Raw genomic sequence first — 272,742 nt, 5'->3', positions numbered from 1 at the left:
CATTTCAGACACTTAGTCTGATTTTTTAATTTTTTTTTTTGCATCTGCATATTGAAAACACCCTTTTAAAAAAAAGAAACACTTTCAAAAAATCAACCATTACCCAACATTTATTTAGCGCCAAGTAAATCTTATAAAAATTCAATTGCAAAGTAGTTAAGGTATTCGAATTATTTTTTTTTCCCCCCTTTTTTTTTTTAAAAAAAAAAAAAAAAAAAAAGGAAGAAGAAGAATCCCAAGAAAGAGAAGTATTTGATGGCTAATAATCTCATTTCAATATAATAGGACCTTTCTTTTGCAAAGAGCAAGACAGGTTAAAAGATATAATTATGACTTTGCAAACTCTCCCAAGTGCTACGAGATCATCTGACAGTTCTGATCCCGGGCTCAGCTCTCCGAGGGGAAAAGTCTTTGTCTAGTTAGAGAGTTAAAGAGACAGGATCCCTATTCCACCCTCTGCCTACATTGCAATTTAACTGTCAGAAAAATCCAAGCTGCAAAATTGTCTTATTCCAACACAGCGCGAGGGGGAAAGAGAGAGAGAGAGAGAGAGAGGTTGGAGACTGACCTGTCAAATGCACCCTCTTTAAAAATGTATAATATATTTTAAAGTTTTTTTTTTCTTTTTTTTTTTTTTTTCCTGAGGTACTTAAAGGTTAAAGATGTGCCAAAGGAGGAGGATGGGTTTTTTGGTTTTTTTTTTTTCCCTTCTTCTTCTTCTCCCCTCTTCTCTCTCTCGCTAAAGCTTTTTAAAACAATTAAAACCAAAAAAAAAAAAAAGGAGAGAGAGAGAGAGAAAGAAAAAAAAAATTCGAAATTAGGGATCATCAGTGTAAAAAAATCCCCTGAAGATCAAAAGGAACACATTAGAATCCCATTAATTCTGATTTTTTTTTTAAAAAAAAAGGGAATAAATCCCCCTTTTTTTCAATGGGAAGAGAAACTTGGAGGACATTTAAATGGTGTTTTCATTGTCAGGATGTGCAGGAAGGTGGAGCAGAGTGTCAGAGGGAGACAGAACCCCCAGAGCCACGGGTGACACTCCAGGATATTCCTGGGCTCTCCAAATCCTGCCTTTTTCCACGTCTCAAAACACCGAAAGGAGGAGAGGAAAAATATTTTTTCCCCCAAGTAACCAAACAAAAGGAGCCATTTCTCCGGGGGGGTTTCCAAGGAGCCACAAACAAACAATCCCCAGGCATTTTTTGACCAAATATAGATGGTGAGCAGGCAGCTGGACATGGCCAGAGGTTCCTCCGGGGTGCCACCAGCAGGACATGTGGCTGTGTCCCCAGACAGCCCCTGGGACACCATGGGGACACTGGGAGCAAAGCCTGGGAGGAGCTGCAGGAATGCCAGGCTGGGATCTGTCAGGACACAGTTGGGTGTTTATGGGATCACAGCATGGCTTGGAGGATCTTAAAAATCATTTTATGTCACCAGCCCAGGGTGCTACAAACTTCCAGGGACAGCCACAGCTTTTAGGACAATCTGTGCAGGGCCTGACTGTAAAAAAATCCCCATTTTTCATCCTCCTGCCAGTCAGGAGCGAGATCCTCACACATCCTGACTCAATTCCCTGGAGATGATGTTTTCCCACCTGGCAGAAGCCAAGTGGGATCATCCTCAGGTCCCTTAGCCACCTCCATCCTGCCCCAGCAAACAGGGAATGGGAGCAACTGGGAGTGTTTGTACTCTCCGAGGAGCCAGGGGGGATTTCCTCCCTCCTAAACTGGGATCTGCTCCTTCCCTGCACAGCCAGAGCAGTGGGGGACAGATTTGGGACGTTGGGACAAAAGCCTTGTGGCTTTGAATAAATAACATCCTCCCCTGTCCCTCTTGGCGTTGGAGATCTTTGCCATAAATGAAGATCTTTGCCATAAATGAAGATCTTTGCCATAAATGAATCCTCTCCCAGACACTTGGATCCCAAAGCCAGCAGGAAAAATGGGAATCTCCTCCAGGCTCTCAGCTGGAGACCTGTCTGAAGGTCACAAGCTAAAATCTGTTCAGGACTGAGAGCTAAATTGGGGATTTTTCCCAAATTAGTGAAGATCAAACAGTCCCAGTCCAAGAGCACCTGCAGATTTGGATCACCTGCACAGCTGGGCTGATGTTTCAGGCTTTAAAGTGCTGGGAAACATCCCCAGATTTATACAAAAATCTCCTGGGATTTATACAAACACCAGGGCCGTGGGCACAGCCAGGAAATCTACTCTGGATGGTATCAGCACCATCCAAGAGAACCTGGAACCAGCCAGAGAATTAACAGGAAAATCAAACCAGCCCTGTGCCAAATTCCTGCCTTTCCAGCCCTCTTCATCCTGTCCTTTCCAGGGAAATCCAGGAGCTTTGCAGCAGCACTGAGTGTCAGACATGGGAGTTGGGAACAGCAAAAGTTGGGTGGTTATCCTCAAGATTTCTGAGATATCAAACTCTGGGCAGCTGGGGGTGATCAAATTGAAAAGAAAACGGATGAGGAGCTCCTTAAAGCATCCTGGTGAGTGGATTTGTCCCTCCTGTCACCCTGGGAAGTGTCAGCACAGCCCTGAAGCCCGGGGTGACCAGGCTTTTGGGATTACTCACGAGAAAGGAAAGCCAAACTGGACTGCTGCCCCAGGACTGCTGCCAGACTGCTGCTCTGAAAGGAATGATAAGTTTTTGGGATGCTGCTTCTGTGACTGTGCAGAATCAGGGCGAGGCTGGGCTAAGAGCTCCTCATTCAATGGCTCTGATCCCGTTTCCCTTCCATCCCAAAGGGATTATTCCTTGAGGAGCACCCAGAGCCCAGCAGGAGACCCAGCTGTGCTCCTGATGGATCATCCCAAGGGAAAAGGAAGTGTTCCTTCCACGGATGTCTTCCTAGGAAAGCCTTTCCCATCCTTTCCACCTGAATTCTCCTCAGTTTGCCTCTGCCTTTCCAGGGATGAGGTCCTGATTGGGGATTTCATGGTGTAACCAGCAGCAGGATCTGAGTCTCCTTGGAAAAATCCATGAATTCCTCATGCCATTCCCGGGATTCTGCCCACAGGTGAACCCAAACTCGTCTGCTTTGCACAAATTCCTATTAACCCAACCCATTCTCCAGCTCATCTTGCCTGGTTTGGGAGGATTTGGAAGGATTTGTCCCTGGCTGTGACAGCACCACGAAAGGGAATTCCAGCAGTGAAAATCGTGGATCTCTGAGGAGACAGGGACAGTGGGAAGTGAGACACTGAGTGTCACCTGGTGAGAGAGCAGCGTGTGACAAAGGGGACACAGCCATGCCAGGAACACCCATCCAAAGGCACACAGCAGGAGAAATCCCAGGAAATCACAGCTAAATCCCTCCATCTGTGGATTTATCTCATTAAAATCATGGAATGGTTGATCCAAACCATGGGCAGCACCAGCAGCTCTTCCAGGCTTTCCTCAGGAGGGGAATTTTGAGGCTGGTGGTGGCAGTGCCACCCTGTCCTCGGTGTCCCCAGCAGTGGAGACAACTGGAGCAGAGCTGCCCCCAGGCTGGGCCGGGCTCAGTGCTGTCCCTGTCCCCAGCCAGTCCCCCCTCGGCACACAGCTCTGCTCTGCTTTGATTGATTTTCTAATTGCTCCTTTAATTGAACAGTTACAGCAACACTATCAGGAAAAGGTTTCGGGGCTGGCAAGGGAGGTGGGAGGGGGTGGAAGGGGAATTGGGAAAGAGCAAAATGGGTTTTTCCCTGTTTCTCAAGATGGAAACCCAGGGAAGAGGCAGGGGATGAGGAGGAGGAGGAGGAGAGCTGAAAACAATGAATTACAGGAGGAGAAGAAGACGAATGGGAAGTGGGTTGAAAAGTGTGGCAGGGCCAGAGGGTGCTGGGGACTGCTCAGCCTCCAGCTGACATCCTGCAGCCTGGGTGAGCTGGGATGGGGAAAACGGGGAAAAACCAAGGAGGAAAGCTGGGAAGGGGAAAACGAGCAGGACAAGGTGGGAAAAGCTGGCTGTGTGGCTGAAAAAAGGTGCAGGAGGAACGTGGGGAGGCAGGGAAAGAGATCTGAGTCAGAGGAGCTGCAGGGAGCAGGGTGGGGATGCAGGGCAGGTGAGGAATGGCTGTGCTTCAGAGGGACTTGGGACAAGGGGAAAGGACAGTGGGACAAGGGAAAGGACAATGGGACAAGGAGAAAAGACAATGGGCTAAGGGGACAGAGGGCAGCGTTGGATGGGATATTGGGAAGGATTTGTTCCCTGAGAGGGTGGGGACAGGGTGAGGTGGAATTCCCAGAGAGGCTGTGGCTTCCCCTGGATCCCTGGAAGTGTCTAAAGCCAGGTTGGACAGAGCTTGGAGTGACCTGGGATGGTGAGAAGTGTCCCTGCCGATGGCAGGGGTGGCACTGGATGGGATTTACGGTCCCTCCATCCCATCCCATCCCATCCCATCCCATCCCATCCCATCCCATCCCATCCCATCCCATCCCATCCCATCCCATCCCACCCCATAATTCCACAATTCCCTGTGTGAACCCACCCCATGCCCAGCTGCAGGGTGGGCACAGCCAACCCCAAACATCACGGTGAGCCCCTGGCGGTGTGTGTGAGGCAGGAGCAGGCTGGGAGCGTGTCAGGAAAAGGACAGGAGAATCCAGACAGGGTCAGGGGGGAAGGTGCACGGCGAGGCCACGGTGCAGCTCCGCAGCGAGGCAGCTCAGGTTTCAGGAGCGCCTGGAGCCGCGGCTGGAGGGGGACAGGAGGTGGGCTCTGCTGCCTGCATTCCCTGGCAGGTTTCAAGAATATCCTTCCATGCAGGAATTTGTTTATTATTCTTAACTGAGCGGCTCAGACAGGCAAGCCGGCAGCACTGCATCCACGCTGGCTTCCCGGGCAGGCAGGGAAGGGAGGGACAGGAAGGCAGATTTCCAGACGGGGGGCAAAGGGGTTTGTGCCCCGCTGGGCGAGGGAAGGGGGCAAACTGCTTTGCCAAGGATTGTGGGAAAGTGTGGGAGAGACTTGGATTTGGGATGTCAGGGGGGCTGGTGGGTGAGCTGAGTGCCTGAATGGGGTCAGTTTGGGTTTTTCTGTCCCAAAACCCAGCAGCACCTTTGGGGTGGCTGCTGCTCTGACACTTCAGCCCTCCAGAATTTTGCCTGAAATTCCTCAGACCCTGGGGAAGTGTTTGCTAAGGAGGAGGAAGTGAGCTCTCTCCTGTTAAAATCCACTTGTTCCATGAGGGGTCAGAAGGCACCAGGACATTCGTGCTCACAGAAATTCCCTCACCTGGCAGGTGTGGCAGAGCCAGGGCACATCTCCCAGCTCTGACTCTGCCTTTTCTGCACCATCTGGAATATTTTCAGCTGCTGCAGCAATGGCCAAAAACCCAGCAACCCAGGGCAGGCTGGAAATTCCTCCCTGTGAGGGTGGGGAGGAGCTGGGATGGAATTCCCAGAGAAGCTGTGCTGCCCCTGGATCCCTGGCAGTGTCCAAAGCCAGGCTGGAGCACCCTGGGGTGGTGAAAGGTGTCCTTGCCCGTGAGAGGGAGTGGAGCTGCAAAAGCTGTGTTTTTCAGCCCAAATCTGAGTTTGGTGTGCAGAGAAGTGCTGCAGACAGCAGGACACCCACCTCGGTGTGACAGCCAGGGAAGGACAGCCCTGCCTTCCCCCGGCGCCCCGAGTGCTCACCCTGCTGGAAATGAGGTCGAGGAAGGGCGATGAGGATAAATCAAGGAGGGAAGTGCAGCGGGGAGGCTGAGGATTCCGGGGAGATTCAGCGCTGGGAGGAAGGGCTGATGAGATGGGAATGCCCCACGTAGGGGAAGGAAAATCCCAAAAGCAGGGGAACGGTGGCAGGCAGAGCAGGAGGCAGGAAAGGTCCTCCTCCTGGCCATAACCACGGCAGGGTGTTAACTCCCGGGATTATCCTGCCCCGGAGGCTCCACACTCTGCGGCTGACAGGAAAGCTGGCTGGTGCAGAATTCCTCCCTCCTGGTAGCAATTTGTTCCCCGTGGCAGGCATTCCTGGGAGCAGGGAGAGGGAAGGGATCCCACCTGGCCGCCCCAGCGGGGAGCAGAGAGCCAGCCTGTCAGCACCTCCTGCCCCCCTGCCTGCCTTTCACCACCTCCCCTTCCATCCCCTCCCTTCTGCCCCCTCCTCGCTCCCATTCTCCACTTTCCCCCTTCTCCCATCCCCTGATTTTCCTGCTGCTGTGTCTCTCCCATCTCCAGGCCTCCCAAACTCCTCTCACCTGTGCCCCACCAGCCCTTTCTCCCAGGGTTTGGTCTGAGCCTCCCAAAGCCTCTCAGTGGTCAGTCCTCCCCCAGCCCTCTCTGGACAGAGCCTCCCTCTCTCCCTGCTCCCTTCCCCCTCCTCTTTCTCTCCCTCCCATAATATTTTCCATATGAAGAAGCCTTGCTGAAGCCTCACACTGCCCTCTTGGCGAGTCTTAGGCGGGTTAGAGGAGACCCTGGGAGCCTTTAATCCTCTCTCTCTCGCTCGCTTTCATCCTCAGCCACAGCTGGACGCCCCATTGATGTGGAACAGACCAAACACCAGGCCCCTCGCTAAGCTGCTGCTGTGGGGCCTCTTCTCCTCCAGAGCTCAGCCCACAGCCCCTGTCCAGCCAGGAGGGAGAGTCCAGCAGCCCCTCCACCCAGCCTGGGGGTCTCAGCCCTCCCTGCCTCCCCCAGCCCGGCTGCTGCTCATTCCCTGAGCCGTTTTTACTGCTTTATTCTAAGAGAGTCCCTCCTGCTTCTGCCTCATCCCAGAATTCCCCTTTTTTGGGGTTGTTTAGGATGGATTCCCCACAGCCCTGGGGTGAGGGTGAGGAGCTGCTCTGGTTGTGGTGAGGATGCAGCTCGTGGTCCCAGGGAAGGCCTGGGAGCTGTCAGGTGTTCAGCCTGCAGCCAGCTCAGAATTTTGGGGGAAAGCAGCTCTTAAATCCACTGCAGGTGAGGCAAGGATATCATGGAATGGTTTGGGTTGGAAGGGACCTGAAGGGTCACCCAGTGCCACCCCTGCCATGGCAGGGACACCTTCCACTGTCCCAGGTCACTCCAAGCCCTGTCCAGCCTGGCCTGGGACACTTCCAGGGATCCAGGGACATCCACAGCTTCTCTGGTGTCTCAGAGACATCCATCCATCTATCTCCTCTCCAAACTCTGCAGTGTGGCTCGGACAGGCTCAGGAGGGCAAACCGCCGTGTTTGGGGACTGTCTGCAGCCAGCAGGTGACAGGGACATCCCCCAGCGGAGCAGCAGTTCTTCCCCAGGTGAAACACGGGAGTGTCGCACAGCCCCGTGAGTGTCACACCGAACGAGAAGCTGCGGCTGCCCCTGGAGCCCTGGAGGTGTCCCCTGGAGCCAGCCGGGCTGGTGGCGGTGTCCCTGTAGGGCAGGGGTGGCACCTGGCTCTTGTCACTGTCCATCCCGGGCCGGGGGGACCCGCGGGTGTCACCGGAGCTCATTCCTGAGCCTCCCTCGCCCTCTGGCGGCCTCGCTCCGCTTCTGCAGCCCCAAAACCCCCCAAATTTCCCGATATTTGCAGAAAAATCTAACCCAGAGAGGCTTCTGTGGGTGTGACAGCGACCAGAGTCAACCAGCTGCAATCGATCAACTGCAGCTCCAGGGTTGCCTTGGAAGGGGATGGATCCATCCTTAAGCTCCAAAGGAGCTTCGGGGAATCCAAGGAGACAGTCAGGGAAGAGGTGGATGGAAAAGGGAGTTCAGAGAAGGAAAGGAAAAAAGATCCAAGCTTCCAGGAACACGGTTGAGGAGGGAAAATGAAAATCTTTGGGATGCAACCATCTGGTGTTGGTGTGGAGTGGAAACACCGAGGGGAGGAGTGGAGGTGCAGCAGGAGGATGGGAATGATCTGCTCTCCGAGGTCACAGGGATACAGAGGAAGCAAGGCATGAAGGGCAGGGAGGAGAGCTCAGACAGGGCTGGTGCAGCTCTGGAACAGGAGAACATTGCAGCCTCAACTGCTTGAAGAGCTCTTTAGGAATGACAGGGACAGAGCTGATTTGCTTGTGTCCCTGGGCTGGATGAAGTGACCTCCCGAGACAACATTCATCTTCCTTTCTGCGATTCTATCATCAAAATCACATTGATCCTCTGTCAGAGATGCAGAAAAAGGACCAACTTCATGACATTCCTGCTGCTCCAAGATGTCAGGCCCTGGACAGGCATCACTTCCCAAGCTGTCCTGCCCCAAAAAACCTCTCCCATCAGACAGAACCTCCCATGGATGCAGCAAACACCGTGGGAAGGGCTGAGGAGCAGCTCTGGGCTCAGTTCGGAGGCAACCAGTTGCAGGAACTGAACTAATTGCAGCCCCCTGGGGTTTGTTTGCAGGAGCTCAAGCCTGTTTCCCCTTCTCGTTACTGAGCATCAAGTGCCTGATGAGAGAGGGATTTGGGGACGAGACAATGCCCAGATATCGAGCACAGAATGATTAGCCAGAATGTATTGTTAATAAGCTGCTTATTGCTGGAACTGGAGATGATTTGCAGCCGGGGTGTCAGCGGAGTGTCTGTGTGCTGCTCTGCTGGAGCGGGGCGGCTGGTGGCCCTGGGGACACCGTGCTGGCACTGAGCTCACTGCTCTGCTCTCGCTGCCTTCAAGGGCACGGAAGGACACAGGGAGGGGCTCAGGCAAGTCCTGCTGGTGAGGGATGTGATTCCAGTGTGGGGAGCATGGGGAATGTCTGGGAGCAGAGGGAAGGACAGACCTTCTCCAGCATCCTCACAACACCCTGAGGGAGAAAGGCCAGGGAAGCTTGGCCTGAAGGGAAATCAGAGCTGACACTGCTCCTGCTTCCCAAAGCAGCTCTTTGGGACAGAACCAGGTGTGGGAGGTCAGCAGGGAATCCCCCCAGAGTTGGGACAGCTGTCACCAAAGGGGACAGTGGTGGTGGCTGGGATGAACATGAGTGACCTGGAGGGTTCCACAGGTGGCTCTGCTTGCTTGGAGGAGAACAGGCTTTGTGTGGATTTCCAGGAGGCAGAGATCCTCAGGGAGGCTGAGGGAAGGGAAGGGAAGGGAAGGGAAGGGAAGGGAAGGGAAGGGAAGGGAAGGGAAGGGAAGGGAAGGGAAGGGAAGGGAAGGGAAGGGAAGGGAAGGAAAGGAAAGGAAAGGAAAGGAAAGGAAAGGAAAGGAAAGAAGGAAAGGAAAGGAAAGGAAAGGAAAGGAAAGGAAAGGAAAGGAAAGGAAAGGAAAGGAAAGGAAAGGAAAGGAAAGGAAAGGAAAGGAAAGGAAAGGAAAGGAAAAGCTACAGGAGCCATTCTCCATTCCCTCCATTAGCCCTGGTGGAGCCCAGGCCTGCAAAGCATGTGCAGAAACAGGGGTGTTTATGTGACACCGAAAAATGGAATATTTCTCTCCTACCAGCCAGGGAGGAAGAGGGGCCAGGTGGGTCAACCTCACCACAGGCAGGGTGACAAAACAAGTGCCACCAGGCAGGCGAGAGCAGCAACGGGCTCTGGCAGCAGGACAGGCTGTGCTCTGTGCTCAGCCACTTCCCCAAAATGCCCGGAGATTATCTTCATATCAATGTTGTAACAAAACACGGGGGGTGTTTCCGCTTGAGGCAAGAGCTCACCACTTCCCCCAGCTGTGTCACCGCGAGGCAGGAGGGGCACAGGGCACCCACACTGGCACAGGACAGCTGGGCAGCCCTCAGAAATGCCCTTTGCCTGGGGCTGAGGATGGCCATGGAGTTCAGAGCTCTTTTCCTGCTGCCACTCTGCTTCCCAGGTAAGAGAAGGGTTCTGTTCCCAGGGATTGGGACATCCTTCCCTGCTTCCTGCTGCCTGGGGAGCTCCTCTGACACCATCTGGGTTCTGATCTGGGTAGCTGCTGCAGGGTGGGAGGGAAGGAGCAGCCCCAGTTCCCACCACCCAGCCCTGGATGATCCACACTGGGAGCACAGAGCCTCCCCCAGTCAGCCTCCCCATCCTGCTGGCCCTGCTTGGCTCCTCTGCTGGCAGTCCTGGCTCAGCACAGTGACAGTGCCCAGGGGCACCAGCTGCCCCTCTGCCCACCCTGCAGGGCATAGAGCTCCCAGCATCTGCTGGGGAATCCACCTGTCCCCAGCACAGCCTCCCAGCCAGGAGCTGCTGGCATCTCCGGGGATGTGGCACGGAGGAGCTGCAGGGCACACCCTGCCCTGCCCCTTCCCTCTGCCCCATCCTGCACACCCTGCCCTGCCCCTTCCCTCTGCCCCATCCTGCACACCCTGCCCCAGCCCCTTCCCTCTGCCCCATCCTGCACACCCTGCCCCAGCCCCTTCCCTCTGCCCCATCCTGCACACCCTGCCCCAGCCCCTTCCCTCTGCCCCATCCCACCATCCCAAAAACCCCCTGGCCCCCAGGGCAGTGTGTGGGCAGGGGGTGATCCCATTGGCCTGCAGGGAGGAGCAGGGATGGGAGGCTGGTTTGCTGGGACAGCTCCAGACACTGATGGCTTGAAGGTCCAACACCTTGAGAATCACATTTCCAAGCAGGTGAAGGGATTTTGAGGTTTGGGGTTCTTCCAGCTGTAAGTATCCATGGGGAAAGTCAGAGGCAGTGTTCCTGTGTCCTTCATGAGGCTGCAAGCAGCCCTGAACCTTCACAGAAACAGCCATTGGCATTGGAAGGGGCTGCTCAGGATGGAGTCACCATCCCAGGAGGTGTTTGAGAAAAGACTGTGTGGCACTTGCTGGTCTGGGTCTGGGTGACAGGGTGGTGTGAGGACACAGGTTGGACTTGTTGATCTCAAAGATCTTTTCCAGCCTTGCTAATTCTGCGATTCTGTGATCTGTGATTGTGTGATTCTGCGATTCTGTGATTCTGCATTTCTGTGATTCTGTATTTCTGTGATTCTGTGATTCTTCATTTCTGTGATTCTTCATTTCTGTGATTCTGAGATTCTGAGATTCTGAAATTCTGTGATTCTGTGATCTGCGATTCTGAGATTCTGCGATTCTGAGATTCTGTGATTCTGAGATTCTGAGATTCTGTGATTCTTCATTTCTGTGATTCTGAGATTCTGCATTTCTGTGATTCTGTGATTCTGTGATCTGTGATTCTGAGATTCTGAGATTCTGTGATTCTGTGATTCCGCATTTCTGTGATTGTGTGATTCTGTGATTCTGTGATCATCTCCCCTCTTCCTCACCCCATCTGATACTTCCAGGTCTCCAAGGCCAAGCCCCTGAAGCCAGGAGGCGACGGGAAGGGGACACTCTGTACATCCAGTGTCCTTACGCAGCACAGACTAAAGACCACAGTACAAAATCCTGGTGCCTCTGGATAGATCAAAGATGTCAAGATTTACTGTGGACAAGATCTGGACAAAAGCAACAATCTGGGGATGGGAGAATTACGATAGAGGATGACACCTCTAGTAGGACAGTGTCCATCACCATGACTGACCTCAAGGCAGAGCAGTCAGGCACATACCGGTGTGTTTTCTATTCCAGTGGATATGAGTATGGGCTAAGGACCATCTCGCTGAATGTTTTCAGGGGTGAGTACCTGTAACCCCACACAAAGCCAGGCCTTGTCAGAAAACATCATTCCTTCCCCTGCTCTGCCTCTTCCCCACAGCTGAGCAGCTCCCCTGATCCCCCCAGTGAGTGAAGGAGCCCCACAGACCTGGCTGGTCCTGCTGGCTCCTGGTCAGTGCCCAGCACTGACCTGGCATTGCCCACCTTTGGTGTTCCACAGAGCTGCTCCAGTGGGAGTTGGACACTGTGTCAGTGCAGTGCCCACGCAGCCCCCAGGGCCCCAGCATGACCTGGTGCCGAAGGCAAGGGCTGACTCAGTGCACAGACCCGCTGGAGACACAGAACCCTCAGTGGAGAAAGGAGAATAAATCCCCACCAGACAGAGAGTGGATCGAGTACAACAACCAGCAAGGGGTTCTCACTGTCACCATGAAGAAGCTGCAGGTGGGGGACGCTGGTGTGTACTGGTGTGCACTGGGCCGTGATCGCACCCGGATCAGGGAGGTCGTGCTCTCTGTGTTCAAGAGTGAGTACCTGCCATGTTCTCAGTGTGCAACAGTGAGTAGCTACTACACTGAGTGTCCAGGAGTGAGTACTTGCTATGTTCTCAGTGTCCAACAGTGAGTAGCTACTACACCCCATGTCCAGGAGTGAGTATCTGCCATGTTCTCAGTGTCCAGCAGTGAGTAGCTACTACACTCTGTGTCCAAGAGTGAGTTCCCACTGCACTTTTTGTGTCCAGGAGTGAGTCCCTGCTGGCAGCCAGGTGTGGATGTGGGCAGTCCCAGCCCAGGTGACACCCATCTGTCCCCCTGCCTGTCCCTCCAGCACTCACAGTGGCAATTTATCCACAAGACCTTTGAGCCACAGCTCAGGCCTGGCCCTTTCTGCTCTGTCTGCTCCCAGCAGACACCCCAGGGAGGCTCCTGTGAGTCCCAGATTTGGGGCTGCTCATCCCAAATGCTTCCCATAGGGCCAATCCAGTAGCTCCAGCACTGGTTCCCCCTCAGCCCCATGCCAGGCACTGCTGCTGCTCTGACCCCACAGCCACCAACCCTCCCTCACCCTATGGGCTGAGTGTCCATAGCACACAGACCCTGGGGGAACCAGAGGACAAGGACAGGACACCCAGATTTATGACATCTCTGCATGGGGAGTCTGGGATCCAGGGTGTTCCAGTGCTGGGGAGGAGGTGCTGCTGTGGGATCCCACTTTGGGATCTCAGCACACATCCTGCTGTTTTCCAGGGACCCAGAGGCTCTCAGCCAAGGAATCAGGCAATGTGTCTGTCCAGTGTCAGTACAAGATTGCAGACTACAGGGATGTGAGCAAAGCCTGGTGCAGGAAGGAAGAGGGGAAGCCGTGCAATGTGCTGGTCACCACCAGCTCCGAGCCCCCTGGGGAACACAGGATGGCTCAGGAAGGCAGAGTCACCATCCAGGATGACCCCCAGGAGGGCGTTGTCACTGTCACCATGCAGCAGCTGCAGGCAGAGGACTCAGGGGTGTACTGGTGTGTGCTGCAGGAACAATCCGGCCTGTCCCGCATGGAGGAGATCACACTCAGTGTTTCCAGGGGTGGGTATGGATCTCTCAGGATCTGGAATGTTGTGCTTTCCACACTCATTTTCCTGCTCTCTCCCTCTGCACTGCCCAGCTGGTACCACCTCCCACCTTGCCTGTGTTTTCCTGGCCAGACCCTACAGCTTTGGACCTTCTCATGGCCACCACCCTATGGAATAGCGATGGGATGGGATGGGATAATGGGATGGGATAATGGGATGGGATAATGGGATGGGATGGGATGGGATGGGATGGGATAATGGGATGGGATAATGGGATGGGATAGAATGGGATAGGATAATGGGATGGGATGGGATGGGATGGCATGGCATGGCATGGCATGGCATGGGAACAGATCCACACCGGTACTGTGCTGCTCCTCCCTAACCTGGGAGCATCTTCAGCTGTCCTGAGAGAGGATTCTGTCACTCATCCTCTGACACCAGTTCCTTATAATGACTTTAAAACCCCTTTACAGTGGCTCATCCTTTGGCCTTCAAAGACCTTCCTGTTAGGTTGGCAAGAGAAGAACTCTAAACCCAGACTCTCCAGATCTGTGACTTCTGGTTTCTCTTCCAGATGATGTTTGAGCAGTAAGGGGTGGCACTGAGGCCCCTGGTCACGGCAGAGCAGCTCCAGGCTGCAGCCTGGCTCTCACAGGGATGCAGACAATGACAGGGGACATTGGGATGCTCTGGATGAAGTCATGGGATCAGGATCCTGGGCATGGGGACAGCAGTGACAGGGGTTTCCCTGGTGAATGCACAGCAGCCCCACGGTGACCATTCCCCTCCTCATGTCTGTGATTGCAGTGTCAACTCGAAGAGCTTTCCCAAACACTGGAAGTGGAAGTGAAGAAATTCTTTTGGGTGACAGCCCAGAATCCAGGTAAGGCCCAAAAAGAGTCTCTGAGCCTGAGCACACACAAATTACTGATGTTTTACACAATTAAAGCAGCTCTGGCTGCTCTGACTCCTGCCTGCAGAGGAATTGGCTATGAGAGGATCCTCACCAAAGGTGGTCTCTCCTCCTGCAGTCCCTGCTCTAACCCAAATTCCAGAGGAGGAGGCAGATTGATAAAATCATGGCACAGCTTTCTGCAGGTGCCTCTCTACTTCTTTATCCTCCTGTCCTTGGGCTCTGCTCCTCACAGCAACAGAACCCCCAAGGTTCTAAACCTCAACTTTGCACATTCCTGTTTGAGTATTTAACAATGGGACAGTCCTTGGCTGCTGTTTAACCCATTTACCTGTTAAAGGTAAAGGATTTTTTCCCATTTGGATATCTGCTGTCATCAATGTCACAGCAGCACCTGAGAGTACAGAGAGGCTGGAATTGTGCTCAGAGCTTCAAACAGAGCCTTGTTTCTTGAGAGAGCCAGGAGAAGAGTAGGAAAAGCTCAGAAAGCACAGCCAGGTACAAAAATCAAGAACCAGGAACCAGGGAAGACCCAAAGAGCCTCTTATTCCCTTCAGGATCAGCAGGATCCCAGCCTCAGAGATGGAGGATCCTGCAGGATCTGCAGGAGATCTTGCAGGAGAGCCAGACTCTCCTTCCAAGGGCACAGAACTGAGCACATAAATCCTGTCCCTGACCCTTTTATGGGCTCTGTTAGGTGCAGGGCTGTTAAACCACCCCACACTGCTAACTGCCTTCCTCTCCTGCAGCTGGAATGCCAACACTGTCATCACCCTGTTCGTGGTGCTGCTCACCCTGCTGCTGCTGGCTCTGGTCACCGCTGTCACTCTGGGGGTCAGGCACTACAGGCTCCTGGGGAGAACAGGTATGTGGGGCTGGGATTGTCCCAATCCCGCAGCTTCCCCAAATTTCCTGAGGCACAGGGCTTTCCGTGGATTTCTCGACATCTAAACGCTCTGATTTTGCCTCATTCCAAAGGGAACAGACAAGCAGAGGACAGCAGTGACAGAGCAGAGGGCACAGCCCAGGTAAGGAAAATTAATTATTTCCCATGTGGTACCAAATCCCTGCCCAAGAGTCTGGGAGGAGCTGTTGGGCCCAGCTGGTGAGGATCTTGGAGCTCAGTTTGGTTACAAACAGGAGGGAAATGGTATTTAATGTCAGCAGAGAAAGGAATATTCCTGGCTGGAGAGAGGGGGAGGTAATTAATGCAAGAAAACTCCAGTAGGAACAAACCCAGTGGAGCAAATCCTAGTAACCCTTGAGAAAGGATTCAAAGAGTAGCAAGCAGGGTCAGACCATGAGGTTGTCACCTGGATCCAGGAGAGGTGGTGAAGAAAAGAGGTTTTTTTCCCCTCTGTCATGACCAAAGGTAACTTTTGACATGATTTCTCCTTTCCTTCTGGGAAAATCTCATTCTCCTGGCAGCAGCTCTGGCCTGGCATTGACTCATGCTAACGAGGGTTTTTCCCTTTCTTTTCCCAGCCTGGCAGCACTGGCAGGAGGGAAAGTTCTGAGGCTGACAGCAAAGGCCCAGCATACATCAACCTGGATGTGCAATCCCCTCCCAGCCCTGAGGATCCTCTCTACTGCAATGTGGAACCAAGTCAGGCTCACAGGAACCCCCAGAGCGTGGAATATGCTGTCATTGCCTTCAACCAGTCCCCCAGGAATGACAGGGGATGAAGCACAGAATCCCAAACATCCCAGAAATGGGAGCAAAGAACTGGAAAACAGGGTGGGGATGAGGAGTAGAAGGTGCGTGGATGGACGCTGGGGAAGGGCTGAGTTTTGCTCAGTGTGGTGTTGGATTTCCAGCCCTCCCTCCTGTCAGGGCCAAGCAGAGGTTGTGCCACACTGGTGGCAGGTTTTCTTGGGTCAGACAGAGCTCTGGGGGAATTCCCAGCATCTCTTGTACATCTTTTTCAATTCCATTAAAGCGCAGAGTGTTGGAGAGGCAGGAGTGGAGGAGCCTTTTGAGAAAGAGCAGCGTTCATCTGGACGTGGCTGGGTGGGGAAATCCAGCTGTGCTCTGCTCCAAACTGGGTGGGGAAATCCAGCTGTGCTCTGCTCCAAATTGGGTGGGGAAATCCAGCTGTGCTCTGCTCCAAACTGGGTGGGGAAATCCAGCTGTGCTCTGCTCCAAACTGGGTGGGGAAATCCAGCTGTGCTCTGCTCCAAATTGGGTGGGGAAATCCAGCTGTGCTCTGCTCCAAACTGGGTGGGGAAATCCAGCTGTGCTCTGCTCCAAACTCTGCCCCAATCCCAAGGATCCAGCTGCTGGGGCCAAGCAAACTCATCCCAGTGCTGCAGGGATTGAATTTGAACCTTGCTGTGGCTGGGTTTGTTTTTCATGGAATGGGCTGGGGACGGGTGGTAGATTTTAAGAATAAGCAGAACCAACTCCTGCACTTCCCTGTCTCTGCTGGAAACCATCCAAATGACACATTTTATTTAGCAGTCATGTGGGCAGCAACATGAAATGAGTTTATGGGGTTCAACTCCATTTCTCCAGAAGCTCTGGGCCCTGATTTCCCTGCCCCAAACCCTGCTGGAGGTGACAGATCTAGACCACCCCTCATTCCCAGGCCAGGCACATCCAACAGGCTTTCCTTTCCAGGGCTGCAGCAGGGAGGCTGATGGAATTTTTTGAGATTTTTCAGAGATGACCTGACAGAAAGGAAAAGAAAATGGCTCTGGAAATGGTTCATTCAGCCCAACAGTCCCCGAATGATTTGCTCTTCGTGCAGTTACACTGGGTCCAGCTGTGGAAGAGTAATAGCAAAAAACAGTGGAGTGGAAGAGAAAAAATCTCCCATTTTCTGGGAGATTCTCAAAGAGAATCCAGATTTGTGCTCACTGGAACAAGAAGGAACAACAACTGCAATCAGTCAGCTCACAGTGACAGAGAATTTCTGGTCACTGTGAGGGATCATTTCCTTAACCACTAACTTCAGGAAAAGCACATTTAGGAATGGACAGGCCTGCAGGGTTAGCACCACACCAGTTAAGAACCCAGGGTCTGTTTGTACTTGCAAGGAAGATCTCCAAGTAAACAAATCACCTCAAAAATAAAAAATCAGCAGCCCAACCCAGCTTCCCTGTTTGCTGATGCTCTGAGGGGTCTGTGACTGCATTCCTGAGTTCCTCCAGAACTCAGAGACTGGAGAATTAGTGTCCCCAGCACAGATCTTGTGTCCTTCCTGTTTCTCCCAGAGCAGTTCCCCCTGCCCTGCTGTCTGTGCTTGGATGTCAGACAGGAATGCTCCAAAAGCTCTTCTTTCTCCTCAAAACCCAGCAGATGATGTCCTTGCCCTCCTTCACCCTCGGGATGCTGCCAGAGCTACCAGGAGAGCATCCCTTGCCCTTTGGGCTTTCTGGAGATTCCCTCCATGCAGAGCTCCTGTAAATCCTTTATTATGGTTTATCACCATCGTGCTTGGAGTGCCAGGACAAGGGGAATGGAGATAGGGCAGAGGGCAGGGATTTTGGGATATTAGGAAGGAATTCCTCCCTGTGAGGGTGGGGAGGAGCTGGGATGGAATTCCCAGAGGAGCTGTGGCTGTCCCTGGATCCCTGGAGGTGTCCAAGGCCAGGTTGGAGCAACCTGGGACAGTGGAAGGTGTCCCTGCCATGGCAAAGGTGGCACTGGATGATCTTTAAAATCCTTCCAACCCAAACCATTCCATGATTCCATGAAATCCTGCTCTGCTGGGAGCAGCCAGCCAGGCCTGTGGCTTCAGGCCACCACGTGGTGCTCCCTTCCCAGCCACAGCTCAGCCTGGGCAATGCTGATGCCTGAGTTTTCAGCCCACGAGAGCAATGCTGTCCCTGGAGAATTGCTCAACGTGCAGGATGAAAAGGATGCCAAGTTCCTGTGCTCCTTCCTTCCGGCACAGCCAGGAGGGGGAGAGGAGCTGCCCAGGGGCAGAGCCAGTGCTGCTCCTCTCCAGGCTCCTCTCCTGCTCCTGCTCTGCTCAGCTCCATGGAAAATCTCCTGCACCTCACCTTGGTCTTCTTGGCAGGTAAGAACCACCATGGTTTGGGGTTCAGGTAGAGGGGGAAGGATTGGGGCAAAGCTCAACCTCTACATGAAGGCTCCATCCTCAGGGTTTTCCCTTTTCCCTTTCTTTGCCAAAGGGCCAGTGGTGATCCCAGTGCTCCCAGATTTCCCCACAGGGATCCTTTTGAGTCACAACAGGAACCACCCATGAGAGAAGTCCTGTGTGCAACGCGAAATTGCAAAATCCTGGGTGTTTGCATTTGCAGGATTTGCATAGATGCAAATGAGCCCAGGCAGGGCTCCAGGGAAGGGAAACCAAACCCAGTGAAGGGCACAGCTCAGAAATCCTGGCTATTTCCATTGGCTATTTCCATTTGGGAAGGAATATCCCTCTGAAATGAGAACCAAGATGCTATTTTTCCCAGTGGCACCCAGGAAGGGAGGAGGAACCCCAACAGTTGGTGATCTGTCAGCAGGATTGACTGAAAGGAGAATGACACAACATTTTCCAGAGGGACATCATGGAATCATTTAGTGATTCTGTTTGGGATGTTTTCCAGTGCTGTGGGAATTCTGGGGGCTGGAGAGGCAGAGATTAAGGAAGGAAGGGGAAACAGGAGAAACAGCAGAAGAGGTTAAAGTGTTTTGGAGGGATTGAACAGGACTGGAGTGGATATTCCATGAGGTAAACCCTGACTGGAACAACCACGTGGAGCAACACATCAGGATAAAGACCTGGAGGTGTTGGATTTGTACAGAAAACACATTTTAGGTCTTCTTCTAGTCAAGCTGAAAGAACTTCAGATTTTTCAGTTTACAATTCACTTAGAATTGTTGAAATTATGGTAAGAATTGTTATTAAAAAGCTCAGACAGCACAAAGTCCTCACAAGGCTTTTTATTTTTAAGACAAGACACTATTTTTACATTTACTTCTGTTTTATCATTACTGATGGCCTCACAGAAGCATTTGCCTGCGACTTTTTTTCACTAGAAATAGAGATTTCCACAAATACCACACTGCACTTCTTTCTGGAAGTATTAATAGCTCAGAATGTCCCCTCTGCCTGTCACAAAGAGGAATGGAAATTAGAAATAAGGAACCAAGACAATAAAAAAAATTAAAAAAAAAAAGCCAAGCAGACAAAGACCAGTTGTCAACACGGTTAAAATTAGTAAGATATTAAAAGATGGGGTGGAGAAGAATGTTAAACTGGATTTGGAAGCAGGAGTGGGATTGAGAAAGGTGAGCAAGGCACTGGTTTGGAGATGTCACTGGGACAAATTCCAGAGTATCTGAGCCAAGGTCTGAGCACACTGCACTGGTCATGGGGGAAGTGGACAGGTGACACCCTGCAGGTGACAACCCTGAGGATGACAGCCCTATGGGTGACAGTTCTATAGGTGATGTCCCTGAGGATAACAGCCCTGCAGGTGACAACCCTGAGGATAACAGCCCTACAGGTGATAGCCCTAAGGTGACAGTTCTACAGGTGACACCCTATGGCTAACAGCCCCATGGGTGATGGTCCTACAGGTGACACCCTATGAGTGACAGCCCTACAAGTGACAGCCCCAGGGGTGACAGTCCCATGACTAACAGCCTTACAGGTGACACCCTACAGGTGACAGCGCTAAGGTGACAACCCTGAGGGTAACAGCCCTACAGGTGACAACCCTGAAGATAACAGCCCTACAGGTGACAGCTCTAAGGGTGACAGTTCTACAGGTGATACCCTATGAGTGACAGCCCCAGGGGTGACAGCCCCATGAGTAACAGCCCTACAGGTGACACCCTACAGGTGACAGCCCCATGGATGACACTTCTACAGGTGACACCCTATGAGTGATGGCTCTACATGTGACACCCCATGGGTGGCAGCCCCACAGTAACAACCCTACAGGTGATAGCCCCATGGATGACAGTCCCATGAGTGACAGCCTTACAGGTGACACCCTATGGCTGACAGCACCATGGGTCACAGCCCTGAGAGTGACAGCCCCACAGGCGACAGCCCCACAGGTGACAGCAGCCATCACTAGAGGATGACAATGACATTCAGCATCCGCTCAGCAGTGAGGAACAGCTCTTGTCTCACCCCCACTCCCCCCATGTCCCCACAGCCTCCTGCGCCGCCGAGAACGTCACCGTGGTGGCCGCCATGGAAGGGGACACCATTTCCGTCAACTGCTCCTACGACCCGCGGCAGTGGTGGCGCGAGAAGAGCTGGTGCAGGCAGCTGGAGGCCGGCCGGTGCCAGGCCGTGGTGAGTGCCCCTGCCCTGTGGGCACCTTTCCCCAGGAGCAGGAGGGGCAGCACCTCCATCAGGGACAACGCCCGCGCCGGGCTGCTGACCGTCACCATGCGGCACCTGCGGAAGGACGACGCGGGGCTCTACCAGTGCAGGACGGATTTCCTGGGGGACAGCAGGAGCCTCAGGAAGGTGCAGGTGGAGGTGATGGAAGGTATGGGGCTTGGAGTTTCATGGGATCCCACTGATGTCTTAGGATTTTTAGCTTTGCGTTCTTTAGCTTTACATTATTTAGCTTTACATTATTTAGCTTTGCATTCTTTAGCTTTACATTATTTAGCTTTACATTTTTTAGCTTTACATTTTCTGTGTATCTGTAGTTTTAGTGTGTGGCTCTGGGCTCCATATAAAGTGCTAAAATTTCTGTTCCCAGCGTCTTTAGACAAAATAATTCCTCGAAGTTGGGAATCCAAGGACACTTCGCTGCCTCAGTGTGGCTAGCACAGGTCTTTCCCATGAGAATTTTTTCCTGTGTTTTATAAGCAAAGATAAAGTTTGGATGTCATTAAAAACAGTGTCTCGAGGTTTGGACAGTTCAGGCCTGGCCAGTCAGGCCTAGGGGGAAGTTTCTGACTGACCAATCTGGGTGACCTCTGAAAAATCTATATAAGTTGGGATTAAATAATAAAAGCTCTCCTTTTTAAGCCACGCTGAGAATCCGGGTCTCTTTCTCTGCTAGTGACTCAACAGCAACAGTATGGGGCTCAGAGTTTCATGGGATCCTACTGATGTCTTAGGATTTTTAGCTTTGCATTCTTTAGCTTTACATTTTTAGCTTTACATTTTTTGTGTACCTGTAGTTTTAGTGTGTGGCTCTGGGCTCCATATAAAGTGCTAAAATTTCTGTTCCCAGCGTCTTTAGACAAAATAATTCCTCGAAGTTGGGAATCCAAGGACACTTCGCTGCCTCAGAGCCCCAAAATGTGGAAACAATAGTGAATTACGGGGAGCAAGCTTGGGGTGATTGACATCATCATCTGAAGGTGTAATTGGAGGGTTAAGGCTCAATATGTTAATGGACGGAAATTATAAAATGTGAAGAACTCATGAATCGTGGTCCATTTTGGGTGTAGCCTCTCAAATAGGCTCTGTCTGCCCTAAATGTACCTTGAAGGACTTCAATAAATTTATCTACTTTTCATTCTCCTAACTTTGTTTAGCCTCTGTTTCAGGTAAGCCCTGTTCAGGCATCACCACTGCAATTCCAGAGGTTCCTTCTGGAATTTCATGGGTTTGAATTTCACATATATCTGCCAAGGGCCCTCTTTGGTCAACATCTACTCTAGGGAGGTTCTGTGTCTCACTGTTTTATTCCTGATTCACAGCAAAGTGACCTCACTGCTGTAGGTTATCTGATACATCATCCCCTTACTGCTGCCCAGATTGTATCCCATTTTACCTGCCCAGCTGAACATCACCCACAAACACCTGCAGACTAAACTGTTGTGTTTCCATCAGCAGCCGACCTGGAGACCCACATGCCAGAGGAGCCCAGAGCTGTGCAGAGCATCCCCAGGTGAGCCCAAAGCTCCTCGTGCTGAGATCTCTAATCCTCCTAGGGCTGAGGCAGTGTTTCTGTAAAAAAAAAAGAGTTTCTGGAAAGGTTAGACCATCCCCTTCATGGCTGCATTTCTGCTCCCCACAGGTCCCATTCCAAAGTGGATTTCACTGTTTTCTACATCCTCACTGGGTTCCTGGTGGCCAAGTTCCTGGTGGCTGTGCTGGTCTGTGGCGTTGCCCACAGCAGGAAGAGCAGGGAAAGAGAGCAGAAGTCAGGCCTGGGTGAGCAGCAGGTGCTCCCAGTCCCTGCTGAGCTTGGACAGGCTGGAATTGGCCTCTCCTGGGAGAGCTCTGCGTGAGCCCAGCCAGAGGGAATCCATGGAAAAGAAAAATCAGGCATTTGCCACCCGCCAGAGGAAAAGGATTGCTCCTAAACACAGGTCTGGAAGAAGCTGTCACTGTGGAGAGGGAATGTCACCAATGTCACCACCTTCTTCATCACCTCTTCCCCTTGGCACCACATCCCAAACATGACTCCCAGTCTGAACTGACACCCACCGAGTCCCTGTCACCTCAGGGCAGTGCCAGTGACAGATTCTGTCTTTCCAAGAGTCTCCCAAAAGCTGCTTTGGACAGTGGGGATGCTTGGATGAAGTCCCTGTGGAAAGGCATGAGGAACTGCAGGATTTCCCAGGAAGGGATGAGATCTCTTTGCTTCCTCCTTTCTGGAGGGATTTTGTGCACACAGATCTGTCTCTCTGCACTTCTCCCTTTATTTTCTCCGCCATGTGATGGTTGTTCATCCCTCCCCACAGAGGAGCTGCACTCAGCTCTCCCAGGCTCCAAACCCACCAGCACTCACTTCTCTTTTCCCTGCACAATGAAATAAATTCCAGCTATTCTCTGGCTGAGTGTGGTTTCCTGGAAATGAGCTGCAGGTCACAGCCATGGCCCAGAGGGACACCCTGGTGTGTTTGGAACATCCAGGAACACTCAGAGCCAGCAGGACAGGCTGGCACATCCAGAGCCAAGTCCTTGCAGGAACAGCAGCTCAGAGCCCAACCTCTCACTGCCCACAGAAGGAATCACTGAAATTTGCTTATTTTAATTAAACAAGATTCTGAGTTCTCATTTTTGGAGTAGTTCTGTGTTTTGCCCAGCAACTGAAATTTGTGGTGAGACATCTGGCAACCTTTGTCCTTCTAAAGCCTCTCCCTCCCACCACTGTGAGGTTCTCAGCCTGAAATCAGCAAATTTTGGGGGAAAAAAATCCATGTTTGCTGCTTTCTACTGGTACAGCCAGGTGACTGCTGTACGGCTGCATCCACAGGGAGGAATTTGCCATCTGCAATAAAGTATCTCAAAGGAAGTAAAAAAGAAAATAACCAGTAATTTGGTTGTTTAATTACCATCAAAACCAATGAACGCAATTGGGTAGGATTGTGTTAATCAGAACCAAATGGGTTTGGGACAATAATATTTCATAGAACTGTAATATTTCATAGAACTGTAATATTTCATAGAACTGTAATATTTCATAGAACTGTAATATTTTATAGACTCATGGGATGGTTTGGGTTGGAAGGGAGCTCAAGGATCATTCAGATCACCATGGGCAGGGACACCTTCCACTATCCCAGGCTGCTCCAAACCGTGTCCAGCCTGGCCTGGGACATTTCCAGGGATCCAGGGGCAGCCACAGCTTCTCTGGACACTCTGTGCCAGATGATGAAAACTGACAAACAAGACTTTTGCACAAAGTTTTCCGTTGTGCTCCAAGTGTTTATGGTCACAGCCACCTTCCACATGGGACAGCCTCGAGAAATCCTGGAGGAGGAGGTGAGATGGAGCAACATCATCTCTGAGGCACCAGGAGCACCCTGAGGTGGCTCTGTGTCCCACCACTGGATAATTTGATGGTAATAACATCCCTGGGAACTGATCCAGGCCAGGAAAAGTGGTAATGATCCGAATTTCCATCTCCAGAGATCCCCTCACCCCTCCTCTCTCTGGAGCTGCTTCTGTCCTTCCCTTCCTCCCATTCCCTCTGTGCTGACATTGGTTTTGTCCCCATGCTGGGTGACCTGACACTCCATGGGGATTGTTTTTTCCTGTCTTCTCCCCCTGATGAATCACAACTCGAGCTTCTTCAGAACTTTTGGGGCTGTTTGCAAAAAAACAAAGAAAAAAAAGGAACTCCCTGTCCCTCAGAGCTCCCATCCTGTCAGAGCCAACACCAGGAAAGCCCAGCACTGTGTTTGGTGCAAAATGCTGTCCCAAATTCAGGATAACTCTGATCAAAGCCTCATTAAAGCAGGAGGGACTGGCATGATGAATGAGTTCTCCTGGAATATGATTAGAGTGCAGCTGAGAAAGCTGCAGCTTAATGACTCGGGAGAAGATCATCTCAGGAGCCATTTGCAGGGGAGAAACAAACTGAGGAACAGCATCAAGCTGGAAGTTTGGGGGGAGTTAATCAGAGAATTAATGATCTCCTGAAAGTCGGTAATTTCTTACCACTTGACAAGAAAGATTGCAGGTCAGTGCTAAAGAGCTCTTTTTGGAGTCTGGAAATTTCCTGAGATACAGATAATTCCTGAATTTTTTTTTTTTTTGAACAGGTTTTTGATAGATGCTAATGGGATAAACAAATTGGAGCCAATTGGTGGGGGGGCTGGCTTGGCTTCACTGATTAATGAAATTTTATATTTACATCAGCAGGTGGAACAGACTGTGAGCAATCAGAATTTTTGCAGGAAGAAAAGCCACCAAGTTGCAGCAGCAGCAGGAGTCTCCAGGGATGGATTGGTGTGGGAAAACCACCTGCTCTTTGCTGTTGCTTTTGTTTTTCCCACTCCAGGGGATTATCCAACAGTTCCATCCACCCCCAGCAGGCATGAGGCATCTCCTGGAGCTCCCAGGCTAAAGCTGCCTGGATTTGTTGGTTGTCTGACACCTTTTTGACAAACCACATCATTGATTTCAGGAAGTCCCAGCCCTTCTGCTCCTTTTTGCATGTGGTATTAACCAAAATATACAATTTTGATCATTAACCAGCCTTGAATCTGCAGGAACAACATCAAACCTTCTCCTCAAAGGATAACTTTGCTTCTTGCAATCACCCCAAATATTCAATTTACTGACTCTGCCCAATCCCTCAAGCCTTAGGAAGTGCAGTTTGTGCAAGTTCCCTCAGCTTCTCTGAGCTCACATTCCCTTCTGCCACACATCCCCTTCCCTTCTTCCCCAATTTCACCAGACAAGGAGGAAATATTCGCAGCTGTAGATGAACCAAGGCTGATTTCAGAAGCCAAAAACTCTGCAGTTCAAGCCACCCAACTCAGTTTGTCCCCAGCTGCTGAGGCTGGGTGATGGGGAGGCAAAATTTCCCTGGAAAATACCTGCACAGCCCCCAGAGGAAAGCTGAGGTTCATTTGCTTTTCCAAATCACTCTGTTTTTAAATGGCAGGGAGCTAAAACCCCAAATATAGGAAACTGGTGGTGTCTGGCAGCAGCTGACACAGCACCACAGCCAGGCCGAGTGGTGCTTCCTCTGGGCTTAAATACTCACAAACAAAGCATTAATTGCTGCCCAACATGATAAAATCCAAATCAAAGCGGTAAAAATCTGCTTTATTTTAAACTGATGGGCTTCAGAGAGATGAACAATGCGTTTGACATGTTTTAGTGAGCAAGGAGCTTCTTGGAAAATATTTGTCTACTTTGTAGTATAAACTGTCATCAGCTTGAGCACCTGGGGTGGAATTTACACTCCGAGGTATCGATTTGTTTTACAAAGAAATAACTCAGTGTTTCCCTGTTTGTTGTTTATTAACACACACCCACGCTGCAGGACAAATCCAGCTTGACTTTATTACAAATTACACCCATGTTGATCCAAGTACAGAGCCCTGTTATCATGGTGATATGAGCAAACCTCCCTCGGGGATTATGGATAAATCCCTAAATTCAACTGACTTCAACTGAGATTTGCCTCTCAGTTCTGTGAGTTGAGGACTGAGGATGCTGAACAGGACACAAAAATGGGGGTAATTTTTGGATATCAAGATTGCAGGAAGATTCCAGCCTGGATCCTGGGTGGCAGGGGAGGGAAGGAAGGAGGAAAAGCAAAGACTCTGCTCTGCCTGTGAGTCTTGTGTAATTCTGAAAGTGAGGGTGAGAGAGAAAAGCAAATTCTCTTGACTGCTCTGATGTGGCTACACAGGCTTTTTATATTCTATCAGGCATTTTACCATTATATCTGAGATGATTTTATAATCCTATTGCAAATTGTCCCAAAAAAAGCACTGAAAATTACATCATAATAGCTAAAGAAACTGATTTCTGGCTTCCTAAACAGGCCTGCATGACTGTTCTCCTCATTTCCTGTCCCTGCTCTTACATGCTGTCATTTCCTTCTTTTTGTTTGTTTGTTTGGATTGGGGTTTTTTTTTTTGTGTGATCATCACTGTATTGACCAATTCCGGAAGAATTCATGACGGACAGCCTTGTGCTCTGGGGGACATTTGAGCTGCTGAAATGTTGGCGTGGGGTTTGTACCATGAATTCTGTCTGATATTATAGTAAAAGTGCAGTTCCAGTCCTGGGGAAGAGCTGTGTGCCCAGAGGGATTACAGGAAACTCGGAAATTCGCTGTCACTTAAAGCTTTCAAAGCCCACCCAATCCTCCTGAGAGAAAACCACTTTTTGTGCCAAAACACAGAAATAAGCTCGTTCTAAGGGTCTTTATTAAACCATGTTTGGGTTAAAAAAGGTAATGACAGGATAGCTGGGAGCTGGGGATGAGGAGAAATCACCTTTGTGGAAGGTGATGTGGAATACAAGGGAATTAAATCTTGGGGAGAAGGGCAGTTGGGCACAGGAGGATGGAGTGGTACAGTAGATTCCATGGGCACTCCTGGGCTCCAGCACAACTTCCAGGAGACTTTAGGGATAATTACAGAATGCAAGGAGTCCTGCAGCAGGGAATGGAGCATCTTCATGAACGCTGTGCCCACAGCCCTGCTGGGACATGGGGTCACTGCCAGGAATGTTTCCCTTCCCGCAGGAATCACAGCCCCAAATTGAGGGAGACACAAAGCAACACAGGCCAGCTCAAAGCTCCTCGCCTCCCCTCGCCTCCTTTACTTCCTGTCTCACTCCTTTCCTTTCCTTTCCTTTCCTTTCCTTTCCTTTCCTTTCCTTTCCCTTCCCTTCCCTTCCCTTCCCTTCCCTTTCCTTTCCTTTCCTTTCCTTTCCTTTCCTTTCCTTTCCTTTCCTTTCCTTTCCTTTCCTTTCCTTTCCTTTCCTTTCCTTTCCTTTCCCCTTTCCTTTCCCCTTTCCTTTCCTTTCCTTTCCTTTCCTTTCCTTTCCTTTCCTTTCCTTTCCTTTCCTTTCCTTTCCTTTCCTTCACAGGATCGCTCTCAGGCCCAAGGCCAAGCTCTCTCCTTTCCCCTCACGCCGCCATCTCAAGGCCCAGCCTCATCCCTCAGACAGAACCGCAGGCCGGGATGGAGGGTGACACTCGCAGAGAACCCCCACACCAGGAGCACCCTGGGGTGACACCCCGGTGTCCCTCGGTCCCCTCAGCACCCACAGCCCAGCCGCAGGCCACAGGAGCAGCAGCCATGGGCAGTGATATGGCGGGAGAGCGCTGAGGGGAGATGGGCGCCAAGATGGAGTCAGCAGAGAGGGGCAGGGCAGAGCTGGGGGGGAATTAAAGAAAGAAAGAAAAAAGGAGAAAGAAAAAGTAGGCAAGAAGGAAAGGGAAGGGAAGGGAAGGGAAGGGAAGGGAAGGGAAGGGGAAAGGAAAGGAGGAAGAGGAAGGGAAGGAGGAAGGAAGGAGGAGGAAGGGAAGGGAAGGAAGAGAGGAAGGGAAAGGAAGGAAGGAAGGGGAGGGAAAGGGAAAGGAGGGAAGGAAGGAAGGGAAGGAAGGAAGAGGGAGGAAGAGGAGGAAGGAAGGAAGGGAAGGGAAGGGAAGGGAAGGGAAGGGAAGGGAAGGGAAGGGAAGGGAAGGGGGTCAGGACAGGAGCTCTCCAGCCACCCCAAAGCCCCCCTGCCCTCCCCACACCCCATCCCAACATCCAAACACAGAGCCCAACTGCTCAGTTTATAAATTTTATTAGCTGCAGAGTGTACACAGTACTTACAATTGCATCTATTAAAGACCAAAATACACTTGAAAAAATGCATCATATAAAAAAAATTAAAAACTTTTGAACTATGTACAAACTTTGCCTGACGTTACGTTAAGCTCAGGACCCTCCCACACCCATTCACAAAGAAAAGGTTTTTTTCCCCTCTTTTTAACATGCAGGGCCTTAAAGCCATTTGACATCATTTGAAGATGATTTTTTTTTCCCAAATCCTGTTCTTTACACTCATATAATTCTGGGTTTGATGCTTTACTGCTCTGGGTCAACCAAACACATTTCTCCCCAAACCTCTTCTTTCATCCTCACCCACTTTTACTCACTCCTAAAGTGGAGTTTTTGCACAAATATAGCCAATCTACAAAAATTTTCCTTTTAATTACTAGGGAGGTTTGAACTGGACGTGTCTCCAATGTAACAGATTTCCCTGGTAAAAAAGCAGATTATTTTTGGTACCGTGGTGTTGACTGCTGGCTCCAACCTCACCAAATCAAACACAACTTTCAGCAGTGATACACAGAACACAAAACAAATAAAAATATCACCCGAGCACTCAGGGCTTTCACATCACTATTTAAAGTATTAACAACAAGACTTTCTAGAACACAAATTCATATTTCTTCACACACAACCTACAACAGCAGATCGGAAAACCTAGATAGGAAGGGATATTGGGGAAACAAATTCTAGCTGGTTGGAAAAGGTTTACAAGTTAAGAAAAGAAATTACTCATTAAAAAACAAAACAAAACAAAAGCTTTGTCAGAGCAATCAATAATCTTGCTTCCTGAACTTCCAGCTCTCAGGAGTTCCCTAAGGACAGAGATTTACCATCAACTGAAGAGCAAAACACATTATGGAGAGGCTCTTACTCCAGCACACAAATATCCCACCAACAAAATGTACAGATGCTCCAAAAAAATATTTACAGTAATGCTACAAATCCAACTAAAGCAAATGTTATTCCTTACAGAGAGCTGCATGTTCCTGAAATGGGGGAGACTCCAGGAAATGCTGAGTGAGGGTTTCAGGTGCCAACTGAGGAAAACTGGGCAAGGATTTAAGGCAGAAGCAGCCAGAGACCCTGACAATGCCAGCAATGTAAAAAATGCCCTTGAAACCAAGAGGGGAAAAATCCTAATGAAGAGCTGTGAGCAGAGTGTCAGATTACTGCTCTGACTTAGGACACAAATTGAAAGAAAGGTTTATTTGCCTGCCATGAAGCAGATCAGCTCCTCCTGCAGCTGCAGGTGTCCTCCTGTCTTCCTTCCCAGCTCCAGATGTGGGGAAGGTTCAGACACAAAATTAGGAACTCACAAGGAGCTGAACTGCATTTAGAGATGCAGCTGCCAATTCCAAACCCATCTGCAGCTCCTCCTTGTCCCTTCAGCGCCTCCACAGCTCATCCTCACACCTGGACAGGTTCCCTCTTCCCCCAGGACTACCTGCTCACAACAAGGATCCAACATTTCTCCTCCCTCCTCTTCTTCTCATACGCTTAGGTTTATTATTTCCTTTGGATAAAAGCAAACTAGAATTTTCCAGGCTCTGTTTTGTATCCCCCCAGTCTTCCACAATTTGCTAATTTGTCCTCCACTTTGTCTTTAGTCATAAGCTTCCAGTAAATGGGAAAACACAGGAGGGAGGAAATGAAATTTTCAAGCTGCATTTTTTTTCTGTCACTTGAAATCAGCATTCACTGGATTTAACCCAATCTCACCCTTCCCTGGCTGCTTTCCTCAAAAACTCCTCCCTCTGCAGCTTCACCTGGCCAGGTTCACATCCACCTGGCAACATTCTCATTCCCAAATCTCGCTGCTGAGATCCAGTTTCAACCAGAGAACACCAAAACTGGAAGGTCTGGGACTGCAGCAGGCAGATGATCCACAGAGCAGCAGTGTAACTCAGCAGGGTGGGAGGGGACAGGCATGGAATGGTGAGAGATCACCTGTTAAATGCTTTTAACTACTGCTCCAATCACCCAATTTCAAACTATAACAGAGCAGGCTCAGAATTGAAATTCAACATCTGTTCTGTGGAGATGCTCAGCTCAAAGCCAGCTGTAGGTAAAAAAAAAAAACTTTTTTTTAAATGCAAGTACTGCTCCTTCACTAATTGCCACTTTTGTTTTGTTTTAAAGAAGATAATTTATGAAAAGCATGAAAGGTTCAGCAGTATCTGCCTTCATTTGTTACGAGCTCTTCAGGTACCTCAGGCTGAGCTGCCCCAGCTGCTGCTGTCCTGAAATATCCCTCATTCTGGAACTGTAGAACTGATTTACCATCAAAAACACCATCCCAACGATGGTCAAGGGCCACCACTCTGACACTGAGGATTCCACATCTTCTGGGGAAACTATGCACTGGCAGGTGAGAAAAAAAGATTTTAAAGCAAAAAAAAATCCTTTGGAAGAAACAAACTTAAAAATTGCAATCCTTTTTTATACTCACATCCAGTTTTCTTTTTGATACTCACATCCAGTTTTCTTCCAATGCAACAAGGACTGGCAAGGAACATACAAAACCACCCAGAGATTGATTTACTGCTCCAATCCCCCCCACCTCACCCTCTCCCACCCCACTTGCAACAGAGACACAATACATCAAGTCCTGCAGGAATCTGCACTACTTCTAGCATTGATTGGATGGCTGAACCTTTCCCAGAGAAGAGCTTCTTTACACATTTACAAGGTGGAATTGAAAAGAATCCCCCTTCAGTTTCTGCCAGGGTCAGAAGTCCAACAGCAGGGCCCAGCTCAGGGAAAATGAAGTCCAAAGGGGTGAGGAGTGGATGGAATAACAAATCCCTGCTGGGCAAACAGGTCTGGGGTGCAGCCATTCAGTGCTGGTTGGATCAGCTGGATCCTGTCCTGGACAGGGCTGTGCTGCAGCAGCCACAGGGATGGAGGTGGGAAAAGGAAGGAAAACCAAAGGGATGAGAGCTCAGACTCCAAATTCCCTGTGCTGGATCAGGAAAAGGTACCAAGGAAGTCTGAAAGGTTCTGTTTGTAGAGTTAAAACCTCAACCACGTCCTCAACACGTGGGGTTTGTTCTGTAGAAAAGGACAGGCTGTGACATGGAGATTGTCCCACTCCAGGGTTCACTGGGCAGGCAGGACAGGCTGGCAGGAGGGATGGGAATTCCATTCAGGTGTTTTTCCCTGGAAGCAGTTGGTTAGGAGACCCTGATCATCTGTGTCATTGCTTCTTCGTTGGTTTGAGATGGATCCTGCAGACACAGAGGGTTGGAAATTCCAGTTTTCCATGAAGCAGAGAGAACCACACACAAATGTCAGGAGCAGACACTCCTGCCCTTCCCTTGAGCTCCAAAAATGTCCTCTTTTCCCTGGGTTTTACAAGCCAGTGTAAGACTGGGACACAAAAACCCTAACAGCTCCCAGGAATGAGTTGTTTCTGGTCATGAGGAAGACCTAGGACTGGTCTGGTACTTGGGAAGGATTGTAGTTCAAAATAAACACTCCCTGAAGGCACAGGACTGCTCTAAAGCACTGAGCAACCACAGAACCTGTTCATCCTACTCCATTGTGTCCCTTCCTTTGAAAAATCCCTTGCACTTTTTATGCAAATCAACATGCAGCCAATAATCAGATATTCCCATGTTTTAATTTCCCATCAGATGAAAAGATAAGTTGTCTCTCCCTTTAATTCATGTCCTGAAAGGACACTCCTGGTACCCAACCAGAAATGCTGTTTTACAAACAGAGAATGTTTGTATGCATTTCTCCTAAGAACTACAAAGTGAATACACTTCTACCCACATTATTGTCATTTAATTCCGCAGGGCAAACATTCCTTACTCCCTACAAGCAGTGACAGGAGGTTTTTTTCCCCAATGCTTGGAATAAATTCAAAAGCAGGGAGGGACAAGGGTCAGCAGCCAAGCCCAAAATCCCAAACAAACCACAGCAGACACCTCTGATGTGTGTCCTGGAAGGGGATTTGCCCCAAACCCCTCTCACCTGCATGTGAGGGCTGTCCTTTTCCTTGGGGGAGAAGAAACGTCCTCCCTCCCCACGTTTCCTGGCCATGGCGTGTCGGTGCCGCGACTCGTGCAGGTATTTCTGCAGAGAGGGAAGGAGCAGGTGAGGGAGCAGCCAACTCTTTCCAAGGGAAAATTCCCAGTCCCCATCCATCCCCCTGAACCCACAGACAACGTGCTGATGGTCAGTGGTGCTTGGGAAGGGTTGTAGTTTGAGATAAACACTCCCTGAAGGCACAGGACTGCTCTAAAGCACTGAGCAACCACAGAACTTGTTCATTCTACTCCATTCCTTTGAAAAATGCTTTGCACTTTTAATGCAAATCAATATGCAGCTAAGAATCAGACATTCCCATGTTTTAATTTCCCATCAGATGTAAAGATAAGGTGTCTCTCCCTTTAATTCATGTCCTGAAAGGACATTCCTGGTTTGCACACTCACACAGCTCCAAACACACCCAAAGGGAACTGAACTGTCCCCAAGGGATTTCAATTTACTCTCAAGTCGTTTATGAACAACAACAAAAACATTATAAAACTGAATAACACCAAAACTCTAATCCTAATTTCCAGCCCAGCTGGGATTCTATGCCTTTCTCCCAGATCTAAGTTTTATTCTCACCCTTCTCTCCTTGGGGATTTTTCCCTCTGCTTCCAGCTTTGCCCTTGCCTGCCTCCTCTTCAGGATGCGGTGGTACTGCTTGGCATTGACATAGAGAGGCTCCTCTTCCAGCATCTCTGCTCCAGGCAGAGGGATCCTCTGGATGGCTGGCACTGACCCAGCCCCAGGCACCATCTGGACACACAAGGTGGGGTTAGTTCTGGCAGCTCAGCACACAAAGTGAACATCAAAATGTAATTCAAGCCCCCAAAGGTTAAAGTAGGAAGTGGGTTTTGCTGAGGTAATGCAGCTAGTTAAATGGAAAGGAGCAATAAAGCTGTTCTTAAAGTGCAGAGCCAATTTAAACAAATCAACTCCTTATCAGTCCTGCTGGGTTTTTCTGATAAAGGTGAAATTTCAGTACAATTCCATGACCATGTTGCTGCTTCTTGGACAATTAAACAAACAGGACATGGCTGGTGCTTCCCTTTCTTTTGGGTTATCTCATTATTTAATTTCAGAGCATTTCCAAGCCAACACTGCAGAGCTGCTGACATCTAGTGGGGACCAACAGCATTCCAGTCCAAAGGCTTTACACTACAAACAAAAATTGACAAAAAACTTCTATAAATGATGGAAATGAAACCCAAGGGATTCTCAAGAAAACCAACAGTGACTCAATCTATTTAAACCTTTGCTCATCAGTTCACAGCTCAGCTTGAGTTTCAGTTTCTAGATTTCTGAGCTGCTGTGGGGGAGAAGGTATAGAACACATAGATCACAGCAGGATCCAGGCCTTTAAAGCTAAAAATTTGTATTTAAACTCCAAACTAATGGAAGTTACAGAGAGGACTGAGTATATTAAGGTGACCTGAGTCACAGGCAAAAGTTGATCAGATAATCATGGAATCACAGGATGGTTTGGGTTGGAAGGGATGTTAAGGATCACCCAGTGCCACCTTCTGTCACAGGCAGGGACACCTTCCACCATCCCAGGTTGCTCCAAGCTGGCCTTGGACACCTCCAGGGATCCAGGGGCAGCCCCAGCTTCTCTGGGCACCCTGTGCCAGGGCCTGCCCACCCTCCAGGGAGGAACTTCTCCCCAAAATCCCATCCAACCCTACCTTCCTTCAACTTAAAGCCATTCCCCACTGTCCAATCCCCACCCTAGTGAAAATCCTGTACAGACACCTTACAGCTCAGCCTCCAGAGGCAGCAGTGGGAACTTCACACCTACCATGACCATTCCCCCTGAATTGACCACGTTGCCAGCCACTGGCAGTGTCACTGTGACAGTCCCCTGGCCACTGCTGGTGGTGTTGGTGTTGGCTCCTGTTTGGACAATCTGGGCTCCAGCCAGGCTGGCTGCTGGAATGGTGATCATGCCTGTAACAGGGACTGTAACTTTAAGGAAGTAGAACACAAAAGAAAAGAAAAGAGGGAAAAAAAAAAAGAAAAAAAAAAAAGAAAGAAAGAAAAACACGCACACAAAAAGAAGGGAACAGCATTAGTCCCACTTCTGTGTTTTACTCATTCATCCTTCCAGAACATGCAGAGATTCAGGAAAACATTCTAGTGAGGGATTCCATTCCATGAGAATTCCTAGTTTTTGCATTTGTAACCTCACTGTGAGCAACCATGTACTCTTGAGGTGGAAAAGCAAAATTAAGGGTTTTCATTCCACCAGCTCTTGCCAGAGACTAGGGGATTTTTTATTTCTGGGTAAAGAACCCCAGAGTGAATTTGTGCAGAACACAAACACCTAAATACATAAAAAACCCTCTCAAAGAGGCACCCTGGCTCCTCCCAGCCCTCCTACCTTGCTGCAGGATGGTGCCATCAGCATTCACAGGTTGGTACACGATGGTCTGGCCCTCAGCAGCCTGGGCAACCTGCTGGCCTTGCACTGCTATTTGCTGCTGGGTCTGAACAAAACAAAGAGCACAGGCATGTTACAAATTGCTCCTTTTTTTCCCCAGTGTTCACAATTCCTGAATGAACACATGGTGCTTGAGGTGTTGCAGGTGTCTATTTCTGGTGCTTCATTAGCAGCAGTAAGAAATAGGCTGGAGTTCAAAGCAAAGAACTGGAGATCAAACACCTGAAGCACATGTGAGATGCTTTTTTTCTAACAGTTCAACCATGAAAAAACCCAAATTCTAGATGTCCTGTCTCGCTATGAAGATGTGAAAGGAAGAACTGTTCTGCTCCGAAATTTAATTTTGGCCCTGACCAAAAGCATCAGCAGAAACCCCAGGTGTTGACTGGACTAGTGCACACAATGGCCCAAGTATGGAATTAGCAATGCTTCATGTTTTCAAAAGTCAACAAAGAGACAAAAACAACCACGAACCAAGAGAATACAGAAACACGATGGAGAAAAACATGCAATCTAATTATTCTGCCCCAGAGTCATGTATGAAACACTACAAAAACATGACACTTAGTCTCAAGTTCTCCTCAACATTAATCATTCCTTTTTTTTTTTCCTTTTTTTTTTTTTTACTGAACCACATCTTAAGTCATTTGTCAAGTTTCTCTTCCTGCTCCTCTGCAGAAAAGCCTTTCATGCTGGTGCAGTTACCTGTGTCTGGCCAGCAGTAACTGCAGTCTGGGGCTGCTGTATAATGATCTGCTGGGTCTGGCCCTGCTGCCCCTGTACCTGCACAGCCTGCCCACCTTGAATCTGAATCTGACCTGGCTGGACCAACTGAATCTGTGGAAGAAAGAGTCAGAAAGGAACATTAACTATGCCTCTGATTTCTCCCTCCTCGGCCTCAGCATGACCAAGTCATCCCTGAGGGTGATTTAGTGTTGCACAGCACAAGAAAGCAGAGAGTCTTCTCTTTTTCCAGGAGTTTGGGATGGATTGCTCCCTGTGCCACAGCAGCCCAGCCAGGCAGGGCAGAGGGAGCAACGTGCTGTGTCACTGTGCTCCAGCAGCTCTGCACTGCTTACCCAATCAATCACTGGGGAGAAATCAATTATTCACATGCCACTGGGAACAAATAGTCAGGTGGAGGAAGGAGAGGACTAAGATTTAAGACATCTGTGGGGTGTTAATTATCCAGCAGTCAGGAGTACTTCTGGGAGATATAAAGTTGTCCTTAGCTTTGCAGAGTCTTTCCAGCGCTGTGGAATGGTCTTAAATTAAAAAAGAAGAGCTGGAATTATGGTTTGAAGTTTGTGTTTGAAAACACAGCTAGGGATTCTCCTCCAACAACCAGACTGAGAAGAAGCTCATACAAAATACAGTGGTTTTCAACAAAGGAAATTTCAAATAAACCTCTCGAAACAACAAGATATCATTTGCCTTCCTGGGCTGTGCTGGATTCCTAAATCCCATCCTAAATCACCAGGACACTTTCATTATGCCATGGTTGCAGTTCTGCCCTTTGCTTCTGAGGAACACTTCAACCACCTCTTTAAATTTACCAACTATCTTTTAAACAGGTAATTGCTTCCAAAAAATCCATCTTCTGCACCTTCCTCACTATTGCCTTCTGTGCAACAGGGATGTTTAAATTCCCCTTCAGCCATCACATATTAGAGGGGCTCGAGCACAAGTTATTTTCAAGAAGCTTTCTTAAATAAATTTTTTTAAAATCCTCTTTCTGAGCCATAAATTGAACAGGCACCAGATCCCCAACAACACTGCAAGGGCCAGATAAAGTAAGAAAAATATCTCAACAAATAAAAATCCTGGTCTAGGGGAAGGTGTTGCTGCCTATGGTAGGGAGCTGGATGAGCTTTAAGGTCTCATCCAAGGCAAACCATTCCATGCTGAAAAACCCCAAACCACCCCAGCTTTTAGGTTATTGTATTGTATTTCAATGATCTTCATCTGCAACGTTTGCAATGTTTTACCAGGCTGTAAAATATAAAACCTGACTTCACAAAGAACTTCCATTCACTCATTCCCACCACACCAGAGCCACAAAGCACCACACTTTAGGGTGCTGAGCAGAGCCCTGCGTGGCACTGGGACCCTCCCAGCGTGTCCCCAAGCTGCAGGATGTCCCCAAGGTGTCTCACCTGCTGCAGCCCCTGCGTGCCGGACACTGGGACCTGCATGATGGTCTGGCCCTGCCCTCCTGGCACTGCCTGCACCATGATGGGCTGGCCAGTGGAGGTGATGAGCTGCCCCCCGCTCACCTGCACCATCAGCGGCTGGCCCTGCACCTGCAACGACAAAGGGACAATGACAACCCCGCCAGAGCAGCCCCACAGCTCACCTGTGCTCCTGTGGGGCCAGAGGAATGGAGAAACAGGCACTGACCTGCTTCAGAGCAGCTTTGCATCCAGGATGTGCTATGGATTTGGGGAATGATCTGCTTCTCTTGCTGTCTAGTTGGTACAGAGCATGAAAACCACATTTTCCAGCCACAAAAACTACCTTCATGCACAGCCCGAGAGCAAAGTGAGATCAAAGGAACTGCATGATTCACCTGGCAATTAGTGATTTTTAATTGGGGTTCCTACTGAGAGAGCTCTGCTCTGAGGTGGCTTCAGCTCTCTCCAATTTCATGCCTGCAACAATCCCATTTCCAAACTGACCTGGAGCGTGGGATGTGCTGAGAGAAACTCTCCATGGTTATTGAGGGGAGCTGTAACTGGAGCAACACCAAATGGAGTTCAGGGGGGAAAAGTGAGAGTAGAGGAGCAGCAGCTACTTCTGCACCCAAAAAGGCTTAGAATGGATAAATATAAATATAAAAAATATTTAAAATATTTTAAAAATACTTAAAAAATGAAAATAAAAATTAAAAAATATAAATATAAATATAAATATAAATAATATAAATGTGGGCAGGCCCTGGCACAGGGTGCCCAGAGAAGCTGTGGCTGCCCCTGGAAGTGTCCAGAGCAAGGCTGGATGGAGGTTGAAGCAACCTGGGACAGTGGGAAGTGTTGGGGTTGGATCTGGGTGAACTTTGAGGTCTCTTCCCACCCAAACCAGTCTGGGATTCCATGGTAACTTTGGCCTGGAGTCTCTGGACTCTTGGACCAGGTATGTTTCTGGTCACTGGGAAAAAGGCCCACGAAAAGAAAAATAAAGGGAAAACCTCCCTGTTTAAACCCCTTCACCTGCCAAGTCCCCAAATTCCCCAGATATATCTTGGAAGATGCTCTATCTGCACAAAATGAGTCTCATGAACTGGGGAATCACAAGCCCTGAGCTGTTTAGGAACAAAAACACCACAGTGTGGTGAAGTCACCAAATTCCTGGGTTTCACACCCCAGGGAGTAAAGAACCAACTCCTGCAGGGAACAAGCAGCTGTGGCAACAACCCTGTCCTGGGAATTTGCCTTTCCTGGGACACCACTGTGTCCCTCAGCCTGTCCATGTCCCATCCAAAGCCCTCAGCCCCAGGGCTGGGTCACACAGGGAGGAGCATGCTCAGGTCAGCACACAGAAGCACAGGCAGCAGCACAATATCCAAGTAGCAGAAAGGAAAACGAGACATTCCAGGATTTTTGTTAATGAGTTAGAGCAAGGCATAACAGAAAAATTTTTATAAAAAAGGGTGGGGAGAACATAACAACAACCAGAGGCCACAGTGAGCCCAGCAATCCAAGTCAGGCAGCGTTTTGAGATTTGAACTCTGAACATAAAAAATGCTGTGTTAACTTCATATCTGGCAGGAGCATTTCAGCCCTTTGGAACCATCCTGCTCTGAAGGATTAAAAACCAAACAAAACCAAAATTCTGAGTGCAAAACTGCTATGGCTGCCCAGGGTCTGTCAACTGCTCTAAAAAAGGCTCCTGGAAAGCCTGGGTGAGTTAAGTGGAGGCTGCAAGACAGGAAATCCTTCACACTAAAACAAATAATTTCTTTCCAATCTGGGAGGTATTTACTGTTTGGATTCACATGGCTCCTGGATTTCCCTGTGTTGCTCACAGGTAAATAAGAAATTGGATCTCTCAGTGCCAGAGAGGCCAATATTGTCCCCTTTTGGTCACAGGTGAGAAGGTTCCACTGCTCAAGCTCAGGCTGCCCCACCACCTCTGTCTGTCTCAGTAAAGGCAGAGCCATCCTCAGGAGGAGCTCAGGAACCTCATTTCCTTGGAATTACAGGAAATCTTCGAGGTTTATCCTGACTGCTCCTTCCTCATTTTGCTGTTTTCAACTTTGAAGTCGCATTGAACCACAATTTCCTTCCAGAATTGCACCCAGGACCCCAGAAAGAGCTGAAATCCCACCAAAAACCCTCCAGCCAGCACAAATTCCTGCTCCACACCCCCCTGTTCCTCCTGAAAGCCTGGGGTAAAACACAGCATTAGATATGTGGTGCTGGGGAGGGTCATGCAGTGCTCAGAAACACGATCAGAGAGGTCACCACTACCTGGAGGGTCTGGACTTGCTGGCCTGAGGCCGATGCCACCTGGGCCTCAGTCTGCAGCTGGACAGCTGTGACACCTCCCTGCTGCTGGGAACAGGAACAGGGAGAGCTTGAAACATGGAAATGCACAGCTGGGACACGACACAACACACTGCTGGGACAGGGTGGGGGTTTGGGGTTCAACCACGCTGCTCTGGGAACAGGAGGAAGGGGAATTTTAGCAAACTGAAGGATGGAGCTCCCTGGAATTGCACATGGCTTCAATATCCCAGCTTGCAAAACGTCATTTGGCAGGATTTAAAGCTCAGGGTTGGGGTTTTTAGTCTGCTCACTGCTGGGGTTTGTCACTGTGAAGGGTTGCAGGTTTGGGTCACTCTGGTTTGTGGCAACAAAGGCCATCCTGCAGCACAGGCTGAGCTCATCTCATCACAGCCACCCCTGTGTCACTGTCTGTGTCACCATCAGTGACCCTTGGGGACAGGCTGGAGAGGCTGCAGGAGCAGTTGGAGCTAAAAGCCTTTGCTATCTTTAGCCTCTTTGCTAAGAGTCCCAAAATACTCCTGTAACTGTGTTAGCATGGGGAGATGGAGGACAGCTCCCTCCCAAGTGCTGCAACAGCCTGGTGAAACAACTGATTTTAGAAGAATGTTTCGTGGCAGACACAGGCTTGAAGAGCCTGCACTGAAAATGAAAGCCAAGGGATGGTTTTATCTGCATTGTACCTAAAAAGGTGTCAATAAAATCAAATATATCTTGGGTTATCTGCTGCAAACAGGTATTTCAGATAATCCTTAATATAGTTTTTTTTAATCTCAAGTGCAATCTTGTTCTGGCTGAAAAAGTCAATTTTAGCTAAAGCCAGTGGAAGGATTTGGTCCCTGCTGAGGCCAAAGCAAAGCAGATCTCCCTAAAAATGTGATCCAGGGGTTCAGCCCTTTGCATGACAAACCATCCAACTCCTCCTGCCTTGAACTAGAACAGAAGATGCAACTAAAATTCAGCAGCAGCTGAAAATACATCCCTAAATCTGAATATGGAAAGCTTAATAGTAAAAATCAGTAAGCTCTTAAAACTCAGCCCTGATATTTTGCACATTGAAACTTGAACTTCATTGTGGGAGGGATGAATTCATCCAAAGCCACATGGTTGGTTGAATTTCTGTTCTGTGTGTTTGTTTTGCTCCACCTGTAGTTCTAAAATGAAGAATCTCAGCAAATACTTCATTTGAGAAAGCTGGAGGAAACCTCTGTGGGCTTGAACAAAACCTATTTTAATTCTGGGGGAACTGCTCTTGGGAACAAGTGACTTTCTGTTAACATTCTGTTTCCTCCATTTTTAGAGATATGTTAATGTGTTCTTATATTTTTTTATATTTTTACTTTCCTCGTGCCCTCCCTGTAACTGTGTTAGCATGGAGAGAGAGTTTGCAAACTCCCTGCTACACTGAAATTCCATCACTTCCACACCTGCAATTTAATTTTATAAGTATATTTTAAAACCTCATTTACTAGTGACTTCCAGGCACATGCCACCAGCGCCCAGGTGACAGAAGCCAGGTGAAAAGGTCCCCAGGCAGGATCAGCAAGTCCCCCAGTGCTGCTGTGTCCCTCTGAGGGGTGCAGAGGGATCCCCCATTCCCCCATTCCGTACCTGCTGCTGGATCTGCCCCGCCTGCACCACGATCTGCTCGGTGGAGCTGCTGCTGTTGGCTGTGTACTGCTCCATGGCAACTCAGCCCCTGGCAAGAGAAGGCAAAGAGCAGGTGAACACTGTCCCCAGGCTTCCCAGGGGATTCCTGTTTGCCCCCCAGGAGTTGCAAAGCCCAGCAAAGCAGGAGTTGCCCCCAGGCAGATCTGTCCAGAGCTGCTCCATCTCAGCACTTCAGCTACATCCAGCCTGAGTGAGCAGCAGAGATCTCTCAGTTGTGTCCCAAACCTTCAGGGACTCCAGCAGCTCTGAGTCTGCACACCCTGGGCTCCACAATTTCCTGGCTCCAGCCAGGGACACACAGGGGAGTGTCATTGCTGGGAAACCTCAGGAAATGCGAGTTTGAGGTGTGAAACCAAACTGCACTTCAAGAGCTCAGCAGAGCTGGGAAGCCTTCTCTCCTCCCCACACTGCACACCACACTCTTCTCATGTTTCCTCCTTTTCTTCCCATTCTCATGGAATGGTTTGGGTGGGAAGGGAGTTTAAAACCCATCCAGTGCCACCCCCTGACACCTCCAACCATTCCAGGCTGCTCCAAGCCCTGTCCAACCTGGCCTTAGACATTTCCAGGGATCCAGGGCAGCCACAACTCCCTCTGCCAGGGCTTCCCACCCTCACAGGAAAGAATTTCTTCTCTAAAGAAGGATTTACATACTCAAATATATTCTCCATGTATTTTGGGAATCAGCAGCAGACTTCCCAGCACCTCCATCCTCTTGCTGCCACTCATTCCTTGGCCTTTCCCTGCACACATCAACACCACTTTGCTGAAATAAAACACCTTTTTTTCCCTGCCACTGCTTCTCTCCTTGCTGGCCCAACAAGGGAAGAATTCTTAGTGAGAATCCTGTAGTGAGGTGTTTGATTTATGCCATGACTGAAAAAGTGGGAAAATAAAAAACAACCACAGCCTGGAACTTCAATTTTCAAAGTCTAAAGCAACAAAACCTCAGGATTTTCCAAGGAATGCTGGCAGGATTAAGTCACAGGCTCACTGTACCAGTTGCTGTGGTTACTAGCGGTGTTTGAGCACCATTCTTTGACACTGTTTCACAGAATAAAATTCACAGAATAAGTACTCTTTCTGAAGATGCTGCTGTCTGGTTCTCACTTCAATTTTGCACTGGATACTTCATTTCCACCCTTAAATTAAGATGTTTAATTAAAATATGAACAACTTTGTCATTCCAACACACTCTGTACCAGCTGCCCAAGGTTTTACCCGTGCTGGATCATCACCCTCCAAGGGATTACCTCATCCCCTTCATTAAACACAGAGTACCCAAGTTAAATATTAAAGATCAGGGATCTATCAATGACAGAGCACTGCAGCTCCTCCCCTGATGAGCTCATGGGCAGCTCCTCCTCGCTGGGAATGCCAGAGTGCTCCAGTTCCAGCAGCAAATATCCATGTAGACACTACATATATATATTTATATAACATTCGGAGTTGGAAGGGACCCATTAGGATCATCAAACTCATGGTTCTGCACAGGACAGCTCCAAAAAATAAATACAAATATACGAGGCCAGGGAAGGGACACCAGGAAGTTTCCTCAACAACCGACCCGCACCAAGAGCAAACAACGACCAGCCTGCGAGCTCCAGAGCATCATTTTAACCACATCCCAGCCTGGGGCAAAGCTCCAGAGCGGGCAGAAGTTCGCAGGGCAGAGGCTGTGCCGTTCCCGAGGGATCCCGGAGCTCCAAGGACACCGCCCGCCCACCCCGGGCCGGGATTTAACACCGGCAGGGCGGAAGGGCGGCTTGAGCACCGCATGAGGAGCTGGTTTTAGCTGCTGACTCCTCGAGGACGCCAGCGATGTTTCCAGTTTCGGAGAGCCCCGCCGGGGGTGTCCCGGTGTGCTCGGAGCCCTCACTGCCCACGGGCTGCCCTGCCGCCGGACCCCGCGTGCCCGGAGCCCTCCGGACGGGCAGCCCGAGCGCCGTGCCAGCGGCAGGCTCCCGGGGAGGGCGGAGCGCCGCGGGCCGCGCCGGGGGAGGAGGCCAGGCCCCGCTGCGCCGCTCGGCCCCGCGCCCCGAGCAGCCCAGCCCGCCCTGCCCGCCGCTCGCAGCCGCGCTGCCCGCTCCCCCCCGGCCCCGAGCGCGGCCCGGCCCCGGTTCCCCTCAGCCCCGAGCGCGGCCCGGCCCCGGTTCCCCTCAGCCCCGAGCGCGGCCCGGCCCCGGTTCCCCTCAGCCCTGACTGGCCGCCGCCCCGCCAATCCCGGCGCGCGGGGGCTCCATATTGGCCGCTCGCGCTCACCGTGCCGCGCTGCCCGGTCCGCGCCCCGCGCTGATTGGCTCCGCCGCGGCGCCCCGAAGCCCAATCAGCGCCCGCACTCGCCCGCCGCGCAAAATGGCGCCCAACCGCGGACAAAGGGGGCGAGGGGCGGAGCCCCGCCCGGCCGCCGCCGCCCAACCGCGCGCCTCGCCCCGCCCGCCGCCGCTGCGCCTGCGCGGGGGCTGTGGTGCGCACGCGCGGGTCTGGCCCCGCCCAGTCCCAGGCTCCGCCCCCTGCCCGGAATGTTCTGGGCTGGGACCATGGAGAGGGTCCGCCCGCGGGCACGGAGCGGCGCGGCCGCCATGTTGTGTGAGGCGCGGCCGCCATGCTGTGTGGGGCGACATTGCCGCGCTGTGTGAATGAGGCCGCCATGTTGTGTGGGGCGACACAGCCGTGCAGCGTAAGGCGCGCCCGCCATGTTGTGTGCGGCCATACCGCCGCGCTCTGTGAGGCGATACCGCCGTGTGGGTTGAGGGCGACCCGCCAAGTCCCCGTGAGGCGGATCCGCCACTTCGCCGCCAGGCGGGGCCGCCGAGGCTGAGGCGGGGCCGCTCTGTCGCCCTGAGGCGGTACCGCCAATGTCCCCCTGAGGCGGGCCCGCCGTGCCGGCTGAGGCGGGGCCGTGTGCCCGTGAGGCGGCACCGTGTCCCGTGAGGCGGTACCGTGTGCCCGTGAGGCGGGGCCGCCCTTGTGGCGCGGCCGGAGCGATGTGGGCGGTGCTGGGCAGGCTCGGCGTGGCGCAGGCCGCGGGCCCGGCCCGGCTGATCGCTGCTCGCCCCGTGGGTGCGGCGGCCGAGGGGCCCTGAGGGGCGGGAGGAGGAGGAGGAGGGTGACGGTGGTGATGAGGAGGAGGGCGGCAGCCTGGGGGTGCCTGCTGTGCGGTGACCCAGGGCTGGGCCTCCTCCCGGGCCGGAGCGGGACAGGGTCAGGGACACCGGCACCGTCATGATTGTCCCTCTGTCACAGATCGATTAGGGTTACCCTTGCCCCCTCTACACACTGCCGGCCTTGAGGGTCCTAATAATTGTTTTTCTCTCATCTTTCCAGCCGCAGGAGCCTTCTCCATACCCCACGTTACCATGGCCACCACCACCTCCAAGGATCAGGAGGAGAGAGTGCGTAGGAAACGGGTTACACGGGATATTGTCTGTGCAAAGAGGCTTTCCCCTTATTACAGAGCTGGCAGCGCAGCGCTGGCTGCATCCTGCAGCTTGTGGGAGCAAAGTGGCTGCCAGTGCTGAATTCTATGTGCTTTTTGTGTGTAATGTCGATGGGGCAGGTGCTGTGCAGCAGCACAGAGCTCACCTGCCTTCCTGAACACCTCAGAACACCCAACTAGTGGGGTTGCACTAATCCAGCTGTGCTCTCTGTCACATAATTACCCTTTTAAGCCTTGATTTTGTACGATTACCTTGCTGAGCTGGCACGTGGTGCTCATAAACGATCTTGTCGAGAAGGTGTAATGGGTTTGTAATTCTGTGCCTGGGCTGTGTAATTCTCTGTATTGGGTTTGTAATTCTCTGAAGTGGGTTTGTAATTCTCCATATTGGGTTTGTCGTTCTCCATATCGGCTTCGTAATTTCGCCAATTTGGTTTGTAATTCTGTCTGTGGGGTTTGTAATTCCCTCCCTCGGGTTTGCAGCCCGTGCCAGCTCAAACACTGCACAGCAAACTCAAACCTTCCCCCTGCTGCTGCCCAGCCCCTGCTCACCAGAGCCCTGTGACCATGACCATGCTCTCTGAGGAGGTTTTGTTGCCCCTGCTGTGCAGATCAAGTGTGTGAAGGGAGACCTGTTCTCGTGCCCGGGCACGGATGCCCTGGCTCACTGCATCAGCGAGGACTGCCGCATGGGCGCTGGCATCGCCGTGCTCTTCAAGAAGAAATTTGGAGGCGTCCAGGAGCTCCTGGATCAGAGTGAGTGGCGCCTGAAGGAGCTCCTGATTTCCAGCAGGGAGGGTGTTTGAGCTGCTCGGGGTTACGGGGTGTGGCTGTTGTGTAAACACCTTGGTTTTTGTGCTTTAGAGAAGAAGACGGGGGAGGTGGCAGTTCTGCAGAGGGACGAGCGGTACATTTACTACCTGGTAAGGGCTGGGGTGGCACTGGGACAGCACCCTGGAGCTGAACTGTGTCACCTGCCAGCAAGCTGTGGGGTTCTTGGTTGTGTTCTTGTTATCATGGAATCACAGGATGGTTTGGGTGGGAAGGGACATTAAAGCTCATCCCAGGCAGGGACACCTTCCACTAGCCCAGGTTGCTCCAAGTGCTATCCAGCCTGGCCTTGGACACTTCCAGGGATCCAGGAGCAGCCACAGCTTCTCTGGGCACTCTGTGCCAGAGCCTCCCCACCCTCACAGGGAACAATTCCTTCCCAATATCCCATCTAACCCTGCCCTCTGGCAGTGGGAAGCCATTCCCCCCTGTCCCTGCAGACCCTTGTAAACAGTCTCTGCCCACCTTGTTGGCACTGGAAGGGAGTTCCTGGAATGTTCCTCTCAATAAGAGCTGTGAGATGTGTCCTCAGACATTGCTGGTTGCAGAGCACCCAAGCTGTCCTTGTGCATCTGCATTTCACCTTTCCATGCACAGAGCTGGCTGCTAAATTAGAGTATGTTAAGTTGTGAAATGTAGCCTGTAAGAATTGACTCCGTGGGGTTTAGCTATTGGGGTAAAAATAGAGATGAGAGATCTTCAAAGCACGAGGGTTTATTGCGAAATAGAGTGGGGGTGAGAGGCGTGTGAGCCGCAAGACGCGACCCCAAGCAGGCCAGCAGAGAGGGGAGAGAGAGAGAGAGAAAAAGAGAGCGATTTGCCGCTTAGAATACAATAAATTGTCTTCTCTGTTGAATATTCAACTCTTCTTTAACCAATCTAAGACAAACTACAACTCCTACAGCATTTGCATACAACCCATAAGAATCATCACATTACCATATAGGGTCATGTTTCAAACCTTAAAAAAACTGCCTTTTTTGGGATTTCTATCAGGCAGGTAGGGTCTGCTCTGACCCTTGGACCTGCCTGGGCAGAGGGCATTGTTCTATCAAGAGGGGGGATTACCTGCCTTGGTCATACCATTGTTCTCTTAGTTACTCTACAACTTGAATCTTGTTTTCATTTCAATCTTGCTCATATTTTCCATATTCTCATCATCTTTTGCAAGGCCATCATATCTGTAAGGCCTTCCTATTTCATCTTCCCTAACAGTAGCCCTTTGTTCAGATCTCTCCACAGAGGCAAGGCTGGGTGTGGAGTTTCAGGATGTCATGGAATGTGTGTTCTACAACAGCAGTTTGCAGTGGTCATGCCAAAGCCACAGCTGAGCTGTTAATTTTTTCTGTAGATTACAAAGCAGAAGGTTTCTCACAAGCCCACGTATGAGAGCATGAGGAAGAGTTTGGAAGCCATGAGAGCTCACTGCCTGAACAACGGGGTCACTGACATCTCCATGCCCAGGTGAGGGCTCAGGAGCTGGGAGGCCAATGCTTGGGGGTTTAATTTCTAGAAGGATGTCTGAGGGATGATCCCCTCTGAAATAACAGTTCAAGTATCCACCTCTGTACAGCCCCTGTGTGCAATTGGGCAAATCTGGCTTGCATTTCAATAATATCTAAGCAAATTTGGGTTGTTTCCTTGTTCTCCCTCTGCTCTGTGGGTTTATGGGGAGCTGAGGCAGAGCCACCTCAACCTGCAGCTGGTTGGGCACAGCACGAGGCCCCACAGCTCTTTTGGTGCCTTTATCTTCCAGGATTGGATGTGGACTCGACGGCCTGCAGTGGGAAAAGGTGTCAGCCATCCTTGAGGAGGTGTTTGAGAACACTGACATCAAGATCACGGTTTACAGCCTGTGAGCAGAAGGGTCCAAGAGCCCCATTTCCCCCAGCGCTGGGAGCAGAAGCTGGGAACTGACGAGGGGAGCACGTTCTGCATCGAGTGTCACTCACCTGTGTGACAGTGACAGGGGCTTCCAGCAGCAACAAGCTCCACAGAAGTTCATTTGTGGTGTTAATTAGCAGGAGGCAGCGGCGCTGTGGAAACCTCCCAGTGTGTCCCAACAGCCACCAGGTGTCACTGGGGCTCCACACAGTGAAACAGAGCTGCTGCCTCTTGGGGACTTGGGGTTTTTGTTTGGCTTGGTGCTGACGAGCTGCCCAGGCAGCCCTGTGTCACCTTTCTTTGTTCTCTTTGCAATGTCCTGCCTGACACTCGGGTCACTCTCCTGTTGTCACAGGTGGAACACTTTCATTTCTCCCTTCTGGCCACAAATTGGGTTTGCTGCGACTGTGCTCACTCAGGATCATGCTGTGATGTTAAATAAATAGTGCCCTGCTGTTGCTTTGGGACCTGTGGCTGTTCTGGGGACAAGCTGGGATTGCAGGAAATGCTGCAGGGCTGTTTTATACAGCACCTGTATAATTTATACTCTGCAGAGCTCAGTTTGGTGAGGATCCAAACAGGTTGATGTGCTCTAGAAACTCCCAGGATGGAGCTTAAGGTGGAATTTTCACGTTTCTTTGTTTGCTGCATTTGTAGTTCAGGTGTTACACAGAGGTTGGTGTTTGTCACCCAAAACAAAAGCAAATCAGTAACACCCCTGGGGCATCAGATCAATGGAAAATTGATCTGATTTGGAAGAGTTTGTTCCAGAACTGAGGAGCTACCACGTGTTTCCTTCATGTTTGGTTTCCCACCCTCCCACAACAACAAATCTTCTGGACTTCTCTCATTCTGAATGCCCAGGGAAGTGCCAGGTGTATTGAATAAATGTAAAAATGGGACAAAAGAGTTGGGAATTTTGTAGCATGACAGGGTTGGATTTCCTTGGAAATGGGGTGGGTGGAGCATTCTCTGCTCTCAGCACTCGGGATTACTCAGTTCTGTGGAGTTTTTTGCTGCTGCCAATCTGTGTCTTTAGGAGCTCCTTGTTCTTACTCTCCCTGTTCCTTGCCCAAATTTTGTAAACCTGCTTGGTGGGGAATTGCTGTAGCTGGGAAAAATAACCTTGGACAAAGAGAAATTTGGAGCAATGAGCTGATGTGAACAGGCATCAAAGCTGCTCATGGATTCAGTCCTCCTTATTTATGTCTAGGTTTTAGTTCTGGTTCCTTACTGATGGCATCCCTGTGAGCTTTGTTTTACATGGAAAATGATCCTGGTCTCCAGCACTTGTGTGTACTCTGCAAATTTTTTTGGCATTTAGTTCTCCCTTCTCAGCTATGAAATATTCCCTGGGTGGCTGTCCTGGGATGTCCTTGAACTCGAACTTGTCAGGTTCAATTTAGGACTTCTTGCAAGTAGAGGAGAAGGAATAAACAGTGCTTTGGCTTTTGCAGTGACTTCCCATTTTATTTCACTTTGCTTTTCCCAGGTTTGTATCCCAAACATCATTGTTTCACATCGAGTTCTTGGGCTCCATCATGATTTGGGAGAGAGCTGTTGGCCCTGAATTAAATCACAGCTCTGACTTGAAGAGAACAGAGGGAGAAAGCTACTTTTTCACCTTAAATCCCTTTCTTTTCCCCTTTCTAATGCATTTATCTAACCAGCAGCTTTGTTCTACGGTCTTTTCCCATGAATTATTCCCAGAATGTGATCCCACAGTCTGTCTGTGGCTCACTGCCATCCCTTTCACCACAGCATGGGTTCGGTTGGGGCAGGGAGGGGGAGGAACAAAAAACACCCAAAAAATCCCAAACACCAGAGCTCTGTGTTTTGTGTGTGTGTGTGTTTGGAGTCCCACAGGGCTTTGGCTTCCAGAGGTTGATTCTCCATCCTGCTGGAATCAAAGCTTTGGGAAGCAGGACTGTCCCAGGTGTCCAGGTCTGTCACATCTCTTCATGGATCCTTCCTGATCCTGGGGAGGGAAAGAGAGAGATGTCCTAGAAACTCAGTCAGTACCCCATAGAAAAGGGAATTCTGCAAAAACTGGGATTTCCTTTAATGGAGATTTTTTTTGGGTGAGAGTAAAATCCCCTTTGTTCTCTGTCCTGGATATCATCCATGTGGGGAACAGGGAGGGGTTCTGGTGGCCCTGGAACCTTTTTACTCTTTATTCCTGGAGGAGAAAACAGAAAAGCTCTAAATCCCTTAGGAATCTGCTGTGGGGGAGCCACAGAAGGGGAAAGTGACTGCCTGGGATTGTCAGCAACAGAAATTGGCAGTGGGTGATGACTTAAGAACCCAAATTAAATCGAGGAGAGTTAACGAGTGATGCCCTGGGAAATCTCACCCACCTGAGCCTCAATGCAAGATCTCAGCCAGCTTCTCCTCGTAGTACTGAAAATTCTCCTGAATATCCTCCCAGGGCACGAAGGACGTGGCCTCCTCCCCTTCCTCCTGCTCCACAAAGTTCTTCCAGACATACTCAAAGTCTTGAGGCTTCATAATCCTCAGCTTGCAGCCCGCCTCCTTCAAGCTCCTCAGCGCCGCCTGCATCTCGGGCTCTTCCCACATGAACAGCCTGCCCACCATGATGGTGAGCCGCAGCCCCTTGTTCTTCCGCAGGGCCTCGCAGATCCGCTGGGCGCAGGTGACACAGGGGCTGGAGGACACGTACCAGGTGACATCGTGGCGGGAGCCGGGCTGGCAGGAGGGCAGGATGTTGTTGAAGAACGCCATCTCGGCGTGGGCGGCCGCGTGCTCGTCCTCCAGGTAGCCGCGGCTGGTGGCTGGCTCCTTGCCCGGCGTCTCCACCACGTAGCACAGGAAGGTTTTGTTCCTGCCCGAGCTGTATTCCACGTTCCTGAACTGGAATTTGAAGAAGATGGCTGGGAGGCGTTCCCTGCGGAGAGGGGAGAGGTGGGTTGAGGTGAGGATTGCACCATCATCGGGAAAATGAGTCCACAAACACCAGAGGTTTGTGTCCAAAACAGAGACAGAGGAGTCCTGGAATTTTATTCATGAATAAAATGCCCATGGGGTCTTTCAAATTGCATTTCCCACGGGGTCTCTCACATTGCTAGAGGATGCAGCCTCTTTTATCCTGATTTTCCTGCTGCATTTCCCTCTCTTTCCCCACTGGCTGAGGTACTGGAGAGGTGCAGACTTCCCAAATTGCCTAATACAGATCCCTTTCTAATATCCATCCCCCTTCTTCTTTTCCATGTGTCTCTGTTCTTTTTAGTTAAATCCAGGGATTTAGCACCGTTCTGGGTAAGTCAATCAGTGGAATTCCTCTGGAACTCCTAAGGAACTCTTTCCCATGGTTTCTTGTATCTCTCAGTGTCTGGATTTATCTACCTGCAGACTCAGTTTATTTGTAGACACTCCCTTCTCATTCCTTTCACCATGGACAAATCACTGCATCTCCCCTGATTTCTCTGTGTTAAAAGGTTTAGGTAATAAAATATCCAGAATCAAATCTGCCTTTGCTATGAAAAAGTGGATTTCCTGCTGGAATTTGATACTGTCCCATGGTTACTATTGATGAACTTCACCTACATTTTTAATTTATTGTGAAGTGAGGAGAGACCACCTTGTGATGGAACATCCCACTGGGTGGCTCTGGAGACAGGGAAAGGGGATGGGATGGAAAAGAGCGGGAAAAAGTGCTTCCAAGGAGAGTGCTTTTCATCCTGGATAATGGGTGGTTCTTTGGCTAATGACTCATTAATTGATGATTTTTTTGAAGGGCAGCCATGAGACACCCATTCCAGAGCGATGCCTGCGATGAGTTGTTTCACAATAACATCAGGTTTTTAAATATATCTGAGGCACAGGGGGATTTCAGCCCTGATTTAACTCTCTGACAGCAAAGGGGTCAGGGCAGTGAGGAGCTTGGCTCTGGGTTTTCTGGGAGCAGCTGAAAACAGCCTGCTCCAGGATGGATTGACTCAGGAGGGATTGAGTGGGAGCTGGATTTAGCCAGCCCTTCCAGATGGATTTTATTGCTTATCTCGGCGTGTGCCTGAGCTTAGCTGGGATGTTCACCTCAATCTCTGCTCCCAGCAATGTGGAATCTGCATCAGTTCAATTAATAACCTTCCAATCAGGAAGAGAAGCAACACTCAGGCAGCTCATTCCAATGCCTGGCAACACTTTCCGTGGAGAAATTCCTTCTGATGGCTGACCTGAACCTCCCCTGGCACAATTTGAGGCCATTTCCCCTCATCTTGATCAGGCTGATCCCTCCAACCTCCTATCAGGGGGTTATAAAGAGTGAAAATGTCTATGGAAACTCCTTTAAAAACTGTTCCCAGGCTCTGAATTCCCACAATATTCTCAATATAAACCCCTGCTCTGACAGCAGGCTGGGGTGGCACAGCTCACCTGAGCATAGCAAAGGTCAAAATTGAAACCTTCCTACTCCAACTGCTCTGAAAAGCATCACTAAATGGCATTTTTTTTAGGGATTTCTAAATGCTCCAACCTAATTTATCAACGTTTCCCCCGGGTAGCAAAGTGTTAGATCATATTGAGACCAAAAAGATTGAAAATTGGAGGCAGAATCCTCAGTCTGGGATTGAAGCTGCTGAAATCAGGAGCTGGAAGGAAATCAGGAGCTGGAGGAAAGAGCAGCTGCCTAGTGTGACCCTGGCACTGTCAGCCAGCAGAGGAGCAAAACTTCTAATGAGGGAATTAAAATGTGGATTATCTAAAAGAGTAACAGGGCCCGAGGAATTACTCCTACAAGGAGCCTCATTTACACCCGGGGAAAGTGGAACTAAATGTGTCCAACATCAGGAAATGCTCCCAAATTGGGATTACAGGCATCCAGCTCTGTGTTCAGCCAAAAAAAAAGAAAAAAAGGGATAATATTCTTAAAGAGAGTAATTGGCTTCCCAGTGTTTCCTGGAAGGCAAACTCCTCCTGGAGCTTTCTAAACAGGCTGAGAACTTGGCTGGGAGTCCTGAGATGCCCCTAATCCGAGGGCTAAAGCTGAAATGTGACATAATTGGGTTTAAGTGTTTCTTCCCTGGCTGCAGTTGTGTTTCCTCATCATCCACATAACTGCCTTGATTGGCTGAGAATTTGTGAATCATTGGAAAAATCCACGTGGTGATCCCAGGTCAAATCCTGGCCTGAATTCCTCAGGTCTTCCGTAAAATGAAAGGAAAAAAATAATGGGGTTTTTCTACCTCTTTTGGGATCTTTTAGGATTTCTGCTTCACTTCCTCACTCTCCCTTTCCCAGGGTGGAAAATCTTGTCAAATGTGGAACACTAATGGCATTTCAAGAAAGGATTTAATTATGGGACAATGCTAAAGAAGTGTTTTCAGCCATGGTTAGCCCAGGGCTTTGGGTTTAGCAGGGAAGTTTGGACATCCTGCTCAGTTCCTGAGTATTTCCCACTGCAGGCTGAGTGCTCCAAGGCTGAAAAACCCAATTTCCTCATTAAAATTCATTTTAATACCTGTCTGAAGTCTTCAGAGCTTGGCCTATATCCACAATTTTTGGTGCCTTCACTCCATTCCTAACAAATAGATATTCTCTCCTTAAAAGCCACTGCTAAACATTGTTATTTCTGTGATTATGGGTGGCAGAGATCACCCCAAGAAGGGACTTTTTTTCACAGCAGCCCCATTTTGAGAAGAAAATGGATTTTTTCCTCCCCCTCTGCAGGAATGAAACCCAATTTTGTGACAGAGGTGCTGTCCTGCCTCACTCAGCTGAGGACTCCCAGCCAAGCTCCCAGAACAAACAAACAGCCAAATTTCACCTGCAGAATCTTCCCTGAGAAATATTTCCAATAGGATTTCAGGGAGGATTTGGGAGCAGCTGGAAGCAATCCTGGGGTTGGTTTGTTTGCTCCTTTGGTGGCTGAAAAGGGAAATGTGAAGGGAGAAGGACTCATCCTGCTGTTTCTATAGGGAGCATTTGGAAAGGTTTGCAGAGCAGATATTTATTGAGGTTTTTTTCCTCCTTGCAGCTGTCAATTACGGCTGAGAGTTCAGCTTTCCACCAGATCCCTGTGATATCCTGCTTTTCCAAAGGCCAGGCTCCCTGCTGCCCTGCTGCCTTCAAAACTGCCTCTTGTTTTTGGAGCCTTTCTGCAAGTTGGGCCTTTTTAAAAATTTTTTTTTATTTTTTTATTTTTATGAAAGTCAGGTTCCAGCTGCGGCTGTGGAGCTCTTGAAAAATGCGAACCTTTAGGTCTCTTGAAAAATCTGTCCCTCAGGCCCATCAAGGCAATCAGCCATAGCAGGGGTGATTTTCCTGATCCACAGGTGGAGAAACTCTCAGACAAGAGCCATTGATCACAGCGAGGAATCGATACCGAGCTCTCATCAAAGCCAACACCTCCATCCCCATCCCATCAGCGGGGCTGGGAGGGCAACCTGCACTGCACAAACAGAGCTGTTCCTATCAAATCAGTGGATTTCTCTGCCTGCCTGGTGGGAGCCCATCCTCTAAAACTCAGCCAAACTCAGAACAAAATCCCCCAATAAATCCAAACCGTTTCAGACTATTCCGAAACGCGCCGGCAGAAGATGCTGCTTGTGTTGCCTGACATTAAAACTGAGGCAGAGCTCTCTGAACTCCCTCAATCCCATATTGAAATCCCATTTTTAAATCCCACATTGAAATCCCAAATGGAAATCCCAATCTCTTACCCTGTCACAATCTCAAAGGGTGGTGCCCGACATTAAGACTGAGGCAGAGCTCTCTGAACTCCCTCAATCCCATATTGAAATCCCATTTTTAAATCCCATACTGAAATCCCACATTGAAATCCCAAATGGAAATCCCAATTTCTTACCCTGTCACAATCTCAAAGGGTGTTGCCCGACATTAAAATTGAGGCAGAGCTCTCTGAACTCCCTCAATCCCATATTGAAATCCCATTTTTAAATCCCATACTGAAATCCCAATCTCTTACCCTGTCACAATCTCAAAGGGTGGCAAATCCTCCCTCTTCACCTTCTTCTTCTTCCCCTCTCCCTCCTCGGCGTTGTCAGGCTCGCCGTTCTGGGCATTGCTGGGCTCCTCCTGCTTCTCTGCCATCTTCCCCAGGACACTGGGAGACCGCTGGGAGAGAGAAAGAGCAATTTCTGAGAGCTCTGGGAGCCGAGGGAGGAGGGCAAACAGCGCCGGGGGTTCCTGCCCCGAGCACAGTTGTCAGGAACTAAAAATGGAACAAAGCGGCGGCGGGAGCTGGCCGGAGTTGGGTGACCCAAAGCTCTCGGGTGTCACCTCCTTCCCCTCCTTCCTCCAGCTCCTTTCAACGGCCCCTCCAGCTCCCCTTTTAATTTCGAACCCAGTGACAACTGGGTGGGCGGGATGAGCCCATGGTTTTCCCTGATGGAAAACCCTGGAAGTGTGTATTTATCAAGGGTATTTATCAAGGGTATTTATCCCTCGGGGTGACAGGCGGCTGGCACAGAGCACCTCCCTGCTCCCCCTGCCCTGTCCCTCCTCTGCCACCAAATTCCAGCGCTGACCTTGAAGGAGCAGCTCAGCCTGCCTCGGGCAAGAGGGGAAAGGGTCGTGGCTGTTTTTCTGGAAAATCCCTGGATTTGGTGGGTTTGGCTTCGTGGATCACCTGGAGCATCAAAGCAGGAGATCTGTGGTTCCTCCCACGCTGCTCATCCAGGAAATCTCCTTGCTGGAGCTGTGAATCCAAACCAGAACCTTCTCCCAAATATTTAAAAGTCCAACTGGAATTCCCAGTGGGCAGCAGTGCTGCTTCTCCCATTGTTCTGTGGTTTTCCTCCCCGTTGTCTGAAATTCCATAAATTCCCTCTGCACTGGGATATATCTGGTTTAGAGGGATTTTCTGTCTCTTTTTCTCTTCCCTTCGGGATGATATGAAATTCTCCCAGCTTCTCACTCCAAATTTCACTCATTTGCAGTTTATATCAATCCCACCTGAGCTGAGTTTAATGAAAACCAGAGTGAGGTTTTTCCCAGGGACAAATCCTGGCCATGCCGTGGGGCAAAGGGAGTGGGAAATGTGTGGCTGTGCAGGATTTTGGAATCACAGCACATTGAAAGTCAAACCTCCAGTACTGTGGGCTCTGCACTTAGCTCAGAACCAGCAAACTTGGAGGAAATACAGAATATCCAGCTGTATTTGAGAGTATGAATGGAAAAACCTGCTCTTAGTTTGGGGAGGAGAAGAGGTATTCCATAAAAATCAGATTGTTGGAAATACCTCCTTTGAGGTATACATATATATATATAAATAAATAAATAAATAAATACATATAAATAAAATAACAGGAGCCTTTGTGATCCTGTTCAATTCAGCTCCTTAAAGCCCAAGGAGGAGTCTGCAGCACCACAGAGTGAAATCAATCCATGCTGTCAGGCAGCTCATTTATTACCACAGAAAATTAATAATCAATTATCACAGATAATTAATCCTGGCTGCTCTTCCCAGCCCCCTTGCCATCCTTCCTGTGCTGGATACCCTCTGGAGCTTTTCCTCAGCACCACCCTGGATGCAGTTTTTGGGGACAGAGCCCCCCTTGGATGGGTTGGTGTTTGGGTGGCGTTGTTAGGTGACAGAGCTGGAGCTCTGTGGTGACAACCCAACCGAGGATTTGACAAATTCCAAGACATCCTATCCATGGAACATAGATCCTCCACAGCGCAGGATTTTATTTATTTCTAAGCCTAAAATACTTTCCTGCAGGGCACGGAGGGTGTTCTGCCTCCTGCGTGGTGCCAACGCTCAAATTCCACCTGCCCTCTCACCCCTGACATTTCAGGAGCTGCTTTTGGGGTGGGAATCCTCTCCCACTGAGTGACAGCTCATTTCCTCCTAATCCCCATCTTTTCAAGCACCACCCCAGCCCCTCTGACCCTTTTGGCTTTATTTTTGGAAGCTCTTGGTGGCTGGGCTCCCACTTTTGCTGCTGCTTCAGCTTTGGCTGGCCCTGCCCTTCCCTCTCTAATCTAATCTGGGGAATGTGGCTCCCCCTGCTCCCAGCTGCTTCCCAGCTCCTTCTAGGGCAGTGCTTGGGACAGCAACTCGCTCCCCCCACTGCAGCCAAAAATATAAAAGGGCACCACGGAGCTGCTGGCTGGGAGCTGGGGCAGGGTTTGGGGGGTTTGTTGGGTGTTTGTGACCCCAGAAATGTCCCCAGGGCTCATGGAGTGGCGTTCAGGGGACCCCAAATTGTGCACCTGCTAGCCAGGATTTTTAGTGAGGTTTGTGTCCACCTGCCCCTGTCCACAGTGATTTAATATTTTAGCCAGTTGGCTCTGAATTTGTTCATGGAATCATTGAGGGTGGAAAATCCATCCAGGATCATCGAGGCTGAGCTGTGCCTGATGTCCACCCTGAGTGCCACCTCCAGGTGACACCTCCAGGGCTGAGCACTCCAAACCTCCCTGGGCAGCTCCTGACCATCCTTTCCATGGGGAAATTCCTGCTGCTGTCCAACCTGAGCCTCCCCTGGCCCAGCCTGAGGCTGTTCCCTCTCTCCTGTCCCTGTGCCCTGGGATCAGATCCCAAATTCCTCCTGGCAGGGAGTTTGCAGAGCCACAAGGGACACACAGGACAGGGCTGAGGGACAGCCTGTGCTGGGAGAAGCTTCCAGCCTTTGCTGATTTACAGATATTGAGGATATTACATCCATCCGAGTCCAGAGCAGCTTCTCCAACAACTTTAGGGCATCTCTGAGCACTCTGATGGCTTTTGTCCCCAAATGAAAGAGATCTCTGCTGTTTCCCCTGCCCTGTGCTCCCAGAGCTAACCTGGCTGTCCCCTTTCCCCACCACCACACTGCCCATGGCCACACGGGGGAAAAGCTGCTTTTCTGCCATTCTGGGGACTGAGGAACATTTTGGGAGAGATGTGAGAGTGAAACTCGAGCTGGGCTGGGTGAGTCAGAGCTCAGCCGTGCTCTCCATGCCGAGGGGACAGCTGGTGGCACTGACCAAACCTCTCCCTGGAGACATTGTCTGGCAGCCAACCCCTCCTGTAACTACGGGATGGATAAATAAATAAACACTGACAGCTCCTTTCCTTTCCTTTCCTTTCCTTTCCTTTCCTTTCCTTTCCTCTTTCCTCTCCTTTCCTCTCCTTTCCTCTCCTTTCCTCTCCTTTCCTCTCCTTTCCTCTCCTTTCCTCTCCTTTCCTCTTTCCTTCCCACCTCTCCCTCTCCTCCCACCTCAGGACCAAAACATCCCAAGGAAGATGGAAACCCTCAGGACTGACCTGGCAGTGCCCAAATCCTGCTGGCAGCTGCTCCAGCCGGGCTGACCAGGTGGGTGATGCTGATTTTCTCTACCTGCCTGATTTTCCCAGCCAGCCTTCCCTGGCTCTCCATCCCCAGCCTGGCACAGGAGGAGCTTGGCAGGCATTGCTGCCTCCCCAATTAATTCCCAGGCCAACTGGGAGTTCATGACAGCTCCAAGCAGGGCTGGAGTTCTTTTTTCCCCCAGAGTTGCTCCCAGGAAACTGCAGCAGGAGCTCCAACCCTGCTGCAGGAATTTCACCCCTTCCAAGGCCAGGAATTTCTGTCTGCAGGGCCTGGCAGGGTGGCAGTGTCACCTGCAAACAGGTGACAAACCCTGGCTGGCACCTCGCTGGATGCTGTGACAGCTCCAGACAGCAGAAAATCCATGGAAGCTCAGAGGGTTTGCTGGGAGAGCTGGGGAGTTCTGGGGTGAGGGAAGGGAAGGGAAGGGAAGGGAAGGGAAGGGAAGGGAAGGGAAGGGAAGGGAAGGGAAGGGAAGGGAAGTCACTGCTGGGTCTGATGGACACCATCAGTATAATGGGAAATTCCTGCTCCTGGAGAGCACAGCTGGAGTCTGGAGTGAGGAGCAGCACCAGAGAGGTGGCTCTGGGCTCCAGGAGCCATCAGGAGCCTCTTGTGATCCCAAGGGACCACAGCCCATCCCTGGGTAGGACATTGTCCCCATCCCAAGGGTTGGGGACATTCCACCTGAGCCTGGGCTGGACAAACACCAACTGGGATGGAGCTTGGAGAACCCTGGGACGGTGCCAGAGATGGGATGATCCTTAAGGTCCTTTCCATCCCAAATTATCCCTAATTCTGTGACTCCCTAATTCAGTGACTCCCTAATTCTGTGACTCCCTAATTCAGTGAGTCCCAGGCTGCTTTGGGGCTGCACTGCCCAGCCTGGGGAGAAACCCTGCAGCTGCCTTTGAAATGTCATTCGAGTTATTTTCATGCAAGGGGGGTTCAGTGAATCTGTTTAAACAGCAAATGCACCAAACGATGCTTTAAATATTAATCCAACAGGGTGTCTTGCTGAATTTAATTTCCCCAGTTGGTTTCAAGCTGCTCTGGATGGCACAGGGAGGAAGGTTTGCTATTTTTGCTGCCTGGGAGGAGAGGCAGGAGGCAAAGAAAAGCTCCTGCTGCACTTCCAGGTGGGCTGGGAGGAGGAGAAACTGGGAGGAAAAGAGGAATAAGGCAGCTGGAGAAATGGGGAAAATATAGGAAATATAGGGGAAAAAAATCCATTCATCTTAATTTCAGATTTTCCTCTGCCTGCAGGAAAAAAGTGGGAAGAGGAAATAATAGACCCAGTTTGTGAAAGCTGATCAAATATGCATTCATCTGTTTAATTGGGAATGTCATTAAAGAGTTGCAGGTATGAGCCAGGTCTAGAATCACTGATTTAAATGTGATTTTTATGATTCTCTCCCCTTTCCAAAAGGAGATAAAAGCTCTTTTAATCCCTCCTGGTCTCTCTGGAGGGTTTTTCCATCCTGAGGACAGGATGGGCTCAGCCTAAATCAGAATTAACTCCCCAAATCCAACCTACAACCTGGAGAAATAATTTATATTTGCTGTCCTTTGGCATCAGAGACTTTCTGGGAGACACTGAAGCTGTAAATAAGTGCAGTGAGAACACAGAAAAAAAAAGCCCTGAAGTGTTATAGGATTTCTTTTTTTAATTTTTTTAAGCAGCTTTTGATATCTCCAGTGCTGCTCCAGGGCTTTTTCCTGGAACTTTTCCTTGGGAAAACACAGGGCTGGGGAAAAGTGTCCTGAGCCAGGAGGAAAATAATGACACAAAATGACCAAATGTTATGAGGAATGACAAATTTCAGCTCACAGGGTTTGTTTTTCTGTCGTGTTGAGCACCCAGTTCTGTCCAAACTGGATCCAGGAGCATTCAGCATCTCCCGAAATCCAGATGGATGTGAGTCAGGGATGTCCCCAGGGCCAGGAATTGTCCCCATGAGCTGGGGGGGATGGGACAGAGGAACGGGGATGTCCCCAGGGGGATGTCCCTGCTGTCCCCAGGGGGATGTCCCTGCTGTCCCCAGGGCAATGTCCCTGCTGTCCCCAGGGGATGTCCCTGCTGTCCCCAAGGGTTTATCCCCAGGGGATGTCCCTGCTGTCCCCAAGGGTTTGTCCCCAGGGGATGTCCCTGCTGTCCCCAAAGGGATGTCCCTGCTGTCCCCAGGGGGATGTCCCTGCTGTCCCCAAGGGGATGTCCCTGCTGTCCCCAAGGGTTTGTCCCCAAGGCAATGTCCTTGCTGTCCCCAGGGCGATGTCCCTGCTGTCCCCAAAGGACTGTCCCTGCTGTCCCCAAGGGGATGTCCCTGCTGTCCCCAAGGGTTTGTCCCCAAGGCAATGTCCTTGCTGTCCCCAGGGCGATGTCCCTGCTGTCCCCAAAGGACTGTCCCTGCTGTCCCCAAGGGGATGTCCCTGTGTCCCATGTCCCTGCTGTCCCCAAGGGTTTGTCCCCAAGGCAATGTCCTTGCTGTCCCCAGGGCGATGTCCCTGCTGTCCCCAAAGGACTGTCCCTGCTGTCCCCAAGGGGATGTCCCTGCTGTCCCCAAGGGGATGTCCCTGCTGTCCCATGGGGAATGTCCCTGCTGTCCCCAAGGGGATGTCCCTGCTGTCCCCAAAGGGATGTCCCTGCTGTCCCCAAAGGGATGTCCCTGCTGTCCCCAAGGGGATGTCCCTGCTGTCCCCAGGGGATGTCCCTGCTGTCCCCAGGGGGATGTCCCTGCTGTCCCCAGGGGAATGTCCCTGCTGTCCCCATGGGGATGTCCCTGCTGTCCCATGGGGAATGTCCCTGCTGTCCCCAAGGGTTTGTCCCTGCTGTCCCCAAAGGACTGTCCCTGCTGTCCCCAAGGGTTTGTCCCTGCTGTCCTCATGGGGATGTCCCTGCTGTCCCCGGGGCAATGTCCCTGCTGTCCCCAAAGGACTGTCCCTGCAGTCCCCAAGGGGATGTCCCTGCTGTCCCCAAGGCAATGTCCCTGCTGTCCCCAAGGCAATGTCCCTGCTGTCGCCAAGGAGGACCTTGGGGGATCTTTAGCTTCCAAACCCCCCAGGAATAATCCAGGTTTGGATCTTTCCCAACCCCATTCCCTCAATCCCAGAAGCTTTCAGCAACCTCATCCCAAACCAGCACAGCCAGGAGAACTCGGATTGATTGGTTTATTCTCCAAAAACATAAAAATAAAATAAAAATAGTGGCTTGTTTTATTGGAAGCAAACACCATTTATGGTACAGCTGAGCTCTCTCCCTGGGGTACCCCAACCCCAAATAAATCCCAAATGAAATCCCAAATGAAATCCCAAATAAAATCCCAAATAAATTCCCAAATAAAATCCCAAAGAAAATCCCAAATAAATTCCCAAATAAATTCCCAAATAAAATCCCAAATACAACCCCAAATAAAACCCCAAATTCAGCCAGTGCCAGGAAGAAGCTCCACATTCCCCTTCCCATTATAATTTAATTTATTAAATTTATTTAAATATTATAATTTATAATATAATAAATATTATAAATTTATAAAAATAAATTTATTAAAACATTATAATTTAATTATAGCAATTAAAAATCATATAAATTCCCTCTGGAACCAGCAGAGCATCAATTCCTGTGCAAGGCCAGGCTAAAGGATGGAGCAGATTGTACTCCCTGTGGGATTCCATCCCATTCCTTCGGCAATTTGAACTTTTCCCCATTATTCAGGAAGGGAAATGGATGTTCCACTTGCACTGCACCTGCCAGGCTTTGTTGGGGTTTTTTTGCCAATTATAGAATTAATTATAACCTTCCAGGCAGTGGTTGACGAATTTTACAGGCTCTGGTGTGTCTGAACTTGGGAAAAAACCTCCCAAAATTTTTTTTTTTTTTTTTTTTCAAAGGCGCTGCTGGGAGTTTTTGTGTTCTGCTGAGGAATTTCCTCTCGTTTTCACGCTGATTGTTGCTCAATCTCCATCCAGCAGCAGAACAAGAATCATCCCTGCTGGCAGATGAGGAACTGAAGGGGTGAAACCCAAAACTAAGGCGATACAGGAATGTGAAGCAACAGCGTAAAGAGCGAAAAAAAAATAGAATTTTTTTTTTAAACGTTGAGGAGTTTTTGTAAAAAGTACAAAGTAATTTTTAAAAAATCGATTTATTGATTTATTTTTAAAAATGCCGAGTGATTTCTTTAAACAATACCAAGTAATTCATTTTAAAAAACCAAGTAATTTCTTCAAAAAAACCAAGTAATTTCTTCAAAAAATACCATGTAATTTAAAAAAAAATCGAGTAATTTCCTTAAAAAATACTGAGTAATCTCTTTAAAAAATACCAAGTAATTGGTTTAAAAAATACCAAGTAAGAAAAGAAAAATCAAGTATTTTCTTTAAAAGATACCAAGTAATTTAAAAAAACCCAAGTAATTTCTTTTTTAAAAATCAAGTAATTTCTTTTAAAAATTTCAAGTAATTTCTTAAAAAACCAAGTAATTAAAATCAAGCAATTTATTTAAAAAATACCAAGTAATTTCTTTTAAATATATAAAGTAATTAAAAAATCAAGTAATTTCTTTTAAAAAATACCAAGTAATTTTAAAAAAATCAAGTAATTTGTTTAAAAATACCAAGTAGTTTCTTTAAAAAATATCAAGTAATTAAAAATAAATCAAGTAATTTCTTTAAAAATTTTTGAGTAATTTCTTAAAAAAATTACCAAGTAATTAAAAAAAACTAAGTAATTTCTTTTAAAAATACCAAGTAATTTCTTTTAAAAATACCAAGTAATTTTAAAAAATCAGGTAATTTCTTTAAAAAATTCCAGTAATTTCTTTTAAAAATTACCAAGTAATTAAAAAACCCCAAGTAATTTGTTTAAAAAATACCAAGTAGTTCCTTTAAAAAATATCAAGTAATTTCCAAAAAAAAAACCAAGTATTTTTTTTTTAAAAATTGAGCAATTACTTTTAAAAAATCAAGTCCTTTCTTTAAAAAATACCAAGTAATTTTTAAAAAACCCAAGTAATTTCTTTTTTAAAAATCAAGTAATTTCTTTAAAAAACACAAGTAGTTTCTTTTAAAAATATCAAGTAATTAAAAAAACAAAATAAAATCAAGAAAGTTCTTAAAAAATGGGTTTTCACGACTGAAGGGCATTTTGGTTTGGTCCCAAAATTTGGGATTTGCCAGCTGTGTCACCAAGCTCTGCTCTGGGAGGGATGTGACAATGACCAGAGGTGACCACAATTCCCACCTGAATTGTGCCAAATTCCAGGATTTGACCATCATTGGGCTAAATTCTGGGATTTGGTGGCATTGAGGTCAAGGAAAAAAAAAAACCCCAAACCTGCTGGAGAAAACCCCACAGGGTCAGCCAGGCAAAATTCTTGGGGCAAAATTCTCTCAGAGCTGGGAGAAGGATGAGGATGAGGATGAGGATGAGGAGGATGAGGATGAGGATGAGGATGAGGAGGAGGAGGAGGATGAGGATGAGGATGAGGAGGAGGTGAGTCCCCAAATTCTTCCGTCGTGGTTCACCTCGGGATGGTTTAATCCCACAAAATTCCTTATTTTACTCATTTTTGCCCGGTTTCTGCTGGGGGTTGTCCTTCCAGATGCGGATGGTGAGGCAGGTGGCCATGGCCAGCCAGCCCAGGTAGGGCAGCAGCAGCAGAGCTGCCAGCCTGCTGACAGGGTACCAGGAGCACAGCGTGCCGATGGCCAGAGCGTCCAGGAACAGGATGTCCAGCACTGCCTGGGGAGAGAGGGAATGGGGGATAGAAGGTTGGGAATGGGGGGATTGGGGGCTGGGAATATGGGGATTCTGGTCTGGGAAACAAAACCAACACAACCACAAAAACACACCACCAAGGGGATAGCAGGCTGGGAATATGGTCATTCCAGGCTCAGGAACATGGAGATTCCAGTCTGGGAATGTGGTGATACCAGTCTGGGAATATGGGGATTCCATTCTGGGAATATGGGGATTCCAGCCTGGGAATGAGGGGATTGCAGCCTGGGAACATGGTCATTCCAGCCCGGGAACACAGGGATTCCAGCCTGGGAACAAACCACCCAACAACCACCAACAACCAGCCTGGAACATGTGGATTCTGATCTGGGAATATGGGGATTGCAGCCTGGGAATGGGGGGATTCCAGACCTGGGAACACAGTGATTCCAGGCTTAGGAAGACAGTCATTCCAGCCTGGGAATATGCGGATTGCAGGCTGGGAATGTGGGGATTCTGGTCTGGGAATGTGGGGTTTCCAGTCTGGGAACATGGGGATTGCAGACTGGGAACATGGTCATTCCAGGCTCAGGAACTCAGTCATTCCAGCCTGGGAATATGGGGATTGCAGCCTGGGAATGGGAGGATTCCAGGCTGGGAGTGAGGGGATAGCAGGCTGGGAATAGGGGGATTCTGGTCTGGGAATAGGGGGATTGCAGGCTGTGAATGAGGGGATTGCAGCCCACGAACACAGTGATTCCAGGTTTAGGAAGACAGTCATTCCAGCCTGGGAATGTGGGGATTGCAGCCTGGGAATATGGGGATTGTAGGCTGGGAATGTGGGGATTCTGATCTGGGAATGAGGGGATTGCAGCCTGGGAACATGGTCATTCCAGGCTCAGGAACATGGGGATTGCAGACTGGGAATATGGGGATTCCAGCCTGGGAACACAGGGATTCCAGCCTTAGGAAGACAGTCATTCCAGCCTGGGAATATGGGGATTGCAGGCTGGGAATATGGAGATTCTGGTCTGGGAATGAGGGAATTGCAGGCTGGGAACAAGGTCATTCTGATCAGGAACATGGGGATAGCAGGCTGGGAATGTGGGGATTGCAGCCCAGGAACACAGTGATTCCAGGTTTAGGAAGACGGTCATTCCAGCCTGGGAATATGGGGATTGCAGCCTGGGAATGGCGGGATAGCAGGCTGGGAATATGGGGATTCTGGTCTGGGAATATGGGGATTGCAGCCTCATTCCCAGACCTGGAACATGGTCATTCCAGGCTCAGGAACATGGGGATTCCAGTCTGGGAATGAGGGGATTCCACCCTGGGAATATGGGGATTGCAGCCCGGGAACGTGGGGATTCCAGCCTGGGAACACAGTGATTCCAGGCTCAGGAACTCAGTCATTCCAGCCTGGGAACACAAGGATTCCAGCCTGGGAACATGGGAATTCAGGCTGGGAATGAGGGGATAGCAGACTGGGAATATGGGGATTCTGGTCTGGGAATGTGGGGAATGTAGGCTGGGAATGAGGGGATTACAGGCTGGCAGTATGGGGATTGCAGCCCAGGAACACGGTGATGCCAGGCTTAGGAAGACAGTCATTTCAGCCTGGGAACATCATCATTCCAGACTGGGAATATGAGGATTCCAGCCTGGGAATACAGTCATTACAGCCTGGGAACATGGTGATTCCAGGCTTAAGAACACGGTGACTCCAGGCTGGGGAACACAGCACAGCCCTGCCCAGCACCACCAAACTTCCCTGTTCCATCTGGGGAGGTGGGGCAGGAATGCAGGATGTCCCACACTGGAGCAATCCCAAACCAGGACATTGTCCCTGGACTGGAATCAGCAAGATCTGAACGTGTCACACCAGCAGCCCAGACTAATTAATGTTCTTTTCTCTGCTCATTACCAAACCCCCTAATTAACCCCCTGTTGGTGGCGAGTGTCCCCTTGCTGATGACACCCCGCGGTGCCCGCTGGCCCAGCCCGGGTGTGGCCATGCCACAGTGCCACCCGATAAGCCCCTGGGGCTGCTCCCCTCCAGGGCTGTGACAACAGCGTTGTCACTCAGGGTGTGACCCCCAAAGCCCTTTATCTCCCAGCCAGGACCCTTAACTGGGGGCTGCAGCCCCGGCAGTGCCCAACCCCATCTCCCACCCACACCTCCCACCCAGCTGTGGAGGCTGCAGGGGGCTGATAGCATTGTCTGGCCTCAAACTCCCCCAACAGTGACAAAATCCTCCTCAGCACAGCTCCAAACCCCCCAAACCCGGCAGAGAAACCCCTTACCATGTTGAGGTTCCTGGCGCCGAAGAAGAAGGGTGGCCATGCCCAGTTCAGGGCCAGCTGTGCCCCATAGAGCCCCATGGGGACAATGGCCTTGTTGCTGCAGCCACCCAGGTCGTTCCACACGAGATAGGAGGCGTAGCTGTGAGGAGGGACAGTCAGTCACCTTAGCAGGGACACAGGGGCTCAGGTGGCAGTGTTTTCCAGCAGGGATTTTCAGGACAGAGGTGGTGGCACAGCTGGATCTGCTCTCTGAGCAGGGACAGGGCCAAGGGAACAGCTCAGGGGGGTTTGGGGTGGAGATCAGGGAAAGGTTGTTCACCAGAGGTGTTGGGCACTGAACAGGCTCCTCAGGGAATGGTGACATTCCCAAACCTGCCAGAGCTCCAGGATTGTTTGGACACCACTCCCAGGGATGCCCAGGGTGGCATTTTGGGGTGTCTCTGCATGGCCAGGGGCTGGACTGGATGATCCCCTTCCAGCTCAGGCTATTCCACAATTCCATTCCATGATTCCACATCCCTTGCTCCTCCCAAACCTCCCCTGTCCCCCCCGAGTGGCTGCTGTCCCCTGCCCAGTGCCACCACTGGCTGTGTCACCTCCCTGAGCTGTGTCCCCACCAGAGGCACTGCCAGCAGCGCCAGGCTCACCCCTGGCAGGCTCAGCACATCCCAAAACCCAGGGACAGCAGGATGGGGACAGCAGGATGGGGACAACAGGATGGGGACAGCAGGACGGGGACAGCAGGACGGGGACAGCAGGGTGGGGACAGCAGGATGGGGACAGCAGGGTGGGGACAGCAGGGTGGGGACAGCAGGATGGGGACAGCAGGATGGGGACAGCAGGGTGGGGACAGCAGGGTGGGGACAGCAGGACGGGGACAGCACTCACCCCATGCCCGTGTAGAGCACCGTCCAGGCCACAGGGAACATTTTGCGGGGTGGGCACCAGGAGGGTTTTTTCAGCTTCTCATACCACGCTGAGATTTCCTTCCTGTTGAGGAACCAGCCAAGGAAACCTCCGACGTGGGGCAGGACGGTGAAGCCCACGGTGTAAGCCCACATCCTCCCTCAAAGTCGCTTTTTTCCTGCTCTGAGTTAAAAAAAAAGAGAGAGAAAATCACTTTTAAAGGACGTTTTTTCCCCTATTTGCATCTTCTAGTTGTATATTCCACTTCAGTCCATATTCCACTTCAGCCCCTAAGGCAGATGGGAAAGACTGAATGAATATTGAATAAATATTGAATAAATATTGAATCGTGTTCAGCCCTCTCTGCCCCTCTCTGAAATGGGGATTATTCCTGTTGGGGACTTTTTCCTCCCTGATTTTCCCACTCTTTCCCAGCTCCCTGCAATATTCCTGCGAGGCTGGAGGATTCTGAGGAGTGAGGGATGCAGGAGTTGCCCCTGAGGTACCTCCTGGAGCTGCTCCCCCTCCTCTGCCTCCCCGGGGATGAAAACCCAAACTCCATTCATGATTTTTCACAGTGGATTTCTATTTTAATTCCCATTTTCAAAGAGGTTTGTGACAAAAAAATCCTTCCTTGGAGCAGCTTGAGGTGTTCCAGGATCCCAGAGCAGAGGGGTGAGCTGAGGGTCAAATTCAGAGGAGATTCTGAATTTCTTCATGGACTTCCTTTTGTACAAAATCGAGTGAAATTTGCTTTAACAGTTCCACAATTCCCCCCACAAAGCAGGTAACACCAGGACACATCCAGAATTCAGCGTCTGTCCCACATTTCCCCCTACAGAGCTCTGAACCTGCCACTCTCCTGTCCTCCCCAAATCCCCCTTCCCTCTGGATCCATCACGGAATTCAGCCCCAATTAGCATTCGGCTAATTGCCGCGCAGCAGTCACCAGTTCTGTGCTGTCAGCAGGAGCACGAAATGCACCTGGGAAAGTTTGGGATTTAGGAATGCAGGAGGAGCGGAGTGGGATGGAGAAATCCCTCCGCCGGGGAAATGTCCTGCAGCTCGGAGCTGCCCGGAGAAACAGGGAGTAGGGGAGAGGAGTGTCCTGAAGCGGCTCTGCTTGGGATTGCAGTTCGCAATTAACACTCAGCTAATTGTTAATGTTGTCGCCACCCCGCAGCGTGTTTGGGAATGCGGAGGGAGTCAATTCCCACCTCGGCACGGAGCAAACACCCCAGAGAGCACCTCGAGACAACAATTCCTTCACCTGACAGCTCACGGCACTCCTAAAGTATCCACAGAATCAGGAAACAGCTGAAAACTGAGAAAAATCCTGACTTAGTTCTGCTTTAAACTGAATTCTGCTTCCTCCCCACGCCGCAGGGACAGAATATGGGAAAAGCGGATTTTCCCCAATCCCTTTACAGCTGCAGAGGTGAAGGAGGGCTGAAAACTCCCCAGAAAACTGATGTAAAATCTAATTTTTACATCCCTCGCAGCTGCCCGAGCCTTACCTGGGTCAGTGGCTCGCTCCGCCTGGCCGAGGGAAGGGCTGCGACATGCAGGACCCGCCTGTCACCTCCGCCCGCGGTCCCCGAGTGCCGCAGCTGGCAGAGGGTTTTACCCAAAAAACCCCAAAGTGCGGCTGGGGTGGGGCTGCAACTGATTAACCGGGGAGCTGGAGCGATCGCCGGGAATTTCGGGTGCTGGAGACCAGGGAGGATCGATGGGAATTTGGGGTGATGAAGACCAGGGAGGATCAATGGAAATTTGGGGTGGTTGAGCCCAGAACACAAACACAAACAAACACCAACAACCAAAAACGACAAACGCTGAGAATTTGGGGTGCTGCAGCCCAGGGACAATCGCTGGGAATTTGGGGTGGTTGAGCTCGGGGAGGATAACAGTGAATTTGGAGTGGTGGAATCTGGGGAAAATCGCTGGGAGTTTGGGGTGGTGGAGCCTCGGGAGGATCGATGGGAATTTGGGGTGGTTGAGCTCGGGAACAATCGCTGGGAATTTGGTGTAGCCCGGGGACAATCCCCAAGAATTTGGGGTTGTGGAGCCCAGGGACAATCAGTGGGAATTTGGGGTGTTGGAGCTTGGGGACAATCCCCAGGAATTTGGGGTTGTGGAGCCCAGGGACAATCAGTGGGAATTTGGGGTGTTGGAGCCTGGGGACAATCCCCAAGAATTTGGGGTTGTGGAGCCCGGGGGCAATCGCCGGGAATTTGGTGGAGCCTGGGGATAATCGCCTGGAGTTTGGGGTGCTGGAACACAGCAAGGCCAGGATATATAGGATATCCCTGTCACACTCACAGGGTGTCCCTATGATACTCATGGAGTGTCCCTGTCACACTTATGGGGTGTCCCTGCCACACTCACAGGGTGTCCCTGAAAACTCACGGGGTGTCCCTGTCACATTTATGGGGTGTCCCTGTCACTTTCACAGGGTGTTCCTGTCACACTCATGGAGTGACCCAGCCACACTCAGGGGTGTCCCTGCCACACTCACAGGGTGTTCCTGTCGTGTTCACAGGGTGTCCCTGCAACACTCATGGATGTCCCTGTCACATTCATAGGATGTCCCTGCTGCACATGCAGGATGTCACTGTCACATTCACAGGGTGTCCCTGCCACACTTCTGGGGTGTCCCTGACATGTCCACAGGGTGTCCCTGACAACGTATGGGGTGCCCCAGCCACACTCACGGGGTGTCACTGTCACATTTATGGGATATCTCTGTCACATCCGCAGGGTGTCCCTGTCACACTCATGGGGTGTCACTGTCACACTCATGGGGTGTCACTGTCACTTTCACAAGGTGTCCCTGCCATGCCCATGGATGTCCCTGTCACACTCATGGGGTGCCTTTGTCACATTTATGGGATATCTCTGTCACATCCACAGAGTGTCACTGCCACACTCACACGGTGTCCCTGTCACACTTATGGGGTGTCCCTGTCACATCCATACAGCATCTCTGCCACACTCATGGTGTGCCCCATCACACTCATGGGGTGTCCCTGTCACATTTATGGGGTATCTCTGTCACATCCAAAGAGTGCCACTGCCACACTCACAGGGTGTCCCTGTCACATTCGTAGGGTGTCCCTGCCATGCTCACAGTGTGCCCCTGCCACACTCATGGGGTGTCCCTGTCACATTTATGGGACATCTCTGTCACATCCACAGAGTGTCACTGCCACACTCACAGGGTATCCCTGTCACACTCATAGGATGTCCCTGTCACACTCACCGGGTGTCCCTGCCATGCTCACAGTGTGCCCCTTCCACACTCACAGGGTGTCCCTGTCACATTCATAGGGTGTCCCTGCCATGCTCACAGTGTGCCCCTGCCACACTCACAGGGTGTCCTTGTCACATTCATAACGTCTCCCTGTCATATTTATGGGGTGTCCCTGTCACATTTATGGGTTGTCCTGCCCCACTCCCAGCCTGTCCCATCCCCCCTGTCCCCAGGCCCTCATTAACACCCCATAATTACCCAGGTCCCTCCAGAGGCCACCTGTGCCCAGCCCTTTGGCAGAACTCCCCTGGCACGTCAAACGGAGCTGCTCCGCGGGCGTGTGAAACGGCACAGGGCAAAGCCAGGAATCAATTTCCATTAGGGAGCTGTCTGCCAGGGCCGGGAAAATGAAACACTAATTCCCAGCAGTTCTGGGTCATTACCTGGATTTCATGGAGCCAGGAGCAGGGCTGCCTCCTCACACGCTGGGATTTTGCTGCTGCAACAGCAGCCAGGAAAAGCTCCTCTTTCCCTGGGTTCCCATGGAAATTATTTTTTTCGTGGGAGGAGAAAGAAAAAGGGGATAAAAAAATTAGATTTTCAGCTGGGCTGAAGGCTGCCCTGCCATGGGTTGGCGCAGAGGAATTCCCACTTCCAGTGACAGATGCAGCACTCATTAATCACCCCCCAGCCACCTGCAGCTCCTCCCAGAGCCTGTTGCTATTTGCGACTGGAAATTCGTGTCCTGGAATGGTGCAGCTCCTAAAGCAGCCCGAATGGTTTCCATCGGAGTCAGCCTGCTGCAGAGCTCAGCCCCTGCTGCCTCCACAGCCCCTGCTGCCTCCACAGCCCCTGGCTGCTCTGGCAAAAAAAGCACAAAATCTGACCATTTCCAGCTGCTGGTTTTCCTCCCCCTGGGCACAAACCCGATGGCACAGTTGCTGGGTGGCTTGGCAGGCAGTGGCCAGGCTGGTTTGGAATTTAATGTGGAGTTGAGGGTAAAATCCTGAGGATCTGGTGGATCTGTGATGCTGGGAATGCTGCTGGTGATGGGGAATAGCGAATGGGGAGAGGAATAGGGCAAAGAAAGGGATCAGGGAGTCACAGAATGGTTTGGGTGGGAAGGGACCTTAATATCAGCCAGTGCCACCTCCTGTCATGGGCAGGGACACTGCCACCATCCCAGGGTGCTCCAGCCTGGCCTTGGACACCTCCAGGGATCCAGGGACAGCCCCAGCTCCTCTGGGCACCCTGTGCCAGGCTCTCCCCACCCTCCCAGCCAGCAATTCCTTCCTGATTTATCCACGTGAACACCTGAGGTGCATGGAAATTTAGGATGCCATGTCACAGATGTGTCCCAGCAGGGTCCCCTCCCCTGCTGGCTGTGAGGATGTGGGACCTGGCTGGCCTGGAGCTGGGAAAAGCCTCTCTTGCAGTGTTTATTGGGTGGTGATGGAGCTGAAATTTGGCAGGAGACAGCGAGAGGGAGGCGGGAAGAGCAGGATCAGGTTTGGGAAGTGCCTTTGGTGGCACCAGCAGTGCTGGTGGCACAATTCCATCCTGAAGGACTCGTGTGGTGCCCCTGAGCTCCTTCCTGCACGTGCTGGAGCTGGGAATAGTCCTGGAACTCTCTGGAAATTTTCCTCCAGCACAGCCCTGCCTCTCCCTGTTCCCAGGATTTACACCTCAATATTTCTGCCTTGGACCATCCCACAGTGCTCCAAGCTGAGCTGAGGCTCTGCAGTGGAGCCATGTCCATCCCAGGGCTCAGGAAAGAGCAGGATCAGGTTTGGGAAGTGCCTTTGGTGGCACCAGCAGCGCTGGGGACACAATTCCATCCTGAAGGACTCGTATGGTGCCCCTGAGCTCCTTTCTGCACGTGCTGGAGGATGAAACAGCCCTGGAACCCTCTGGAAATCTTCCTCCAGCACAGCCATGCCTTTCCCTCATTCCCAGGATTTACACCTCGATATTTCTGCCTTGGATCATCCCACAGGAATCAGGGCTCAGAAAAGAGCGGGATCAGATTTGGGAAGAGCATTTGGTGGCACCAGCAGTGCTGGATTTATCTGTGGCACAACTGACACCCCGAGGGACATCCTTGGTGCCCCTGAGCTCCTTCCTGCACGTGTTGGAGCTGGGAATAGTCCTGGAAATCTCTGGAAATCTTCCCCAGCACAGCCCTGCCTCTCCCTCATTCCCAGGATTTACACCTCAATATTTCACCTTTGGCTCATCCCACAGTGGCCCAAGCCGAGCCGAGGGTGACCCACGTCCATCGCAGGGCTCAGGAAAGAGCAGGACCAGGTTTGGGAAGAGCCTTTGGTGGCACCAGCAGTGCTGGGGACACAATTCCATCCACAGACACCCCGAGGTGTGTCCTGGGCACATGCTGAAGCAGGGAACAGCCCTGGAAACCTCTGGAAAAATCTTCCCCAGCACAGCCCTGCCTTTCCCTTGCTCCCAGGATTTACACCTCAATATTTCACCTTTGGATCATCCCACAGTGCCCCAAGCCGAGCCGAGGGTGCCCCACGTCCATCCCAGCGCTCGGGACAGTCAGAATTTGGGATCCCCGGCTGTGCTGCATCCCTGCAGAGCGCGGCACACGCCGAGCCGCGTTACACAACTCTGTTTGTTTTCCTCTCCTTAGCAACCCCAGCACGTTGTCCCCGGAGCTGCCGGCTCCATGCAAGATTAATTGCTCAAATAGAAAGGCCCCGTTAACCTGAATGTATTATTGAAAAGCAGCATATTTCAATCCGCCCTAGATGTGGAAATAGAGATGCCGGGTCAGCTCCCGGCGTAAATCTGCAGAGCTCCTGGAAGGCGGCGGAGCTTCCCTGATTTACATCGGCAATAAAGGCGGCCGGGATGAGCTGCCGGGGTGGGGACGCGCCTGGATGCCACCAAGGACGTGGCAGGGGACAGGCAGGACCCTCGTGGGCAGCGCGGTGAGCTGCCAGCCCAGCCACTGCGGCACGAAACATTTCCTTGTGCTGCATTAAGAAAACAAACCCAAAAAACCCGAAACAAAAACCCCAAAGCGCCACCCTACTTTTATTTTTAATTTTTAAAAATGTGTTTAAATACTTTTCTGGTGATGCTGACATGAAAATCCTGGATGATACGAAGTCATACAGGAGTTTCCAGCTGGTTTTTTTCCACGTGGGCTGAGGTGGGTCTGAGCTGGAGCCCCCAACCTTTGAAATGGATATGGATGGAGCAGAGAGTTGGATTTCCACCTTCTCCCCGCTAGAGGGGATTTTGGAACCGTTTGGGATGAAATTCCCGGTTTTGGTGTTTTCTGAAACCCTGCCTGGGGGACAGAGGGGATCGGGGTGGGCAGGGGATGGAGGGGGATGGAAAGGGGGAACGGAAAAGGAAAAGGGGGAGATGGAAAAAAGCAGGATGGAAAAAGAGGGATGGAAAGGGGGATAGAAAATGGGGGATGGAAAAGGGGGAGGGATGGGAGGGATTGTAAGGAGTTGAAGGGGGATGTAATCAGCTGGCAAGGGCTGAGAAAGGGGCTGGAAGGGGAAAAGGGGACAGGAGGGACTGGAGGGGACAGAAAGGGACAGAAAGGGCCTGGAGGAAACTGGAGGAGGCTGGAAAGGGACAGTAAGGGGACAGAAAGGGACAGAAAAGGGCTGTCAGGAGCTGCAAAGGGCTGTCAGGAGCTGCCCGCTGTGATAACGCCGGCCGGGTTTCGCCCTTATCAGGGGAGGAGTTGCCTCTCCGGAGCGAAAGGAATAAATTCCAACTGCCGCAGCTCCTCACCTTCCCCGCGGTCAGGAGGACTCAGGAGGGCACACCCAGGAGGGCACAGCCAGGAGGGGACAGCCAGGAGGGGACAGCCAGCCGGGCACAGCCAGGAGGGCACAGCCAGGAGGGCACAGCCAGCCGGGCACAGCCAGCCGGGCACTGCCAGGAGGGCACTGCCAGCGGGGCACAGCCAGGAGGGCACAGCCAGGAGGGCACAGCCAGCCGGGCACAGCCAGCCGGGCACAGCCAGCCGGGCACTCCTGCAGCTTAACAAATTAACACCGAGCACTGAGCCGCGTTAATGAAGCGCACCGCCCAGCCCAGCACGGGTGGGATGAGAAATATTTGGCTCTCAGCTCCCCTGGCCAGTAATTCCAGTCCCCCGGGAGCCCCGGGGGGAAGCTGGGGCAGGGACAGACCCCTGCCAGTGCTTTCTAGCCTCTTCCAACCTCTTCCAGCCCCTCCAGGCCACTGCCAAGCTCTTCCAATCCCTTCCAGCCCTCATCCAACGCCTTTCCAGCCCTTTCCAGTCCCTCCCAGTCCCCTCCAGCCTCTCCAGTCCCCTTCCACCCACTCCAGCCCCTTTCAGCCTCTTCCAACCCCTTCCAGTTTCATCCAGCCCATTCCAGTCCTCTCCATTTCTCTCCAATTCTTTCCAGTCCCCTTCCAGCCCCTTCCATTCCCTTCCAGCCCCTTTCAGCCTCTTCCATCCTCTCCCAACTCTTTCCAACCCCTTCCCAACCCCTCCCAGTCCCTGCCAGTCCCATCCACTCCCCTCTAGCCTCTTCCAACCCTTTCCAGTCTCCTCTAGTCCCTTCCAGCCCCTTTCAGCCTCTTCCAGTCCCTTCCATTCCTCTCCATTTCTCTCCAATTCCTTCCAGTCCCTGCTAGCCTCTTCCAAACCCTTTCAGCCCATTCCAGTCCCTTCCAACCCCTTCAAATCCCTTCCAGTCCCATCCAGTCTCCTCCAGTCCCTTCCAGTCCCTTTCAGCCTCTTCCATCCTCTCCCAACTCTTTCCAACCCCTTCCATCTTCCTCCAACCCCTTCCAGTCTCTTCCAACCCCTGCCAGCCTCTTCCAACTCTTTCCAATCCCCTTCCAGCCCCTTCCAATCCCTTTCCAATCCCTTTCCAGTCCCTTCCAGTCCCTTCCTGTCCCTTCCAGTCCCTTTCCAGTCCCTTCCAGTCCCTTCCAGCCCCGCTGTCCTGGCCACAGCAGGGTGGCACCGCCAGGACAGTCGCAGAGGACTCAGCCCTGCCCCGGGGTTAAGAAAAGCAGGAAAAAATCCCAAATTCCCCGGCAGGGGATGGAGCAGAGCAGCTCCGGGTGTCGCCAGGACTCGGCAGCTCCGGTGTCATTGACACCCGCGGGGTCGGGGTCGGAGGGAGCCCCAATAAAAAACTGTCCCCAAAGGGCTTCCAAAGGAGCATTTCAAGGTCTCCCTGCGCTGGGAGTTAATTGGGAAAAGCTGTTGTGGCTCCAAGCATTTCACTCGAGTTCCTTTTCATGTGCTGATGTGTCCGAAATTGCACCGGGAGGCATTTCCAGCCGGGAAAGGCTCTGGAGAACAGCTTCGGTGCCCAGCAAGTGTGAAATTTTGGGATCTGATGGGAAATATTCCTGGGAAATGGGAAATATCCAGGGGAGCTGGGCGGAAACACAGAACTTCGGGACTCAGAGCTGGGATTGCTGCAGCTGAAGGGAAAACTTTGGGGTTTTTCTCTGTCCGAACTGGGAAAGCTGGAAAAGCATCAAACTGGAGAATTCTGGGAAATTGCATTTAATGCACAGCTCAGCCCGAGGCTGGAGTGGCTGAGAAACTTGAGATGTTTCTGTTGTTCTGTTCATGGAAATGCCCGTTTTGCTGGGAGAGCAAACTTCCTTCCTGCCTGCTCATTTTTAATGATAAATATTTTTTAAAATATAAATGAAATATAAAATAATAAATATCTAATTTATATTTTTAATAAAAAACAAAAATATAAATGAAATCTAAAATAGAAATATTTTTAATATAAATATAAAAAATAAATAAGTATTTTTGTTGAGAAGCGTGGAACTGTCAAGAACAATCAAACCAACGCTGGGAGAGGGTTTTCTCTGGAGAAACAGCACAAGGGATTTGTGTTTTCTCCCAGTCCAGGCAGGGATGGGAAGTGAAAAGGCGAAGATGTGAGCATTTCCCAGGGTGGGGATGGTGTTGGGAGAGCAGACATGGAGCTGCTGGGGATCCCTGGGCTCATTCCAGCCTGGATCCATCCCTGTCACACCGGAATTGTCCTGCAATGAGCTCCTCTCCCTCCCACTGACAGATTTATCCCCAGGGCATTTCATCTCCAGGGCATTTCATCTCCAGGGGATTTCATCTTCAGGGGTTTCTCCTCCTGGATTTTCCCACAGCGATTCCCAGAGCTGCTCAGGCCAAGTCAGGGAAGGAAAGATCGAGGAGAAACCTCTGCATCTCCGGCTGGCAGCTCGGAGGGTGGAAAAAACCACTGGAATTGCTGGAATCTGTTCTCAGAGGATGCCCTGAAGGTTCTGCTGCTTCCAGAGGGGATGATCCCAATCCTGGACAATCCTAGGATGGTGTTTTTCCCGCTGATCCCAATTCTGGACAATCCCAGGATCATTTTTTCCCCTGATCCCAATCCTGGACAATCCCAGGATGGTGTTTTTCCCCTGATCCCAATTCTGGACAATCCCAGGATCATTTTTTCCCCTGATCCCAATCCTGGACAATCCCAGGATGGTGTTTTCCCCAAGGTTCTCCAGTTCTCCTGTGTCCTGCAGGAAATCCCAGGGGGAATCCCAGATTTTGGGGGCAGGAATGGTGCATGGGATGGATGGAGAAAGGAGAGAAAAAGGAGAGAAAAAGGAGAGAAAAAGGAGAGAAAAAGGAGAGAAAAAGGAGAGAAAAAAGGAAAGGAAAGGAAAGGAAAGGAAAGGAAAGGAAAGGAAAGGAAAGGAAAGGAAAGGAAAGGAAAGGAAAGGAAAGGAAAGGAAAGGAGGAAAGGAAAGGAAAGGAAAGGAAAGGAAAGGAAAGGAAAGGAAAGGAAAGGAAAGGAAAGGAAAGGAAAGGAAAGGAAAGGAAAGGAAAGGAAACCTGGGGATAGAGGGAATCCTGCTAAGGGATCCCAGCCAGGCTTTGGGGATTCCAGGCCAGTGAGGGAAATGTGCCTGGCAGGGAAGGATTCAGTTTGAAAAAGGGAAATGATAAAAACAAGAGTTCTCCCAGCTCCTGCCTGCTCTCATTCACTTCATATCCTGGAAATAACCTAGGAAAAGCTTTATTCCCACAAAACTCAGGTGTTCTGGAGTTTGAAAAAGCTTTATTCCCATGAAACGGGGATTTTGGGGTTTGAAAAAGCTTTATTCCCTCAAGACTCATGGGGTTTGGGGTTTGAAAAATCTTTATTCCCATGAAACTTGGGGTCTCGCGATTTGAAAAATCTTTGTTCCCACAAAATTCAGGTGTTCTGGAGTTCGAAAAAGCTTTATTCCCATGAAACTTGGGGATTTTTTAGTTTGAAAAAGCTTTATTCCCACAAAACTCGGGGTTTTGGGTGTGTGACCCACTTTGAGAGGCACTTGGCTCCAATTCCAGCCCTCGATCTAGGTTGCCTCCCCACCCTGGGCTCTGCTTTGGGGTCAATCCCACCCCAATGGCCGAAGGCAAACACTGCACTGATGCTGTGGCCTTAATTATTTTTGTGGTGATTTAATTAGGATGCTGATCTGGGCTTGGGGCAGGACACAAAGTGGATTAGGGGAGCAGATCCTCCTTAATTAGGGCTTTTTCTCTCTCACCCTTCGCCCTCCCAGAGGCATCTCCAGTTCCTGGGAATCCTCTGGAATTCTGGTGCTGAGATCCCAACCTGGCGCTGCTGGGGGAGTTTATTTCTAGGGCTTGGGGTAAATATTTATTTGGATTCCTCTCCTTAATCTGCTCCTGGCAGGTTTTGTGGAAATCCTGAGCCTCCTGCTCGTCCTGCAGCAATTTATATCCCAAAGCTCCCTCTGCCCTCTCCTCCCGGAGCTCCAAACGCATTCCCAGGGATTAATCCTGCTCTGAACTGGCACATCCTGGCCTCAGCCCCTCCCGGCCAGCCCGGCAGGAATCCTGTCCTCTCCGTGTCCCTCCTGCTCCTGGCAGCCCGAAATCCTGGCCAGGACCCCTGGGGTGGTGGCACGGGGATGGACGGGATGGCTGTGGGGACAGGAGGGGACAGCAGGGCTGTGGGGTCAGCACGGAGTGGGGACAGCTGGGCTGGGGACAGCAGAGTCACCCTGACAGCCCACAGGGACCCCAAATGGTGTCACAGCTCCCAGCCAGGCCCCGGGGTGGCACAGGGTGGCACAGGGTGGCTCAGGGTGGCTCAGGGTGGCTCAGGGTGGCACAGGGTGGCACAGGGTGGCATAGAGTGACACAGGGTGGCTCAGGGTGGCACAGGGTGACACAGGGAAGGTGTTCTGTGTCTGCAGGAGGCATGGATCAAACTCTTGGTCCCTGCAGGGTGTCCTCACACCCTGAGCCCCACCGGGAGCTTCACCCCAGCCCCAAAACCCCCCAGAGTGGGGCTCTCCATCCCCAAAATCTTCCCTTTTCCATCCCCAAAATCTTCCCTTTTCCATCCCCAAAATCTTCCCTTTTCCATCCCCAAAATCATCCCTCTCCATCCCAGAAATCCTTCTCTCTCCATCCCAGCAATCCTCCCCTCTCCATCCCCAAAATCTTCCCTCTTCCATCCCCCCAGAACTCCTTTCTTCCACTCCCACACTCTCCCCTGTCCATCCCAAAAATCTCCCTTTCCATCCCCACATTCTCCCCTCTCCCACCCCCACAATTCCCCCCTCCATCCCCACAACCTTTCCCTCTCCATCCCCAAAATCCTCCTTCTTCCATCCCCACAATTTCCCCTTTCCATCCTCAAAATTCCCCTCTCCATCCCCACATCCTCCCTTCTTCCATCCCCATAAATTCCCCTGTCCATCCCAAAAATCTCCCTCTCCATCCCCACGTTCTCCCCTCTTCCATCCCCAAAATCTCCCCTCTCCATCCCAGTAATCTTCTCCTCTCCATCCCCAAAAGCTTCCTTCTTCCATCCCCACATTCTCCCCTCTCCATCCCAAAAATCTCTCCCCTTCTATCCCCACAATCTCCCCTTTTCCATCCCCATTAATTCCCTTGTCCATCCCCACAACTTCCCCTCTCCATCCCCACATCCTTCCCCCTCCATCCCAACAATTTTCCCTCTCCATCCTAAAAACCTTCCCCTCTCCATCCTGCAGCCTCTCCAGGGAACTCTCAGCTCCTCAGGGACGAAGCTGCAGCAGCAGCAGATTTCTCTCCCTCTGGAAAAGAAAAACCTCAAGGAGACCTGGAATCCCAAAAATGAAGGAGGCAGCTGAGGCTGGAGAGCTGTGCAGATTCATGGAGCAAAGAATTCTGGAAGCTTCTGGAAAAAAAATCCCTCCACACAGCCAGGAGGTGAGTTTGCACTCCTTGTACCATTTTTATTTTGACATAGATATATATTTATATATATATATATATATTACATAATTTAAAAGACAGGCTATTCGTTAAAAGAAATGTTTTTGGTTGGTTTTTTTTTTTCTCCAAGCCAAAGCCACCCCATGTCCCAAAGGATCATCTCCATGCTCCTAGTGGGACAATTCATGGATTTTCTCTCCTCCCCTGCTGGCAAAACAAGGACTGTGGTGCTGTGCCACCCCTCCAGAGCCACTGCAAAGTGTCCCTGTCCCCCTCCTGGGGGGCTGAGAGGGGACATTGTGCACCTGGACACCTGGAGCAAGGAGCAGAGGTGACAGGGACAGCGTGGATTTGGTGTCACACCATCCCAGGGAGATGCCACCAGCCCTGAGTACATCCTGGGGTACCTGGGTGGGACATGGGGAAGGGCTGGAGAGGTGACTGTGACCCCAAAAAGCTGGGACAGATCCCTCCATCCAGGAGGGAAGAGCTGGGAGAGGCTGGGATTGAAAACCACCCTCAGCTCGGCTCGATTGGAGCAAAAATAGGCACAGGAAGAGTCAAATTTGGTACCAGAGGAGCCAAAATAGGCACAGGAAGAGTCAAATTTGGTACCAGAGGAGTCAAATTTGGTACCAGAGGAACCAAAATAGGCACCAAAGGAGTCAAATTTGGTACCAGAGGAGCCAAAATAGGCACCAAAGGAGTCAAATTTGGTACCAGAGGAGCCAAAATAGGCACCAAAGGAGTCAAATTTGGTACCAGAGGAGCCAAAATAGGCACAGGAAGAGTCAAATTTGGTACCAGAGGAGCCAAAATAGGCACCAGAGGAGTCAAAAAGCCCCTTTGGAGCTCTCAGCCCACTTCCCCACACCATCCCAGCCTCCTGGGTGAATTCCTCCTGCTGGAGCAGGAATTAATTCCCTGGCTCTCCATGCCCTGAATTCCCTCCTGGGCACCAGGAAATGTCCCCAAATCCCTTCTCCTCCCCCGGTGTGGAGCTGTGGCCATCACACCTCTCCCACAGTCCCATTCCAAGCTTTTTTTCCACCCAGGAAGACTGGGAGAAGTGAGGCTAGAGGGGTGAGAGGCACTGAAATCCTGAGAGAATCCTCCCTCAGCAAATCCCCTGAGCAAACGGAGAAAAAGTGGCATTTTTCCTATGAACAGCACCAGTTTGAAAAGTTCTCTCTCCTGCTGCCCTGCAGTTCGCTAAGGCTCGATCCTTTCCCATAAATCTAAAAAAAAAAAAAATATTATTTATGGCCTCCCAGCTGCATTTTGGGTTGCGAGGGGAAATTTCAGCTGGGAAAGGAGAATAAATGAGAATAAACGAGCAGCAAAAGCTTTCCCTGATCTGTTAGAGTTCCAGGGGAGTGGCTGAAGTCGTGAAAAAAAGAAGTTTTTATTTTTTTCCAAGGAAAAAGTCCTGCTGGAGACACCACCCCAGCAGAGAACCGGTGATGATTTGCCAGTCAAGTGACAGAAAAGGGAAATAACGATTGTGGTTTGTCACCATCGTGGCCAAAAGGCTCCATCTGGTGGTGTCTGAACCCAAAAAAAGAGCTGGGGAGCTGCGGATCGTACTGGTTAAACTGGTGCACGGCAGGGAAAGGGTGCTGAACGGCAGGAAATCCCAAATTGGGAGAAGGGGATGGGAATTTTGGGTGGATAAAGGGGGGAAAAAGGGGCTCAGGTGAGCCACGAAACCTGAGCTGTGCTGCCCTGAACGAGGCAAACATCCGAGCAGAAGTGGGGAAAATGCAGCAAATATTGCAGATATTTCCATGCCTTTCTCTAAGCGTTCCCAGCAGGGAAAAGAGATCCTTCTGGGGTGAAACGACAAGCTCAAAAACAGGCTAAAAAGTTTGTTTTTCTGTTAAAAAAAGAGGGCAGGGAGGGGAGAAATGTGGGTGTTCAGCAATTCAAGCTGGGCTGGGAGAAGAGGGAGGAGTTCTTCACCCTGAGCTCGGGCAGGAGAGGGAAGAAGCAGCCGAAATGCCCTGGTTTGCCAAAAAATCGGGAAGGTTTGGGATGGGAGAGAGGAGTTTGTTCCTCTCCTTGTCCCAAAAGCACTCAAGCATTGCTAGGAACACAACCAGGGCGAGGCACTGCCTGGGGATGGAGCTGCTCCTGGGATGGGCTGAGGATCCAGTGATCCCAGTAAGAGCTGGGGAGGCTAACTGGGAGGCGCTGGGACACAACTGGTGGGTGGGAGGAGGACAGGGACACTGGCTGTCCCCAGCAGGAGGACAGAGACACTGCCTGTCCCCAGCAGGAGGAGGACAAGGACACTGGCTGTCCCCAGCAGGAGGGACAGGGACCTTGCCTGTCCCCAGCAGGAGGGACAGGGACACTGCCTGTCCCCAGCAGGAAGAGGACAAGGACCCTGCCTGTCCCCAGCAGGAGGAGGACAGGGACCCTGCCTGTCCCCAGCAGGAGGAGGACAAGGACCCTGCCTGTCCCCAGCACCAAGCCCCTGCAGGTGTTTAGTGTTTGGGGAGCTGCTGGTGCTCCCCAGCCGTGCCAGCTCAGAGCCCTGAGCCCCCAGGAGCTGCAGGAAGCACCAGCCAGGAGGGTTTCCCTGGCAAAGGGTGGGATTTGGGGAAGGCTCAGGTTCTGGGGTCGGGAGCAGCCCGGCTGGGTTTGTCCTTGCTGGGATCTCCAGCTGGAGCAGCCAGGGTGGGATCAGCCCTCTGACACGGGGTGGGGCTGTCGGGGATGGGGAGGGGGCTCTGCACCTGCCTGGGGGACACAGGGGACAACACCTGCACAGACACACAGGGGACAACACCAGCACAGACACACAGGGGACAATACCGGCACAGACACACAGGGGACAACACCTGCACAGACACTGCCACCATGGCTTTGGCACAGCCCTCTGCTCCTCCGGGGACATGGGGGTCCTGGAGATGTCCTATCCTGGAGCTATCCCATCCTGGAAATAGCCTATCCTAGAGATATCCCATCCTGGAGATATCCCATCCTAGAGATGTCTCATCCTGGAGATGCCTCATCTCACAGATATCCCATCCCAGAGATATCCCATCCCAGATATAAACCATCTTATAGATATCCAATCCCAGAAATATCCAATCCCAGAGATATTCCATCCCAGAGATACCCCATCCTAGAGCTATCCCATCCCAGACATGTCCCCTCCCAGTGCTGTCCCCTCCTCAGCAGCTTTTTGGGGAATCCAACAGACAAAAGCAAAGCCCCCCCACCCCATTGCTCTCCCGGGGCTGCACAGACCCCACAGAGGGAAGGTCCCAGCTCCAGGCCAGGCTGTCTCCTGGAGGTTCCTGGATCCCCCTGGCCCGGGAGGAGCAGAGCAGGGCAGGGGAGCCGCAGGCTGTGTCCCTCAGCGGGTGAAGAATTGCCGCAGCACCAGGGGGACCAACACCAGCACAGCCACCAGCAGCATGTACTTCATGTACACATTGTCCAGGTCCAGTGCCACCACCTGGGGAGGGGACAGGGGGTCAGGTGTGGCCGTGTCCCTGAGCCCCAAAACCTGACCCCAAAACCTGACCCCAAACCCTGAGCCCACTGATCCCCCTGGTGCCCCGACCTTCAACTCCTGAGCCCCAAAGTCTGAGTCCCAAAGCCTGACCCCTAAACCCTGACTCCCCAGGCCCCCCTGACCACCAAGCCCTGATCCCCTCACTCCAAACCCTGTCCCCTCTGACCCCTCTGACCCCAATCCCTGACCCCTTGACCCCCAAACTCTCACCATCCTGACTCCATAACTCCCAAAACCTAACCCCCCTAACCCTCAGACCCCCTGAGCCCTACATTCTGACACCCCAGTCCCCCAAACCTTGAACCCCAGCGCCCTCCAACCCCCAAACCCTGTCCCCTGACCCCCAAACTGATCCCCCACCCCAAACCCTGTCCCCCAACCTCATGACCCCAAACCCGACCCCTTGACCCCGAACTCACTCTCCTGCCCCCATAACCCCAAACCCTGACTCCCTCTGACCCCAAACCCTAAACCCAAGCCCCTCTAACCCCCAAACCCTGACCCCTTGACCCCCAAAATCTCACCCTCCTGACCCCATAACCCCCAAACCATGACCTCCCAAGGCCTAACCCTCTGACCCCTACATCCTGACCCCCAGTCCCCCAAACCCTGACCCCCAGGCCCCTTTAACCCCCAACCCTGATCCCCTCACCCCAAACCCTGATCCCCTGACCCTTCTGATTCCAAACCCTGACCACTTCATCCCCAAACTCTCACCCTCCCAAACCCCATAACCCCCAAACCCTGATCTCCCAAATCCTGTCCCCTTGACCCCAACCCCACCCCTGACCCCCAAGTCCTCACCCTCCTGACCCCATAACCCCAACTCCTGCCCCCTCACCCCCAAACCCTGTCCCCCTACTTCCTCTGCCCCAAACCCTGATCGCCCCACCCCAAACCTTCCAACCCCTCTAACCCCAAACCCCATACCCCCAACCCCTCTGCCCCCAATCCCTGATCCCTCCATCCCACCCCCTGCCCCTCTGCTCACCCATCCTCCCTGCTGGGCGATCCAGTGGGCGATGCGGTGCTGCAGCATGAACTCCCCGAGGTAGCGGGCGATGCGGCGGAGGAAGCCGCTGACCCCGCGCTGCCACACGTGCATGGCCAGCCGGTAGCCAAAGGCCAGCAGGGCGATCACCCGGCCCCAGTTGATGCCACTCTCGAACAGGCTGTGACAAAACAGAGGTGATCCCTGAATTCCTGCTTGGAGCTCCCGGCTCGGCATTGAGGAGCTGCCTGGGCTGGGGAGCTCGAGCTGTGGGGTCAGGCAAGAGGAAATTTCCAAATTCCATCAGGGAATGTCTAAATTGGATATTATAAAAAGTACTTTCACTGGAAGGGTTGTCCAGATCAGGGGAGCTGGAGCAGTGGGGTTGGGATAAGAGGGAACAGCCCTGAGTTGCACCCGGGAATGTTTAAGTTGGAGATTATGGAAAATCTTTTCACTGGAAGGGTTGTCCAGCCCAGGGATCTTCAGCAATGGGGACATGACAAGAGGAAACAGCCCCAAATTGTACCTGGGAACATTTAAATTGGATATTATAAAAAATATTTTCACTGGAAGGGTTGTTCAGACTTGGGGAGCTTGAGTAGTAGGGCCGGGACAAGAGGAAATGGCCCCAAGTTGCACCAGGGAACATTTAAATTGGATATTATGAAAAATTTTTTCACTGGAAGGGTTTTCCACATCTGGCACCACTGCCCAGCCCAGAGATCTTGAGTGATGCGGTCAGGATAAGAGGAAACAGCCCCAAGTTGAACCAGGAAACATTTAGGTTGCATATTAGGGAAAGTTTTTTCACTTAAAGGGTTGTCCAGCCCAGGGATCTTGAGCAATAGGGACAGGACAAGAGGAAACAGCCCCAAGTTCCACCCGGGAATGACTAAGTTGTATGCTATGGAAAATCTTCCCACTGGAAGGGTTGTCCAGCCCTGGCACAGCTGCTCAGGCCAAGGGATCTCAGGCTGTTTGGTTATCATGGAAAACTTTTTCATTTAAAGGCTTGTTCAGCCCAGGGGATCTTGAGCAGTGTGATCAGGATAAGAGAAAACAGTCCTAAGTTGAACCAGGAAACATTTAGGTTGGATATTAGGGAAAGTTTTTTCACTGGAAGGGTTGTCCAGCCCAGGGGATCTCAAGCAGTGTAGTCAGGATAAGAGGAAACAGCCCCAAGTTGCACCCGGGAATGACTAAGTTGGATGCTATGGAAAATCTCCCCACTGGAAGGGTTGTCCAGCCCAGGGGATCTCGAGCAGTGGGGTCAGAACAAGAGGAAACAGCCCCAAGTTGCACCATGGGATGTTTAAATTGGAGCTGATGGAAAGTTTTTCTCTGAAAGGATTGCCCAGCCCTGGCACAGTCACCCTCCCTGGCCATATTTCAAAGCCACATGGCTGTGGCCCTTGGGGACATGGTTTAGTGGTGGCCTTGGCCGTGCTGGGGAAGGGTTGGACTCTGAGAGGGCTTTCCCACCCCAAACCAGGACAGGGACAGGAGTTAATTTAATTTATCTGAGTGTGACAGGGACAGGGGTTAATTTGATTTGCCTGAGTGAGACAGGGAGAGGGGTTAATTTAATTTATGAGTGTGACAAGAGGAGGGACAGAGGTTAATTTACCTGAGTGTGACAGGGACAGGGAAAGGGACAGGGGTTAATACAATTCACCTGAGTGTGACAGGGACAGGGACAGGGTTAATTTACCTGAGTGTGACAGGGACAGGGACAGGGACAGGGTTAATTCACCTGAGTGTGACAGGGACAGGGACAGGGTTAATTTACCTGTGTGCCTTGCCGCCTCAGCCAGCATGGCTGTCCAGACAGGGGAGCAGGAAAAGGACAGAAGAGGAGTTAGACACAAACAGTGGAGAAAAGAAGGAATTCGACACAAACACCGAGCAGAGGGCTCTGGGTGTCACCTGCATGAGGCTCTAGGTGTCACCTGCACAACACTCTGTGTTTCACCTGCACAACCCTCTGGCTGTCACCTGCACGAGGTTCTGCGTGTCACCTGCACCAGGCTCTGGGTGTCTCCTGCAGGCTCTGCCAGCCCATGGAGCATCCCCCATCCCAAGGGATCCACACAGACCAGGCTGGATGGTCCCTGTGCCACCTGGTCTCGCGGGTGGCATCTGCCCATGGCAGGGGGTTGGAGTGAGATGATCTCAAGGTCACTCCCAACCCAAACCATTCCATGACTCCATGATTTCCAGGACCATCCCATCTCCAGAACCTGCAGCTGGGGTTGTCCCTTGGGATGTCCCAGCCTGGAGCAAGGGACAGCAGGACCTGCAGCAGGTCCAGGGCTGGCTGTGCCCCTGAAGGTGACCTGGGACACTCACTTGGTGTCCCAGGGACATCCCCAGCCTCACCCCAGCCCGCTGTGCAAGGACTGGGATGCCTGGGAGGGGAAGATGACCCAAGCAGTGCACAGGAGGAGGAGCAGACAGGCAGAAAGCACAGGAACCATACTGGGAGCTCAGCCAGGACTGGAGGGCAAAACCCAAATGGACAGAGTGAGGTTTGACCCACAGCACTGCCCACACCTGACCTCCCCTTCCCTTCTCCTGCAGCGAGATCTCCCAGCCCACATCAGTGTGGCAGCACAGATCCTTTCCCACGGGAATTTCTCTCTTCTTCTTCTATGTTTTATAAATAAAGATTAAAGTTTCATGCTATTGAAACGACCTTTTGGATACAGGCAGTCAAACCCCTGGGTGTGGCAGGACCTCCCCCTTCTCTCTCTTCCTGATCGCTGGCTAGAGATGAATGGCTCAGATTAAGTTGATAAACTTAATCCTAGCTATCTAGTCCTGGTGCCTGGAAGGCCAAGGTGAGACACTGAGAGAATGTGAAGAATTTTTGAGTGACCGCAAATCCACATACTCTTTTCCTATAAAAAACACCACGAAACCTCAGAAAGGTAGAAGCTTTCTACATGGGCATTGGAGCGTGAAGTAAAGTCTTCTCCCCAGGGTCTGGACGCAGCCCTGTGGTTACTTCCCTGGGATTGAGTGAGGAAGTCTTAATGTATTCCAGCTCCAAAATTGGATTTGGTAAGATCATTGAGTTTCCTAGATTGTATTATTCCAGCTAACTTATAGGTACCTTTCTTAACTTGCATTTCAGCTAGCTCAAGCAAGCATTTCTTAACTTGCATTATAGTTCAAGCAAGCATTTCTTGCATTTTTAACTATTTTTATAGTTCAAGCAAGGTTTTACCCCATAATTGCATTTTTAGCTACCATAGTGTTGCAATTATGTATTCATTGTGTGTTTATGTGTGTCAATCTGTTCTATGTTTGTATGTTTGTTATGTTCTGTGTCAAATAAATGGTATTTTTAGACAAATCGGCCAGATATCAAAGAATCTTGCGAACGGGACTAAGTCTTGGGGAACTAGCTATCTTAAAGTCTGTCAAACTGCAAAAACACATAAACTCCTGTCTCCCATGCAAGACACTGGGCCAATCAATCCCTGGGGGCGGATGATTATTGGTCCAATCTGAATGGCCCTCTGATGTGTATATAAATTGTTAATTAATTAATGATAGTAGTCTTCTCTAGCACTCAAAAGGTCCCGCCTCTTCACTCCGCTAGCGGTCCGACAGCGACACAGAAGAGCGCAGAGGCTTTACCTGGAGGCGATTTTGGTGAAGCACTCGTAGGCGTTGTGCCGCGTGGGCTGCAGGCTCTCCAGCATGGTGCGGAACTCGGCGTCGTAGCGCCTGTAGATGTCATCGCCGATGATGGCCAAGCGCTGCCCCACCAGGCTGCCGGTGCTGCTGGGGCAAACGGGGAGTCAGGCAGGCTCTGGGGCACGGCCTGGCTCGGGGTGAGGGCTGGGAGAGGGGATTTACCTCTCCAGCTCCTGCTGGATCTGCTCGATCTCCGGGTCTCGCGGCAGCTCCGCCCCGCGCTCCTGGCGCTCCTGCTGGTAGCGGTAGAAGGCATAGCTCCGGAACACCTCCTCAGCCTCCTCTGCCACACGGTCCTCTGCAGGGGAATTCCAGGGAAAAGCTCATCTCACTCCATTCCCAAGTGTGAAAAAGACCATTCTCTCATTTTCCCCCCGAATTTGCGCTGTTTGCGTTAACTGGCGTTGCGGAGCAGAAAGGCTTTGCGAAGTGAGGGTTTTGCTGCCCTTGGAAAATCCTTGCTCACTTCTGCTCGTTTGGCTAGCTGGAAAAGCATTCTGGGAGTGACTCAGCTAATCTAGAGGTGGAAAACGAGTTACATAATTGTAAAACAGTTATTAGAATTAGAATTAGAATTTTAGAATTAGAATTAGAATTAGAATTAGTGCTCACACCGTGGTTGGTAACGCCTGATGCTGTTCCTACCGTGGTCTATAGTAGTTGGTTCAGCACATTTGTTGTGCCTCACAAATATGTAAATTCATAACAAACTAACAGTTTAAGAACCCTGGATTTTTGCAATTTTCGCCATACCATTGTGGAGATCGTGTGTTTAACACCTCACACCAGCCTTTTGCAGCAAACCCAAAAGAAGACCCGTCAGAAATGAGTCCTCAGAGAATTAACTGGGAATCCAGCCACGTTCCTGAGATTAATTTTGAATCTAGACAAGTTCCTGAGGGCTCAGCCCCCTTTGGAACCCAATTTAGGGACGAGGCAGCCCCAGGAGTGCCACAACCCAAGGCAGATTGGAGCATCAGCAGCTCCCCCCTCTCTCCACCAGGACACTGCCCAGCACAAACAATTCAGGAATTTTGGATCCAAACTGGATCTGGGGGCAGAGCTCAGCCCAGTGCTGCTGTCACAAGATGTCCTGGACTAGCAGGTTTCAGCTGCTCTGGAAATACCTGGAGTGGGACAGGTGGGACAGTGACCCCCACAGCCACCCCACAGGAGCAGCAACACCGTTCTTCCCAGATTGTTTTCCAGGATAAAAACTTATCAGGGATAGGAATGGTTGGGTAGGATCAGAGCTCAGCTCCTTCACAGAGCACCATCCCCAGGGTTGGGCCAGCAGTGGGGATCCTGCAGGACTGTGGGTTTGGGGACATCCAGCACATCCAGGACACCCAAACCCTGTCCCACCATCCCAGATATCCAGCCTGACCCCTGGAATCTGCATTTCCAACAGGAGATATTCCTGTCTGAGGCTGGGAAGTGAGGGCACAGCAGTGCTGCCCCACAAACCCCACAGAGACCCCAAAACACACCCCATTCCCCTCACGGGGTTTTCCAGCTGGTCCCACCCAGATGGGTGCAGGGAGGGGACAGGACCTGCCGTGCTCAGGTGACACCAGCAGAGGTGAGGGGACAGCACAGCTCCTGCTGCTCTGTTTCCTTTTTGTTTCCAGGAATGGCTTTGTTTGGTGGCAAACAAATCCTTCACCTTCTGGGAAATCAGGAGCCACGAGAGCCAGAAAACGAAACCAGCCGAGTCAGAGTTTCAGGGAGAGGAGGGCAAACACTCGGCCAGACAAGAGGAAACTGCTTCCGGAAAAAATCCCTGGGTCTGACTAGCCAGGAGCTATATTTAGTAACAATAAATTGGACAGGACAGGAGGACAGGAGGACACACCCAGAACCCACTGGGATGGTTTTGGGATTTCTCCCACTTAAGGGATCGGGATGAAGGTTTGGCTGATGGATTTTCAGTGCCAGCAGTGCCAAGGGGAGGTTTGGAGCTGCTCAGGGATCTCTGGAAGGGAGGAAGTGCTCCAGGTCTGCTCCAGACCTGCTCCCTCCATCCCCAGCTCACTCACAGGCAGCCCTGCCGGGACTCAGAGAATCCCAAACATTCAACACCTGCATTTCTGTGCCAGATCCTTTATTTCTCCCTGTTCCTATCTCCCGGGAGCAGCAAAAACTGGGAGCTCTAGCCAAAAATCTCCATCAGCCCCAAACACCCAAATAACCACTCCAGGCAGTAACAGGGACTGGTGAAACCTGGCCTCATCCCTTGGAGCTCAGGAGATTGGGATCAGCTCTGTGGGATCTGCACAGAGGGAGATTCCAGCCTGGAAACAGCCAGAGAGCAAAAAAAAAGCAGCCTCTGGAGATTTCTGCCTCTAGGGAATCCCAACTCCACCTCTGCAGCTGCACTGCACGTGTGGGGTGAGCAGCTGCTGCTGGGTTTGGGGTGATCCCAAGCTCCTGCTGCTGGGTTTGGGGTGATCCCAAGCTCCTGCTGCTGGGTTTGGGGTGATCCCAAGCTCCTGGTGCTTCCTGTTGTCCCTCAATGGTGATTCCATGGGGGATCCAAGCTGAGCTGGCTGATCACTGCACTGTCCTGGCACAACCCTGCCTGAAAGCAGAGCTTCCCCTCAGGGAAATGGGCAGCTGGATTCCCTGTGGGATCTGCACGGCACAAATCCTTCCCCTCTCTGCTCTTTGGGATGAGAATATTCCCACTCTGAGGAGCAGCAGCATCCCCAAAGTGCCTCCCCGCAGAGCTGAGGGCAGTAAGACAGGAATTCATCCACCAAAAAGGAAATTTTCTGCTCCAGGTTCTCACTGGACTAGGAAAGCTGATGCAATTGTGTGTTCGTGAGCAGAGTTGCTCCTCCTCTCCGTCCCACACTGCCAGGAGGAGGAGGAAGGAGCTCCTGCCTTCATCTACAATGCCCTAAAAACACCAGAGGAGGAAGGTACCACCCAGCCTGGGCACAAACAGCAGCAGCCAAGGGCTCCCAACGATGCCCAAGCAAATCCTTGAGCAGCAGAGAAATCCCTGCTGCACCCCAAGGCAGACAAGCCGAGCCCCAGGTGAAATCCAGGCTCAATCCCTGCCCCAAAGCCTCCTCCCACCCCCCAGTCCCACAAATTCCTGCTCCCACCGGAGCCCACGAGGCTTCTGCCACCTCCAAATTGCAGAGGTGGAATTCCTCCCAGTTTTCCCCGAGTTTTGGGAAGCACAGGCATGCTGGGAGGGTAAGGAACCAGGAGCTGGGGTTGTGGCTCAGCGTGCTCAGAGCTCAGGCTCTGATCTGCCGCTGCCTCACCAGGAAATCACCAAACAACTGCTCCTGTTTGGGAATTTTTGTGGACTTTGGCACGGGAAGGACAGGGTATTTCCCTTGCAGGGTGATCACGGGTCTGGCACAAGCACCAGGGCAGGAATGGCACTGCCAGGGCACTGACAGAGCCCTGAAGTGTCCCAGAGCTCCACCACCCCAATTCCCAGCAGCTCCCAGTGCCGGGTGTGGAGAGAGCTGACTCAGCTGGTTTCCCCCTGACCTGCACAGGACAAGGAGCCACCAATGTGTCCCACATTTCATCCTGTCGGGGTGAGCCGGGAGGGTTTCCCCAGTTTCTCCCATTAACCAGGGCTGGGCTGGGCTGGGCTGGGCTGGGCTGGGCTGGCACAGGGACACGGTGACCCTGCCAGGGCACAGCAGAGCCGATGTCACCCCAGACATGAAACAATCACAGGGTTTTCCTGGGTGATTTGAACCCCAAACACCTCCTGCTCTCTCGTGCTCAGGGAAGGAAATCCACACTCCCAGCACTTTGCTCTCTCCACGCCTTCCCATCCCACCTTGCTGCCCACCCTGATAACCCAAAGCCAAGCCCAAAATCCCTGATTATTCGGGATGGAAAAGAACCTTCCAGCTCACCCGGTTCCACCTTCCACTAGACCAGGATGAAACAAACCCCTGGCATCTCCCACAACCACCAGGTACCTCCCACCTCAATCCAGCTCGTTACAGAGCTGATCTGTCATTCCAGCCCTGCAAAAAGCCCTGCAGGCAGGGAATCCCATAAGGGCAAAGGAGAACAGCAGGGGAATGAATAAAAAACAAAGGGGTGAAGCTGCTCCCTCCCCTGAGCACCCCAGAGATGCTTTCTTCCCTTACCTGAGCTCCGCCTGCGCCCGGGGTTCCCCCGCTGTCCCTGTGCCCCTGGAGTGTCACCTTCACTGCCTGAGGCCATCGCAGAGAGCTTTGGGAATGTCACCTTCACCTGGAATGGGATGGAGATGGTGAGTGACCTGCGGTGCCTCCCAGCCTGAGGAATCTTCTTTCTCAGAGCCGAGATCCCGAGGGCTGCAGCTTTTATCTGCTTGACGTGACTCAGATCACTGGTAGAGTGCCAAAAAGATTTTACTTTGTTAAACAAGACTTTACCCCGCTAAACGTGACTCACTGCTGGAGTAAATAGAAGGTTTCCCTCAAAACTTGTCTAATGGTCAAAGTGCAAAAAGATTTTTCCCTCTAAACCTGCCTTGTTGGTAAAGTGCAAAATGACTTTTCCCTCTAAACCAGCCTTGTTGGTAAATTCCAAAAAGTTTTCCATTTAACCAGCCTTGTTGGTAAAATGAAAAAAGAGTTTTCCCTCTAATCCTGTCTAATTGTCAAAGTGCCAAAAAGAGTTTTCCCTCAAACCTGCCTTGTTGGTAAAGTGCAAAAAGAGTTTCCATCTAAACCTAATTGTCAAAGTGCCAAAAAGAGTTTTCTCTCTAAACTTGTCTAATTGTCAAAGTGCCAAAAAGAGTTTTCTCTCTAAACCAGCCTTGTTGTCAAAGTGCAAAAAGAGTTTTCCCTCTAAACCTAATTGTCAAAGTGCCAAAAAGACTTTTCTCTCTAAACCTGCCTTGTTGGTAAATTGCAAAATTACTTTTCCCTCTAAACCTGCCTTGTTGGTAGAGTGCCAAAAAACCTGGTTTTCCCTTCTAAACTTGCTTCATCTTCTTGAAGATCACATTGGCAAAGTGCCACAAAACTGCTTTTCTCTGCCACATGTGGCTCCTCCCTCCCTTGCACACTTCAGATTTTTCAGATTTTTTCAGCTCACACTTTCTGCTAGGAAAATACTGCTTTGTGCACTGAGTCCACTCACCACCCTGGATTCCCCCTCTTGGAGGTTTATGTCATTTGGCCAAAAAGGGACATCACACCTCCCTATCGCACCTGACTTCCTTCCCATTTTTGCTGCAAATGAGTTTCATCCTGCTCTCAGAGAGCTCTGGGCTGCACTGGCTCTTCCTCAGCCCAGAGGAAATTCCCACTCTTGTCTGTTCATGAAGGGCTGTGGCAAAAATTCCTGCACCAAAATATCCCTCTGCACCCTGTGGCTGCAACCGCACCGAGCTCCTGTGACAACCTCGGCAAGAGGTGAGCTCTGATTTCCTCCAGGACTCCAATTTCCTCTAATTCCCCCTCTCCTTTACACCTCTCACCTCAGAAAATAAGGAAATTAAAAGAGAAGCAAACACAGGGCTCATGATTTGCCCAAAGTTCAGAGGTTCAGGGCTCATCACAGCTCCTTCACCCTCAGCGCTTTGGGAGTGAGGATCCCATAGGATTAACGGGATCACAGCAGCTCCCGGCTGCTGTCTGACATTCCAGAGCACATTCCCAGCCCACGCTTCCACAGGGCTGAGCTGCTGGCTTTCCTGATCTGCACCAGGCCTGAGCTCATGAATAAGAAACAATTCCTGATGCTGACACCCCAAAATTTAAATTTATAAAAATAAAGGAAGTGCTGGATACAGGTAAATAACCACCCACAGCTATGGGAGAAGTGCACAACGTGGTTCAAGATCAGATCACACAGGAGACTGTCCAGAAGGAAAAATAAATGTGAGACAGGAAGTGCAGCCCGTTTTCCACTGGGATGGGGCTGGAAGTGCAGAGCGTGGCTTAGAAAACCAGGAGCTCCTGGCCCAGCTGTGCTCAGGAGCAGAGCTGAGTTCTTGTCACCAGGATGGAGATGTTGGGTTTTCCTGCACTTCTGAGGGTGGGAGGGAAGGATTTCCCCCTTCCTCCCCGAGCTCAAACATCCCCATCCAAGGAGCTGGGAACATGATGAGGATCATCAGCTGGGAGCAGAGATAAAGGTCTGGGGAGAGCTCCAGATCAGCTCCAGAGCTGCCTTTCCTTGCTCTTGGAATCACAGAATTCCCTGCCCTGGGGTGGTGCAGGTTCCTGGGATAATGCAGATCCTCTGGGATGATGCAGATCCCTGGGATGGTGTCCATCCCTTCCTCCTGTGCTTCCCCCTCTGCCATCCCAGCCATGTGTCGGGGGTTGAGTACATTTAGAACTTCTTCCCATTCCTGTAACTAAGCAACAAATAGTCGGATGTTTAGAGCGATCAAGTCTTTTGTAAAAGACAAAAGGTGTGCTTGGGCAGGGCAGGTGAAGGGAAGAGCCAGCCCTGGGAACGGGTCTCTCGTGGTTCGGATGCTGAGGGGAGAGCTCTTTGCTTTTCAGCTGGGACCAGAGGAAATCCAGCTGTGCCCTGGTTTTTTCTTCTCCTGGCTGGGTGAGCTTTGATTCAACCTTTCTCCCCACTGGGAAGTGCACGTTTTCCCCCCCCGGACTGCGTTTCCTCGCGGCTGCTGCCGGGAGAGTCCGGCTGCCTCTGCTGCCTGTCCCCACCCTCTGCCGCACGAGACCGCGGCGTCTGCTGTGACTGCAGAAATCCTTGCTACCTCGCTGGGTAGCCGGGAGAGAGCCAGCGCCTGCCCCTGCTGCCCTGCTTTCTCGCTGCTCCGAGCTGCTTCGCTGCCCTGCATGCTTTCCAGCCTGCCCGCCATTACCAGCTGCCTAAAGCTGACCTGACGCTGTGCCACAGCGCCACCTGCAGCCGCTCGGGAGTCATCGCACCTGCCCTGCCCGGCCGGGCGCTCAACAGCGCCCCTGCTGCTTGCAACCGTGATTACACCACACGGGAAAAGGCTCAGCAGCTCACAAGTCATCTGCTATTGGTTTTCTGGTTCTAGTTGTGGTTGCTATTGTTGTTATTGCTTGTTTATAGATACTAGTAAAGAACTGATATTCCTTTTTTCCCATACCTTTGCCTGAAAGCCCTTGATTTACAAAATTAAATAATTCGGAGGGAGGGGAAAAAAATCACATTCTCTGTCCTAAGGGAGGGTTCAACCTCTCTTGGCAGACACCTGTCTTGCAAACCAAGACACCATGGCAGAGCCAAGGTTGCTTCGTTTTGGCTAAAAGTGCAGGGAATAGAGCTTTTCAGCCCTTTGTAAGAAGCACAGGACTACACCAAGTCACAGATACATGAAAAGCAAAAACCAGAAATGATTAAGGCATCAAGCCCACCTGCCCTGCTGTTCCCAGGCTGGGAGCAGCTCTCTGGAGCTGTGGGAACTGGGAACACTGGGAATTTCCCCACAGCCCCAGGATGCTGGCAGGGTGCACCCAGCAAAGACCTCAGAGCTGCCCCTGCAGCTTCTCCAGCCGTGTCCCACGGTGACCCAGACATCCCCACGGGTGACAAGGACTTTTCCCTGCAGCCCTGCCTGGAATGAGTGAGGACTTCCTGGAGCCACAGCTACCTGTGGAGCACAGGAACCCAGATGCAGATGACTCACGATTTGCAGCTTGCACTTCGCTCTGAAGCGCTGCAGGAACTTTTGTTTTCGGTTTCCTTTCAGCCTGGCTGAGCTCTCTGCCCTTGTGACAGAGGATGTCACCGCTGTCCCCAAGCAGCACTGAGGCCCCAAACACTCACGTGAGCACCCCAAAGAGCTCAGTGCTGGCGTCAAGAGAGCCTCAGACCAGGTTGAAAAGGGTTGCTGCCCAAATTCCTCCTGCTTCCCAAATTCCTCCTACTTCCCAAACTTCTCCTGCCTCCCAGTTTCCCCATTCCCCCTCTGTGACAGGAACACCACACTGGGGAGCAGGGAGGGGTGGGAGGAGGAGATGACACCCCAAAACACCCAGAGCCAGCCCAGGGCTGCAGGAAATGGAAACTGGCAGGGCTCAGGGGAGGGTTTTAGGGCAGCCGCAGGGTCTGATCCACCCTGCGAGGTGTTTTGGTCTTGCAGAGGGTTCAGAGCAGCAGCCAGAACGTGGGGTGTGGATTTAGCTGCTAAGGTGGCTAAATTATCTTTATTAGTGCTCCTTATCTTTATCAAGGAGCACTTGCCGTAGAGAATGAGCATTCCTGGATTCCTCCAGCCTTCCCTGATAAAACAAAGATCTTTGCCTCAACTGTTTCTCATTTCCCCCTCATCTCCTCTTCCTACAGGTCTCTGACACATTTCCTGGGTGTCTTCAGGCACACTCACCACTTCTCCCAGCTTTTCTCCAAAGGAAAGTTTCTGAGCCCTGGGTTCAGGGATGGTGGGAGAAGGAGGTGGATCCATGAGGATCCACAGGAACAGCTGCAATCCCCATATCCAAGCCCAGACATGAGGCTCTGAAGTCACCTCCTGACGTGTTCTGAATGGCAGGAAACGGCTGGAGCATCCTTTGGGATGTGAGCCTTTCCTAGCTCTGGGGCACAGCAGTGATTCTGTGAGGCCATGCAGGGCAGTGATCCCTCCTGGGACAGAAATCCTACAGGATTCCTGGGCCTGATGCCATCCCTGCCCCACGACAGCAAAATGGGCACCTTGTCCAGTTTGGGGTTTGTGCAGTTTGGGGTTTGTAAAGTTTGGGGTTTGTGCAGTTTGGGGTTTGTGCAGTTTGGGGTTTGCCCAGTTTGGGGTTTGTGCAGTTTGGGGTTTGCCCAGTCTGGGGTTTGCCCACCCAGCACAGCCCCAAGGTGGGCAAACAACCCCCAAAATCCACAGCCACGGCAGTCAGGGTCCCCCCAACCCCGTGCCCATGCCCAGGTCACAGCCGGGCGTGGTGTCACCCGCTCCTCGGTGGGGACAGCTCTGCCCACCGATGTCCCCTCCCTGACCCCTCGGGCCCTGCTCGGGGCACGGGCATGTCGCGGCTCCTGTCACCACCGCGAGGGTAAAAACCCAACTGCAGCAAATACAGTTAAAAGAGGGGAAATTCCCTTTTGGGGGAAGGGAAATTTCCACTTCGGGGCAGCGACCCGCCCGGAGCGGCACCTCCAGCCCTGGCCAGGGGGGGTTCCTGTACTTTATCCCTGTCCGGGGCAGTCCGGGATGCTGTCACCCCTGTCACCCCTGTCACCTCTCCCGTACCCCGGAGCCCCCCGGAGCCCCCCGCACGCCGCGCTTCCCGGAGCATCCCTGCCCATCCCGCTCCGGCCGGGCCCGGAGGACAGGGATAACCCATCCCAGGGATTTTGGGGAGGGGACAAGGAATGTCCCCCGCCACTCACCTCGTCCCGGCTCGGGGTACCCCGGCAGCTACCGCATCCCCGCCGGGCTCCGCTCCATCCCTCCGCCCGTCTCCCTTCCTGCCTCCCGCCCGGAGCGCGCCGCGGGCAGAGGAAGCGCGCGGCTCGGAGAGGAGGAGGAGGAGGGGAAAAGAAGAAGAGGGAAAAAAAAAAAAAATCAAGTAGAAACCCAACCCCTACTGTTGACCATAGAAAGCTGCGAGCGAGGAGCCGCGCTGGACTCAGCTCCCTCTAGAGGCACCAAGCCGGGAGAGCACCGAGGGGTTTTTGGGGGGATCTGGGGGTTTTTCGGGCTCCTCGGGGGGCTCTGGAGAAGCTGAAGCATCGCCCGGCCCCGGGCACGGCGCGGTTCAGGGCTGCGGGGTTGGCAACGCACAGCCTGGCGCGCCCTCCCTGCCAGGCTATCCCGGGAATCTTCGGCTCCTGCCGGGCTTTTCCAGCGGTTTTGGGAGCTTTTCCTTCAGGCTGCACCTTGAGCTTTGCTCTGTGCCTGTTTCCCCGGCCGGGAGCTCCGTCAAAATCACGATTACAGAGTTTTCTGGTTCCTGGGAGGGAACAGAAATAAAAAAAAAAAGGTGGCAGAGGTGACTCCCACCGAGTGCCTCGGGAAATTCGAAATCCACTGAGATTTGGGGAAATCGCAGCAGCTCGAGCAGAGAGCGAGGTGATCCAGCCCTGGAGGGCTCAGCAATCTGCCCCAGCTGATTTCGCTCTCCTCGCTGCCTGGGGCACTGCCAGGGCCGCGGCTGGGCTGGGAAATGCCAGATAAGCAGAGCGTTTCGGGCTGGGACAGCCTGATTATCGCATCACCGCTCTGCCCAGCGGCAGCAGAGCTCCGAGGGCCCGGCGGGGTGTTCTCCAGAGGCAGAGATTTTGGAATTCTTGGCTCGCCTGGCTGAGCTTTTCCAGGGAAAGTGGGAAAAGGAGGGGTGGGCTGGTGGGGACACTGCTCGGGCACAGCCTGCTGAGGGTGGGGCTGCGCTGGTGGGGAAAAGCGGCTGGTGGAGGGCGAAGAAAAGGATTGCCGCTGTGGCTGAGGGGACAGGGAGTGGGACAGAGGTGTCCCAGCCAGAGCTGGCCTTCTGGGAGGGAAGATCGGCATGGAGTGAGGAACCAAATAACGGGGACTGTGCCCACCAGGCTGGCAGTGAGGGGGCTGCTTCCCCCCGCAGAGAGGGTCTTGAGTGTGTGTTGAGGTCCCACCATCACCTTTAATTCTTGGGGTGAGTTTTGGGGGTGAATGTGGCTGATGTCCCTGCCTGCGGGTGACCCCAATGTCCCCACTGACCCACCGCACAGCCAGGCTGAGCTGTGGCCAGCTTGCAGCAGTTCTGACTCCTGCAGGACTCCTCCTGTGCCTCTGCCCTCTCCTCTCACACCAATCCGGGCAGCTCCTGCCTGTTCCTCCCCACCAGCTCCCATTCAGCATCCCCAGGATCACCTCCCTGAGCGGCAGCGCTGGGGAGAACTGCTGCAATCACCAATTCCATCTCAGCCCTTCCTTCCTGCAAACCACTTCCCTTCCACCTCAGATGTGTTGCAACAACACCTCTGGCTGTGGAAAACCAGCTGGGAAAGTGGCACTGAGCCGCCGGCAGCATTTCCAAAAATTCCTTGCTGTGAGCCACCTCTGCCACAGGCTGCTCCTGCTCTGGTGCATCAATGCACAAGTTTCCAGCCGAAAACCAGAATTCCTCTAATAATGAGGAAGGAAGGGAAGAAAGGAGGGAAGGAAGGAGGGAAGGAGGGAAGGAGGGAAGGGAGGGAGGGAGGGAGGGAAGGAGGGAGGGAGGGAGGGAAGGAAGGAAGGAAGGAAGGAAGGAAGGAAGGAAGGAAGGAAGGAAGGAAGGAAGGAAGGAAGGAAGGAAGGAAGGAAGGAAGGAAGGAAGGATCCAGCAGTGCTGTAAATCCTGCGTGCAGCTCCGCGGGGCAGCCAGCCCGTGCTGCTGCAGAGCATTTGGGATGTGGAATCAACAATTCCCAGCTGGAATTGCCGCCCTGGCTCTGCCGGTGCTGGTGTGAAGTGTTCCCAGCTTTCACCAGCTCCTCCTCCCTCCTGTGGCTGGTGGGGAAAAAAAAAAGAAATAAAAGAAGGATATCGATCTGCGGATGGAAATGCGCTCAGCAGCTGTGGGGATGGAGCAGCTGGATTGGGGATTCTCGTGGTGTCTAAATCTGTGCTGGGGACGGGAAAACGATGGGAAAAGGGACGGGAAAGGGGAGCTGTGCTCAGCTGTGCATCGCCAGCCCTGCGTGGTGGCAGCTCGATGTGACAGTCCCACCCTGCCCGTGGGCAGAGGCTGCGCGCTGCTCCAGGCAGGGAACAGCTGGAAGGTGGGAGAATCTGGGCTTTCAGCAGTCAGGATGTCACAGCACTTCTGCCTGAGGGGGTTTGAGGGGAAAAACCTCATTCTGCAGCCAAGCAGCCGCTGGGCTCCGGAGCCAAGGCTGGGCAGACAGCGACAGTGGCAGCAGCCGGGGGAAGTCGCAGGGCAGAGCAAAGCTGTCCCCTCTGTGCTGTCCCCAGCCCTGTCCCCCTGTCACTGCGGCTTGGGGCAGTTTGTGGCCGTTGTGGCCGTTTGAGCTGCTCGCTGGCCCCGATGGCCACCCCGATGGCCACCCCGATGGCCACCCAGGCTCCCAGCCAGCCCTCCCTGCTCCAGCTCCTCAGGCGGCTCCTGGGAGTCCCGTGGTGGCCACGGAAGCCCCGAGTGGAGGAGCTGGGGGCAGCTGAGGGGTGCAGCAGCTCCCCGAACTGGGAGCACTGGGAGGATGCCAGCAGGAAAAGCCACCCGGCCACTTGGGCTCCCTGCTGTCCTTCCCCTCTCCAGCTCCTCAGGGGGCTCCTGGGGCGCCTGGGGAGCCTGTGGGGGACACGGCAGCCCCGAGAGGAGGAGCTGGGGACAGCCGAGGGTCGCAGCAGCCCAGGGCAGCGCTGGGAGGGCAGCAGCGGGGAGAGCACGGAGTGCCTGCTGGGGAGGCTGGAGGAGCTCAGCTTCAGGGGCTGCCTGGTGATCGACACCAGCGACGTGGAGCTGCTGGTGGCCAGGGACAGGCTGGGGGACAGGCTGGGGGACAGCCCTGAGCTGCTGGTGGCCGGGGACACGCTGGGGGACAGCCCTGAGCTGCTGGTGGCTGGGGACACGCTGGGGGACACGTTGGGGGACACACCTGGCAGCCCCACAGCCCCACAGCCAGCAGGCAGCCAGGGGGACAGCGAGGAGGGGACAGGAAAATCCACGCCGGGACATCCCAGTGGTGACACTCCGGAGAGGTGAGAGTGGGCTGGGGTGACACGGGGCAGAAAGGCCAGCTGGCTGCGGTGTCCCCGGGCAGGGAGGGTGGCCCTGAGGGACAGGGAGGAGCAGCTGATCCCGCGCAGTTGGGGTTTGCAGGAGGCTGCTGGGTTGAGTGTTGGAAAATCCATTTTTTCCCCCGACCTCCATCAAACTTTGCCGTGAGCCCAGTGCTCCCAGTAAGGCCCAGCTGGGACATCCTGCACCCACTGCCACTGCTGCCTGTGCTGTCCCCGCAGGATTGGGGTCCCACCAGCTCCAGGTGACGATGGTGAAGCTGTCACCAGCCCCGAGCCAGTGCCGTCCGTGGGCTGTGATGCAGAATGGGAGAAGGAGAAGCTGCTGGAAGGTGAGGGCAGGGCTCTGAGGGAGGGGAAATCTCCCCTCAGCCTTCAGGACCTGCCTGGTGGTCAGTGAGGAGTGGGTGGACATGGAAAACTGGCCAGGGGATGTGGGAGGCTGAAGCATTCCGCCTGGAATGAGTCCCTTGGAATACCTGGAGCTGCCATGGGATCCTCTCCCAGCCACTCCGGGGGGAATGTGCAATTCCCAGATGTGGGAGGGGGAGCTCGGGGGAGTCACTGCTTTTTTGGGGTTGTTTTGACCCACAGGTGAAGGTTCAGAGTCCCCAAAAGCAGAGGTGTCCCAGAACAGGCTCTGGAGGGAGAGCAGGCAGCGAAGGGATTCGGAAAAGGTTGGTGAGAGGATGTGGAGAGTGAGGAATGCTGCTGGGAACACCTTGGGAAAGCTGCAGGAATGGAGCAGCACCGGCAAAACTGCCCCTGGCACTGCCCTGGGGGAGGCTGTGGCCTTGCAGGGCTGTCCTGGTGGTTCTCCCAGGGAATATTTTATTTTTCCAAGGGAATAACCTTGGGATGCTGCTGGGCACAGAGGGCAACACCTGGGATTAGCACTGCCTGTCCCAGTTTGCCATCGGGGACAGGGGACATCTGCTCCGTGCCACGGAGGATGCCAGGGTGACAAAATGGCACAGCAGGGCTGGGGGCAGAGAGAAAGGTTGTTTTTTTTTTTCCCAGCTCAGCTGCTGGTATCAGTTACACCAGAATGGAGCTGTGCACAGAGACACTTTGTCAGCACTGACATCATCCCTTCCCTGCTTTTTGCCACTGCAGATTCCTGCTCTGGGAAGTGTGGTGGGAAGGGAAGAGGAGTCGCTGCTGAGTGGGGCTGCAGAGAGCCCTGCAAAGCCCTGGGATGTGGTCGGGAGGTGAGCCAGGGAGAGCAGAGCCCTGCTGGGGAGAGAAAGAAACTGCCAGAGGGCAGGGTTAGCTAGGATTTCGGTAGGAATTCTCCCATGGGAGGGTGGGGAGGGGCTGGGGTGGAACTCCCAGAGAAGCTGTGCTGCCCCTGGATCCCTGGCAGTGTCCAAGGCCAGGCTGGAGCACCGCGGGATGGTGGAAGGTGTCCCTGCCATGGCAGGGGTGGAATGGGATGGGCTGTGAGGTCCCTTAACGCAACCCTTCCGAGGATCCTGTGGCTCTAAATCTCCTCGGAGCACCAGGTGGCACTCTCCGACTTCCCACCGAGCCAACCCGGCTGGGAGCCGCAGGCAGCGCTGGCTCCTTGCCCCACGCCCGGCTCGGGGCTGCGGGGACCAGGGGACAGCAGGGACAGGACGAGGGGACAGCGAGTGACCAGCTCTGCACGGGCCCGAGCGGTTTTCCAGGGGGTTTTTTGGGTGGGTGGACTCACCTCCCGCACCCTCAGCAAATCCCAGAGCTGTAAAAATCCCACCCAACTAAACCCCGTTGTTCACCAGGTTTGTCACAGTTCCCTCTGGGGGTCCCGAGGGGGTCAGGGCACCTTTCCTGTGGTGTCATCTGTGTCCCCAGCCCGGGATTGTCACCCTGTGCTGGCTCTGCAGGGACACAGGACATGAGACTCTGGGCACAGCGCTTCTCACGTGGAGCAGATTGATCAAATCGATTAAAAATCCCACCAAACCCAGGCCTGGTGCTGTAATGGGCTGTGCTGGGCGTTAATCACTCCGTGTCTGTGTGTCCAGAGCAGCCAACACTGCCAGCTCCTTGTTTCCAGGCGTTGGAAGAGCTGCCAGGCTGCTCAGGACAAAATTCCTTACAAACACCCCTTTGATAATCTGTACAAACACGGGGAAGGCAGGGGAGGCTGAAAAAACTCGATTTAGGTGAGAAATCCAACCCATCCCGTGCTGAGGGTGAGTCCTGAGGCTCAGGATTTTGGGAAGGCTCCCAGATCTTTGGGATGGAGCACTGGGAGTGCAGTGGAAGGGATTTGGGACAAACTCAGAAGGTCCTGTAGGTCTGGGATGATGTGGCCGAGCAGCATCTCCATGCCTGGGTGGATGAAATTCATTCCACGCTGGGAATGAAATTCCAAAGGGATTTTCCTGGCTCTGTGTGTGTTCCTGATGGGTTTCCCTCTCTCCCCGAGGTGTCCTGAGGATGGATGCAGCAGAAGCTTCTGGCTGCTTTGGGAGAAGCTGGGCACGGCTGGCAGCAGGTGGGGCAGGAGCCTCTGGAACGGGCTGAGGTGAGTCTGGAAGAGGAAAACGCCACCGGAGCTGTGACAGGGGACATTCCCCAGGCTGGCTGTCACCGCGGTGTGCCCTGGTCACATTTCTGCCTCTTCCACCACACCATGGTGGCACTGCAGGCACTTGGGCTTCAAGCTGCAGTGGTGCATAAATCCCTTTTTTGGAAAAGCTGGGGTGTCCTGCAGCCAAACCCCACATGCTTCTGTCGAATTTTCCTATGAAATGAGTCCAGTTTTGAGTCTCCTCTGTGAGCAGCTCGGCTCAGCACTCCCTGCCTCAGTTTCCCCGTTCCTAGGAGGGGCTGCAGAGCAGATCCTCCCCTCCAGAGCACCCCGTGGGTCACTGGCAGACCTATAAATACCTCTAAATTTCCGGCTGATGGGAGCTTCGGGCAGGATCAGCCCCGGTTATGGACACCTCCATCCCCCTGGGGAATTCCCGAGCCTTCCCGCGGGCAGGGAGAGAGGAAAAAGCGATTTCCTTCACTCCGGGCACGGGAAGAGCCCGTCTGGAGCTGGGCAGGGGGCTCTGTGCCCTCTCTGCCCGCTGGGCACTTGTGCCTGGGGTCACCTCAGCTGTCCCTTGGGTCACCTCTGCTGTCCCTGGGGTCACCTCAGCTGTCCCCGGGGTCACCTCTGCTGTCCCTGGGGTCACCTCAGCTGTCCCCGGGGTCACCTCTGCTGTCCCTGGGGTCACCCCAGCTGTCCTTGGGGTCACCTCAGCTGCACCCGGGGTCACCTCAGCTGTGCCTGGGGTCACCTCAGCTGTCCCCGGGGTCACCTCAGCTGTCCCTTGGTTCACCTCAGCTGTCCCCAGGGTCACCTCAGCTGTCCCCAGGGTCACCTCAGCTGTCCCCGGGGTCACCTCAGCTGTGCCCGGGGTCACCTCAGCTGTCCCTTGGGTCACCTCAGCTGTGCCTGGGGTCACCTCAGCTGCACCCGGGGTCACCTCAGCTGTCCCTTGGGTCACCTCAGCTGTCCCCGGGGTCACCTCAGCCGTGCCCAGGGTCACCTCAGCTCCCCGTTTCTCCCTCCCGCGCAGACCAGACACATTCTCCTGTCTCCAATCGCCGCATCCGGGGCTGGGAAGCTCCCAAAAAGCTCGGGAAGCAGCGCCAGGGGTCTCAGCCGTACCGGCCGGGCTGTTCCCCCCCGTGCCCCGTGCGTGGGCAGGGCAGGGCAGGGCAGGCTCGGAGCGCTCTGGGAAGCAGCCGGAGATCCGGGCGATGCTTCTCCGGGTGAACCCCGCAGCCCGGAGCCGCACAGAGGCTCCTTTGAGCCGCGGGGGTGTCTGCGCTGAACAGACCCCGATTCACAGCCGGGCAGATCCAGGCAGGACACGCCTGGCGCCGCTCCCGGAGCCGCAGCCGCTGGGAATTGCTGGTGTCCAGCTTCTCCCGCGGAGAAAACAGGGCTGGAGGCGGTGCGGTGCCAGCGGCTGGGCAGCCCTGGGGACGCTGTAGGTCCGGTTTGGGGCAGGGGACAGCCCGGGGGATGGCAGTGGGCAGCAGGGCTGGGGGGACAGTGCCGCTCGGTGTCACTGCGCTCGCTGAGGTTTGTCCCTCCGTCCCTCCCCAGGTGCAGCCCCTGGCAGGGGCGGGGAGCTGCTCCTGAGCTGCCAGCCGCCCCCGGAGCAGGGATGGGCGCTGCTGCCTCCTCGCTGCCCAGCCCGGGCCCGAACTGCTCCTCAGCTCCAGCTCCTGCCTCTCCTTTGCCCTCGGCCTCATGAAAATACCACATTTTCCTTTTCCCGTTCTTGGGAAGCATCCTCGAGTCTCTCCCCACCTCCACTGCCACGGCCTGCCTTCGGTTTGAATTTATTTTATTTTTTTTTCAGATGAAGCATTTACCGTGACTAAAACGTTCTCACTTCTCCCTCTCGATTATTCCCCTTTCCTTATTAAACAGCTCTGTGTTGAATTATTTTCCCTCCTTCCCCAACCCTTCCACCCTCCAGCTTTTTGATTATTTATTCTCCGTGGGTTTGAAGGGCTTTATTCATTAATTCCATTGCAAGAAGAGGCCTCTGGATTTGTCCCTTAAAAGGATCAGCGGGATCGGTGATCTCCATCCCCTGGGGGTGAAACTTTACAGAGATTTGGGAAAGGGCTTGGTTGCTATCCTGGATACTGGAAAGCTGGAATGAGACGATTTTTAGGCTTCCTCCCAATCCAATCCCTTCTGAAGCTCCCCTTTACTATCCTCGGGGTGCAGAAGGAGCATCCCAACCCCACAGCTCACCCCATCCGTGCCCTGCCCCGCCCCGGCTGGCAGCGCTGACCTCTCAGCATTCCCAGGCCGCCGGCACGGGCCGGAGGAGCTGCTGGCAGCGCCGCTCCTGCTAATCTGGGAATTGTATGCCAGGAAGCTCCACACCCAGCCGACCTGCCGGGACAAAGCCTGCGCTCGGCGCTCAGCGCTCCCCGGGCTTCCCCCCGAGCGGCCCAGGCTGCTGCAGAGCGATCCCGGGGCTTTGCTGAGCTCCTCCGGGATGGAGTTTGGAGTGGGATGCTCTGCACTGATCCTGCCAGTCCCCGGGAATGGCACCAAATGGGGATGCAGAGCCCAGACTGGGCTGAAAGCAGGGCTGGGAGAGAGATGAACTCGCTGGAGCGCTCCGTGGTCATCAGGGTGTTTCGTCTGGAGCCTGATAAATTCAGGGTAAATTCAGGGCAAATTCAGGGCAAATTCGGTGACAAATTCAGGGCAAATTCAGGGCAAATTCGGTGACAAATTCAGGGCAAATTCAGGACAAACTCAGTGGCAAATTCAGTGACAAATTCAGGGCAAATTCAGTGGCAAAATCAGTGGCAAATTCAGGGCAAATTCAGGCAAATTTAGGGTATATTCAGGGCAAATTCAGTGGCAAATTCAGGGGAAATTCAGGGCAAATTAAAGGTAAATTCACGGCAAATTCAGGGGCGAATTTAGGGCAAATTCAGTCTCAAATTCAGGGCAGATTCAGGGCAAATTCAGGGCAAATTCGGGGCAAAATCAGGACCAAATTCAGTGGCAAATTCAGTGGTAAATTCAGTGGCAAATTCAGGGTAAACTCAGTGGCAAATTCACGCAGCCATGGTTGTTTTCCTGCCGCCGTGGCTCGGCAGAGCTGCCCTGGCAACATCCCCTTCCCGCGATGCTTTCCCAGGTACCAAACCTCCCTGTCCTTGACACATCCTTCGAAGCCTCGAGCTCCAAATAGACTCCACCGCTGTGCAAAAACCACCCGAGATTTCCCGGGGCGAAGGGAAAGCTGCAGAAAACGCGGGTGGTGTTATTATTAGCAGCCAGCCTGTGCCAGGGCAAGTGTCAACACCATGGGGAGGAAGGGTTTGACCCGGCTGAGTGGCTCCTCCCGGGGTTGTGGGCACCTCTGAGGGTGGCATCTGCTGAGTGGAGCCTGGCAGGGGCAACCAGGCCTTTCCTGGCATCTCCAGGCACCGTGGGAAGTGGATGATCCATCCCTGAAATTTTCTAGGAATGGTTGGACAAACCTCAAAAATCCCGCAGGGACAACTTCCACCAGCCCAGCTTGCTCCAAGCCCTGGCCAGTTTGGAGCTATTTCATCTCTGGGACACTTCCAGGGATGAAATAGGTGCCGTGCCGTGCCGGGCTGTGCCCGGGGAGCCGCTGGGCCCCCGGAGGTCACTTGTCACCTTGTGACGCTGCCACATCCTGCCGGCGGTGGTTGAGGCTGGCTGTTTACAAACAGCGCCGTGCTGCGAGAGCAGGGCGAGCTGCTCACGGGCCGGGAGTGATAAAAACCCTCTGCCAGCCTCCCCTGCGCCGCTGGAAAACCAGATTCCAGCGCTGGAGGTGATGGGATGGCTCAATCCCTGCTCCTGCTGCACCTCCAGCACCTCCAAAAATCCCTTCTTATGTCATCTTTCATGCAGGATGCTGCACCAACATGGAGGGGGGGAAAAGCCTGGAATAACGTCCAGGCTGAGATGTGCAGAGCTGTTGTAAAGTCGCATGACAAATGTGAGCCGCTCGGCTATTCCAGCGATCCGAGCCAACGGGAGAGAATATTTAAAATGAAATATTCATGGGGATCCTCAGCCTGTGCGAGCGATTGAGCTCTGCTGCCTTCTGTGGACTCACACTAATTTATTTTTTATTATGACCCATTTGTAGGATGATGGGGCCGGGAGGCTCCAGGCGGTCGCCTCCAGCTTCAGATCCCAATTTTATTATTTTTTTTTTTTTTTTATAATTTTCAGGTGCTCCAAAAGCACGGAACAGCTCCACGCTCTGTGCCCCAAATTCGAAACCGCTAAGGATGTAGCCTGGTATTTCTGACACACCAAACTCGAGCTCTGGCACAGGCAGATGTTCCTCCCTGCCCTGGCAGCTCAGACAGGCCACAGGGTCCCCTCTGTGACACTGGCACCGCCCTGGGGCCACCGGGTTTGTCCCCTCTGTGCCACTAGCATCACCCTGGGTCGTCATCAAACCGACAAAGGGCACTCACAGCCCCGGGCCAGATGGGAGAAATATTTGCCAAACAAAGGCTCTATTTGCAAGGAAATCCTCTGACTTTCTGCCTCGAAGAGAGCAATGATTCAAGCTCTGGCGCAGGCGTGGGTTGGAAATTCTCCTGTCATGGGCTGAGCGGTTCTGCCATGGCTGCATGGCTGCTTTTCCGGGCAGATATCATCCCTGCTTTACATTTGGGAACGATTTGAATCCCTCTGTAGGCTCCAGATGCACCTAGTTCATGGCTGGAATTGTTCCAGGGGAGGTTGGACAGGGCTTGGAGCAAGCTGGCCTGGTGGAAGGTGTCCCTGCCATGGAACTGGGGGATCTCTGAGGTCTGTCCAACCTGGCCTGGAAAACTTCCAGGGATGGAGCATCCCAACTGCTGCACCCACACAGCCACCTCTGCTCGGCGCTGCAAACAGCTTTGGGGTCTGGATAGAAAACACAATATAACATTACCTACAATCCTTAAATCCCCGCAAAACAAACCACTTCTGCCCTTCCCTTTTCTCCTTCCCAGCTGTAAATTCTGCCCAGCTCTGGCTCTTCCCTCCCCGCCCGAGCCTGTCCTGCTTTATGGCAGCGGCACGGCGTCCCGATTGATTTACGTGCGGAGTCAATAAAGAGTCGCTCCCGCCCCGCGCTGTCCCCTCGGTCCCTTGTCCCCGCTCGGGTGACTCAGCAGCGCGGAGCACAAACATGACTAACTGCTGCCTCTCGGCAAACAGCGATTTCGGGGCTTTGCGCAGCTCCTCTCCCCGCGCCGCTGGCAGCTGCAGAAGCACCGCCCTGGCACGGCGGGACTCAGCCCGAGGAGGTGATGGCCGGTGGTGTCCGGTGATGTCCGGTGATGTCCGGCTGGTGTCCGGTGGTGTCCGGTGATGTCCGGTGATGTCCGGCTGGTGTCCGGCTGTTCCCGGACCGATCGAGCCCCAGCAGCGGGGCTGGAGAGGGGCACAGCCGGGGCAGCTCCTCCTGCAGGAGCTGTGCTGGCAGCTGGATGTGTCCGGTGCCTTGAAATCAGATCCCAGGCTGCCTATTGCCCATCCGCCCGGGGCTGTTTACTCCGCACAGGGGTTGGGACACTCCGGGAGGGTTTATCCAGCTCGGCTGCGGTTTGCATCCAGCCTCTCCTCACCCTCCAGCACCATGGCGTGGGCTTGGGGACCGGGGACTCCCCTCACCTGGGAGGGACAGCCACCCCCCTTGAGGGTGGAAATGTGTCTGAGGAGGTTTTGTTACCCCACAGCCAGTGCCCAGTTTGAGGTGATGGAATATATACGTGTGGAGGGAATAATATGGAAGGAATTCTGCCCTGGGAGGGTGGGGAGGCCCTGGCACAGGCTGCCCAGAGAAGCTGTGGCTGCTCCTGGATCCCCGGAAGTGTCCAAGGCCAGGCTGGATGGAACTTGGAGCAACCTTGGGGTGGTGGGAGGTGTCCCTGCCCATGGCAGGGGGTGGAATGGGATGGGATTTAAGGTCCTTTCCAACCCAAACCATTCCACGATCCCACAACAGCAGGACGTGCAGGGTGCCCAGGGCTGTGCTGGGATGGGATCCCTTCCCATGGGAGCATCCCTGAGCATCTCCGGTGACACCCAAGCAGGAGCAGCAGTGCCCCAGCCTGGCAGCCCTTTCCTCCCGCTGTCACCTGGAGGAGCCCAGGCAGGGTGTCCGCACCCCCCGTGCCAGGGCAGCCTGTCCCCCCACCCTCGGGGACACGCCCGCTGTGACACGGTGGTGGCCCAACCCAGCAGCAAGCCCTGGGCCGCTCGGCTCGCCAGGCTGTCACTCAGCAGGAAGGAAGGCGTGCGGTTTGCTCGGCGAGGGCTGTAATTAGGCTGATTGGCACTAACTTGCCTCCAAAAGCCGGGAGGGGAGGAGGGGAGGAACGGCAGCTCAGCCATTTTCTGCGGGGCTTTGAGCGCACGGAGGGAGCCACGGCAGGGCTGGGCTCTGTCCCCTCTCTGTGATGCTCCCCTGAGCCCTTTCACACCACACCACCCCGAGATGAGCCTCACCGCTGTGCCCTGCTGCAAACCAGCCCGGCCCAGCATCCCAAACTCGGGCTGGGATGGAGCAGAGCCTGCCTGCTGCTGGCAGGGCACGGCGGGCTCTGTGCCCGGGCTGGAGCCGGAGCGCATTTCCTGCCGGGCTCCGATAAGCTGTGCCTCCATTCACGGCTGTGCGCTGACCACAGGCCACACGAGAGGGGCTGCTGGCCCACTTGGGAGCGCAGGAAATGCTGCTTGGGTTGGCAATCCATCCCTGGGAGCTGCTGGAAGGAGAGGCTGAGATGATGACAGGGCAGGGATTGGGGTGGAGCCTTTGGGGTTTCTTCAGAGGTTGGTGGGATGTGATCCCAGCACTGCCCGGGGTCACTCTGGAGCTGCTGGCTGCTTGGGAATTCTGCCCATGGATCCCAGAATTCCAGGCTGGTTTGGGTTGGGTTGGTTTGGGAGGGACCCTAAAGCTCATCCCATTCCATGGGCAGGATACCTCCCGCTGTCCCAGGCTGTTCCAAACCCTGTCCAACATTGACAGGGACCAATCTGCTCTGGGTCCTGCCCTGAAGTGCGGGAGAAGGGCTTGGAGGTTTTCCTGGGATATAAATTCCCCCTTGGGGTGATGCAATTCAGGCCATTATTGCTGCTCCCACATGGGCACGGCCGAAATGGGCGAAAAGCAGCCGATTTGGGGCAAAGCCGGGGAGGATTTTGGAGGTGGCTGCAGCCAGGTGATGCCTGAGGGGCAGGGCAGGGCACGGCCGGTGAGCCAGGAGGGCTGGGCAGTGCCAAACCTCTCGGGCAACGCGCAGGAGGGATGGGAAATGAGCAACGAGGCTCTTCCCTCACCCATGCTGCCACCCTGGCCGGGCTGAGGGTACAGCTGGCAGCCCCGAGCCCTGCTCCACCCCCAATTAACCCGTGTTTGCTTATTAGGGAAGTCACAAGCCTGTGCAAACACTTCCATTTGCTTTCGATAAAGCCGAGGGACACAAACCCCTGCCCGTGAGGCGCGGCCAGGCTCCTCCCGGGCTCTGGGGCTCTCCCGAGGGCCAGCTGCCAAACCCTCAGCATCCCTCCCTGCCCCAGCGCTGTCCCCTGTCACCCGCTGGCTGTCCCCAACCCCGCTGCTCTCCCCCAACCGCGCCGCTTGTCCCAAGCTTGGCCCGGTGTCGCTAACGGCAACTGCTAATTGTTCTCGCGCTCTGTACTATATTTAATTCCCCACTATTATTTTTTCCCCTTTTAATCATAAAAAGCCTAAATTTCCCTCGGGGAAGGTTATTGGCTCGAGTGTGGAAATATACCTGTGCCTTGCATGGCGCTGGGCCACCGGGGCTTTGGCTGTATTTTTAAATCCAAGTACAAAGTGTCTTCCACGCCAGGGCTGTTTAACCCTTCGGGGGAGGCAGAGAGGGAGGATGGAGCAGGGCAAATCCTGCTGCGAATCCTGGCCTTTTTCTGCTGCAGGAAAAGGCAAATCGTTGTCTTTTTCTGCGTGGACCAGGATGGGTTTGGCTGCGTGGACAGCAAGAGTGGGATTTGAGAGATTTGCCCTATTTTCCTCCAGCAATTCCTCCATTTTCCCCTCTCCCAGACCCACCGAGTGTCACCTCCCTCTCCAGGCCGCCTCCTGCCACCCGTGCGGGTGCGTGGGAAGGCTCGGGTGCCCCGAGGTAACCCGGAGCCTCAACACCTTTGAGGATGTGGGCCAAAGTCATCCAGTCTGAGAGCTATTTCGGGGGAGCTCGGCTGCTCCCGCGGGATGCTTGGCACAGCCGCCGCCGGAGCCGGCCGGGCACAGATGGGACGGGCGGGAGGGAGGGAGCTGCTCCCGTCTCCAGCGCTAATGAAGTCACCCGAGGGGGCTCAGCCCTTCCCCCGCAGACCTTGGGGCGCCTTTCAAGCTGCTGCTGCTGCAGGGGGAGGTTTGGGTTTGCACGGGTTTGGGGTTTCACTCTCCTTGCTGGGGGTTTTCTGTGCCAAGGGAGTGATTTTGCTCATCCTATTTGCTGCTCTGGGCTGCTATCCCATCCGTTTTGCTACTCTGGGTTGGGAAATCCTCACTCAGAGGGAGAAGTGGGGTTGAAACAATCCTTTTTTGTGGCAGCTGGAGTTTGGGGTCAGCCCTGCCCCGATGCTGCTGCTCCGTGGGGTGGGAGGAAGGGGCAGCAGAGTGAAAAGATCCACACAGAGCCCCGGCAGGCTTTGAGCTGGTCTGGGGACAGCAGCGGGGGCAGAGCCAGCAGGGTGAGGGGACAAAATCCCCTCGTGGCCCGAGAGTCCCCTCCCGTGCGTGACCCTCAGCAGAGCCCTGTGCTCCCTGCTCCGCGCGGCACAAGGGACCGAGTGTCTCCCTCCCTCCCTCATCCTCCAACAAAGGCTGCCACAGTCATTTTTCTCCTTCTCCTTCCAAGCGGTTTCACCCTTGATTTCCCGGCCTCGATTTGGGATTCCTGAGGAGAGCAGAAAGGGCCCTGGCAGGGCGCTGGGATGGCGTTTGGGCACCACAACCCTCCTGCCCTCCCCAGCCGCCACACCTTCTCCATCCCCTCCATCCACCATGGATTTACTCCCAAAGCATCTGGGCAAACTTCACCTCCAAGTGGGTTCCTGTTGATCCCTGGAAAGGGGAATGTCCTAGGTTGCAATATTGATGTAGTTAAGTATTCTATTACCACCAGCTGTGGGCCATTAGCTGCTATCACCCACTCCGGATGACAGGCAATGGGCCATCCGTTAGCTATTATCACTTGCTAACGACCCACCCCGCATGACAGGCAATGGGCCATCAGGGACCCACCGTGTGACTCATGGACTTATCTCATCCCATTGTGAGATGCTCTGCCGAGGAGGGAGGAGCCAGCCACCTGGATATAAGCTGGCCTTGGAACTGCCTGAGCTAGCCCTGTCTACTGGGTTCCCAGAGGACCAGAGCTACTACTGGATCTTCAGCTGGAGACTAGACCTTCACAGGATCACCGCTTCAACTGGACTGCTACTACCACCCTAACAGGGTGTTAGGTTGTATCTGACTTTGTCAGTGCTTTTCCTTGTATTATTTCACTTATTTTTAATTTCAGTCTTGACTTGTGATCTCCCATTGGTTTGTTTTCAAACCAAGACATATTTTGGCGCCCAACGTGGGGCACGACCTGGGGAAACGCAGAAATCCTATCACCATGATGCTCAGCTTATCTATATGGGTGCTTTATCTCGCTCTCTATATCTTTCCTCAAATGGGAAGCTATCTGCCCGTCGTATTGCTCTTGTTACGATCAGGGCACAGCATGAAAATTGCTCTATTGGTTTATTATGCCTATTGCATAGTAACCTGTGAGGCGATGAACACCATTCGTTATATATACTCGACTTTGTCTGCCTGGCCTAACCTGAGCTGCTTCGTCTGGGATCTCATCAGCAATCGCACCCACCCTCTGGGGCTAGGAGGAGAGAGCGGTTTCTTCCAGCCTTTCAGGTCAGGCACAGCCATTTTTGACAATATTGAGTTCTCTCTGGATGCTAGGGATGGCATAATCTTTTTGTTAGTTCTGTTTTCTTTGACCAGCACTGTTTACCTCATGCTGAAGAACAAAACAATACTTTGTCTTCTTGAGGAGGAGAAACGAAGCAAGTCAGCAAGCAAGAGGAAAAGAACCAAAGGAGCAGTCAATGTCTCACCACAGACCATTGCCGAATCAGAACAGCCAAAGCCAGTAGCGGTTGCCCCCGTCCAGAAAAAGAAATCCAAGAGCAAGTCAGTCCGCACAGCGACTGATGAGGATGCGGCAGGACCATCCCACCAAGCAGAAGAGACAGAGCCAGAGATCATCACTCGCTCTCTATCCCTGGGGGAGCTGCGTGACCTACGGAGGGAATTCACCCGGCAGGCGAATGAGTCCATCTTGACCTGGCTGCTCAGTATCTGGGACGCCGCAGCTAATGACACTATTCTGGATGGAAGTGAGGCCAGACAACTGGGATCCCTGTCTCAGGATGTGGTCATTGACCAGGGGATTGGGAAAACCCAGGAAACTCTCAGCCTCTGGCGACGATTGCTGCTGAGTGTACGGGACAGATACCTGTGCAAAGAAGACCTCCAGATGCACCAAAGGAAATGGAACACAATAGAACAAGGTATCCGATGCCTGAGGGAATTGGCTGTGCTAGAGATCATTTTCTCAGACAATGAGAGATTCCCCAAGAGCCCAGATAATGTCCGGTGCACTTCACAAATGTGGCTAAGATTCGCGCGGCTCGGACCAGAGATATACTCTCGTTACCTGGCAACATTGCAGTGGAGGGAAGGCGAAGACCAGGTGGGCGTGTTAGCAAACAAACTGAGAATTTATGAGGACACTGTCACCGCCCCACTACGCACCCAGGTCTCATCGGTAGAAACAAACCTAGCCGAGCAAGTCCGGAGATTGATTGAAGAGAGCCATCAGAAACTAAGGAAAGAGCTCACAGAAAGATTTTTCCATGCCACACCAAAACCAACCCGAGTCTCTGCCATCAGGAGCAGACGTACTCCAGTCAGGGAAAGAAAACAAACTCCACGACGGGACCTCTGGTTTTTCCTTCAAGAGCATGGGGAAGACATGAGGAAGTGGGATAGGAAACCCACCTCCACCTTAGCAGCCCGGGTACGTGAATTGAAAAAGGAAACATCCATTTCAGGAGGCTCATCTAGGTACAACACTGCCCCAGTCTCTTGTGGACAGAACCCCCGACAGAATGGAAGTGATAATATGACTGATCCTCTTGAAGGGACCTCAGGAACACATTTACAGGAGAAGAACATCGTGCACCAAAAACAGGATTAGAGGAGCCCTGCCTCTAGACAGGTAGAGGAAAGGGATAATCGGATCTATTGGACTGTGTGGATCCGATGGCCTGGCACGTCTGACCCACAAAGATACACGGCTTTGGTTGACACCGGCGCTCAGTGCACCCTGATGCCATCCAGGTATGTGGGGACCGAATCCATTTCCATTTCTGGGGTGACAGGAGGATCCCAGCAGCTGACTGTACTGGAAGCTGAAGTGAGTTTAACTGGGAACGAGTGGCAGAAACACCCCATTGTGACTGGTCCAGACGCCCCATGCATCCTCGGCATAGATTATCTCAGGAGTGGATATTTCAAGGACCCGAAGGGACATCGCTGGGCTTTTGGGATAGCAGCTGTAGAGATGGAAGACATAAGACAACTGAATACCCTGCCCGGTCTCTCAGATAACCCGTCTGCTGTAGGACTACTGAGAATTGAAGAACAGCGGGTACCAATTGCTACAGCTACAGTGCACCGCCGGCAATACCGCACTGACAGAGACTCTGTGGCCCCCATCCATAAGATGATTCGGGATCTGGAGAGCCAAGGGGTGGTCAGCAAGGCTCACTCACCCTTTAACAGCCCTATATGGCCGGTGCGTAAGTCCAGTGAAGAATGGAGACTGACGGTGGATTACCGTGGCCTGAATGAAGTCACACCACCACTGAGTGCTGCTGTACCGGACATGTTGGAACTTCAGTATGAACTGGAATCCAAGGCAGCAAAGTGGTATGCGACCATTGATATTGCCAATGCCTTTTTCTCCATTCCTCTGGCAGCAGAGTGCAGGCCTCAGTTTGCTTTCACCTGGAGAGGTGTGCAGTACACGTGGAACCGACTGCCCCAGGGGTGGAAGCACAGTCCCACCATCTGCCATGGACTGATCCAGGCTGCACTGGAAAAGGGTGAGGCCCCAGAACATCTGCAGTATATTGATGACATCATTGTGTGGGGGGACACAGCAACGGAAGTATTTGGGAAAGGAGAGAAAATCATCAGAATTCTCCTGGAAGCCGGTTTCGCCATCAAGAAGAGCAAAGTCAAGGGACCTGCCCGAGAGATCCAGTTCCTGGGAGTAAAGTGGCAAGACGGACGGCGTCAGATTCCCTCTGAGGTCATCAATAAGATCATCGCGATGTCTCCACCAACCAACAAGAAGGAGACGCAAGCTTTCCTAGGCGCCATAGGCTTTTGGAGAATGCACATCCCTGAGTACAGCCAGAGTGTGAGTCCTCTCTACCTCATAACCCGCAAGAAGAACGATTTCCACTGGGGCCCTGAACAGCAGCAAGCCTTCACCCAGATCAAACAGGAGATCGCTCATGCGGTAGCCCTGGGACCAGTCAGGACAGGACCAGAGGTAAAGAATGTGCTTTACTCTGCAGCTGGGAGCCATGGTCTGTCCTGGAGCCTTTGGCAGAAGGTGCCTGGTGAGACCCGAGGTCGACCACTGGGATTCTGGAGCCGAAGTTACAGAGGGTCTGAAGTCAACTACACTCCCACCGAGAAAGAAATCTTGGCAGCTTACGAAGGAGTCCAAGCCGCCTCAGAGGTGATCGGCACAGAAACACAACTTCTCCTTGCACCCCGACTGCCAGTGCTGGGGTGGATGTTCAAGGGAAGGGTTCCCTCTACCCACCATGACACTGATGCCACGTGGAGCAAATGGATTGCCCTCATCACACAGCGCGCCCGTATTGGAAACCCAAATCGCCCTGGGATTCTGGAAATTATAACAAACTGGCCTGAAGGTGAGACTTTTAAATTATCTTCAGAAGAAGCAGAGGAGCAAGTAGCACGTGCTGAGGAAGCACCCCGTATAACGAGCTGCCGGAGAGTGAAAGACGCTATGCCCTCTTCACCGATGGTTCCTGCCGAATTGTAGGCGCAGATCGGAAATGGAAAGCTGCAGTATGGAGCCCCACACGACAAGCTGTACAGGCTACTGAGGGACAAGGTGGATCAAGTCAGGTCGCAGAGCTTAAAGCCATCCAACTGGCTTTGGATATTGCCGAACGAGAGAAATGGCCAAGGCTCTATCTCTACACTGACTCCTGGATGGTAGCCAATGCACTGTGGGGATGGTTAGATCGCTGGAGAAAGGCCAACTGGCAGCGCAGAGGAAAACCCATCTGGGCTGCTGAGATTTGGCAGGACATTGCCGCCCGGGCAGAAAAGCTGACCGTGAAAGTTCGACACGTGGATGCACATGTACCTAAGAGTCGGGCTAATGAAGATCATCGTAACAACGAGCAGGTGGACCGAGCTGCCAAGGTGGAAGTGTCACAGGTGGATCTGGACTGGCAGCACAAAGGAGAATTATTTCTAGCTCGTTGGGCCCATGATGCCTCTGGTCATCAAGGGAGAGATGCAACATACAGGTGGGCTCGTGACCGAGGGGTGGACTTGACCATGGACAACATCTCACAGGTCATCCACAGCTGTGAGACTTGCGCTGCAATCAAACAGGCCAAGCGGGTGAAGCCTCTGTGGTATGGTGGACGATGGTCAAAGTACAGGTATGGGGAAGTATGGCAAGTTGACTACATCACACTTCCCCAAACCCGCCAAGGAAAGCGCTACGTGTTGACCATGGTGGAAGCAACCACAGGATGGTTAGAGACCTACCCTGTGCCTCATGCTACTGCCCGGAACACCATCTTGGGTCTGGAAATGCAAGTCCTGTGGAGACATGGTACCCCTGAGAGAATCGAGTCTGACAATGGAACCCATTTCAAGAATGGCCTCATAAGCACCTGGGCTAGAGAGCACGGAATTGAATGGATATACCACATCCCCTATCATGCACCAGCTGCCGGGAAAGTTGAACGGTGCAACGGACTACTGAAGACAACTTTGAAGGCACTTGGCGGGGGAACCTTCAAAAATTGGGAACTGAACTTAGCAAAGGCCACCTGGATGGTTAACACAAGGGGTTCTATCAATCGAGCCGGTCCTGCCGAGTCCGAACCTTTGCACACAGTGGATGGAGATAAAGTCCCTGTGGTACACATAAGAGGTTTTTTAGGAAAGACTGTTTGGATTACTCCCACCTCAGGGAAAGGCAAACCCATCCGTGGAGTGGTTTTTGCCCAAGGACCTGGTTATACTTGGTGGGTGATGCAGGCAGATGGAGAAACCCGTTGTGTCCCACAAGGAGACCTTATCTTAAGTGAGAACTGTGTAGATGGTAATAGAATAAGGGGTAGATAATGTCCTAGGTTGCAATATTGATGTAGTTAAGTATTCTATTACCACCAGCTGTGAGCCATTAGCTGCTATCACCCACTCCGGATGACAGGCAATGGGCCATCCGTTAGCTATTATCACTTGCTAACGACCCACCCCGCATGACAGGCAATGGGCCATCAGGGACCCACCGTGTAACTCATGGACTTATCTCATCCCATTGTGAGATGCTCTGCCGAGGAGAGAGGAGCCAGGTGTTCCCACCTGGATATAAGCTAGCCTTGGAACTGCCTGAGCCAGCCCTGTCTACTGGGTTCCCAGAGAACCAGAGCTACTACTGGATCTTCAGCTGGAGACTAGACCTTCACAGGATCACCGCTTCAACTGGACTACTTCAGTTGGACTGCTACTACCACCCTAACAGGGTGTTAGGTTGTATCTGACTTTGTCAGTGCTTTTCCTTGTATTATTTCACTTATTTTTAATTTCAGTCTTGACTTGTGATCTCCCATTGGTTTGTTTTCAAACCAAGACAGGGAAACACAACCCTGGGTGATCTGCTCTGGCAATCCAACACCATCCCACCCCAGGGAATGCTCCTTCCCAGCGGGAAGGGTGGGCAGGTGAGGGGAGCTTTGCCAAGGGAGCATCCCGCGGGCAGGGAGGGGACCCGGGCAGGGAGGGGACCCTGCAGCTCGGAGCCTTCAAAGCAGCAATTTCAGCATGAGAAAGGAATGTGGCTGCCGGCCCTGGCAGCGATGGGATGGGATGGGATGGGATGGAGGCTGTGCCTCAGCAACAGGGATGACTTCTGCCGGCCTGACTCACTCACTGCCTCCTCGCAGCCGCTTCCTCTCCAGGAGGCAGAAACTCCCAGTTTTTATTTATCACACGGCTTAAAGTAGGGGGCGAGGAAGGAAATGTTCTTATTTTTAACTGCTCGGTCTCCCCGGGGCCTGGGCCAGTGCTGGCACGGTGAGGTGGCCACCAGGAGCATCCCGGTGGCCAAGGCTCCCCCTCACCTGAGCACTGCAGGGTTTTGGGAGCTTCCTACGGGCTCTGAGCCCAGGCACAGAGTGTCCCTGCAGGTTGGGAGCACCCGAGGGACCCTGGGCAGGGTGGGGACACTGAGGGTGGGCATCGTGGGGACTCAGTGTGGGCACAGCCATGCTGGGGACACTCAGGGTGGGCATCGTGGGGGCTCAGTGTGGGCACAGCCACGCTGAAAGCAGCTGAGAGCTACCGAACTCATGGAAAATACACTTTTTTCTCTCCTCAAAGCCACCTGCCTGTGCTGCTGCTCGTGTGGGGACAAACCTTGAGGCCTGCTGGGTGTCCCTATTTGTGCCCATGCCAGGGACAGAGCTGTCACCACTCCCGGGGTGCTGGGTGTCCCTCATTGTGCCCACCACAGGGACAGAGCTGTCACATCCCAGGGCTGGAGGATGGGAAAGATTTCATCCATCCCAGTCAATCCAGGGAGCATTTGGAGACATTCTGTCACCATTCCCGGGATGCAGAGCAGGCAGGGGGACACCCCTGGAACATTTGGGGTTCTCCACCCTCAGCTGAGCTGGGGACAGCATGGACACTGTCACCCCCCTGGAGTGGGGACAGGACTGCCTCTGTCCTGGCTGGGATGGACACTTCCAGAGGCTCCATCCTGCTCTTCCCAGCCCTCCTGAGTGGCAGAAACAAGGCCAGGTGCCTGTTTGTTCAGTGCCATGGGAGTTTTTGCAATCCCAGATGGTTTTTCTCGCCCACTGAGGCTGGTGGCACTGGTGTGGCACTGCCATGGTGACCCTCAGCTGAGGAGCTGAGATCAGAAGCTGATCTGGGCACAGAGTTTTGGTCTTTGGCTCCTTGGGGCTTTCCTTGAGCTCCTGTTGTGAAACCTTCATTTGCTTCTAAAAGCAGCAAGTTGGCTTTTTTTTCTTTTTTTTTCTTCTTCTCATGATCTTCTCTTTTCCCCCTCTGTTGCCCTGAGATAAAGGCTTCTAAATTTGTCCTGTGCTGAAAACGCAGCTAATCCTGATGGACCTGAATTCGCATCTCCCCCCCAGAGGAATTGCACTAATTTTTTTTTTTTTCCCTTTGTTCTGCCAGGGGACCTGTCCGTTTCCTAGTGGAAAGAAAAAGAAAAAAAAAAATCACTATTTAGGGCAAGGTTTGTATTCCCGAAACCTGTGTTTGTTTGCGAGAAAAGAGGACAGGAGGGAAATAAATGAGAAAAGCATCATGCTGCTTCTTTCCTTTTTTTTTTTTTTTTTTTCCCTTCCGATATTGTTTTTACAGCAGGCAAGTTTTAATTAAAGCGAGGAACTGGGTCGCTTGTGCTGTCCAGAAGATGCTCTGAGGACATGGTCCTTTCCCACCAGTGTTAATTTGGGAGCCCAGAGCTGCTGGCCCAGCCCGGAGGTGTTGGGAATGCCCCTCGAAGGGTTCAGGGTGGGCTCTGGAGGAGGCTGTGGGGGTCTCTCCGTCCTCCCCACAGCTCCTGGAGGTGATGGAGGGGTTGGATGTGGCATTTTGGGGCGCTGGGTGAGCCCTGCAGGGGGACAGGGAGGGTTTGGCACGCCGTGGGGACAGCAGGGATGGGGGCGGCGAGAGGCAAAGCAGGTGCGAGCTGGGAGCGGCGGGCTGGCAGGAGCCACCTGGGCTTCAGGAAGCCGCAAGTGCTCGCCTGGGGCAGAAAAATCCACCGAGAGCCGCTTTGTCCTCACCTGGGGCTCCCCCTGCTCCGGGCGGAGCGGGATCCCGGCAATGCGCGGGCCGAGGGGACAGCGACAGCGACAGGGACAGGGACACAGCTGCGGCTGCCGGGGTGTCCCGGGCTGAGGAGGGGGCTGCAGCCGAGGGGTGGCACCGGAGGGACTGCGGCAGCTGCCGCTCGCTTTTGCCGATGGCTGCGGAGGGTTGGGGGCTCCCCGCGACCCCCGAGCGATCGGAGCCGTTCCGAGAGGGGAGCCGCGGGCAGGACCCCCGGGATGGGCGCTCCGTGCGGGCTGCAGCGGCTGAGCGGCCCGGGGGGCGGCTGGGGGCTCCGGGCCGGGGTCGGGGAGTGGAGTCGGGGGAGCGCGGCCGGGGGGACACTGCGGACACCGGGGGGACCTTGTGGACACCGGGGGGACCTTGCGGACACCGAGGGGACCCTGCGGGCAGCGCAGCCCCCGCACCCCCGGCCCCCCCGACGGGAGGCGGGTGCGGGGGAGGGGCCTGTCCTCCCCCCCCGTCCCGGGCGGCCCCGGCTCCCCTCCCCGCACGCTGCTGCCGGCGGGACTTCCTGATCCCGCTGCATTGGCCGCAGGTAGCGCAGCCGTGCGGGACGGGACGGGGCACGGACAGACGGACAGACGGACAGAGCCCATGCGGACCCTCGGCTGAGCTTCATCCCCCGCCCCCTCCTCCTCCTCCTCCTCCTCGTCTTCCTCCTCCCTCCCCGGCCGGCTCCCTTCCTGCCCGGCACATGTAAAAGTTGTGCGTGGAGCTCCGCTCCCGTCCCGCTGCCGGTGCTGCCGGCGGCAGAGCCGGGCTGCGATCGTCGCCCCGCGGAGCAGAGAGCCCTGCAGCCCCCCCGGAGCAGGGACACCCCGGCTCCGCTCGCCCATGCTGGATTTCGGCCCGGGAAGGTGACTGCAGGAGGAGGAAGCGGCGCCGCGCCGGGTCAGGGTAACCATGAATGAGATGTCGAGTTTCCTGCACATCGGGGACATCGTCTCCCTGTACGCCGAGGGCTCCGTCAATGGCTTCATCAGCACCCTGGGGTGAGTGAGGAGCTCCCCGGGCCGCCCGCCGGTGATTCGGGGATGGACGGGATGGGACAGGGGTGCTGAGCCGGAGCGCACTGGGAAAAGGAGCCGGGAAGCTCCGGGCGCTGCAGCAGGGATGGGGAGAGGTGCTGGCCGGGGGATCAGGGTGTCCCCAGGCTCGCCCCAGGGCTTGTCCCCGGCTCCAGCTGCTGTCAGGGGCAGGACGTGGCCCTGGAAGGACCCTCAGCCCTCTTTCCCTGGCCAGAAGCCCCAGTTAGGGGCTGGGGGTGTGAAATGGGCATTAGCAGCAGGAGGGGTCAGTGGGGCGAGGAAGGGACGTGTGAGGGGGCGACTCGGGCAGCCGGGACCCCTCCTGGGCAGGGGGACACTCAGTGCTCCAGCCTTGCCCAGTGTGGCCGGAGGCTGCCAGCCCCTGGACAGGCACTGGTGGCTCTCACTGTCCCCGTCAGGTCGCATACAGCCGGTGGTCAGCGGGAAGCGCTGCGGGGCCACCAAGCCGGGGCAGGGCCAGCTCCGGCCTGAGGCTGCTCCCTGGATGTGGCAGCGCGGGCCGGGGATCTCCCAAACCTGGGGAGACCTTGGGGACCTGTCCCGTGTCACTGCCGTGTCCGTGCCAGCCCACGCTGCTGCTGGAGCTGCAAAGCCAGGCCAGCGATGCCCTCTCCATCCCCCGGGAACGTTTGCCCCGCGGGTGGGCGATGAGAAGAACTCCGACAGGGCCGCCCTGGGGCACGGGTGGGTTTCTCCTTACCCTGGCTCAGGAACCCAAGGCGTGCCCGCAGCCCCGAGCAGGACAGGGGGGACATGGGGCCGTGCCAGCTCTCCTGCCTCACGCTGCGTGGGGGAGAGGCTGAGCTCAGGCAGGAATGCTGACTTGGATGGGATTCCTGGGGCAGGAGCTGCCCGGCTCTATAATCTGCGCTGAATGCACTTGCTCCCACATGCCTGTGCCGCAGCAGAGCCGCGCATACCTGCGCCCACACGTGTTCCTCACCCACCGCCGGGCACGTGTGGCCTCTGCGCTGCTGCCCACCGGGGCTCCCTCCACCTGCCTGCCCAGAAATGGGGTGCAGGGCTGCCCAGGATCCCCGGCTGTGCAGCTAAAGGGTCGGGCAGCAGGTCCTGCAGGTGCAGCCTGGCCGTGCCGGCTCTTCCTGCATCCCTTGGGGACATCCCCATGGGGTGTTTTTTGGGAGGTCTCCTTGGAGCTGTCGCAGTGCCATCCCGAGGCGGGGGATGCTGAGCCTCGTGGAAATGGGGTCTGGAGGAGGCTCGGCAGGAACTCGCACTGGTTGGTGGCCCCAGAAAGTGTCCCCGTGACTCAATCAGAAATGCGTGGACTCTTCAGAGAGAGCTCTGATCCCTTTTTGCCAGGTGTTTTTTCGAGGCTTCCTCAGAAGCACCTGGAGAGCAGATCTTGCGTGGAGAACCTCTTCTCCCCTGCCCCAGCACATCCTCTGCCCGGCAGCCGCACTTTCCCAGGGCTTTGCTTCCTGCAGGTTCTTTTCCCCCAGTCTGAAATTGTTTTCCCTGGTGCCCTGCGACCTGGGAGACCCAACCACGCCTTAAATCACTCCTGCGATAAGGGACCAGGTGACTCACCGAGAGTGCTCCTCCTGCCACGGGGACCTTATTTAGCTCATTTGCAAGGCAAACAGCTCTGCCAGCCCACGCGGGCGCCCTGCGGAAGCCTTCCTGACATCCTTCCTTGTGGAGGGACTGGCTGTGGGATCACCGCGGGTCTGCAGCGGGATCCTCTCGTTATGGGGTGACAGGGAGTGTCCCCAGCTGTTGGTCACCGGTGTCACATTAAGGGTGTCACATTAAGGGTGGTGGTTGTGACATCCCTGTGGAGGAGTCCTGGGGGTCTCCGGGGTGTGGGGTGGAAGTGGGGGGAGCCCTGCAGCCCCCATCTGAGCCCCCCCTGCTCCCAGCGCCCCCAAATCTCACCGTCAGGGCCGCCAGGCACAAAGCCTCCCTTTCACCCCCTCTCTGCAGTGGGCGTTTGCTCGTGAGCAGGAAAAACATCCCGGCAGGGGTGTGGAGCTCAGGCTGGGCTAGGTGGGAATGCCAAGATACCCAAACCGGCTGAAATGCTCGAGTCAGCCCAAAAATGTCCCGTGGGAAGGGAGAATTGGGCTGAGGGCTGGTCACAGCACCCCCGGAGTGACCCTTGGAGGGCTGGGGGTACGGGATGGGTGCACTGGACAGGACAGAAGTGGTTCTGGGGATGTGGGAAGTCGCCAAGGAGGATTTTGTGCTGCCCCATCCCTGCCAGGGGCTCAGGACTGGCACTCGCAGAGGGGAGGGTGGGTGACAAAGCCAGCTGGGTGCCAGGCGGCTGTTTGAGGGGAAATAACACCTGTAGCTGTGGCTGCAGGTGCATTTCGGGGTGGAGCAGCGCGGGGAGATGCAGTTGGTTAAAGGGTAACTCCAGCTGCGCCGGGTCAGGATGATCCCGTCCCTGCCGGCGGGAGGAGGAGGAGGAGGAGGAGGAGTCCGAGCCCTCCTGGCACCGGCACAGCACCAAAAAGCTGCATTTTTGTGGCTGCCCTGTTCTCTTTGCTCTCTTTCCTCCCTGAAGCAGTGCCCACCCTGTACCCCGAGGGTGACAGAGGGGCTGATGTGACCCCATAGCCGAGATCTCATCATCCTCCTCCTCCTCTTCCTCCTCCCTTTTCTCACGTCCAGGCATTGCTAGGCTCTGGATTGAGGTGCTCCTGCCCTGGCTGGGGTTTCCCTTCCTTGGCACTCAGGACATGGCGTGCCCCAGCTCCGCTTGGCATGGTCTGTGCCACTCCTGGGGAAGGTTTTTGCCCAGCCCGGCGGGTTCAGGAGGGTCTGGCTGCCCTGCATTTTGCAGTGCTGGACGATCTCCTTCTCCCCTGACCCCGGGGAAGGCTGTGCCTCGCACCAGGCCAAGCGCGCTGGCCCCGGGCCAGGGAATCACTTCGTGCTCGGGATTTGGAAGCGCCAGGAAGCCCCGCTGGAAGCGCGGCGAGGACTCCGGGCTAGGAGCTGGCCAGCTGCTCGCCCTCGCCTCGAGGGGCTCAGCAGAGCAGGGTGTCTGTCCTGCTCCCTGGAAAAGCCAAGTGTGACATTGCCAGCCTCCCGCCCGGCTCAGGATGCTCCTCCCGGTGCTCGGACACCGCCAGCCCTATTTTTCCATTCAAAGGTGCTCTCGGCGTGGCTCCCGCACATCCCCGCTGCTCCTCGGGAGCTTCCCTCGCCCATCCCACCGCGGGAATGCCGCTTCTTAGCGGGAGGCTGTCCCGGCCCCAGCAGCCTCCCAGGTGACTCATGTCCAACCCGTCAGAATCCTTTTATTGTTGGTTTTTTTTTCCTTTTCAGCAATTTTTTAACAGAGGAATGTTTGTCCAGAGTATCAGTTTAATGAAAAGAACTCTTTGCGTTCCTGCCGAGCGCGTAATCCTGGGATTAAAGATGCTGAAAGTGCCTTGAGATCGTTAACTAATTAAGACTTCCAGGCTGGCAGGTCGCTGTCTCTAATGCTGCCCGGTGGAGCAGCGCTGCAGCAGGGCCGGGCGGGTGGGAGGCTCCCGTGCTGTTTTCTTCAGCGCTGAAAATAAACCAGGCAGGTCAGGCACTTCCTCAGAGACCTCCAGCCGTGTGAGTGGAGGATTTTTGGGTTTAAAAGGGCGAAGATGAATCGAGCCCTTCTGCTTCCGTGGGTGCTGATGGCAGCTGGGGATGTGCTGAGGGTCAGGGCTTCACTCCCCGAGCCTGAGCTGTGTCCTCAGCCCTCGGGGGGATTTTGCTCCCAGGCACATCCAAAGGGTTTGTTCTGCCCTGGGCCCCATGAAAATAACAGAACAGAAACCAAAACTGCCCCTTGAGTGACACCAGGGCTGGGCTGGGGCTTTGCATGTCCCCTGCGGTGGTGCAACCATGCTGGTTTTTCCCCTTTCCCCCCTCCCCTGCCCTCCCAGATCTGCAGGGATTTGGGAATGTGCTTGGCTCCTTCCCTGCTGTCACCACCCATGGAAAAGGTGTTGTGTTTGGACAGCCCAAACCCCCTGTGCTGCTGCCCTTCGCAAAGCCAGGGCAGCCCTGCCTGGCCGCAGCTCGTGGGTTTGGGGTTTTTCCAACCTTCCGGGTTTTTCCTAATTGTTTTGAAGCTTCTGCTGCCACCAGGCAAATTGCACTTCTCTCTTTATTTGAAAGCTGAGGTTGTTCCCCAGCCCCGGGGGGCTGTGAGGAGCAGAGGGGTGTCAGAGCCTGGTGCCAGCGACGCCTCCACACCAAGGCCACGGCAGCCCCGGGGTCCCCAGGGTCCCCATCCATCAGCACCGAGGCCAAATTCCTCTCTGCTGAGCCAAAGGAATTCTCCCCTCCTCCAGAGAGCGGCTGGGCTGAGGGAAGGAGGCTGGATCTGCGGGTGGGATGGATCTGTCTGGGTTTTAGCCCTTTGCAGAGCGGCCTGTCCATCTCCAGCAGTGTTTGGGGACACTGACAGCCCCTTGGGGGCGGAGGGGACAGCACAGGTTCCTCTTTGCCTTTGCTGCACCTCGCTCCTCCGGGCTGTTTCTGCCCTCCTGTGCCAGGACAGAGCTGTCCCACAATGGATTGTCCCTCAGCAGAGCACCGCAGGCACATTCCTGCATCCTCCCGCCCGCTCCCCGCTGCCTCACTCGGCTCCGCAGGTGGGGACACGCTTCCCTCTCCCTCTCCCGGGCACAGCAGAGCTTCTCCTGCCGCTCCGGCTTCCCGGGGCTGGGGAAAGCAGGCGAGCGGGTACAGCCTGTCTTGCTGGAGCACCCAGTTCCCTCGGGAGCCTCGCACGGAGCTCCAGCAGCCCCTCGGGCCATGCTCGCCCCTCTGCGCTGCGGGCAGATCCATCCCCCTGCTGAGTTCTGCTTTGCTGGTCTTGGTAACTTCGGAAAGCAATGTCCCATCCATCCCCAAATCAGCCCCCAGCACTCAAGGCCAAAGCCGTGGGGTTTTGCTCAACGCTGGGAAAACAGAGGTGGGCAGGGAGGAGATGCAGAGCCTCGATCTGATGGGCAGAGCCTGCAGCTCTGATCAGATAACAATTAATAACTGGGTTGGGGGGCCCTGCCGCCTCCATCCACAGCACCTCCGTGTCCCACTGGGAAGAGTTCCCAGCCAGAACTGGGAATGGAAGTTGAGCTCATCCCAGTTTTGCTGCATTAGGGATAGTAGCATGGTGGGGGGGAATTGGGCTCAGCCAGGAGCTGGGCAGGGCAGAGTCCCCTCAGCACCAGTGAGGCCTGGAGTGACTGACAAACCATTCCTGGTTCTTCACTTCTGTCCCAGCCCCATGTGCCTGAGGGACTGGGATGGAAAACACCCAAGGGAAGCAGTGGGAAATGAGGGGCAGTGTGCTTGGCTCCTGTGAAACATTTATGGGTGGGAAACAGGAGGTGCAGCTTTGGATTTGTCACTCCGGGCCAGGTGATGGTGGCACAGCTCTGCCCCACTGCCATCCCGCTGTTCCTGACCCCAATCCCGCTTTTTGTCCCCCTCAGGCTGGTGGACGATCGGTGTGTGGTGGAGCCTGCAGCTGGAGACCTGGACAATCCCCCCAAGAAGTTCCGAGGTGAGGCTGGGGCAGCTCTGTCACTCTGTGAGCAGCACTGGGGCCAATCCTGGCCCTGAGCATCCACACCAGCCACGGGAATGGGAATGGGAATGGGACTAACCAGCCTGGGAAGTGCTGCCTTCTTCCTGGCTGCCCCATGTGCTCAGGATGCTCCACACTCAGGGAAGGGCTGTGTCCCAGCTGTGCCTGGATCTCATAACTAGGGAGTTTAGAGAGCTGGAATCTCCCCAAACCTGCAACTGTGGCGTTGGATTTGGGGTTGTTTTAGGGCAGCTGCTCCTTTCATCCCCGCTGTTGTCGTTTTATGCCGTCTTTTGAATAAGTCTTTTCAAATATCGGCTCCCCACCCTGCCTTGTGCCTCCACCTTCTTCTCAGGGTGGCTTTAACAGCACCCTTCCCCCTGGGCACCCTTCCTTCTCCCACACACATCCCAAAATATCTCAAGGCATCAATGTTCCCAGTCTCTGAGGATCCCACCAAGCAGTGACCTGGCTTTCCATGGCAGCTATTATCATTAATTTATTCATTAGTCTAATTAACAACCCATCCAGCATCTCCAGCATCCCACTCCCCATCCAACATTCCCAGACTTCCACCTGAGGCTGGATGTGCAGCAGCCACCCTGGCCGTGCACAGGGGTCGAATCTCTTTTCCAGACTCAGGTTTTCAGCTCAGCCCTGCTCCCTGCAATCCCTATCAGGATATCCAGCTGTTTGTTTTAATGGCCGGAAAGGTAGAGCTCTCCCCGCTCGATAGCCATCGCCTGCCCGAGGTGGAAACAACGGCCTGGGTCCGTTCCCTGCGCCACCGGCGAGAGGCTGCAGGGGATTTTCGTGAGCTGTCGCCGTCCCCATATCCTGTGGCCGGACCCTGCCCTATCCTGAGCCGCACACGGGTCGTGCCGGGCTTCCCGCTGGGAAAACAGGACCCTGCTGCAGAGGTCAGCTCCGAGTGGCTCTTTGGAAATGCCAGAACCCACCTGGGAGCTGCTCCGGCTGCCCGCAGCTCCTCGGAGAGACGCTCAACACCTCGCAGTTATTTGCTTTTTTTAAATTTTTTTTTTTGGTGGTTTCTCCCCCTGCCGAGGCTCTTCCCAGCCCAGCCCAGGCATGTCAGGAAAAGTAAATCCAGTGCTTCCAGCCTGCTCTGGGCGGCTCCCGGGCGAGGGGCAACGGGACCTTCAGCCGTGCCACTGTCCCCAGTGCCCTGCTGTCCCCAGTGCCCTGCTGTCCCCAGTGCCCTGCTGTCCCCAGTTCCTGAGAGGATCCATGGGCAAGTTTGACCCCCAGGCCTCTCTGACTGGGAGGTTCTGTCCCCAAAGCCACTCTGGCTCCTGGCAGGTCATTCCCACATCACCCTCTGAGCTGCCCGTGCCGGGCAGCCCTGATATGGGACCTTCCTTCACCTTCCCTCTTCTCCACCCCCAATCCATCTCCCAGAAATCTGACGCTGCTTTGGCCTAGCTGCCAAAATCTCCCAAAATCTTTCACGCTGGAGACTTTCCGCATGCAAACCCTGCCGTGCCTCAGTTTCCCTCCTTGCACAGCCAGGCTCAGGGCCTGCTCAGAGCCAGGCCTTGGATTCACAGCCATTTCAGAGAAGCCGTGCACGATTTTTCACCTCCCTCCAGTTCCTCCTTCCCACCAGCAGCTCCCATGAATTAGCAATTTAATGGGGACGGCTGCAGGAGCTGGGGGCGGTGGGTGCGGGCAGCCGGGCATGGCAGCCCCGCTGCCCCGACTCCTTGGCACGGGATGTGCCGTTGGCAAACAGGGCTGTAAAACCAAACGTGAACGAAATGTGAAACCTGGCGAGGCCCCAGCGGCCCGGCCGGTGAGAACCGCGCTCGGCGCTGCCCCGGCGGCACTCCCAGGTAAATAAATACGCTTTCACCAGCGCCTCGGGCCTGCAGCCAGACAGGGAAGGGACTTTTTTTTTTTTCTTTTTTGTGTCTGGGCTGCTATTTCAGGCGTAATTAGGGCGATTCAGGCCTTCCTGCCCTCGCCCTGCGTGGCTTCCAGGCCGGGAAGGGGGCTGGGATCTGTGAGGGCTTCGTTGTCTCCACACATCTGCTCTCCTGCCTCACTTCCCCAGGCCTGGCCGTGGCTGTCTGCGCTTCCCGCCCACCATCCGGGGGGAAAACAGGCGAACTGGGGCGATCTGCAGCGAGGGGAGGGTTTGGATGTGTGCTGTGCATCCTTTAGGGCCTGAAATAGAGCTGCTGACACAGAGATTTTGGGAGCGAGGGCTGGGAGCATCCAGCGCTGGGGATCTGGGTCATGGAGGGATGGTGTGTGTCCCGATGGCACGGCCACTACAGGGTCCTTCCACAGGACTCAGGGTGTCCCTGAAGGTGACAAGGGACAAGAAAGTGGCTGCTCGAGTCCCAGCCTCCCTCCCTCCTGGATCCTTCCCGCCGAGATCCTCTCCTCCTGCGGTGCAGCTGGGCTCCATCAGTGCTCCTTCTCCCCCCTGAAGTTCTCCTTCCCAAACAGCACAGCCATTTCCGATGGGAACACTTCTAATCATGAGTCCAAGAAGTGCAGTAATTCCTGGACTCATTATTTATCCTGATTTAAAGCCGATGCAGCAGCCAGCACGCCGTGACGTGACCTCCACCAGTCCCTCATCATGGCTGGGGGGACTCCAGCCGAGGAATGTCCCTGCCCTGGGTGACACTGGCCCTGCTGGGGACACCCTGGTGGCTGCTGCAGCCTCACCAGCTCTGCTCTGTTCCCAGATTGCCTCTTCAAAGTGTGTCCCATGAACCGCTACTCTGCCCAGAAGCAGTACTGGAAGGCCAAGCAAACCAAGCAGGACAAGGACAAGATCGCGGATGTGGTGCTGCTGCAGAAGCTCCAGGTGAGCACTAGGGAGGGACCCAGAGCTGGCAGTGCCCACCAGCTGGGCAGGTGATGCCATCCAGACCTCTGGTGAGGCTTGTTTGGGATGAGAAGGGATTTCCAGCTGTGTTTATCCCCTTGTCCCCTGCCCAGCCATCGCTGTGTCACCCTCCTGACGCTCCTTGTGCAGAGGAGCTCTGTGAGCACAGCCCTGCACCCTGGGCACCTCAGGACACCCCAGGGCACCTCAGGACACCCTGGGGCACCCCAGAATATCCCTCAGCACCCCAGGACACCTCAAGGCATCCCAGGGCACCTCAGGATCTCAGTACCCCAGAACACCCCAGGACACTTCAGAACACTTCTCAGCACCCCAGGACACCCTCAGTACCCCAAATACCCCTCAGAACACCCCTCAGCTCCCCAGAATACTCCTCAGCACCCCAGGACACCCTCACAACCCAGAATACCCCTCAGGACACCCCTCAGCACCCCAGAACACCCCTCAGCACCCCAGAGCACCTCAGAACACCTCTCAGCACCCCAGGACACCCCAGAATACCCCTCAGCACCCCAGGACACCCCTCAGCACCCCAGGACACCCCACAGCACCCCAGGACACCCCACGCAGGAGGCAGCCCTGCAGCCAGGACGTGCTCCAAAGGGCTGGGGAAGGGAAAGGCTCCTGTTGGCTTCCCCAGCGTTGGCCTGGGCCCACGTCAAACATTGCACAACGGCCTGAGGCAGCTGGCGAGGCCCCGCCGATGATTCATAAAACCGAAGCTGGGGAGAGATTCACTAAATCATCTCATCAGGCCTCCAGCCCAGCCCCAGCCTCGCCGTCCCCAGCTCTGCTGAGGGTTTGGCACTGCCAGGACAGGGTGTCCTGCCCTGGAGGTGCCAGGATGGGGTCAGTGCCTCCTGCCATGTCCAGCTCCACGCCACCACTGGCACATGGAATCCCCATTTCCTGCTCCTGTTCGACCAGGGTTGGAATGCCGCAGCTGTCCTGGCCACGAGTGGACCCAGGGGCTCATTTCATGGCCTGATTGATTGTGCCTCGGTTAGGGCTTGTCTTAAAGAGATTCTGCCATTTCCTTGCTCCTTTCCGCCGCTCCTGGTGTTTCCCTCCGTGGCTGGAGCATTCTGTGGGGAGCCAGGGCAAGAAGGAGCTCAGCCCAGCTCTGCCCAGCTCTGCAAGCTCATCAGGAAGGCTGATGAACAGGCTGAGAACATCTCCCAGCCCATGGAGATGATTTCCTGACGCAGGAGCAGTCGTGTCTGGGGTGGAGAATCCTTGCCATGCCCGTGGTCACCTTTCCGAGCTCATGCTCCTCATGGCTGTGTTTCTGTGGTTTAAAATTCTGTGTTTCCTTGGCCCAGAGCAGTTCAGACAGGCCCTGGGGGCTTCCCTGCCCCTCTGCTGATGTCTCCCAGCCCTCCCTGCTGCCCATCCCCGTGGGCATCCCTGACACCCCATCCCTGGGCTTGGGCACAAGGGACAGTCTGGGAACAGCAGCCCCAGGAACTTGCATGCTTGGTTCCACTGCCAGCCCTGCTGGAGAGGGAGTTGCTCAGATCTGGAGGGAGATTCAGGACGGGTTTGGTGCAGGATTTTGTTCTGGAGAAGTGTTGCTCCATGGGGTTGTTGTTAAACTCCCAGAGCAGCATCAGTGCGGGATTGTTTTCCTGATGGGGAAACCGGGGTTGTTTTCCTGATGGCAGCAGCCACCACTGCTCCAGGAGGCTCCTGGGTGGCACCCAGAGCTCTGTGGGGACAGAGGGTGACTCCAGGTGGCACCCAGAGCTCTGTGGGGACAGGTACCAGGCACATTCACCTCCCTGGGCACTCCAGGACCTGTTGGCCCATCCTCCCTCCCAGTGCCAAGCTGTGATTCCAACTGTTTCCCAATTCCCCTGCCCTCGGGTGAAAGGGGTGAGGGCAGGATGGGGAAGGACAGAGGCTCTCCCAGCTCCATCTGTCACCATTCCCCATCCCAGGAAAGCCCTGGGCTGGAGCTGCCCGGGCTGTGCCCAGCCTGGCGCCAGGGCTGCTCCCTCACCATTCCCAGATGTGCTGTAGGAGCAAGTTCCTGCCTCTCTCCACATGTGTCAGCACCCCATGGCTGCTGCTGCTGCCTGAGCCAGCACATGGAAAATGTCTGTGGTTTTGGAGAGGGGCTGCTGAGCTGTTCCCTCGTGGGGACCCATCCTGACACATCCGTGGCAGCAGGTCCAGGCCTGCTCCATCTCTGGGCATGGCACCGCTGGCACAGTGCCCTCAGCTCCTTGGTTTTGGTGCTGCCAGGAGCCCCCAGTGCCCACAGCCCCTGGTTGGGGTGCCTTGCCCCAGTCCCCAGCCTGTGCCCAGAGTCCTTGTTCACTGCTGTCCCAAGGCCTGCAGTCCTGGGGGACTTTTGGTGCCATTTTTTCCCTGTCCTAGTTTTTAAACTCCTCAATTTAAAGCCTCATGGACAGTCAGGGCTACACTGTGGAACTGTGCTGAGCTCTTGGATGCTCCATGATGTATCCCTGGGGACAGAGGGATGCTGACCCTGCATCCCAATCCATCCCATCCTTCCCAAAGCCAAGATGGGGAGTGACCCTGCTGGGATTTGCTCCCGGGGGAGGGAGGAGGGTGCAGCTCCACACTCAGCTCTTCTCCTTTCGGAGCAGCATGCCGCCCAGATGGAGCAGAAGCAGAACGAGACTGAGAACAAGAAGGTGCACGGGGACGTGGTGAAGTACGGGAGTGTCATCCAGGTACGGATCCAGAATGAATGCATCACGTGGTGGGATCTGGGGAGCCTCAGGAGCTGCACTGCTGCAAATCTCCCACCCTTGCCTCCTGCAGCTGCTGCACATGAAGAGCAATAAGTACCTGACGGTGAACAAGCGGCTGCCGGCGCTGCTGGAGAAAAACGCCATGCGGGTGACGCTGGATGCCACCGGCAACGAGGGCTCCTGGCTCTTCATCCAGCCCTTCTGGAAGCTCAGGAGCAACGGGGATAACGTGAGCCTGGGGCCCAGCAAGCCCTGGATGGGTGTGCAGAGAGCTCTGTGCCAGGAGCTCGGCTCCCTTCAGTCACCCACTCTCATCCTCGCTGCCCTTTTCCCATTTTGCTCCCCAGGTAGTCGTGGGAGACAAAGTCATCCTGAACCCTGTGAATGCCGGGCAGCCCCTGCACGCCAGCAACTACGAGCTGGCTGACAATGCTGGCTGCAAGGAGGTACAGGAGGCTGGGTTGTTGTTTTTCCTTCTTTTTCCTCTTTTTTCCCTCCTCGCAGGGATCGTGACTGCACTCTCTTGCTCCGTAGGTGAACTCGGTCAATTGTAACACCAGCTGGAAAATCAACCTGTTCATGCAGTTCTGTGACCACATGGAGGAAGTGCTGAAAGGGGTAAGGAAGGAGGTTTGGCCGTGACAGGCTCTGGGGTGACAGGATGTGTGAGCAGCCCTTTGGCTTTGTTACAAGGGTCAAAAACAGGTCCTGCCTTGAAGGCCTGAATTCCTGGGAGAATTCCTCACCTGGAGAACAGCACGGCGAGGTGGAGTGGGATATTTTAGGATCTGCTGGCTGCAGAGAGCCGAGGGCACAAATTACCCTCTGCCTCAGGGTGTTGAATTGACTCCTGGGGACACCCCCAGGCCCACACTGTGCCAGCAGTGGCTTCTTGTGCAGGGACAATTCCCAGCCCTGCAGCAGGGCTGGCTGTTGCCTGGGAAAGGAACTTTCCCTGCTGAGCTATTGTTCAGCGCCGAGGTCCTCCAGGAAGCAGCTGGATGGGTATGGATTGTTGTGATCTCGCAGACCTTTATCCCCAGGAGCTGTGCTTGTCCCAACATCCTCTTTCCTGGGGTACTAATGCCTTCAACACGTTGGGGAGCAGAACCTTTCCTGCTCCAGGGGTGTAAAGTGATGGATTCACATCCATTTAACCTCCTGGGGGTGGAAGCAGAGGGGTCACCTGCAGGGATAACAGGAATGATGGCACTGCAGGGTGCCCTGTGCCCATCCCCTGGGCTCAGAGGAGCTTTGTGCTGCCTGGGGTGGGTTGAGCAGCGCTCAGGGAGGTTGGATGGGCAGAGATGACAGTGCCCTGCAATCCCCAGGGTCCCCCAGCTCTGCTGTCCCCTTTGCAGCATGAGGGGTCACAAGAGGAGATTCAGGAAAGCCATGGAGAAATTTCTCCACTGACTGAGTGGTTAAACATCAGAAAAGGCTCCCCAGGGCAGTGGTGGAGTCACCATCCCTGGAAGTGTTCAAGAATGGAGCAGACACTTCAGGATGTAGTTCAGTGGGCATGGCTGTGAAAGGTTGGACTTAATGACCTTGGAGGACTTTTCCAACCTGAAAGACTCCAGCATTCTTTTCCCCTGGCCCTCACCCCTTTGTCCTGGCACAGGGGGACGTGGTGAGGCTGTTCCACGCCGAGCAGGAGAAGTTCCTCACCTGTGACGAGTACAAGGGCAAGCTGCACGTCTTCCTCCGCACCACCCTGCGCCAGTCGGCCACCTCGGCCACCAGCTCCAACGCCCTGTGGGAGGTGGAGGTGAGCAGGGAGGGCATGGAGAGGGAATTTGGAGCCATCCAGTCCCTCCCACGCCGTGGCTGAGCCCTCTCCTGCCTCTCCCAGGTGGTTCACCACGACCCGTGCCGAGGGGGAGCCGGCCACTGGAATGGCTTGTACCGCTTCAAGCACCTGGCCACGGGCAACTACCTGGCAGCAGAGGTAAGGGGGTGGCAGAGGGGTGGAGGGATGACCCCTGGGGCTGTGCCACCCCTTGGGAAGGCAGTGCCCACCTCGGGCAGGGAGTGATGCCCAGCATTGCCTCTGGTCTCCTCCAGTTTGCTCTGGGAGCCCTGCGGCTCCTCCTTGCTGGCAGGAGATGTTGACACCTGAACTTGGTCATCACAGACCTGCTTTAAGGCCAAACCTTCCCCCTGAAATCCCACAGGGAAGGGATTCACCTACCCAGATGGCTGGGTTTGGCTCTTTTTCTGGCCCAGGGGGAGAGGAGGAGGTGGCTGGGGCTTTTCTGTGCTCGTCCTGTGCCAAGGGCCAGACTGGCACAGCCCCTGGTGCATTGGAAGTGGGACATGACTCACTCTGCTCTCCTCACCCGGGACAGGATGGGGGCAAAATCTGGGTCTGCAAGCACCATCTGCCAGGTTTTTGTGCTCCCATATATGGCCACCTCAAGGCCTCCTGACTGAGGCATGAAGGAGTTGCTGCACTTGGGTTCTGGGGTGTGTTTGGCACTGCCAGGACCAAGGGCAGGGCAGCAGCGACATCCTGGGGATGCTCTGCAGCTGGAGAAAGCACCCCAGAGCAGCCCCCAAGGCCCTTCCATCACTGTGGGATGGAAAACAGCAAATATTTGGGCAAATATCAGGGCTCTGAATGCCTTTAAACCCAAAGACACTCGGTTGACACCTGCAGAGGAAAGAAGATCTCAGACTGAGCCCATCCTGGGCTAGAGTTGCTCGCTGGGAGCTCAGCCTGGAGCCACCAGGGAGTTTTTGATGCCACACAGAGCCCAGCTCTGCTCCCCTAAGCTCCCCCATCCCACTGGGTGCAGGTCACACCCTCCAGCCCCACCCGGGCAGGTTTCCTCTCTGTGCTGTGCTCAGGGAAGGCAGGAATAGGGATCACACACCATTCCCAGGGGTGTGGAGGGACAGAGCGGGGGAACTGACAGCTGCCTTTCATCTCCCTCTTTAACTTTTCAGGAAAACCCAAGTTATAAAGGAGACGTGGCTGAGCCCAAAGCAGCGCCCACGGTGAGCAGAACCACTGCTGCCGCTGCCCCAAGCACGCCAGCTCTCAGCCAGGGCCCAAAAGCAGGGAAATGCCCCAAAACAGGGACTCTGTGGGGTCTAGAGCCGAGTTTGTCCCACCATGCCAGCACAGCATCCCCCTGCCCGCACTGAGAGCAGTGTCCCCACGTCCCACCAGCGAGAGGACCCTGCCAAAACCTGTCAGGGGGTCCCAGTGCATGTTGGCTCCCCAGGCCACAGGGAAATGCTTGGTAGATGAGACAGTCAGACATTCAGGGGGGTTTTCTCTGCTGTTGGTGAGGTTTGGAGAAGGGGGGCCTCGTAGCTCAGGTCATGCTGCTTGTGCTCTGCTCGTGTGAGGCTCAGCTTCTGCTGCATCCCCCGAGGCTGTGGGTGCAGGAGACCCCCGAGCCGGGCTCAGAGCCCCCCTCCCCACCGTGCAGGGGGGCAGCAGCCGTGCCAGCCGCAGGAACACCGGCGAGAAGATCAAGTACCGGCTGGTGGCCGTGCCCCACGGCAACGACATCGCCTCGCTCTTCGAGCTGGACCCCACCACGCTGCAGAAAACCGATTCCTTCGTGCCACGGTATGAGGATGAGGAGGCTGAGTGTTGGGGAGGGGCAGTGCTGGCGTGTCCCCGTGGGGGTCACCCTCCAGGACACTCCGTGAGGGTCACCCGCCAGGACATTGTGCTGTTGGCAGGAACTCGTATGTGAGGCTGCGCCACCTGTGCACCAACACGTGGATCCAGAGCACCAACGTGCCCATCGACATCGATGAGGAGAGACCCATCCGCCTCATGGTATGGCCCTGATCCCTCCTGCCTGCCTGGGCTTATTCCCTGCTCCCTGATAGCTCCTCGGGGGCTCCTTCCCACCCAGACTTGGGGGACTGAAACAGCCGGGAAGATCCAAGGGAGTGGGTGGACACCAGCCTGGAGCCCATCCCAGTCACCCAGAGCCCACCCCAGTCACCCAGAGCCCACCCCAGTAATCTAGAGCCCACCCCAGTCACCCAGAGCCCACCCCAGTCACCCAGAGCCCACCCCAGCCACCCAGAGCCCACCACAGCCCCTCAGATGGGGACAAACTGGGTCACTGATGGCATCAGGGTTGGTGGGGACACGCCTGGCATTGCCCTGTCTGTGTGATGCTGCTTCCCCGTTGCTTCCCAGCTGGGCACATGCCCCACCAAGGAAGACAAAGAAGCTTTTGCCATCGTCTCCGTGCCTGTGTCTGAGATCCGGGACCTGGACTTTGCCAACGACGCCAGCTCCATGCTGGCCAACGTGGTGGACAAGATGAACGAGGGGTTCCTGAGCCAGAATGACCGGAGGTAAAAGGGGAGATGGAGCTGTACTGGGCTCCTCCAAGGGCTCCCCAGCAGGACGAGGGCTCTGCCTGGTGCTGGTGCCAGCGCTGCCCTCGCTTCCCTGCCCACAACCCAAATCCACGCCTGCTTCTCCCAGGAGCCCGGCGAGGAAACCAGATAACGGCACAGCCCCTCCTAGAAAAATATCCTAGAAAAATATCTGAGGGGCTGGGAGATGGCCCCACGATAGGGGTGGCTGCCTTAGTCACTGTATTATTTTTAGGTGGGTGGGTTCTTGGTGCTTCCTGAGCAAACACAGATCCCTGTGGGACAGAGTTGCTGCCCTGCCAGCCCTCCCTGCGCAGATCCCACGGGGGTGACCGAGGGGGCAGAGGCGTTAATGCAAAATCCCTGGGTGAGCCATGAGCAAAGCCCCCAGGTATTCACCCTGGCATGTATAGGAGCCATAGAGGCTGCAGATCCAGCCACTGACCCCCATCAGGGAGTGGAGGATCAACCAGCATCTCCCCTGGCAGCTTTCTGAGGCTCTTTGGTTCCCAAAACCCATGGGCATCACTGCAGAGACCTAAGGTGAGCAGCACCCAGCCCACTCACCCCATGTCCCTTCGCAGGTTCGTGATCCAGCTGCTGGAGGACTTGGTGTTTTTTGTCAGTGATGTCCCCAACAATGGCCAGAACGTGCTGGACATCGTGGTGACCAAGCCCAACCGGGAGCGGCAGAAGCTGATGCGGGAGCAGAACATCCTGAAGCAGGTGGGTGGCCCTAGGGCCCTGCATCCCAGCAGGACTGGGACATGTCCTGTGGAGATGTCCTGTGGAGATGGCCTGTCCTGCTCAGGGCCAGTTTGGGGGCCAGAGGGATGGAAAACTCTATGGAGAAGGATGTGGCCTCCAGCTCATGCCATGGTGTCCAGCCATGCATGGGGTGACGGTCAGAGCAGGACACAGCACTGACCTCTGCTTTTGGGCAGATCTTTGGGATCCTGAAGGCCCCTTTCAAGGACAAGGGCGGGGAAGGACCCCTGGTGAGGCTGGAAGAGCTGTCAGACCAGAAGAACGCTCCCTACCAGTACATGTTCCGGCTGTGCTACCGCGTGCTCCGCCATTCCCAGGAGGATTACCGCAAGAACCAGGTGCCAGGGGTAACCCTCTGTCCCGTGGAGCCTCAGGGGACAGGGGGACACCTCTCACATCCCCTCTGCCTGCCACAGGAGCACATTGCCAAGCAGTTTGGGATGATGCAGTCCCAGATTGGCTACGACATCCTGGCTGAGGACACCATCACGGCTCTGCTGCACAACAACCGCAAGCTGCTGGAGAAGCACATCACCAAGACCGAGGTGGAGACCTTCGTCAGCCTGGTGCGCAAGAACCGCGAGCCACGGTGCGTGTGGGGTCCCTGTGGGGTACAGGGGGAAAGGAGAGCCCCGGGGATCCCCTCTGATGGCAGAGCTGCCTCTCTCCCCGGCAGGTTTCTGGATTATCTCTCGGATCTGTGCGTGTCCAACCACATCGCCATCCCCGTCACGCAGGAGCTGATCTGCAAGTGCGTGTTGGACTCGAAGAACAGTGACATCCTCATCAAGACGGAGTGAGTGGCTGAGGGAGAGGTGGCATGTTTGGGTTTGTCAGGGGTTGGATGTCTCTCCAAAGCCTCTCACTCACTCCCCTCCACAGCTGGGCAGAGGAGAGAGAATTTAACAAAGGGTTCATGGGTTGGGATAAGGACCAAGAGAGAGCCCTCATCAAACACCATCACAGATAAAAAAGGGTCTAATTAGAGATATGAATTAAGTTTATTGCTGGCAAAATCAGAGCAGGATAAGAAGTAAAATAAAACCCTTAAAAACACCTTCCTGCCTGCCCCGACAATAAACCCCCTGCAGGGTGGGCCTGGTGAGCCCTGGCACCCCTCGAGGTGCTGCCTTTCCACCCACGGCAGCATCTCCAGATTTCCCCCTCTCCTGCCCCAGGCTGAGGCCAGTGAAGGAGATGTCCCAGACCCACGAGTACCTGAGCATCGAGTACTCAGAGGAGGAGGTCTGGCTCACCTGGACCGACAAGAACAACGACCACCATGAGAAAAGCATCCGGCAGCTGGCACAGGAGGCCCGGGCTGGCAATGCCCACGATGAGAACGTCCTCAGCTACTACAGGTGACGCTCCTGGGGCACCTCCTCTCCAGGTGAGGCTGTGAGGGTGACAGAGCCTCACTCCCTCTCCCCTCACCCCTGGGCAGGTACCAGCTGAAGCTCTTTGCCCGCATGTGCCTGGACCGCCAGTACCTGGCCATCAAGGAGATCTCCCAGCAGCTGGGGGTGGACCTGATCTTCCTGTGCATGGCAGATGAGATGCTGCCCTTCGACCTGCGCGCCTCCTTCTGCCACCTCATGCTGCACGTGCACGTGGACAGAGACCCCCAGGAGCTGGTGATGCCTGTGAAGTTTGCTCGGCTCTGGACGGAGATCCCCACGGCCATCACCATCAAAGAGTGAGACATGCTGGGGCTCAGGGTGGCTTTGAGGGACAGGGAAGGACAGGGGGTGGCAGGGGAGCGTTTGTGGAGTGATCTGGGTAGGTCTGAGCCCTCAGAAGGACGTGGGCTCCATCTGTCACAGCGTCACTGCTGGTCACAATGGCTCAGGAGCTGCCTGGACAGTGCTCCTGCCAGCTGGGTGTGAGGACACTCGCTGTCCCCAGCTCACCCAACATGTCCCACCACAGCTATGACTCCAACCTCAACGTCTCACGCGACGACAAGAAGAACAAGTTTGCCAGCACCATGGAGTTCGTGGAGGACTATCTCAACAACGTGGTGAGCGAGGCCGTGCCCTTCGCCAACGAGGAGAAGAACAAGCTCACCTTCGAGGTGAGCACCTTGCAGGGTGTTACACAGCCTGGCTGCAATGTCCCTGTCCCCCATGCTGGATTCTCCTGCTCAGACCCCACCACAGCGAGGTCTGGAGCTGCCTTGTCCTTCCCCAGGTCGTCAGCCTTGCCCACAACCTCATCTACTTCGGCTTCTACAGCTTCAGCGAGCTGCTGCGCCTGACACGGACCCTGCTGGGCATCATCGACTGCGTGCAGAACCCCCAGCTCATGATGCAGGCAGTCTACAATGACGAGGTGACAGGTCAGTCCCTGTCCAAGGCCAGGGAGGTGTTTTCCACGGTCTATTCAGTGTTTTCCATGGCCTTTCCCAGTGCTTTCTGGTTTTGGTGGCAAGAAAAGCAGACACTGTTTTGCTCTAGCGGTTGGGTGTGCACTGGGACACGGGGTGGTGAGGCCTTGGCCAAGCCAAAAGAAATGTTTGGTGCTTTCTGCTCATTCTCTGATCAAATCTACAGCATTTTCCAGTCCAATTGGGTCCTCCCTTGGTCCTCTGCCACGTCTCTCTCTACACTAACTGTGGCTGCCTCTGCAGGGAAGAACGTGCGGAGGTCGATCCAGGGCGTGGGGCAGATGATGTCCACCATGGTGCTGAGCAGGAAGCAGTCCATCTTCAGTCCCCCCAGCCTCAGTGCTGGCTCTGCCCCAGAGCAAGTGGACAGAGGGAGAAGCGTTGAGAGTGAGAACATCGTGGTGATGGAGACCAAGCTGAAGATCCTGGAGATCTTGCAGGTTGGAGCTGATGGAGTGGTGGGACCTGTGGGATGGGATTTTCTGAAGCAGAGGGGCAGCTGGCATGAGGAGGGCTCTCAGTCACTTCTGGTTTCCTCTTCCCTGCTGCTTCCAGTTCATCCTGAACGTGCGGCTGGACTACAGGATCTCCTACCTGCTGTCTGTCTTCAAGAAGGAGTTTGTGGAGGTTTACCCCATGCAGGACAGCGCGGCCGACGGGACAGCTCCGGCCTTTGACTCCACAAGTAACTCTCCCACTTTGCTCCTGGTACACCCCCAGCTCAGCAATCCCCAGGGGCTGGGAGGACACAGCTGGCAGAGGTGACATCTCCAGCATGAGATGGGGTGGGATGGGCGTTGTGTTTTGATGGGATGAGGTGTCCCATGTCTATCGTGGATGCTCAGAGCAGGGTCAGGGAGTGGGGTTGGTTCCTGTGGGTTCCTGCCAGGACACAGGGATGATGCTGTCCACCCTTTTCACTCCCTCCCCTCTCCCTGCAGCCGCAGCCATGAACCTGGATCGGATCGGGGAGCACGCCGAGGCCATGTTTGGTGTGGGGTGAGTCCCTGTCCCCCAGAGCTCCCCTTCCCCTCCTGTCCATCCTGCCCAGGCTGGGAGCTGCAGGTGATGCCCTGATGGGCTTACCTAAAACAGAGGCTAGGCAAAGTTAAGGGAATAAAAAGCAGTTAAATTTATTGAAGGCCTTCAGGTGCATTTAGGGCAGACAGAGCCTATTTGAGAAGCTACACCCAAAATGGATGAGGGGTCACGAGTTTTTCATAATTTGTAAGTTCTTTCCATTTACATATCAAGCTTTAATTCTGCAATTAGAGGTTCAGATAATGATGCCAATTACCTTAAATTTGCTCCCCCCAGTTCACTGTTGTTTACATAATGGGCCCTGAGGCAGCAAAGGGTCCTTGGATTCCAAGCTTTAGAGGAATTGTTTAGTGTAAAAATGCTGAAAACAGCACCTTTAGCACCCTGTATGGAGCCCAGAGTTATACACTAAATTACAGATACACAAAAAATATAGAAGAAAAAACCCTAAGGCATCACAGGTGATGAGGAGGATGAGGCTCTAAAGGCCACCACAGCCACCACAGTCAGTCCCTGAGCTCTGTGCTAACAGCCAGCACTCCCATCCCGCTCCAGGAAGTCGAGCAGCATGCTGGAGGTGGATGACGAGGGAGGGAGGATGTTCCTGAGGGTGCTGATCCACCTGACCATGCACGACTACCCGCCGCTCATCTCGGGCTCCCTGCAGCTCCTCTTCAAGCACTTCAGCCAGAGGCAGGAGGTCCTGCACACCTTCAAACAGGTGACACTGAGGGGACACAGGGCACCCCACACTTGGGGGACAAGGGGTGGATCCTGGCCCTTTCCTTGGAGGGAAATCTGGGAATGGGATTTGTGCCCTGAGCTGGAAATGTCACTGCAGGTCCAGCTGCTGATCTCAGCCCAGGACGTGGAGAACTACAAGGTGATCAAGTCAGAGCTGGACAAACTGCGCACCATGGTGGAGAAATCGGAGCTCTGGGTGGACAAGAAGGGCAGCACCAAAGGGGACAGCACGGGGGAGGGGAACAAGAAGGAGAAGAAGGAGGTGAGAGCCCTGAGCAAGCCCCTGGGATCTGGGAAGGGAAAGGAGAAGGAGGCAGGGGGGCAGCTCACCTTAATCCAGCCCTTCTCAGTGGATTCTCAGTGGATTCTCGGTGGATTCTCAGCCTCCTGGAAGGGAGGCTCCAGGAGGGTCCTGTGGGTGTAGCTGGGGTGGCACAGTGTGACCCCAGTGCTGTTGTGTCCCCCTCAGCACGGTGCCGACGAGGAGGTCATTGCTCCGGGAGAGAAGAGCAGCGAGAACTACCAGATAGTCAAGGGCGTGAGTAAAACCAAGCCCCACCCTCTGGGCTGTTCCCAAAAGCACATCCCAGCTGCACCAGCAGGAAGGGAAGGGGTGAAATCCTGGGGGGATTTCCAAGCTTTTCTGTGCTTCGGTAGAAACAAGTCCAAGCCTGGCTTGTTCTTGCCAGCTCAGCACAGGGAAAACTGTCACATCCTTGCACTGGGGGGACTGGAGGGGACTGGGTGGGTGACAACCACGAGGGATCTGCGGGGCACCACCATGATTTCCCAAATCCCAAGACTCACGAGCAAAGCGGGGAACACCCAGGATTCTGGAGGGAACCTCTGGAATGCCAGCCAGCCCTGGTTGCTGGTGGCCATCCTGGGTGGCTCCAGGCTCAGCCCCTGCCCACCCTGACCCCTCTGTCCCCAGATCCTGGAGCGGCTGAACAAGATGTGTGGGGTAGGGGAGCAGGTGCGCAAGAAGCAGCAGCGCCTGCTGAAGAACATGGATGCCCACAAAGTGATGCTGGACCTGCTGCAGATTCCCTACGAGAAGGTGAGTGGGAAAAACCAACTGGTCCTGAGCTCCCAGGGCAACAGGGGACAGGTGGGGACCTCCCTGAGTGGCTTCCTGCCACTCCCATGTTTCCCTGTTGCTCCTCTGTCCCTTCCTCAGGGAGATGCCAAGATGATGGAGATCCTGAAGTTCACCCACCAGTTCCTGCAGAAGTTCTGTGCTGGCAACCAGGAGAACCAGGCCCTGCTGCACAAACACCTCAACCTGTTCCTGACCCCGGGGGTGAGGAGGGGGAAGCAGCACTGGGAGGAACTCAGCACTGCTCCCAGGGCTGAGAGCGAGAAATGGAGAAGCCAGGAGACAGAGCTGAGGAGGATCCCTGCAGCTCCCTGAGCTCACTCTGCCCCTTGTCCCCAGCTGCTGGAGGCAGAGACCATGCAGCACATCTTCCTGAACAACTACCAGCTGTGCTCAGAGATCAACGAGACAGTGCCACAGCACTTCATCCACTGCGTGGCAACCCACGGCCGCCACGTCCAGTACCTCGACTTCCTGCACACCATCATCAAGGCCGAGGGCAAGTACGTCAAGAAGTGCCAGGACATGATCATGACTGAGGTGAGGAGCTCTCCTGCGGGGCAGGAGCTGGGGGGAAGCAAGGTGTGGCTCTTGGAATCTGCACCGTTGGCTTCTTCCTTGAGAAGAGCCTTCAAGCTGGATTTGGAACCATCTCTGGGAGTTCAGTGTGACATCCAAGAGCCAGACTGGGAGTCCCACAGTTTGTGATTGCACTGCAAATACCTGGTTTTCCCTGTAAACACAAATCCCTGTCACCCTTTCTGGCCACCCAAAATCCCTCCCTGCTCATCCCTCACTGTTGTCCTTGGAGGTTTCTGCCCCTCCTTTTTCAGAGTGATGACCACTGACCACTGAGCACTGACCCTTCCCTGCAGCTCACCAACGCCGGGGACGATGTGGTGGTTTTCTACAATGACAAAGCTTCCCTGGCCACCCTGCTGGAGATGATGACAGCAGCCAGGGATGGCGTGGAGGAGAACAGCCCCCTGATGTACCACATCTCCCTGGTGGACCTGCTGGCCGCCTGTGCCGAGGGCAAGAACGTCTACACCGAGATCAAGTGCACATCCCTGCTGCCCCTGGAGGACGTGGTGCGGGTGGTGACACACGAGGACTGCATCACAGAGGTACAGGGTGGCAGCCAGGAGGGACTGGTGGCTCTGCATAGATTGGCCCCTGATGGTTTTCCCTGCCTCTTTTCGCTCCCTGGCAGGTGAAGATGGCCTATGTGAACTTTGTCAACCACTGCTACGTGGACACAGAGGTGGAGATGAAGGAGATCTACACCAGCAACCACATATGGACCCTCTTTGAGAACTTCACCCTGGACATGGCCCAGGTGTGTGGGGAGGGTTGGGTGGGAGGGACACGGCAGTGGTGGCTTGGATGGGGACAGGTTTGTGTCACCGAGGCCCTGTGGGGCTTGGGCAATGTGGGGACTCCTGCAGCTGCCACATTTGGGGCTGGGGAGTGGCCAGGACTCTCTGGGCCTGTGTCACCGGCCACATCCTTCAGCTCAGCGTGGTCCCAGCAGCTCACCTCACCCCAGTGCCATCAGAGTCCCTCTCTCCTGTCCTGACAGATGTGCAAGAAGCGGGAGAAGCGCCTGCCGGACGCCACGCTGGAGAAGTACGTGCTGACCGTGGTGCTGGACACCATCAACGCCTTCTTCAGCTCACCTTTTTCAGAGAACAGCACCTCGCTGCAGGTGGCAGGGCGTGGGCAGGGTGGCAGGGAGGGGACAGCGGCTCAGCCAGTCCCCCAGAGACGGGCTGTGCTGACACACAGCTGCCTGCTCTCTCCTGCAGACCCACCAGACCATCGTGGTGCAGCTTCTGCAGTCCACCATGAGGCTGCTGGAGTGTCCCTGGCTGCAGCAGCAGCACAAGAGCTCGGTGGAGTCCTGCATCCGCACGCTGGCCATGGTCGGTAAGGAGCCAGGAGACTGCCCTGGGGACAGGGGACATGGCCACCCTGGCCTGTGTCTGCCCAGCAGCGAGCAGGACACACTGTCTCTCCTGTGGAGGTGGCAGGACACCAAGGGGAGAGGCTGCCAGCTGGGCATGGGGACATTTGGCTCTGGATTGTGCCTTTTTTGAGCTCCATCTCAGCACGCCCAGGGTGGTGTGGGGATAAGCAGAGCCTGGGCTTGGCTGGGAGCTCCCTGGCGTGTCTCTGCCCAGACACAAAGCCAACATTGACAGTGGTTTTCCCTGGCCAGGACTTTGCCCTCGGCGTGCAGTGCCTGACTCAGGCTGAGGGCTGTGAGCACTGAGTCACCGTGGAAAGGATTGCTGGTGCTTGGGCTCTGGGTGGGGATTTCCCTCTGGAATTCCAGGCAGGGTGCTTACAGCCGATCCACGCTGGGCTTTCCCAACCCCAAAAACCCAAACCCAAAAACTGGTGCCTGTTTCCACCCTGTGTGGGGCTGTGAGGGTTGGGCTGGGCGTGGCAGGGATGGGTGGGAACACTCCAACCCTCACTGGCCTGGAGGAGTTTATTCTTCTATTTACCCCAAATCTCTGCTGCAAATGAGGTGAATGCTGGTGCAGGGTGCCAGGACAGGGTGGTGACACCCATCTGGGTGGTGGCTGTCCCAACACTGTCCCCATTTCCCCAGCCAAGAGCCGCTCCATCGCGCTGCCCATGGACCTGGACGCCCACGTGAGCTCCCTGCTCAACAGCAGCTCCACCAGCACGGTGCAGAGGAACACCTCGAGCTACAAGGCAGCCACTCGCACCTTCCCCCGAGTGTCCACCACCCCCAACCAGTGGGACTACAAGAACATCATCGAGAAGCTGCAGGTGCAGGGCAGGGCATGGTGGGGCTCAGGGAGGAACTGGACTTGCAGTGATGTCTTACCCGAGCTTAGCTGAAACAGAGGCCAGACAGAGTTAGGAGAATAAAAAGCAGATAAATTTATTAAAGGCCTTCAGGTGCATTCAGGGCAGGCAAAGCCCTCTTGTGAGGGCTTTGGATAATGGACCCCAAGTCACGAGATCTTCACATTTTATAATTTCTGTCATATTAAACCTATCAGGCCCCAGTTCTCCAATTACACCTTCAGGTGATGATGTTAACCACCCCAAGCCTGCTCCCCCAATTCACTGTTGTTTTGATATTTTAAATTTTTGGGGCTCTGAGGCAGTGAAGAGTCCTTGGATTTTCCAATTGAGAGCAATTGTTTTGTCTAAAATGCTGGGAACAGAGGTTTTTCAGCACTTTATATGAAGCCCAGAACTACATCAAAGCTATAGATACACGAAGAACAGAAGCTAAAAATCCTGAAGGCATCAGCAGGGTCCCTGTCCCATGTGTCCCCTGGCTCTGAACAGGGCTGCTGTGCTTGCAGGACATCATCAATGCCCTGGAGGATCGCCTGAAGCCGCTGGTGGAGGCTGAGCTGTCTGTGCTGGTGGACGTCCTGCACCGGCCGGAGCTGCTCTTCATGGAGGGGACAGAGGCGTTCCAGCGATGCGAGAGTGGGGGGTTCCTGTCCAAGTGAGTGGGGTTTGGGATTGCCCTGGGGGTTCCTGTCCAATTGAGTGGGGTTTGGGATTGCCCTGGGGGTTCCTGTCCAAGTGAGTGGGGTTTGGGGTTGGCTTGGAGTTTGGGATTGCCCTGGGGGTTTGGGATTGTCCTGGGGGTTTGGGATTATCCTGGGGGTTTGGGATTGCCCTGGGGGTTTGGGTTTGCCTTGGGGGTTTCTGTCCTAGTGAGGGGTTGGGGCTTGCCCCACCCCTGTGTCCTGTCCAACTGAGAGGGGTTTGGGATTGCCCTGGAGTTTGGGATTGCCCTGGGGATTTGGGATTGCCCTGGGGATTTGGGATTGCCCTGGGGGTTTGGAATTGCCTTGGAGTTTGGGATTGCCATGGAGTTTGGGATTGCCTTGGGGGTTCCTGTCCTAGTGAGGGGTTTGGGATCACCCTGGGAAATCCTGTCCAAGTGAGGGGGATTGGGGATTGCCCTAGCAGTTTGGGATTGCCCTGGGGGTTTGGGATTGCTCTGGGGGTTCCTGTCCAACTGAGTGGAGTTTGGGATTGCTCCGGGAGTGCCAGGAAGGGCTGGTGACCCTCATTCTGGGTGGGCTGTGCATCCTGGTGTGCCTGCAGCCTGGAGGGGCGCTGGGGATGGTTCCCCCAGGGATGTCCCTTCCAGCCGTGTGACAGTGACTTTGCCCTGCCAGGCTGGTGCAGCACACCAAGGACCTCATGGAGACGGAGGAGAAGCTCTGCATCAAGGTGCTGAGGACGCTGCAGCAGATGCTGGTGAAGAGGAACAAGTATGGGGAGAGGGTGAGTGCCAGGATCCATGTCTGTGCAGGCCCTGCTCCCAGGCTGGCAGAGCCTTCCCAGGCACCCAGGGGTGCTCAGCTGGCTCTGCCCCAGCCTTGGCATGGGGACACCGGTGACGTTTGTTTGCCTTGGCAGGGCAACCTGCTGCGGAAAATGCTCATGAACAATTACCTGCAGAACAAGAGGTCCAGCTCCAAGGGGGAGATGGGGGATGCTGCTGGGGGAGGTGAGTGCCTCTCTCCTGCCCCTTCCCCTCCTTTCCTGCTTCCACACACCTCAAATTCCCAGCTCCCGAGCTGTGATGGGGCCAGCTCTAGGTTTCATGTCCCCAGCTCTGCGGGAGCAGAGGTGAAGGGGTGGCACTGAGATGTCCCAGTAGGGATGGAGCTGTGCTGGCTCTGTGCTGCCACAGCATCACATCCCTCATGTCCTCTCCACCAGGCCAGGACCAGGACTGGTCAGCCATAGCCGCTGTCCAGTGCCGGCTGGACAGGGAAGGAGCCACCAAGCTGGTGGCTGACCTCATCATGAACACCAAGAACGAGAAGATCTTCCAGGAGAGCATCCTGCTGGCCATCCGGCTGCTGGACGGCGGCAACACCGAGATCCAGGTGCTGAGCAGGATGGGGCAGCCAGGGGTTGGTGTGGGCAGTGTGATGGTGCCAGCCCTGGGCAGTGGGTTTGGCCAAAAACCTCTTGGTTGTGCCGAAATCTGATGATTTGGGTTTTCCAGCTCCATGGCTGGACCGAGGGCTGGAGGCTGTGGAAGGGACAGGTGGTTCCAGACTGTTTCTGGAGTTCTGCTGATGCCCTCTGCTGGGAATTCCTAAAATGATTCAGGGATGCAGCTCCTGTGGGGCACCGCTGGGGTTATCCCAAACCCTTGTCACAGGAAAGCTGAAAAATCGTGTGTGCAAATCCCAGAGAAAACCCAAATTATCCCAGACTGGTCAGGAGAGTTGAAGCTGCTGCTCAGAGGGACAGGCAGGGACACTTTGTGCCTCATGGTGGTGACCTGAACGAGTGTGTCCTCCCACCAGAAATCCTTTTACAACCTCATGACGAGCGACAAGAAATCCGAGAAGTTCTTCAAGGTGCTGCACGACCGGATGAAGAAGGCTCAGCAGGAAACCAAGTCCACAGTGTCGGTGAACATGAGCGACATCGGCAACAAACCCCGCGAGGACAAGGACGAGCCAGACCCTGCCACCAAAGGTACACAGCCGCGTCCCCTTGTCCCCTCAGCAGGGTGACAGCCTGACCTGACCAGGGGACAATTCCCTCCAGGGCGAGGGGACACCTTCCTGCTGCCCGGCACCCCCACGAGGTACCCGATGGCCGTGGGGTTCCGGAAGGGTCACGAGCCCGGGGAGCAGGGCCAGAACAACGAGATGGGGGTGACAGTGCTGATCATGGAGCCCATCCTGCGCTTCCTGCAGCTGCTCTGCGAGAACCACAACCGCGACCTGCAGGTTGGGGCTGCGGCTCCGGGGTTTGGGGGGTCAGGGTTGGGGTTAGGGTGGGGAAGGCTGGGATTTGCCCCAGTTTGGTCCCAAAATGCTGTTGCATCAGCAGCTCTGGGGTTCTGTGGGACAGGGTGTGGGGTTGGGGTGGGGAAGGCTGTGATCTGCCCCAATTTGGTCCCAAAATGCTGTGGCTCTGTGCCTCAGTTTCCCCATCTGCAGTGCCCACTCCTTGTGGATAATTTGGGGCTGCAGGAGGAGTTCAGGAATTGCCGTGGGACTGAGGTCTGTAGGTTCCAGGGGTGGTCCCAGCCCCTCAAACTGTGGGGAGAGCAGGATCAGCACCCCATTCCTGTCCTCTGCTCCCCAGAACTTCCTGCGGTGCCAGAACAACAAAACCAACTACAACCTGGTGTGTGAGACGCTGCAGTTCCTGGACATCATGTGCGGCAGCACCACGGGCGGGCTGGGGCTGCTCGGCCTCTACATCAACGAGTACAACGTGGCTCTCATCACCCAGACCCTGGAGACCCTCACTGAGTACTGCCAGGGGCCCTGCCACGAGAACCAGGTCTGGGGGCTCCCTGGGGGTCATTCCTGGTGTTTCATCCCGATCCCAGAGGGTTTGGGAGGGGATGGGTGGGAAAGCAGCAGAGGCAGGGATGGGTTTTGATTTCAGAGTGTGAGCAGAATGTGGGCAGCAGAGGTCACGGGGATCCAGCAAAATGTGGTGATGCAGATTGGGGTCCATAGTTCTGTGGTGTGAATGGAATTTTTGATTTTGTGGGGAGAGGGAAGGTTTGGGGGTGCAGATCTGCAGGCAGGGCAGCATTTTGGAGCAGGGCTGTGCCAGAAGGTGAAGCTGGGAGCACTGGCAGGATCTGTAGGATAACACATCTCCTGACTCCCCCAGAGCTGCATCGTGACCCACGAGTCCAACGGGATCGACATCATCACGGCACTGATCCTGAACGACATCAGCCCCCTGTGCAAGTACCGCATGGACCTGGTGCTGCAGCTCAAGGTGTGCAGAGTCCTGGTGTTGCCTTTCGGTTGGTTTTAGAATTATGAGGCAGCCAGACGTGGTTAAAGGGATAAAAGGGCTTTATTTCGGTGTTTTAATAGGATTTTAGGTGAGCAGCTTTTTAAGGTGGAACACGCTGAGATGCACACGCTGTGTAGTGAATATACAATATTTATAAATTTTGCAAATTAGTATATTTGTCCTGGGTTTTTCAATAAGAAATTTAATAATTGAAGTCATGTCTATTTTAAAGAATCTTTTCTCAAATGAGGCTAGAGCCCAGTTTACAAAATACATTTTAGAGAGGAGTTTTTGATACCTCAAACACCTCGAGTTTTTGGTAGTACAGAGCTCTTTGATCTTTTTGTGTGAAAGTTTGGTCTCTCTGCCTTGCAGAACTCTAAAACTAAGCCAGAATATTAGACTACCAAAATTACAAGCATGTAGGCTAAAGGTACAGAAAACATATACAGGGTACAGAAATATATAGAAGATACATGAAAGGGTATATAAAATAGGCAAAATTCATCAGGCATCAGTGGGGACATGTCACTGGCAGGGTCACAGATGGGCTGTGGGGCAAGGTGGGCACTGCAGAGGTGACCCTGCCCATGTCACACCCTCGGGTGGGGCATCTCCAGCATGCTCAGGGGATTTGGCCAGGGCACAGGGGGACTCTGCCCACCCCAAAGCCCTGGGCAGCAGCAGCAGGGCACAGCTCCCCTCACCAAGGGCTCCTCCTCACCAGGACAATGCCTCCAAGCTGCTCCTGGCCCTCATGGAGAGCAGGCATGACAGTGAAAATGCCGAGAGGATCCTCATCAGCCTTCGTCCCCAGGAACTGGTGAGGGAGCTGGGAATGTCCCACCGAGCCCCCAGCCCATCCCTCTGCCCCAAATCCTGCTGCACATCCTGCTTTGTCCCCAAAAACCACCTCCCCTGCCCTACTGTTGGTGCTCCTGCCCAGGCTATTCCCAAATCCTGGCTGGAGGAGGAAGCAGGGAGCTGGGGAAGAGCTCAGTGCCCTGTGCTGCCCTGCAGGTGGATGTGATCAAGAAGGCCTATCTGCAGGAGGAGGAGTGTGAGAACGCCGAGGTTTCCCCGCGGGAAGTCGGACACAACATTTACATCCTGGCGCTGCAGGTGGGGAGCTGTGAGAGCAGAGAGATGTGCCAGGCTGTGCTCACAGCTTGCACGTTTTCCTCTGTATTTATGCACATTTCCTCCAGCCAGAGTGGGGAACCAAATGTGCTCTTTGGCTGTGGGGAAAAGCCGTGGCTTGCTGGCCATCCTGTGCCCCATGTGCCACTCCTGTCACCCTGTGCTCACTGTCACCATCCCTGTCCCCCTCCCAGCTCTCCAGACACAACAAGTCTCTGCAGCAGCTCCTGAAGCCGGTGAAGCGAATCCAGGAGGAGGAGGAGGAGGGAATCTCATCCATGGTATGGGGACACCTTGGGATGGAGGCAAAGCCCCCCTGAGCCGCCCTGGCCAGAGGGTGCAAAATCTCCCAACCTTGCTGAGCCCACCTGGGCTTTGTTGTTTGGGATTTGATGGATTTTGGTTTTCCCCAGGGGATTAAAAAGAGAAAGACCCATAAATGCCCTTTTAGCCAGAGGTATGAGCCCAAAGGTGTGTGTGCCACTTTGTGGGGTGACAGGCTGGTGGCCCTGGGGGTGTCCTGCCCTTCCCCACTTCCCCCCTTCCCTTCAGAAAGGAAGAGCTGAGTCCTTCCTCTGCTGCCATTCCCTGTCCGTGTACCACAGATCCCGACAAGATTCAGCAGGAATGTGATTTCCCCGGGGTTTTGTGAGCACTGGTTTGTAATTTGTGGATTAGCAGCACTTGGATGTAATTATTGCAGGGAATCGATTGTCTGTCACTGCGGGGAGCACTCGCACCCCTTCTGGAAGCTTTAATTCATTTGCTTTTCCCTGAAAACCTCATCAGCTGCGGGAGATGTTGAGGCACGTTGTGGGAGCAGCCGGATCCAGCTTCTGGCTGGATCCTCATCCTCTCCCTCTCCCCACCCAGCTCAGCCTCAACAACAAGCAGCTGTCGCAGATGCTGAAGTCAACGGCGCCAGTGCAGGAGGAAGAGGAGGATCCGCTGGCTTATTACGAGAAACACACATCCCAAATCGAGGCAAGACCTCCTGGCTCTTGGATTTCCAGCCTCCCCGTGGTCCATGAATCCCACCAGGCTCCAGATGCCTCATGTCCGATGATTTTGCACCAGGAGCTGTCCCCTCTTCCCATCCCCGTGCTGGCAGGAGCGTTGGCTCCAGGAACTGAGGGATCAGCAGCCCCCTGGACCCTTCCCTTCTCTCCCAGCAGCACTGGGATGCAGCTGGTCCAGCAGCCTCATCCTTGGCATGGATTCCCTATTCCCACACTCCCAGCTTTCCCTAGCACAGCCAGGGCTGCCTCTGGGTGAATTTAGAAGCTCCTAAACGAGTGGCTGGTGATGTTTGGATCCCGTGGAGCAGGATGGGATCCATGGAGATCCCCATGAGAGAGGGGAGGGAAGCAGCTGGATCTGGGAGGGAGGGAAAAGCCCCAGCAGGGCAGGATGTGAGGGTTCCCTGTCCTGCTTCCTGCAGATCGTGCGGCTGGACAGGAGCATGGAGCAGATCATCTTCCCCGTGCCTGGGATCTGTGAGTTCCTCACCAAGGAGACCAAATATCGCCTGTTCACCACCACCGAGCAGGACGAGCAGGGCAGCAAAGTCAGCGACTTCTTCGACCAGTCCTCCTTCCTGCACAACGAGATGGAGTGGCAGAAGAAGCTGCGCAGTAAGAGCGAGGCAGAGCCTTTCCCAGGGCTACCCCGGTGGGAAACTGGGAGGAATTCCTGCTGGGAAAGGGCTGCACACCTGGATTGGCATTGCTGAGCTGCCCTGGCTCTGCAGAGCATCACACAGCTGGCAGGGTGTGGGGAATGAGGGGTAAAATCCCAGGGATGTAATTCCTCCCTGCTGCCAGGGCAGTTTCTCCACAATCTGAGGTGCTCACATTCCCTGGGATTCCACCTGAGGTGTTTTCCCTGGAAAGTCCTTTCAGTTGCCTTTTCCTGAGCCAGGATCTCTCAGCTGCACATGGGAAATAAAACCTGTTTCCATTGGTGCCTGACAGGCTTGCCTAAAACAGGGGCTGGACAAAGCTAGGAGAAAAAAAAGGAGATAAATTTATTGAAGGCCTTCAGGTGCATTTAGGGCAGACAGAGCCTACTCATGAGGCTACACCCAAAAATAGATTACAAGTCATGAGGTTTTCATATTTTATAATTCTGTACATTAACATATTGAGCCTTAATCCTCCAATTGCACCTTCAGGTAATGATGTCAATTACCCCAAATTTGCTCTCCCCAATTCACTGTTATTTCCATATTTTTAGGTTCTGAGGCAGCAAAGTGTCCTTGTATCTCGAGTTTCAGAGGAATTGTTTTGTCTAAAAAAAATGGTGGGAACAGAAGTTTTAGCACTTTATATGGAGTCCAGAGCCACACACCAAAACTACAGATACACAAAAAATACAGCAGCCAAAATCCCAAGGCATCACCATGCCCCCTGCAGACCTGCTCAGGGGCTCTCAGAGTGCAAATCCTGGCTGTAAATGCCAGGAGCTGAGTAGGGAGCACACTATGGACCCTGGGATGCAGACAAGAAATGGTGTAGGAGCTGTGAGAGGACAGAGCCAAGCTGATTCCAGGGTGTCAGAGCAGCTTTTCCAGAGGGCTGGGAAACCAAGGAATGTGAGCAAAGCCACCGAGAAGGTGCACTCCTCTTCCATCAGATGAGCAGGAATGTTTTCAAAACACTTCATTAGTGTTTTTAAGGAAGTGAGAGGCTGGGTGGGTTTGGGGCCAGCAGCTGGAGAGCCCACGGGGGTCTGGGATGGCACAGGGGGTCAGGGATGGCACAGAGGGTCTGGGATGGCACAGGAGGTCAGGGATGGCACAGGAGGTCTGAGATGGCACAGGGGGTTTAGGATGGCACAGAGGGTTTGGGATGGCACAGAGGGTTTGGGATGGCACAGAGGTTTTGGGATGGCACAGGGGGTCTGGGATGGCACAGGGGGTCTGAGATGGCACAGGAGGTCAGGGATGGCACAGGGAGTCAGGGATGGCACAGGAGGTCAGGGATGGCACAGGGGGTCAGGGATGGCACAGGAGGTCAGGGATGGCACAGGGAGTCAGGGATGGCACAGGAGGTCAGGGATGGCACAGGAGGTCAGGGATGGCACAGGGGGTCAGGTCAGGGATGGCACAGGAGGTCAGGGATGGCACAGGGGGTCTGGGATGGCACAGAGGGTCAGGGATGGCACAGGGGGTCTGAGATGACACAGGGGGTCCAGGGGGGCACAGGGGGTCTGAGATGACACAGGGGGTCCAGGGGGGCACAGGAGGTCAGGGATGGCACAGGAGGTCAGGGATGGCACAGGGGGTCAGGGATGGCACAGGGGGTCTGGGATGGCACAGGGGGTCTGGGATGGCACAGGGGGTCTGGGATGGCACAGGGGGTCAGGGATGGCACAGGGGGTCTGGGATGGCACAGGGGGTCTGGGATGGCACAGAGGGTCTGGGATGGCACAGGAGGTCAGGGATGGCACAGAGGGTCAGGGATGGCACAGGGGGTCAGGTCAGGGATGGCACAGGGGGTCAGGTCAGGGATGGCACAGGGGGTCAGGTCAGGGATGGCACAGGGAGTCAGGGATGGCACAGGGGGTCTGGGATGGCACAGGGGGTTTGTGATGGCACAGGGGGTCTGGGATGGCACAGGGGGTCTGGGATGGCACAGGGGGTCTGGGATGACACCGGGGGTCAGGGATGAGCCAGGGGGTCCAGGGGCACACAGGGGGTCAGGGAGGAGCCGGTTGGCACGAGGCTGGCTGAGGTTTGTGTGTTGCCTCCTCTCCCCCCAGGCATGCCGCTGATGTACTGGTTCTCCCGCAGAATGACGCTCTGGGGAAGCATTTCCTTCAACCTGGCTGTCTTCATCAACATCATCATCGCTTTCTTCTACCCCTATGTGGAAGCCACTTCCATGGGTGAGTGCCCCAGCACCTTGGGGGGAAGGGGAAGGGATCTTCACATGCAGGAAAACTGGCCCTGCCCTCATCCCTGGGCTCCTCTGGGCTCCTAAAACCCCAGGTCTGGGGCTTTCCTTGATCTGCTGGATAAAGGAAAGGATTGAGTCAGGATTTCAGTTTCCAGCCCTCCCACTCCTTCCTTCTCAGGGAAACCTCTCTTCTCCTGGGCTGCACTTCCCCTGTTGGGGAGCTGTGGGAAGCAGTGATGGAATACATTCCTGTTGGCAGGGAAAGCCTCCATCACCTGCAGTGGTGATGTGTAACATCTCAGTGGTCCTGAGCTCTCGGATAAAAGATTTTACAAAATATATCAGCAAAAAGCACCTGAACCAACCCAAACCTTTGCAGTGCAGCATCACCACCTCTGCTAAGAGCTCGTTAGTGTGTCTGCACAGGCTGGCAGCAGCAGTGCCCTGCCTTTAACATCCACGTGTCTCCTGTTCCCAGGGGTGCTGGATTCCCCCCTGATCTCCCTGCTCTTCTGGATCCTGATCTGTTTCTCCATCATGGCTCTGTTCACCAAGCGCTACGGGGTGAGGCCGCTGCTGGTGGCTCTGATCCTGCGCTCCATCTACTACCTGGGCATCGGCCTCACCCTCAACATCCTGGGAGCTCTCAATGTGAGTTTGCCACATGCTGGGCAGTCAGGAAGTTGTCCTGCATTTCCAGAGCTCAGCAAACCCCATTCTCCCCGTTTCTGGCTGCCCCCAGCTGACCAACAAGATCGTGTTCGTGGTGAGCTTCGTGGGCAACCGAGGCACCTTCATCCGTGGCTACAAGGCCATGATCATGGATGTGGAGTTCCTGTACCATGTGGGCTACATCGTCACCAGTGTCCTGGGGCTGTTTGTGCACGAGCTCTTCTACAGCATCCTGGTACAGTACCTGCACTAAGTGGGGCACAGGCAGCCTGGTACAGTCAATGTCTGGGGTACAGTCAATGTTTGGGGTACAGTCAATGTCTGGGGGCATAGGCAGCCTGGTACAATAACTGCAGGTGTTTGGGGCACAGGAAGCCTGGGTACAATAAATGTTTGGGGCACAGGCAGCCTGGTACTGTCAATGTTTGGGGCACAGGAAGCCTGGTACAATAAATGCAGGTTTTTTGGGCACAGACAGCCTGAAACAATCAATGTTTGGGGCACAGGCAGGCTGGTACAATCAATGTTTTGGGGCACAGGCAGCGTGGCTGCTGCCTTAGGAGCTGGAGGGCTCCAGTGACACCTTCCAGGGGCTGATTGATAGCGGAGAGAACAATTCCCTGTGCTCTAATCTTTGCGTGGGCTGCGCTTTCTGCCTCCCGACAGTATCTATTGCTGTCTCTCTCCTGGTCCTGGGCTGTATCTCTCTTTCTAATCTGCTGTGTGCTTTATCTGGGTCAGCTGGGAGGCAACGTGAGCAGGAGAGGGCAGAGCCAGGGTACATGTGGCCTATTCTTGGCTCTCCTGCTGTGCATAAGTCACTCCATTCTTCTCTGCTTCCCTTCAGTAAGCTGGGAAACTTAAAGGCTTTGTGAGAAAAGTTAGTCAAGGTCTGCTGAGCGATCCAAGATCTCGGGATAAAAGGGGATGTAGATAGGCCAGGCATTATCAAGAGAAGCACCCTGCAGCCTCCCTTTGCTCCTGGGTCCTTTCAGCTGTTTGACTTGATCTACCGTGAGGAGACCTTGTTTAATGTCATCAAAAGCGTGACGCGGAACGGGCGCTCCATCCTGCTGACAGCCCTGCTCGCCCTCATCCTCGTCTACCTCTTCTCCATCGTGGGCTTCCTGTTCCTGAAGGATGACTTCATCCTCGAGGTGGATCGGCTGCCGGACAGCAAAGCCAAAGGTTGGGCAGTGCTCAGGGCTGTGGGGCACTGTGGGACCTCCAGATGATGCTGGATGGTTTTTGCCTTTATGTATTTATAACCTTCCCAGTAGTTTTCCCTGCCCTTTTCCCCAGCTAGAAAGACAAAACTAATTTTAGAGCTCCAAGCCCTGGAGGGTACAAAGCCCCTGTCCTGTCTTGATTTTTCCTGGGAACCAAGGTCTTTGAGACACATTTTCATCAACAAGTACAATTCATACCAAGGGTTGGGGCTTCAGAGAAAGGGCTTGACCTGAGGGGAATTGCATCACCACTTGTCCTCCTAATTGGTGCTTTTTATCAATGATGCCAACTTTCTAAAATCTATCAAACTATTCACTCCTGTGGGGTTGGGCTTTTGTGGATATTCTTCCCTAACTGCCCCTGGAGCTCCAAAAAAGATCCACTTGCATGTTACCTCCTGTACTAAAATCATCCCAAGTTTCATTTCCGGGCTAAAAAAGGCAACACATACACATCTCAGGGTGTGCTGTGTGTGCCTTTAAACTGGGAGCACTGGTTTTGGGGTCCCAGAGAGAACAGCTGCTGTGCTCCTGCTGCACAGGGCAGGGTTTGGGGTTAGTGGTGGCAGAAAAGGAGGTACAGAGCAACAAATGAAGGGTCAGCACTGCGGGGTCTCAACCCTGAGAAAAAGCTTGAAATCCAAGAAAAAGTAGGAGAAGATGAGGCAACTTTTTCCCAAGAATTTTGGCATCTTCCTGGGAGCCTGTGGCAGTGGTGAGGAGCTTTGCTGGGGAGAGGAGCTGCTCTCACAGGGCTGGGCTCTCTTCCTTGCAGATGATCCCTTGGGGATGCAAAGGAACGTGGAGACCTTTGTGGAGTCATGCAGCAGCGACAAAATCAGCTGCTCTGCTGCCCCCACTGCCTTGGAAGGTAAGAGAGCTCCGTGGAAATGCCAGCTCTGTGTGCCAGTGTGGATTTGCCAGCCAGCCCAGAAAAATCCCAGATTTTCCATGGTGGGAACTAAATCCACTTCCTGGGACACGATAGGCAAGAGGCTTGGGGATTTTGCACTGACCCTGGCATAAAAAATGTTTTAAAAAAAGAGTTTTTAAACATTATTAAAAAATCATGAAGGAGGTGGGAGCTCCAGGAGTGTTTGGCTGCTGGAGGAGCTGCTGGGACATTGCTGGTTGGGACATCCCCACCAGGCACTGCAGCTGGAGCCATCCCACTGCCAGGGTCAGGTGTCCTGGCCATGCTCTGAGCCCTGTTGTCCCCTGCAGAAGCTGACCCAGAGCAGTGGGAACGTGCCTGTGACACGCTGCTCATGTGCATTGTCACCGTCCTCAACCACGGACTGCGCAACGGTGGTGGCGTTGGGGACATCCTGAGGAAACCCTCCAAGGATGTGAGTGGGGACAGCGCCTGCCACCTCTTCCTTCTGCTAAATCCTTCCCTCCCTGCGAGCTGTGGCACATCCAGCTCAGCCACAGCCGTGTCACTGGGCGGGGACAGGGGCGTGCAGGACACCCAATTGTCCCTGTCATCCGTCACAGGAGTCCCTGTTCCCTGCTCGAGTTGTCTACGACCTCCTCTTCTTCTTCATTGTCATCATCATCGTCCTCAACCTCATCTTTGGGGTCATTATTGACACCTTTGCTGATCTGAGGAGCGAGAAACAGAAGAAGGAAGAGATCCTGAAGACCACCTGTTTTATCTGTGGTGAGTGTTGGGAATGCAGGAATTTCCCCAAAGCTTTTCCTTCCCTCCAAGGTTGGGGAAGGAAAAGAATTTCAGCTGGATTGTGGTTTTTATCACTGCAAAACTTGAATCTGTTCGGCGAGGGGTCACTGCACTGGGAAGGGTTTAAACAAGGACACAGCTGAGGGAAATTCTCAGTGTTGTCCTTCACCCTGCTAACGAGGTGTTAAACTAAAACCACATTGTGGGGCTCTTGTCGCTGTGCATCTCACTCCTGAGACCTTCCCTTGGCCAGTGGAGGAAAAAAAGCAGCATATTATTGAAGAAATATAATAGAGAAAATGGTCTGGAATCCTTTCAGTCAGCAGAAGGCATAAAAAAGAAAAAGAACACCTCAGTAAATCTCTCTGGTTTTTCTTTTGAAGATCCTCTGGGTGTGCTTGTGTGGGTAGGTGCCTGGGCAGAGGCAGAGGCAGCAGGGTTTGGGAAGAAATTCTTCCCTAGGAGGGTGAGGCACAGGGTGCCCAGAGAAGCTGTGGCTGCCTCTGGATCCCTGGAAGTAGCCAAGGGCAGGTTGGACAGGGCTTGGAGCAGCCTGGGATAGTGGAAAGTGTCCCTGCCCAGGGCAGGATGGACTTTAATGTCCTTCCAACCCAAACCATTCCATGATTCTGTGATTATAAACAGAAATCTCCTGAACCCCAGCTTGGTTATTACCCCCTGGTTTGGATGTTCATGTGTTAAATGCCAACTCATTACTAAAAGCACTTGAATGTCACCCCTGGGAGGAGATGCACTTGGCTGGATTTCCTTCCACATTTGCTCCTCATTCACCTCCTCCCTTCCCCATCTCCTCCCTGTCCTTCTCCACCCTCCCCTGCCTTTCCCAGGGCTGGAAAGGGACAAGTTTGACAACAAGACCGTGTCCTTCGAGGAGCACATCAAATACGAGCACAACATGTGGAACTACCTGTACTTCATCGTGCTGGTGAGGGTGAAGAACAAGACTGACTACACTGGCCCTGAGAGCTACGTGGCACAGATGATAAAGGTACAGGTGTCCTCAGGGCAGCTCCTTGGCTATCCCAGCCTGCCTGCTCCTGGGATATCGGGAACAAGGGGCTGGCCAAGGAAAAACAGCTCTGGGAAGTGCTTCTGGAAAATATTGATTCATGGTGCAATGTCTTGGTTTGTCCTTAGCTGGTTTTTAACACGTGGTCTGTTCAAGGGTTTGTACCCTGAGGTGGAGTGTTGGATCAAGCAGGGAGTGTGGTTTCAAAGGGGTTTCAAGTCGAGGAAGGGAAAGGAAAGTGAGGAAAGAAAAACTTCTGCACTTGAGCCCATTAAATAGCCTAGAAATAGACCATTTGTGGGAAAACTGCAGATTTTTGCAAAGAGTATTTCTTTAATCCTAAGCACGGGGAGGCTGCCTGTTAGAGCTTCTCTTCCCTCCTCCTCTCTCCACCCCTCACCCCAACTGCCCTTGTCCATGGTCACCTTCCCAGAACAAGAACCTGGACTGGTTCCCCCGGATGCGCGCCATGTCTCTGGTCAGCAATGAAGGGGAAGGGGAGCAGAACGAGATCCGCAACCTGCAGGACAAACTCAACACCACCATGAAGCTCGTGTCCCACCTCACCTCCCAGCTGAACGAGCTGAAGGAGCAGGTATGGGGAATTCCCTGGAGGAACTTCTGTCCTTCCCAAAATAGTCACTGAGGGCAGGGAGGGGGAGGCAGCACAATGACAATACAAAGAGCTCCCGCAGCTCTTTTTTGGGGGAACTGGGGACACGTGGGTTTGGGTTGTGCCTCATCAGCTCAGAGTTTGCTGGCAGAGGCTCAAAGCAGTGCAGTCAGACACTTGGGAAGCACATCCAAGAGCAGGAAGGGCTGGGAATTGCCTCAGCATGTCCCTGTTTGCATTGCAGATGACGGAGCAGCGGAAGCGCCGGCAGAGGATGGGGTTTGTGGATGTCCAGAACACCATGAACCACTGAGACAGTGTCGCCCACCGGGGACTGCACCTGGGTGTCAGCTGAGGAGGCTGCTCCTCCCTGGGCTCCAGGCATGGAGGGTCACTGTCTGGGGATGATGGACCACATGGAAAGGGTTTCCCAGCCAGCATCTCCCTTAGAGCGCTTGTAAGCAATTCCAGCAGCAGGGACTGGCCGGATCGCTCCCCACACCACGCCCAGGTGGTGTTCTAACGCCCTGTAGGAAGATAAATCACACAGGACTTTCATTCCTCACTGCAATAACTCTTTTCTTTTGCAACTGTGGAGGGTTGTATCTTTATCTCCATGTGCTCCAGCCCCTCGGCTGTGGGGTGAGTAGCTGTAGGGCCACCCTATTTAACTTATTCCGAGTGCCACTTGTCCCTGTGGATCTTTGCCAAGCAGCCCTCGTTATCTGCTGTGCCTGCTCCTCGCTGACCCCTCTCCATTTACAGAATTCTCTTCATCCTCTGGTGCAGTAAAAGAGCAGCTGAACTCAAGGAGGTGGATTTAATTTAATTAACTCTCCAGATGAGGAGCTGAGCTTGTCCTAGTGGGAACTAAAAGTCTTTTTTGCCTTCTGTGGACCAAGGATCTTTGGGCAGCAGTAGTGGGGAGACTGCAGGTTTACAGGAGTTCACTGTGAAGGGGTGTCCTGTGTTTTAGTTTCATCTCTGGTGTCATGTTTTACCTTTTTTTTTTTAATTTTTTTTTAGTTGTTATTGTTGTTACTTAAGAACTGAAGTGTAAATTGCCTTAACTAAATTAAATACAGAATCATGTTATAATAAAAATTTCAACGTGGTAAAGGAAGTCCCCTTCCTGTCCCCTCTAGTGTGTGATGGAATAGAAGCACAGAACCCCAAAGCAGGGCTGTCACCCAAGGTGCTCCCCAGCCTGCTGCTCCCAGCTCCAGGTGTTGCACATCCCATGCCAAACCCTGCCATGAAGAGCCACCAGGAACACCAGCCTTGGTTCCTGAAGCTTTGAACCAGAGCCTGCTGCAGTTTCAAATTCTTTCACTCCTTGCCAGGAAATCACTGCTGAAACCCGTAAAAAGGAGCAGCTGTTGGTGCTGTGGAGCTTTGGCACAGCTCTGCTCCAGACACTCATCCTTCCCAAGCCAGCCCCAGCTCCAAGCCCAAGAACAGACACTGATGAAAGCAGTAAAGCTCTAAAAAGGAATAAAAAAGGCTGTAACAGTGAAGTTGCAGAGCCCTTGAAATGTGTTTATGGCCCCATCTAGCAGCATGTCATTTAATCCTGCCTTCACCCTTCAGCTCTGCACTAACCCACACACATCCCTCTCCTCAGGCTGAGGGGAATCTGCACAGAGCTGGCTCCAGCAGCAGCAGCTCTGCAGCAGCTGATTGAAATCTCAATTAAACTCGTGCAGTGCTCCACTGTCACCATGGCAAAGTCACCCTCCGTCCTCTGCGTCTTCTCAGAAGGAAAATAAATGTGATGATTAAAAGTTCTCCCTCCCTCCACTGCCCTGGTCCCTGTGCTAACACACAAACACGAGCACAGAGAGGTTTTTCACATCCTCTCTGTTCTCTTCACAAGAACATTGAAAGCTGCACCTCCTCCCTCTGGGCAGCTCCTGGTTGTTCCATTTTTTGAGACACAAAGGAGCAGGTTTGCCACCACAAAGTTCCCTTTCCTCCATCACTCCAGCGTGGATGTGCTAAGCTCTGCCCCAGATTTTCAGCAGAAAAAAAAGGAGGCACTAAATATGAAGAATGTACAGGGTAGGGCTGAACAAAAATGCTGTTGCTAAGAGGAATAAATGGTTTTATTCATCATGGCAACACACAGAGCTTGAGGGATATGTACAGTGGAGAAGCTGAGAGCTGGGCCCTCACTTCAAGTCCTCCTCGGGTTTCTTGGCAGAGAACTTTTCCCGCAGTCTTTTCCACGTCCCTTTTTTCATGTCTTCCATCTGTTTCAGAATGTCTGCAAGAGGAGAAGGGAGACAGAGATGGGGCCAGAGGAAGATAAGCAGAAAAGCAGAGAGAGGAATGAAACCCTCTTAAAACAGCTCTGCCTTCCATCTAATTTGCTTCCCTGACTTTTCATCTTAATGAATTTTCATTCCAGGCCCGAGGCGAGGTTGGTTTCCCTTCCAATCAATGCAGGGAGTCTCTTATCACTAGCAGCTGATACTCAGTTTCCACACGCTGCAATCAAAGTTAGGAACTGGAGCAGAACAAAACTGCTCTGGCTCCCAGCTCTGCCCTTTGTAAAGGATGTGCTGAGAGCATTTCTGTGTGGGGTACCCAGCTCCTTCCCAAGCTCTGACACAGAAGGAATACGAAGGGAATTGGAGGATGGTGAAAGAGAAGCTGATCTGAGGTTGGGATGACATAGCAAACGTGCTCCTTCCCCACAGGTCCTGCTGTCTGACCCCAAAGAGCCTTTGCAAACCCCCTGCTGCTCCTGCCAGTGCAAAATCCAATTGATTCTTCACCCCAATAGACTGAGCTACTCCTCAGCTGAATTATTCCTGCACTTACTCCTCATCCAACACCATCACACAGCTGCAGACAGCCCCTGGCTGCTCTCCAGCCACAGGGGTGATGCAAGGAGCACCCCAAAGACCAGAATGTCCCTTTCCTCCTGCCCTACCCCCTGAGACCAAACCCAGCAGCAGCAGTACCTGTGGCCAGGATCGTCCTGCAATCCTCCACTGTCACCCCGGTGAAGGTGGTGTCTTTCAGGCGAGGGTACTTCCCAGGAGAGCAGCAAAAGGAGGGAAAGAGACAAAGATGTCACTTGCAGTGCATGAAAAAGTCACAAGTGTCACCAGCTGGAACAATCTGAGCTCATTTTCAGCTGGAATTCTGTTCATCCACACCAGAACCAGCTCTGCCCTGCTCACACAGCAGAGCCCTGTGCAGCTGCCCTGGGTGACCACAGGCACTCCACCCCTCAGCTGTCCCTCAGGCATTCCCAGGAACCCTGCCATTCCCAGAAATCCTGCAGCAGGCAGTGACACCCCCCAGAAAGAGGGACAGTGGCCAGTGCCAAGCTCTCACCTTGTTTTTGTAGAAGTTGGTGTGGATCCTGACTAAGCTCTCGTACATTTGGTCACAGGCCTCGGGGTCAGAGATCTGCAGGGGACACAAGTGTCACACAAATCTGGTTTTGCACCTCCACAGCAAACCCCCCTCATTCCATAGCTGGGAAGGAACAGTTCAGAATTCCCAGTGCACTGCTGGATTCTGGGGACCTTCTGTCCCTTCCACCTCCCACCAGCCTGGTGGGACAACACTTGGGATTTTCAGAATGGATCTTAAACTCTACATCTGCAGGATTTGACACTGAATATCCAGTTAAAGAGAACATTACTAGCTGGTGCTGTGAAATCTGTGGTCCTTCCCACTCTGAGGCCACTTCTGTCACCTGCCTCATTGCAAGGAGTCACCCAGGACAACGTGCCAGGGTGGACGTTGGAAACTCCCTGCAGGGGGATAAAAATAGCCTGCAATTGATTAGGGAAATCAGCACAAATTACAGGGAGCAGCTTGAAGGGTAAATGGATTTCTATTTCAGTTGAAGATCCGGCTCATCCCCAACCTGTGCCAGGTGTCTCTGCCTCAGCTGCTTTTCCACTCTACAGTGGTTTTCCTGGTTTTTTTTGGTGTACAATGAGTCCAACTCGACCAGAACTCACTGTTGCTGCTCTGTGATATTGAATACAAATGGTTAAAATGGGTCAAGAGTAAAAATAACATCAACAGAAAGGTGTCAGGATGAAGCAGGGAAAGGAAGGAAAAGTTCTCCTCGTTCAGCAGGGCTGCAGGAAAGAGGATACAGGGGCTGCAGGTGATCCCCACCTGTGTCCTGCAGCCCCACAGTGATTAAAAGGGTGGCAAAACCAGCATCCCACCCCTGGAAATCCAGAAAATCTTATTCCACTGGAATAAAACAGATATTAGATTGCCAAAGAGGCCTTGTGGCTCTAGTTCCCTTCTCAGAGGTTCCTCCTGCCAGCACACTCAGCCTCTCCACACACAAATTGCCACCAGTGCTGCAGGCATCAATTCACATTTCCAGGATCAGTGGCAGCTTTGGGATCTTGGAGCCAACTGATGCAACACATTAAGCTGTCCTGAGCATATGGAAAAGCAATAAAACCCTTCCCAAAATGTCTGCAGCAGACTATTCTGGTCACCAGTACAGGATTAGGAGCCTGTAATGGCCCCTTGAGGTCGAAAACACATCTCTGGAACAATGTTTTTATGCTAAGAAAGGGCACATTTGCATTCTGCAGCAACACCTCCGCGCCTGGGAAGGTCTGCAGCCAAGTCAGGCATCAGATTCCCTAATTTATTTCAGCAGCAAAGCCTGAACTCCAACGGAATTACAGCTGGAGGCGGAATTCAATTGTACAACCGCTGCATTCCATCAGTGTCAGGCAGTGCTGCAGCATCCCATCATCCCATCCTCGGGGTAAGGAGATCACAGGAATTAACTGCATTCCAGCACAGCTGACAACTTCCCAAAACTCCCATAACCACGGGGAACAGGGCTCTCCATAGCACAGGGTGCAAAGGGTGCAAGAACTGGGTGTAAACCAGCTGTCCTGAGGATAAAACAGCTGTCCTGGGTACCAACCAGATGTGCTGAGTATAAACCTGCTGGTGTCCAGGGCACCAGCGCCCAAGTGTCCTGGATATAAACCATTTGCCCAGTGCACAAACCCATTGTCCTGGGCATAAACCATATACCGTGGGTACAAACCTGTTGTCCTGGACACAAACCTGTTGTCCTGGGCACAAACCTGTTGTTCTGGGCACAAACCCGGTGTCCTCCTGGGCACCAATCATTTGTCCCGGGTACAACCCAGGTGTCCTGACACAAACACCGATAACCAAACAACCCGCAGTTTGCCCCGTGGAGGCACAAGCCCGTGGCTTGTGTGCTCCGAAGGCTGCCGAGCGCTCACAGCCCTGCCCTGCCCGGGACGATCCGCACTCCATCACCCCTGGTATCCCCACTCCTTCCCCGCTCAGGACATCCCGCGATTCCGTGAAGCACCAGGGAGCCCCGAGCACATCCTCCCCGCGCTGTGCAGCCCACAGAGCCCCGAGGTGAAGGACAATCCGGGCAGAGCCTCCCCAAGCCGCTCGCTCCATCCCCGACCCCTCAGAGCCCTCAGAGCCCCGCCGGGCCTCTCCCCGCGCCCTCCCAGGCCGGTACCGCGGCATGCCGCCCTCCCAGCCGCCCCTCACCGGCGTGTTCTCGCCCTCGCGGAAGGCCTGCGCCACCCGCTGCCGCAGCACAGAGCCCAGGTCGCGCTGCTGCTTGGTCTGCTCCACCGGCCATTCCTCACAGAGCCGCAGGAAGCGCCGGTAGCGGCTGGCGGCCATGGCGCCGCGTCACGTGTGCCGGTCACGTGCGGCGGCGAGTCACGTGGGGCGCGGGAGGGCGGGAAGGGCTGAGGGGAGAATGGCTGAGGGGAGAGAGTGGCTGAGGAGAGAATGGCTGAGGGGGAGAGAAGGGCTGAGGGGGAGAAGGGCTGAGGGGAGAATGGCTGAGGGGAGAGAATGGCTGAGGGGAGAATGGCTGAGGGGAGAATGGCTGAGGGGAGAATGGCTATGGGGGGAATGGCTGAGGGCGGGAAGGGCTGAGGGGGAGAATGGCTGAGGGGGAGAATGGCTCAGAGGGGAGAGAATGGCTATGGGGGGAATGGCTGCGGGTGGGAAGGGCTGAGGGGAGAATGGCTGAGGGGGAGAGAATGGCTGAGGGGAGGGAATGGCTAAGGGGAAGAATTCCTCTGCGATCATCGAGCCCAACCTGTGATCCCCACCCTGTGATCCCCACCCCTGTCACCAGCGCAGAGCAAAGAGTGCCACGTCCAGGCGATCCCTGGACACCGCCAGTAGTGGGGACTCCACAGCCTCCCTGGACAGCCCCTTCCAAGGCCTGACCACCCTTTACATGAGGAGATTCCAACCTGAGCCTCCCCTGGCACAACTTGAGGCCGTTTGTCCTGTCCCTTGGGAGCTGAGCTTGACCTCCTCGGCTGCTTCCACCACCTCTCGAGGAGTTTACAGAGCCAGAAGGTCCCCCTGAGCCTCCTTTTCTCCAGCCTGAGCCCCTTCCCCAGCTCCCTCAGCCACTCATCACAGGCTTTACAATGGTTTGAGTTGAAGGAACCTTAAATCCCATGTCATTCCACCTTCTGCCATGGTCAGGGACACCTCCTGCTATCCTAGGTTGCTCCAAGCCCTGTCCAGCCTGGCCTTGGACACCCTCAGGGATGGGGCAGCCACACTGTGCAGGTGTATGAGGGGTAAAAAGGGAAGGCACATTGGGCTTTTTATAATTATTCAGCCAACAAGTTGTTTTCTGTGCAGCAATGAAGAGTGAGGGGCTGCCCAGCAAGGGGCCCTGGCTGAACCCAGACTCTTCTCATCCATCCCTGGTCCCACCCAAACTCATCCACAAAGCCACAAAAGTCTTATCACAGACTTCTCATGTGAGCCAGGACAATCTGTGGCTCAATCCCTGCTGAAATTGGGTGTTTGTGGCTTTTTTTTTTTTTACAGTTTGTGGTCAAGAAATAATGCAACACTCTGAACAAGAGTCTTCCCAGTGGACTCCGGGCCAAGCAAAATACACAGCTGGGCCAGATGTCTTAAATTTTCCAGCTATAAATTGCAGCAGCTCCCCAGCTTTCTGCTGTAAATCCAAGTGAAGCGTCTCCCTTGGGATCTGGTGTTTAAACCTGTGGAAATAACGACTGTCTGTAAAAATTACGGGCTTAAACAAAGAATAATGTATCTCAAGGATGCTGCGGGAGGGAAAAGGAGATGGACACCAGTGAGAGTTACTTGCACAATTTTATTTATATCCCCACTCCCCGGTAGTGGAGTTCTGTAGCTCTGTTCATTGTGCAAGGACTTCTCCTTCAGGTTTCCCACACCATGCAGGAAGGAATTATATTTGTTCCATCATCATCATAATAATAAAATCTGTCCACAAAAGCTGTAAACATTAGAGTCTTTTGTTACTGTCTCCTTCAAACACACACACGCACACACACACACAGCATTTGTATCAAAGAATTTCTGGGTGACCTTTGACGTCCAGTCCCTGACTCAATCTCACACTTTTTTTTTCTTTTTTCTTCTTGTTTTTTAAGCAAAAATCCCTTGATGCGAATGTCTTTTGTGACTGATTTCTGACAGAGTCATCGCATTCCCATGCTTCCAGCCCCAGTGGAGCCTCTTTCCTAAGAAAATTCCTGGAAAATTCCCTGTTACAACCCCACAGGGATGTTAAAGCTCGGCGAGGTGCAGCTCTTGGTCTGAGTATTTGAACACGTGCACAGAGAATCCCAACCAGGAGCACTGGGAATGTTGGAGGGTGTTTTTCCCTCCCACTTGAGCAGAAAGGGAAGCTCCATCTGTTCATTCCTGCCCCAAACCCCCTCCTCCCGCTCGAGCAGCTCCTGGTTTATCATTAAGACTCTTCCCAAGTAATGCTTTCTTTGGCTCACAAATAAATCAAGGACGGCAGTAAAACCAGAAAGGAAAATAAATCTTCTGATGGATGGCAGAGAGAGAACAGATTCTTCCAGCTCTCTGCTCCTCACGCTTCAGTTCAGTTTGAGTTTTCAGCACTTCCCAAGTTATCCGTGCTCATTCCATGCCACGCACAGCACATCCAGCAGCTGGAGGGTCCCACACAGCTGACCCCAGGCAGGATTTTCAGGGCTATCGGTCACTAGGAAATCCAGGCTGTTTCACAGAAATTCTCATTTTCCTTCCGACAGGCTCTGAAGAATTTTGATGAGGTTCTCCAGGCCGAAAATGTAGCCGTGGTCAGGCCCATCATATGGGGTAGGGTTGGGATTGCTCTTGGAGCCTTTGAAGGTGGTGTGGGCAAAGTCAATCATCCTCACATCCACTCTGGAAGGATGAGTTTTGGCAAAGGGAACATGATTATCCACGCTCTCCTTGTGCTCCTGTCCGTCATAAATGATGAGGAGGGAGCTGGAGTAGAACCTGTAGGAGCTTTGCTTCCTGATCACCGAGAGCAAAGCCTTGAGGCGCAGGATGATGGGCTCCAGCAGGTCTGTCCTCAGCTGGTTCCCATTGCACAGGAACTGCCGCAGCGTCTGCCGGAATCCCTCCGGGGACAGCTTCCTCCCAAAATATTTGTCTTTGCACAGGAAATGGCCAGTGTCTGCTTGGTAAACCTGGAGGGGAAAGAGGAATAATCCATAGGTGATCCCAAGGTGGAAGGGGTTCGCTAGGACAGTCGAAGTCCAACTGCTCTCAGGAAGATGCCAGAGATCAGAAAGGGACACAGGTATTTTATATATTTTGCTATCTATATTTTGCTTTATATATTTTGCTTTATATATTTAGCCTTATATGCCTGTACTCATTACTCTCATAATTATCCTTCAGGCAGCGTTTTGAAACCTGTTTGGCAATAGTGAATGAGGGAAATGCAGTTTGGGTTTCCAGGAGGAAGAGTGGGGATTTCCAGCAGGAGACATTTAGTCCCAAATGAACCCCTGGCTATTGTAGCACCAGGATGGAGCAGCTCAGTGAAGACACAAGCAGGGCAATGTGGTGCTTTTGGGGTTTTCTTTTTGTGCAGCAGCCAAGAGCTGAGCAGGAATCTTTGTAAAAGCAGGTTCTCAGATGGGGTAAATGGTGCAGTGGTACAGAGAAAGGGTCACCCTAAATGTGCCATATTTACACCCTCTCTGAGAGGACACACAGCCAAATGGCCACTTCTTACAGCCCACGTTCGTGTGGAAAAGAGAATAAAACAGCTGGAGATCCCATAAATCCCTGGAGATCCCAGCTTGCTTCCAAGCCACGTGTGGGACACACACCGAGGGGATGGAGGCTTTACCTGCATCCCACAGATTCGCACGCCCAGCGACGCCGAGGTGCTCTGCTCACACTTCTTGATGTGCCTGGCTTTCTTCTCCTCTGAGGCATCATCCCCGTGCTGCCGAGTGCCCATCTTCAGGTCCAGGATGCAGGGATAGCTGTACTTGGACACCACGTTCTCCAGCAGGAGAAACTCTGAGCGTGAGTTAAGGGAAACCCAACACTTTGAAATTCTAATTGAAAGAGGCCTTAAATCAAAGCAACTGCTGACGCTCCCCATAACAGCTCACAACTGTAATGAGACTTTCTGAGCCAATTTCTCCGACGTGTCATTGCTATGGGCCTCTCGCTGCCAATTCCAGTTAATTTACTGTACTACAGCCCTACCAATTAAAGCCCCAACAGCTCCATTCTCCAGTGACACCATAGCCCTGGGCTGTCACTCCGACACCTTCCCTCCGTGCTGAGCTCTCCGGTGGGTGGGGGAAGTTGTTAAACTCTATTACTCACATGACTGGTGGGTAATGAAGTGTAATAGGAAAATAAAAGGCGAGGCAGCTGCTAATTCCTGTATGGTTGTGTTTTTAAATGTATGCCAAGGGGATCCTTGACTTCTGCTAAGAACTCTTTATGGGAAATGGGGTTTTTTTTTCTTTTTCTAATTTTTTTTTAAACAGCAGGAGAAGATAACAGAGAATATTCCTCATTTTCCCAGAGTCTGTGCAAGAAGAGGGATGCACCCCCTGCAATAAACCCTACATTGATTTCAAGCAGTTATTTGTAGGACTGTGCTGGAGGGGAGAGAGGAGAAAGGATACGATGAAGTTTGTTCTCGTTATGCTTGGAGGACATGCGGTTCAGGTGCTGCCGGTGACAGTGCAGTCCCCAGGGGTTGTGGCTCTTCCTTTCTGGCTGGTTTCCATTTGCATCTTCCAAAAGGGAATCTGTGTGGTACTGAAGGTCTGTCCTCAAAAGCATCTTCCCAGGGCAGCTAGACAAAGCACACAAAGGCACACGTTGGGTTTATAAGCTCCAGAGGAGAATATTCCCTTCCCTCATTTTTTTTTCTGTAGAGCCTCCAACTTGATAAGGTGGATTTTCAGGGACTCTCAAAGGAAACATATTGATCATGTCCAACCTGCAGAGATCCTTTGTTACTCCATAACAGTAATTTTCAGAAAGCCAGCTATTGCTGCCTGCCAATACTTTTTTTTCCATTATAATTTAAAGTGTGCTGGCTCCCATGAAAAGCCATTCACAGCCCCAGCAGCCAAGGATCTCTATTTATCCACCTAATGGGCACTGCACAGGCAAATGGTCCAACAATGGGAATGATTCCTAATTTGGAAGGGCTGGCTCTGAGGATGGGAGGGAGAGGGGCAGCAATGAGGAGATCTGTTTCCTTGGGGGATCATTCCTTCCTCTTGCTCATCCAAACTCCACACTCCCATCCCTCCAAAAGCAGTGGCTCCATGGTTGTGATACCCCACCCTCAGTCCCTGCTGGTTTAGCTCTGAACCAGTTTGGGGTGAATCCTGCAGAAAACCTTAGTGAGCCAGAGGTTGTGGGGTGTTGGGTGCCTTGCTGGGATGGGATGGGATGGGATGGGATGGGATGGGATGGGATGGGATGGGATGGGATGGGATGGGAAGGGGGAGATGGGATGGGATGGGAAGGGGGTGATGGGATGGGACTGAAGCCCTCTCTTGCCATCAGAGGGATATTCCATGCTCAGTGACTGTTCTCTCAGGGCCTCTCCTCCCCTGCAACACACTGCTCTCCAAGAATTGGGGCTTAAAGCAGGTCTTTGAGCAACAACATCCCAACTTCACCCCACACCAGGGAGGAGCAGAACCACACACAGGGCTTGGCTCTCCTGTTCTCTACCTCAGCTGGGCTCTGTTCTCACCCTAACCCCAGAGCTGAGCCCCCAAACCCATCCCACCCAAGTGGCAGAAGCCAGCCAGGAGGTTTGCAGCCAGTGACAGCCCCTCACCTGTCTTTGAAGGTCTTGGTGACCTGGGTGTGGCTCCACTTGACCAGCCCATGCTCGCTGCTGGCGCTGGCTGTCCACTTGCGCTTGTGCCACAAGGTGACAGCGGGGTCAGTGGTGGCACTGTCCGGCTGCCCCAGGCCAGGGCTGGCCAGCAGGGTCAGGTTGCCAAGGCTGTCCTTCTTGAGGTGCACGGAGATGATGCCTGGGCAGAGGGGAAAAGAGAGGAGACAGAGATGAGCCTGTGGTTATCACAGAGGCCTGGCCACCACCTTGTCACCACCTCGTGTTTTGGTGGCCTTTTACTGATGCCACTCTGATTTCAAGCCAAATAAACACCTTTAGGTTGAGACCCTGGAAAACAGCCTCAGGATTTTCAAGTGTCCCTCTTCTCAAGGCTCAGTTTGAAATCTCCCTCCTCTGAACCCCACATTCCTTTGTCCCCACACCCCTCCAGGCTCTGCTGTGCCCCAGGTGACCCAGAAAAGCCCCCCAGCTCCAGATCAGGAGCTCCCACCTCATTTATCACCAAGGATTTAAACGCTTTTTAAGGACAGCACAAGGCTGGAAACACTTTTCATTGGCAGGAAGCAAAGGGAGGGTTGGGGACAAAGCATTTCCAAGGACACCCAGCATGCCAACTGCTTCCTTTAATTGGAGAGCCCCAGGAGCAGGGCAGAGATGTCACCATGGGCTGCCAGTGTCCCCCACACATTGTCGTGGTCATGTCCTTCCCCCAGCACCAAGGACCAGCACCCAAATATCCCAGGGGGCTGGACAGTCACACGTCCAGCATTTGTGCCCGAGAGTGACCAGCACTGTGACCGCGGGTTATTTTTTCCACCCTGAGTGCTTAAAACATCATTATGTATTTTAGTATTGTAATTTTCCCTGACTCTGACAGGAATCACAGGGCTCAAATGCCAGCCAGTCCAGCACGGATTTAGCCCAATCCAAGCCCATCCCTGGCTGGCTCTGCGTCTCAAGTGACAGCGCAGGAATGGCCACGGATCACAGTGCAGCCAGCTCTGACCTTTCTGGGAAAGGCTGATAACGCCATCCTGCTCCTGCAGCTCCAGAGGGCTGTCTGACTCTCCCCACGCTCTGGGGGCATTTTTATAGCTCAGCCCTTTAGGCTTGGGGGCTGCCAGCTCCAAAACAGGACAGGGACTAGGGACAGGGCTGTGGGACCTGCAAGAGCAGCACTGGAGGGAGCCCTGTTGGGGAGCTGAGTTGGATCCAGCTGTGCCCAGAGAATCCTCACTGGGTTTGGTGGGTATTTGGGGAGCTGGGTTTGATCCAGCTGTGCCCAGGGCATCCTCACTGGGTTTGGTGGGCATTTGGGGATCTGGGTTGGATCCAGCTGTGCCCAGGGAATCCTCACTGGGTATGGTGGGTATTTGGAGAGCTGGGTTGGATCCAGCTGTGCCCAGGGCATCCTCACAGTGCCTGCTGGAGATTTGGGGAGATGACCTCAGCAGTTTAACAAACAGTTCTGCTCTCCCAAGCAAAGGTGCCAAAGCAAATAAACACGCAAAGCCCCTTCTCTCCATTTCAATGAGATTACAGTGAGCAAACACTGACACAAGGCTTTGCCTCCTGTGCCTGCCTAGCTCTGCTGCCTCAGGGGGTTTTCCCCACCTGAACTGCAGCCCCACATCCTTCCCTGGGTCCTGCACCCCATAACTCTGGGTTTGGATGCTTTTCCCTCCCTCTGCTCAGCCACCACAGCCATTCCTGGTTCCTTCTGCTGTACAATCAGCATTATTGTGAGCAGGCTGGGTTAAACAGGCTGGCTTTGCACAGAAATGGGGGAAAATCTACACAGGCTGCTCTGCCAAGGGAGCTGAGGGGCTGCAAACCTTCATTAGGGCGAGGAATGTTTTTAACCCTCCCAGCCCTTTGCTGGTGGTGGTGAGCACAGGGAGTTCCATCTTCCTCAGGCTCCAGCATTACCTTTTCCCTGAGTCCCATTCTTAAAAAAATCCATATTTCTGAGAGCAAACAAATCTCCTCTCAGCCTGGATGCCTGCTTCACATTTTCTGGGGATGTAGACAGGGGGGAAAAAAAAAGCCAGCGTGTCTTTTGCCTAAATCAAAGCCTTTTTAATTTAAAAAAGTCACTGGGAGGCGACTGGAGCCCTCGATTCCAAACACCATAACCTTAAAAACTGTCCCAGTTCCTGCTTGCAGTCAGCAGGGCTGTGCTCATTTGCATAGTGCTGACGGGCTGGCCCCAAAAAAAACTTATATATAGCGTGAAAGTAAGAGTTGTTAAATATCAGCCATTAATATGAAAATTAATGGGGAGATTTTCAAAGGCGAGATCCGAGCGTTAAATTGGAAGGGAATGTGATCCTCTCCCTCCTCCCAGCTGGAAATTCAGCCTTCAAAAAAAAACCTCCAGCTCGGCCTGAAAAGTGTTTTTTTGTTTCCTGGGGTGATTCCACGGGGGATTGCAGGTGTCCTGCCGTGACCTGAGTGTGGCAGACAAACCCTCAGTGCTCCTCCTTTGGTGTCACTGACACCCCACTCGCCCTCCTGCCGGCACCAGCGAGGAGCCAGAGGGTATTTCTGGGTGCTGTCACCATGCTGGTGGCATCCCAGAGACTCTGGGGAGGTTTCACTCTGTAACTCAGCCCCCCTGGGTTTATTTCTGTATTTACAAGAGCATTCATTTAGTGCCGAGGGCAATGGGAAGCTGACCAGAACTGGGTGGGAAACAAGCCCAGTGTTGCCCTGTGAGCTCAACTGGACTTCAGCAGGGCCTTGAAATGAGATAAAATTCAGTCCCAAGGTTGCCAGACTGCCTGATATGGATGAGGTGAGCAGGAAGAGCCATGGGCTGGGGATGAGACGTGGGTGCTATTTGATCCCCATTGTGGAGAATGTCACCGTTACACAGAATGTCACCATTGCACAGAATGTCACCATTACATAATGGTGCTGGGGCCGTTCCCACAGCCTAAGAATAGAGATGAGGTACGTGGATCTGTGGGAATGGGGGATGGAGCCATCAGGAGAACCCCTCTGGATGCTCATCTCCCTCATCATCCTCACGGGAAAGTGTTCCACCTTTTTAATTGCCTGGCAGCAGGGCTGGGACAGCCAGGAGAGGAAAAAACCTGTGAGCCCAGTGCCAGATTGCAGGAGAACTGATGTTTAATTACCCCTCAGCATAAAACTCTCTGGTGTTTGAAATAGGAGAGAAAAAGACAAAGGTTTGAACACCCAGAGCCCCCCTGGACTGGTTAAACTGGGATTGTTTAACAGCTTTATCAGCGCTGCAGCACCAAACCCTGGGCCCTGCCAGAGGAAACCTCTCAGAGGAAACTTTTCTCCCTTAAGCATCTATTTAATATTGTCCCATAAATCTGCAGAGGCCCCTGACTTCCTGGGAAAGGGAGAGATTGGGCTTGAAGCACACTGGAGCCGTGGCTGACTGAGCTCTTTTCTGTAACGCCGAAGGACCAAGAGATATTTTCAGTTTTTACGTGACAAGTGAGCTCCTCACCTCCCCCAAAAGCCAGGGTCAGGAGCTTTACGAGCAGCACAAGTCTGGCAGTAAAAGCAGAAAATACTGAAGGAATAAGAAAGAGAAGGGAGGGAGGATGTCTTAAAAAAAATACTGGTGCTGCTGAGAAATTCAGCCGGGAATGAGGGTCAGGGATGGGGCAGCAAGAAGAGGGACAGCAGAGGGACAGACAGAGGGACAGACAGAGGGACAGCACAGCTACCTGGGGAAGGTGAGAGCTTCCCCAGGAAGGTGAGAGCTCTGCAGCTGCCCTTACCTTTGTACTGAGGGGTGAACTGCCTCATGGCCAGCGGCAGGGACTCGTAGAAGCTCAGCTCCTGCGACACCAGCGGCTTGCAGACGGTGTGCTCGTCGTAGCTCAGCATGCTGCTGTGCCCACCCACCTGGTGCACGAAGGGCTGCAGCAGCACAGCAGCTCTGCCCTCAGCGGGGCCCAGGGGGCTCTGACCCACCATGGTGCCAGGCAGGACCCGGGGGGCTGCAGCTCCTTCAGCAGCAGCACACGGGGCTGGGAAGGGCAGGCTGGGATGGGCAGAGCTGGGGCAGGTTTCACCCACTCTGGGATGGTTGTCACCCACTCTGGGATGGTTGTCACCCACTCTGGGATTTCCACCACGCTGGGTTTTGTCCCACGCTGGGCTTGCGAGGATGAAATCTGCAATAAAAAGGTGGAATTGAGGAATTAGAGGAGGAGGGTCGCCCAGCAGGTGGGTGGGATGAGATCTGTCAGGGAGCCCCAGGCTGACACAGAGTCCAGGAAAGCCCCAGTCTCCATCTGTTGGGGACAAAAGGGGCAGAGATCAAGAAGAGCTGCGAATGAAAGCAGTGGCCTTGTCAAGGCAGCAGGACTGGGGATTCCTTGGATAGGTTATTAACACACTGCAGTTCATAACACAAACAGTTTGTCCTACAAGATGGTTTTAGGACAATCCCAGGCCTTCCCTTAGACATTCCCTGCCCAGGAGCATTGTTAATAAATCCCCTGCAAGTCTCCCTTGCCCTGCAATGCTCTGGGTGGGGTGAGCAACAATTTCAACCTTCCAGAGAAACCTCAGTGTGGGACATTCCCTGTCACTGAACACCAGAGCAGCAGCAGGAGCATTTCCTTCCTGAGCTGACAAACACACACAGGGGGATGTGGATGTGTCACACCAGGGCTCACACCCAGCTTTCCACCCTGCCCTGCTCCCAGCAATGCCTGAGTCCAGGAATTCCTCTTTGATTCTTACAGCAACAAGTCTCATCTCTAAAGTGGTGATGTAGGGAAATCCTGGAGCAAATCCATGGAACATCCCCAGCAGCAGCACCCACCACCAGCCATTCCTGCCCTCATTCCCCACAGGAAGCCCATGGATGGCTCTTGGGCAGCAGGAATTGAATCCCACAAGCACCAAGGCAGACAAAAGGGAGCTGATAGTGGTGCTGGAGCAGCCTGGCCTCACCCCATGCAGGCAGTAACACCAGAGGTGGACACTCCACATCCCAACCTCACAGGGATGGGGAAAAAGGATTACAACCATCATTTGAGGTATTCAAACACTTTCTTCTCGTTGCTCCAACTTCAGCACAACCCGGGGAGGTTTACACCTTGTTTTTGCCAGCAAAACCCCAGAGCAGTGGAGAATAATGCCTTTGGAGGATCCAATTCTGCCGGGAAAACCTCCAGGATGTGCTGCCAGGTGAGCAACTCCACCCGTGCCAGCCCCATGGGACAGGTGTGACCAGGACAGGTGTGACCCATGGGACAGGTGTGACCAGGACAGGTGTGATCCATGGGACAGGTGTGACCAGGACAGTGCTGTCCCCCCTCCTGCAGGAGCCAGGGGACAGCAGAGGGATGGTGGCACCACCTGGAGCTGCATCCCCTGACACTCATTCATTCCCATCCTGCAGCAAGGATCCAGAGCTCAGCACTTGGACTCGATCCTCGTCGTTCCCTTCCAACTCTGGATGTTCTGTGATGCTGAAATCCCCTTCCCCTCCTGCTGGGATCAACCCCCAAGGGCAAAGCCCCTGGTGGGCTTTGTTTCCCACCTGGAGCAGTGCGATGGAGTGGGCTGAAGGCAGGGAAGAGCCACCCTTACCTCCAAACCCACCAGCAGCTCCTTTATCTCCCCCAGGCTGGGGTTTTCCCCCTCCCATTATTCCATCCTTCGCAGAGGAATTCCTGCTCTACAATTACCTTCCCCGGAGGAACAAAGCCAGGCTCCCGAGCCGAACGCTTTCCAGCCGGGAAGAAAGCAGCTCCGAGGAGTTAATAAAAGCATTCGGCGTTTTGTTAAGTTGTGGCAATTTTTTAAAGAGGATTTTCCGCCTCGGGAGCCGCAGGTTTGTTGTGGTTTGTTTCGTGCGGCTTTCCCCCCACCCTCCCTTCCTCCCATCCTTAAAAAAGAAGGAGAAAAGCCAAAAGCAAGCGGATTTGTCATAACACCTCTTTGGAGCAGGGAAAAACATGACTTAAATCCTTTCTTGCTCCCGAGACAGTCCAAGGCCGAAACTCGGCTGACACAAACCCCTGACAGCTCTGGCAACCTTGGCATTGCGAAGGGAGTTGGGGAAAAAACATCCACCATTTGATAAACCTCCGAATGTTTTCTCCCAAGCAAAACTCGGAGCAGGATTTGCAGTAGGAGAAGGAGGTTTGTTTTTGTTTTTTTTTTTTATGGGAGTTTCTGTTGGGAAGCAGCTCATCCATTCGGAGCAGATAAATGTTCCTGCAAACACTGAGCTGCTCTGAGCTCCCCTGAAACAAGACACTCGAAATAAATCACTTCCACTGGCTCAAGGTATCGCAAATGCCAGGAGATATTTACGTCACTGAAAATACGCGGAATTACAGAGAAATCTGCGCCCTCTGAGCAAAACTAGAATCCGTCAGTGTTTTCCCCCCCAGCTAAAGGAAAAGCAGCTCAGGTGCTGCAGGTGGGAGATGAGCCAGGAGAAATTGGGGAAGGAGAATATGGGGAATATTTCTCTGCGTAGAAGAGGAATATTCTGTTCTCCAGGAAAGGGATGAGGCTCTGGAAAAGCCACAGAAGGTTTTTCTTTCTGGAACTGGATGAGTTTTGTCCCAGTGTTGGGGACAGCGCTGCTCCCCGGGCATTGTCACCTCCCACCTGCCCCAGGCAGGGCCAAATGTCAGAGGAGTCTGAGCTAAACAGGTTGTTTATTCCCAGCTCCAAAAGGAACCAGGCAGATTAAATTCTCTAATCTTTAATTAGTGCCCACTCCATCCCATCCCAACCAGGAAATACACAGCCAGGCTGAGCTGGGTGCTGGTGGCAGAAATATCCAGGAATATCAAAAAGCAAAATCTTTCTGAAAACAGCAGCTCTGTGCACAGACCCAGGTCCTCAGTGTCACCCTTCCTGGTCACTGCCCTGCTCCAGGAGCATCCCAAAGCTCCAAACTTGGCTTCCAAGCACTGCACGGCGGCAGATTCTTTGCTTTGTTTTGTTAAAAGGCAAGAAAAGCACGTGGCTGAGATCTGTGTGTGCACAGCTGGTGTTGCAGCTGACTGGAACCCAAACCGGCCCTGCACGGAGCCCCAGAGCCACCACGGACCTGGTGCCACCATGGACCTAATGCCACCACGGACTCAATGCCACGACAGGACCTAGTGTCACCAACCTCCCCAGGAAAGGGCACAGGTTCCCTCACCCCCCACCAACTTTCTGCCTTCCCCAGCACCTCCACTTCCCACCCCTCCACTTCCCAGCCGAACACTTTCCATCCATCCCATGAGCACAGCACAGAACCCAGAGAGCCACCAGCTGCTGTTCGCAGCTCCAGACATTCCCCAAGTGCCATCTGTCCCCACTGCTCCTGTCCCCTCCTGATAACATCCCACCCATCCTGCCCCATCCACGCTGCCCCAAAGCTCACCTCTGGGCGCAGGGATCTGCTCAGGGGTGCTGCCGAGTCTCGGGGTGCTGCCCGTGCCTCGCTTCTCGCTGCTCCTCGCTGCGGCTCCGGCGGGACGAGTGCGGGAGCATTTGGGCATGGCCCTGACTGCGGCGGCGCTGGCAGCAGCCCGGAATGTCCAGCTGACATTCCAGCCGGGCTGTGCCAGGCAGAGACACCCCGGGTGGGACAGGAGAGCTGCTGCGTGAGAGGGACAGGACAGGACGGGACGAGAGGAGCCGCAGTGTGCTCCCGATCTCTTGGGCAATCGGCTCTCCAGGAAAACAAGCCGGCATTTGTCCAGCTGTTTTCCACTGAAGTCCCTCTCAGCTCGGCGCCCACCGGGTTTGTCACCTCCCTGCTGGGGATGGAGCTTCCCAGAGATCCCAAAGCACCGGGAAAAACACCGCGGGGAGGTGCGGGAGGAGAGGGACAGGGGCTGTGGGGTGGGGAGAGGGGCTGGGGGACACCGAAAATCCCCCTTGGTGGCGAAGGAAAGGTGTTTGTGGCGAGGGGGGCAAGGCTGGGGTTTGCCCAAAGCTGGGCAGGAGGTGAGTGGATCCAAAATTCCCAACTCCAACCCTGCCAACAGCCTCGTGCTGGGAAAAGACAAACGTCAGAGCTCGGGAGCTGTGTGGGGAATGGAAAAGTCCCAGCGAGCTTCCTGCCAGGGCCACTGTGTCCCCTGCAGCCAGTCAAGGACAGCGTGTGCCCCCCCCAGGCCCCACTGTCCTGTCCAGCATGTGCCAAGGGCTCCTGCCAGCCCCTGCGCCCCAGAGAATGGGATCTGCGTGGTTTGTAGGGAATCACGAGGCACACACAGCCCGGGCAGCAGCCAGGACAGGGAGGGGACACCCAGGACAGGGAGGGGACAGTGCCCACTCTCACCCCCAGTCCCCAGCAGGACTTCAGCAAAGCTGTGCCCAGACCTGGGGCCTCTCAGAGATCCCTCCAGGGAAAAAAGACTCGCAGTTGGGATAAGGATTGATGGATGTGGAAATTCCCGCTGGCTGGAGGGGAGAAAACAGGTTCAGGATGAGCACAGGGATCGAGCTGAGGGTGGGGGCAGAGGCTGAGATGAAAGACAAGGATGAAAGAAAAACCCAGATTCCCAAGGCCTGGCTTCACTCTGCTTCGGGCTGGAATCTGAGCTCAGCAAAATGCTTTTTTATTTGGGGGTTGATTTTAATATTGGTGTCTGACAGAGAAAAAGCTGATCTGAGCACTCTGCACAGCCAGACGAGGGGTTTCTGCTCCTCCTTCTCCTGTGCCCCAAGTCCAGCTGCTCTTGGTGTTTCCTCCTCCTTCTCCAGGGCAGTTCCCTCGTGCCCACCAGGTCCTGCCACCCCTGCCTGCTTCTGCCCTTCCCCAGCTCCAACTGCCCCCTAAGAGCAGCCAAGCCAGGCTGCCAACCCCAAACATGCCAGGCTTTAGATCTAACCACCCCAGAGCTGGCAGGAAGGGGGCAGAGCCATGCCAGGGCTCAGGGAGAGACAGGACTGAGTGCCCAGCTCTGGCTTGGGGCACTGGGGAGCCCAGAACAGCATCTCTAGCAGAGCCCACCTGGCAGTGCCCACCTTCCCTCATGGCAGAGCCCACCTTCCCCCTGGCAAAACCAACCTTCCATCCTGGCAGAGCTCACCTGGCAGTGCCCACCTTCCATCCTGGCAAAGCCCAACTTCCCCCATAGCAGAACCCACCTTCCATCCTGACAGCTCACATTTCATCCTGGCACTGCCCACCTGGCTGTGCCCACCTTCCCCTGGCAGAACTGACCTTCCATCCTGGCAAAGCTCACCTGGCAAAGCTCACCTTCCATCCTGGCAAAGACCACCTTCCCCCTGGCTGTGCCCACCTTCCATCCTGGCAGAGCTCACCTGGCAGTGCCCACCTGGCAGTGCCCACCTTTCCCCTGGCAGAGCCCATGCTGCTGGCTGTCTCCCGTGTTTCATTCCCGTGCTGGGGAATGCCAGGCTGGAGCCGTGTCCGGGCACTCGGGGGGCACTCGGGGGGCACTCGGGGGGCACAGGGAGGGTTCCTGGTCAGAGCAGGAGCCCCGCGGGGTGCCGGGGCTGGGCAGCCGCAGAGGTAATTAGTGAGCTCTGCTAACGAGCGGAGAGAACCGCGCCTGGTGTTCGAGCTGTGCTAATTAGGAACTAATCACAGGCACAGCCATGTTCCCTCCTTGGCCAGGGTCCCACCCCAAAGCTGTCCCAGGCCGGCTCGGGCAGGGAGCGCTGGCAGGGGAGGTGGAGGCTGAGCTCTGGGGGAGCCAAGGCTGCTCCTGGGTGAGCTCAGCGCCCCGGAATTCATCCGATATTCCCAGTGCAGGGCCCCGGGAATGTTGTCCTCCCTCACAGGGACATCAGCGGTGGCTGCAGTGTCGTCCTGCCCCCCGAGAGGACATTCCAGGGAGGGGAACATGGGGCTCAGACCCCGGTGGGCTTTGCATCAGATCCTACTGACCCCACAGAAGTGTTCCTACAAAAAATTGTTCTTCTCCAGGTGCTGCTGGACAGGCCTGGCCCTGTGTGAGAGTCTGGGAGGTGGGGACACAGCGAGGGTCATTCATTGTCACCCACAACCCCCTCCTGGAGGCTGCTCCTTAAAGATGGGTGCAATCAGGGATAAAATCCCAGTGGATGGCTCTGGATGGGTGGCAGCTCCAGGCAGGACTCCCTCCCTGGCTGAGCCCATCCCTCCCCAGCTCCCTGCATCTTTCCAGGAGAGCTGGCCCCGTGCCCTGACTCTGTGCCCATCAGCAAGGTGCAGCATCAGCAGGAAAAACATCCTGGGAAGGGCTTTAAATGGAAGCAGGGAAGGAAAAGACGAAGGGGCAGTTCTGTTTCAGAGCCCTCGTCGGGCTGTTTGCCTCCCTGATGGGGAGGGACGCAGTGGCTTATCATAAATAGGATGATATTTATAGAAATGTGGTTAATTATAGAAATTTCCTTGGCAAGGAAGTGGGAAAGGCCCCTGAGCAGAGGGTTGGCAGAGGGAGCTGGGAGGGGAGCAGGGCAGGGGGGGCAGAATCCACTATTCCCAGGAAATCTGGTGGAAAAACCAGCATGGAACGGATCTGCTGTGCCCTGGAGAGAGGAGATGGCAGAGGGGTGACAGTCACAGCCAGCAGCAGAGAGCTAACACCCCCTGGCACAGGAAATCGCTCCAAACAGCACCATTCCAAACACCTGAATGGATTCCAGCTGTAGCTTAGCAACCTCACCTGGGTAAAAGCATCGCCCCAGGAATGCAGGGCCTGCGGAGAGGCAGCTCTGCATTGATTCCCAAACCTTTTGTTCCTTCCCTTTTGTTCCCAAACCTCAGCAACCAGCAGCCAGAGGGGATGCAGCTCCTGCTGCTAACCGAGCCACGGAGCCACCCCTTTCCTGAGCCGCTGGAAATCCCCTTTGTCACCGCAGGATGAGATGAATCCAACCGAACCTGAGTCACCCTTTTCCACAGAAGTCACACACTGATGACTCTGGAACAGCTCCTGCCACACCCAAAAACTTGAGAGAAACTGGAACTCGACCTGATCCCAGCAAAAGCACTCAATTTTTGCGGTTTCTGTGCATTCCTCAGTACAAATAAAGGGAGTAAATTACGGGTAATAAATTTATTTTTGATATTGATTTTTATACAGAGCTAAATGGAACATAGAAACAGCACCAAGCCATTGAAGTTTGTTCTACAAAACCGGGTTTAGTACAAAAAAGATGACAGCAATGCCTGACTCTGCGCTTCTGGATGGTTAAAAAAGCTCACCAAGAGTTTAAAAAGGTTTAAGAACAGAGGCACCAGTGTTTGAGAGAATCTCTCTGGCAGCAGTGATTATCTTGATACATTTTGGAAGAATCAAGGTTGCCCTTACTCCCTATTTATTAGTGCAAGGGGCTGGTCCTTGCCTTGAAGGGCTGTCAGTCTCCTGCCCAAACACCCACACCCAAAAATCTGGGGTAAGAGCAACCTCCACGCAGGACATTCCCCATTTAATGGGAAAGATCTTATCTTGCTCCTGGGGAGCTCTGCTCCATCCACACGGAGCCTGAGGGGTGCCAGGGGAACTCCCCAGGTGGGGAGAGGTGCCCACTGTGCCAGGTGAGCAGGAGTGGCACAGGAAACACACCTGGAGTGGCATCAGAGGCAGGGCTGTGCCCTCGCTGGGACAGGAGCAATCTGTGCAGCCAGCCCAGCATCTCCTCAAGGACAGCAACACCCCGGGGCTCAAATCCCTGCTGGCTGCACCCTGCAGGCTCTCCAGCCATGGATTTGGGCCCTGCAGCCTCGGGAGGTGCTGCCCAGCCCTGGAGAGCAGAGCAGCAGCTCCTGAGCCGAGCCTGAACTGCCACACTCCGGTGCCATTTCCTGGGAAACAGTCGTTCCTCTGCTGGACAGAAACAGAAGCTGAAGTAACCAAGTGATGACAGACACGAGGCAAGGATGCAGCAGGGCTGGGATGGAGCCAGGCTGCTCCTGGGACCCGCGGGGACAATCCCAGTGCTGCCACATCCCTGCCCTGACACAAACACAGACACGGAGCTGCCCAGCTGAAACACCAACATTGAGCCCTCAGAGCCCTCCCAAAGCTGCTCTTGAAGAGCCACGGAGCAATCCTGGGCTGGAGCCACAGGAAAGCACCTTTAGAAGCGTCCTAGATCCTTTATTTTCCACCCAAATCCCACCCCACCCCACCCCAAAAGAACAGAAGCACACAGACTGCAGACTTGAAAGTGTAACAGGGTCACCAACTCTCCTCCACCAGCCCCAGCCCAGCCCAAACCACCAAGGCACGTCAGGCTCCCTCTCTCCAGGCCCATCTTCACCCAACTCCTCCCCCTCTCCCCAGTTTTGGATGGATGAAGCCAACACAGAACATTTTCCTCGCTGGGAAGCAGCAAGTGCTCCCTCACTGCCTTTGAGCTGATAAAAACAAATGCTGACAAAGACACGCCTGAACTGCCACCCTAATGTTTCCATGGGAAATGTTATCTTTCAGCACATTCCCTGATGGACTCTGCCACCAGTCGGCCTTTGCAGAATTGAGGTCAAATTTTGCACCCCCAGCCCTCGAGAGGGGTTGTGCAGTTATTCTTTGCAGGTTGTTGTTTGCTTGCCACGGGAGCCAGGTCTCTGTGGAAGGCTCACTTTGGTGCAATTCCAGCTTCCCATCTTCCAATCCCTAAACCATCGCTGCTTTAGAGATTTCCAGCTCAAACCCACCTCCTTCCCAAGCCATTATTGCCCTGAATGTGTGTGTTGGAAGAGTTTCAGCAAGGAGAGCAAGCAGAGCCGTGCAAACCCTCAACCCTCAGAAAGGCCCTGCTCCTCCCACCGCCACCGAGGGGCCTGAGCCTTGCAGAGGATCCAAAAAATCCACGGCTGCTGCACTCCTGCTGCCCCTCAGTGCTCTGAGTCCGACAGGTACGAGGGCTGAGTCCATCTCCACACCAGCATGTCCTCCCCCGCCACCCGGTGGGATTCTGTCTGGATCCGGGACTCGTTGGAGGCCAGGAAATCCACGGCTCTCTCCCACACCCGCTTCATCTTTTTTCTGCAAGGAACAGCAAGAAAAGAAATGAGAATCCTGAGCTCGTTGTGCTTCCCTGAGGATCTGGCTGCCTCCTGCTCTCTGTGCAGGCGGAAAAGGGCAGCAAACAAACGCTGGTTGAGAGATTTCAGCCCAGGGCATGGCCACACAAATCCTGCCTGGGGGGAAGATGAGAGGCTCTGTCAGTGCCCTGAATTTCTGCCTCAATTTGTGCTGCAAAGGGACTCGCTGAGCAAATCACCCTTTCCCATCCTGCACACAGAGATCTGAGCCGGGGGACAGGCTGATGTTCACCCCAGCTTTGGATCCAGCAGTTCTGAGCTCACACCCAGGGCTGGGTCAAACTGCTGCAGTCATCCCTTGGAAGAGGAGTGCTGTGTCTGATACAGAGTGGGGATGCTGAACACCTCACAGCAGAACAAAACAGCTCCATTTAACCAAAACACAAGAAACAGCCCTGCAGAGATGGAGCAAAGCAGCCCTTCAGCCCCACCACCCACAGAGCAACAGCCTTGACCACAACTCCTGTCTGAGAAAGCCCCAAACCGAGCCTGAGAAAGCCCCAAACCGAGCCTGAGAAAGCCCCAAACCGAGCCTGAGAAAGCCCCAAAGCCAGCCTGAGAAAGCCCCAAACCCAACCATCTCACTCCAGCTCCCTCCCCAGCTGCCCAACTCAAACTGGAATCCTTCCAAGATTTCACAAGAGCCCCTATATCCTGCTCAGCTCATGGGAATTGCTCTGAAGAGCTCAGCACTGTCTGGAGAGCCAGGCAGGATGTCTGGGACAGGGGACAGCAGCAGACAGCCACCAGGTGAAGCAGAGGACACCTGATGCTCCATGTCCAAGCAAACCAAATGCAGGTGGTGCTGGCCAGAACAAGGACAACAGCCCTGTGGCACTGCACAAGTGACAGCAGCCCTGTGGCACTGCACAAGTGACAGCAGCCCTGTGGCACTGCACAAGTGACAGCAGCCCTGTGGCACTGCAGGACCAGCCCTGGGGCTCTCACACTGATCTGCACCAGGTGCAGCCACACCCTGAGCTGTGTCCAAGCCTTTCCCAACCCAAAGGCTCCAGGCTGCTCCTGCATCCCTCCAGGGCTGCATTTTGGAGCTGTGCTGAATCCCATCCTGCTGCTTCCAGCCCCCCTGAGTGCCCAGAGGCAGCTCACCTGCTCTGGGGAGGGATCAGGCTGTCCCGGACGTGGAAGATGCCAACGTAGGGATAACGCTCCAAATTCCGCTCCCATTCCTTGTAGTGGTCCTGGACAACAGCTGGGGGACAGGAGGACACAGCAGTGAGGACAAGCCTGCAGGGAGCAGAGCAGGGCTCCCTGCATTCCCACAGCTCCTACCTATGATCTTCTTCACCATGTCATACATGGCTTGCTCCTCCTCCTCCATCTTCCGCCAGCGGTACCGCAGGAAGATCAGGATGCCCCACAGGGTTATCAGACCTGAGAGGATAAAAACAAAGGCAATTCAGGAATTGGCAGCTGGATATTTGCTGGATGCAGGTTTTGTTCTGACACTGTGTCCCTGCTTGGAACTGAATTTGGGTGAATGCTTTTGGTCCCCAAAACCCCTTGGTGATGCCCCCAGCTGCAGCATGAGAGCTCCTGGGGATGTGGGATGAGGTGGTTGGAGCTGCCCCAAAAGAGAAACCCCAGCACAAGCACAGGGCCTCAGCTCTGCAAGTCCCAGAGGAGTCCTTGCCAGAGGCCTCCCCCACAAGGATCACTCTGGAAGATTGTCAGGTTTCACTGCTCCGTGGAGAGCTGCTGGATAGGGAAATAAAGCCTGGAGATGTGGGAGATGTGTATGGAAGGTTTAGCACTGACAATGCCCCCAGCAGGACTTCAGGGTCTGCAATAAACACGAGTGTCCCCTGCCACCCCCTCGGTGTCAGGCTGGATTAGAAACTCCTGCAGTGACACAGCTCTCGTTATCACCTCGCTGGGTAAAACCCCTGTCTCAGCTGAGGCGTGACAGACTATTCCAATAAAACCTCCAACCCTGAAATGCTACAAGGCATTATTAAAAAAGCTGGAGGACCTGGGAGCTTAGAGCAAGAAAAAAAAAAAGAAAAGAAAAACTGACTCCTTTAGGTAAGTTAACACACTTATTTTGCAGCCCATAATAATGGGTACTTGAGGAATACCCAGAGAGCTCATCAGCTGCCTGATTTAAAGCAACTTTTAAGCACAAGAGGAGGGCTGTGGGTCTCTTGTGCTGCCAGAACAAAGGTTAATTAGACATTAACTCATCAGCAGATTTATTTCACCTCTGTTAGGCATTTCCTCTGGCTGAGGAATGTGCTCAGAGGGGTTCATCCCTGCAGCTGAGCCCTGAGAAACACTTACTCCAGAAGAACAGGAACAGGTTCATGATGGCAGTGACCACAGCCCGGCGGAAACGGCAGCCCAGCCCCATCTGGGGGTGAGCAGATTCCAGGCAGAACACTTCCTCCACGCTGGAAACAGGCTCTGACAGGTCCCTGCCTTTCAACCTGGTGGGAAGAGGCAGAAAATCTCACTGAGCAGAGCAAGCTCCAACTGCAATCTTTAATCAAGAGCGGGAGAACAACCAGACTGCGGATGCAGCAGGAAATGCCTCCACATCCAGGCAGAGCCTCCTGCCAGAACATTTTGGGCCTGGCTGCTTAGGCAGGGATGGATGTGGCTTCAGGAAGGCAGTGGGGCTGCAGCTCCTGCTGGCACGGTGAAGGCTCCCTGAGCAGCCTCTCTGACAGCCTCCCTCGGCGTGCTCAAGATTGAGCTCCAAATTGGATTCCCACCTCCCAGCACGGAGATGGAAATGTTCCCTGAGTCAGAGTCACTGCTCAGCCCTGGCAGGGGGAGTTTGGGGACACAGACTGGGGCAGGGACAGCTCAAAGGGTGACAGAGCATCAGCACAGAGCCCTGCACACCCCTACACAGCCCAAGCCAGGCTCACTCCACACTGAGCCATCCCCACAGCTCACAGCCATCAAGGGACATCCACCACATCCAAGGGGGTTTATTTTTTTAAGCTCCTAATTCTGTCTGCACTGAAGAGCCCATTAGACAAAGAGGTTTGCTCAATTTACCGATGCTCAGCTCACCAATCAGCTCAGCCTCACTTCTGGATTCTGCACACACACAGCTGTTTCCCACCCCCTTGTCTTATTTACAACCCAAATTCCACGGAAATATTTAAAACACGCAGCAGAATCACCCAGTGCAAAGCTCATTTTCAGCCCTGCCTCTCAGACTAGCGACTAAAAAATAATCTTGTGTAGCTAAAAACGCCAGGGGCAGGGTTTTGGGGATGCTGCCACACTGGATCAGGGGAAGCAGAGCTGTTTGGGGACCAGCCAGTAGAGCTGCTAATTAAGAAAATAAAAAGTGGGAGGATATTGTATCCCACGGCTTCTGATTCGGGAAGTGCTGGAGCAGAAAAATACAAAATTTGAAAACTCTGGTTTCCCAGCCCACCTACAAATCCAGCCCTGCCCCTAAGGAAAGCATGGCCCATCCTGGGAATTTGCACACCCCAGGAATCAAAGCAGCAGACACTGTCTGATCCGTGGATCACAGCAGCAGCTGAAAGAATATTTAAGAGCAAATGGAGCAGTGGGAATTCCTACAAGCCTTGCCCACCAACTCCAGCACCACAACTGCTGCACTTCACTTAATCAGAGACACATTTAGCAACGTGAAAATGCAAACAACTGTTAAGGCTTTGGAGTTAGCAGAGACTGGAGGCAGCCCACGCTTCCCAGAGGAAGGTGATGATGGCTGCTGACTCTGGGTGAGACTCTTTCCTCAGATTATGGACTGGATGTTGATTTTTCCCTGAAAACTCAGTGTTGCTGTTCTTTCTCATGGATGGAGCCTGCTGGCTGAGAAATGCCCCCTCAGTGATCCAAGAACAACCCACAGTCAGTCAGCCCATCCATCCAGGAGGAATTTCTCCATGGAAAGGGTGCTCAGGCACTGGAAGGAGCTGCCCAGGGAGGTGGTGGAGTTCCCATCCCTGCAGGTATCCACTTGGATGTGGCACTCAGTGCTCTGGGCTGCTGCCCAGCTAGGATTTGGTGATCCCTCAGGGATTCTGGGCTTTAGTGTGCACTGAGTGCTCTGCCAGAGACACAAGTGACCCTAAAGGTATCATTCAACATCCTTTCCCTCTCCTCCTCCTCAGGACTTGCTCCAGAGGATCCCAAAGCACAGGTGACATCACCCACTGCACAGAGGGCTTTGGGTGACCCAAATGTACTGGAGAGAAGTTATCCTGGGAAAAGTGACCACATGGGCAAGCTAAAGAGCTGTAGGCACAGGAGCCTGGGCAGGACACCAGGGCCACCTCACCACCACTGCTGGCCACGAGCAGCCCTGGCCTCCCACTTCCACCCCCTGGACACAGCATCCCACAGGCAGGGCTGGGAGTCAGGCTGCTGGAGGGAGCTCAGTTCCCACCCTGCTGCAGGGCTGTACTTTTCCTTTGGAAGTTTGCCCAGCAAGCTCTGCCACAGCCAATCCCAGCCTGTCTGCTGAAGCCTAACGAGCTCTGGGAGCTAAAGGGCACCACTGACCCTGTCAAATTCCACCCAGATCCCCAGCTTTGACACAGTGGGCTCCTGCTTATCAAATTCCCAAATCCTTGTTGCTGTTCAGTATCACCAAATCCCCAACTTTGACACAGTGGGTTTTTGCTCACCAAATCCCCAAATCCCTGTTGATGTTCAGTACCAACAGATCCCTAACTTTGACACAGTGGGCTCCTGCTTACAGAATTCCCAAATCCTCGTTGCTGTTCAATATCAGCACATCCCTAACTCTGACACAGTGGGTTCCTGCTCACCAAATTCCCAAATCCCTGTTGCAGATCCCTAACGCTGACACAGTCAGTTCCTGCTCACCAAATTCCCAAATCCCTGTTGCAGATCCCTAACTCTGACACAGTCAGTTCTTGCTCACCAAATTCCCAAATCCTTGCTGCAGATCCCTAACTGTGATACAGCAGGTCCCTGCTTACCGAATTCCCAAATCCTTGTTGCTGTTCAGTATCCAGTGCAGGGCAGCTTCAAACTTCTGAGAGGAACTGCCAGTTACATTCTGTGCAAAGGAAGCCATAAGATGATTAGTCCTCCATTCATTTAAAATACTGACCAACACGATTTCATTACAGCAGTGGGAGAATTCATTCCATAGGGTCTGTCCCCAGGTTAATTCTTATAGGGATTCTGCAAAATGGAGGGAGGAGAACTAAGCCTGAAGGTCTGCCTGGCCTAAAGTCTTCTGACTGGGGAGATGAGGCATGAAGCACTGTGTGAAATAACACCATCCCAGACTGTTAGGGCTAACCACTGAATACAACATAATCTCACTGACAGTTTACCAGGAAAGAAATGGAATGCTGGATCAGAGCAGTCTGTCTCCTGACACTCTGCAGTGGAGAAAAATCCTTCTTCTGCCCAGCCCTCAATCCAGGGAAATTTCTGGTTTCACAAGACTGATGGCTCCAGTGAAACAACAAACCATTAAGATTTACAGGGGGTGAATCAGAGATGGAGGAGAAAATGATTTTCAGCAGAACTGCTGAGAACAGGACTGGCCAAAGGGGAAGTGAGAGATATGGGAGAAAATCAAAGCAGGATGAGAAAGTAAAATGGATGGTGAATTGTTTTAGTGTCTATTATTTATTGCCTTATAAGAGACTAAGCACTGGGTTGTAACAAAGCTGCTCAGAGCTCACTCACCAGCACGTGATCCTTCGCCTCACTAACCCAAATGCATTTGCTTTTGAGGTTCTCAGGGTTCCCACATTCAAAATTACCTGGGAAAGGAAAGTCAAACAGAAAAATCATGTTTGGAAAAAAGCCTTCGAACGGCTCAGAACTAAGGCTCTGAATGTATACCAAGAAATGCTCTCCTTTCCAACCAGCCCTGAGCAAAATGATTCCAGGGTGAGATTTATATTGCAGGCAGATCAGATTATGACTATTAATAAAATGCTCAGCCCCTGCACGGAGGTTGGATAAGGGCAATCAAACCTCACACTTGAGAGCTGCTGCTGGATAAGGGCAATCAAACCTGATACTTCAGAGCTGCTGAACACACAATGAGGGGGAAAAGTATTGTTTCTGCCCCTTGCAGAGCACAGAACCACAGCTGTGCCCTGGTGCCACCAGGTATCAGGTGAGGAGTTAATGATCAGTGTTCAAAACGCCTCCGAGGAGCTGAAATCACAGCTCTGCCTCTAACCCAGGCAGAGAAAAGCTGGCAAGGCACTCAATCCTCTAAATCTTGCCTCACCAAGTTGACTAAACAAATGTGCTAAGTAAATCTGATGGAAATCCAAAGTCAGATTTGAGAAGATTTAGGGAATTCTGTGCAGCTTCAGTATCCAAAAGGTTCAGCCTGTCTGAAGTACAGCAAATAGAGCTGAAACCCTTTTGCTGATTACCACTGCTGTGAATCTTGCTGAACGAGTCCCTGCTCACACAGTGGATTTCCAGCAGCCTCCTCCATCCCACAATACCAGTGATGGGCTGGATTTCCTCCTGGAGCAGGGGCTGTGCTGGGTCAGCTCCTCAGCCCAGAGAGCCTGTCCTGCTCTGTGCTGAGAAAGGAGAGAGGCACTCACCCATCTGCTGCCACTCTTCAGCAGAAACGGCAATTCAATTTTTTAAAGTCGCTTTATTTGTAAGAACACAGCAGTTTACACTTCCTGACTCTGTCCTGAAGCTGCTGGTAGGAAAGAATCACAAACCCAACCAGCCTGACCCCAAATTCCCAACACATCCCAAACAAGGCTCACTCACCAGAGCAGGGTGATAGGAGTGCATCAGCCAAGCACCACTCAGAATTAAAATAAACCCACCTTTTGCTGCTTTCCTATTCCCTGCCTGCCTCAGAGCTCCTCCATGGAACTGCTTGTTCCATAAACCATTCCAGAGCGGGATAAAAGCGAGCAGGAGCTGGGAGAGGCAAGCCCTGCAGGCTCAGCAGGGTGGGGATGCCCTGGCACTCACCTGCCTGCACGGACAGGTAACTGTAGAGCTCGTGCAGCACAGCCATGGTCACGTCCTTCTGCTTGGCCTGGCAGAACTGCAGGGCACAGAAAGGGACAGAGACAGGACACACATCACCAGGGGGACTGCAGCTCCAGGCACCAGACAGCCACAGCACTGAGGCTGGTTCAGCCCTGCACCACCAGCTCCAACCAAAGCACCTGAGCAGAGGAACATTCCAGGCACAGGTGACCCTGTGCATCCTCTGGAAGTCCCTGCCCGGTGGAACTGGTTGAGTTTGAAGATCCCTTCCAGCCCAAACCAGTCTGGGATTCTGAGATTCTATAAAGTGCCCCCAGCCCAGCCTGCAGCACCAGCCTCAGACCCACCATGGACAGATCCCAGCTCCAGAACATCCCAGCACACCACTGCTCAGAATCCAACACGAAACCTTCTCTCTCCTAATCATGAGAGGTTTGGGCTGGAAGGAACCTTAAATCTCACCCAGTTCTACCTCCAACACCTTCCAGGTTGCTCCAAGCCCCATCCAGCCTGGCCTTGGGCACTTCCAGGGATGGAGCAGCCCCAGCTTTTCCAGTAATCCATCCTCACAGAGGAGCAGGGCTCTGCAGACACTCCATGGTGGAGTTGAGGGAATTAGCTGGATTAAATTCTCTACTGTTAAAGCTGAAAACAGCTTTATTGCAAACCAACAGCACTGCTGGTACAACTGTTAAAAGAAACTGATTCACATAATTGGGAATTTAAATTTTTATCTTTCAGAGTCTCATACACACTCCTAACTTAATCTGGCCCATTAATTCCAACTCATCAAGTCCCAATTTTTCTGTAAAACGATAGAACTAATCATTTTACAGTGATCCTGCTATGGGTGGAATAGAATACCTGGCATAACCACTGATCTGTGAGAACTCACAAGACTGAAGATAAATAAAATAAATGCTTACATCATCCGTGCTTTTGTCACAATCCACAGGCAAGAGATTAACTAGGAGAGAGAAGACAGTGAGTTAGCTGACTGCAAACAAGAGCTTTGATCAAGAAAATAATTATCTTTTTAAAAGCAAGCTCGACTTAAAGCCTTATTCTGCTACTTCTAATCTCCCCCTGGCAGCACCTTGAGATGCCAACAACCCCTCCAGGAGCAGCCCTGAGGAAAAACACACAAATGATGCAGGGGATGAACGTGTTCAGCTGGGGCTGGATGTTTTAACAGCTGCTGTTTGAGGAGATGCTTCACGCTGATCTTTACACTCCAGGGAAGCTCCTTGCTGCCCACCAGGGAACCTGAAATGTCCCAGCAGAGCCAGGGAGGGAAAGGAACTCTCCTGGAGGGTTGGTTGCAGCTCTGAGCTCTGCAGGGCTTGAAGAGCTGCCTGCCCCTGAGGCACCTCCAGCACCCTGTGAATCCACAGCCGGGCAACAGTCCTGCCTCCAAAATTCCTGTCCAAGCTGGAATCCAGTGGCACTGGGCAGTTTGATCCAGGCTTTGGGAATGCAGCAGCTTTCCCTGCCCACATTAAGGGCACAGTTTGCCCAGGCTCAGACCAGCACCTTCCCAAAACAGCCCCAAAACCCATCCTCCTTCAGCTCAAAGCCTGAAATAGCCCCATTTCCAGCTCTTCCAGCTGGGGCACCCTGCTGTACAAACCAGCTGCTGGGGAAACCCTTTCCATTTCTCATGGAAGCTTTGCCACACCTGAAGTGCTGAACTGACTCACTGCACTTCCCCCCAGCCAGGAGAAAGGCCAGGAAGGGCCATGCTGGCAGAGAGAACATAAAAACACACGCCAGGTGCTACACAGACATTGTGTCACACCATAAAATCCATCCTTGGCCCAGCAGGCACCCATAAAATCCATCCTTGGCCTAGCAGGAATGGCTCTCCACATAAAACCCACGGTTCTGAGGGACTGAAGGCCAAACTCGTTTGGAAAAAGCTGACATTTGATTTGCTTCCCATGATTAATAAGGTTTCCCGTGGAAAAGGGGGGATGGGAAGAGGGGCAGAAAGAGAGAGGTCAGGTTATGGTGATGAGAAGGATAAATGTGATGGGGATGGAGGCAATGAAGGGAAAGCAGGAAGGTGAGGAGTAAAGTTGAAATGAGAATTAAACCAGTGCACGTACAGCTCTCCTCTCTGCCGTCCAGCCAGCCTGACCCAACCATCTTCACCACGAGGATGCCCAGAAAAATCACGAGCAGCACCACGCTGGCGAAGCAGAGGAACTGGGACAGGTAATACTCCAAGCCTTTGCCCTTCCCCTCCTGCTGCTGCCTCGGGGCTGAGCGCAGCAGGGCTGCCCGTGGGGTCACTGCCTGTCCCCCATCGCTGGCCGCTCGCCACGGGAAGCGCCGGATCAGCCCCCCAGCCCGGCTGCCGGCATCCCGCTCTGCCTCCTTCCCAACGCTGGAAGCCAGGTCCTCCTTCCCTCTCCTGAACAGGCTGCTGAACCTCCCGGGAGCTGCTGAGGAGCCCCACTGGGTGCTGGGGGTCACCTCGCTCTCCCGCCTCCACCAGCTGTTGGACAGTCCCTTCCTTTCCCCCGCTGTGTCCCAGGCAGAGCGGGAGCTCTGCGCCCCAATTCCCGCTCCTGATGTCCCCCAATGGCTCCTGGCCTTCTCCTCGCTGGGAAGGGGTTTGGAGCCTGCCGAGGAGCCCCAGTAGGGTGTGGAGCTCAGCCCGCCAACCCCATCCAGCCCCAAGCCAGCCCGGCTGCCGAGCCCCCCGCTCCTCTCGGCCGATGGGCTCCACTGGGCTGCGGAGTTGGACTCCCGAAACCTGTCCGCGGTTGGTCTCAGGCCACTGCTGAGCCCCCCGCTCCTCTCTGAGGCGCCCCACTGCAGTGAGGAGCCCCGAAACCCATCCAGGGTGGCCCCCAGCCCCTGGCTGAGCCCCCGGCCGCTCTCTGGTGTGTCCCAGTGGGTCAGCCCGCCGCCCTTCTGCACCCCGAGCCCCGCAAGCCCCCCGAGCGCCCCGCTCCTCTCTACGGACGTGTCCCACGGCGAGGAGGGGCTGAACCCCCCGTGCCCGGCCAGGGATGCCCCCAGCCCACCCCCTCCTCTCTCTACGGTCGTCCCCCACTGCTCCGAGGGGCTCAGCCTGCCGAGGCTGTCCCGGGACAAGCCGCCCTCAGCCCTGCCGCCTCCGCCCCGGCCCGGCGGGGACCCGCGCGGGTCTCCCCAGGACTGCCCGCCGCTCTCCCCCGCCGTCCCCCAGCGGGACGCGGGCGGCCGCCCCACTTCCTCCTCCTCCTCCTCCTCTTCCTCCTCCTCACTCTCACGGGCGGCCCCGCCGGTGCCGCGGGCGAAGCCGGAGCGCTGCCGCGAGGGCGAGGCCTGCGGAGGCCCTGCGGAGGAGCGGCCCGGGCTGGGCGGCGCGGTGCGGCCGCTGCGCCGGGCTGCCGCCACCTCGGCCCGCAGGCAGCCCAGCTTCTTGATGTAAACCTTGCGGGTGGTGGCGGTGATGGGCCCCGGGCGGTAGCCGAGTGCCAGCAGCTCCTTGCGGAGCTCCGCGTCCGTCAGCTCCGCCATGGCCGCGGCAGGCCCCGCCGGAAGCGCCCCGCAGGCGGGAAGCGCCGCCGCCATCTTGGGAGGGGCCCGGCGCGCCCCTGCCGCCGCCATGTTGGGAAGGGCACGGGCCGTGTGGGGAAGGGCGCGGGGCGGGCGCCATGTTGGGAAGGTCAAGTGAGGCGCGGGCTCCCCATCCCGCCGTGCTCTGAGGGAGCAGCGGGAGCTGCTGCGGCCTCAGGAGCGGGGAAAGGGGGAGAAATGGAGACAGCAGAAGCCGAGAGCCTCCTCAGCTGCGGGGCGAGCCGGTGGGGATGATGGGTTGTTCCCCATCGCTGTCTGGGGCTGCTCCTCGAGGAGCTGCCGCTTGGTTCACCCCGATCTTGTCACGCTTTTAGGGCCATTCTCCCAAAAACATTCCTTTCCCAGCCACCTCCCACCCCCACACGCGTTTCCCTCATCTCCGCCCAGTTGCCGAGCTCTGCCAGAACCTCAGGCAGGACCAGGAGCCAGATCCACAAAACATTTCCCGGGCAGGAGGGTCTCTGCACACCCCACACCTCAAACAGCAAACCCAAGCGTTGACTTGTAAATTTATTTTGGCACCGCCGCGATGAGCAGTAATTGCTTTTTGCTGCCGCCGCCGCTAAAGAAAGTGATGAAAGCGGCTGGAATACGGTGGCGTAATATCGGGATTTAATTAAAGGTAATGGAACGGCGGTGCTGAAGGTGCTGAGGGCTGGCTGTGTGTCACCGGTTTGGAGGTGTGACACTGGAGTTGGGGACACGCCGTGGTCCCTCGGGATGGCAGCTGTGGGGAGAGGGAGGCTCTGGGGGAGCACGAGGCTGGAAGAGCTGAGCTGTGCCTTCCTGAAATAAATCACAGAGTCACTGAGGTTGGAAAAGCCCTCCAAGACCATCGAGTCCATCCTGTCACTGATCCCCACCTTGTCACCAGCCCAGAGCACTGAGTGCCACCTCCAGGCATTCCTTGGACACATCCAGGGATGGGGATTTCAAACCTCCCTGAGCATCTCCTTCCCATATTTAACAACCTTTTCCATGGAGAAATTCCTCCTGATGTCCAACCTGGCCCTCCCCTGGCACAGCTTGAGGATATATCCCCTTGTCCTGTCACTAATCCTTCTTTCAGGAACCCTCTTCCTTATCAGGTCCCCAAAGCTCACCCCACTCTTCCCAATTTCCCCAAGGAAGCAGCAACAAGATGCTGAGATTTGTTCGTCTGGTTGGCAACAGCAACTAGCTCCTCAGCAGAGGCCAGGGAGCCCATTAAAGAGCAAACTCAGCTGTGCTGGGAAGTGTGAACGTGCTAAGCTGAGCCTCCTCTGTGCTCCACTGGCAGCTCATGATGTGGAGAGGGGTCTGATGTAAACAGAAAATTCCAATTTGCTCCTATCACACGGAGCCTGTGAGCTCACAGCTCTCACTTTGCAGAAGCTCTGCCTGGACACGCAGACGAATGCTGGCGTCTGAGGCTGAGCTGGTGCAAACCTGGGAATTAGATGAACTCACCTTGTTCTGGAGAAAACAGCAGAAAAAGCCCAAACCCATCCTTTCAACCTGTGGTTCTGTCAGTCAGTGAAATTATCCCAGACCTCATTGCACAATCTTTGGAGGGGATGGCATGGGAGTGCTGTCAGACAGCTGGAGGATGGGGGAAAAGCTATGATTCCTCCTCAGAAGGAGGTTGGCAGCACCAAAACTCAGCAGGATTAGGTGCCTCTTCCTTGAGGGAAGAAATCCACAACCCCTTTCCCTTCCTCCCTCCCAAGAACAACCCATGGGAGAATCCCTGCCTTCCCTGGAAGGCACCTGGACCCCAGAGGAAAGGCAGCAGGAGCAGACAGTGTCAGACGCTGTATCCCCCCAGGCAATCTTTGTTCCCATCCCCTGCCCGCAGTGCCAAAGATGAATCTGCCAGTGGATTTGCTATTTTTGCAGCCCCTTCATCATCCTCGTGGCTCTGGGAGCACCAAGCGGTTCCGGGCGGGCAGGGCCTGCCGAGGCTGCAGATGGGCTCTGCAAAAAGCATTTCTTGGCTGCAAACAGCCAGAGCTGGCTGTGGGAAGCTGGGACAGCACGGAGGGACAGCCTCCACCTTCCCTGCGAGCCCAGAAGCTGCCTCCGAGCTGCTGGCAGTGGCTCAGATGCCAGAGGAGCAGACGCCATGCCGGCTGCTCCGGCTCTGGCAGCCTGGAGCCGGGACTGGTGTGAGCAGAGCTCTGGGAATGGATCCGTGCCCAAGCAGGGGATGGCTGCACCCCAAACCCACAGCTGAGCCCTTCCACCGCTGACTGATGGGCTGCTGAAACCCTGCGTCCCCACCCACCTCCTTATCGGTGGCATTTGGGTGGCAGCCCTACACGTGTCACCGGGGGAAGTGTCAGGGCTTTCTCGGGAGACGACTGTGCTGATCTGTCACCCTGTCACTCCCAGCCACGGCACAGGTGTGACCCAGGAACCTTCACCACCCACCTCTCCTGGGCCTGCTGAGCCCCTCAGTGCCTTAGCAGGTCAGAGGCGATTCCATTCCCTTCCCTCCTCTTTTCCTGCCTCTTTCCCTGCACTTTTGGGATGCTCATCCCACCACAGAACTCTTGTTGAGTTTCTGGAGCAGCAGATTTTTCCTACCTGCCTGCAGGTGGGACCTGAGTGCTGCTGGTTCCCAAAGCACCTTCCAGGGCAGGGGAAAACAGATCTGTCCTGAAACCTGGAGACCACTTCCTTCTTATCCAGAGCCCTGACAGCCTGGAGAGGGGAGTGGCTGAGGTGTCTCCATCTCTTTCCAGTGGAGGAGTTCCTGCTTCTCCTGCTCAGACCCCTGGGGGTGGAAGGAATTGACTCCCAAAAGCTGAAGGTGTACTTTGGTGGCTGTTTGGACAATGCAGTTGGTGCTGCAGGACAGGACAGGACAGGACAGGACAGGACAGGACAGGGGTTCCTGTGGTTTCTGTCACAACCAGCCATTATTTATAGCTGGGACAACTGGGAAGAGCCACTGGCAAAATCCATGGCCTTGTCTGGGTCTGAGGGTAGGAGCAGAAAAAGATCTCCCAGATCTCCCTGCAGGGCTGCACGTGTGGATCTGCCTCTGGAATTTTCCGCAGCGTCAGCCCCATCATCACCCCAGTGGGAAATGATCCAGGAAGCAAATCCAAGAGGCTCATGTTCACTTTCTCTCTTGCCATCACTGGAAAACTTTCCTTCCTGGATGGCACAGGGGAGGCGTTGGCCTGGAAAACGCTGGGAGTGAAGGAGCTGGGAAAACACACTGGAGGGACAGCTCTGCCCCACAGTGGAGCTTATGGAGAGGTTTGGGAAGCAGTTTGTCCCTCGAGGGGGAATTTTCCCTGTTTTCCAGCGGCAAAATCAAACCTGGGGTAAAGGTTTGGGTGTGTCTGAAGTAGCAAGGTGGCCTCTGAAGCAAACAAGCCTCTGCCCTTGCTGCACACTGGTGTAAGTGTGGCACAGCTCCTGCGGTGATTGCCATACCAGCTCTTCCTTGGATATCACCCCTCTGCAGACTGAGCTCCTGCAGCCCAGACTGCTCTCACTTCCAGCCTAATGGAATGTGTTATTTCCCATCTCCCTCCCACTCGGAGTCATTACAGTGATTCCACAGCTCACACTGCCTCAGCAGTGCTGGGAGCTTCCCGGAGCTGATCAGTCCCTGGACAAGGAGTGTGCCTTTGGATCAAACATCAGAGCTGTAATCCACTCCATGCTGCCTGTTCCATTATCCATTGGGAGTTTTCTCCTCTCCCGAGTGCTGGTTACAGCAGAGTGCTCCGAGGGGTGTTGTTCCAGCACAAACAGAGCTCTTGGAATGAGCTCAGTGAGAACAGAACTCGTGTTAGGTTGGGAGGATAAAATTGGATTGGAATTGGATATATTCACGTACGTACCATTGATCTCATCCATCCGTACTTTACATATGTTGGATTTCCTGCTGCCAGCAGAGAGGAGTTGCTCTCAGATAAGCCAAAAGGTATGGAAATGGAGAGCAGGATGTTCAAGTGGAATTAGGATTTCACCTCGGGGTGTGTTTGAGAGGCAGGAGAAAGGGCAGGGCTCGGTGCTGTTCCCTCACCCTGTGCCTGGCACTGCTGTTCTCCCCCTGTTGGATTTATAGAGCCTGGCTGATAGGAGGGGTTTGGGCACAGGGAGGAGCAGCCCATCAGGGCTCCTGTGGTCTCCAGCAGAGTGGGAATGTGCCAGAGTGCCCTCCTGGAGCAGGGAACAGGGTTAGGGACAGCCAGGTCACCCTCAACACTGCTCACCCCGTGGCACCAGTTCGGCCAGGAGATCTGGGAAAGGCTTGCCTCGGTTTCCCTCCTTGCCAAAAGGGAGAACTAAACCTTCCTAGTCCTCAAAGATTAGTTACTTGGGCTTCACCACATGTTTTCACAGAGCCCCAGAATCCCTGAGGTTGGAAAAGCCCTCTGGGATCATCAAGTCCAACAACCTGTGCCTGATCCCCACCTTGTGTGCCACCTCCAGGCCTTCCTTGGCCACCTCCAGGGGTGGGGACTCCAAACCTCCCTGGGCAGCCCCTTCCAATGTCTGACCACCCTCTCCAGGAAGAAATTCCAACCTGAACTCCCCAGCACAACTTGAGGCCATTCCCCCTCATTTGGGAAGACAAGATCCCAAATCCCCCCCAGCTGCCCCCTCCTGTCAGGGTGTTGTGCAGAGCCAGAAGGTTCCCCCTGATCCCCCTTTTCCCCAGGCTGAGCCGCCTCAGCTCCCTCAACTCCTCACAGGACTGACTCTCCAGAGCAATGCTCAGGAAAACAGGGATGTTCTCAAGAACCTGGAGCTCTCCCTCTCTTTTCTTTCCCACACTGGGCACTCCCCATCTGTTTGAGAGGCTCGCAGGACAGAAGACACAAATCCTCCATTTAATTACACTGCACATTTATTATCTCACCTCAGATTTTGTTAATCTCGCTCACAGATTTCATTTACATAAGTGGAGTCTTTCAGCTTGAGCAGCTCCAGCGCTTTCTCTTCTGATCCTGCAGATATCAGTCAGCTAAATAGAGAAGAGAGAAAAGCACAAGCGCCCTTAAATTTGGCATTCAGTCCTTCCATGTGTTGTTGCCTCCTCCTCAGCTCCCCAGCTGAAAGCTCAAAGGCAAAGAGGGATCAGCAAAAGCAGAGCAGAGCAATCCCACAGGGAGAGCAGGACCCCATTTCCTGAGTCTAAATGTCCCAGAAAAGCCAAAGGTGCAGGGACAGCCCCATCCCACCATCCCTCAACCTGCAGGCAGGAAGAGCTGCACCACAGCCTGCCCCTGGATATTTGCTGCTGCAATTCCCACACCCAGTTTCCCAAAGGAAAAGGAGGATTTGCAGCAAATTGGAGTGTAATTAAGTGTCAGCGTTAAGCCCCCGTGCAGGCAGCGAGGTTCTCTGAGCTGGCTGCACGTGCTGAGCTGCCTCGCAGGTACAGCTGCTGTTAGAAGCTCTGCTGGAAATCGTTCCCTGGAGACTGAGGACTTTTTGGGAGGAGGAGGAGGAGGAGGAGCAGGGAAGTGGCAAACAGAGCTGCTGGGAAGGGTTGTGCTGCTGCTGACAGTCAATATCAGCTCTAGGGCACAGGCAGCACCTTACGAGGGAATAACCTTCCCAGAAGGGTGCAAATGGGAATGGTTGGGATCTGAGGGCTCCACAAAGTGAGCAAACATGACACTAAAACCCTGGTGGGGAATATAAATATCTCCGTGCTGATGAGCTGGTGAGAAGAAGGAAAGGCAGAATTCCCAAGGCAGAAATCAACCCACTGACAGTACCGTCTGGGGTGTCCTGTAACAGCTCTGCCAGCAGTTTCTCCAGGACAACTTGGTATTTTTCCAGCTGCCTTGGGGTGAGCCAAGCTCTGACAGGAAGGCCCTGCTATGGAGGAAGACACAGAAGTCAGAAGGAAAAGCTGAAGGGAGTAGGGAGAGAGAGGTTGGGGTGCTTTGACCCCACTTTGATCGAGCTGGTGGAGGATTTAAGGTGGATTTGGAGGGAAAAGGACAATCCTCATATGGGGAAAAGCAACATTTTGAAGGCAACACACTCTCGTGTTGTACACAGTGCTATTGCATAACCCGTGGGCTGGCTCAGAAATCCACATAAAGGCACCTCCTGGCAGCAGGGAATGCAAAAAAATACATAATTTCTGAACCTTCTAATCCTCCACTCTGTCACACATCGACCATTCCAGCCTGAGCCTGCAGTGCTCCTGCCCCAGCAACAAGCCATGGTCCTGCTCCAGCCAGCTGGACTCTGAGCCAGCTGTGGCTCAGAAGTGCCCAAAGCAAAGAGCTCTGCTCTGGTGCTGCTCAGTGTGGGGATGTGCTGTGATTTCATGCTTTGAACTGGGACCTTTTGCTGTTTAAATCCTGTTAAAGAGGGTTGAGGCACCACAAGTGCAGGAGGAGTTGCACATTAAGCTGTGTGCTGGCCAAGTTCCTGGTCCTGCTGCCTGTCCCACTGGGGCTGTCCCAGTTTGGGGGGGACCTGCACCCTCTTTTTACTGGCAGAGAATGCCTGAGCTCCCTGCTTGGCTGCACAGATAGGAAAACATTCCTTGTGCTCAAGTGGAAAAGCACAATTTTCAGACTTGGCTCACCAGGTAAGTCTGCCTTTGAGGGCTTAGCCTGGCACTTCAATCCCTAAAATTGCCCATTTTCTGCTCTGTATACAGACTTTGGGCCCAGGTGTTTAAATAAAGCCTCTCCAGTGCAGAGAACTGTAGGGTCAGAGGTGACACCAAGCAGGAGCTGGAGCAGAACTGGGAGTTCCTGCCCTGCACCTGGCTGGGCTTCCCTGCCAGGCAAAGACAGAGCTCAAGCTGTTCCCATCTTCCTAGGGGGGAAGCAGTTGGGTCTCAGTGGTGATCTGGCTGCTGAATGACCAGGATAATTTATGGGGTGGAAGTAAAACTTCTCTCTGATGTCACTGGCAGAGGACATCTCTTGGACTCCTTGTTCCCCTGGACTCCTTGTTCCCCCTGCATGTCCCTTGTGGGCTTTCCAGTGAAATGGCTCAACATACCTGGAAAGTCTTGGCTGTGTTGCCATCCACACCAGACTGCTCGGAGAAACCTTCCTCCTCCAGCTGCTGCAGTGAGCTCAAGGATTTCTTCTGCCCTCCCTTGTTCCTCTCCTTTTCCTGCAGCTTCAGGGCAGAGAGCAAAGGGGGCAGTTGGTGATGCTGGGAGTCCCAAACCTGCTCTGCACTGTCCTAAAACCCAGGAATCCATGATGCTGGGCACAGAATGAGCAGGACTGGGGGATTTCCCCTGGGAATCCTGCTCCCTGGAAAAACCCATGAGGTGTGGCCAGAGTGGCCTTTGGGGACTGAAATTCAGCAGAGTTGCTGGTAATTTTGGGTTACAAGGTGGGGTGTGAAGGTCTGCAGTAAACAGGACCCAGGATTTGTGAGAGGGAACCCTGTCAGCAGGACATGGCAGTGACAGCACTGTGACCTTCTCAAGGGAGCTGACAACACTGGGACCTTCCCACGGGAGTGACAACACTGAGACCTTCCCCAGCTGTCCCAGGGAACCTGTCCTGCTTGTTCTGGGGCACTGCAAGGAAATTGTGCAGATGTCACATTTTCCCAGCCTTTCTGCAGGTCTGTAAGGCCAGCCTGTTCCCATTTATGGGGCTAAACTCACCTTCAGCACCCTCCCTTCCTTCCCAGCCCTAAGGGAAAAGCCAGAGATGCTTTGGAACATGATGGACACAAGATGGACATCTCAGTGTCCAGTGTGTGAGCACAGCAGGAGCAAGGACACTTTTGGGGGATGGATTCCCCCTTTTACATCCAGAAAACCCCAAATCCCTGGCAGACACGGAGCTACAAAGGTTGTGCTGTATGAACAACCTGTGGATTCCCTTCATCTTTCTCAAGGACACTGAAGGATGCCTGTGCTCCCACAAAAAGCAGCTGCCATCCAGGGATAGGTGCTGGAAATGGGATTTTTTTCCCGGCATCCGCAGGCTCGGCAGTGCGGGGGAAGCTCAGTGGGGCTGTGTTTCAGAAGCTGCAGTCTCTGAGCCTGCCTGACACCTTTCAACGGTATTTGTTTCACATCAAAAGGAAAAACGTTCTCTCTGCACGTCCCAGAGGTGACAACCAGCCGGGGGATGGTTAATTATTTGTTACAACAAAAGAGCCATCACCGTGCTGATGGGAGGCTGCAGCTGCTCTGGAAGGATTCCAGCACCGAGGAAAGGGACAGGACCCCCAGGGGCTGCAGGTGACACCCCCAAAAGTGTGTCAGACCTTTGGCTGGGGGGTCCAGGCTCTTCCTTTCTAGTCTTACATCTTCCAAATTGTCTCTGGCCCCCATAAATCCCTGAATTTTGGGAAAAGGATATCACACTGTCTCCTGCTGAACAGAAGAAGTGCTCAGGCAGTTTGGGGGAAAAACCTCTCCTGGTTTATTCGTTCCAGAGGGGTTACCTGCATTTTCTGGAAGTCGCTCTGGGTGAAGAAGGGCATGAAGCCCTGGCTGTGCTCAGCCAGCATGGCCAGCAGGTGCACCAGCAGCAAAGTGACCACCACCTTCCTCGAAACCATCCTGAGAGCCTGGACAACAGGAAAGGAGACACCAGGGCAAGAGGGGAGAGGGATATTTGATGAGAAACACCTTTGGCTCTGCATCAACTTCAATCCAGCTCACCCCCAGCTCACCAGAGGGATGTTTACTCTCCCAGTTGCTCCTGAGCTGAGAATAGAAGTGTCTTGAGTGACAATTCTCTTCTCAAACCTGTTTGTGTAGACAGATTGGTTCTTGAGCGACATCTCCAGAGATTTCAAGCCCAGCCCTTCAGGACTGCTCGAGCCTCCCTGAGATCTCAAACCTCAGCCCTCCAGCTGGGTTGGTTTAAGACCTGCATACATCCAGAGCAAATCCATCAATCCCAGTGCCAGCACGGGAGACAGAGATGCTGGAAGAGAGGAAAACCTGCAGACAGCTGTTTTGTTGATTTTTGTTTTGATTTTCCTCACCACTGGAAACCTTCCTGGATGGACTGGATTTTTAAAGAAGCCTCACCGAGTCCAAGGGAGATGGGAAAAGCATTTTCCAGCCTGGCTCTGTCTGAGCCTGGAATAAAGGACTTTAAAAACCACCTTCCGAAGTGATCTAGCTGTGACTTCACGTCAGGAAAGGACTTATGTAAACACCGAATGTTCTCTTTAAATATTAAAATATTCTCTCTGGACAGATTTAATGAAGTCTGGTCCTACAGCTTAACTTCCCCACCTGATTGGAGCCTGATCCTTAATTAGTTTCAGCAACCTCTTGGTTTGGACATTATTGAGAAGACATTGTTAGGTCAGATTTGACTCCTGAATTAGATTTCCCATAAATATCAGCTGGTGTTGAACCGAGGGCCAGTGGAAGTTAATATATATTCCCTTTCTGTAGCACCTGTCAGTCACATCCTCTCCCTTCCCTGGGCACTGCACTGGTGCCATGTCCCCAAACTGGGGCCACCAGAGCCACCACCTCCTGCCCTGCCACATCCAAGGGTGTCCCAGCCTTGTTTCCTGCAGGATTTCTCCCATGTTCCCTCAGGAGCATCAATCTTTGGTGCCTTTCCATTTGTTCTACCGCTGCAGCAAATAAATAAAATACTGCTGAACGCAAAGAAAATAAACCCAGTCACCTCCTTCATCTCTTCTTGGCTATCCCTTTGGGAATTGATTCACTGCCTCTTCTCCCAGGAAAACACCCACACCACACAATTCTCCACTCCAAAATACCCTGGGAATGGATGGCCCTGCCTTGCTTGGCAAACAGGACCTCTATTCCAGCCTGGAGATCTCCAGCTCAGTGCCTGTCCAGGCAGAGAGCACTTGGTGGATTTGCTTCCCAGCTCCAAAGGGAAAACAAAAAAGCAGGAGGATCCCAAATTCAGCCCCCAAAACCGAGTCAGTGCCAGTGTGGGGGCAGGAGGGGTGGACAGCTGGCACAGTGACAGGACAGGACATTCACCTACCGAGCTCTCTCCCCAAAATTCCAACCATTTCTGCTGCTAGGACCTGTCTGAGAGTCATTCCCTCCCTGCCCAGAGCAGCTCCCGAGCACAGAGGGCACCCAGGCTCCCAGCAGTGCCCACGGCAGGCAGGAGCTGCTGGAATCGATGCTCTGAGATGGGGATGAGCAGAAAGCACCTTCCCCCTTCTACCAGCATCACTTTTGTTCCCTCCTCCTCCTCCGAGCTGGCTCTGCTGTGGCCAAGAGCTGCCAGGACTTACCTGGGGAGTGCAGCCAGGGGATGCTGGAGGTCAGAGCTCTTCTCCCTCCTGTCACACCTGGATGCTCCTGCTGCTTCCCCTCCCTTTATATCCATATCCAGGCACTGCAGTCGCTCACCTGTGACCCCATCCAGCTGCCTGGCCTGCATGGAAACAGCTTTCCCAGGCATGGAATGCTGTTATCTGCTTTGGAGTTTTCCGAGTTTCTCGTTTCCAGGCAGATCCCCTTTCTCCCTCCCCAGGTTCTTCAGCTGTTCCCAGCAGTCCCACAGCTGGGGCAGATCTGCTGCTGCCTCAGTTTCCCCATCTATTGGAGAAATTCCTCTCTCCCAGCTTGGCATTTTTAGATGCTGAGCCTGCAGGACAAGGTTTTTAGGATGTGAATGTAGCAGCACTAAAATGACACCTGTGTCAATTAAATTTCCACCTTAATTGCAAATCACAGTAATTTCAAAATTTGCCACTTGGAATCTTCCTGTGCCTCCTTTTCCCATCCTCACTGAGCCAGGCACTCTGATCCCACAGGGAACACAAACCCTGCACTGTCATCCCTCTCCAGACAAACGAGGTGCTGAGAGAGGGAGGGAGTTGTACAAGAACTCATCCGTGCTCTCCCGGGACCATCAGCCAGGAGCTGATGCCAGCGGGTTTGGGATCAGGCCAGGCACATCCCCGAGCTGCTCCTGAGGGAGGCTGGGAGCAGCCAGGCGAGGGACAGGAGGGAAAAGAGAGTTGGGGAAGGGATGAAATCCTCCTGCATCCAACGGGATCCATGGGGTGGGAGAGCAGGGAGTGACAGCATTCCTGCCTGCCTGGGGAGGGATATCGGGAACAACGGTGGCTCAGCCTGGGAATGCCATTTGTCACCTGGCCCATCACAGCCAGTCAATAGGACACGGGCACAGGAGGTGGCACCAGGGCCCTGCTGCTGTCACAGCCATCAATAATGCTCGATTAGGGTCACTGCTCACCCCAAAAACTCATGCCCAGCACTCGGGTGCTTCCCGGCTCCCTGGGCATTCACTCCAGCTTATCAGCCATGGAAAGCTCCCAGCACAGCTCTGCTCCCTGGAAACCTCGCTGGGATCACGGCTAGGGGTGATGGAAAGGATGTCACCCGCACAATGTGGGGTTTTCCCCTCCCTTCCCTAAACAATTTGCACAAATCCAACACCAGTTCCCGTTTTAATTGACTTTTCCAGTCCGTTTTGGCACGGTTATGATGGATGCAGCTGACGAGTCAGCAGATGGTGCTGGGAAGTGACAAATTAGTTACCAAGAAAGGTCACTTCTCCAAAGCACTAAACTTTCCCATGTCTTGTCCCGCTGTCCCTCCAAGAGGCGTCTGGCTGGCAGCTTTCCATCCATCTGGGACGGAGCCTTCTGCCTCGGGAAGGACAACCTTCCAAATCAAACAGAGGGATGGAAATTAATCATATCTGTATTAGCTGCGTGCAGCCTGCCAGCTTCACCTCTTAATTATGCAGGAGTGCTCCGTCAGGGAGGAATCGTGGAGCTGGAAATAAAGGATCTGACTGCAGGTCTGGAAGCGCCAGGGCAGGTGGGAGCAACAGGCACCTCGTGGCTCTGGCTTGGCCCAGTCTATAAACTCAGCTTTTGGCACATCCTGGCTGCAAAACAAGGATAAATGAAAATTTAAAAAAAAAAAAAAGAAAAAAATCCCAGCTGGAGGTCTCCCTGCCAGCGCTGTAATTCCAAAATTCCATCCTGCTGCATCCTTGGCACAGTTTGCAACCTGCAGCCCCCGAAACTCCCCTTTGGGCTCTGCAGCCAAATGGCAGCCGAGGTTAGAGGCTCAACAAAACCACGATGTGCTGGGTGGGTTTGTGTGCAGTTCTGCTCGTTCCTAAAGTTAAATGTTTGGCATAATTGGGAGTCGTTTTCCCAGGAAGCTGGCAGTGGAAGTGCAGTCCATTAAGCCTGGGATCAGTTGCAGTGTCAGGGAAGAAGAGGGAGAACGAGCTGCTCGTGCCAGCAGCATGGAGAATTTATCTCCATGGCTGTGCTTCTCCCTCCAAGCTGCTCCAGGCTCGGGGGGTTTGGGAAGTGGATGGGAAGGGTGGGAGATTGGAGCCAGGATGAGCCTGATGTGGGGTTTGAGTCTGGGGGAGTGGGATGGACTGAAATCCCACCCAGGCAGGCTCTGGAGGCTCCAGGCACTGACCAAAATGTCCTATCCCATAATAATCCTCTTTCACTGGAATTAAAAAAAAAACCCAAAACATTTTAAAAATCCCTTTTTTCTAATAAAATAAATATCTGTGCTCATAAAAGCTTTCTCTTCTCTCAAAAAAGGAAAAAAAAATAGATAAACAGGAGAGAAAAATGTTTCCTTGCCTCGTTTCTCTACATTTTTGGTCACTCCTTTGCCACCCTCTCCCCGATCTGGAAGAAGTGAGGAGAGAAAGGAGAGGAGGTGAGAAAACACGATGGGATGCAGCTCAGCTGTTCCCATTTTGGTTTTCAAATCCAAGCCACCCGGTTCTCACTGGAGGGCTCGGGAATATTTTTAGGAATGGTACAAGATGCAGCCTCAGGCCCAGCGAGGGCTGTGACTGCCTTGTCCCACGGGGCTGGGTGATGTCCCTGGGCACCCCACTGTCCTTTTGAGGTGCTGCTGGGACCCCTGGCAGGCCATGGGAGAGCCCAGCCAAACCCAGAGACAGGGAAATCACTCGGATTTCAGCCACAGGGAATATTTATTCAGTTTGATGAGGAGGAGTTCAGCTTTTCCACACTCCGGGTACCTTTTATTGCCTCATTCCCTCCTTTCCATGTCCTGTTCTCATATCCAACACCAGGGGATGAGGTTAAGGACTACAAGATGACACACAAAGGCACCAGGAAAAGCCCCAAATTGGTTTTTTGGGTGTTGCTCACACCATGGCATCAGGGAAAACAAGGAGGGGGGAAAAAGAGCAGGGAGGGAAAGAAGAGGAGGGAAAGAAGGGCAGGGAAAACAAGCAGGAGGATGAAGAGGAGGGAAAGAAGTGAAAGGAAATAAAGGCAGGGAAAACAATTTGTGGGTAAAATAAGCAAGGAAAGAGAAGAGGGAGGAAGAAAAGAGGGAAAGAAAGAAAGAAAAAAGAGGAGGGAAAGAAAGGCAGGGAAAATAATTGGGGCAAGAAGAGGGAAAGGAAGTAGAGGGGGAAAAGAAGAGGAGGGAAAACAAGCATGAGGAGGAAGAGGAGGGAAAGAAAGAAGGGGGAAAAAAGGAGGGGAAGGAAGGAAGGAAGGAAGGAAGGAAGGAAGGAAGGAAGGAAGGAAGGAAGGAAGGAAGGAAGGAAGGAAGGAAGGAAGGAAGGAAGGAAGGAAGGAAGGAAGGAAAAGAAAACGAGAGAACAAAAGAAAGAACGAAAGAAGGAAAGAAGGAAAGAAAGAAAGAAGAGGGAAAGAAGGGCAGGGAAATCAAGGACGGGGGGAATAAAAGCAGGGAAAGAGAGAAGAGAGGGGACAGAACAGTTCCAGCTATTGCTGTGCTCAGCTGTGCCAGCTGCCAGCAGATTTCCCGTGAGTGGATGGTGCCACATGCTCAGGATTTATTGGTGCTGTCCCTGGAGTGTCCCTGCTCATCTCAGCACCCCCCAGCAATCAGTGACCATTCATCTGCCCCAGAGGAGAAGAGTTCTGGCTCTCAAGGCACCAATCCATCCTGGCAGGAGCAAGGAAGCAGAGCTGGATGGCTCTGGGGTGAAAAAGAGATTCACACATGGCAGGTGATGGAGCTCCCTGGTGAGGGATCCTGGGAGAGACCTGGACAAGGAACAGCAGCCCATCCAGCCCAGCTGGGATATGAGGACAACGGAATGGAAAATTGTGACAGCAGCAGAACGACCTGCAGAGCCACTGGGGCCTGTGCAGCCAGGCCTGATCCCAGCACAGGGCTCACTTTTGATAAAATGCCCATTTAATCCATGGATATTTTGCTCAGGCGTGGAATAGCAACCTCAGCGAAAGCCTCTCAGCCACAAAGCCTTTCGAGAGCTAAACAGTAAAGATTGGGAATTAAGGAGAATAAATACTAATGACAGGGATGGGAAAATCCATCGTTTTTCCATACAATCCTCCCCGTGCTCCTCTGTTTACAGCTCTCTGGAGCAGGAACTCCACGTGCTGGGATGGAACTGCAGCCACTCAGAGGCTGGAGGGATCCCACAGCCCATGGGAGAGGGGAAAGGGAGTGGGAAATGCACCAGGAAAGGGTTGTTGGACCAATATGGGATTCAACACGCAGCAAACCCCACAGTGGCTGCAGGTCAAGCCCAGAGCAGCACAGCCAGAGCCAGCAGTGTTACATAAAGGGATGGCGAGAAGCACGGCCTGGGTGGATGGAAGAAATGAATCCAATTACAGGATGAAGGGCACAGGGACAGGATGGACACATTTGGTCTGGAGCAAATCCCTAAAAGGCTTTAAAGCAGGGATGGCGAGAAGAGGATGGGAATGAACTGCAGTGCAGGACGTGCAGCCACCAGCGAGAGGAGTCAGGGGCTTGGAATGGGCAGAAGGCAGGGAATGGGGCTCTGCACCTGGCTGAGGGAAAAATACCACCAGGATGGGGTTCTTCTGGGAGCTGGGACACCACTTTGGCTGTTCCTGGGGATCTTGGAGCAAGGAGCCAGCCCAGCCAGGCACAGGGAGCAGCCCTGCTGGAAAGAGGAAACAAGCAGGCAACCCCCAAATTTCCTCCGTGCTGATTCCTGTAAGATTATAACCCAGCTGCCCGTGTCACAGCAGGCTCCAGACTTCCACTGAGAAAACCAAGGGTTTGTATTAGAAAGGGGAAAAAAAAAAATTAAATTGACCCAGTTATGACAAAACGAAGCAGCTCTGCGGAGAGCCACGAGCAGCCACAGCAAGGCCCTCGGGAGTAACAGGATTCCACTTCAAATGAGATTTACAAATTAAAAAATAAAAGAGCTGGATTATTTCTGTGTGCCTGAACCCCCTTTCCTGGCTGCTCGAGTGGGCACTGCAGGGTGAGGGGGTGATGCTGCCCACGTGCATCCCTTGGGAATTTGGGAAAAGCCTTTCTGACTTCCCAGTCAAGCATCTACCTCTGGCCAGGCAAAGCAGGAGAGATCACACAGATCCCTGACCCCCAGCTCTCCCTGTTCAACTGCCCAACACCTCCCAAGAGCCATAAACCAGAACCAACTCCCCAAATTTGCCAGGTGGGAAGATCCAAGCGGCATTTTCACCATCACCCCTGTCAGAGCACAACTCGCTCCAAGCACAGCCCGGGGAGAGATCAGCCAGGATTTGCTGGCTGTGCCTGCTGCTCTCCCTGCAGGGCTGAGGGGACTGTCTTGCACACCTGCCCACTCTGCCACAGCCCCGGGTTGTCACCGAGGGAGAAGTGTTGACAGCACCACACGGAGCGGAGCGAGCTCGCAGCTGAGCCGGGATTGCTCAGCTCCTTGGCAGGGAAATGACAGGGCCTGACGAGTGGCTGTCTCTCTCCAAGGAAATCCTACAGCGCTTGGAGAGACGTTACCTGCATCGGCAGCGGGGGGAAAAGGCTGGGAGGTGACAGAGCTTGCAAATAGCAGGAGAGGTTGGCGTCGGGGAGCTCTCCCCACTTCTCAGGGGCTTTTTATGGCTTGGGGGATGATGTGTCTTAGGGGGAGAGCCTGGAGCAGGATGGAGATGGAGATCCTGCATGGAAAACAGGAGCTGGCTGTGGGAGACAGCAGCCAGCCTGCTGTGCACCCTTTTGTTGGGGGACAGAAGCAAGGGCATCTCCCCAAGCCCCTGTCCTGGGTGAGTGCCCAGGGCACGGTCACCGAGCCACCAAGTCACCGAGCCACCAGCCACAGCCAGGTAATCCCTGCTGGGGGAGGGCCAGCCCAGCCAACCCGATTGTAAATACATCAGTGTCCTCCTTCTCGCTGCCACACGTTTAAATCTGTTTGATCCACTCTAATGGATTGATCTACAAGTTTGTGCACACACATCCTGCTTTGGACGGGCGGCTGGCAGCGCCTCGCCCATCACGGCCTGTCAGCTCCACTCAGCCTCACCTCCAGCGCGGAGCGAATCCAATTACAGGATAAAGGGTTTTCTTCCCCTCCATATGGTCTCTATAACGCTCTGCCTTTATCTTGCCTTAACCCCTTTCCTGGCGAGGGAGCTCACAGCCCGGCGTAAGCGGCTCAGCGCTGCAGCCTGGGGTGGCTGCTATGTGATATGGGAAATGGGGTCTTCCCAGGGCACCCAGAGGTGCCTTCCTGCCTCTCTTCCTGCCCCCTGGGGAGGAATGAACCCCCGCAGGAGGGAATCAGGGCAGCACTGGTTACAGAACCAGCCCGAAGCACAGAGGGAGCTCAGCCTTGCTGGTGGTGCTCACAGGGCTGTGGGTCAGCCCAGCACCAGGAGCTCAGCACAGGTGTTCCCTTCATGACTGATTTGTTGTTCATTCTGCATTTCCCTGCACCTTGCTCTGCCAGGTGTTCCCTGCATGCCCCTGGCTCCTGTGCCCAGCAGGGATGGTGACAGACACCACAAAGGGCTCAGGGACCCAACCTCCCCCACGTGAGCCCTGCCTGTCGCTGATCCCTGTGAACTGAGCGTGGCAGCTCCCTGCAAGCCGGTTATTTGATTATAATTATCATTCCTTGCTTTACACAGGACATGAAAGCCCAGAGCAGCTCAGAGCTCTGTCACGCCACGCCCGAGCAAACAATGAGCGAGAGAAATCTCGGCTCAAAGCGCTTGGCAAAGCAGAAAAACCTGCGAGGGGCAAGAAAAGCCTTTTCTTGAGGACAAACACAAAGGCAGCAAAGCTCTCCTCCCGCATCAGGCAGTGCCTGGAATTTGCTGTTGTGGATTCAGCACAGAAAACAGCCAGGAGAGAGCAGCCCATAAACTTTCCCTGCTAAGGGACATCAAATTAACGCCAACCCCGTGCCAAGGCTGCAGCAGGAGCTGAGGTTGCATTCAGGACATGTCCTGGAGGGACCAGCCACCCTCACTGGTGTCATTTCCTCACTCAGGGTTTATTCAAGGCCTTGGCCATTGCTCTGGCCATGCTGAGCTGCCCAGAGGTCAGGCCTCGCAGTGACCCAAGGGGACATGAGGGCAGCTGGGAAGGGACAGCCCTGCTAGCCTAAGGCTCACCTGCTCCACAAGAAGCTCCCAAAAAGGGGAAGGTCCTGGTGCAGGTCTTGTTGATGATCAGTTGAAAGCCCTCTTGGTCCAGTTGTCCCTGTGAAAGGTGTTTGGGGACCACAAATCTCCTCCACATTCAGTTCCCAGGGTGAGTGGAGAGGATCTGCTGAGCCAGGAAAAGTCTCTCTCCCAAAAAATGACACTGAGTGTTCCCCCAGCACCCAGACTCTTCCCCCACAGCTTCTTTTGCAGCACCCTCAACTCTTTAGGAGAAGGCAGGACACCAAAAAAGGGGTGACAGCAAGGGATGGGAGGTGACAATGAACTTCCATGGGATAGCTGTGTCCATGTGCAAAACCTCAGAGAAGCACCAGAGCTTTTGGATGCTGCAGGCCCAAGTCTTATTGAAGGTGGGACATCCCAGTGAAATATTGAAGAGTCGCTCTTTCTTTTGAAGGTGGAGCATCCCACTGGAATATTTGAGCTGGAGAGAGTCACTTTCTCCCATAGGAGCTGGGAGGGACACACTGGAACTGAGATGGATGCACAGCTGGTTTCGTGGATTAGAGTTTCTGGGATCTCCTTTGATATTTGAATTCTGAAAAAAAATGTGCCAAATTTTGGTACATCTGGGACCCTGGCCATGGCCAGGAGAGGCAGGAAATTCCTGTGGGGAAAGCTTTGTGAGAGGTAAGGCATGGAGACTTCTCCACTTTCCACTCATCCCCTCAAGGAAGACCTGGACCAGAAATTTCACGCCTGGCAGTTTCGCGGTGAGATGATCCCAAAAGACACATCCATCCCGTGGGGAACCTTCATCCTGGGGCACCTGAGGCTGGCTTGACCCACTTCCCTCCACCACGTCCTACTTCTGCTCCCGCTGGATCCCCGCAGGCGGATCAGGGATTAGGACACCATCCATGCCAACACCCCTTAGCCTTCCGCTCCAGCCTCCAGCTCGGAGACGCTCCAGCCGCGCAGGAGACCTCATCCATCCCACGGGACAACGGGGACTTGTTCCATGGGCTGTGCCCTGGGGAGGGCAGCGAGGAGGAGGAGGAGGAGGCCCAGCTTACCTCGTTATCCGATCAGCTCCCTTAACGCCCCACATCCCCGGGATTAATGGAAGAGCTTCCCTAAGGCGCCTTAGGCACTGGAGAAGGAGCCCCCATGACCCAGAAGGAAGAACTGGGGAAGAAGAACTTGGATGAGGTGGAGTGTCAGTGCTCCAAGCTGGCTCTGGCCCTGCTGGGAAGGCTTTCCCAGGCTCGGGATGGAGATCCCACACTCTGCTGAGAGGCTGGGAGAAGCTTCCTTCCATCCCTCTGGCTCTCCCAGGCTGGGCTGGTGTCTCTGCCCTCCCTGCAGGGAGTTCAGGACATCTTTGCTGTCCTTTGCCCTGTGGATGTGATCAGGGTCACACAACCAAGAGCTCTGCCCCAAAACACTACATTTACCAAAAAAATTACCAACTTTGGGATGGGAAGTGGTTTCCTCTCCTACCCTGGTCCAGCTCCAGGCCCTTGGATGTGTCAGCAGAGCCCAGGTTTGCTCTGGGATGGGGACTCTGGGTTGGGGACACTAGTGGTCCCCACACTGAACCAGATACAGAATCCAGCCAGTGGCTCAGACCCGCAGAGCTCAGTCCAGTCCTCCCCAAGGTCAGTGGGACAGAGCTGGCCACTCCCCAGTCCCCAGGTGGTCTCACAGGGTCCTTCAGCCGCCCAGGGACACCCCACAGCCTGTGACACGCCGTGAACCCCAGCACAGCCCCGTTTCCACATCAGCCACTCCCAAACTCCCCACCGCTCCTCCCACCTTTGCCCCTCTTCCCAATGGCTCCCCATCCCATCCCTTCCTCCCCCCAACCCCTTAAACAACATTAAACACGTAATGGCAATTAATACGCTTTAATGCAGGTTTTGGGGCCAACTGGCTGCTTAGAGGGTGCTTAAACCATCAACCCCTCTCAATCCCGTTGCCCTTGTCATACAAAGTTAGCCGAGCCCCTCATCAGCCTCCCCCCTCCCTGGAGGAGGCCGGAGGGTATAAAACCACCCCGGGCCGCGGCGCTGCCACCCCAGCGCGGCACAGGGCAGGGCACCGCCTCCATCCCCTCACCTTTTGCCGCTCCCCACCATTCATTCACTTTTCAAATCAGAGGGGAATCCTCTCCCGGAGTATTTTTCCAACCAGGAGGGGGGTGGGGCTTCCCTTTTTTAATCAATCAGGGTCGAAACGCGGTTAATTGCAGCCAAGCCCTCCGGCAGAGCAGCTCCCGTAGCCAGGCAGGATGAACGGGACGGAGGGGGTCAATTTTTACGTGCCAATGTCCAACAAGACCGGGGTGGTGCGGAGCCCCTTCGAGTACCCGCAGTACTACCTGGCCGAGCCCTGGAAATACCGCGTCGTGTGCTGCTACATCTTCTTCCTCATCTCCACCGGCTTCCCCATCAACTTCCTCACCCTCCTGGTCACCTTCAAGCACAAGAAGCTCCGGCAGCCTCTCAACTACATCCTGGTCAACCTGGCGGTGGCTGACCTGTGCATGGCTTGTTTTGGCTTCACCGTCACCTTCTACACCGCCTGGAATGGCTATTTCGTGTTTGGCCCCATCGGCTGCGCTGTGGAGGGATTCTTTGCCACGCTGGGAGGTAAGGGATGGGAATGGGGGCTTGGGGTTTCCTTTTTTAGGGTTCTGGGAGACTGGTTCCATCCCTTCGTGGCACTGTTGGGATGTGCAGCATCGCTCCGTTGTGTGGGGCTCACCCTGTGTTTAAAATTGGCGGAAAAACCAGATTTCTGCGTGTTTGGCCTTGATAGCAAAAAGGCTCCATGGCATCGTGGCAGGAAAAGGAAGCCTGGGAAGGATCCTTGTTTGTAGGATCCAGTCTGGGGTCACCTGGCCGTGCTGGTCACTGGAGGTCTCACGCCAAGGGATGACCACGGCGTGTTCCTGAATCAGTGCCAAGCAGCTCAGGCTTGGACTTGATGACCTCAGAGGTCTTTTTCCAATCTTAATGATTCCATGATTATTTCTTTGCCCAAAAGCTTCCCTTTTTGGGGAAATGGAGAGTTCAGAAGGGGAAGAGAAATCCTTCAGGAAGGGAACCCCACGGAAGAGCTATAGGCATGGAGAGATGAGAGAGCTCAGAGCTTACCCAGGGGCAAAAGGATTTAGGGTGATTCCACAGGGATGGCTCAGCTCTGTCCCAGCTGCCCCAAATTTGGGTGCCCTTGGGATTTTCCTCCAGGCATTTCTCACAAGTTGGGACACAAGTGCTGCCAACGCTTTGCCCTGCAGAAAAACAGGGAGAATTCACTCAGCAGCCGGAGCCCACGCAGGCAGCCCTGCCCACACCACACCTCGGGATGCATCTGACAGCCAGCAGTCCTTGTTTTAGAGATCCACAACCACCACGAGGACTTTGCTTTCCTTCCCCTAAATGAGGCCGTTTCCCACAGTGATGCTGCTCTGAAAATACACATTTAAAAAATACGGATATTCTGATATTCGGATATTAAACGCCCTGATCCAAGCCAAGGAGCAAGGAAAGGCTTGGTTTTGGGGTCAGAAGATCCCACAAATCTGCTCGGCGAGCCTCGGGCAGTGTTATTTTGCCTTTCCATGTTTGTACCTCTCAGAGAAGGAGGAGGAGGCTCCTGTTCCCGGGGAAGGAATTTGGATGGGAAGCGAGCAGCAGGTCCCCAGCGAATCCCAGCACAGGGTGTCGTTATCAGCAGCTTATCACAGCTGGGGGCATTAGCAGGCTTACAGCACCGACTAAACGCTCCCAAATCCCCTGAAGTTTAATTATCCCTCACAAATACATGTGCACGTTTGCCCACCCACGCAGCCCCCCTCCCCACGCCTCCCCCGATCCAGTGCCGGAGAAATGCTCGTGAAATGCACATTCCCAGGGATCAACAGGTTGGGAGGCATCTGGCAGCATTGCTGGGAATTGTGCTTCCCCATGCCCAGGTGGAATTCACCCCTTCATTCTTCATTTATTAAAAACCCCACAATGATCCTTCCCCAGCCCCAGCACCTTTCAGCTCCCAGAGTTTTTGCACACTCCGGATGGAGAATTCCCAGTTATTCCCGGATTTTTAGCGGGATGCTGCTTATCCCACACCGACCCCAGCTCCCTCTGCTCATCTCTGGAGCCACGAAGGGAATGTGAAGCCCAGAGGAGCTCTGACCACTCAGTCTCTCCCTCTCCTCCCCACAGGCCAGGTCGCCCTGTGGTCCCTGGTCGTCCTGGCCATCGAGCGCTACATCGTCATCTGCAAGCCCATGGGCAACTTCCGCTTCTCCGCCAGCCACGCCATGATGGGCATCGCTTTCACCTGGGTCATGGCCATTTCCTGCGCCGCCCCGCCGCTCTTCGGCTGGTCCAGGTGAGTCTGAGCATTCCCAGCAGCTCCTGTCCCACCTGGGTCACTCCATCCATGCAGGGAGAGCAGGTGGCTCCTGGAGGGAAATGAATATCGGAGGAGGGAAGTGAATATCCAGTTCCCATGGGAGGGAGGGAAGGAGTGTCACAGCAAGCTGATTGCACCCAAACCACCCTTCCAGCATCTCCCATCCTCAGGGAACTCCATCCCCGTTGCCCCCAAGGAGGATCCCAGTGCAGATCCCGACTTTTCTCCCTGCCAGGTACATCCCGGAGGGGATGCAGTGCTCCTGTGGGCCTGACTACTACACCCACAACCCCGACTTCCACAACGAGTCCTACGTGCTCTACATGTTCGTCATCCACTTCATCATCCCCGTCATCATCATCTTCTTCTCCTACGGGCGCCTCGTGTGCAAAGTCCGGGAGGTAACGGCCGGAGGGGACAGATGGGGACGGGGTGGGTGGCTCAGGTAGGACAGATGGGGACAGGGTGGGTGGCTCAGGCAGGACAGGGGACGTGGGTCAGGGGTGGGGAGCTGCCCCTCATCACCCTCCCTGCCCACAGGCAGCTGCCCAGCAGCAGGAGTCAGCCACCACCCAGAAGGCAGAGAAGGAGGTGACGCGGATGGTGATCCTCATGGTGCTGGGCTTCATGCTGGCCTGGACGCCCTACGCCGTGGTGGCTTTCTGGATCTTCACCAACAAGGGCGCCGACTTCACGGCCACGCTGATGGCAGTGCCTGCCTTCTTCTCCAAGAGCTCCTCCCTCTACAACCCCATCATCTACGTGCTCATGAACAAACAGGTGAGATGTCTCCATGGGCACGTTGGTCCTCCCCAGGATCTCAGTCCGTTCGGGGACTCGTGGTCCTGCAGCATGTCCCCAGCGCCACCATTCTCATTTCTGTCCCCTCCCCAGTTCCGTAACTGCATGATCACCACGATCTGCTGCGGCAAGAACCCCTTTGGGGATGAAGACACCTCCTCCACCGTATCCCAGAGCAAGACCGAGGTGTCCTCCGTCTCCTCCAGCCAAGTATCACCTGCATAGAGCATGGACAGTTCGAACTGGGGTGACCTGCCGAGCTCGGGGACCCAGACAGAGCCCCACAGCCACTCCCTCGCGCCCCAGCCCCCTCCCCTGCAGGAGCATTGAGCTGTGCCCGTCCTGCCGTAGCGTCCCCTGCGCCGACCCCACCCCACACATCCACGGGGACCCAGAGTGGCACTCTGAGCTCTGCCACACCCACCCCGGGGAGCCCAGGCGGTCCCAGGAGCACCTCACCTCGGGGGGACTGTCCCTACCTGTCCCCACCGTGTTCAAACAGCAGCGGTCAGTGCGACCCCAAACCATTTCCTGCCTGAATCCTCCAGCATTCCCCTTCCCCGGGCTCCGGGGAGTGCCACAGCCCTCATTTGCAAAAATCTGAATATTCTGGCAAAGCCCCAGGAGCAGGACCCCGTGGCTGGCGTGTCCCCATCTGTCCCTCACCAGGGCCCAAGCCTGGGGCTCTCCAGAGCTGCACTCCCGCTGGGATTCCCACCAGGAATCAATTCCCACAGTCCCTATAAATCAATATAACAAACGGAGCCACGAGCAGGCTCCGCTTCCAGCCCGACTCCCTCTATCCCCAAGACAACACTGTAGATATATTTTTTGTCTTGGAACCTGTAAATATTTGCTCACGTCCTTTGAAGTCTGTATCCCTCTCAGCCCTTTCCTTTCTGCTCCTCTTCCCAACTCTGAGGCAGAGAAATTCCCTTTTCCACCTCTGCTCTGGCTGGACAGGCACAGCCAACCTTGGAGGGTGGGGCTGGGACCCGAGCGCTGTCCTGTACATATTTTATAAATAAATAATCTGGTGTCAGCACAAGGACGTCTGCAGTCGAGGAGTAGGGATTAAACAAATCAGAAATAAACAGAAGCAGCACAGAGAAAAACCCAGATGCTCAGTGCTTGTCCTTTCTCTCGGGCTGTGGGGACAATGCTGGTGGCCAGCTGGGGGAACACGGTGCTGCTCTTGGAGACACAAGCCTAGAGCTGTCCCAAAAGCCATGGGAAGGGGGATCTGGAGGTGACACCATGCCCACAAGGTGACACCATCCCCACAAGGTGACACCATCCCCACAAGGTGACACCATGCCCACAAGGTGACAGCCCCATTAGCTGGAGCACCAACGCTGTTTAGAGGCAAAGAGACACAGGCAGGGCGCAGCCCTCGCTGCCCAGGCGCTGGTTTTTAGCCTTTAATATTAAAGATTTCCCCAGGTGGCCTTAAATAAAGCTTCACCTGAGAGCTTTTTGCAGAGTTCAAGTCCCCCATCCTGCGGGGCCTTTCCAGGCAGTGTGATGGAATCGGCAGAGTCAGGGAAAAATTGTTCCCTGTGTCAGTGAATTCATTCTGGAGTGGCTGGAGAGTGATGCCATCGCAGTGCCACCCCAGAACCTGCTCAGCTCACACCTGGTTTTCCTCCTTTTTGGGTCCAAAGCAAGCAAAACCAGCAGAAGGCCCAAAGCTCACCCCTGGGGTGGGAGCACAGGGATGGGAATCACCTTTTTCACCAAAGCACCAGGCCCTGGGGAGGGGAAGGATGCAGCCCCAGCCCCGGGGCACTGTCCTGTCCAGGATTGCCCCAGAGCAGCTTTCCCACCACTCCTGCTGCCCTGAATAATTCATGGCTTCTCTGCCCATCCCAGCAGCCTCTTCCCCTTCCCTCCAAAGCCCCAAGCCCATTTCCTTCAGTTCCTTTAGAGCCACCAGGGCTGTTTTACAGTGAGCTGAACGTGCAGAGGAACCCTCAGCACCCCTTATCTCCCCCTCCAGACTCTGGAGTGAAAAGTATTCCAGGAACAGAGCTCTGCACACCCTGAGCAGGCCTGGCTGTGCATCCCCCTGTGCTTGTGATTATTTTTAAATGCTGCAGCTGCAGCCCAGCCCTGCTGCCTTTTGCTGCTGCGCAGCGATGCTGGGAGAATCATCTGCAAGGAACCATCCACAGGGAAACATCCACAAGGTATCCACAAGGAATTCACAAGGAATCCACAAGGAATCATCCACAAGGAATCCACAAGGAATCCACAAGGAATAATCCACAAGGAATCATCCAGGAATTCACAAGGAATTCACAAGGAATCATCCACAAGGAATAATCCACAAGGAATCATCCACAAGGAATAATCCACAAGGAATCATCCACAAGGAATCCACAAGGAATCCACAAGGAATTCCCAAGGAATCATCCACAAGGAATCATCCACAAGGAATCCACAAGGAATCATCCACAAGGAATCCACAAGGAGTCATCCACAAGGAATCCACAAGGCTCTGGGTGAAGACAAGGGCAGTCTGTGATCCCTAACAGGGAGTTCTGGGGAGCCTTGGGGTGGACTGAGACTTTGCAGCCAAATTCCCACGGGTAGGAGGGACAGGGAGCTGAGTTCAGCCCCGTGGCACTGCAGCAGATTCCTGCAGTGATTCCTGCAGTGATTCCTGCAGTGATTCCAGCAGTGATTCCAGCAATGATCCCATCTGGCAGTTCCCACCTGCTCTGCCCATCCAGCTGCCTCTCCAGATGTTCCACTGCCCAGGGAGAATTCACCCAGCAGAACAGTTTTACCTCCGTGGTGTGTCTGTCCTGCTGCAGGGGACATTCCCAAGGTGGATTCTGCCTGGAGTGTGGCCAGGGATGGAGGTGACCAAGGAATGCCTGGAGGTGGCACTCAGTGCTCTGGGCTGGGTGACAACGTGGGGATGAGTCACAGGTTGGAGGATGATGATGGTACTCACTCTCCTTGACCAAATCCCTAAAAAAACCCAAAACACCCAAGCTCAGAACAGGTTTCTTCCAAATGTAGGGGCAGGGGAGGAGCAGCCACCAGACAGCCAAAAACCCAAACCTCACCCAGCCTGACAGACCCAACCCTTCCACAGCAGAAAGCCTCTCTTGGAAAATCACCCAGCAGCTCTTCCTTCCCACTTTTCCATGGATGTATCAAAGCACTGCATTTGCAGCCAGCAGGGATCATCCCAGCATCACCACTCAGAGCAGAGACCACCACCTGCTCCAGCACCGCCGGAGAGAGAATTTAGAGACCTAAATTCACATGCAAAACCGAGGAAAGCAGCCAGACTTATCCCAGGAATGGAGACAGCTGGAACCTCAGGCCCAGAGGGCATTTCAGTGTCTGACTGCCATCCCTGTGCAGCTGGGATTGTTCCCCCTCATCCCAGCTCTGCTGGTTTAGGAAAACGGCAGTAATTGGCTCGATTCATTTTAAATCAGTTCTCGTTTGTGCAAGCAGCACTCGGGGAAAAGCAGCTCAGAGTTAATCACAGCCTGGTTTGGAGGGATGAGGAGGATGTCAGTGAGGAGATATGTCGCTGTTGAGCCACTAGCAGAGAAAGAAGACCTGGATTCTCAGCGTGGCATAAAAAAAAGAGCTATTATTATTTGATTCCAACTTATATAGATTTTTCAGAGGTCACCCGGATTGGTCAGTTTGAAGCTTCCCCCTAGGCCTGATTGGCCAGGCCTGAACTGTCCACATCCAAGAAACTGTTTTTAATAACATCCAAACTTTATCTTTGTTTATAAAACACGGGAAGAAAAGAGAAAAGTTCCTATGAGAAAGGTCTGTGCTAGCCACAGAGATGGTTGTTGGTCTTTGCCCCACAGAACCCCAAAAAAAGGGGCAAACCACAGTCCTGGCCCAGTGCTGTGCCCTTCAATCCTCATCCTGCCTAGAGCTGATCCTCCAGGCAGGAGTGGCACTGCCTGGATCTCTCCCAGGGTGTTTTTATCCCATCAGTGTAGGAGCAGCCAATGCCAGAGGGTCTGGCTCTGCCCATTTGTCTCTGCCAAAGGAAAAACATCTCCTCGTCCAGCCACTCCAGCAGCTCTGGAGACAAGGAGATTAAAACACTCCAACACTCCCTCCTCCCCTCTGGGCCAAATCCCTCCCTGGGGTGCCCAGACCCTGACAGCAGAGGGAAAAGCTGCTCCTCAAGGGGAAAACTGTTGGATTACAGCTTGGGAGAGGCCAGGATTTCTCCTGACAGTGCCAGGGGGAATTTCACAGCCCCAGCAGCCCAGGGAGCCCCAGGAAGTATTTTCCCCACAGCCAGGAGTGTGCCCAAGTCCCCAGGTTTGTGTCACATCCCCAGCCCGAATCCATCACGGCTGCCTGTGTCACGTTAGCAGCAATGAAAGGATTCAAACAGCAATTCCTTACTTTTATGAACAAATGGCTCCGGCTGGATGATTCAGGCAGCATTCAATTCCCAGCCAGAAAGTGTCAGCAAAATCCTGGCCTCTCACATGGAGGTGGAAAACTGCAAATGAAAGGAGGGAATTATTAGGGCTTAGTACTCGGGGGGTCTGCACTCCTCAGTGCTCCTTCCCAGTGCTTCAGAGCTCCCACAGCTGGCAGGGCTCTGCCAAGGGGGTGCAGGGATTGGGGTGATGGGTTTGGATACTGGGATTGTCCTCATCCCCGTGCCCTGCTGCAGCTGATTCCTCCAGAGCCCCTTTTCTCCTCCAGCCCAGTCCCTTCAGAGCCCCTTTTCTCCTCCAACCCAACCCCTCCAAAACCCATTTTCTTCTCCAGACCATCTTCTCCAGAGCCCCTTTTTTTCCTCAGCCCACTCCTTCAGAACCCTTCTCCTCCTCCAGCCTCTCCCCTCCAGAACCTCTTTTCTCCTCCTACCCAATCCCTCCAGAGCCCCTTTTCTTCTCCAGACTGTTTTTTCCAGAGCCCCTTTTGTCTTCCAGCCCAACCCCTCCAGAAGCCTTTTTCTTCTCCAGCCCATCCCCTCCAAAGCCCTTTTCTTCCTTTATCCCATTGCCTCCAGAGCTCCTTTTCTCCTCCACATTATCCTTTCCAGAACCCCTTTTCTCCTCCATCCCATCCCATCCCATCCCTTTCCCCATCCTCCAGAGCCCCTTTTGTCCTCCAACCCAACCCCTCCAGAACCCATTTTTTTCTCCAGGCCATGCCATCCAAAGCCCCTTCTTTCCTTCAGCCTCTCCCCTCCAGATCCTCTATTCTCCTCCAACCCAATCCCTCCAGAGCCCCTTTTCTTCTCCAGACTTTCTTTTCCAGAGCCCCTTTTGTCCTCCAGCCTCTCCCCTCCACAGCCCCTTTTCTTCCCTCCATCCCATTCCCCCAGAGCTCATCTCCTCCTCCAGCCTCTCCCCTCCAGAACCTCTTTTGTCCTCCAACCCATCCCCTCCAGAGCCCCATTTCTCCTCCAGACTGTCCTTTCCAGAGCTCCTTTTCTCCTCCAACCCAATCCTTCCAGAACCCCTTTTCTTCTCCAGGCCATTCCCTCCAGAGCCCCTCTTTCCCTCCATCCCATTCCCTCCAGAATCCCTCTCCTCCTCCAGCCTCTCCCCTCCAGATCCCCTTTTCTCCTCCACCCCATCCCTTCCCCATCCTCCAGAGCCCCTTTTCCCTCCCCACAGCCCCTCTCCCATCTCCCCTCTCCCTCCATCCCTCCCCACCAGCACCCCGGGAGCCTCAGGACCCCTGGGAGGCACAATCCCCCAGCCCCAGGAGGATCCAGCAGCTTTCCCTGTGAACCCAGCACTGCTCCTGGCCGTGGAGAATCACGCTCCAGCCTCCTCCAGACTCTCCATTTCTCCTTCACCCGGCTTGCCCATATTTTTCTTGTTCATCAGACTGACAAATGGGCAGAAAACAGACTCCTGGCGATTTCCTGCGCAGGCTGCCCACTCCTCCTCTCCCCTCGGCGATGACTGAGAGCTGAAAAAGCAGGAATAGCATATAAATTTCCTCCCTGCTTTAATAAATACCTCTATTACCTTGTGCTTTCCCCCAGCTCGCTGTGCAGCTCCTGCTGCCCGCCAGGCAGACGTGATAAACCAAAATTCGCATTTCTGTGGGGGGAACCAGCAGCAGGGCTGAGGCAGGCTGGCAGCAGAAAGGGAGGGGTGGAACCTCCACCTCGGGGGTCTGGCTGCAGCTCCACATCATCCCGCGGGGAGATTGATTAATTCATTTCTTACCGGAGGGGAGCTGGAGTTGGTCTGACCCCTCTTTGGGCACCTTGTCCCTGTTCCAGGGGGAGAAAGGGTCCCACCATCCCCAGGGATTTCTCCCACAGACACCTCTGTGCCCCTCGGGGTGAGCCTGGGCTTTCCTGAAGGCTGAAAATAAGGACAAAGCCTGCTAAAATCTCACCCGGGGGGAGCAGGAGGGTTTGGGGATGGAGGGAAAGTGAGCTGTGCTGTGGGCAAAACCCCTGAGTGGGTTTGTCCTCCCTGGACCTCCTTTGGATCTAAATCCTTTCCTGGGGATCCAAATCCTTTCCTGGGGCTCCAGATCCTTTCCTGGGGATCTAAATCCTTTCCTGGGGATCTAAATCCTTTCCTGGGGATCCAGATCCGTTCCCAGGGCTCTCAGGACACCCAGGACAGGACATGCCACTGTCCCTCGGCCAGCAGAGCCCTGAGCAGGGCAGGAGCAGCCTGACCATCCCCGTGGGATGCAGAGACCTCTCCATCCCCACCTGAAGGACAAGAGGTAAAAGCCACCAGCCCTTCACAACTCCAGCATCCCCTAGGGACATCGCTGTCCCCTCTGCCACCCTCAGCACCCTCTGGGGACATCGCTGTCCCCTCTGCCACCCCCAGCCCAGTCCTGCCGAGCGGACAGCGCCACTGTCCCCATCCCCCGGGCACAGAGCCGCAGCTCCTCCTCCCCCAGGGCTGGATGGATGGCTCTCTGCAAAGCCGGGGATAAAAAACACCTTCCGAAGGAGCATCGGGAGGTGGCAGCCGCCCAATCCCCCCCCAGCCAGCAGTTGCTGTGTCTCATCCTCTTCCCGGAGTCTATTGAAGTGCTAAATTTAACAAGCTCCCGAGCAAGTGGCGGCAGCAAGTGGCAGCGCCCGGCTGCCACCCCAGACAGTGGCATTTGGGGGCTCAGGGAGGGAATGGGAGATTTCCCCGCCGTCTCTTTGATTTATGGCTCTCGTTAATTCTCCAGGAGGCCCCCGAGCTGCCCCCGAGTGCGCCGAACCTCCGAGGGATAAATAATTTACCAGATGGTTAAATATTCTGTAAGGTCTGGAGAACACGGGCGGGAGCAGGGATGTCGGGGGGGGAGTGACACAAAACTACAAATTGGGCACAAAAAGCGGGGTGGGGATGGCCTGGACCGGGGATGGGAAGGACCAGGACATCCCAGTGGGATCAGCACAGCGGGGAACAGGCTTGGCCATGGGTTTTGGGGGAATTTCCCATGCAGATGTGCTCTGCCAGCTGTGCAGTGCAGATGTGCTGCTTGTGCCTGATGAAGTGGGGAGCGGGGAGGGAAGGAGGGGAGGACAGGACATGCAGGGGAGGTGGCCTGGCCTGGCAGAGCCACATCTGGGGTCACTGATGCCCCAAACAGGCACTGCCTAGTGCCCACGGGGGCCGCGCTGGAGGGACACAAATTTTGGCAGCAGAAATGCGGTGCCAGGGCGATGTTTCCACCTCCTTCCCTCCTCCTCCTCCGCAGGGATCAGCGCAGCATTGCCAGCCAGGAACCCCCGGGCTGCTGCTGGAGGGAGAGCACAGAGCAGAGGCAGTTCTGGCTGACGCAGAGCTAGGAGAGGAGAACCCGAGCGCTGCCTCTGCGAGCTCCCAGCGCCTTCCAGCCTCCGCTCGGGATGTTTTGGGGCTCCCGGAGCAGCAGGGCAGCCCCGATACCCCCCGGCTGCCGGCGGAGGTAGATGGCAGCAGAGCCTGCTCGTTGCGGCAGCCGGGATGCGACAGCCCGGGTCCTGCCCCTGTCCCTGTCCCTGTCCCTGTCCCTGTCCCTGTCCCTGTCCCTGTCCCTGCTCCGCCGCCACCCCCGAGCAGGGATTCACAGAGCCGCATTTCCCCACCGCTCCTTTCCCCGGGTTTCTCTCCTTCAGCGCAGTCCGGAGCTCGGGAGTGAGTTGGATTTCTCCCCGGTTTGGATGTGCCAGGGGTAGCTAAAACCCCGCCATGCCTGGTGTTCGGCTCTGTCCTGTCCCTGGACACCCCCAGCTGTCACCCTGAGTTCAGGTTTGGGGTTCAGTTTGGTTTCCTGTGCTGATCCTTTGGGGGAGCACATGGAATTTTCATCCTCCTCCCCTCCCTCTCTACCTCCAAACCCCATCTCAGCCTTTCCCTGGAATTTCCAGGTGCCCAACAAGGCTCGGGACACGATTAAAAGATTAAGCAGTGCTTTAGGGAACTCTTTTCCCCAAAATCCCTGCCAGAGGAGCCCCACGGGATCCCAGCTCCCTCAGGGATGATGAGAATGTCCCTTGCCGGCCCTTGCAGTCCCCACTCAGTCCCTGTCCCAGAGGGTTCATCTCAGCTGCCCCATAAATGGATCATGAATAATTCCCTGTTGGCTTTATGAACTATTCCTTGCCCTGGAGCTTCCCGGGGTGACTGAGGCTCCTGTGAGCCCTGCAGCAGGGCCAGGCCACAACCCCTGCTCAGCCCTTCCTTCATCCTCCCCTCACCACTTCCATTCATTCAAGTGGAACAAACACCCAAAGAGAAGTTTCCCCTCCCTGGGACTCCCTGACCCCCAGGGGATTCGGTCACTGCATCCCTGGGATGTGATTCCAGGATGGCACAGGGCAGGACAAGCCCCATTCCCCAGGACAACGAGGGGGTTTTTGGCTCAAGAGAAACAGCTTCTGCAGAGCTCTGGGCAGCCCCATCCTGACCTGCTGGGCACTCTCACCCCAAACACAGCCATGCAGAGAGCCAAGGATTTCTCCTTTCTTACACAAATAGTTCTGAATTTTACCCCTTTTCCCCAGCCAGCAGCAACCCTTCACCCCTGAGTAACCCACTGCAGCTTCCCAGCTCAGCTGTGCCCAGCCTGGCACCCGGGCTGGCATCATCCCCATTCCATCCCATCCCATCCCATCCCATCCCTATCCCATCCCATCCCATCCCATCCCATCCCATCCCATCCCATCATCCCATCCCATCATCCCCTTCCCATCCCATCCCAATCCCATCCCATCATCCCATCCCATCCCATCCCATCCCGAGCTGCTGAGCCAGAAGCTGATCTCTGCCCCACCTCGTGCAGCCCCACACAGGCACAAAGTCCCCTGTGCAGCCCCCAGGGGCTGTCCCAGCCCGGGGTGACACAGCCGAGGACAAGCCCAGGCGGGAGAGCGGCACCGGGAGCTTTGATGGATGTGCAAAACTCCCCTGCAGCCTCCGGTGCTGAGTCAGCCCTTCTGCCGTCAATAATTCACAGCAACGAGCGCAGCGAGCGCGGCGGGGCTGCGGCGAGAGGAGGGATGGCTGTGCCGCCAGCTCCGGCCACAGCTCCGGCCACAGCTCCGGCCACAGCTCCGGGAACAGCTCCGGGAACAGCTCCGGGATCGCCCACCCCGGCCAGACCCACAGCTGGGGATCCTGCCAGCCCCAAAGGAGCAGCTCAGCAGCCCCACAGTCCCCACACAGCCCCGGTGTCCCCTCCTTGCTGCTCATCCCTCTCTCAGCTCCTTCCACCCCTGTTCTCCCCAGCTGGGCTCCCTTCCTTAGGTTCTTCTCTTCCTTCCTCCCTTCCTGGCAAGGTATTACTGTCTTTTCCTTGGTTTTTCGGAGCTGCCAGGCTTGTCATCCCTGCTGCTAGAAATGCCATTCCCAGGATCAGGCTTTGCCCTTTCCCCCTCTCCCGGTGCAGCAGTGACCCAGCTCGTTCCTCCTCGCCTCGTTGGGTGCCTGATTGAATCACTCCCCTGCTCCCACCAGCTCTGCCTTGCAAAGCCTGGCCTGGAATCCATGTTTTCCGTGTTCTCCAGTTCTGAAATTTCATGTTTTCCCTGTTCTCCAGTCCTGGAATTCCCTGTTTTCCTTGTTCTCCAATCCTGGAATTCCCTGTTTTCCCTGTTCCCCAGTGCAATCCTGGGCATTCCCAAAGCCGGGTCCTCACCCAGGATGGGGTGACAATGACACCCTGGACACGAGGACAAGGCACATATTGGTGGCTCCTCCAAAGGGGCTGAGCTGTGACCTGACACAAGTGACAGTGACAGGAATGGATATCCCAGAGCTGGAAAACCAACGGGATTTCATCTGGAAGGACCAAATCAGCTCCAGGATGGCATCCTGAGCGTCAGGAGAAGCACCAGATGCAGCTCAGCCCTTTCCATCAGCACAGGAGACGAGCTGTCCCCAGGGAGCCATTCCAGCCCAGCAAATGTCCCCATCAGGGACAGCACGTGGGACACATCCAGAGCTGGGAATGCCATAATTCCCCTCCCGACCCTGGGGACACATGTCCTGCCTGCTGTAACCACGTTCAGGACTCGATGTAATAAAACTGCTGCACGGCAGAGGAACAGCAGTGCTGCTCGGTGTGGCAGTGCCAGGCAGGAGGGACAAGCTGGACATCCCACTGGGAATGAGGTTGGCTCTGGAGCTCCTGCAGCCCCTTGGACACTGTCCTGAGTGGGTCTGGGGACAGCAGGGACACAGGGCAGGGTTCCCAGGTGTCCCATCAGTGCCACAATCCTGCTGGATTCAGGAATCCAGGCCAGGACAGTCTCCAGAGGCTGGAATTTGCTCCAGCACACCATTTCCATGGGATGACCCCAACGCTTGGCTCTGGAGCTGGCAGTGTCTCCCTTCATTATTTCCAAGTTTGGAGGCCTGTGGGGATGAATCAATATGAAGAACGTGTTTATAATCTCCACATCCCGTTCTCAACAGCGTGAGGGTTTTAATTGGAATCTCGAAAAGGAGGAGCTCAGGTCAGATGTTCCCCTCCTTTTTCCATTCCTTTGTTAATTTTCACTTGTTTTCCTCATCCCCACAACGATGGATCCTGGGGGATAAAACAGGGAGAGGAGAGGAGAGGAGAGGAGAGGAGAGGAGAGGAGAGGAGAGGAGAGGAGAGGAGAGGAGAGGAGAGGAGAGGAGAGGAGAGGAGAGGAGAGGAGAGGAGAGGAGAGGAGAGGAGAGGAACTGGAGCTGGGATGGCTCCCTGCTTTCCAGCCTCAAAAAGGAGGCAGGGAAGAGGATCAAAAAATGTGCCCTGAAATGCAGGGGAAGAGGAGCTGAGCCTGCAGCCAGGAGGGACCCCAGAGCCATCAGAGCAGGAGCCTTGTGCCCAGGGAGTGACCTCTTCCTCAACCCCTCACCAGGGCTGTGGCTGAGGAGGGGCTGGCAGGAGGATTTAGGGCTGAATTCGAGCCTCTGATACTCCCGAGGGGTTTTTGGGTTTATCTGGATCTATACCCGAGTGTCAGAGGGGAGAGAGACCCTTGGGGCTGAGCTGCGACAGCAATCCTGAGCTTTACCGAGTCCTGCTTGTTTAAAGGAACCAAAAAAGCGAGTTTTCCCTAATTCCCACCCCAAGAACCTGCCGGGAAGTGAGGGAGGAGTCTCTTTCTGCCCCTGCCCTGAATTCTGGGGAATCCTGGAGCTCCTGAAGCCTGGAGATCCCATCCTGGGGCAGCTCCCAGCATCGGGCAGTGGGGGCTGGATGGACACAGGAAGGGACCAAGAGATGACCACTGGCACATGGCCAGAGCACGACTGTGATGCTCTTTTTCTGTAGGGCAGCACCCACCACTTCCTTTTCCTCTTTTTCCTCCTTTTTCCTCCTTTTTCCTCCTTTTTCCCATTCTCCTTCTCCTCCTCCTCGGGGCTGCTGCCTCCCTCCCGCCCGCGGTGCAGATGGCCCAGCATATGGGCAGCCTCCCCTCGTGCTCGCACCTTGTAAGCAGATTCTGTCAGGTTTAGCGAGGAAAAGCTTAATTAAGCAGTTGTGTGTGTACAATTATGTCCTTAATTATCTCCGCGTTTCACTTCTTTGTTGTTCCCCCGTTTGCGAGAAGTTTGGTAACAATCACAGGCGACCTGCAGCGGGAGATTTCCTCTTTTTCTGTCCTCCTGACTCGTTTTAGGGATGTTTCCCGGCTGAAGGGAGCTGCGGGATGAGCCCCCCTGGCTGGGATTCATCGACCTCAGCTCGGTTCTCAACCCGGAGCAGGTTTCCAGCAGCGCTGCCTGCACAAAGTGCAAATTCAGCTGCTCCAATGCTGCTCTAGCCCGGTTTTAGGATTTCCCACATTTGCGCTCCAGCAGCCCAAACACCCTCGGGAATGAACAGACCCCACGAGGACATCATCAGGGTGATGCTTAATTACTGCCTCACCCAGGGACTGCCACCCAGGGGTTCCTCTGCCTAATTACTTCCTCTAATTACTCCATCCCACCCAATTTCCCATGTCCCTGACACATCCCCAGGGACACCGCGGGGTTCCCTGGTCCCCTCCTCAGCCACCTGCAGAGCTCAGGGACAAGAGGTGGCACAAACAACAGGCTAATTTGTGGTGGTGCTTTTATTTTATGCCCAGAGCACTAAACAGCCATAAACATCCCGAGCTGGATGTTGGAGCTGGGGCTGCTTTTATTGTTTGCAAGGCCTTGAAATTCTGCCATGAAGCTTTTATTAAAAACAACCCCAAACTCTCGTTTCTCTAATTGAGTGCATTTCAATACCCACACCACCTGCATTTGTACCCAGGTACGTTTATATGGCCGCCAGTTAATTTTTATTTACCTTCCAGTGAAACTCGTCTTCCTCCTTAATTCCCAAGCCCGTATTTGCTTTCAAACCAGAGCTGGACCCAACAATCAGCAGTATATTTAAGGTGCCATTAAATCCTCGGCTCTGCTTGCAAACCAGGCGGCTCAAAGCACAGCAGTGACCCTTCCTCCTCCTCCTCCTCCTCCTCCTCCTCCTCCTTTTCCAGGCATCCCAGCAGGGAAAATGAATCTTCGTCCAGCCGAGAGGTGTCGAGTGCCGGGAATGAGCCCAGAGAGAGCAGCGGGAATGGTGGGGAGCTGAGAAGTGAGGGGGCTGGAGGAGATCGGAGGGAAAGAGGAGAGGAAGGATGTGTCCCCTTGGGGACGCTGAGAGGGGTGATGGGGTCGGGATGGGGAGATTTGGGCTGGGCGGGAAGGGAAGCTCTGCAAAGAGCTCAGCGGTGGCAGGGGAGCTTCGGGAGGAGGCAAAGCTCAACCTCTTGGCATCCCTCTGGCCCCTGCTCTGTCCCACTCCGGGAATGGGAGAGAATTCTGACCAAGTCCAGACCTGTAAATAGGGCTGGGGGGTTGACCAACCCCTCCCCACCAGCCTGGGGCAGCGGGAGGGATTGGGGACTGCCTGGTGTTCCCTGTTCCCGAGTTTCCACAAAAATCTGCCTGTTTGGAGGGGAAGCAGGGAGATCCTGCTCCGCGTCAGCCTGTCTGGGGGCGTGTCCGTCTGTCCCTCTGGCTGTCCGGCTGTCCCTCTGGCTGTCCCTGTGCTGGCCCCGGGGCAGAGCACAACGTCTCCAAGTGGGGCTGGAGCAGCTCCGCTCCCAGTTCCCTACTTCGCTCCCCAATTCCCCTCCTGTCTCCCCAATTCCCTGCTCCTCTCCCCAATTCCCCTCTCCGTTCCCCACTTCCCTGCCCCACTCCCGTCCCTGTCCCTCAGGGATCCCCCGGGAGCAGAGCAGTGGGGAAGCTGAGCAGAGCAGTGCCTCCCGCGCCGTAATTAATTAAACACCCGGCGAGGAGAGCTCTGATCCCGGATCCTTTCATCCCTCTGCCACCCGAGGGATGGGGAAAGCAGCACAGATTTGCGGATCTCACCCAGCCTGGCGCCGGTTTTGGGGTACAGCGGGGAGAGGATTTGGTGACATCAACATCAGGATCAGCACAGCCAAGTCCATCCAGCCCCAGCATCGCCATGAAGGCAGTTTGGGGTGTGGGAGAAATCCCCTGCAGCCCAAAGCTCATCCCCCAGGAGGCAGATTCAGGCAGAGCAGGGCTCACCTCACCCCGTTATTCCCGCTTGCTGCGCTGTCCAGCAGGAATTTCACCCTCAGGAATTACACCCTGCAGGAATTTCGCCCTCAGGAATTTCACCCTGCAGGAATTACACCCTGCTGGAATTACACCCTGCAGGAATTTCACCCTCAGGAATTTCACCCTGCTGGAATTACACCTGCAGGAATTACACCCCGCAGGAATTACACCCTGCAGGAATTTCACCCTGCAGGAATTTCACCCTCAGGAATTACACCCTGCAGGAATTACACCTTCAGGAATTACATCATGCAGGAATTACACCCCGCAGGAATTTCACCCTCAGGAATTTATTTCACCCTCAGGGATTACACCTTCAGGAATTTCACCCTGAAGGAATTACACCCTGAAGGAATTACACCCTCAGAAATTTCACCCTCAGAAATTTCACCCTGCAGGAATTTCACCCTCAGGAATTACACCCAGCAGGAATTACACCCAGCAGGAATTACACCCTCAGGAATTACACCCTCAGGAATTTCACCCTCAGGAATTACACCCTCAGGAATTTATTTCACCCTCAGGAATTTCACCTTCAGGAATTACACCCTCAGGAATTACACCCTCAGGAATTACACCCTGCAGGAATTTCACCCTGCAGGAATTTCACCCTGCAGGAATTACACCTTCAGGAATTACACCCTCAGGAATTACACCCTCAGGAATTTCACCCTCAGGAATTACACCAGGCAGCGCCGGCTGCCCAAAGCAAACACAATATTTTAAAGTCCTTCCCAGCCTAACCATCCCCGGCGCTATTAATAACACTTGTAAGCAGTTGTTCTTGAATAGATATGATTTTTATCTTGACAGCGCCTCCCTAAATCATTTTTATCCCCACGAAGTTTGCGAGGAGCAGATTTTCTGAGGGTTATTTATCTTGCCAAATATCCCCACCCCTGTTTGCTGCTCACTCCCTCTCTAGTTATGGATGGGGTTGTTCCCCACCCTCTCAGCTCCCAAATCCCTCTGTCCCCTGTCCCCTCCCTCTCTCCAGTCCCCCTCCACGTGTGTTTTATCAGTGGCAGCAAAACGAAATCAAACCCTCGAACCTCTGTGGCTGAGGAGCTGCGGGGAGGTGGGAAGGGGGTGTGAGCTCACTGCCAAACATCCTCCTGCCTTCCCTCCTCTCCCGTCCTCGGTGAAAATTCCAGCTCGTGAAAAGGCACAGGAATCCTCTGAATTATCAGTTTTTTTCACAGGAAAGCAGCCGCAGCCCCCTGGTTGTGGCAGATGGACAAAGGCACAGGGAAAGCTGGAGGCCGGGAGGGACATTCCGGCTGTCACATCCATCACCGGCTCGGGAATAAAGACTTTTTAAAGGGGAGAGCTGCGGAGAAAGGAGGAGATTCTCTGAGAACAGCTTAGGAAAGGCCCATCCTGACTGCAGATGGCCCAGGCTGCTCCCCCGGGGGGATGAACTCACCCCGAAGGTGCTGAACTCACCCCAAATGTGCTGAACTCACTCTGGGGATGTTGAACTCACCCTAAACGTGCTGAACTCACCCCTGGGGGTGCTGAATTCACCCCAGAGGTGCTGAACTCATTCTGGGCATGTTAAACTCACCTTGGAGATGTTGAACTCACCCCAAAGGTGCTGAATTCACCCCAAAGGTGCTGAACCAACCCCAAAGATGCTGAACTCACTCTGGGGATGTTGAACTCACCCCAAAGGTGCTGAGCTCACGCTGAGGGTGATTAATTCACCCTGGGGGTGCTGAATTAACCCCAAAGGTGCTGAACTGACTCTGGGGATGCTGAACTCACTCCAAACGTGCTGAACTCATCCCTGGGATGCTGAACTCGACCCAAAGGTGCTGAACTCTTCCCAAATGTGCTGGACTCACCCTGGGGATGATGAATTCATCCCAAATGTGCTGAATTCACCCTGGGGATGCCAAACTCGTCTCGGGGTGCTGAATTGACTCTGGAGAAGCTAAACTCACCCCAAATGAGCTGAACTCGCCCCTGAGGCACTGAATTCATCCCAGAGGTGCTGAACTGACCTTGGGGATGCTGAACTCACTCTGGAGATGCTGAACTCACCCCAAATGTGCTGAATTAGTCCCAAAGGTTCTGAAGGGACTCTGGGAATGCTGAGCTCACCCCAAAGGTGCTGAGCTCACCCCAAAGGTGCTGAGCTCACCCCATGCTGGCACAGGGACCCCAAGGTGGGTGCAGCAGGGTTGGGGCTGGAGGAGGTGCAGGGACAGCCCCAGGGACAGCCCCAGGGACAGCCCCAGGACCCTCCTGGATTTCAGTGCCGGAGGGCACAGCATCCCCTGGCCCAGAGGGTCCCACCCAGCCCCTTCCCCTACCCTGCAGCCCTGCCGAGCTGGGGACAGGCAGAGCAGAAGGTGAAACAGCTCCGGGTGAAAGCAGCACAAAGCCGAGCAAGAGGGGAGGAGGGAGGAAGGAGCGGCTGAGAGCCAGGAGTAATAAAATATTCCAAAACTCGATTAAGAAATGACAGGCAGGGCTGGTGGAGCGGTGGCTGGGCCCGGAGCAGGCTGTTCCCGCGGGACTGGAGGGTTTGATGGGATGTGGCACTTTGCCACCCCGCCGTGCACGGCTGGAGCCAAGCAATCCCACTGCTGCTGTTTCCGAAGGCTTCCCGAGCCCCCGGAAAGGAACACCTGGTAGCAGGTCCTGGTTAATGGCTCTGCTGGGAATGCTGGAGCTGCTTCCATGCTTGAGAGGTTCTGCAGGAGCAGGGGAGGGGAGCCAGGAGAGCCTCAGCTCCTGGAGGCAGCAGGGCTTGGTCCCAAAAGGGATTTTGGTGCCTGAAGCCCTCTCTCAGCCCCGTGGGACAGGGACAGCCTCACCCAGCTGGAGCCTCAGGAAGCTGTTCCCAGCCCTCTGCTGGGCTTGGGAAGGCTGGGAATTTCCAGGTGTGAGTGATGATTTAATAATTTCTGGGGTTTTTTCCATTCGTGTATCTGTAACTTGGTGTAGTTCTGTGCTTCTTACAAAATGCTGAAAACCTCTGTTGGGAACACCTTTAGCCAAACCAAAGCTCTCTGGATGGAGATTCAAGGACACATTCATTGCCCCAGGGCCTGAAAATATGTAAACAACAGTGAAAAGGGGGGAACAAGCCTGGCATGATCAACATCATCCCCTGAAGGTGTGATTGGAGAATTAGGAACTAATAGGCTAATAAGACAAAACTTACAAAAGGTGAAGATCTCATGACCCTGAGTCCATTTTGGGTGCAGTACATTGCCTGCCTGAATGTACCTTGAAGACCTCAAATACATTTCTCCCCTTTTTATACCCCTAATTTGTCTTGGCCTCTGTTCCAGGTAGCCTGTTTGAGGCACCATGAGGCAGCCTGACCAGGCAGCACTGACCTTCACAGCTCAGCTGGAGCCACAGGAGACTCGTTGGCTCTTCCTGCCTCACACGGAATTTTGGTGGAAGACAGGAGTGCCCTGAGCACCCACAGGGCCAGGCAGGGCTGACCTGGCGTTGCTGGGGCTGGCAAAAGTCGGGGTGAAGCAGCTCCATCTCGTGGGGTTCAGGCTCCATCTCACCCCACTCCTGCCAAAATGCCTCTCCCGGGAATGCCACCCAGAGCCAGAGGTTTGGTCAGAGTGTCACCCAGGGCTGCTGGAGAGCTCTGGTGGCTGTCACTGAGCCCAGGACATTCCTGCCGGTGGCTTCCCCATGGCTTTACAGGATGGGATCTCGGAATATCCCATAAGGAGCCACACTGGGATCCCCGAGGAGCCTCCCCAGGAGTCACTGTGCACAGGAACGTCCTTTAGAAAGGACAGGAAAACCCTCAGGAGGTGGAATTCAGTGCTCAGAGGATCTCAGCTCTCAGAGCCGTGGGTCTGGAGGAGCAGAGGGACGAGCAGGGCTCTGCCCGCCAGCCTGGAGCAGCCAGAGGATGCTGTGCCCGTGGAACGGGAATGGCTCCTGCTGGAGGGAGCTTTTCCTGCCCAGGTGTGGGCAGAAGCTCCTCCCGGCTGTCAGCAGCGCTGCGGCGCCTGGCAGTGGGTAATTAAACCTTTTATTCTGTGCCTGGAGGCGCGAAGGCATCAAGGGCTCTTATCAAAGCAGGAGCCCAGCGGGGCCGGCGCTGCGCGAGGGGAGGGAGGGAGAGATGCCAAAGCTGCCTGAAAGAAAGAAAGTTTGGGATTCATCCTCCTCTGCCAGCTCGGTGAATCCACCCTGGGAGCAGCTCACCCACGTTCAGCGGGGCAGAGCCAAACCCTCCTGCTCAGCAGGGGCAGATCCGGCATTTCCATCGCTGGTATTGCTCCTCATCCTCAGCTCTGCCCTGGGATTGGGATCTGGGGTCAGAGACCCCATGGATCTGTGGGATAAAGGGATAAAAATCCAAATGGATCTGTGGGATAAAGGGGTAAAAATCCCATAGATCTGTGGGTAAAGGGGTAGACATCCCAATGGATCTGTGGGATAAAGGGATAAAAATCCCAATGGATCTGTGGGATAAAGGAGTCAGAGACCCAATGGATCTGTGGGATAAAGGGATAAAAATCCCAATGGATCTGTGGGATAAAGGAGTCAGAGACCCAATGGATCTGTGGGATAAAGGGGTAATAATCCAAATGGATCTGTGGGATAAAGAGGTAAAGATCCCATGGATCTGCAGGATAAAGGGGATTTGGGGAAATGGGGATTGTGGGGTAATGGGGATGTGATAATGGGATAATGGGATAATGGGGATTTCTCCTCCTCACCCCAAACACCACTCCCCGGGTGACATGGAGATCCAGTGGTTCCTGCTGTGACATCTAGGGACACTCAGCACGAAGGGACAGCAGCAGCACCCGTGACGGGCAGGAGGGGACAAACAGCACCCAGAAGTGCTGGCAGAGCTGCTGACTGTCCCTGTCACACACAGCTGAGGGCAGGCAGAGGGGACAGACAGGTCACAGCTCTGCCACAGCCCCCCTGGCACTGCTGTCCCCAGCACTGGGGACCCTCCCTGTCCCCTGCCCAGCACTGGGGATCCTCCCTGTCCCCAGAGTGTGTCCTGGGGAGCAGGAGCAGCACGGAGGGGATGTGACAAGAGCTCCAAGGCAGAGGGAATTTTCCAGCTCTCGGATACAAGGAAGAATCATAACGTCGTTTATCATCTTTAAAGATACGCAGAGTTGGCGAGAGAATGAATTCTTCTTCATAACCCAGTTCCCAGGATATTTTTACTGTGCATCATAAATTATAATACCTTTTTATTTTTGCTTTATGGCCTGTCCCCCGCCAATTCTGGTGATCTACATCCTCATCCCCCCCAGTGCTTTAGGAACAATCCCTGCCTGTCTCTCTCCTCCTCCCCTCAGCTCCCCAATCTCTCTCCTTCCACCAACATCTCTTTCCTCTTGTCCACCCACGGGGCTGGGGAGTGACCAGGAGGGGACAGTGACACCTCTGAGCTGCTGCAGAGCCTCGGGCAGGTGTGGGATGGCCACAGCTCTGCCCCACGGCCCTGGCAGCAGGGTGGATGCCACCAGCAGGTCCTGGCAGTGCAGCTCTCTCAGAGCCAGCCGCTGCCCTGTCACAGCTGGGGACAGCCAGCTCCAGGTGTTCTGGGATGGGGACAGCTCTGAGCTCAGCCCTGGTGCAGCCCTGGCTGGGAGTGCTTTGGGCTCCTGGCTGGGAGTGCTTTGGGCTCCTGGCTGGTTTCTCCTCCAGCACAGCTCAGGTGTGGTCCAGGAAAGGTTTTTCAGCTCCATTTACACCTGAAATTCAAAAGGGAGCAGCTAAGGCAGGTGGATTACACTGAACGGTGCAGCCTTGCCCGAGGCAGCTCCAGACACACCAAACCCCAGGACAACCCTCCGAGGAGATCCCACCTGCCCAGGGCAGCCCTTCACACCTCCCCGATGGTTTTTATCCCTCCAGGGATGCCCAGGGAGATCTCCCTGCCCAGCTCTCCATTCCCACCTCCATGCCATGGCATCCTCCATTCCCAGCTGGAAGGTGCTCAGAGCGATTGCCGCAGCTTCTTTCTTTGCAAAACCTCCTCCCTTTGAGGAAAAATCTGTTTACAAACCGCTCTGGGCATCAAACCCCCCGTGAGAGAGAAGGGACAGTGGCCAGGATTGCTCCAGTGGCCTCCCAGCCTTCCCGCAGCCCGCTAGGGTGAATTCAACCCTAAAGCAGCAGCCAGGGAGGAGAGGTGAGTGTTTATCCCCGGGAAATATGGAGATTTGCCGCGATGAGGCTGACTAAGAACATTACATTCGCCACGCTAAGCCGGAGAGCCTCGGGGCTTTGCGCGCTCGGCTCCCGTCAGGGAATGTCGGGATTTACAGGAAAACAGGAGTCTCCTGGGAAGAGCCAGCACGGCTGACAGCATCGTATTTCGCCGCGCTGAGAGGTGGTTCAGGGCAGGGATTGCTTTCTCCGGACCCAAATGGGATTTGTAGGGCGAACGCAAAATCCCCGATCGCAGCCATTCCCGTTTTCCGGCGTTTTTCACAGCGATCTGCAGCCTGGATTGGGGATGGATCTCTTGCACAGAGCCATAAATAAACCTCCAGCCCTCCCAAACCCAGCCCTGGGGGTGGGCAGGGAGGAGCAGGAACAGCTGGATGTGTGAGCACATCTGGAGCCGCGCTCCTCTGGGGCGCCGATCTCCCACATCTGGGACTTTTGTGGGAAAAACGAGAGCAGGAGAGCAGGTTAACAGGCGGCAAACTGATTGCTAACAACGCGGCCGGGGGTTTGCTCGGCCCGGTTTATGGGAGGCTGAGTGATTACTCGCGGGTAGTTAAAAGGCAGCGCCGTGTGTTATTGCCGGGGTGCTCGGCAGGATCATAAACGAGCAGCTCCGCCGGCTGCTGCAGCATTCCCGGGAGGATTCCCGAGAAGCTGGAGCAGGGCAGGATTCGGGGAGGGTGTGGAGAGGGCTGGGGATGGACATTCTGCTCGGCTGGGGCAGGGAGGGACACGGGGATGGGCTGGGGAAGAGCTCAGGATAAATGGCCACCCAAAATCTGGGAATGGCCACCCAAAACCTGGGAATGGCCACCCAAAACCTGGGAATGGTCACCCAAAATCTGGGAATGGCCACCCAAAACCTGGGAATGACCACCCAAAATCTGGGAATGGGCCACCCAAAACCTGGGAATGACCACCCAAAATCTGGGAATGGCAACCCAAAATCTGGGAATGGCAACCCAAAATCTGGGAATGGCCACCGAAAATCTGGGAATGGCCACCCAAAATCTGGGAATGGCCACCCAAAATCTGGGAATGGCCACCCAAAATCTGGGAATGGTCATGCAAAATCTGGGAATGACCACCCAAAACCTGGGGAAATGAGGGTGGGAGAGGCTTGGCAAGAGGGATGGAGGAGGTTTGGTGTCTGTCGGGGGTTTGGTGAAGCACAGGGCTCACCCCAGCCTTGCCCAGCCCTGGTGCATCAATATCTGTGTGCTCTGGGGTGCCTCTGAGCCCAGCCAGGGCTGGGGGTCCCAAACCGAGCTGGGACAGAGGGAGGGGACAGGAAACAGCTCTGTGCAGGTCCCAGGACGTTTCCAAAGAGATGGAGGCAGAGGGTTTGGGGACACACGGGCCCTGGGGCAGCCACCAGCCCTGAGCCCAGCGTGGGGAGAGAGGGGCGGCTGGGAACAGGGCAGCAGTGACAAATGAGTTTAATTCCTGGGCAGACACCGATGGGAGGGGGTGATTAATGAGCCCAGCACCTCCTCGTGGCCTCAGGAGCTCGGGGAGATATTTTGACGGAGGGTGGAGCAGCAGGGACTGGAGGGTGGAGGCGGCAGGCTGGGAACCGAGGAGAGACCAGGCGAGAGGTGACAACCAGCACAAAGTCACTCTCCCTCCTGCCCACACTGCCCCTCTGACCATCTCGGAGGTCCATGGGAAGGATAAAACCCTTCCACCATTTCTCCCTCCTCTCCTCTCCCTCTCACCCCACCAAACCCAGAGGCTGGTGCTCCAGGGAGCTATCCCGGGACAATTTCCCTGTGCCCACAGCTCCTTCCCCGCCCTGCTGTGCCAGCTCTGCCCTCTCAGGAGCAGCGCAGATGTGGTTAAACCCGAGCTGGACTCCTCTCCAGCCGCATCCACCGCCATGGATCTGCATTCCCTCAGGCACAGAGATGCCATCGGCGCTGGCTCGGCTGGAGAACCACGAGCAGCCTGCTTGGGATCCTTCATCCCCATCCTGTCTGGAGCTGCTGGTGCCCTCTGCTCCCCCCCGAGCGTTTCTGACTCGCAGCCCTGGTGTGGATCCAGCTGGCTCCTCCGGCTGAGCGCGGAGCTGGCGTGTGCCAGGAGCAGCCCCTGGTGCATTGGGCACGGCAGCTGCTGGGGCTGATTAAAAACGGACAAACCCAGCAGTTATCGGGCTGTGACAGCCTCTGCTGCTGCTGGGGACAGGGCTGGGGTGGGGCTGGCCAGTCTGGGAGAGGATGGAACCCCAAATCCTGCCTGGATCCCCAAATCCTGCCCGGATCCTACAGGGATATCCCACAAACACCGTGTGCACATCCCAAAGGCTCCACACCGGGATGTGCAAATCCCCAGGGATCCAGCACCACAAGGGCTGCTCCAGAGGATCCGGATGTGCCCCAGGGCAGGAGCCCAGGAGCAGGAAGGGACACGCTAAGGACATGCTAAGGACACGAGTGTCACCCTGCACTGGCCTGGCTCACAGCTCCTCCACCCCTGCACTCGTGTCTCTGACAGCTGGGACACATCTGGACACACGTGTGGCCTCCAGCAGATCCCAGGGAAGCCCCTGGACACACCTGAAGCCCCCAGGAAGTCCCCAGGGAAGCCCAGGGACACCTCGTGTCCCTGCAGAGCTCCCAGCAGCCTCCCCACCCAGCCCATCCTCCCCTCATTCATCCCCACAGCTGAATTATTTATTACAAACAGATGCTGGGGTTTCAAGAGCGTTAAGAGGATATCCTTGGCTAATCAATTTATTTTTAACTAGTTTACATGTTTATCAGCGCCAGAATTTGGGCTTCAGCTGCCATGTGGAATTATCCCTCGTTCTTCACCCTGGGCTGCTTGGATGGCTGTGCTGAGTCCTTGGGGACCACGAGAGCCACCAATCTGCTGTTCCCCGGCCAGGGACTGGGCTTGCTCATTCCCTCCTCTCCTTACACTGCATGAAATCCAGACAGAGAGCTGGAACATGCTGCGAACTCCCCAAAAATGAGCTTTGCCACCGCGGACAGCAGCCTGGCTGGGCTGGGAATCTCCTGGGAGATGTTGGGGATGTGTAGAAACACTCCAGGCCTCTTGGGAAGGAGTGGAGATGGACTCTGAGTGTCTCTCTCCATCTCCCAGCCCTCCAGGCAAGTCCTCTGATCCTCTAGGAGCTCCCTGGACATTCCCAATGTTCCCAGTTTTATGGGAATATGAACCACAAAATGCCCTGAAGGTGATGAAACCCCACAGAAACCAGGACACCTTCAGGGGGTGCAGTTTGAGCCCCATGGGTGCCAAATATCAACAAACCTCAGGTGTTCTCCAACCCCTTTTGAACAGATGAGCGATTTGGGGAGCAGGAGCAGGGAAAAGGAACATCCTGCAGGCTCCAGGTGTGACCAGGATGCTCCCAGTCCCACCCTGGGCTGTCACAGGTCTGCTGGACCTCCTGGGACACGTTTGGGAGTGAAAGGAATGAGAAAGAAGTGTCTTTACAAACCAACTGTGAGCCTGCTGGTAAGATAAGGACGATACTGAGAGACAGAAGGAAAAATGGGGAGGAGTTCCAGAAGAATTCCACCGATTGACTTACCCAAAACTGTGATAAATCCCTGGATTTAACTAAAAAGAACAGAGACACATGGAAAAGAAGAAGGGGGATGGATATTAGAAGGGGATCTGTATTAGGCAATTTGGGAAGTCTGCACCTCTCCAGTACCTCAGCCAGTGGGGAAAGAGAGGGAAATGCAGCAGGAAAATCAGGATAAAAGAGGCTGCATCCTATAGCAATGTGAGACACCCCGTGGGAAATGCCCATGACCTCTCCTTTATTCCTGAATAAAGTTCCACGACTCCTCTGACTCCTTGTTGGACACAAACCTCTGGTGTTTGTGGATTAATTTTCCCGACAGGAAGCACTGGGCATGAAGCACGAGGGTGAACACTCAGCCCTGATCCCATGGGATGTCCCTCTGGAGCTCAGCCAGCCCTGTCCTCCCTGCCACATCCATCCCAAACCCCCTGGGAGCCCAAGGAATCCCCCAGCCCGTTCATCACCCTCCCAAAAGCACCAAAGTCTTCAAGAACCTGTCAGCCATGAGCGACTCGAGCATTTCAGCTTGTCACCATTTCCAAGAGATATTGGGGGGAAAAAAATCCAAGGAAGGGAGGTGCTGGAGGAGGAGGAGGAGGAAGATAAATGGCACCGGGAAGGAGGGAGATGGGAGACAGCAGAGCGAGGAGGGGGCGAGGCTGTGCTCGGAGCACAGCAATTAAAGCCACCCTGAGCTCACCCAATTAAACCGACTGGAGAGAGGAGGAATCCCGAAGGATAATTTCCCGGCAAATTGCTCGTTTGTCTCTCTCAGTCTGTGGCGCTGGAATGCTGTCGTGTCAGTCAAGCCGTGCAGCAGAGCCCTGGGGAGAGCAGAGATGCTGGGAATTGAGCAGGGAGAAAAGGCATCGCTTCCCACGGAAGTGCCAGAAATCCGAGTGAATCCGAAAATCCGAGTGAATGTGATCCAGAACTCCTGCAAAGCGCTGGGAAGGGGCAGGAGCAGGAGGGATGGGGATGGATGGATGGATGGATGGATGGATGGATGGATGGAGACCCTGCCTGGCTGGAATTCCAGGGGAGCACCGTGTGACCCCTGGCGCCTTCCCAGTCCTTCTTCCCCTCCTTCAGCCCTCATTTCCAGTTCTATAACCCTCATTGCCTCCTCCCTAACCCTCATCCCCATCTCCAAAAGCTCCTTCCCCAGTCCTTCCCCTTCTTAAATTCTCATTCCCTGCTCTCTAACCCTCACCCCCCTCTCCTAAACCTTCCCCAGCCCTCATTCCCCTCTCTAGAAGCTCCTTCCTCTTTCCCAGCCTTTATTCTTTGCTCCTAAGCCGTCATTCCCCACTCTAGAAGCTCCTTCTTCTTCTTCTTCTTCCACAGTCCTTCTTCCCCTCCCTCAGCCCTCATTCCCTGCTCCCTAACCCTCAGTCCTTCCTCCCTAATCCTCATTCCCATCTCCAAAATCTCCTTCCCCTTCCCCAGTCCTTCTTCCCTTTCTTCAGCCCTCATTCCTTGCTCCCCAGTCTTCATTCCCTGCTCCCCAATGCTCATTCCCTGCTCTCTAACCCTCGTTCACCTCTCCTAAACTTTCCCCAGCCCTCATTCCCCTCTCTAGAAACTCCTTCCTGTTTCCCAGTCTTCATTCCCTGCTCCCCAACCCATTGTCTGTGGCTAGCACAGGTCTTTCTCGTGAGAACATTCCGTTGTGTTTTATAAACAAAGATAAAGTTTGGATGTTATTAAAACAGTGTCTCGAGATTTGGACAGTTCAGGCCTGGCCAATCAGGCCTAGGGGGAGGTTTCTGCCTGACCAATCTGGGCGACCTCTGAAAAGTCTATATATATTGAAATCAAAATAATAAATTTCCTTTTTCTTGCCACACTGAGAACTCGGGTCCTCTTCTCTGCTAGCGGCTCAACAGCAACAATTGTCCATTTTGGGTTTCGCCTCTCTAACAGGCTCTGTCTGCCCTAAACACACCTGAAGACCTTCAATAAATATAACTGCTTTTTATTCTCTCAACTCTGTCCATCCTCTGTTTTCGGTAAGCCCATCAAGGCATCACCACAGCCTGAGGGAACATCACAAAACCCGCACACCTTTATTCCCCTGACCCTCCAAACTGCCCCCACTCCGCCCTGGGGGGCAGACCCGGGTGGCTGCAGAGATTAACGACCTCGGCAAGATGTAATTACAGCCCAGGGCCGGGCTGGTAATGAGTGCGTATTCTCGCTGTCAATGTGCCGGAATTGAAAACGAGTGGGCGACTCGCGTGGCAGTGGAGTTGGCTGCAGAGCCCCGGCGCTGTATTAATTGTGGTAATTAGCAGTCGCTTTAGGTTGGAGTCAGCTATAAATAGGGGGTCCGTTCGTTTAGCAGAGAGCGTGGTTTAAAATGCAAATAAAAGTCCCAATTCTCGGCGAAAATCGGTTTTCTCCCCCCAGCACCCCAAAACTGTGATGCTGCTCTGGTGAGTTTGGGAAGTGATCTCGTTTTTTGGGAGCTCGGGATGGTCTCAGCAGCCCAGGGACACCTCGGGACAGAGGTTTGTCCCCAGCAGTGGCACTCAGGACCCTAAATCAGCTCCTCACCCCACGCTCAGGGGTTGGGATGTGCTGGAAAAACCCCAAAATCCACACGGTGCAGAGCAGACTGCAAAGCTCTCCATGCCTGTCCTGGAGCAGTGGGAATGCTGCAGGGAGATTTTTTTTGGAAAAAAACCCACCCAAGGTCTGTAAAGAGACACAAAAAGGGAATTAAACTCCATCCCCAGCAGGCACCATGCCAGGTTGGGTATCCCATGGCCCCGAGCATGCTCTGGAGCTCTCAGCCCCTTCCCGCCACGCTCCATTTATTTGATTATTACCAAAGGAAGGACAAGTGAGAGAGGAAGGAGGAATAATCTCTTATTAATGCAGAATCACTAAATTACAGCCGGCGTGAGCAGGGACAGAGCAAAGCGCTAAAATAAAAGGCTGGATCGAGAGATCCCCGAAGCAGAGCCATTAAAAATTAAAAAACAAACACAAAAAAATGCCTTTGCAGTGCCGGGCAGCCCTTGGTTTAGCAGGGAGCATCTCACCCCGCTGCCTGCTGCTGGGTTGTGGGATTGTGGGGAATTCCTGAGCAAAAAACGATCTTAAGGAATAAAAAAACAATTAAAAATAAAAATAATAATAAAGAGGAGAGAGAGGAATGAACAGGCCCTTGATCCTGGGTTTGTGAGGAGCTCCTGCTGATGATGTTTCCCCTGCAGCAGTGGGGACACTGTGACTCACCCAGGCCAGCCCAGGACATGTCCCCATCCCACAGGAGGTGTCACCACCATGTCACATTGTCACACAGCAGCACGAGGGGGTGGCCGAGGCCAGCAGGGCAGGAGGAGGCTGGGCAGGGAGGGGACAGTGCCCTCTCCGTGTGACCAAACACATCCTGGGGACCCCAAAGCCATCCTGGGCAAAGGGAGGAGCATCTTCCCCACACCTTGGGGCTCCACCCTGGCTCCAGGCTCTCCTTGGGCTGGAAACAACATAACTTTTAAAATTTTTATTTTATTTCTCTAGCCAAGCTTGGTTTGCCTTTGGCTTGGAAAAAGGAATTTTTTTATTCTTTTTTTTTCTTAAGGGATGTAGCACCACTCTAGGGAGAGGAACTTAACATTTCCACAGATTAGGAGTAACCCAAAAATACCCAAAAAGATAAAATCCATCAACAGAACATCAACAGCCGTCCATGAGCATCTACCCCAGACCTGCCTCTGGCAGAGCTGAAGACATCTAGTCTGGAAAAAACTGATAAGAAATCAAGGAGTGAAGACCTAATTAGCATCAGAGGCGAAGAAATCTGGATCCAATGAGAAACCAAACATCAGGGGCTGTGCGACTTTGGACCAATGAACATGAAACCAATGGAGTTCCGTGGATTTTAACAGCGTAAAGTTTGGGGGAAACCTTGTAAAATTCACGTGTCATGGGATGATGAGATGATTTCTGTGGCACATCCTGGCCAGAACAACATCCTGGCCAGAAAATAAAGTAATGCCTTGACTCCCTAATATTTAAAATGTTGTTAGAGAGTGATGCAACCCACCTCTGGCTTCGAGGAGCAAAACCCTGGAGCTGCCAGAGCCTTGTGTTTATCAGGATTCATCAGGATTCTTGCTAAATCCAGAGAAAAAAGCTACACAGGGTATTTCCTGGGGTTTTCCCACACACATGGATTTTCTTCCCAGTGCTTCCCTCTGCTCCCAGAGGCTCCTCGGAGCATCCACAGGAAAATCCAAAGTCAGTATTTTTACATCCATCCCAGCTGGAATTATCCTGTGGCAAAGAGGTGGGAGGAACCAATCAATAACAAGGGGATTCCTCACAAAATTCTTCTCCACACCTGGAAAATTCTTGTCAAGGCCCATCAGAAGCTCAGAGCAGGTGATGCACTGGGCCTTCCCTGCAGGAATTAAAGGAAAATTTGGGATTCCCACAGCTCAAAACCCCTCAGGAGCAAATCCTCCAGGGGATGTGTGTCGCTGTTGAGCTGCTAGCAGAGTAAGAAGATCCAGGTTCAAAGAAGAAGGTTTTATTATTTAATTCCATCTTATATAGACTTTTCAAAGGTCACCCAGATTGGTCAGTTCAAAGCCTCCCCCTAGGCCTGACTGGCCAGGCCTGAACTGTCCACATCCTGAGAAACTGTTTCTAATAACATCCAAACTTTATCTTTGTTTATAAAACACAGGAAGAAGAGAGAGAGAATAAATCTCACGGGAAAGGTCTGTGCTAGCCACATATGTGGCTTCCCAAAACCCTGCTGGAGTTCTGCCCTCTCTGAGCAAACTGCAGCTCCAGGAGCTTCAGGAGCTGTGCTCTGAGAGCTGCCTCTCAACACCTTGCTTATCATGAGAAGGACAGGAGAATTATTAAAAAAATAAATGAAATAACATGAAAACAAATACAGAAGCAACGTGGGCACGGAAGGCAGAGCAGGCCTGATCTTTTGCTTGAGTTGCTCTGGAAATTGCTTCTCCCCAGCCCGTTTGTGCACATTAATTGAACGTCTGGCCTGGCTGAGCGTCTGTTTAAACTCTCAATCAATCCCCTCCTGGACCACTGGGAGATCAATAGGGTGGTAATTTAATAAGGGACGTTTTCAGTTGGCTCTTTAAAAGCCACGGGATTTAATTCTTCCCTAATTTTTCCGAAGGGGGAGAAGGGAAGAGTGGGAGAAGAGATCTGGGTTTCTCCTCCAGCAGCAGCATTCTGTACCAGGCTGTGGTGAACTCCTCCTGGTTGCTCCTCATCCTTCCCAAGATGTGGCACAAGTGACAAACACAGTGCTGCTGTGACCCTGCCACCCTCAAAACCTTCACAGCGTGGCAGTGATTTCTAGGAAGGAAGTTTTAGGATCAAGTTTTAGGATCATGTACTTCCCAGGAGCAGCTGGAGAGCACCAGCCTGGCTCCTCCTGTCCCTCAGCAGAACAACATGGACATGGGGGAGAATTTGTCCCCAAATTCCAACCACAAGATCACTCCTCCAGCATCTCCAGAGATCCCAGGGCAAGCAGCGTGCTGGGAATGACAAATCCCTCTCCTGTGGTTTTTTCCAGCGGGAGAAGCTGGGAGTTTGGGAGCTGTTGGTGCCTCAGGTGCTCTGTCCCTTGCAGAGCTTTGTCCAGGGGAAGCAGCAGATCCACACTGGATCATCCCAGCAGATCCACACTGGATCATCCCAGCAGATCCACGCTGGATGTTTCATCCCAGGGCTGGAAAACCAGAGGTGGAAAAGCTCCTTTGGGTTCCCGGAGTGTGTTTGCCAGGCAGGAATTCCCATCCTCCTCCAGCCTTTTTCCTTGTGCTGCTCTCCAGCCCGGAGCTCATCCCTGCTGCTGTCCCTGCCCAGCCCTGGGACAGAGGTGACAGCCCTGGGACAGCAGTGACAGCCCTGGCACAGCCACACTCCCCTGCCCAACCTCCACCTCCCCCCCGGCCGTGTTTCATCTCCCCTAATCTCTCTTCACAGCCATCCTCTCAAACCCTTTATCTCCCTCCAGGCTGCAGTTCCCTCCCTCTGCTGCTCCTCCATCCCCTCCCTGCCATGCTTTGCCCACAGAGCTCTGAATTCCCGAGGTTTGGGCAGGGAGAGGATCACATTCCTGTGCTTTGCTTGGCATTTAGGATTGGGATTATTCCCAGGCCTGGCCACACATCCCAGGGTGGCTTTTCTCTGCTAATTCACCCCAAAACCCACACTGGTTCTGCCCAGCACCACCCAATCATCTTCTCATCAATTAAATCACGTTCTAATTAATATCATTCGTGTTCTCCCAACCTCACACACCTCAGCTCCTGCCACAGCCAGGTCTGTGCTCAGGGGCAGAGAATTCCTGTCCCCAAAACTGTCCCTGGAGAGAATTCCTGTCCCCAAAACTGTCCCTGGAGAGAATTCCTGTCCCCAAAACTGTCCCTTGAGAGAATTCCTGTCCCCAAAACTGTCCCTGGAGAGAATTCCTGTCCCCAAAACTGTCCCTGGAGAAGCTCAGACACTCTCCCTGCACAGCAGTCACACGGGAGAGGAGCTGGAGGAGCCCAAACCTATAAATAACAGCCATGAATTAAACAAAACTCCTGCTGTTTTCAAGGGTCAGACGACTCCTCGGTCACTTGGAAATATCAGCTACTCCCCCAGACAGAAGTGGGGAATAACAATCAGTGTTTGTCATCACTTTGGTGCGTTGAGTGGCATTTTGAAGGGCCAAACCTCACCCTGCTGGGAGTGTGGAATCTTCAGCCCACGCTGAGGAGCACCAACCTCCCCTGGAAAAAAGGCAGGTGACAAGTGTCCCAGTTTCAAAGCTGGAATTTTCCCAGGGAGAGGTGGATTTGGCATCCTTTGGCACAGGCAGATCCCAGTCCATCCTCCTGCCTTCCCACACAGCCCCAAGGACAGCAGGGACCATCTTCATTTGGCCTCCCAAATTCCAGGTGCTCTGAAACCTTTCCAGCTCCCTGAATTTCCCTCCAGCTGCCCAAACCAACCTCATGGCACAGTGGAGATGGGAAAGCTGTGCTCACTCCATCTCAGCTCCCCAAAATCCTGTCAGGAGTGAGGAAAACACAGGAGGTGAGGGATTTGGGACGCTTTGCTGCCAATCACAGCCAGATTTTTCATTTCCAAGCTGGGAATAGGTGGGAAATGACCCAATTCAAGCTCCATCCTCCTGGAATAAAATAACCTCACAGAATCCCAGAAGCACAGAACAGTTTGGGGTTAGAAGGGACCTTAAAGATCCTCTTATTCCAACCCCTGCTGTGGGCAAGGAAACTTCCAGGGAATCTCCTCCAACACCACCCAAGCCTGTCAGTGAAGAATGAAGGATTCAAGCTGGAGCTGCTCTCCCAGCCTGGCGTTCCTGGCAGGAGAAACTCCTGCAGGTGATGCTGAGGCTTTGATTCTGGAGCTGAGCACTCCTGGCAGCACTTCCCACTGGGCACCAGCACCAGTTCCTTGTCTTAGCACACAGGCAAGCCTGCAGAATGAAGGGAAACCCCTAATTATCATCCCAGGGACTCTTCTGTCCCTCTGTCACTCACTGAGTGGCACAGATTTACTCACAGGTGTCAGATTTTCTTAATTCCTCCTCTCCTTAATTGGCCCCACTGTTAACAGCAGCTGGAAGCTTTTGTTTTTCTGAGGTTTTTCTGTTCACCTCCTTCCCTTTTTCCTGTTCCCAAACATCCCAAAGCCAGAGATTCCTGTGGAAGGTGAGACCCCTGGGATGGAAACTGGGACTGAGAACAAGATATTCTCCCTAAAACCATCCTGGAGCCTCGGGATGCACTGAGAGATGAACTCCAGACCGCTAGGGCTCCTCTTTTATTTTTAAAAGAATAAATATCCTGGGAAAATCAGTGTTCTCAAGAGCAAGGAGCACATCAGGCTTCATGAGGACACGGCAAACCCTGGAAAATCTCAAATCCAAGCTTTGTAAATGCCCCTGAGCCCTGAGGTGGCCCAGCTGAGAGCCCCCAGGATGTTGTGGAGGCTCCAGGATGGGATCCAGCACTGGGATCCAGCAGCTCCTCCCTGCCAGGGCACCAACCCAGCCTGGCAGATGCTCTGAGCTCAGCCCTGCAGGCACAGGGAGCCTTTCCAGCCCCAGGTTCCTGGGAAGACCTTCAGAGTGAGCAGCACTGTCAACAAATGTATTTAAATTACATTAAAAAAAAAAAAAAAGCTAAGCCAAACCCAAACCTGATGTGCTTTTAAATTGGGGAATAAATTAATCGCACAGGAGAGGGAGAATTATTAAAATCTACGTAGCCTTCCACGTTTTTGCTCCCAAAATGAGGAGGTTGGATGCTCAGCTGGGGTAAATCTGCTGGAGGTGCCATTTGTGTTAATGATCCTGCCCTGATTTACACCACGGGAGGAACTGTCTCCCTCCCTGCACATCTGTCCTGCGAGAACCAATAAATCAAACCGGAACAAAAAAAAAAAAAAAATATTCCACCACCATTTATTCTGCTTAATTATTTAAACTTCAGATTCTGGAAATAATAAAGGAGTAATAAAGAGGAGATTTACCATCCAGCAGAATTGCTGGGAGCACTGTGGGTAATTTCCTCCTTCACGTTTTAATCTCTCCCTCTCTTTCTCTTCCTTTTTGGCCTCGCCAAATTGAATCAATTTATTCAAGTGGTTGCCAAAATGCTTGGCTCTGGTGTGCTGGTGGTGGTGAAGAGGAATGGGCTGCTCTGTCCCCTGTGTCCCCCCCAGGTCCCCCTGCTGAAGAAAGGGACATTTGGTCACAAATCAGAATGGTAACGACTGATGAAAGGCAGATGTGGCCTTGGAGGGTGATGGATTGGGAGGAAGATCAGCCAAGAGATCCCAACTCCCAAAGATGGGCTGCAGAGCTGAAAATTCCTACAGAGCTGAGCTTCCTCAGCAGCCTCAAAAAGTTGGGATGGGCAAAGCCAACTCATTTTAAAAGAGATTTTCCTTGCGCTGAATCTCCTTCCCCATCGCCCAGAAAACACCAGGGGATGGTTTCTGGATTTTTGGAGCTCAGAGTCCTGGTGGTCTTGGGCAGCTCCATCCCTCCAGGCTCCATCAGGACTAAAAATCACCTGGAAAAATCACACTGTGCTTCAGCTGCCAGAGTGGCAGTGCAGGAAAGGAAAATATTGCCCAGGAGCTGATGAGGGAGGTCCTGAGGACACAGGGCTTGGGTCAGGGAGGGTCCTGCTCTCCCACAGGCTGCAGGACCTTGACAGGAGCAGGAAAAGAAACAGGAATAGCAGCAGCAGCTCCCCTCACCAGGGTGGGTTCTGATGTCTTGATGAGCTTACCTGAAACAGAGGCTGGACGAAGTTAAGAGAATAAAAAGCAGTTAAATTCATTGAAGGCCTTCAAGGTGCATTTAAGGCAAATGCAGCCCACCCAAGGGCTACACCCAAAATGGACCAAGTCTGAGTTTTTCATACTTTATAAGTTCTGTCCATTAACACATTGAGCCTTAATCCTTTAATTACAGTTTCAGGTGATGATGTTAATTACCCCAAGTTTGCTCCCCCAATTCACTGCTGTTTACATATCTTGAGGCCCTGAGGCAGCAAAAGTGTCCTTGGATTCCCAATTTAGAGGAATTGTTTTGTCTAAAAATGCTGGGAGCAGAAGTTTAGCACTTTATATGGAATCCACAGCCACACACTAGAACTACAGACACACGAAAAAAATAGCAACTAAAATCCCAAGGCATCAATTCAACCCCCAGAACGTGTCAAATCCCCCCCAGCCCCACAGCAAAGCAATGCAGGACCCTGACTGGACCCCCCAAATCCCTCCCACTGCCCTGGCTCCGTTCCCACATCCCTGAGGATGCTCCAGCAGCTCCCACACCTCCTCCCCCAGTCCCTGCCCTATTTCCCGAGCTGCCCCGGCAGTGATCAGCACCATATGGCACAGATCCCAGCGCCCACAGGTCCTGCCAGCCCCGCAGGAGCAGCAGGGAGGTGACAGAGCTCACATGTCACACAGGCTCGGCGCTGTCACAGCCTGGGCGGAGCTGCCACCACCTCCCCGTGGGATGCTCCAGCCCAGGGAGAGAGCAGCGTTCAGGGCAGATTTGGAAGAAGAAACAGGCCAGAAATTCCTGCTCAGCCCCTTCCTGCTGATGCCAGAGTGATTTTTGCCTTTTTTCTTGTATATATTTGTAACCTTCCCAGCACTTCTGTGGATGCTCTTCCCTAACTGCCCCTGGAGCTCCAGTAAATATTCACTTTTTTAACACCTCCTATGCTAAAATTATCTTGAGTTTCATTCCTGGGTTGAAAAAGGCAGCAGTACCCCTGTGGGAGAAGCAGTTCAGCTCCTGCCAGCAGCTCCTACACTGAGGAGGACACAACCTGGAGCTCTGCTCTCTGTGCTGGGAGGCATCAGCTGGAGGAAGGAGCAGAAACAGAGGCAAACAGGTCTTTCTGAGACATAAATCCCATCCAGGATATGTTTTTGCAGTGCTGAAGGAAGCAGCACTGTTTTGTGGGATGCTCCAGCCCAGGGGATGGCAGAGAGAGATCAGCATTCAGGGCAGTTTTGGAAGGAGAAACAGGCCAGGAATTCCTGCTCAGCCCCTTCCTGCTGATGCCAGAGTGATTTTTGCCTTTCAGAATTTGTAACCTTCCCAGCACTTTTGTGGATGTTCTTCCCTAACTGCACCTGGAGCTCCAGTAAATATCCACTTTTTTATTACCTCCTATGCTAAAATTATCTCGAGTTTCATTCCTGGGTTGAAAAAGGCAGCAGTACCCCTGTGGGAGAAGCAGTTCAGCTCTGGGGCTGCACATCCTGGGCCAGGCTGGAGCTCTGCTCTCTGTGCTGGGAGGAAGAAGCAGAAACAGAGGCAAACAGGTCTTTCTGAGGCATAAATCCCACCCAGGATCTCTTTCTGTAGTGCTGAAGGAAGCAGCAGAATCCACGAGCTCCACATCCTGATTTTGGAACCAATCCCAGGACGAACACAGAGCTCAAAGGGCAGCAAGGCAGTGCATCAGCTTGAAAAGTGAAAAAAAAAAAAAAAACTATTTGAGAAGATTAAAAACTCCAGATAACAGCACAGACCCCGATTCCCACAGAGCTCCAGCCCCAAATTTCCAGCACTGAGAGCTGAACAAACAAAGCCCCAGCTAAAGATGCACCAGAGGCAGGGAACCCCAGCCCCACCCTTCCCTCCAAGCTCCCTGCAAAGTGGCTTTTCCTCTTCCCAAAGCCACGGAAATGAATTCAAATTTAAAAAAATACGGGGGAAATTATTCACCATGGAGATTGGGAGAGACAGCAATTAATTAATAAAAATAAGTATTGCTAATACCAGACTTTCACACAGCCCTTGAAATTGCAAATTCCTCCCGAAGAATTATTAATTAAACCATTTGCATCGGCTGTGACCCTCGGATACAATTATTTATCCTGATAAATAATTTTTTATTTATCCTGACAAATTTTTTTTTTTTTTAAATGCTGATAAATAATTGGTGGAGAAATGTAGGGCTGGCACCGAGGCCTGGCCTGAGCCTGCTGCCTGCCCAGCCCTGTCTGCCTCAATCAGCCTCAGCCCCTGGCCCTCCCCAGCTCATTCCTTGCCTCTCTGAACGCAAACAACAATTCTCCATCCCACTTCCTTCCAGAAAAACGCCGTGGGTTTGGAGGAGCCAAAGCCCGGGGCGGTTGGAGGGCTGCGAGGTAATGTCAGACCCAGCCAGATGGATGGCTGGGCTCTGTCCCTCCAAAATGCCACCAGAGAGCCTGGCTGTGCAGCTGTCATCCCCAGATCCTGCAGGATTTTAGGGGGACTGAGGACAGCTCTGTCCTGGCTTGCTGCTGGGCAGGACAGGCTGGGGTTTGGGGCTTTGACAGACCTTTAAAGTGGAAATTTTAGGGCAAAGTGAAAAATTTGGGGCAAATTGCAAAATCTGGGGCAAATTGCAAAATCTGGGGCAAATTGCAAAATCTGGGGCTCTGCACCCCTCAAATTCCAGGCACAGCCAGGGCAAAGGGGAGGTTCTCAACTGCCTGAAAAACCCAAAGCAGAGCCTGAGCTGGAGGAAAAGGAAGCAGGAATTCCCTGCAGGAACCAGAACAGCATCCTGGGGGCTCCAGCCAGGCTCTGCCATCCCCCAGCGGCTCCATCCTCGCTTTTCCCGATGGAAAACCAATCCTTCCATCATCCCATCCCTCAGAGGGGAATTCCTGACCGTGAGGAATCAACCCCATAGTTGTGATAAACCATTCCCTCCTGGAACAGAGCAATTGATTCCCCTAAATGAGCCTTTCCTTCTCCCGGTCTGGCTGCTCTTTTTTGATTTTTTAGCCTTTCCTGCCCCAGAGGTTTGGTCTTTCCTGCCGTTTTGGGCAGGTTTTGAAGGATTTAAGGTGTGAGGTATTCCCAGAGGACACCTGGAGAGGCACAAGGGACACGTTGGACCTGAACTTGCATTGAATCTGTTCTCATTTTCCCCACTTTCTGCCCCAAAAATCCTCCTCAGCCTCCCCCAAACCCCTCCCAGCACTGAAATCCTCGCTGCTCCAGCGGGCCCGGCTCTTTGGTGTGTAAATCACAATTATTTCCACGCACGGGGAAGGGAGGGGGAGGCAGCGCTGGATGGCAGCCTGGCTGACAAATGACACCGAGCTGCTCCAGCTGTGCTCAGCCATCCCGTTTGTCGCGTTTAAAGTGGTCCTTTCAAGCTGCAGCCATCGCTCACGGGGGATTCCTGCTCCTCCTGCCCCAGCCCGAGGGCTGGAGATGAGATTCCTGCCTGGGAGGTGGGGCAGAGGAGGGAAAGGTGCAGAAAACGGGACAGCAGGACAGAGGGGACAGAGGGGACAGAGGGACAGCACTCAGCCCCTGCTCTGGTGGCTCTGCTGCAGCCCAGGCTTTGCAGAAAGCCCATTTGCAGGAATTGCAGAGCCAGCAGCAGGCGTCACCCGCTGTGGAAATTAAAATCCACCTCCGGAGGAGGAGGTTGTTTTCCCTCAGCGCCTCACCTGCGACAAAACTGGCTGCGATCAATTGGGGGTTTGACACCCTTCCACCCGGGGTAGAGAAAAGAACAAAACCAGGAAAGAAAAGAGGGGAAAAAATAAAAGAAAAACGAAAAAAACCCCAACGAACTAAAGCCCAGCCCAGCACCAAAGCGATTGACGCTGTCAGAAGCAGGAAAAAGGCACCCAACGGAATCACAGAGCGAGAAGTTGCAAAGCAGCAAGAGGTGACAAGTAATTACAGAACGGGGAAATGCAGAGGGAACTCATTTGGATGAGCAGCGCCTGATGAACGGGCCCAACATTTATTTTCTTTATTTATGGCCTGGCATCACGGAAAATTGATACAGAGCAGCCCATATACAACATGGCTGGTGACACGTTCAGCAAATGAAGAGGCTGGGAGGAAATCAAGCTGAATTATCCCTGCTGCTCCTCAGCCCCCCCCGCGCCTCTCCCCTCCCTCCGAGGGAGGAGCAGGGGTGGCACAGCAGCGTGTGGCACCTCGGTGTCCCAGCCAGGGTGACAGCCAGGTCATGCCCTGGTGGCCATCGCCTCCTGCATGGTGGCCATGAAGCTCTGTTGTCATCACGTCAGCCCAGGTGATGCTGAGAGCTCCCTGTGCCAAACCTTCCTCCAAACCATCAATTTGGAGGTTAATTAGGGTGGGATTGAGCCCGCGACCCTCCCACCCGAACCCCCCAGCACCTCACAGGGGCGCTTAAACCGGAAAGGATCCCAATCCCTCTCCTTCCACCTCGCTGAGGAGCATTAAACATTAAAATTAACATTTCAGCCCTCGGAGGATTGAGCTGGATTTGCTCCGGAGGGAGAAGCACCAACTCCAGCCCATCCTGAGGATGTAAAGCACCATCCCCGAGGCCTGGAGCATCCTGGGGACAGCCCGGAGCTGTCACCGAGCCCTGGAATTCCCGAGATAAAAGCAGCACCACGAAAGGCTCCCAATCGCTCAGCCAGCCGGGTAAAGGCTGTGCCCACAGGCGGCTCTTCCCGGGGATGAAAGGCGGCGGCGGCTTTGATGGAAAACTCAGTGTTCGCCAACAAAAGAGGCGGCGAGGAGGCGGCGACTTGCAGGGGACACTCCTCGGGGGGGACAGGGGGACACGGAGACCCCCAGGAGATGGGGAGGGAAGAGGGCAGAGCGCGGGGATTCAGCGGAACGCAGCGCGGTTTTCACACCGGCGGGTGGCTTTTTATAGAAACTGCTCCAAGTTCAGTTCCGAGCGATCAGCAGAAGCTTTCCAGGTGCTCGGAGAAGAGCAGCTCCTCCTGGTTTGCCTCCACCGGTGCCAGATCTCGTCAGGATCTTGTGCTCCGTGCCGCAGCCTGAACGGGGTTAGGGCAGAAAGGAGCTGAGAGGAGAAAGGCTTTAAATGGGCTGAGAAGGGAACGCTCGAGTTCATCCAGAACGGGTTTAAAAATTTATCGTTCCCGTCCGCTCGCTGCGCTATAAATGCTTCTTGCTGCGGCGGTTTCCTGCTGTCACCCGCGCTGGGCACATCTGTGCTTGTCCCAGTTCTGCTCGGGGGTGACATGTGCCCTTCCCTGTGCCCAGGACATCCCCTCTGTGCCACCTCGGTGCCACCTCGTTCCGGGGCTGCCCAGATGTTGTCAGCACAGCTGGAAGGGTCTGGGACACTCCAGCCCCCATGGCTGAGGGTCAGCAGGTGCCCCAAAATGCCATTATCAGCCCCAAGTGTGAGCAGGGGGAACAAAAACCCCACTGAGCTCCCCAGAGCTCGGCAGAGCCCCTTTAAGAGGGACAGCGGGTTATGAAACACGAGTGATTTAAATGCAAATGAGCGAAAAAAACACAACTTCCTTTATTAAAATGGAAATTGTGCTTCGAGCCGCCGCCGCTCCCGACAGCCCCGGGGTGTCCTGGTGCCACATCCTGTGCCACCACCTCGTCCTGTGCCATCACCTCACCCTGTGCCACCACCTCGTCCTGTGCCACCACCACATCCTGTGCCACCACCTCGTCCTGTGCCACCACCTCGTCCTGTGCCACCACCTCGTCCTGTGCCACCACCTCACCCTGTGCCACCACCTCGTCCTGTGCCACCACCTCATCCTGTGCCACCACCTCATCCTGTGCCACCACCTCACCCTGTGCCACCACCTCGGCGGTTTGAGGGGGACAGAATCCCACGGCCAGGTGGCTCCCGGGAAGTCACTTCCAGCCCGGCTGTCTCCTGCACGTCCCACGTGGCTGAGAGGTGTCACTCTGCCGCAGCTCTGCGAGATCAGCTGTCCCCGAAGCGCTGTGCCGAAGGGAATAATTATTGTTTTCCCACTTGCCGAGATCTCTCCACCAAATTTGTTCCTGCAGGAGTAGAAAAGGGAAAATTAAAAAAAAAAATCATAATAAAGGCAGACAGATCTGTCTGTTCCTCCCCGGGACAGCGAGGAATTGGGATTTTGGGGACATTTGGGGCTCAAGGCAGAGATGTGTGGATGATTCCTGCCTTGCGGTGGTCCCCAAAAGCCCCATCCCGTGTGACACCCGCAGCCCCAGGATCTGCTGCTTGCCCAGCCCCAGGAAGCCCTGGCTGTTGCCTTCAGCCACCAGCTGGCTCGAGTTGCTGGCAGATTATTAAGGCTAGCAGGGACTGCGAAAAGTCCCAAGCGGTTATCCTCTCCAGTAAGCCCATTCCCCCAGGAGAGCATTTAATTGCCTTTTGAAGAATCCCACAGCCTCTGCGGGATCCTTCCTGACCACCCAGCTGCCCTGGCATTTATTCCTCCACGGGGCCTGGCTTGAACTTTGTTTTCCTTTCACTTCCTATTACTGTTCCCCTAATCCTCTCCTCCAGCCCTTTCCCGTCCTTCATCCTGCATCTCCCGCTCTGTCCTTCCCGCTGTGGCTTCTGAGAGTCCCTGAGCTGATCCTCACCACGGGAAATGTCACTGTGAGGCACGGCGGGGCTGAGATGGACCTGAAACCAAACCCTGCCTGTAAACAGCCCTGAGCCGGCCGGGCAGCTGGGGAGAGGCCAGCAGGGCTAGGGAGAGTCCAGCAGGGCCAGGGAGAGTCCAGGGTGGCCAGGGAGAGTCCAGCAGGGCTAGGGAGAGTCCAGTGTGGCCAGGGAGAGTCCAGCAGGGCTAGGGAGAATCCAGCAGGGCTAGGGAGAGTCCAGCAGGGCCAGGGAGAGTCCAGCGGGGCCAGGGAGAGTCCAGCAGGGCTAGGGAGAGTCCAGCAGGGCCAGGGAGAGTCCAGTGTGGCCAGGGAGGGTCCAGCAGGTCTAGGGAGAATCCAGTGTGGCCACGGAGAGTCCAGTAGGGCCAGGGAGGGTCCAGTGTGGCCAGGAAGAGTCCAGCAGGGCTAGGGAGAGTCCAGTGTGGCCAGGGAGAGTCCAGCAGGGCTAGGGAGAGTCCAGTGTGGCCAGGGAGGGTCCAGCAGGTCCAGGCAGATCCCAGCACTACACACACCTCCATCACCTCATTAACCTCCATCAGGGCAGGAGAGACCCCTCAGCCAGGCTTGGGGACAGTCCTGTCACCTCTTGCACCGCCCAGGTTTTGGAGGAATGGGGATGGGGAGAGGAGGAAGGTGCTGATCTCCCACCACAGACAGGCGCTGGGATGCTGCAGAAACCACGGGGGAGACCCCAACTTTCTCATTTTCAGCTCTTTGCAGAAATACCCATTTATCTTACACCATTTCAAACTGTACGTGTGACAAACCCACAGGACCCTGCGAATCCCCCACAGCTCTGTGCAGCCCTGGAGGAAATCCTGCCAGGTGAAGCCCCCAGGAGGTCACACTGCCCACCCTCCAGCCCTGTCCTTCCGCTCCAGCACCATTTAATCACCGTTTGGAATTTAGCATCCAGCAGAACCGCCTCGTCGCCAGGCGTTCTGCCAGCGTCGCGGAGCATCACTTCATCCATCATTGTCTCCCAAGCTGTCTCCCCTGCCTCCCGGGCATCGCTCCTGCCCCTCCCAAAAAGCCACCGAGCCGCCGAGCAGGCTCTGAGCCAGCGACAAAGTTCCATCTCCCGACTTGCTGCTCCCTAATCGGGTCCCGTCTGCTGATGGATTTATTTTCATTACGTTTAATCCAGGGATATATTCTCCTCCTCCTCCCACCTTCCCCCCCAGTCCGGCTGGTGGAGCAGCAGGGCTCGGGAAAGGAGCCACCTTCCAGTTGATTTCTCCTCCAGCAGAGCCAGGTCCGTGTTCCTGTCCCTTTTCATTAGCACAGGGAGCCAACGGGGCTGCGCAGGAGTGAGAGCAGCAGGAGCAGCAGTACCGACATGGGCAGAGCATCCCCCAGCTCGTTCCTCCCACCCAAACCCCCCCGTGCCACCTGGGTTGATGCTTTAGGATTTTAGCTTCTCTGGATTTTTGTGATTAAGCTCCTGTTCTCAGCGTTTTTAGGCAAAACAATTCCCCTCTAAGCTCGAACCTCAAGGACACCTCGCTGTCTCAGGCCACGGGATGTGTAAACAGTGAATTGCAGGGAGCGAATTTGGAGTAATTTACGTCATTACCTGAAGGTGTAGTTGGAGGATTAAATCTCCATATGCAAATGGAAAGAACGTAGAAAGTATTAAAAATTTGTGAACTTATAAAAAACTTATAAAGTATGAAAAACTCGTGACCTGCTGTCCATTTTGGGTGTAGCTCCTCTAGTAGGCTCTGTCTGCCCTAAATGCACCTTGAAGGCGTTTAATAAATTTATCTCCTTTTTCTTCTCTTCACCGTGTGCAGCCTCTGGTTTCGCTAAGCTCATCAAGACATCCCAGCCGCTGTCCCCAGGAGGAGCTGGGATGCTCCAAACTCCTGCCGCGGGGTTTGCCGGCTCCTCCCAGCCCGGAGATGGATGGCAGCAGCTCTCCCGACCTGTCACAGCCGCTCCCAGGTGGCAGGAGCTGAGTCACCGGTGAAATATGTCCCCATCGTCCCCACCGCCCTGCACCTGGTGGGAAACAATCCCTAAATCACCTCAGTCCCGCTGCGACCATCACCCGGCCAGACTGCAGGGACACGGGGGGAGAGGGCTGAGGCAGTTTTTCTGGGATGAAAACAATGAAAACCAGGGATGAAAACAATTCAGAGCCGGAGAAACTCTGTGATCAACTCGGCTCTCAGTGCCAGGGTGGGTTCAGCCCAGAGAAGCTGCATTTTGGGGTTTGGTGGAGCTGGCAGAGCACGGGGAGGAGGCACTGGGAGCATCTCGGGGTGCAGTGGAAGGTTTAGGGACCCAAAATCCTTTCCAGGGGTGCTGGAACAGCTCTGGGCTGGTGCTGAGCTGTGGAAAGCAGAGAAGATTTTAGGCCAGAGAGAGCGAAACTCTTGTGTAATCAGTGCTGAATAATGCAGCAGGAGTTGCAGGGGAAACATCCTGAAAGGCTGAATTTCCCATCGTGAGGAATAGCTGCTCCCTCTTTGGAAGACACTAATTATTCCTCAAACAAGGACGAGCTGCAAGTAATTGGAGAGGTTTATCACTCACACTTTGCCACGATGTAACTGAGCGAGAGGCAAGAAATAAATCCCAGAGCAAAGGGAAGGTGGAAAATTAACCCCAGGAAGGGAGGAAGGGAGCAGGGCAGGCCATGGATTGGGGGAAGAACAAAAGCCTGAATTTCTGCATTGACTTCCAGAGCCTTTGAATCCACTTTTCCCACGCTGGAGCTGAGCAATAACAGGGATGCCATAAACTCCATCTCTCCCAGTAGTGAAATCCAGTTCGATACATTCTTAATATTCAATTACTATTTATGTAACAGGCGGCAAAGGATTATCCCATTAAACCGAAATTAAGTGCTCCGTTCATTAATTAATACAACTTATTTCAAGTGCTGCCAACATTTATCCCTGGAAACGCATTATTTAAAACCAAAACGCAGAAAGGATGGGAAAGCAAGTTGTTTGCTGGTTGTTTTTATGTGTTCTCGGGGATGAGTTATGGAATGTGTGAAGGATCCATCTAGACTGCTGGAGGGGAGCAGCAGAGGGAGAAATCCTGGTTGGAAATGGTTTGTCTCCCTGGGTAAAGAGGTTCATTCTGATATTTCCTCCATTTCAGCTGGAACAGAACAGGGAAAAGTCTTCTTTTTCCAACTTGGAGAGTGTAATCCGCCAGGCAAATCCAGCTCCTGGCTGCTCCTGGGGGTCAGACCTGGGCTGAGACCCTCTGCAGTGCTGCCACAGGACCATGGGCTGGTGATTCCATCCCAAAATTCCTTGGAGAGCCACATCCTGGTCCCACTCGACCTCCAGGAATTACCCAATTGGTTTGTGTCCCCCTAGGTAAGAAGGCACTGGGAGGTTCATCCTGATATTTCCTCCATTTCAGTTGGAACAGAAGTAGGAAGAGTCCTCTTTTCCCATCCTGGAGAACATAATCCATCAGGCAAATCCAACTCCTGATTCCTTGGGGACTTCAGGATGTCACCACCCCATGGATGTGGAGCTCAGACCTGTGCTCAGACCCTCTGCAGTGCTGCCACAGCACCACAGGCTGGTGATTCCATCCCTAAATTCCCTGGAGAGCCACATCCCAGTCCCACTCAACCTCCAGGAATTACCCAATTGCTTTGTGTAATAAGAATTTTTTAAGTTCTTATTCTTACTGCTTTGTGTAAATAAGAATTTTGTGTCCCTCTGGGTAAGGAGGCACTGGGAAGCCCATCCTGATATTTCCTCCATTTCAGTTGAAACAGAACAGGGAAAACTCTTCTTTTCCCATCCTGGAGAACAAAATCCATCAGGCAAATCCAGCCCCTGGCCCCTTGGGGACATCAGGATGCCACCACCCCACAGACATGGCACCTCCCATGGGTCAGACCCGTGCTCAGACCCTCTGCAGTGCTGCCACAGCACCACAGGCTGGTGATTCCATCCCAAAATTCCCTGGAGAGCCACATCCTGGTCCCACTCGACCTCCAGGAATTACCCAATTGGTTTGTGCCATCCTGGGTAAGGAGGCACTGCGAGGTCCATCCTGATATTTCCTCCATTTCAGTAGGAACAGAAGTAGGAAAATTCATCTTTTCCCAACCTGAAGAACATAATCCATCAGGCAAATCCAGCTCCTGACCCCTTGGGGACATCAGGATGTCACCACCCCATGGATGTGGAGCTCAGACCCTCTGCAGTGCTGCCACAGCACCACAGGCTGGTTATTCCATCCCAAAATTCCTTGGAGAGCCACATCCCAGTCCCACTCAACCTCCAGGAATTATCCAATTGCTTTGTGTAATAAGAATTTTTTAAGTTCTTATTTTTACTGCTTTGTGTAAATAAGAATTTTGTGTCCCTCTGGATAAGGAGGCACTGGGAAGTCCATCCTGATATTTCCTCCATTTTGGTTGAAACAGAACAGGGAAAACTCTTCTTTTCCCATCCTGCAGAATATAATCCATCAGGCAAATCCAGCTCCTGGCCCCTTGGGGACTTCAGGATGTCACCACCCCATGGATGTGGAGCTCAGACCCTCTGCAGTGCTGCCACAGCACCACAGGCTGGTGATTCCATCCCTAAATTCCCTGGAGAGCCACATCCCAGTCCCACTCGACCTCCAGGAATTACCCAACTGGCCCATAAAACCCTCAGCACCGGCAGCGAGCGCCGGGAAAAGAGCATGAAATCTAAATTAAGTCGAGAGTCTCTTTCCAAAACAAATTCCTCCTCGAAGAACCGAGCCCAGACTTCATTACAACAACTCAATTATCCACGAGGCTGAGCTCGGGAGACAAGAGCTCCCCACGAGTGCTTCGTGCTTCGCTCACATCACAACTTCCTCCCCGTGCAGACAGGAGGATCAGGAGCAGCTGGAGATTCCCCAGTCGCCAAAAATCAGGAAGAAAAACCCTCTAAAACCCTCTAAAATGCCTGCTAGGGAGTCAGGCATTGCTTTATTTTCTGGCTAGGATGTGCCAAGGAAAAAATTCCAAACACTCGTGGATTTTAGAAGATTTTCCCCCAAGATTTATACAGTTAGAACTCACAGAGATGTGTTGTTTCAATGTTCGTTGGTCTGAAGTTGAGCAGCAGTATTTGGCTTCCTGTTGGATCCAAATTTCTTCGCTTCTGATGTTAATTATATCTTCATTCTTTGATTTTCCTATCAGTTTTTTCCAGATTAGATGTCTCCAGCTCTGCCAGAGCCAGATGTTCATTGATGGCCACTGATGTCTTGTTGATGGCCTTTATCATTTTGGGTATTTTTGGGCTATTCCCAGTCTGTTGAAATGTTGAACTCATCTCCGTAGAGTGGTGCTACATCTCCTAAAAAAAAAACTTTAAAAAAAATTTCCTTTTCTCAAGGCAAAGGCAAACCAAGCCTGGCTAGAGAAATAAAATAAAATTTTAAAATAGTTAATTTTTATATTTTTAATAGTTAATTTTATTATTTTTATATATTAAAAATTTAATATACTTAAAAGTTATATCTACAGCACCACCCAGAAAACAAATCAGAGCAACAGAGGCAAAACTGGAGCTTTTCTGTGGCAGAGTCTGTCCCAGGCTGGGGCTCTGTGAATTCCCTCCAGGGCCACTCTTTAGGGTGGAAAAGCAGAATTTGATTCCCAAAATGCCCCATCCCTCGGTAAACCACGAGGCAGGAGAGCTGTAAATACATTTTTAAACCCTCGGGTCTCTCTCTGCCAGAGGAACTCTGTGGGATTAGTATTTTTGGAGGCATCTTTCACTCTGGATGATGTCTTTGGAAATCAAACGAGCCTGAAGGAACTGGAGCACCTCAGGCACCTCTCTGCATTCCCAGACCTCGAGTTATCCCACTGGAGCCTCCCTGCCAACCAAATCCCAAAATCTCCACTTCCAAGAGACAAAAACCCTGAGAAATAACTTCCAACCACCCCAGGAAGCCCCTGAGATCCTCCAGCCTCCATCCCTCTCTGGAAGCACCAAGGAACGATTTTCTCCTCCTTTCCTTCCTGATTTCCAGCTGCCCTTAGCCCTGTTTCCATCTGAGCAGCAGCTTTTCATGGGCTCCTGGGGAGGTCACAAGATTTTCAGGATTTTTTTTACAGAAATCCATCAAACGGCCTCAGAAAAAAACCCAAAAAAAAACCACCGTGAAGGAAATCTTCCTGTCTCTTATTTACTAGAGTGAAGGAAGGGAGGAAAAAAAAAATAAAAATAAGAATTTACAGGTAATTTCCTTGTCAAAAGTTCCTGTCTGTAAATACAATCAAGATAAGAGTGACACGGCAAATAGCTCCTTTTCTCTCCCGAATGAATTATTCAATTCACCACTGATCCCCTCTAACTGCTCCAGGATTGCCTTCTGCTTCCCCGATTTATTTTATTTTATTTTGTGCTGCAGAGAAGCCTTGCCAATAATCGAAAGGAATTCAGGCAATTTCAGGATTCAACAAATCCCTGCCGCAGCTCTGCCCGACCCCTGATTCCTTCCCGGAGCTGCACGTGGAGAAATCCAGGATTTCTTCTTCCCCAGGAGCAATCCCTGGAAGGAAATTGCAAAATCCAGTCAGATTAGGATTTTGGAAGAGGTTGAAGAGCTCCTGCAGGGCTTGGGGTGTCCTGTAAACCTCCCTTCCCACTCCCTAGGGATGGAGGAAATCCCACCCAGAGCCCAGAAATTGGGAGAAACCTGCTGAGGTTTGTGCTGAGAGATCAGAGCTGTCCCTGCAGGCAAATTCTCCTCGATTATATCCCTAAATTCTCCTCCTCGGAGAGACCACAGCCCCCTTTAGAGAGTGGGAATTCACCTCCCCACACAGCTGAGGGGAATTTTTCCAGGACAAACCCGAAATCCCAGCAACACATCAATAAAAAGCAGCACTGCAGCTGGTGTGGAAAGCAGGGAAATGATATTACTCCTGAAAAAAAACTCTGCTCTGCAGCCACACCAAAGCTAATAAAAATACGACTGGAGAACAGAACTCTTTCGGAGCAGCCAAATAACATCCAGAGGATGATTCAATTAGGGGGGATTAGCGTTGCTCTGGCTGTGGAGCCCAAAATTCCTGCACGAGGTTTGGAAGTGAGGGGCTGGTGACAACTTCATAAACCCCCAGGCTGGGCTGTGGGAGCTCCAAAAACACGGAGAGGAGGAGCTGCAAAACAGAAACCAGCCAAACAAACCCCTCATTCCACTCACGAAACAAATCATGGGGATTTTGGGGATTTTTTCCCCTGGAGCAGGTTTCAGCCAGGGCAGCGTTTCTTTAGGGTATCGATTAGCAATTAGAGAGGTGTTTTAGCTGCTTCTCTGCTGGCTCTGTTATTCCCTGCAGAATTTCAATTCCACAGGAGCTATTTCCACCCAGCAGTGGGGGAAATCCTCCTCCACCCAGCAGGAGAGCAGCACTGCCTGAGCCCCCTGCCCTCAGCTTGCCAAAAAGCCTCGGGGAGGAGTGGAGCTCAGAAAAAGAAGAATATTTTGGAAAGGAGAAGAAATAATCTCGGTTCAATCCAGCAGGAAGTTTCCAACCTTCCAGGGAAGGGAAGGGAAGGGAAGGGAAGGGAAGGGAAGGGAAGGGAAGGGAAGGGAAGGGAAGGGAAGGGAAGGGAAGGGAAGGGAAGGGAAGGGAAGGGAAGGGAAGGGAAGGGAAGGGAAGGGAAGGGAAGGAAGGAAGGAAGGAAGGAAGGAAGGAAAGGAAAGGAAAGGAAAGGAAAGGGAAGGGAAGGGAAGGGAAGGGAAGGGAAGGGAAGGGAAGGGAAGGGAAGGGAAGGGAAGGGAAGGGAAGGGAAGGGAAGGGAAGGGAAGGGAAGGGAAGGGAAGGGAAGGGAAGGGAAGGGAAGGATGCAGCTCCCTCCAGGAGGAAAGGAGTGCTGGGATCACAGGGTGTTGGACGTGGGGCAGGATGTGGGGAGCTGCTGGTGCCTCTGTTTAGTGTCACCCACAGGAGGTGGCCCTGATGACTAAAACAGGGTGACCTGAAGCAGAGGCCAGACAAGGTTAGGAGAATAAAAAGCAGACAAATTTATTAAAGACCTTTAAGTACATTCAGGGCAAACAAAGTCCCCTCGTGAGGCTACACCCAAAAATGGATACTGAGTCATGAGATCTTCACATTTTAGAAGTTCTGGGCCTTAATGCTCCAATTGCACCTTCAGGTGATGATGTCAACCACCCCAAGCCTGCTCCCCCCAGTTCACTGTTGTTCCCTTATTCTGGGGCTCTGAGGCAGCAAAGTGTTGGATTTCCATTCAGAGGAATTGTTTTGGTTAAAGGTGCTGGGAACAGAGGCTTTTGCTATTTTATATGAAGCCCAGAACTACATCAAAGCTACAGCTACATGAAGAACAGAAGCTAGAAATTCCTAAGGCACCAGCCCCACGAAATGCCACCACAATGTCCCACAGCTGTCCCCAGAGCAGCCTGAGGGGACAATCTGCAGGAAGGCCAGGCTGGATGGGGCTTGGAGGATTCCCCCACCCACGGCAGGATGGCTTTAAGGTCCTTCCCACCCCAAACCAGTCGAGTATTCAGCGATTCCACCAGCGATGGAGACTCCCAGCACCAACCCCAGCACATCCCAGCCCAGAATCGATGCAGGAAAACCACCAGAGTCTCCGAGGAAAGCGACGCCAGACCATTTCTCCAACAGCAATTTCCAAACCTTTTTATTTGCTTCCTTGTAAAAAGGGGGAAATAAAAGGAGAAGAAATAACAAACTGATTTCAGATAATTCGCTGGGGCTCCGGGTGCATTGTAAATGTGTGCTCCAGCCAACCGGCAATTTGATGGATTTCACAGCCCTCTTTTGTGTCGCTGCTTGCCAGAGCAACATCCTCCACTGAAATTGTGCCTGCCTTAATGTTCTCTTTAGCACTAGGCATAATTGCCCCCTGCAATTTGTTGCCTGGAAAGGTTACAGGGAAAGAAAGGGAAGGGAGAGAGGGACAACTTTGCTGGCGGGGGAACAAGGGAGAAGGGGAGAGACAGAGCTGATGGCGTTGGAAATGTGATTTATTCCAGGGATGCCATCGCAGGGGCTTCCCAGACCTGGCTGGGATGGGATTGATGGGGATGGAGCTGCTGCAGGGATGGCATCCAACCAGCCAGGGTGCTGCAGCAGCGTGGGCTGAACATCCCTGCTCACCGAGGGAGTGACAGCAGAGCAGTGACCACAGCCGAGGAGGAAGCAGAGGGGAAGGGGAGGAGGAAATCCCGGCGGAAAGGCTGGAGCAGGGCTGGGGAGGGGGCGGCAGGCGGGGGCGGCAGGCAGTGTTTATTAATTTCCTGCTTGGCTGCTCTCGGTGCCACAGCTCCGAGATCATGGAGCCGCTCCACACTCTATTAAATAATTCAATCGGCGGCGAATCCAAGTGTGTAAGCGAACACTCTTACGCGTCTTAAAATTTAATTGCGGAGCTAAACAAGATGAAGTGCGAGGAAGACATAAAAGATATGAAAATAGATGCTGCGGCTTTTGTTTCTCCGGCTGCTCCAGCCCTGCCCAGGAACCTCTCCCCATTTTTCACAGGCTGCCGCTAAAGAGCCTGAGCCTCCTTCATCTGCTCCCCCTCCCCTCCGCTATTTACAGCTGTGTTTGCAAGCAGCAGGCCTGCAAATCACTTAATATCCATTAGAGCAGCTCCATTCACCCTGCTGGCTCCTGCTCTGGCAGCCGTTCCCGTATAAATCCTCGTGTTGCAGGGTTTAGGGAATCAGCTGGGAGCACTTGCTCCGGCTGCCCCTTTGCCCGCTGGAGCCCACAGCCTCCCCCTGCCCAGGCTCGGGGCGTTTCCTCTCTCCTGCAGATCCTCTGCTCCTTTTTTGAACCTGGTGATGTCCCTGCCATCCCAAAATCAGCCCCTCTGCAGGCCAGGTGGGACCCAGGGCACCTGGAGGGATGAGAGCATCCCACACCCTGTGCCGCTGCCCAGCAAACCTGGGGAACCTCAGACAAGGGGCAAGGGCCTGAGATTTATTTGGAAAAAGGGGTGAATCTGCCTCTTGGGACTGGGGAGCGAGGGAGAACCCATCACTCACAGATGCTCAAAACCTGAGGCCTCAAACCCCAGCAGAAACCCTCGTCAGCTCGTTCCCCAGCCAGCCTCACATCCGCGGTGCTGCTGACTGAGAGCAGCCCTGGAGGTTCAAAGCCCAGCTGTGAGCATTAGAGATTTTCTCAGAACATCTGCAAGAGCACAGAACACCTGTTTCTGCCCCAAAAGTGACAGGCCAGGCTCGGGGCTTGTCCCACAGCCCCAGCAGCTGCTCCAGCGCTGCTCCCTCCTGCTGCCAGAGCAGATCCTGCAGGGCTGGATCCCAGGGAATGGCTCAGCTCTCAGCCACTGACCTGCAGAGACCCCAGGAGGGGGTTTGGGATGGGAATGCAGAGTCTCCTGTGTGGCACAGCCTCGCTCAGAGTGCAGCAGTGCCGTGCAAACCATCCCTGCAAAAATCACTCACACAGAGCTGCTGCATTTCCCTCTCCGTGCTGGGAGATCAATCACAGCCCTGGCTGGTGGCAGGAGCAGCGAGCTCAGCCCCTCCTGCACCCAAACGGGGCATGGCTGGGATTTCAGCTTTCTCATTCCAGCCAGGCTCACAGGTGTATTAATATAATTTCTTCTTGCAAAGGGCAACAAGTGAGACCTCAGGCTGCTTTGTCTTCATTTGCTCCGCTGCTGAGTTTTGGGGATGTCAGAGGGGCTGGTGGGATGGGAACTGCCAAAAACCGTGCAAAGCTCCACCTCATCAGCTCCCCAAATGAGGGGGGATTTGCTGGGTGGGAGATGAGGAGCTGAGACAGCAAATCAATATCAGTAATCAATAAAACCCACCAGCTTTGCTGGAGAACCCAGAAGGTTGAGGCACACTGGGACAGGGGACAAACGTTGGTTCCACACGGGTTAGAATGTGGAAAAATTGAGGGGGTCTCACCCAGCCCCCCACATCCATCCCTGCCAGATCTGCTCTGCACTGACAGTGATGGACAGAGGGCAGAGCAACAGGTGAATGAAAGCAGCACTGCCGCCAGGAGTGGTGCTAAATGTCAGAAAAGATCAACCCTCGCCTTGCCAGCGCGGCGCTGCTCCCGCCGGGAGAGGTGATGGAGTGGAAATGCAGCCTGCAGAGAGGGAGGGCAGCTCTGGAGGGTGCTGAGAGCAGCTCGGAGCCTCGCCAGGAGCCACGGGGTGGGAGCTCAGGTTGGGGCTGTCAGGTCCAGGTTTGGGCCAGCCCAGCAGGGCAGGGATTATCTCCTCAGCCTGGGCAGGAGGGATTGCACAGGCAGCTCTCAGCTGCTGTTTTGCAGGGACTGTGTGTCCTCCCTGCCCTGCTGTGTGAGCATCAGGCTGGAAGGTGCTCAGGAGAGCAGTGCAGGTGTGACATCTAACCCTAATCCTATCTCTAACCCTAATCCTAACTCTAACCCTAATCCTAACCCTAACCCTAATCCTATCCCTAATTCTAACCCTAATCCTAACCCGCTGGCTGCTCCACATGGAATCCAAGACATCCCAGGGCCTGCCTGCCTTTCACAGTGCCAGGTGCCATGTAAAAACTCCCAAAACTTCCTGCATTCCACAAGGGATGTGCCTCTTCCCAGCTCCCTCACCTTCTCCACATAACATATCCCTCCAAGAAAACCCAAGGGAAAATAAAATCTGTATTCCATAAAATCTGTATTGCATAAAATCTGTATTCCAAGGACGCTGGCCCTAAAATAATGTTGTTTTGCAGTAGTGCCACTTTAAATCTTGAGCAGCTGAAGAACCAATTTGCACTTAGAAACATTCAATTTGTTTGCAGGTGTTTTCCTCTTAAGTGGCACCAGGTAATCTGAGCTGGCAGGGGAGCCCCAGACAGGTCCCACAGGCCTGGGCACCTCTGAGCCAGGGCCAGGATGGGACATTCTAGGAGAGTCATGGGGCTGGGGCACTAGGGAATAAATTTGTCACATTAAATGAGTGGGGACAGAAAGGGGCTGAGCTGAATATCTTCCAGCATGGGGTGCAGAGGGGAAACCCTGGTCCTGTGACTGGACATGGCACTCAGTGCCATGGTTTGGAGGATGAGGAGGTGTTAGGTCATAGGTTGGGCTTGATGGTCTTAAAGGTTTTTTCCAACCTAGTTTGTCCTGGGATTCTGTGACTCTGTGATTCCATGATTACATGATTCTGTGATTCTGTGACACTGTGATTCTGTGACTCTGTGATTCTGTGACTCTGTGATTCCATGATTCTGTGATTCTGTGACTCTGTGATTCTGTGATTCTGTGACACTGTGATTCTGTGATTCTGTGATTCTGTGACTCTGTGATTCCATGATTCCATGATTCTGTGATTCTGTGATTCTGTGATTCTGTGACTCTGTGATTCTGTGATTCTGTGACTCTGTGGGTATGGTGAGAGTGGAGAAGGACACTGGGGGCAGACAGGGATGTAGAGACAGAGAAGGACAAAGGGATCAGAGGAGGATAAGTGACAAGTTCAGCTCTTTGCCCACCCAAGAGAAAGCTGAAGGAGGGGAAAAGGGCCGAGGGTCCTGTCCTGCTGCAGGAAAGCTGCTGCCGTGGGATGGAGCTGCCAAAGCTCAGTCTGCCCACAAGATTTCCTCTTCCCAGCCAGAAGACAGAGTGACTAACCCCAAAACCAAGCCATACATCAACCTAATCGATGTCCCCGACACGCAGAGCCCCCGTCCCTCACCTTGCAGCCGGTGCCTGGAGGTGTGAGCCTATTGATCCCCCGGATGCCCGTGTGATTGGAGTCTACAATCCAATGCCTGCCAAGCCCAGCCGAGCCCAAACCTCTCAAATCATGTTGACACGTTTAGGAGGTGCCGGGCGCTTCATCCTCCCCGGTCCGATATGTAATTATGTCCTTGTCACCGTGATGTAGGGGTTTGGCAGGGCAATAAAACCCCGAGGGCCGATCCGCACCGCCGGCCGGAGCGGCTGCTGCCAATTCCTCGCTGTAGTTAGGCTGCAGGAAATAGAGCTCAATAAAGCGGTGTGGATCAGGGCAGGAAGTTTGTCTGGGAAAACAGGTGAGGAGGTGTCAGGGCTGCTGTCACTGCAGGATCTCATGGGGTTTGAGTGTTATTCACTCTCTAGCCTTCCTGCTGTTAGCTGGGGAAAGCAGGGAGAAGGAAGGGCTGGAAATGCAGGATGTAACCCTGATCTTCATCTCTCTGCTTCACACAGCACCAGCCTGATCCCACCAGAGATTGCCAAGCCCTCCCCTCTGTTTTTAGGGTCCTGGAACCCGCTGGGAATCTGGTTCTTCCCAGGCTGTGTCTCTCCCCCGAGGGCTCCAGGGTGGTCACAGCACGGTGCCTGTCCCTGCTGTCACAGCCTGTCAGGCTGGAAGGACATCAGTGGTTTGAGCATGGCACAGTCAGATCCTCACCAGCCTCACGCTGGGCCACAGCAGCAGCCGTGGCAAATTCCCTAATCCCTTCAAAGCCCTCGAAGGCTGCTGGGGAAGTTCCCACCAGTCCTGCTGGGAGCACGGTGCTGGGAGGCAGCGGAGCTGCTCTCCTGGCTGATGTTCCCCCCAAGAGCACAAACAGTTCCCAGCAGCTCGATTCCTCCCCTCAGGGCTCGGCAGGCATAATTTTTCTTCTCTAATATATCTTTTGCTTGATGAGCTGTCGATGGCAGGAGGATTTAATCTCCCATACCCTTGCTCTCCCCCAAATCCGCTAAGGTGAAGGCACTTCATTACAGAACCACTCAGCTGTCCGTTCCTATCGATCACGCCTTGGCATGGGTGACCTTGGATCGATGAGCTGCCGATTATTTAGTGCCTCCTTGCCCACACCAAATGCCAGCAGGGCCAGCAGCAGCACCTGCAGCCAGCTCCAGGGTGGAGCCTGGCACAGCTCAGCAGCTCGCAGGCAGCAGCAGGGACACACAGCCAGCTCAGACACCAGGGTTTGCCATCTGGGAACGACTTGTCTCTTCTTCAAGTGGATTCAGGCCTTGGGTTTGATGGTTCCAAGTTGAAGATGTGTGTCCTGCTCGCAGGGTCCATCCCAGGCAGCATGGCTGTGCTGCAGCCCAGTCCCATTCCCAGCTCCCTGGGCAATCTCCCAACACAGCTTTACCTCCAGGAACCCAACATTCCCATCAGGAAAAAGGCAGTGAGAGTCAGGACAGCCCCAGCTATGGGCAGAGCTGCTCCTCAGCCCAGGGGGGTGACAGAGTCCCTCACTTTGCTCCCAGACCCAAACCTCACTCTGCATCTGGTGATTCATCCACCTCCGCCTCGTCCCCTCCAACCAGTCACTGCCTTACTTTTTAATCAAATCCTTTGCTTCCCTTCCCTTCAGGAGCCAGAGCCATTTTTCTATTACATCCTGATTGATCAGGCCCTCGGCAGCCGCTGTCAGCACCGTCCTGGAGCTTCATTTCCCATCCCCACACAGCGGGCTGTGGGCTGAGCCCGCTCTCTGCAGCACCAGCAAACACATACGGAAATGCACACAATTAAGGAGAGAAGGCATGGGGAAAATTGATCCTGGTTTTGATTTGCTGCCCCCAGCTCCAAACTCCGCATCAAAGGGAGGGAACAGCCGGCGTTAACCCCGAAATTCGGGGGCAGAGGAGGAGGAGGATGTGGAGGTGAGCATGCAGTGCTGCTCAGTGAGAGGAGAGAGCAACTCCATCCTTGTGCTGTGCAGAAAAAAAAAGAAGCAGGAGGAGAGTCTCCAGGGCTGCAGCATTCCTTGTGCTAATGAGTTGTTTTCCACCGTAAGAAACTCAGGAGAACAAGCCCAGACTCTGCTAAACAAGGACTGTGGCTGCGGCGGGTCAGAGATCAGCCAGCCCCCGAAGAGAGAGCTGACAAGGTGGTAAAAACACGGAGTTAAACCTCTTTTCCCTCCTCCCTGCTCATCGCTTGGCAAATTGAACCGCTGTGATGCGTGCACGTGTGGCTGCAAAAGGCGCGGTGGTCCCTTGGGTGGCCTGGACACCCCTGGGGTCACTGTGGCCTGGGAAGTGGCTTTGGGAGGGTGAGTTGTGACAGACCCAGGGCAGCAGCCTGACCGCTGCCAAACCCCCATACCAGGTGAAGGCAGAGCCTGGCCAAGTCCATCCCCATCGCTCTGTCACCAAGTGCCACCCCCTGTCCCAGCACAAGGCAGGAACACGCCGGATCAGCCCCATCCCGCCCTTTCCCCGCTGCTGCCAGACCCCTGCTGGCACCGAGCTGCCTTATCTGCGCTGGCACAGGAGCGCGGGGCTGCCCTGCCATCAGCCACCGGCGGATTACAGGCTTTATCGGGTTATTAGGGGACAAAAGGCGCTCGGCAGAAGGGTTCTGAGACAGTGCGAGCGGCTGATAAGAGCCTGCCCGGCTCCGCAGACATCTCCGCCGCGCCGGGCGCACCGCAGGCGGCTGGACCATGGTGCGGAGCGGGAGATCTGAGCCCTTGGGGTGCTCGGGGGAGTCCAACAGAGCTGCCGGGATGGGCTGGGGATGCGGGAGAGACTCCCTGGGAGCACCACCCGCTGTCCCTCCAGCGCTGGCAGTGGCACCGGGATCCCCAAACTCGCGATCTCCAAAGCCGCGCTCCCCAAACTCGGGGTGCCACGCTGAGGTGTGAGCCCCTCGGGGTCCCCAGAGGGATGTCAGTGGCAAAAAAAAGCAAAAAACTCGAGCTGGATGAAGCATCAAGGCAATGCATGTGAGAGCGCGAGTGGAAAATCCCCAAGAGGTTTTCATTTTCCTTCCAAAGTTTCACCCAACTCCATCACTTCTCCTCCTTTCCTTTTTTATTTTTTTTCCTCCTATTCCTTTTAATTAACAATGTAATGGAACTCAATTCATTCGCAATCTATTCTGGCAAGAAACAACTCTCCCCGGACTCCAAATGACCTGACTAATAGGGTTAGAGGCTGTAAAAAGTGCAAGACGAAATTCTGAGCTTCCTCGCGCTAATTATCTCCTCCGAGCACCACGGCAGCGAGGTGACACAGCGGCAGCGAGGTGACACAGCGGCACCGAGCCTCCCCCAGGCTGCTAGGGGGACACTCTCTGCCTGGGCGCTCTCCCTGCATTTCAAAGCTTCCCAAAAAATCCCATTTTCCCCCTCAGGCTCCCATAACACACCGCCCAGGGCGACCAGTGGGAAATGGGGAGGGATGAGGAGCAAGGGGTTGGCAAACTGGGCAAGCTGGTGCTCGCCACTCCGAGGGCGAGAGGGGAACGTGGATAAATCGCCTGGCAGTTAACGCCATTTAGAGACAGACAGACGCAGCAGGTAAATAATGATAATGATCTTCTAACGAGCTCGCATCTGCACAGCACCTTGCCTCCGACTGAATCCCGAAATGCTTTACAGGAAATGAAACGATCCCGGCGCGGTCCCGCAGCCCTTTCCTGGGTTGTTGCCAGCGCTGAGGGATGATGGGGAATGTTGATTCCAGGTGCGCACCAGGAATTTTTTGAAAAAGCCCCTCCATCCTCGGATTTTTTCCAGCCTGTTGCCTCCCAGTTCTGGGATGCATCATTTAGGAGCTCTTCGGCTCTTTCTTTCGGGATGTGACCTAAAAATGGAAGTTTTGATCCAACCCTTGGTTTCTACCCGAGCTCGGAGCTGAAGCTTTCAACACACCCGGGTTAGGGCAACCTCCAAATCCCGACCCACCTCCAGGTTAATCACCGCTCTACCCCGAGTTATTTGCTCTCTGCGAGCTGGAATAGGTGTGATTCCCCAAGCTGCGGGGAAATCTCACCTCCAACACCTTTGGGCTAAAAGGTGAGTGTTCAGGGCTCAGTTCCAGCGCAGCCCCGCTCTAATTTCCGACTCTATTTGTTCTATTGAGTGGTTATCAAGTTAAAAATGCAAGGACTATGGATTTCTTTCCAGCTTAAACATCTGAAAACAAATGTGCTA

General features: G+C 53.9%; 14 protein-coding genes and 8 long non-coding RNA genes across 41 annotated transcripts; 12 read left to right on the top strand and 10 right to left on the bottom strand.

The window, feature by feature from the left end:
• Positions 1–9,373: 9,373 nt before the first annotated feature.
• LOC146427002 (polymeric immunoglobulin receptor-like) lies at positions 9,374–15,880 on the top strand. Of its 2 annotated transcripts, XR_014856584.1 has the most exons (9): positions 9,374–9,705; positions 11,128–11,460; positions 11,661–11,966; positions 12,688–13,017; positions 13,815–13,890; positions 14,670–14,785; positions 14,899–14,948; positions 15,146–15,292; positions 15,406–15,494. XR_014856584.1 is itself a non-coding variant. In XM_085082929.1 (8 exons), exons 1-8 carry the CDS (start codon positions 9,477–9,479, stop codon positions 15,604–15,606), a joined length of 1,641 nt encoding a protein of 546 aa, XP_084939055.1. In that variant the 5' UTR covers positions 9,385–9,476; the 3' UTR covers positions 15,607–15,880. The 2 variants fall into 2 exon arrangements, 1 of the variants encoding a protein (XP_084939055.1); XM_085082929.1 differs by lacking the exon at positions 15,146–15,292 and having other exon boundaries at positions 9,385–9,705; positions 15,406–15,880.
• A 1,938-nt stretch (positions 15,881–17,818) lies between these two features.
• On the top strand, positions 17,819–22,642 carry LOC146427001 (triggering receptor expressed on myeloid cells 2-like). 2 transcript variants are annotated; one of them, XM_085082965.1, is made up of 4 exons: positions 17,819–17,945; positions 20,047–20,388; positions 21,693–21,750; positions 21,880–22,642. In XM_085082965.1, exons 1-4 carry the CDS (start codon positions 17,906–17,908, stop codon positions 22,091–22,093), a joined length of 654 nt encoding a protein of 217 aa, XP_084939091.1. In that variant the 5' UTR covers positions 17,819–17,905; the 3' UTR covers positions 22,094–22,642. The 2 variants fall into 2 exon arrangements, with proteins under 2 accessions (XP_084939091.1, XP_084939090.1); XM_085082964.1 differs by having other exon boundaries at positions 17,891–17,945; positions 21,696–21,750.
• Positions 22,643–27,838: 5,196 nt separating this feature from the next.
• On the bottom strand, positions 27,839–42,946 carry NFYA (nuclear transcription factor Y subunit alpha). Of its 14 annotated transcripts, none has more exons than XM_085083180.1 (10): positions 42,803–42,946; positions 40,481–40,568; positions 38,831–38,917; positions 36,521–36,667; positions 35,070–35,201; positions 34,305–34,410; positions 33,723–33,889; positions 32,507–32,680; positions 31,865–31,966; positions 27,839–31,113 (listed from the first exon to the last, which is right to left on the bottom strand). In XM_085083180.1, exons 2-10 carry the CDS (start codon positions 40,553–40,555, stop codon positions 31,060–31,062), a joined length of 1,044 nt encoding a protein of 347 aa, XP_084939306.1. In that variant the 5' UTR covers positions 40,556–40,568; positions 42,803–42,946; the 3' UTR covers positions 27,839–31,059. The 14 variants fall into 14 exon arrangements, with proteins under 14 accessions (XP_084939306.1, XP_084939310.1, XP_084939307.1 ...); XM_085083184.1 differs by having other exon boundaries at positions 38,831–38,914; XM_085083181.1 differs by lacking the exon at positions 42,803–42,946 and adding an exon at positions 41,195–42,377.
• A 545-nt stretch (positions 42,947–43,491) lies between these two features.
• OARD1 (O-acyl-ADP-ribose deacylase 1) lies at positions 43,492–48,154 on the top strand. The gene is made up of 6 exons (XM_085082747.1): positions 43,492–43,603; positions 43,868–43,935; positions 44,591–44,735; positions 44,844–44,902; positions 46,162–46,274; positions 46,567–48,154. Exons 1-6 carry the CDS (start codon positions 43,528–43,530, stop codon positions 46,667–46,669), a joined length of 564 nt encoding a protein of 187 aa, XP_084938873.1. The 5' UTR covers positions 43,492–43,527; the 3' UTR covers positions 46,670–48,154.
• Positions 48,138–53,990, bottom strand: APOBEC2 (apolipoprotein B mRNA editing enzyme catalytic subunit 2). Its single transcript, XM_085082746.1, has 3 exons — positions 53,638–53,990; positions 49,052–49,599; positions 48,138–48,672 (listed from the first exon to the last, which is right to left on the bottom strand). The coding sequence occupies exons 1-2, from the start codon at positions 53,760–53,762 to the stop codon at positions 49,059–49,061; spliced, it is 666 nt and encodes a 221-aa protein (XP_084938872.1). The 5' UTR covers positions 53,763–53,990; the 3' UTR covers positions 48,138–48,672; positions 49,052–49,058.
• A 3,501-nt stretch (positions 53,991–57,491) lies between these two features.
• LOC146426997 (uncharacterized) lies at positions 57,492–58,108 on the top strand. The gene is made up of 2 exons (XR_014856579.1): positions 57,492–57,614; positions 58,005–58,108. It is a non-coding gene; the product is annotated as an uncharacterized LOC146426997 (long non-coding RNA).
• Positions 58,109–58,196: 88 nt separating this feature from the next.
• Positions 58,197–60,217, top strand: LOC146426996 (uncharacterized). The gene is made up of 3 exons (XR_014856608.1): positions 58,197–58,331; positions 58,795–58,959; positions 59,916–60,217. It is a non-coding gene; the product is annotated as an uncharacterized LOC146426996 (long non-coding RNA).
• A 1,865-nt stretch (positions 60,218–62,082) lies between these two features.
• Positions 62,083–67,549, bottom strand: TSPO2 (translocator protein 2). Its single transcript, XM_085082974.1, has 4 exons — positions 67,412–67,549; positions 65,877–66,077; positions 64,989–65,127; positions 62,083–62,708 (listed from the first exon to the last, which is right to left on the bottom strand). Exons 2-4 carry the CDS (start codon positions 66,047–66,049, stop codon positions 62,526–62,528), a joined length of 495 nt encoding a protein of 164 aa, XP_084939100.1. The 5' UTR covers positions 66,050–66,077; positions 67,412–67,549; the 3' UTR covers positions 62,083–62,525.
• Positions 67,550–78,318: 10,769 nt separating this feature from the next.
• On the top strand, positions 78,319–79,743 carry LOC146426994 (uncharacterized). The gene is made up of 2 exons (XR_014856586.1): positions 78,319–78,975; positions 79,228–79,743. It is a non-coding gene; the product is annotated as an uncharacterized LOC146426994 (long non-coding RNA).
• Positions 78,402–81,498, bottom strand: LOC146426993 (uncharacterized). Its single transcript, XR_014856585.1, has 2 exons — positions 81,227–81,498; positions 78,402–81,174 (listed from the first exon to the last, which is right to left on the bottom strand). It is a non-coding gene; the product is annotated as an uncharacterized LOC146426993 (long non-coding RNA).
• A 41-nt stretch (positions 81,499–81,539) lies between these two features.
• Positions 81,540–96,702, bottom strand: BAK1 (BCL2 antagonist/killer 1). Its single transcript, XM_085082921.1, has 6 exons — positions 95,962–96,702; positions 90,768–90,873; positions 86,797–86,932; positions 86,575–86,718; positions 82,927–83,107; positions 81,540–81,875 (listed from the first exon to the last, which is right to left on the bottom strand). The coding sequence occupies exons 2-6, from the start codon at positions 90,841–90,843 to the stop codon at positions 81,774–81,776; spliced, it is 639 nt and encodes a 212-aa protein (XP_084939047.1). The 5' UTR covers positions 90,844–90,873; positions 95,962–96,702; the 3' UTR covers positions 81,540–81,773.
• Positions 96,703–97,818: 1,116 nt separating this feature from the next.
• Positions 97,819–106,855, top strand: LOC146426991 (uncharacterized). Of its 3 annotated transcripts, none has more exons than XM_085082990.1 (6): positions 97,819–99,253; positions 99,515–99,624; positions 99,887–99,969; positions 100,409–100,503; positions 101,709–101,807; positions 106,035–106,855. In XM_085082990.1, the coding sequence occupies exons 1-6, from the start codon at positions 98,580–98,582 to the stop codon at positions 106,111–106,113; spliced, it is 1,140 nt and encodes a 379-aa protein (XP_084939116.1). In that variant the 5' UTR covers positions 97,819–98,579; the 3' UTR covers positions 106,114–106,855. The 3 variants fall into 3 exon arrangements, with proteins under 3 accessions (XP_084939116.1, XP_084939117.1, XP_084939115.1); XM_085082989.1 differs by lacking the exon at positions 106,035–106,855 and adding an exon at positions 103,389–103,730 and having other exon boundaries at positions 97,822–99,253; XM_085082991.1 differs by lacking the exons at positions 101,709–101,807; positions 106,035–106,855 and adding an exon at positions 101,334–101,689.
• Positions 106,856–119,610: 12,755 nt separating this feature from the next.
• On the top strand, positions 119,611–159,892 carry ITPR3 (inositol 1,4,5-trisphosphate receptor type 3). The gene is made up of 58 exons (XM_085083052.1): positions 119,611–120,083; positions 125,600–125,670; positions 128,415–128,536; positions 131,194–131,280; positions 131,372–131,530; positions 131,649–131,747; positions 131,836–131,919; positions 132,926–133,072; positions 133,157–133,252; positions 134,254–134,304; positions 134,745–134,887; positions 135,004–135,103; positions 135,476–135,636; positions 136,245–136,386; positions 136,605–136,766; positions 136,845–137,017; positions 137,105–137,224; positions 137,607–137,789; positions 137,873–138,124; positions 138,358–138,502; positions 138,619–138,766; positions 139,058–139,254; positions 139,370–139,499; positions 139,756–139,813; positions 140,411–140,576; positions 140,697–140,861; positions 141,069–141,137; positions 141,534–141,659; positions 141,780–141,902; positions 142,038–142,238; positions 142,574–142,825; positions 142,912–143,037; positions 143,281–143,406; positions 143,507–143,627; positions 144,319–144,503; positions 145,052–145,200; positions 145,886–145,994; positions 146,130–146,220; positions 146,436–146,605; positions 147,035–147,209; positions 147,282–147,466; positions 147,828–148,028; positions 148,371–148,481; positions 149,230–149,325; positions 149,523–149,624; positions 149,837–149,923; positions 150,516–150,626; positions 151,084–151,276; positions 153,405–153,530; positions 154,020–154,192; positions 154,284–154,448; positions 155,209–155,401; positions 156,218–156,313; positions 156,667–156,791; positions 156,940–157,105; positions 157,975–158,135; positions 158,590–158,751; positions 159,014–159,892. Exons 1-58 carry the CDS (start codon positions 119,995–119,997, stop codon positions 159,080–159,082), a joined length of 7,995 nt encoding a protein of 2,664 aa, XP_084939178.1. The 5' UTR covers positions 119,611–119,994; the 3' UTR covers positions 159,083–159,892.
• A 964-nt stretch (positions 159,893–160,856) lies between these two features.
• UQCC2 (ubiquinol-cytochrome c reductase complex assembly factor 2) lies at positions 160,857–164,494 on the bottom strand. Its single transcript, XM_085083054.1, has 4 exons — positions 164,317–164,494; positions 162,118–162,192; positions 161,739–161,808; positions 160,857–161,035 (listed from the first exon to the last, which is right to left on the bottom strand). Exons 1-4 carry the CDS (start codon positions 164,452–164,454, stop codon positions 160,941–160,943), a joined length of 378 nt encoding a protein of 125 aa, XP_084939180.1. The 5' UTR covers positions 164,455–164,494; the 3' UTR covers positions 160,857–160,940.
• A 1,417-nt stretch (positions 164,495–165,911) lies between these two features.
• IP6K3 (inositol hexakisphosphate kinase 3) lies at positions 165,912–177,608 on the bottom strand. Of its 2 annotated transcripts, none has more exons than XM_085083072.1 (6): positions 177,357–177,608; positions 173,728–174,126; positions 169,940–170,141; positions 168,762–168,934; positions 167,963–168,138; positions 165,912–167,291 (listed from the first exon to the last, which is right to left on the bottom strand). In XM_085083072.1, exons 1-6 carry the CDS (start codon positions 177,472–177,474, stop codon positions 166,848–166,850), a joined length of 1,512 nt encoding a protein of 503 aa, XP_084939198.1. In that variant the 5' UTR covers positions 177,475–177,608; the 3' UTR covers positions 165,912–166,847. The 2 variants fall into 2 exon arrangements, with proteins under 2 accessions (XP_084939198.1, XP_084939197.1); XM_085083071.1 differs by lacking the exon at positions 177,357–177,608 and adding an exon at positions 175,654–175,673.
• Positions 177,609–177,701: 93 nt separating this feature from the next.
• LOC146426987 (uncharacterized) lies at positions 177,702–182,084 on the top strand. Its single transcript, XR_014856614.1, has 2 exons — positions 177,702–177,790; positions 180,702–182,084. It is a non-coding gene; the product is annotated as an uncharacterized LOC146426987 (long non-coding RNA).
• Positions 180,979–193,521, bottom strand: LEMD2 (LEM domain nuclear envelope protein 2). Its single transcript, XM_085083069.1, has 9 exons — positions 192,074–193,521; positions 190,892–190,932; positions 189,945–190,020; positions 188,670–188,746; positions 187,946–188,025; positions 185,289–185,434; positions 184,281–184,382; positions 184,098–184,200; positions 180,979–182,928 (listed from the first exon to the last, which is right to left on the bottom strand). The coding sequence occupies exons 1-9, from the start codon at positions 193,476–193,478 to the stop codon at positions 182,778–182,780; spliced, it is 2,181 nt and encodes a 726-aa protein (XP_084939195.1). The 5' UTR covers positions 193,479–193,521; the 3' UTR covers positions 180,979–182,777.
• A 4,854-nt stretch (positions 193,522–198,375) lies between these two features.
• MLN (motilin) lies at positions 198,376–203,815 on the bottom strand. Of its 2 annotated transcripts, none has more exons than XM_085082975.1 (5): positions 203,742–203,815; positions 201,939–202,064; positions 200,523–200,645; positions 199,271–199,373; positions 198,376–198,510 (listed from the first exon to the last, which is right to left on the bottom strand). In XM_085082975.1, exons 2-5 carry the CDS (start codon positions 202,053–202,055, stop codon positions 198,503–198,505), a joined length of 351 nt encoding a protein of 116 aa, XP_084939101.1. In that variant the 5' UTR covers positions 202,056–202,064; positions 203,742–203,815; the 3' UTR covers positions 198,376–198,502. The 2 variants fall into 2 exon arrangements, with proteins under 2 accessions (XP_084939101.1, XP_084939102.1); XM_085082976.1 differs by having other exon boundaries at positions 199,271–199,370.
• A 9,335-nt stretch (positions 203,816–213,150) lies between these two features.
• On the top strand, positions 213,151–216,687 carry LOC146426984 (green-sensitive opsin). The gene is made up of 5 exons (XM_085083068.1): positions 213,151–213,526; positions 215,105–215,273; positions 215,533–215,698; positions 215,838–216,077; positions 216,192–216,687. The coding sequence occupies exons 1-5, from the start codon at positions 213,166–213,168 to the stop codon at positions 216,321–216,323; spliced, it is 1,068 nt and encodes a 355-aa protein (XP_084939194.1). The 5' UTR covers positions 213,151–213,165; the 3' UTR covers positions 216,324–216,687.
• A 15-nt stretch (positions 216,688–216,702) lies between these two features.
• Positions 216,703–220,849, bottom strand: LOC146426983 (uncharacterized). The gene is made up of 3 exons (XR_014856613.1): positions 220,506–220,849; positions 216,942–217,105; positions 216,703–216,838 (listed from the first exon to the last, which is right to left on the bottom strand). It is a non-coding gene; the product is annotated as an uncharacterized LOC146426983 (long non-coding RNA).
• A 20,959-nt stretch (positions 220,850–241,808) lies between these two features.
• LOC146426982 (uncharacterized) lies at positions 241,809–243,937 on the top strand. The gene is made up of 2 exons (XR_014856603.1): positions 241,809–242,086; positions 243,499–243,937. It is a non-coding gene; the product is annotated as an uncharacterized LOC146426982 (long non-coding RNA).
• A 24,205-nt stretch (positions 243,938–268,142) lies between these two features.
• Positions 268,143–270,710, top strand: LOC146426981 (uncharacterized). Its single transcript, XR_014856601.1, has 3 exons — positions 268,143–268,884; positions 270,172–270,463; positions 270,598–270,710. It is a non-coding gene; the product is annotated as an uncharacterized LOC146426981 (long non-coding RNA).
• The last annotated feature ends 2,032 nt before the right edge of the window (positions 270,711–272,742 follow it).

Source organism: Lichenostomus cassidix, chromosome 26, assembly GCF_008360975.1.
Source record: "Lichenostomus cassidix isolate B80296 chromosome 26, HeHo_3.0, whole genome shotgun sequence".
NCBI lineage: Eukaryota > Metazoa > Chordata > Aves > Passeriformes > Meliphagidae > Lichenostomus > Lichenostomus cassidix.
Note: the sequence above shows the minus strand (reverse complement) of the source record. Positions and strands in the feature narration are given on the sequence as shown.

What these genes read in the sequence shown, in the direction of transcription:
- UQCC2 (XM_085083054.1), bottom strand. Translation starts at nt 164,454, where the DNA reads ATGGCCGCCAGCCGCTACCGGCGCTTCCTGCGGCTCTGTGAGGAATGG. An exon ending in GCGAGGGCGAGAACACGCCG is followed by an intron (nt 162,193 to 164,316) that starts GTGAGGGGCGGC and finishes TGTCCCCTGCAG; the next exon opens with ATCTCTGACCCCGAGGCCTG. An exon ending in CCAACTTCTACAAAAACAAG is followed by an intron (nt 161,809 to 162,117) that starts GTGAGAGCTTGG and finishes TCTCCTGGGAAG; the next exon opens with TACCCTCGCCTGAAAGACAC.
- LEMD2 (XM_085083069.1), bottom strand. Translation starts at nt 193,478, where the DNA reads ATGGCGGAGCTGACGGACGCGGAGCTCCGCAAGGAGCTGCTGGCACTC. An exon ending in CATGGTGAAGAAGATCATAG is followed by an intron (nt 184,201 to 184,280) that starts GTAGGAGCTGTG and finishes CCTGTCCCCCAG; the next exon opens with CTGTTGTCCAGGACCACTAC. An exon ending in CTGATCCCTCCCCAGAGCAG is followed by an intron (nt 182,929 to 184,097) that starts GTGAGCTGCCTC and finishes TGTTCCTTGCAG; the next exon opens with AAAAAAGATGAAGCGGGTGT.
- APOBEC2 (XM_085082746.1), bottom strand. Translation starts at nt 53,762, where the DNA reads ATGGCAGAGAAGCAGGAGGAGCCCAGCAATGCCCAGAACGGCGAGCCT. An exon ending in CCCTTTGAGATTGTGACAGG is followed by an intron (nt 49,600 to 53,637) that starts GTAAGAGATTGG and finishes CCCTCTCCGCAG; the next exon opens with GGAACGCCTCCCAGCCATCT.
- LOC146427002 (XM_085082929.1), top strand. Translation starts at nt 9,477, where the DNA reads ATGCCCGGAGATTATCTTCATATCAATGTTGTAACAAAACACGGGGGG. An exon ending in CGTGCTCTCTGTGTTCAAGA is followed by an intron (nt 11,967 to 12,687) that starts GTGAGTACCTGC and finishes GCTGTTTTCCAG; the next exon opens with GGACCCAGAGGCTCTCAGCC. An exon ending in GAGCAGAGGGCACAGCCCAG is followed by an intron (nt 14,949 to 15,405) that starts GTAAGGAAAATT and finishes TTCTTTTCCCAG; the next exon opens with CCTGGCAGCACTGGCAGGAG.
- IP6K3 (XM_085083072.1), bottom strand. Translation starts at nt 177,474, where the DNA reads ATGCCCAAATGCTCCCGCACTCGTCCCGCCGGAGCCGCAGCGAGGAGC. An exon ending in GCAGATCCCTGCGCCCAGAG is followed by an intron (nt 174,127 to 177,356) that starts GTGAGCTTTGGG and finishes TTTTTATTGCAG; the next exon opens with ATTTCATCCTCGCAAGCCCA. An exon ending in GTTCACCCCTCAGTACAAAG is followed by an intron (nt 170,142 to 173,727) that starts GTAAGGGCAGCT and finishes CCCTCTGCCCAG; the next exon opens with GCATCATCTCCGTGCACCTC.
- LOC146426991 (XM_085082989.1), top strand. Translation starts at nt 98,580, where the DNA reads ATGGCCACCCCGATGGCCACCCCGATGGCCACCCAGGCTCCCAGCCAG. An exon ending in GAAGGAGAAGCTGCTGGAAG is followed by an intron (nt 99,625 to 99,886) that starts GTGAGGGCAGGG and finishes TTTGACCCACAG; the next exon opens with GTGAAGGTTCAGAGTCCCCA. An exon ending in CCCTGGGATGTGGTCGGGAG is followed by an intron (nt 100,504 to 101,708) that starts GTGAGCCAGGGA and finishes TCTCTCCCCGAG; the next exon opens with GTGTCCTGAGGATGGATGCA.
- BAK1 (XM_085082921.1), bottom strand. Translation starts at nt 90,843, where the DNA reads ATGGCCTCAGGCAGTGAAGGTGACACTCCAGGGGCACAGGGACAGCGG. An exon ending in ATCCAGCAGGAGCTGGAGAG is followed by an intron (nt 86,719 to 86,796) that starts GTAAATCCCCTC and finishes TTGCCCCAGCAG; the next exon opens with CACCGGCAGCCTGGTGGGGC. An exon ending in TTCACCAAAATCGCCTCCAG is followed by an intron (nt 83,108 to 86,574) that starts GTAAAGCCTCTG and finishes GTTTTGTCACAG; the next exon opens with CCTGTTCGAGAGTGGCATCA.
- TSPO2 (XM_085082974.1), bottom strand. Translation starts at nt 66,049, where the DNA reads ATGTGGGCTTACACCGTGGGCTTCACCGTCCTGCCCCACGTCGGAGGT. An exon ending in GTGCTCTACACGGGCATGGG is followed by an intron (nt 65,128 to 65,876) that starts GTGAGTGCTGTC and finishes CCCTCCTCACAG; the next exon opens with CTACGCCTCCTATCTCGTGT. An exon ending in GCGCCAGGAACCTCAACATG is followed by an intron (nt 62,709 to 64,988) that starts GTAAGGGGTTTC and finishes CTCTCTCCCCAG; the next exon opens with GCAGTGCTGGACATCCTGTT.
- ITPR3 (XM_085083052.1), top strand. Translation starts at nt 119,995, where the DNA reads ATGAATGAGATGTCGAGTTTCCTGCACATCGGGGACATCGTCTCCCTG. An exon ending in GACATCCTCATCAAGACGGA is followed by an intron (nt 137,225 to 137,606) that starts GTGAGTGGCTGA and finishes CTCCTGCCCCAG; the next exon opens with GCTGAGGCCAGTGAAGGAGA. An exon ending in GCCAGACCCTGCCACCAAAG is followed by an intron (nt 147,210 to 147,281) that starts GTACACAGCCGC and finishes AATTCCCTCCAG; the next exon opens with GGCGAGGGGACACCTTCCTG.
- LOC146426984 (XM_085083068.1), top strand. Translation starts at nt 213,166, where the DNA reads ATGAACGGGACGGAGGGGGTCAATTTTTACGTGCCAATGTCCAACAAG. An exon ending in ATTCTTTGCCACGCTGGGAG is followed by an intron (nt 213,527 to 215,104) that starts GTAAGGGATGGG and finishes TCCTCCCCACAG; the next exon opens with GCCAGGTCGCCCTGTGGTCC. An exon ending in ACGTGCTCATGAACAAACAG is followed by an intron (nt 216,078 to 216,191) that starts GTGAGATGTCTC and finishes TCCCCTCCCCAG; the next exon opens with TTCCGTAACTGCATGATCAC.
- LOC146427001 (XM_085082965.1), top strand. Translation starts at nt 17,906, where the DNA reads ATGGAAAATCTCCTGCACCTCACCTTGGTCTTCTTGGCAG. An exon ending in CACCTTGGTCTTCTTGGCAG is followed by an intron (nt 17,946 to 20,046) that starts GTAAGAACCACC and finishes ATGTCCCCACAG; the next exon opens with CCTCCTGCGCCGCCGAGAAC. An exon ending in GCAGGTGGAGGTGATGGAAG is followed by an intron (nt 20,389 to 21,692) that starts GTATGGGGCTTG and finishes TGTTTCCATCAG; the next exon opens with CAGCCGACCTGGAGACCCAC.
- NFYA (XM_085083180.1), bottom strand. Translation starts at nt 40,555, where the DNA reads ATGGAGCAGTACACAGCCAACAGCAGCAGCTCCACCGAGCAGATCGTG. An exon ending in CGGGGCAGATCCAGCAGCAG is followed by an intron (nt 38,918 to 40,480) that starts GTACGGAATGGG and finishes TCCTGTTCCCAG; the next exon opens with CAGCAGGGAGGTGTCACAGC. An exon ending in TTACTGCTGGCCAGACACAG is followed by an intron (nt 34,411 to 35,069) that starts GTAACTGCACCA and finishes TGTTTTGTTCAG; the next exon opens with ACCCAGCAGCAAATAGCAGT.
- OARD1 (XM_085082747.1), top strand. Translation starts at nt 43,528, where the DNA reads ATGTGGGCGGTGCTGGGCAGGCTCGGCGTGGCGCAGGCCGCGGGCCCG. An exon ending in GATCGCTGCTCGCCCCGTGG is followed by an intron (nt 43,604 to 43,867) that starts GTGCGGCGGCCG and finishes TCATCTTTCCAG; the next exon opens with CCGCAGGAGCCTTCTCCATA. An exon ending in AGCGGTACATTTACTACCTG is followed by an intron (nt 44,903 to 46,161) that starts GTAAGGGCTGGG and finishes TTTTTTCTGTAG; the next exon opens with ATTACAAAGCAGAAGGTTTC.
- MLN (XM_085082975.1), bottom strand. Translation starts at nt 202,055, where the DNA reads ATGGTTTCGAGGAAGGTGGTGGTCACTTTGCTGCTGGTGCACCTGCTG. An exon ending in GCGACTTCCAGAAAATGCAG is followed by an intron (nt 200,646 to 201,938) that starts GTAACCCCTCTG and finishes TCTGCCCTGAAG; the next exon opens with CTGCAGGAAAAGGAGAGGAA. An exon ending in ACACAGCCAAGACTTTCCAG is followed by an intron (nt 199,374 to 200,522) that starts GTATGTTGAGCC and finishes CTTCCTCCATAG; the next exon opens with CAGGGCCTTCCTGTCAGAGC.